At 37.3% G+C, this 260,801-nt stretch overlaps 16 protein-coding genes and 2 long non-coding RNA genes across 26 annotated transcripts; 9 read left to right on the top strand and 9 right to left on the bottom strand.

Moving 5' to 3' along the window:
• Window positions 1-9,497: 9,497 nt before the first annotated feature.
• On the top strand, window positions 9,498-32,860 carry si:ch211-236l14.4 (SITS-binding protein). Of its 2 annotated transcripts, XR_008905589.1 has the most exons (11): window positions 9,498-10,229; window positions 11,689-11,860; window positions 20,660-20,867; window positions 21,983-22,133; window positions 26,095-26,289; window positions 26,371-26,639; window positions 27,645-27,781; window positions 28,691-28,812; window positions 30,690-30,869; window positions 31,084-31,344; window positions 31,491-32,860. XR_008905589.1 is itself a non-coding variant. In XM_056740126.1 (10 exons), the coding sequence occupies exons 1-10, from the start codon at window positions 9,759-9,761 to the stop codon at window positions 31,258-31,260; spliced, it is 2,082 nt and encodes a 693-aa protein (XP_056596104.1). In that variant the 5' UTR covers window positions 9,498-9,758; the 3' UTR covers window positions 31,261-32,860. The 2 variants fall into 2 exon arrangements, 1 of the variants encoding a protein (XP_056596104.1); XM_056740126.1 differs by having other exon boundaries at window positions 31,084-32,860.
• A 3,852-nt stretch (window positions 32,861-36,712) lies between these two features.
• Window positions 36,713-53,754, bottom strand: cpt1ab (carnitine palmitoyltransferase 1Ab (liver)). Of its 2 annotated transcripts, none has more exons than XM_056739454.1 (19): window positions 53,617-53,754; window positions 51,157-51,318; window positions 50,073-50,215; window positions 48,328-48,499; window positions 47,991-48,092; window positions 47,762-47,899; window positions 47,479-47,556; window positions 46,304-46,411; window positions 44,960-45,047; window positions 42,454-42,649; window positions 41,411-41,599; window positions 41,116-41,221; window positions 40,616-40,732; window positions 39,742-39,906; window positions 39,130-39,264; window positions 38,826-38,978; window positions 38,530-38,643; window positions 38,219-38,311; window positions 36,713-37,874 (listed from the first exon to the last, which is right to left on the bottom strand). In XM_056739454.1, the coding sequence occupies exons 2-19, from the start codon at window positions 51,295-51,297 to the stop codon at window positions 37,785-37,787; spliced, it is 2,328 nt and encodes a 775-aa protein (XP_056595432.1). In that variant the 5' UTR covers window positions 51,298-51,318; window positions 53,617-53,754; the 3' UTR covers window positions 36,713-37,784. The 2 variants fall into 2 exon arrangements, with proteins under 2 accessions (XP_056595432.1, XP_056595433.1); XM_056739455.1 differs by lacking the exon at window positions 44,960-45,047 and adding an exon at window positions 43,691-43,775.
• Window positions 53,755-55,728: 1,974 nt separating this feature from the next.
• Window positions 55,729-72,038, top strand: nap1l4a (nucleosome assembly protein 1-like 4a). Of its 2 annotated transcripts, XM_056740115.1 has the most exons (14): window positions 55,730-55,844; window positions 55,968-56,028; window positions 56,333-56,492; window positions 56,818-56,901; window positions 57,035-57,166; window positions 59,239-59,310; window positions 59,410-59,549; window positions 60,492-60,637; window positions 67,641-67,657; window positions 67,907-68,026; window positions 69,703-69,738; window positions 69,843-69,893; window positions 70,438-70,470; window positions 71,059-72,038. In XM_056740115.1, exons 1-13 carry the CDS (start codon window positions 55,811-55,813, stop codon window positions 70,441-70,443), a joined length of 1,059 nt encoding a protein of 352 aa, XP_056596093.1. In that variant the 5' UTR covers window positions 55,730-55,810; the 3' UTR covers window positions 70,444-70,470; window positions 71,059-72,038. The 2 variants fall into 2 exon arrangements, with proteins under 2 accessions (XP_056596092.1, XP_056596093.1); XM_056740114.1 differs by lacking the exon at window positions 70,438-70,470 and having other exon boundaries at window positions 55,729-55,844.
• A 10,650-nt stretch (window positions 72,039-82,688) lies between these two features.
• Window positions 82,689-83,868, top strand: phlda2 (pleckstrin homology-like domain, family A, member 2). Its single transcript, XM_056740236.1, has 2 exons — window positions 82,689-83,244; window positions 83,541-83,868. Exon 1 carries the CDS (start codon window positions 82,718-82,720, stop codon window positions 83,219-83,221), a length of 504 nt encoding a protein of 167 aa, XP_056596214.1. The 5' UTR covers window positions 82,689-82,717; the 3' UTR covers window positions 83,222-83,244; window positions 83,541-83,868.
• Window positions 83,869-100,040: 16,172 nt separating this feature from the next.
• osbpl5 (oxysterol binding protein-like 5) lies at window positions 100,041-142,900 on the bottom strand. Its single transcript, XM_056740136.1, has 22 exons — window positions 142,358-142,900; window positions 119,840-119,996; window positions 117,904-117,977; window positions 115,763-115,843; window positions 115,360-115,461; window positions 115,073-115,276; window positions 114,908-114,992; window positions 114,625-114,787; window positions 109,822-110,026; window positions 109,366-109,550; window positions 109,203-109,284; window positions 108,623-108,721; window positions 106,569-106,665; window positions 106,367-106,465; window positions 106,183-106,280; window positions 106,017-106,106; window positions 105,431-105,567; window positions 104,622-104,801; window positions 104,192-104,321; window positions 103,978-104,092; window positions 103,344-103,446; window positions 100,041-102,201 (listed from the first exon to the last, which is right to left on the bottom strand). Exons 2-22 carry the CDS (start codon window positions 119,973-119,975, stop codon window positions 102,066-102,068), a joined length of 2,601 nt encoding a protein of 866 aa, XP_056596114.1. The 5' UTR covers window positions 119,976-119,996; window positions 142,358-142,900; the 3' UTR covers window positions 100,041-102,065.
• Window positions 142,901-148,813: 5,913 nt separating this feature from the next.
• Window positions 148,814-152,150, top strand: LOC130414690 (uncharacterized). The gene is made up of 3 exons (XM_056740703.1): window positions 148,814-149,126; window positions 149,940-150,251; window positions 151,721-152,150. The coding sequence occupies exons 1-3, from the start codon at window positions 148,820-148,822 to the stop codon at window positions 152,137-152,139; spliced, it is 1,038 nt and encodes a 345-aa protein (XP_056596681.1). The 5' UTR covers window positions 148,814-148,819; the 3' UTR covers window positions 152,140-152,150.
• On the top strand, window positions 149,373-150,569 carry LOC130413938 (histone H2B 1/2). Its single transcript, XM_056739486.1, has one exon. It carries the CDS (start codon window positions 149,945-149,947, stop codon window positions 150,317-150,319), a length of 375 nt encoding a protein of 124 aa, XP_056595464.1. The 5' UTR covers window positions 149,373-149,944; the 3' UTR covers window positions 150,320-150,569.
• Window positions 152,151-153,160: 1,010 nt separating the features above from the next.
• On the top strand, window positions 153,161-154,063 carry LOC130413939 (histone H2B-like). The gene has a single exon (XM_056739487.1). The coding sequence runs from the start codon at window positions 153,161-153,163 to the stop codon at window positions 153,533-153,535; it is 375 nt and encodes a 124-aa protein (XP_056595465.1). The 3' UTR covers window positions 153,536-154,063.
• Window positions 154,064-160,899: 6,836 nt separating this feature from the next.
• Window positions 160,900-164,707, bottom strand: acot19 (acyl-CoA thioesterase 19). Its single transcript, XM_056740702.1, has 10 exons — window positions 164,083-164,707; window positions 163,902-164,001; window positions 163,469-163,659; window positions 163,082-163,251; window positions 162,450-162,569; window positions 162,272-162,354; window positions 162,107-162,200; window positions 161,937-162,017; window positions 161,361-161,500; window positions 160,900-161,026 (listed from the first exon to the last, which is right to left on the bottom strand). The coding sequence occupies exons 1-10, from the start codon at window positions 164,276-164,278 to the stop codon at window positions 160,900-160,902; spliced, it is 1,302 nt and encodes a 433-aa protein (XP_056596680.1). The 5' UTR covers window positions 164,279-164,707.
• Window positions 164,708-166,084: 1,377 nt separating this feature from the next.
• Window positions 166,085-174,390, bottom strand: ubl7a (ubiquitin-like 7a (bone marrow stromal cell-derived)). Its single transcript, XM_056740135.1, has 10 exons — window positions 174,097-174,390; window positions 173,088-173,207; window positions 172,598-172,680; window positions 172,429-172,513; window positions 170,117-170,174; window positions 169,636-169,769; window positions 168,212-168,261; window positions 167,934-168,116; window positions 167,749-167,859; window positions 166,085-166,521 (listed from the first exon to the last, which is right to left on the bottom strand). The coding sequence occupies exons 1-10, from the start codon at window positions 174,278-174,280 to the stop codon at window positions 166,384-166,386; spliced, it is 1,146 nt and encodes a 381-aa protein (XP_056596113.1). The 5' UTR covers window positions 174,281-174,390; the 3' UTR covers window positions 166,085-166,383.
• Window positions 174,391-182,107: 7,717 nt separating this feature from the next.
• LOC130414068 (inhibitory synaptic factor 1) lies at window positions 182,108-197,710 on the bottom strand. Of its 3 annotated transcripts, none has more exons than XM_056739735.1 (3): window positions 197,656-197,710; window positions 192,202-192,543; window positions 182,108-183,088 (listed from the first exon to the last, which is right to left on the bottom strand). In XM_056739735.1, exons 2-3 carry the CDS (start codon window positions 192,334-192,336, stop codon window positions 182,492-182,494), a joined length of 732 nt encoding a protein of 243 aa, XP_056595713.1. In that variant the 5' UTR covers window positions 192,337-192,543; window positions 197,656-197,710; the 3' UTR covers window positions 182,108-182,491. The 3 variants fall into 3 exon arrangements, with proteins under 3 accessions (XP_056595713.1, XP_056595712.1, XP_056595711.1); XM_056739734.1 differs by lacking the exon at window positions 197,656-197,710 and adding an exon at window positions 192,899-193,590; XM_056739733.1 differs by lacking the exon at window positions 197,656-197,710 and having other exon boundaries at window positions 192,202-193,590.
• A 122-nt stretch (window positions 197,711-197,832) lies between these two features.
• Window positions 197,833-208,564, bottom strand: scamp5a (secretory carrier membrane protein 5a). Its single transcript, XM_056739736.1, has 7 exons — window positions 208,343-208,564; window positions 207,423-207,478; window positions 206,770-206,889; window positions 205,592-205,748; window positions 204,284-204,385; window positions 201,009-201,126; window positions 197,833-200,487 (listed from the first exon to the last, which is right to left on the bottom strand). The coding sequence occupies exons 2-7, from the start codon at window positions 207,427-207,429 to the stop codon at window positions 200,302-200,304; spliced, it is 690 nt and encodes a 229-aa protein (XP_056595714.1). The 5' UTR covers window positions 207,430-207,478; window positions 208,343-208,564; the 3' UTR covers window positions 197,833-200,301.
• Window positions 208,565-210,961: 2,397 nt separating this feature from the next.
• parp16 (poly (ADP-ribose) polymerase family, member 16) lies at window positions 210,962-214,761 on the top strand. The gene is made up of 7 exons (XM_056739116.1): window positions 210,962-211,060; window positions 212,064-212,260; window positions 212,342-212,479; window positions 212,640-212,846; window positions 213,207-213,378; window positions 213,528-213,672; window positions 214,010-214,761. The coding sequence occupies exons 2-7, from the start codon at window positions 212,072-212,074 to the stop codon at window positions 214,143-214,145; spliced, it is 987 nt and encodes a 328-aa protein (XP_056595094.1). The 5' UTR covers window positions 210,962-211,060; window positions 212,064-212,071; the 3' UTR covers window positions 214,146-214,761.
• Window positions 214,762-215,899: 1,138 nt separating this feature from the next.
• On the bottom strand, window positions 215,900-217,516 carry si:ch73-330k17.3 (IGFBP domain-containing protein). Its single transcript, XM_056740701.1, has 4 exons — window positions 217,228-217,516; window positions 216,372-216,459; window positions 216,080-216,278; window positions 215,900-215,959 (listed from the first exon to the last, which is right to left on the bottom strand). Exons 1-4 carry the CDS (start codon window positions 217,514-217,516, stop codon window positions 215,900-215,902), a joined length of 636 nt encoding a protein of 211 aa, XP_056596679.1.
• Window positions 217,517-220,336: 2,820 nt separating this feature from the next.
• On the bottom strand, window positions 220,337-224,323 carry LOC130414385 (cation channel sperm-associated protein subunit gamma 1-like). Of its 3 annotated transcripts, none has more exons than XM_056740249.1 (9): window positions 223,541-224,313; window positions 223,189-223,295; window positions 222,974-223,106; window positions 222,813-222,876; window positions 222,355-222,453; window positions 222,124-222,222; window positions 221,952-222,044; window positions 221,112-221,205; window positions 220,337-220,941 (listed from the first exon to the last, which is right to left on the bottom strand). In XM_056740249.1, exons 1-9 carry the CDS (start codon window positions 223,545-223,547, stop codon window positions 220,834-220,836), a joined length of 804 nt encoding a protein of 267 aa, XP_056596227.1. In that variant the 5' UTR covers window positions 223,548-224,313; the 3' UTR covers window positions 220,337-220,833. The 3 variants fall into 3 exon arrangements, with proteins under 3 accessions (XP_056596227.1, XP_056596228.1, XP_056596229.1); XM_056740250.1 differs by lacking the exon at window positions 223,541-224,313 and adding an exon at window positions 223,409-223,497; XM_056740251.1 differs by lacking the exons at window positions 221,952-222,044; window positions 222,124-222,222 and having other exon boundaries at window positions 223,541-224,323.
• A 5,115-nt stretch (window positions 224,324-229,438) lies between these two features.
• LOC130414298 (uncharacterized) lies at window positions 229,439-242,613 on the top strand. Its single transcript, XM_056740137.1, has 17 exons — window positions 229,439-229,649; window positions 229,800-229,865; window positions 230,555-230,671; window positions 230,780-230,847; window positions 231,015-231,186; window positions 231,299-231,466; window positions 231,554-231,621; window positions 231,785-231,994; window positions 232,166-232,249; window positions 232,348-232,413; window positions 232,538-232,631; window positions 234,121-234,179; window positions 234,307-234,369; window positions 234,483-234,844; window positions 234,986-235,036; window positions 235,135-235,243; window positions 235,361-242,613. Exons 2-17 carry the CDS (start codon window positions 229,802-229,804, stop codon window positions 235,439-235,441), a joined length of 1,836 nt encoding a protein of 611 aa, XP_056596115.1. The 5' UTR covers window positions 229,439-229,649; window positions 229,800-229,801; the 3' UTR covers window positions 235,442-242,613.
• A 7,250-nt stretch (window positions 242,614-249,863) lies between these two features.
• On the bottom strand, window positions 249,864-252,837 carry LOC130414438 (uncharacterized). 2 transcript variants are annotated; one of them, XR_008905609.1, is made up of 4 exons: window positions 252,784-252,835; window positions 252,616-252,663; window positions 251,981-252,077; window positions 249,864-251,730 (listed from the first exon to the last, which is right to left on the bottom strand). It is a non-coding gene; the product is annotated as an uncharacterized LOC130414438 (long non-coding RNA). The 2 variants fall into 2 exon arrangements; XR_008905608.1 differs by having other exon boundaries at window positions 249,864-252,286; window positions 252,784-252,837.
• A 4,856-nt stretch (window positions 252,838-257,693) lies between these two features.
• LOC130414562 (uncharacterized) lies at window positions 257,694-260,025 on the top strand. The gene is made up of 3 exons (XR_008905626.1): window positions 257,694-257,929; window positions 258,975-259,095; window positions 259,930-260,025. It is a non-coding gene; the product is annotated as an uncharacterized LOC130414562 (long non-coding RNA).
• The last annotated feature ends 776 nt before the right edge of the window (window positions 260,026-260,801 follow it).

Here is a 260,801-nt window from a genome sequence, read left to right as displayed (position 1 = left end):
CCGGACTCAGACAATATTTTTGCTGTTTAGTAAAACTAAAACTAAAGTTTGTATATAAAATGTACAAATTTTAAAGATTTCAAGAACCCTTTTTGCTACTGTCTGATAACTATACTCATAAGTGTTAATCTAATTTACACAAGCCATCTTTCAATGATTTGATTTTAAATATGAAATGTTAAATCGATACATTTAAAAAATGATCATCCTCCTCTTTTACTAGAAAGGTCTGAGGCCTGGTAATCTTTTCAGCCGATTCAATCTCTATCTAAACTCTGGCAAATCATATTTTGTCCAATTGCTGGTACTATTAATAAAAAAGATACTTCGGAGGAGATCAGAGTCGAGGTGGAAAATATCCTAAGGTCTGGACTGGAACGCATCATATAATACGTTCCCTAATGTAAGATTTTAATAAATACCTTTTTCCATTAATTGTGCCTGTTATCCACGTGAATCCCCTAGATGGCGCCATATGTGTGGTGATATGTAATAAAAGAGAAACACAGAATATATCACATTGGTCAAGAGTTACAGTGTGACTTTCAATTGGAGCACCGCTGTTGATAATCTCATCTTTGAAATCATCTTGATTTCCCCTAAAATAGTGAATATAGGCAGAAGTTGTAGAAGAGATAATTCCTTACTGCCATATTCATTTAAATTTCTCTTCAACGCACTCGCCAGGTGAGCAAGTTTTCATAACTCATATTTTTGTCATGTGTAAAAAAAATCAGTTCAAATATAATAAGATACAGGACAACAAGAATTGTTTTATTTAGAAATATGCATGCTTTAGGTAGGGTATATACACGTGTTTCAGTATTCGGTCATTAACTGGTGACGTAATGAATAACGTGTCCGGGTCTAAGCATCTATTCATTTCAAGCGGGGCTACAGCTTCAGCTGTTTATGAGCACTCACATCGCATATTTAAGAGGAGCATTTACTAACTCACAGTATACACTACAGTGTCCGGACTTACGGAATCTCCGACATCATTTACATTACATTTACATTTAGGCATTTGGCTTTTATCCAAAGCGACTTACCCTATACATTTTACATAGGTATTTGCAATCCACTGTGATCGAACCCACAACCTTGCGTTGTTAACGCAATGCTCTTACCACTGAGCTACAGGAAAGCTATCAATATGTGATGTGTGATGTGTGATTTGACTTATTGTTAGGTATGGTGACCCATACCCGAAATGTGACCTCTGCTTTTAACCAATTCAGTGAGTAGTGAACACAAGCACAGCAAGTGGTGAACCCTTGCTCAGGGGCACCTCAATCATTACCCGCCGGCCCTGAGGATCGAACCGGTAACCTTCTGGTCACCAGTCTGACTCTCTAGCCATTAGACCACGATTGATAATATTTGGATAAATGATGAAAAATGAATCACTGACTCGCCATGTGGGGTTTCGATATGATGATAAAGGTTAGGATCGTGGTTTTCCGGTAGTTTTACACCTCGCCATGAGCGTATATAGCTTTTTGTTGTTGTTTATAGCATCTTTTTGAGCATTTGGACCAAGAAACAGCATGACCTTCCATACATGCTGTAGCGTGATGTCAGACTAAACAAACAAATATTTTGAATACCCGAATTCTAGTGGTCTAATGTGTCATAGCAAAATATTTTTTGTACAGAAATTATGACTTGGTTCAGCATGGTATTAACAAAACAGTCTCATATCTTACTTTAGGTCTTATAAAAATGTAAACTCTTACTATACCTAAATTATTAAACTCAAACTTAAAATTGTTTTTCATTTTTCATAACGGTACAATGAAAATGCAGTATCATTAAATATTGTTTAAATTCTCTGGTTTAAGATGCTTGTTACGTACTAACTTTGCCAAAATCCATGACACGTGTATTTTCCAAGATTTTACTGCACATTACAATGAGGTCTTGCATTGAAAGACATCTCCCAGTGGAGGAGGGAACCCTTTCCCACAGTAGAGACACTTAGAAGGCCGTGATTTGATCTGCATACTTGCCTTCTAAAAGGCACACAAAGTCTTCATTGTTTTCATAACCGGATTGCTTTCACCCCGACCTGTAATTTCCAATAACATTCAAAATGAAATTTTCGTCATATCTCCACTGTCACACCTGAACATAATGATTTGGTAATATTTGTTTTTATTTTCATTTCTGTTGCTACAGGTGTGACTAAATACTTTACTGTACCTTACTAACATTTAAAAAAAAAGACAAAAAATCTATGAATAAAGTAAATACAATTTGCTTTGTCGTAATATAATTATTACCAGTAAGATTGTAAAGAAGTCTGATCTCTGTGCTGGGTGGTTGGCACCGGCTGTAACGGAATCACAGGGCGAGAGCCTCTTGTTAAGGTGCCAATGTTTTGCAAAGGGTGGGCTTGTGTGGGTTAGAGGAGACGCACTCGTGCAACTCGACCCCTCTCAACCTTCATGCAAAGGTCTGTTCACACACTGTTTTCCAATGCTGCCATTTATAGATCCTGCAGTTTGTTTGTGACCAGATCTGATGCCTGTTGTGCAGTGGGGCAAAATGTGAAACAAACAAAGTCTTAATTAGCTTTATTCATTCAAGTATCATTTTACTACAAGCTTAAGATGCCACAGTGCTTATACTGTAACAACTAACTGAGCTCAATGATTTTGTTTACTAAAGATCTTTAACACCGTGTCACGCGACATAAAAAAGACATACAAAATTTCAATTCAGTTTATTTATATAGCGCTTTTCACAGTCTGCATTGTTCCAAAGCAGCTTTACAGGAGCAAATAAGAAAAACAGAAAAACAGAGAGAGGTAAAACATAGCACAGTGCATGGTGTTTATAGACCAAGCAACATCATCCTAATTAATAATATCTAATAAATAAATGAATAAATAAATGCAGCCTCCCAGTGAGCAAGCCAACACTGCCCTGCTGTGGCGAGGAACCCAAACTCCAATGATGAATAAATGGAGGAAAAAAGCTCAGGTTCAGCCGGGAGGGAAAGATCTCCTCTGACGTGTCATAGCAGCTCTCAGTGACCCCGACCAAGGCCACCGAGCAATGTCCACGAAGAACAGTGAGAGCCCTCAAGCCGCGACCCTGGAAGGCCAACCTGCCGAAACCGTGCAGGTCCGACCCGGTCCCATTCCTTGATCGACACAAGACAACAAAGTAACAACCAGGGAAAAAATAGTAATGGCATAATGTTACTTTATTCATCTGTTGTCCGACATCGACCGCAAAACAAGACCAAACCAGACCCACACAGCCCCAACAAATGAAACCCCCCAAACCACAACCAGCAAGCCCCACCCACAAACACCCAGCCAGCAACCTCCAATCAGAGTCACTGAGTGCAGCTATAACTTCAAACTGCTGTCATGTGACGTACGTTTAGCATTAAATACCAAGTATTGTAAATTTTGCATTACTGTGACAAGTAGTCCGTCTTTGCTCTTGGTTGGGGATGGAATTGTCTGAGCTGGGATGGTCAGATGGTCGCTTTACTCTTGGGTGGTGATGGAATTGCCTGAGATGGAGCTGGGATGGTCAGTCAGTCCACAGGCTCTCGCAGGTGGATGGCATGGGATTTTTAGCTGTAGTTGGCGTGATGTCTAGTTTGGGATGGGCATACAGTATGACATTCATCTGGGCCCGGCAGAATTTCTCCCTACCTTGGGATGGGCACCCCGAGGCGGGGGCAGAAAGAGGATAATTAGCATAGCTGCTGTTAATTAAGTATGCATTAGTGAGAACTTGTCTGTAAAGATGTGTCTTTAATTTAGATTTAAATTGGGAGAGTGTGTATGACTCTCGCATAGTATCGGGAAGGCTATTCCAGGGTTTGGTTATGGGTTGTAAATGTGATTGAAGCTCTGTTAAGTATGTAGGGGCTAAACCGTTTAAGGCTTTATAAGTGATTAAAGAACTTTAAAATCAATACGATATCTAATGGGTGCAAGGGGTGATAAATATGGGGTTATGTGATTGTATTTTCTGGACCTGTTTAGAACTCTGGCAGCTGCATTCTGAACTAACTAGTTTGTTTATTGATGATACAGGACGAGCACTAAGTTAAGTATTACACTAGTCAAGTCTTGAGGTCACAAATGCATGAATAAGCTTTTCTGCGTCAACAACACATAAAATATTTTATAATTTGGCAACGTTTCTAAGGTGGAAGAAGGCTGTTTTTGCGACTTTTGTGATTTTTAAATGACAGTTAGCTAATATAACGCCTAGGTATTTTACTGTATTTGTTGGAGTAACCGTGCAGCCTTCAATTTGCAGGTTATTATCCGAGATATTATTTTCATCATTCATTTTAGAACAGAAAAGAAGATATTTTGAAAAATGTTGGTAAAAGGAAACCGTTGGTCCCTATTGACTTACATTGGTTTTGTATCCATTCAATAGAAGTCAATGGGGACCAACGTTTTCCTGTTCATTTCTTTCAGAAGAAAGCAAATCACACATGTTTAAAATGACAACAGGTTGAGTAAATGTTTTTATTTTCAATTTTTTATTTTGAAGGCAGACTATTCATTTAATGTTAAATGTTTTTCAGTCTAACATTTTTCATTGCAGCATCACTGAAACCAAAAAACTCTGAAGACCTCGATTTGACTCATCATGACAATGTCTTAATGTCTGCACTGGAAAAATGGTCAGCAAGATAACGACGGGTACGGAAATGTAATTACTTTGTTTATCAAGGCATAGATGTGAACCAGAATAATAAACACCAAAATATAAAGACATAAAAGATTGGGTTCAGCCATGGCCAAGATGCCAGAAATGCAGCCGCGGGAAAAGCTATGGAAACTTTCCCAGTTAGAGTTATTAAATATCCAAGAGGAAAGTGAAACTGTAAATTGAAGATCCAGACAGGAAGGGAAAAGTGTTTTCGCTTAAAGTGAATACTTTTGCTTTTAAAACTCGGCAGGTTTTTATAACGTTTGTCAAACAGCATTTTATATTTCCTTAAGGGCCAGTCATATTTTCCGTTATTGCATCGGCTGGGATATTGTGTTACGTGAATATACATGAAAAAGATCTGCAACCGTAAAAATCACGGTGGTCCCAAACATTCCACAGTATTTGGTCCATGAGAACAGATGAGATTGCATTTAATTAATTTCAATGACTTTGGTGCTCTAATTTCTTATTTATGAATGCAGCATCCTCTTTTATCCTCTTTTAAAATCAACTTTGTGACTGCGGTTTGTTTTAGATACATTAAGTTAAAAAAAGTATTTCAAGATTTTGTGAAGAAGTAATGTTCACAATTCTGCGCTATTTCTAGGTCAGTAATGAAATAAGGTCATTTGTGACAGATTTCCAGATTGTGGTCACATTGTGGTCAGCTTCTCTTATGCTGTTTGGAAACTTTTCTGGATAACACGGTTCATAAAGTTCTTCATATTCTTGTGGAGTGCATGCCAATCTGAGCACTAAATACAATTAGTCATTAAATACAAAAGTCTATCTCAGAAATGTCATTTTCACCTTTTCAGTCATATTTTATGCTTATATATTATATATATTTTGCAATGTGAAAGGCATTTTGTCTTGCTGTCAGCTTTTCTATATCTCCATTATAGGCCTATTGCACCAACAAGGTCATGGGTTCGATTTCCAAAAAAAAGGATGGGTAAAATGCATATCTTAAATGTTATTTTGGATAAAAGCAAGTGCTAAATATTGCATTAAAATGTATATAGAGTATACAGTATCCGTTTAGTATACAGGTATGGTACATTATGGGCCGGTTTCCCTGACAGGGCTTAAACCTAGTCCTAGACTATAATTTAAAATATATGAGTGCGATTGTTTTGTCTCAAGATGCAGGCCTGTAAAGTTGTTTGTAAAAGAAAATGTTTAATTGATTTAAATATCCTAATTTAACTAAGCCATAGTCCTTATCTAAGAAAATCCTTACAGTATATGTATGTTTTGCTTTACAAAATTCTAATGAATAGATTTGAGTTATTTATGTATGCAGGACATTGTCATTAGACAAATGACTGACTATAGAAGCTGATTCGCATTTGTTATTTTCACTTTCCATGAGCACAGCCTATGGAAAGTAGAGCCAGCCTCCAATCAGTCAAACTGTTATTTATAGCACTTCTCTATGGAGTCGTGTAGTTGATGTGTAAATTGAAACTCTTACTCCGGACATGGCCCCAAAGCATGCTCAAATCTGACCCTGTGCCAAAGCCACTGTAAAGTTGAACTTGACTTGAGAACACACATACGGATGGACCATTAAAGATATAGCCTATCACTCAGAGCCCCTCTTAAGATATTAAATAACCTCACCTTACTTAAATCCTTAGTTTTCAACTTTGGGGATTTTTAAAACATTTGGCATTCCCACATGCACATACCCAAAGCTACCAACCCAGACCAAAAATCTGCACCCAAATCAGGACAAATAATCAAAAGAAAAACTTAGTTTAGCTGATAAACTGAAGTTGACCAGCGGTTATGTGATTACTAGATGCAGATTGAGCGGCCGAGGTGAGGTTCCCACAGCCTTATCCAATGACCACAGCCCTGCCAACAGAATCCAGAGACGCAAAAGGGCTGACTTACAAAATCTGAGCCAGTTGCAACTAATCTTCAAGGCATTCAGGCGACCGGCCGCGCCGACACATCAGCGCTTCCCTCTTTGATGGGCTTTCGTCGTGACTTTTCTGGGAAAGCTGGTTATCCCTTTAGATTAGATTATGTTCAAGTTTATAATCATTGTGTATAATAATTCTGCAGAGCCAATGAAATACAGGTTGCATTTAACCAGAGGTTACAAGACATGGTATAACAATATTCTAACATTTTTGCAAGAAACAAACAAAATATCGAAATCAAAAAACAGAAAGCCTTAAAGCGAATCAATTAAGATGAGATTGTATGTGTCTTTAATGTATTATGTAAACGTTTATATGTGGTTATTCTAGTGTGTGAACTCTGTACAGCCAATGACTTTGGGACCAGCTGGTTAAAAGAATTTCAAAATATGGCACAGAACAGTTCGTTTTCTGAAAAGCACTGACATGTATAGCATTTGCCATTTGGTTTTTAATTAGTGCAATGAAAATGCATACTGTACATTTCTAAGTATATGACAAGTAATATATTTTGGGGGATTCATTTATATATGATAATCAATCCCAGTAGTTTATATTTGAGAAACATGACATTTTGTTCCTCTGTCTCATTTGGTAAAGCATTGTGTTCAATTCTCATGAAACAAACAGAAATGCCTTGAATACATGCACTGTTTAAAAACACAGTAAATCACGCCACATCTGTTCAACATTCAGAAAGCACAATACAATTACCTATATAATTCTGCTTGCATTCCCTTGGGCCCTCTGTTTAAACGTTTTCAAAATAAATTTTACCCTGCATTTTTCTCTTTGCTTCATTTAATGGAGCTTTATTTTATGAGGCTACAATAACAGACTTCTGTGGTCAGACTTCATTCCTTATGAGAGATCTTCTGTCCCATGCTGGAAAGGAGTGCACAATACGACCAAACACAATGGCTGTTGACAGACAAAATTCCATAGGTGCCATCTCCAGTCATCCACGTTCTCATGCCATTAATCTTTGGATTCATGGGGGGTTCCCACTGCTTGTGATTCATATCCCCCTGCTCTTCATAATAACGTCTGCTTCATGCATCTGCCTTGACACATTCTTAAATGTCACAGCCAGTGCACAACCAATCAAATGTTTTGACACACATTGACATTTTGTTTCTCATGATCAGAATCCTTCAGTGTAAATTAATTTTCAATAATTCAATTGTGCTTCATTTCTTTAAAGAACCGCACTTATAATTTCGCTGATGTCCTTCTGAAACCTTGTATCTCCATATTTAATGATTTTTTTGCATAAATCTTTGCTTTTAGTCACCCTTATGTTTCTAAATTGGTTTTTCAAATATCTAATAAAATGTATTAAAATAACTCGTCTACAACGCAGAATGTAATCATGTAAAAATTACAATGTTTTAAAACAGCGAATTTGGACATCCGAGGTTTCTGACAAATGCTCATACTATGGGAACTCCAAGGAAACTGTGTCCCATGAAGTTGGTTGAGAGAATTCTCAAAGTGTATAGAAATATAATATGTTATATGGAAGAATTTGCTTAAATGTAAAAAAAATCTTTAACTATTTAATATATACAAATAATGACTATTACTGATCCTTAAATATGAAACAAATAGGATAATGTTTTCTTTTGCCTGCATGCTGCACAAAAACTTATTTACTGTTTTTATATTTACAATAAAACGTATAATATATAGAAATAGAATATGTTAAATGGAATAATTTGCTAAAATGGAGAAAAAAATCTTTAACTATTTAATATATACATATAATGACTATTACTGATCCTTAAATATGAAACAAATAGGATAATGTTTTCTTTTGCCTGAATGCTGCACAAAAACTAATTTACTGTTTTTATATTTACAATAAAACGTATAATATATATAAATAGAATATGTTAAATGGAATAATTTGCTAAAATGGAAAAAAAAATCTTTAACTATTTAATATATACATATAATGACTATTACTGATCCTTAAATATGAAACAAATAGGATAATGTTTTCTTTTGCCTCCATGCTGCACAAAAACTTCTTTACTGTTTTTATATTTACAATAAAACATATTATATATAGAAATATAATATGTTAAATCGAAGCATTTGCTAAAATGTAAAAAAAATCTTTAACTATTTAATATATACATGTAATGACTATTACCGATCCTTAAATATGAAACAAATAGGATAATGTTTTCTTTTGCCTGCATGCTGCACAAAAACGTCTTTACTGTTTTTATATTTACAATAAAACATTTAGTATGACTAATAGTTAATGTTGACTAAGATATGGTTGTAATTCTGTAAATCAAAATTAGTACTATTTTAGCAAAGGCATATTAGTGTAATATTATGCATTTTGATATTGAACACTGTTAAAATTGTAGCATGACCTGAATATGTTCCAGAAATATGGTGAACATATTGCACATAAATATGTCCAAAGCACATTTACACAGGAAACTTTTTTCTAAACTCTTTCCTGGAGGATTTTTTTAAATGCAAACATTTATTTTGCAAAAACAGTCAAGGCACATTATTATGATTAACATTATTTAAATTACACAATTAAGTAGCGCATAAGCTACCAACACCGTTCCCACCACTCGCGCGCGTCTCCAAATGGCAAACGCGTGCACCCTGTAGCTCGAGAATGGGATACTGTCCGCGCGTCTCGCCCTGCACGACCTCTGACCGGGGGCCCCGGCAGTCGCGAGCTCTCGTTCTGCTAATCACTTTCTCTTCTATCTTTCTGAAGAAGCCGTATGAGGTTACGTCAGAGCAGCGCGCAAAAGTGCAGCCCAAGCAAATAAGCTGAAGAGCTATTTGTAGGCATTGCTGCTGAAGCCGGGTAAGACTGCTCACTCTCCTGCGACCAATGCTTTAAACTTGCTACAACAAGGGACGCGGCATGCATTGCATTACTTTTTTCTTTGGGAATAATTGTGCCTGGACGTGTAATAAATCAATTTAATTCAAAAATATACATTTCTTTTAACAAGTTTCAACAAACGAAGGCGGCAGAACGCGAGCCCGTTGCATGATGACGATCCTGCATATTTCAGCAGGCAGGTTGTTACTTTTATTCACCGCTTTCTTTTAAATCTCTCTTGCTCTGATACCAACATGCCTCACGCGCGCAACAGGAACCCGAGTCCTATCCCAGAGGTGACATGGGACACTGGATTGAAAGAGATGAACGAGACCTGGAAGGGGGCTATCGCTTGCTTGGGGGTCGCTATCTTTTTTGTCATGACAATTGGGATCATTTATTGGCAAGTCGTGGATCAGCCCAACAAGAACTGGATTCTGAAGGGGAGTTTCAGTGGACTTATATGGGAGAGACGGACACAAACTCTGGTCTTTCAGACGCTGACCGAGGATAAAACTTTCGCCGAGATTGACGTGGGGAACGTGGGGAACCCCGACGGCGAGGTTCCTTTCGTCAGGAACTTGTGCTGGCTTAACAAAACCGAGTTCTGCTACACATGGGACTCGGTCGCGGAGGTGAGGATATCTTTGGAAACAGAGGAGGCATCAGAAACTGAATGCTACAGTGTAACCTGGTCTCCAATCCACTGCCATGTGGACCTGAAGGTAAAACTGCTTTTAGAATTATTCTATTAAAACTAAAGTTACCAAATAGATTTAATGTATCTGACACAAGATAACCTCAACTTATCTAGTTTTGTAGAAAAATGAACTGGTGCTTTGGAGAACCCATAAACCAGGTTATCGATCTAACATACAATGAAACATATACTTGTTTAATCTCCAAAGAATCCAAAGAAAGTCAACCCGAGAACCCAAACAGCACAAATGACTTCTTTGGAGGACCAAAGATGCTGCAAAAAAAACTGAAGAACGTTTAATTTGAAAGACTGGAGGGTGTGGGATGAATTTAAATTCTTGTGTATGTGCATGAAACTTTAGTTCAGTTGTATTTATTTATTTTTCATTAGGCTATGAAGCTTGTTTGAAAATTTATATAAGCATTATTGTAATGTTACAAATAAAAACGACATTAGAAAAATATGCATTATTTACTGCCAAAAATATTAAGTCCACTATCCTGTTTGGATCAAAATAAATTTCACAGTTATCCAAAAAGACTGTACATTTCTTTGTTCAGCTAATCTTTCTGCATCTCAGAAGTTTTGGTCATTTAATACTTTATTATCCTACTTTGGTAAATCTCTCGTGCTAATTCAGATTCAAGAACACATTGTTTTGGTCAAATCTTTTGATTTATTTGCATTCTGCACATGTTTTTATGTGTCGTGATGACTCATGAGAGCGAAAAGCTGCTTTGGTGCACATTCGAGGACTGTGCACAGAGATTACGCTCGCTTCTAATGGAAGCTTTTGAAATACACCAAAGCAATGCAGTTCAATTACAGTTTATAGTTACATAAACTGGCCGATTCCATGCGAATGTCAACCTTGTGTATTCTTTTTAAGCATTTTCTTTGTACAGTTATCCATAGTCAAAAAGTGAATCGTCACATCCATAATGGTCCAGTCTCCTCATAAATGGGCACATAAAAATGTAAATAAACTACCGGTTGTATGTTCTATGTATAGCCATCACTTCTCCATTTATTGGGTATATTATTGCTTCTGTTTGGTACATTTTTGGTACACAAAGCATGTCATCTCTCAAAAATGTGGATCCATTTTTCTCACATCCATAAGACATGAAAACTCATGCAAAGACTGATATGTTTTGTTGTCTGGACTGTATCATCAAGGGTTTTTTAAAACAAAATCAGATGATTCAATATATTGTTAAAAAGTACATTCTCTGAGAATGTATATTTCAAGTTCTGACTGAAAATTTCACATCCATAATGCTGGAATTGCCCAACTAACTACACTTTATTGTGTGTCTGGTTATACTCTTAACAATACAGAAACATTTTATACTTATATTTCTTATTAATATTCGAGTCCACTGGGAATCGAACCCATAATCTTTGGACTGCTAATGCTACATAAGCACACCTAAGAAGCATCATTTGTCTATGTTTCACAGCACTTTTTCTCCATCTTTCAGGACTGTTTCTCCATGGTGAACGTTTCATGGTACGGAGGCGCCGGTGTCCACACGCCCAGCTGGCCAATAAATGACGCCAACATTTCCATGCAACCCTTCACAGTCAGTGACCTACAGGACAACCCGTCTGGCTTCGGGTCAGTTTTAGAACGCTACTTCCTGGGATCCTCAGGTAAGCGGAGAGGAGCTCCATCACACTAGCTGTCGCCTCTTTTAGACATATCTGTCCACCTTGTCCTTTCACACTCTGTTGACCAGTCCAAACGTGTATCACTTTTGAGTATGTACACAATGCAAAACTGGCCCTGACTTAATACCACAGGGACCTACTGTACATAGAGAGCGTAACACAATACGGATGCTTAGTTTTGCGTGGTGAATGATTACAATACAATGAACATCAGACTTGTGTCTTCAGCGAAGCAGTTGGCATCTGTCAGCAGATACCTCATGTTTCTATTGAAGGTTAATTACACAAACAGAAGCAGATTTAAATAACCGCTGCGTTTATGTTTGGCTGCTGGTTTGATAAAAGGATGGTGAGGATGTTTGTGAATAGATGCACAGTGTATTCAGACATCACTTAAGCCATTTTTAAACATTAATATGAGTTTCGCAATCGTGACAATTAAAAGGCAGAAAAACAAAATTTAATTGGTCAAAATGGGGGAATCAGATTTATTGCAGTTTTTTGCTAAAAGACCCAAATTAAATGTTTGTGAGAGCATTTTTATATTCTGTGTTGATATATTTCAAGGCGCTTAAATTTTTTATTATTTGTACAAAAAAACATTTAAAAAAAATCAACCTTATAACCATTCATCAAGATACTTTGAATGCTTTTATTTGTTAAAAGACCACATAAAATGGTTGTGAGAGCATTTTTATTATCTGTGTTAATATCTCCAGACACTAATAATAACGATAAGAATAAGAAATCAAACCTTTTTTTAATGGAAAACAACCATTTCGTCTCCTTGGAATGATAAGGATTTGTCTGCATGCTACGAGCTTCAACATTGTTGCATTGCATTTGACTTTGTAGATGAAACCTTTTTGAATTCTAAAAAAGTCCCAAAATGTATACAATATAAAGATCACATAATGCAAATAAGTTTACAGAATAACAGAATAAGAATATGTGAAAAAAAAATGGCAATGTAGTTTATAATAATGTCAAAGCAGTTTATAAAAGACACTTGAAAATGAATTAATTTCAGATATTTCCTTTACAATCAATGAATGACTGGTAAAAAATAAAGTACATGATAAGACCCAATGAAATATTTGTCATGTGCTTATTGTCATTCATTTCATGAATGAGAGGAATTGTAAAAAAATTGTGTTGTGTTGTTTTTATCCGCTCAAAGTAGATTTGTAACTTTTATGATAGTCCCTTAATTGATCACTACTTAGAAAGGAACTAGTGTCACCAGACTCCCACATAAACAGCCGAAATCAAACCAACAACATCAAAAAGGTCTCAAACATGCACACAAGTCCTTCCAGCATAGAATTCTGTCAATGTATTGTGCTGGAAAAGCAAAAAAATAGTTAGCTTCATAGAAGCCCTTTAACCCTCACGTGTCTAGGAAGTTTGACATAATGTTTTCCTATAATTGGACATCTGACTAAATTTGGTATTCCAAGATCTATTGCCCTTGCCCTTCTGATGGACCTCACATTACTTAAGAGAGGACAGAACCAGCCAGTTGGACAATCATCAGACTCCATCGGTCGAGACACTGTGGTAGCCTGTGTTGACAGATGCTACATCAGAGTTAAATATGTCGTGTAAGAAATGTGGACTGGTGGGTAGTGCACATGCTCCAACAATTCAAATGTTAACAAAAATCTATGTTGATTCATGATATTCTCTTCTCCAGAAGCAACAGTGCTTTTGAAAAGAAATGACTAGATTTGAGCTTTTATTGTGTATCTTTTGTAGTCTACAACTGTTAGCGTTGAGGCCAGTTATACTGGTACTCGTAAATGTTCACGAAATAAACTAAAAAGTGAATTTGTTTAATTCCGAGGATCGGAACCTGCAGTGCAAATGAAAATCTCTTTATATAAAATGATTACGAAAATCCACATGCAGTACATCCAGTACTTTGAAACTAATGAGAAAATCCTGTAAATTCTTAACTGCACCCATAAGATTAAATATGAGAAACTGTATACAATTTAAATGAGCAAGTTAAAGGCTAAAACCAAAATGCATTCAAATAAATTGTATTTTAATCATATAAAATAAAAATAAAAATTTCTCCAAAATGTGACTTAGTATCATTTGTCCACCCTCTGCAGAACACAAAATAAATAAAGAAACGTTGGTTACTAAACAACATCGAACCCCATTGACTTCAATTGTATGAACACCAAACCATTGAGAAATTTCTCAAAATATCTTCTTTTGTGTTCCACTGAAGATGAGTCAAATAGGTCTACAGATTTGAATGACATGAGATGATCAAATTAAGAATTTTCTGTCATTTTGGGGTTAACGTATCTATGTGTACATCTACATTTACTCATTTAGCAGACGCTTTCATCCAATGCGACTTACAGAGAGTTCAGGGAGCAATAACGATATGTCATACAGGAGCAATAATACAATAGTTGCTAATACAAACTTAGTTTCAGCAAAAGCTAGACCAATACCTGTTGAGAGGAAGAGAGAGGGCTTTTTTGTTGCTCATTTGTAGGCTCTCTATGTTCAGTAAATAGTTAATATGTTCATCTGAGGGGAGGTGTAATGACCCCATGTTCGGACCCTCTGAGCGTGCCATGAGAGGCTTGTGCGGGTGGGCAGCTGGTCTCTAAACTTGGTTACCGCTCAGACCTCGGACACATCGAGCACACCTCGCCAGCCCCACACAATCCAGCAATTAATAACCACATCTACTCGACACAGTCACGCTTCCTTTTTGAGGTTGCATTGGCCGTGCCTGCATTCATGCGGGCATTCGAATTGTATGAGAGCTGTCAGCAACCGAAATGTGAAAGTGGTAATCTGTGTACCAGACAGCAGAATAGATTTAGATTAAAGCGAAAGGCCACGCCATCGGCTGAGATCCTAATATTCATCATGTGACATAAACAATGGCCTTTTATGATTTCCTTGATCGTTGCTTGGGCGCGTGTGTGTGCTCCCCTCGAGCCTTACGTAACAGCAGTTAAACCGAAGCGATCGCATGCTTTTAATCCCGTTTCCACCTCGCTAGAGGACAGCCTTGATTTGGGGACCTCTAAAACCCCCCTTTAATTGGCTCACTTAAAAGAGGGAAATGTCGAGATTCCTGCCAATGCAGCTGTCTCGCGTTGCCAAGTAACCACAGACATATCGTGGTATATAATGCCCGGTGGCATAACAATGACAGTCATGTTGGCTCAGAATCATAAGGCAACCCGGCAGCTGCTCACGGCCGCAGCTCGGTTTCTATTGGTCGCCGGTGTGTTGATAATAGAGATAATTGTTTTTCATGAGTTGCTGCATTGCAGCCAAATGGCACGGCGTTGTGCAGGCTTGTAAAACGAGCCCCCTGCGACACAGCGCAAACCCTAAGGTAAACTTTTCCGCACTGTATATTTACATTTAGGCCTTGAAATCGGATAGTGAGCTCAAACAGGCCGTTGATGTGGGGCTTTGGTCATGCGATGTCTGTTAAATAGCTTTGTCCACTGTGATGATGAGAGACATTATTGAAGACACATTTTGTCCTTTACTGGGTTGGTTGAAATTCGCGTCTGGCTTTCCTCTTAAAGACAGTGACACTTATCATTTATAGCAGTTGCAAGAAAGTCCAACACATTCTCACCAGAATTCATAACTATTTTACAAGGTAGCTAATTTGCATGAATTCGTATCTATTTGTTCATTTTTACACGATATATAACATGAGGGAGGGATTTTTCTGGAAATGGGGGAATGGCGGCCTGGGAGTGAATTTTCGAGGGGTAAAAAGTACACTGAAAAAAATTACATTTTACTGTTCTTTACAAAAAGTAATTTTACAGGGAAAAATCTTACTTTTTGAAGATATATTTTTTTCAGTTATTATTGAGATACGGTCAAAAACTATACAATTACAGAAAAGACAACAAATTTACAAGAAAAATGGGGGAAAAAAATTATATATATCTTTACATCCTATAATTTTACAGGAAAAAAATTACGGAATATTTCCGTTTATCCAGTTTACTGAAAATTTCATTTTTTTACATATTTTTTGAACAGTGTAGAGATTTACCATCTTTTATCCATGAAATAGCCTCCAAACTCTTTGCACATTTTATATATATTTTTTTGTCATTTTATGCATCTTTCCCTTAAAATATAAATAGGTCCCCAACCGGAGTGCCCTTGGTGAATCTCGGCTATTTCCACCATTGTTCATCATATTCATAAGGTTTTGTACAATTCACATAAATTCAAAGAAAAAAGTTAAGCCTGCAGATTCCTATGAAAGCAGGTGTATTCTTTTTATAAAATGAACAAAACATGAATGCACATTTCTAAGCATGAACATGTAAAAATCGAACAATTCCATAAGTAATATAAGAACTATTTTTAAAAATCATAGTAAGTGAATATTTTTGTAAAATATATTGATTACTGTTTGCTTAATCCTGCAAATAAAGGAATATTTGTAAAGGGATACAAACAAAATACAGTATTTCACAATTAATGTGCTGCTTAAATTATTTTTGCCCTACATTAATTTCTGTCACAAAGAATCCCAAACTTGTATTTTAGGACGTTTTGATGTGTTTATATTTTAGTTTTAGAACGTTTGTCAGCATTTTTCCAGAGCTTACAGTGTCAGCATGATTCTTCAGTGCACCCTTATTTCAAGAAATGAAAGGAAATCATTTTCTTTTGTATTGTAGGATGAACCTAATATCAAGTTCTGCCTTTTGACTGTATACTCTATGTCAACATTTCCCACCTGAAATTCTTTGAATAGTTTGAGAATAAAAACTAAAAACTGATTAATTAAAAATGTTTATTTTCAACTTTAATAACCTTAATTATTAAAAATCTAACCAAATAAAAATACATATTTTATTTTATTTTTTCTCCTGTCCGTGTTCATCTTTTCCCATTTATAAATAAATATGTCATAATTTAGAGATATTTTGTTTTCACATGTAAGAAATTATTCTCTTTGCAGCCCATATTAGGTGAAAAGAATGATATGGGATGCTGTTATTCATCGTCGCTTTAAAGACAGAGTGGAAAATATTTCAGGAAAGCTGGTAGTAGTTACTGTGGGGAATGATACTAAAAATAAGAGCCCCCCCTTTAAACGTCTGTAGAACCCACCTTGCTCATAACTCAAGCCAAAGTCTCTTAAACGTCAGCAAATGACAGTTATTTATTTCCCCTTCTGCAGATTCCTGTATGTTATACACACCTTAACAAAGAGGCCTCTTTGAAAACCTCACTTCTGAAAACCCATTTGGAAAAATCACAGAAGTGTTTGACCCAACATATACTACAAATTATCTTATTGCTCTGTTTTGTTTGTGATTTGTGGTTACTGTACATGGTATTATTTCCTAAATTTGATTAGCTTCTTATTTTGATTCATAATACGTTAGAATTTATATTTGAAACATGACCCAACAGAACCTATCAGTCTAGATTGAATTATTTGCAGTCATTCACTGAAGTATTTTAGTGGTTTGACTGTTGTTTCCGTAATTTGGCCTGTGTTTGAAGGCTTGTAAGGCCTGACACGATTCAGCCAGAAAATCATGTTAGGCAGGACCTGACTTATCAGAATAAAGCCAAAAAAAGTTATCTAAAGGGGCGGGGCTAAAAAGACAACAGGGCTCAGTGACCTCATCTAGCGAGGAAAGTCATTTTAGAGGTTGAAGAAGTTACCATGTCTGATGAAAGACCTTTTTTTTATTTCAAATGTGTTGAATTGAATCTTTTACACCAAGCTCAAAATGTTGTATTTGTAATGGCACACTCTTAAAAAAAGGTGCTTAAAATAGTTATTTACAGCGATGCCATTAAAGAACCTTTTTAACCACAAAGAACTCTTTGTGAAATTGACAGGTTTTTGGATGTTAGAGGTTCTTTGGAACCATTTTGACAAGAAAGGTTTTATTGCATCGTGAAGCACATTTAGTGCAGGTCCAATGTGATGTGAGTTTTTTGGGCGTTTAACAATGGATGTTCATGTTTCTAATAAAAACGCTTAATATTTCACATTGTTCAAAAAAAATTTTATCACTGTCCAGCTTCTAACAAAACGACTGCATTTCTTCTGGTCTTTATATAGTCCCTCCTTCTGAAACGCTCTGATTGGTAAAGATGAGCAGGTATTTCGTGATTGGCCCCCACTTCTCAGGCTGTTGTGATTGGTTGGTGCCCCTCCCAGGTGTATTCGTAAACTTTGGCTTTTAGCAATAAACAGTGACAATTAACTTCACTTCATCAGTTAAAAACATGCGGATCGATGCAAATGTAATGGAGGTCTGCTAGTGCATGTGCAAACGTCAATCTTTGTTAGAGAACGCAATTTCCTACTATGGCGAGAGGAATGACACCGGACTAAATGGCTTCAGACCTAATATATTAATAAACACTAATAACAGATTCGTTAGTTTTGTATTTTTATATTGGACCCGAGTTGGATAATAAAACAAGCAGATTGACCAGGAGACATTTGCAAGCAGGACGTCAATGGACATTTCATAGAAGTGTTTAAGAGGTATGCGCACACATACAATATCAGTGTATTTCACAGAACAGCTTTCACAGCCGATGTTAAAGTCATGGAAGCTGTTATTTGACCGTTGGTTATCTTAGAATGTGTGTAGCTGAATTCTTATTAACGGCTGTAGGAGTGTGATGAAAGTGAAAGTAGTTTAGCGCATAGCTCAGTCAAAGGTTTATGATCTCTGATAACCGAACACTACTCCAGCGGCTCCTCTTCTCTAAGGAAGACCTGGCCCATTTTTTTGCATATTCCTGTTGGCGGAGGTTATTAAAAACACTCGGAATAGTGACATCATGTACCCAGGAAGTAGAAGGCTGAAGTCCGATCCAGCCGTTCTCTGTAGTCCTTGAAATGCAAATTCTGTTCAAGACAATATCTCGCTTGGCACTGTACTTTGAGCTTTATCATTTCGCAGGTATTATTTATGCTCTAACAGCAACATTACACACTTACTAAAGGTTGAAAATTGGGATTGCGGTGAAATACCTTTTGCGGTGAAATACTCTTTAATGCACAGAAGCCGTGGGTTATCCATGGTTATTTGCCAAGTTAAAGCTGTTATTGATGTTTACAGTGTCATTTTTGATCAGACGGGTGAAAATGACTGTAAATTCAAACATTGATCAAACTGATTGGAACTACCTGTGGATGGTTACACAGTTTTAATACACACTTTCCAGCCAATCAGAATCAAGGATTCAAACTATGTTATAAATAAATAAAAAACTTTTAAAATATGCATTTAAGAGTCAAATAATTACAACTTAAATCAAATTAGCTTTGATTCATTTTTTGATTCAGGTTAATGCAAATTAATTTCACTTGACTTGTAAAGCTAATTTGATTAAACGTAAAATGTTAAGGCAGCTTCTGAACTAAAGTTTTACCATTTAAATAAGTGATTATTTTACAGTATATAATGTCAATTATGTGTTACACAGTATGAATGGGGCCATAGAGGTAGATTTAGGGGTTTGACTGTGAGTTATGTGAGAGGGTTTAGTTTAGTGGGAGTTGATGTGTGTGTCTGCACCAGGGTACACTGACACGCTAGTGAAATCCGAGAAGCAGGAAGAATTCCAGGCAGGGAAGCTACATCTGCGGACACAATTATCCAGTTCACATAATCTCAACTTTTCAGGTGCATAAAGACGCTAGACGCAGCAACCGAGTACCACACACTTTTCTTCTCTGACACTTACTGGGAACTTTGTGAAATACAGAGATTCAAATATGACCCTGTGGTTCCTCTTTCAGACGGTGCAGGCTTGGAATTTCCCTGATGCATCAGGCTGTAAAGGCTGGTTTACCGAAGCAGGTCGAAAGATGGTATTTGGTTTCCATCATGCTGTTTCTGCCATTCACACAGTCACTGGTTGAGATAGCATGTGATCTGATGTGTGACTTCTCAGTAGCGGATGAAAAGATTAATATTTTGGCAATATGAAATTTTGCAACTTAAAAAAACACAGAGTCAGACTTGAATTTAATTGGAGATTAAATGGATGATGAAAAGTTTCGGCTGGTGGTTGAAGTGGTTTGGTGATGTCGGCCAAAAATGTTTGGAAGGCGGTGAAAATTATAACATTTTGTAGAAGGATTATGAAGACAAACATTTATTTTGGAATGTGTGCTGATGAATGCAAAGAGATGCAAAGAGATTTATATATATATATATATATATATATATATATATATATGAGGAGATATTCAACTGAGATTTAATTTTGCTAAATGCTTATTAGCTAAAAGAGTTTTGTCAAAATTGTGTGCGTTGTCGTTATTTTAACTGAAACTGGCCCTTCCTCCTTTTAAAATAGCCAATAGGGTTTACCTTACATCAAAGTATAGAATCTTATGAGAATTTGAATGATGTCATAAAAATCGTTTATCTGTATTGGTGGAAGTTAGAGACTGGACGGTTTGAACGACTGAGCGCACATAAATGCTTAAAAAACAAAAACATGTTAGTCTCGCTATTGTGGGTTGGTTGTCTTAACAGTTAAAGTGGTAGGTTTACCAATAAATGTAAAAGTAATATGTAATGTAATCTATGTAATGTAATCTGTAACAATAAAATAGTTACTGTACTCTGATTACGAGTATTTTAAAATATTACGTTTTCTCAATTATAAGCACTCCCGATTACATGTTATCAGTTACTAACCAGCTGTTTAAAACATCCAGCCATGAGTAACCCAGTGGATGTTGTTGTTCTTCTGTTTTTTAAGGTGTGTCAGTTCTGGTGGCTCCTAACGTCCCTCTACACGTAGGCATGGAAAGCAGACAGCAGTTCTGTTTGCAAACGCCGCCCAGCATGGAGCGCATGCCTATGCAGTACACCGTGTGTGTTGGACACAACATTAAAGCCGTCCATCAGGAGTCAATGCAGCAGCTTTCAACAGCCACACGAGAACTGCCAAACATGGATGTCTTACGGTACATGGCAACAACTTTGTCCAAACAATTCCAATTTATAGGAATATATGATTTACTACACTGTCAGCATATTGACCAGGCTTAGTATTTCATCCTTGTTGAGGGATATTACTTTGTTTCACATGAAGCATGTACATATTAATGTTTGTAGTTTGTGAAAATTGTTTATATCATATTATAAATATTCCATATTATAAATATCCATAACATGGATTGTTCAACTTCTGAAAAGTGGTTTGCTGGTCTTAGCTGGTATATGTGATCTTCTGGCCTTACTAGGGGTACGTTTCCCGAACAATGACATAACTCTTTGGTTAACCACCATAGTACGATGCATCATTGGAGGAATTAACAATCTTGTTACGACTGTTTCCCGAAACCGTAGTAGCTCTGTCAGAGATTAATTGTTTGAGACAAGTTGTTTCATCAATTTAGTTAATGACGCCACAAATGTGGTGGAGTAATGATGTCTACTTATAAATAAGTTCAGATCTAATTAATGTCAAATTCTTGCTTTAAATAACATAGATTGCATTTAAGGACTTCTTTTGTTATTCTATTTGTATTATCTGTTGTTTTATTTCACAATATTGAATTCATTTATAAGTGTCCTCTTACGTCATTTCGCACAGGGGTTCCACATGCACATGTGCACTTTTCAAAAAACAGCACTTCTATTTTCTTTTATATATTTAGAATGATGGATATGCACTGCATGTTGCTTGCTTATTTTGATCAAAAGCTTGATTCATGTAAGTCTACACATCATAATAATAAGGTATGACGCTTCCAACCACAGCTCTAGACTTGTAGTTGTAGTTCAACCACGCAACTTTGAGATGCTGCTTGCGAGTGTTTGTTGGTTTTGGGAAAACGTTGAACTATGCAGGAAGGACAGAACTTGCGAGCAAAGATGGTTAACGGTGCTTTTGGGAAACACACTCCAGGTTGGTGGTTTCCCAACTTGTCAAGATGAAAAGTGGCTTTAAAACCATCACTACTGACCTGCATAACCACTCTGGAAGACCACCAAACCACCTTTTTGAATGAATGAATTTTTAGTGTTTGAGTCTATACAAGACCTCTATCCTAAAAACTTCAACACTTTTGTTAAGGCTGCCTTTCTGGAAGCTTTTGGCAAATGTGGACTCTGGGGCCAAGCTGGAGCGAGAGCTGAGAACCTTCTCAAACCGGCTGAAGAGGCATCACTTAGGGGAGGGAGTTATCAGCCTCGATGAACATTCCACAGCTCTCCTCTCCAACATGGTGGGTCACGCCTTCCACCTTCTATCCTCATTGAAAATGATCCCCCATACTAAACTCTGGCTTGAAGCAAGGGCAATTCTAGAGTGAACCTTTCCTATGCTTTCTTACAAGCAAATCAAGCAAAACAATAAACAACGACAAAAAAAGTTTTGCCTTACAACATGTCTACACAAGACATAAATAAAGATGCTTAAAAGGTTCTTCACAGCAATGACATAGAAGAACCATTTTTGGTTCCTCAGAGACCCATTCAGTCAAAGGTTCTTTGTGAAACAGAAAGGTTCCTCAGATTTAAAAGGTTCTTTATGGAACCAAAATGTTCTTCTATGACATCAAAGAACCTTTTGAAGCACATTTCTTTAAGAGTGTAATAGCACCCCAGTGGTACAGAATGTATACACATCTCTATATAAAAATGTATACTAGAACCCTATATCTCCACAAAGAACCTTTTGTTAAACAGAATGGTTCTTCGGATGTTAAAGGTTCTTTATGGAACCATTAGATTAAAAAGTTTTTTAACTCAGTGGCTCTTTCATATGATTGATGTTTGTTCGAGAGACCAAATGTGTCAGACAAGTGTGAGTTGGGGTATGGGACTATTCAAGTTTTTGTATGTACTTATTGTCATCTCTAACACAGGCTGAGAGTGTTTTATAATGTATAATAATAATTATAATAATTATAATTAATAATTATTATAATTTATAATTTTGATAGCGAGATGCACATACCAGACGCAGTTACCGGAGGCCGCAGGAACACTGTGTCCGAGCAGAAGCGTCTCACGTTAAGAGCCACCAGCTGGGCTGTTGAGTTCAGTCTGACAGAACGAAACAGTCGGAGCTGGTGGCAGTGAAGACATGAAAGACTTTTTCTATGCGGATCTGGAGTGACCTCGGAGAGGTCAGGGAAGTGTCAGATCCCATGATAGAAAGACACACTTCTCCGGTTCACTGAAACAGCAGGAAACTGAGTTTTTATTACATGATGCTTTGCTTAGTTTAGGACACTCAGATGGTGCAGCCAGAGTGTTGTGTTAGGTATTAGACAACATATCATCCAACCCATTCATCATACGTATGCGGCTTATACCTTCCTAAAATACGACAAACATGAGCGTTTACTAAACTAGCCGTCATTCTAAAATGTACATTTAGGGGTGTTATTTTGCAATAATAGCATGTGTCAATCTATTAATATGAGGTTCAGCGATCACCATCTGCTGTCTACAGGTTTCTGCTGTGCGCCAAGTTACGTCAGGCTTAATAGTGAAATACAATTTGTCTTTGTCCGTTGGAGTGAGGTGCCCCTAAAATATATTTGAATCCATAAACATTTATTAAACCATTAATTCTTTTAGAAATGCAATTTGCGTCTTTGGGCCCTATTTTAATGATCTAAGCGCATGGTCTAAAGCGCATGGCGCAGGTGCACTCAGGGCGTGTCCGAATCCACTTTTGTTTGTTTAACGATGGGAAAACGTTCGTGACCCGGGCTCATGGTCTAAACGGGTTGTCCTCATTCTCTTAATGAGTAATGGGGGTTTTTTGGGCATAACGTGCAGTAAACCATTCAGAGTCTCATCTCTAATTCCCTTTAAGAAGTAGTTGCGCTTGCGCCATGGTGGATTCTCCATTTACACGGCGGAATTTGCAAGAGCAAAGACTGGACGCTTCTCCATAGAGGAAACACATCTGCTCGTGCATGAGGCTAAATGTCTTTTACATTGTAGTCCATTTTCTTTTATATTTGGCATGTTCGTATGCTGCACTTCCCTCTGTCTAATAGTAATGTTAAAAGCCCACAGGCACATTTTTAATTAAAGTGCTCTTTAAATTACAAAACAAATATTGTGCCGTTGACTTTAGACTTTAGACAAGGTTTGAGTTGGTCCACAGCGCAGTCTATTTTCACTTCCTCAAAATAGCAACGCGCCAAAAATGCACCTGTAAACACCTATTTGTTACCATGTTATCAATGAGCCCAAATGCATTTGCTATTTAAACAACGCAGCGCAGGAAGGAAACATGTGATCTGCGTCAGGCTGAAACTAGCAAAAACACTTGCACTGTGCCTTGCGCCGCATTGTGCCGGGTGTACGATAGGGCCCTTTATCTGACTGCACGAAACGGCCCGGGTCACTTTCATAACAAGCGCTAGAGGGCGCGTAAATTTAAAATGTGCACAAACAACCTTTTGAGTCGTTTTTTACTTGGAGGACAGGCTAGTATTAAACGTTTTTAACAGTGTCATTATGGAAACAGAGACTGGGTATCAAATGAGAAAAATAGAGGGCGTGGCTTGTGTTTTATGCAAACGATTGGACCTAGAAAAGTAGTTGTTTTCTTCTGAAATGCAGCTCGAGGCATTCAACGAACAGCTAAATTCCTCCAGAAAGTAGAGGCAGGTGAAGTTGATGGAAAATATAGTCCTTTCTGCCAGGAAGAGAATGTTCTCTATGTCTTAAGTACTTAAAAGGCTTATCAGAGCATTAATGTCAATGTTGTAATGCTAAGTACAGCTCTCTTGTTCGAATAACTCTGGAGCATTTACATGGCTCGGTTTACATATATACTGTACTTTTCTCTTAGTGTTTTGTCTTATCTGGGTTTAGATATAATGTGGGGTTTAAAAACGCTTAACACCTAATTGTGTCTGGGGCAATTCCTGTGTAACTTTTACTTTTAAAAATGCTTTTGATGTTAAATTCGACAACAAAATTGATGGAAAACAGGGATAGTTAGCTAAAAAATGATAAAAGTCATAATTTGCTCTTCCTTGTGTCATTTCATGTCTGTATGACTTTCTTCACTGCAACACAAAAAAAGACTTTGGGAGAATGTTGGAAAATTAATCTCGTTCATTTTGTGAGCATTCGTCAAAAATTTTGACAGCTTAGAATGATCCGAGACTGAATAAACAGAATTTTTCATTTTTGTGTGAAGCAACGCTGTGAAATAATATGAGAACACCCACTGAGATGTCTAGTGTGCTATCTGATACAGGATCCACACTCTTCCAAGTCCCAACCAGAATAAATGTCCTACCATCCAATTGCAGTGGAAAACCTTCCTGTGTGTGACATTTACACACATATCCAATAGAACAACAATTCTGATGCCTTTTTTGCAAGTTTCCAATTTAACAGTTATAAGCGGAACCAACAGCTTGACCTGGAATGAATTTGGTTATGAACACGCCAGTATTTATTGCACAGATTCCTCATAAGAACAGCCATCGACACACCACGCCAGAGCTAGACCTGTACAGCATGATTGATAGAAATGACATTATTGTTTTATTTTCTAAAACATTGTGGTACTGTTGGCGACTGTCATGGTAAAAACATTAACGGAGCCTGAAGTATTATTTTAATGGATGGTTAAAACAATAATATTTTCTAAACTGTTAAAGTAATCAGCAAAATTTCAATTCTGAGGCGTCAACGCGGACTGCTGCTATCATCCGTAATACCCGACTCACAAAACGTACTAAAATGTTTTTGACCAAAATATAATATTCAGAACAATTTAAATTAACAAAAATACTTTGGCATCATCATTAAGAATTCAGTCTTCATTTTTTTAGAGGGCCAATTTACCACAAAATAAAATTCTGTCATCATTTTCCACTCTCATGTCATTCCAAACCTGTATGATTTAAGATATTTTGATAAATGTCTTAGTAATTTTGTGTGCAAGCAATGAAACTCAATGTTGGGGTTCAATGTTGTATGATTACCAATGTCCTTCAAAATATCTTTTTTTGTGTTATGCAGAAGAAAGAAAGTGATACTGGTTTGAAATGACACAAAGGTGAATAAATGATGAAATCATTTACACGTTTAGATGAACTATCCCTTTGAGAACTGCGAATCAATTAAAATGTGATTGATTTAGAAATAGTGCTGCAAAGTCTTGAAAATTTGTTAATTTAGACGTTAAAATGTCTTTTTTAGGACCATAGCTACCTCAATAGCAAGAGAAGGACGTCTAGGAGACATACCAGGGACATCCCTTTTGTAAAGCTTCTAAACATTTCCATCACCCTCTCCCCGTACCTGAGCATAGGCTCTCAGCAGTTCCAAACCTCCATGCAAGAAGGCATTGAAGACTACTGGCTGAGTCTGCCTTCAGGACCACAGGGTCGACCGGTAAAGCCGTCTTTCCCCGGTCATGTTTAGATATGTCTGTGCATTTTATATGTGCTACATTATTTCATATCCCTTTTTCAGGTGCCTCTGTTGACTCAATGGGAAGGAAAATACAGTGTGAAGCTCAACATCACCAACCCAGAAGCCACTAACTGGTTTCTGGACAAGGTGGATATTTTACGGAGCCATTTGGGTATGGAGTATGTCATCCTGGAAGGTGGCGAGGGAAACCCCTTTGAGGAACAGGCCCTACGCCCACCTCTGGCATTGGTTGGTGATGAGTACATTGGACTCCTTGCTGACCTGGCGGAGAGGATAGAGGGCAATGCCATTGTGACCTCGGGAACAAGGTATTTGATTGAATTCTTTAAGTAATACGTATTGTTTACTGTGGTTTTGCAATCAATGACATGTTCCTGGATCAATGTCCTTGTTGGCCACATTGCACGGTTCTCTCTAACTTTACAAGACTGCACTGTAAAAAACTGTGCATTTACACAGTTTTACTGTCATTTTTTATTTAGATTTTTGAAATACAGTCAAAACTGGAAAACGTAATTTTACTTGAAAATGTTTGTTTTACTGGTTTACTGTTTTTTTCTCCAAAAACAGTAAAAAAATAACACCAAATGTTAAAAACATGTAATTTTATTTGAAAAACTGTTATTTTACTGCATTATACTGGCTTGCCCCCAAGCTTTTTGAAAATTACAGTCTTTTTACAGGATTTTTTTTATATGGTATAAAACCCCAAATTACTCAAAAAGTCTACCAATTAACATGAAAAACGTGAAAAACTTAATTTTATGTAAAAAACTGTTATTTCGTGGTAGATTACTGGAATCTCAGCTGCGGGAAAATTACAGTTTTTTACAACAAAAAAAATGTTTTAATTATACAATTATACATTTGATTTATTGCGACCTATAATTACATTTTAAAGTAAAGTGCCTCTATCAGGTGTAATAAGAAATGACTGTAACTCCTATGCATCATCGTATTTGCAGTTATAAATTATAGTGAACTAAATAGCCCCTGTGAATTAAGTGAGTTTGGCACTTCTGTACCTTGTTGAACAAAAGAAGAATTTCCAGTTTGTCATGCTTTCTTTCCAGACTGTCAGCTACTTAGTCGTAAAAAAATATTGTATCTATATTTTGCTGGAGGCTGTGCCACTACCATAACAACTGACATTGATCAGATGTTGATTTTTGTCTAAACAAACAGATCCCATTTCATGAAATCCGAAAAACAAATTAGAATTGTGTGCAGTGTGAACAAAGCCAAAGTGTCCATTTACAATGATGGGAAGGTGATCTGAACCGTATTTGAACCGCACAATTTCCATCACACAGGTCCAGCCATAAGCCGCTCTTCATCCGTATGAGTGGACTACAGTCCAACTGGAGTTACTCAGGCCTCAAGGGCATCATTCCATCCCTACTGCATCACAGTCTTCTGGGATATAATTTCTTCATTCCTGATGCAGTAGGTAATACCTACCTACACACACTCACTCACTCACTCACTCACTCACTCACTCACACACACACTAGCTAGTACACTACACTTACCTTTTATAAAAACGCATACCATAGGTAATGTGATATAATTTAATCCATCGTCTTCTCAAATCAATAACAAAAACTTTGTTGCATCAAAAATATGATTATATATTTATGAAGAAAATGTTTTTATTACATTTTTTATTACAGCATTATTTTCACTACAAACATAACGTTACTGTAAATGTGAAAATATTTAATAACTGGAATGATATTTTTTTATTTATTTTTATCGTATCTACCTTTTGTTATGCTCTAATGGGTGACCATATGTGCCATTTTACCCATACATGTCTTTCAGGTGCGTCCTCCGGAGGTCGCATTTGTCCAATATGTCATTTAGGTTCTAACATTTCCTTTGAAAAACATTATAAAAATTCACATTATTTATTGTAAGATGTATAATCATTGTAGTTTCAGTTTTACCTTGAAATATAACGATTGCTTTTCCGAAATAAAACCTGAAATAATAAACCTTGATGATGTATGCGGTGGACGAATGTGACCTCCGGAGGACACCCGAAATCCTGGCCAGGACGTGTCCAGGAAAAATGGCATATATGGTCACCCTACTCTAATCTAGTAAAGATAAAATGACATTATATTAAAATAATAATAATAAAATAACCACAGAGAATAATGGCAAATACAACAACAAAAAATGTGGAAACGTCCAATCTCATTGGTAGGGGTAGGTATACTTTGTGTGTCTTTTGAATTGTCACGAAAATTCTCACAAAACAAGTATTTATACAGACTTTAGATTCTTATATAACAATATATCGTTTATAAGTGTAAAATGTGTTAAACAGCAAAAAAACCTGTACCACACACAGGAGGCTCACTCGCTATCGAACCGGTCACAGACGACGAGCTGTTCGTCCGCTGGTTGGGGATTGCTGCCTTCCTTCCTGTCATCAGCTTCCAGACACCTCCATGGGTCTTTGAAAAGGAATGGGTCAGTGCCACAAGAATAAGTACCAATGCGTTATAAGAAATAATTGAAGAGTTTTTAACTCACTTTTTATACATTTTATTATGTCATGTTTTTACTTGTGCATATTGTGCATTACATGTCTCTGCCAGTGCAAACTCGCAGTAACCTTGCGGTTTTTCTACAAAAGCTTTTTTAACAACTCACTTCGTTAAAACACAGTTTCTTTTCACTTATAACATTGGGAATACAATATTATTTCACACCATGGAGCATCAGGGGATTGCCCTCCTCACAATACTAGCTAAATAAACACCTGAGTATCTGTCTGACATATTGAAACGTTTGAGCCCTCAGAGTCTAGGACCGGCACAGAGGATCCTCCAGGTGGCTGTTTTTCTTGCGTTTCTGGGTGTAATCGCTTGGCTTTTCCCAACATCACCTACGGTTAAGGGTCCATCTGGTGTGCATTAGCGTCTCCTTCAAATTTATGACTCTCGATCTCAATAATAATGAGAACCACAGCACCAGGAATGATAATGAATCGCTGGACAAGAGGAAAAGGACATTTCCAGAGACAATTAAAGCTTTCATTTATAATTAGTGGTTCTTGCTTAAACAAACATCACTAAAGTGGTCAAACTTATTATATTTTCCACCCCAAGTTTTGGCACGTAACTCCCACCAGTTTGTGTTCAAACCCCAACCAATCTTGTGGTTAACTGAAGAGAAGCCATGTTGTCTTTGTAAATCCTACCCCAAAGTTAACAAGTCTTTACATTTTATTTTTTTCCAAACAACATGTAGGCATTTGTACAAATGCGATTCGATGTGGCAAAAACTGTATGACTTTTATTGAAACATTTGACCTTATGAGAATGTTCATGGTTTTGATCTTGCCTCATGGATGAGATTACCTGGCCATTCTTAATCCTCTCGAAAGGCTTAGCTTTTATTTTTCCACTCTTGAGTTTTTGGCTTCTGTAACCAGCAGTGTGTCTGCTTATACTTTCATTCGTGCGATTATCCACCACCCGTTAGAGACTGTTAAAACAATGACCATGTTGAGTCTAAATAGCAGAAAAAAATGGGAACTAAAGCCACAATGCTGTTTTTTCCATTTGAAATTACGTTGAACTCGGGCAGTTATTCAATACTCACAAAACGTTTTTTTCTTAATCTGGAAAAAATATTTTTATGAATGTGGTTTTGCTTTGTTTCCGTCACCAAACCCTGGTCAGGATGTCGACTCGAGAATGTGACCTCTCAAGGAATGTTTGATCTAGACGAAAAACAGCGTGGAACTAAGACGAAAAACTTGCATGGCTCTAGCCTCTATTCGTATCGTCCGATATGGGTTTTTTAATGCTGATGCTGAGACCGATATTAAAAAGCATTGTGGACGCGTCAGAGCAGTAACCCAGTGGTTATCGCTCCAGACAAATATACTGTACATGAGCCGTTAGCTCAAGCGGACCTGGGTTCAACTTCTCTTACCCTCATGTTCGTGTCTGCCTCCACTGTCCTATGGATAAACGTAAAAAGCCCCCCCAGCATAAAAAAGCACTGTGGACGATTTGACGATTTAACATAAAGAAAATTGGTAAAACTAAATAAACAGTTATTGTGTATTACGTGATTAACTTGTAGCATTAAGCTACAAGCTAGCCGCTTTCCGGGGTCTGTCCGCAGTCCCCTGTGTCTGTCCGCAGTCGGCCACCTATGCACTTGGCGTGGGCCCTTAATACGTCCTAACCTTCCTCCCCCCATGATGTCCCTGTCGATCGTTACAAAATTCCTAATATTGACCCAACATATCATTCAGTCCTATATATCGAACATTCAGTAATTCACATCCTTCTTTTTTGTGCATTTCTGATTGAGTTTTAATTTTCGTCTAGGTCCTAAACATCACCAGATTCTACATAGCCAAGCACCAAAACTTCGTAGTTCCTCTGATACTAAAATACACTGAGGAATGGCAAAAAAATGGAACCCCCATCTACAGACCACTGTGGTGGCTTAGCCCAGACAACCCAATTACATTCACCATTGACGATGAGTTCCTCATAGGAGATGAGGTAAGCTGCTTCTAGGAAAGCGAAGACATCCCTGTAGATGTTTTGCTCTAGATGTATTTCACAAACCCTAGATACCACCCCAGTTCTTTACTCCAATTTTGACTTGAGATAAATCAATAGGTGACTGACATCAATGCAGTTACAGTATCCATGATACTTTCATCAGTCATTGAATCTTTACCCCAGAGTAATGATAATTGTCTTGCTTTTCCAGGTTCTTGTTGCACCGGTGACTGAAAAGGGGGCTTTACAAAGAGACATTTATCTGCCAGAAAGTGACTTTCAGTGGCAGGACACTAACAATGCTCAAGTGTTTGACGGAGGGACGTTTTTGGAAAGTTACCCAGTTGGCCTCGGGGATGTGGCAGTTTTTATACGGTGGAGATCCTGAGGCTCCAGTACCACAATTATTGTACCACTTTTCGTGCTGTTTTCAAATTGCACTTTCCACAAAGACCATTATCTGTGTCTCGAGGTATCTTGAGATTTGGTAGAGAATAATTTTACATTTGCACTTTAAAAATCAAACTGATTTATATTTTCTCGTGATTTTTAGAGCTTTCTTGTTGTTCTCCGCTATTTGTTTTGATAATCATGATCTTTTTGGGCTTTTTTCTTCAGGACGCAGTGGTTCACACTTGATAATTTGTTCGGCTTACAATACTTTCTCATGACCTGGAGCTGTAAATCGAATATTTTTTTACTTAATAACAATCAACGGAATTTAACAAAGAAGACCAAACAATCTGAAAAATCGCTAATCGTCTCGGCAAAGACTGGAAAACATGCGCTACAGTTGGATGAAGAAAAACGTAAACAATCGCTCATCTTAACTCAGCTGGGTTTTTACTTCAACTTTGTTAAATATTTTGCTATATCTTTGTCAAGTTTTACTGTACCTCAACTTTGGTTGTTTTTTTTTGTGTAAAAAATGAATGAGATTACAAAAAGCACTTACTGATGTAGGTAGGACATTGAAATGAAGGGTGTTTAGAAAGTTTGTCTATAGAAATAACATTGAATATCAATCAAAAGTAGAAGAATATGAGCCACTTGCAAACAAAACGAAGGAGATGACCTCTCCTCATTTTCTGTACAGTCTTAGTTTTAATGCAATACACAACAAATGATTCATTAATATTTTGTAATGATTTTGATAATATGCTGATTTTAATTGTGTATATAGCTTTCTACAGTTGACCAGATGAAACCAGTATTTCTAAATCATAATTCGTAGTGATGGCATGAGGAATTACTAAAAAGTAGAAGTAGAGTTTTCCATCAGTTCAGACTAAACTTGATAACTCAGACAAAATAACATATCGCTTAACCTTAGAACATTATAGTGGCATTTGTTTAGTTTGTGCTCACATAAAAATTCTAGTAAATTCTTGACAACTTTGCAGTCTAGTAATGCCGACTTCTAATGGAGGTGCTGCTACTGTCAAACCTCTTGTGCCTTGACAAGGAACTGGGATCGCCAGTCCTGTGTTAAAACATTAAATCACAAGCAACACCGTATGAATCTACAGTGCAGCGAGAGAAGGAGAACTTGATCAGTATCACCTGATACATGTGCCCTACTGGGAATGTCCTCTTAATCCTCACTGTGAATGTTTACTGTAACTGCAGGTTTCTCAGGTCAAACATATCAAATCCAAAAGTAAAAAATGTCTTACGCCCCAGCATACTGTTAATGTCTTAATCTCTTGGTTCTTGATGTTCTTTTAATTCGAGCGTTTTAAGGAGAAAACTAGCGATAATCTAATTTTATATAGAGTGGTGTTTTGGGGGTCTCATTTTATATTAAAATGCTATGCTATGACAATGATTTGCTGTAATGTGAGCAACCTTGACTTTTTTAGAATGTGTTTTTGCCCTAAGCCAATCAGCAGTAAACATAAATCAATGATTGAGCCATTCAACTTTCTTCTGTATATCTAAAAACTAGAGATGTCAATCTGAAATAAAGTTTACATTTTGTTACTGTATGAGCCTATTGTCTCAGCTCTATGTCTCTTGAAACCTGTTCAAGTCAAATTTAAACCAAAATTTTAATAAAAAGAAATCATTTTCTGAAAAAAAGGCATTGGTAACTAAATAAATAAGATTTTTTTTCATTTAATTGTAAATAATGGATGGATGGAAGAATGGGATCAATTTTAAATGGTTTATAAATGCGCTGGGGTCAGGGATTAATGTACCTAATATCACAAAAAAATATGTTAATTTAAGGAATGAAATAGACTTTTAATTTCTTTATGCGATTTCCTTTTTTTTAGGGTGAAATATGACCTGGACATGATTTCATGACACTAAAACAAATACCATTGTATATTCTTAAAAGGAATTAGATACACCAGAGACACACATATGGTGTTTAAAGAGAGATTCTTTGTAAACAATTTGATAGTGTGTTGGAATTTCCACCTTGTGTCATTATAAAAAGCCATTTGTAGCCGACACCATTTATAGCGTATGCCATGATCACATGACTATAGAGTTAGCCTGCATCTGCGGAAATATTTAAGTACGCGTAAATTCACTCATAATGATTATTTATAGTAGCGGATAGCATGAAAGAGAATCATGTGGGAAACACATTGGTGGCCCAATGCCTACTGGACCTATACCATACTATACACAACCAAAGATTGATATTACACATTTAAAAGTGATTTTATAATATTATTAATCTAGAAAGTTTTTTTTATGTTTAGCTTTATAATAGTCCTTAAAAGAACAGTTAACAGAAATTATAAAATAATTTTATAGATGACGTATTATAGAACTAACAGAAAGAAGTGATCTATACTATACTACTGTATATCAGCGATGGAGTCCAGGTGAGTACATTTTAGGATCATTTTTTCATTTTTTGATAAACCTGTAACTATACATGTATATGACCAATGCACAGAAATCCATTCTGCTTGTGTCTTACCAATGTAAACCCCCCCTTAATGCAATTGTCTCTCCTAGCATGATTTTTGGCCGCATACAAACCACACAAGTTTCTTAGCAGGATGGAATACGTGCATAAAATTATTTATGAAATATGGTAAAGACACATTACAGAGATACAAACAGTGGCACTGTTATCACGTGACCTCTTTGCATGTTTTATGAATGCTTCACTATGTCTTCTGTGTACACACCGTACGAGTAGCCTAAACAAACACTGCAAAAATAGCATGGTAGTCAGCCATTCTAAATGTAGCATCTGCATCTGTTATTTAGTAAAACACGACATCTATTTTTTCCCCATAACATCATTGTAATTTAATGTTTTTAATTTAAGTTAATTTAAGCTCTGATTTATATCAAACTACTTAAAGTATATTACGAATTAAGCCTTTATAAATGTGAATCACCCGTTGTCTTCAAGTTATAAGTGTTGAGGGGGGATCTTGACAGACAAGATAACATGAGCCTACCAGAGGAAATGGGTAAGTGAACTAATGCCATCACTGGGAGCACCATTTGAGAGAAACCTCATGTGTGTGCTTCCTGTTTTGCCCTTCTGAGATATTTGTCACCTCGCAATGGCTTTAGAGGTCTGCCTGATTTATCTGATGACCAACAAAATCTCTCGTGACTCACAGCCGTTGATGGGTTGCCAGTCTCCCCTGATAAAAGCTGCACTCCTTGTAGATCTAAGGTGAGTTATTTATAAGCTTTTTATTTGCCCCCCAAATTTTGGGGGGAAATTTCCATTCATGTATTCTATATCCCACTTTCCCTGTTGGGGTCATAGGGAGTGCTGGAGCCTATCCCAGCTATCTCGAGTGAAGGCAGGGAAACACCCTGGACAGACGGCCAGTCCATCACAGGGCTAAAGCACATTCACTCACACCGTGTCTAAACCAGACGCGAAGGCAATCCCTTAATGGGATTGTCGCGTTGCATCCAGTGTGGACAAAATGTAAAATTACACCAAACGGATCTCAACACCAATTGACGCCCATAGTAGTTTTCCAACAATGAGAGTTTCTCCAAATATTTTTCTCTGTGTTCATCAGGACAAAGTAATGTATTAACATTTGAAACAACTCGAAGGTCATTATATAATGACAGAATTTTCTGGTGGGTGAAGTATCCCCTTAACCAGCCAAAACCAGACTTTTAACATTAGACCCAACCAAGGTTAGGCTGGTTTTAGCAGTAGTAGGCTTACAATGAGGCTTGGAAAAAAAATATTTCTCGGACAGGGATTGGTTTATGGCAGGACTAGGCCTTAGTTTAATTATGAAATCTTAGTAGTTTTAACAAACCTATATCTTAAAATGTTAGATACTTACATGTTACATACTGATGTACTTTGTGATATCTCAGTGAGATATGTCAGTGCAAGTTGTTTTAAGTTTGGTGAGCGCTTACATTTGCTAAATTTAGTCTGGGACTATATCTCTCTTCCAAGGTGCAGACAGCGAAGAACAGGGAACAGAAGACTTTATTACAAAAACACAAATGAAAACAGGACAATCAATACATATAACACATAAACCAAAACTTGGGGACAAAACAAGAGGATGAGGTAAATCAATACAATAATATGAAAACTGAAACTGGAATATTAACTCTGTTCAAACAGGACTGAGCAAGAGCAATATATTTTATGGCCAAGACAAGAGCATGAGACACGGAACACTACAAAACGAACCAGCACAAGACAAGAGGGAGACTCAAAGAGGATAATTAACAGGGATTAAACACAGAGGGAAAGCTAAACGAGATAACAAGAGGGCGGGGCCATAGACCAGACTAGACAGAGCAGAGTGCCATGCCTCTCTCACACTAAACATGAGGTTCTGTCACGATCCCGCCATATAACGAAAACCAGATCATGAGAGGCGGAACCATAACAGTTGGCCTATCATACTAACGTTAGTAGGTTATACAGCCTAAGCATTACACCTGTTACCAAACTAGTGTAATATCACTTACTAACCTTTTGTGTTTAAAGTTTAACCAATTTTTCAACTCCTGTCATGATCATGCATATATTAAAGGAGTCATTCGCCGGTAGTACGTGTTTTTCTTTGTCTTTTGTGTGTTATAAATTGTCCATGCATGTATTAGACACGTGAAATTGCAAAATTTTAAGTGGTGGAACATATTTTGTATTTTATCTAGAAGCGAATGGTCACCTAGACCTGCCTGAGACGCCTCGTGTAACCACGCCCCCACAAATTGACGTCAGCTCGTGGATTGATTTGACTAAAACCGCCCAAATCTACACGCAAGTAAGAGGCGGAGCAAAGAGGAGATACAAACACGCACGGTATGTGGAAAAAACTGCATTTTTAAACCTGAAATCGTGTTTACACATTTTATTATTATTATTTATATAATAATATTCGTTTTAGCCGAATCAAATTACCCCTTTAACTTCGGCGCAAAGATGACATAAAGGGACGTGACGTAGTCAGTCGACCGGTTGGCTGATTTATCCGCATTGAAAAATAGTCCCAAGGCCAAACTCTACTGATATACACAGACCGTTTTAAATAACACACATTTGTGTACGGTAGTAATAATGTTTAAAATAAGAAACCGGGTTTTTCCGTTTCTGCTTTTAATCTAATGTGCATTAAATAAATGCTCGCATGTTCTTAAAAACTGAGGGTCCTAAACCGGGAACTTTGTTTGCATAAATCGACTTCACTGACAGATTGGTTGAGTTTCAGCACAAGAGCAGGTGTATAACTCCATCTACTGGAAGTCCACCGTAATAATAATTGAGTTATTAACACATTTAAATGTCTAAAGAGAGAATATAGGTATGCTAAAAATCCAACATAAATTTCCAATGCCCACTTCAGATAATAAATCAGAAAGCACCCTTTTAAATTCAATTTTATTGTGTTGGAATATTTTTGAATACATTAGCAATGCTGAACAGATCCTATGTCAAACCATTTTCTGCAAACTGTGGAAAATAAAATACAAATAGTAGATAATATGGCAGAACAACTTCTGTTTGTTTGCGTGTTTACATTCTATTTGTCCATAACTTATATTATTACGTTCAATAATAATTATTGTTCGATTAGGCAGTCTCAAAATGTTGTGATGAGAAAACAAACTGATAAATAAATAGCACACATTTTGTCACCGACAAACAACATTTATAGAAATCTACCTCTTCATCTATAATGCCTTGGGTTGTACACAATTTGTTCTAGGCTATAAAACGCAACGGTTATTAAATGTTCAAAATAAGCCATTACCATGTTATTCTCATGTTGGTATTACAAGATCACATCCTACACAAGAAATACATTAAGCGAGTCAACTTCACAGACTAGCTAAATCATTTGGATTCGACTGGTGAGCCCAATGCAAAAAAAGAAAACTGCTTATCTCTGTTGTGGCACTTTGACTATATGCAAATACAAAAGTGAAAGATAAACAAACCTCCGTGTTTAATGTGTGAAATAATGTCCTCCCTTTATAAGCTGACAGCATGTTAGCAGCAATTCAGCCCACATAAAGTTAATAAATTACAATTCTGAGAAAACCTATGAAAAAAATGCAGTTTGAATAGTATATTAGCAGAGCCAAACCAAAGCTGCTTGAACACAGCACAAAAAGGCAACAGTCTTTCCTTGAATTTTTCACGATCTCTTCTAGTCCCCCCAATGTCCCTTCCAAAAATTTAAGGCAATATTTTATCAATACATACCAGCACAAACAGTCAAAAAATCTGTGATATATAGGCTGTCCATTCTTTTACCTCTAAAACAACACAGTATCGTTAAAAAGGCCCTGAATCCACGCTCCACCCTATTTAAATAACCATTCTTTGATTTTAAAAACAATTACTTTTTACATGCCAAAGCAGGACATTCCCGTATGAAGAATATATATAAATGATTTCCCTTTTTAGCACGGAAAGTAAAAGTAGACGGATCATTTGTTGTTAACTTTGTTGTCGAACTGGAACAGATCCAGGATATCAAGCAGTGCCTGTTTGATGTACGATCCAAAACGATGAGAGTCCTTAAAAGAAAAATTGTGTTAATAAATAAATACAAAAATGGTTCATGAATAAATTATTACTATTAATAGTTCATATTATTATTATTGAATTTCAATGATGTAATTATATGTAGCCTACAGATGTATACCACTGATCCAGAAGCACTTCCCAATTTTTTTTTCATCTTACATTTACAATTAAATCCAAAAGATATTCCTTCAAATATTTTGATTTGGTTATATGGTTTGATATGTTGGATTCTGTTCAAACATTTGTGTAGTGATTGAAACAGGAATTTCTTCTGGACCAGCATTGTTTACGTTTTCTGAAGTGGTCTATAATGTGCATAATTGTGTAAACTCACAGTCTCTAGGCTGGAGTGTTTGCTGGATATATGGAAGTTGATAAGGTCCTCTCCAAGAACAATGTATGACACACCATAACCATCATCAGCCACCTGACAATAATAATAGCATAAATCAAGAAATGTGGAATAATCCCTGGAATAAATCTCTTTAAAAACACTGGTCTTTACAATCACAATAATGATACTTCATTCAGTGGGACCACCCAAAAATATTTACCAATCATCTGTAAAATGTCAACCATCACAACAATTAAGACAAATATGGGGTTAGACACCTTTCACTTTTAGAAACAAGCTGTTTAACTTACAGGTCCAAATCCGCCTCCGCTAGTCACGAACTCGGGATGCCTCTTTAAGTCAAACAGCTCCACCTGCTGGAGTGGAGTCTGACTGGTGGACAGTCTCCAGGGTTCGGACAACACCTGAAACCATGAAACATTAAACGCATGCACAATAAACTAGACCAGTATTAAGTATTTTGACATATAAATAATCACATACTTCACTTTAAAGCTGCAATCTGTAATCTAAAAAAATTGTTATGGACTGCAGCTTTAAACTTCATTCCGAAACGTTTCATTTCAGATGGTGTGGGATCTCAGACCTCTTTAAGGAAAGCTGAATCTTCACCCAGGTACTTTGACACCAAGTAGAGGCAAAAAAGATGGCGGTCGATGCCGCTCCCCGTCATAGCCAATCGGTACATATCCTGATGCTTTTCCGCTGCCACTTTAAACAGCTTTAACTTCTCGTCTTTCTAAGCGGTGTGAAAAAAAGAATACATCAATACATCAACACAGAAACTACTGTAACAGTATACAACATGTTTTACAATATATACCGTATTCAATTCCAGAAGCACTCTTTGTACAACAGATTTCAATACTTTGGACTGTTGCAAATCTCACCGTTATATTATCGTTCATCATGGCACGAACAAAATCGCAGGTTTGAATAGTGCAGGAGCGCACGGTCTCAGTGCGGCCCTCTCTGAACAGACGTGTCATTGATGCTTCATATGTCAGACAGAACTTTCCTTTATCCTGCAAGAGAAACACGTATAGCTCATTTGGTAGAGACACAAGTGATGTAAATATAACGTGACAATATGCCTTTTTATTAGCAAATTATGTCACATATCTTAATTTCATGTGTGTTTTGCTTGGCCCTTAGTTCTTGCGATCAAAGTGTTTGTGCGTGTGTGCATATATGTCTAAAAATAAAAGCATCACATCTTAACTTAATAACATGTCAGTTAACAGCAGCACTAGAGTATGTGAATATGTACGCTACCTTAGTTTACTAGATATACTATAGAAAGAAAACAGTGTCTGCAAATCCTGACAAAACTCTCTCATGTCTTTTTTTCAACCCAGGAATATAAAGACAAAAGAAACACTTACAAAAAAAAGCTTTATTGAGAAATAAATAGATATATTTAAGGCATAGGAAATGTAATCAAAAAATTATGTGTGTGCAAATAATTGTTCTGTATCACTGTTTTGCTCTCTCTCTCTTACCCGGAAGTGTGCCAGCTGAAGGGTGATCTGAATAAAAGCATCAGGGCTGGTCTTGCATTTTTTGATCAGGCCTTTGCCGAACTTGTTGAAGGGGAAGATGTGCATGTCGACATCATCCGCCAGAGTTTTGGCTACAGTTAGGGAGTTGTTGATCACCGTCTGACACTAAAAGAAACATGTTATTCTCTTTGTTATATTAATTTAATGTTATACCTTAAAACTTATCGTTGATCATCAAAATTATATAGTTTAATGTTTTTTTCCTGTGAAAATATTTTTTTCATGTCTTTAAATAGCTTGAATGTCACTCCACTGATTATTTGAGCCCAAATGTATGCCCGTTGGCATTTATTTTTTGTTTCTTTAAAGCAAAAACTCACTTAATTTTGACTTTTTTTAACAGGCAAACATAAAAAATGCAAAACAAGTAAAAATCGTAGTGTAGTGTACCACCAATACAACCGATTTCCACAGATTAGGAAGCTATCTTATATTTATCTATTTTGTTTGTTTTGTAAATTTTTTATGTATTTGTATTACAGTATGCTTTCTTATACTTATATAAGTGAAGTAGAATCATTGGTTTGGAAACCAATAAACTGGATCGATCAGAAAGGGTGACTTTCACAAAGGGAAGCCTTTATTCTTGTCAAGGAATATTTTTTCCTATGTGATTGTAGCATGTAATTTAATAACAGCTTTTTAACATTTTGGAGCTAAAAGAAGTGTTGTAGTATCAGCTTTAAATAACACATTTTTGACCCAAAATTTTTTGCCCCAAAATCAGATGTAAAATATCTTTCTGTCTTTCTCCGAGTATGGCAAAAAAAATACAAAATATGGAGTGTCTGAGAGGCAGGGAAATTGTCAGTACCTCCTCTGGGATGTCCCACTGCAATCTTTGAGGTCCTGGCATGTTAGGGTGGAGGCTTCCTTTACAGTGACCGTCCTCAGAATAGCCCAATTGTACTGGATCCGACGACAAGACATGCTACACACACATATTTGTATGATTTTAATAAAGTTGGAATATGACACCATAAAGGTTTAAAAGAAGCAGAAGGTTTAGAGAGTAAAAACTAACAGAACATTCATAATTGAGTAAACTAAACTGATATTTCATATTTTAGTTTCTTAAAGGTAAACGATGTCTACATGTTTACAAGATAAAACATATATAAAACATATATGAAAACAATTCATAAAGTAATATAATGATACTGTATTACAAGGTTATATATCAAATTTCAAATGAACATGACATCTGAAAAATCTTTAACTAACTTGGCTCTTTAAAGAGTTTATAGTTCTAAATGTGACTTCATTTTCTTTTGTTGTTGCAATAAATAAGTATAACACAAATGAGTTTCTCACCTCCCACAGGTGACCAATGACGGGTGCATCAGCCCAGGAGTGTTCTGCATTCAATCCCATAGTGCCATTCTTATACACAATCAGGTTAAAGGACTTATCAAACCATCTAAAGCATAAAAGATCAGCACAACGAGAACAGTTATAAAAAAGTGACTTAAAGGCGAAGCTCTGGTAAGTCAAAGTTGTTGGCCCAGTCAACAATTATTCTTGATACCGCTATATCGCAGATTAAGTTTAAATGGGTCACATTTCATAATCAAAAGTGTTTATTTTAGGCGAATTATAACACTGGCACCTGTCGTAGCATTTTCCATGAAGCAGAGATTTGCCGTAGCTGTCCAGAGACTGAACTGGATTGTCGGCTTCGTAACGCTGTTCTGAATCATCCAGAGTTACAAAGAAAGCAGCTTTTTCCACAGCATCCAGGGACTGCTTATTCTTCCCTTTACTGAAGAACTGTGAGCGGGCTTTGGCCCAAGGCACTCTGGGTAATGGAGAACAAGAAAAGATCAGTTCTTCATATGAATGCTTTTTAATAAGTATAGAATCTTACTATTACTTGGGGTGGAGAACAGTATGCAAACTTTCGAAGATTTCACAGACTAACTGCTATTTTGGTCAAAATGTGAATATATCCCACAATGCAATGCACTGAACATTTCCTGTAAGACATTAAAAAGAGACATTTCTATATTTAATTTGATAATTGGAAACTCAACATGTTCAAACATTTCAGTTATTTGAAATCAAATCAAATATCTGCCTAAACATTATTAGAAAAATGAGCCTAAATATTATTAAAAAGGCAACATTTTTTACTTTGTTTAGTTTAAGATTAGGCATTTAATTATTAACTAACAATAAATAAAAACTAAAACCGAAATAAAATCACATATCAACATGAAAACATAAATAAAAACAATATAAAAATAAATAAATATCAAACTAAAATTTAAAGGAAAATAACAAAATCTAAAAACCTAAAGATAAAAGCTAATCCAAAATATGAATGATATTGAAATTAAAATGGACACCAAATAAATGTATAATAAGATCATGTTACAACAATTTAATATAATACAGTTTTAAATGTTTAGTTTTATATTTTCTGTACCGTCTCCCTGTTTAACACTACATACAAAGCATGTCTATACCTGTTTATCTTTGCCTGTTCAAATGACAAAAATCCAAAACAGACCAAGCTGGTTCTTACATAAACAGAGCTAAATGTTCTCTTTTTAATACCCATTTGGCTTTAGACTGGTTACACCCGTCATGGAAACAACCCAAAAGTATTTCTTTCCCAGTATAGCGAGAACTTGTATCCGGGTGTCTCACCTGTCTCCAGCGGTCAGGGCAGGTAGCAGCTCCTCCCCTGGCTGAGGTTCGGATTTGTCAGCCAGGATCCTTTCCATCTGCTGCTCGATCTCCCGTGGCAACAGCAACCGCCCGTCATAAAACATCCACACCTTGTAAATGCGGCCCTTGTGGTATACAGCGATGTGCTTGCTCTCATTTACATGTTGAAGAATATCTGTTGAGGCAACGTGGACGTGAGGGACCAAAACTCAAGCAATGTTGTACAGTAATTTTCCCCAAATATTATTTGTGCATTTCAAAACGTGCAAAATGTGTCTTAAAAATAGATTGATTGTTTTTTGAGGGTTAAATGATTTATGGTGGTCAGTAAAGAATGAGTGGCACAAGACAAGTGAAAAAGTATGAGAAAGAAAAGATACCAAACGGTTGTTTCTCTGCACTAGATTTACATTATAATACACAATCGGGTGGTCATGAAATTCGTTGCCTATACATTTAATCGGTGCTTTTATTTAAATGTTGTAACGTATAGTTAAATAAATGGTTAGTTATATTGTTCCATTCCATTCCATTTTCTACCGCTTATCCGAACTACCTCGGGTCACGGGGAGCCTGCGCCTATCTCAGGAGTCATCGGGCATCAAGGCAGGATACACCCTGGATGGAGTGCCAACCCATCGCAGGGCACACACACTCACTCAATATTGCTCACTAGTTATATTGTAATATATTATATTTTTATAGAATGTATATTATATTGGAGAGGGACGCATAATAACAACAATATGTCCGTTTTACAACCAGTCTCATTCCAAGAAATATGATAGCATGAGCTTTTAAACAAGCTCTTGGTCATTATTTCAATTTTTATTATTTAATCTTTATAGATTAAGTTGTAAAGAATATCTGAATATCTTGGGTTCACTATACAACAAATCATCGGCAATAAAAAACTGGATTATAGACTCTTTCATTGGAAATCCATATAGGCACATGCGTAAACCCTTATGACATTTCCTGTTCTCCATTCACCTATCAGTTAACAGGTTAATCATTAAATAATACGTTTACGTCCTTCTTCAATTTCAATTTACTACGCATTTCCTCAATAAAAATCAGTGATAGCATGAAGTATTAAAAGCAAACCCGAATCACAAACACAGACCAAACTATGGTTACAAACAGCTATTTCATCTAAAAGCGCATTAGTTGTGAAGTAAGCAGGCGCAAAAAGCAGGCGAGAGGTCTGCTATACCTTCTTCAACACCTGGAACTCGACTGGTGTTGAACATACGTTCGTACTGAGATGAGCACATGGGGATAGTGTTAAGAACCATGAGCTGTGAAGCAGAAGGGAGAGTCAGGTACTGAAAGAAAACAAGGAATGAATCCCAAATACCGGGGAAACCTGTAGAAGAGCACAGAGCAATGGAAAACTAGACAGAGGAGGAAACATAAAGAAGGATGAAGTGGGGAACCGTCAGGAGAGATGAATTCCACGTCGAGACTGGCCTCAGTCTAACAGCACAGTTACATAAGGGTGTACAAGGCTAGAATTCAGGTTGAATTAGTATTCAAATGTAAATCAAACTATTTGCTATGTTCTGTTAGCAGTAAGGTTTGATAAATATAACACAGGTTTTTGAAAGATCTAGAAATCAGGGTGTTTGATATAATACAACAAAATAAACAGTATTCATATAAACTATACATGTTCATTTAATAAAAGTAAAAAGTAAGATAAACGTGAAAATGTGCTTTTGCTCACATTTGCTTAAATTAAAATTTAATTCCACAACTTTTGGGGGTTAAAAAGAGAAATTCATTATGGAGAAAGTACATAATAATCCCATAACAGAAAATAACATTAAAAATATTAAAATTACATAACAACACACTATTATTATTTTTAAATTTACTCGAATAAGGATTTTTTTCTTTCCTTTATGTTTTGTTTAAATAAAAACGTATTTTCTGCTTATGAAGTCTGCCTTTTACCGTTTTTTATATGATCATCTGTAACAACAAATGGGGGCTCATCTTAAACTTCCTCCCTTTTTTTCCATGTAAATTTTACTTAATTCTTTGGATTTGGAACTGCGGTCGCCTTAAACTAATTAATAGCGGTGTTAAAACTTATAACTTTGTATTAGCACCTATTGTATTATTGCACCTGTACGACACACCGCTTATTGCTCCCTGAACTCTCTGTAAGTCGCTTTGGATAAAAGCGTCTGCGAAATGACTACATGTAAATGGATGTATGAATCAAGAATGTTTTTTCATGTTTGGTTGAACTATTCCTTTAGATAACACTACATTAGTCTCATATCTGCTACTGTCCACCCTGCAATCTAGATATTGCAAAACCCATATCCGTCAAATGCTACTATAAATCAATAAGCACAATAGTTTCACTGTCTCCTGTGCTGTCGTCGTGAGGTCGAGTCTTCATGACGCTGCTGGAGTTGATGAAGGAGCGTAGGTAAGGTGCTGGTCGCGGCATACAAGCTCCTCCTCTTACCTGTCTCAAGCCCGGGAATACGTGACGTGTTATACATCCGTTCCCACTGTGCTGAACACAGCGGCACATAATCCTTCAGCAAGAATCTCTGCAAGTGTCATGTGAGAACACATAGCAAACGCAGCAACGCCCGGGTGCAAGGAACAAAACAGAACATTGTTTAGTGGACGGGGGTCTTTCATAAACATGAGGGTTAGAGAAAATTAAAGTGGGGGAGCGAGAGATTACAATATGGTACAAATTACCAACAGCCTTTTTCAACATCCATCTACTGTGTTGAATTGGTTGATTATAAAGTAGGAACTAAAAATGCAGCAAACATGCATTCAACACATTATTTTCCATGACTGGAAAATAACCAATACAGGCCGTATAAAACAGAGAAGTGTTAAAAATGTTAATATAGGCATGTATTTCAAAGCTGCAACAGGTAAGGGAAAAATAATAATTATATGAAAAAAAATGGCTGCATATAAAACGAGAACGTTTTTAAACAATCATCTGACGGTGTGATATTATTTGGAATCACTTCCATTTTGTTTCATCCATTTTATCTCTAAATTAACATGAATTTTAATTCTGCCTCCTGCTACCTTTCAAATTTGAATAGACATATTCATGTTGCATTATAGAATGTGTAAAACCCTGTTTAGTCCATGACTCTTAACCCATTTCTATAGGGTCGCAGAGTCCTCTCGATTATATTAACTTCAGCATTCAGAGGAAGTTAATTTTCAAACTGAAGTTCCAAGTAATCCAATTACTTCACAGTCACTAAACCCTATATAACACCAACCAAACTGACAGAACATGTGTTTAAAGGAATGGAAAATTCTGTGACTCATGTGACTAAAAACCTGAATGACTATCTTTCACCGAACAAAGCAGATATTTCGCATTTCAAAAAAGCACTATTAAAGTGTTCATAAGACTCATGGATGTTTGTTGTCATGATGTCATTGTCATGAGATTTGAGAGCTTTCTCACACACAGCTTTCATATGACTGTAGATGACATGGCATATATTGTATTCCACACAACTTCAGTGTATGATAAAAAAAAGTTTTTGGCTACTTATGTACTTTTGTTTGAATTTCATGATCACGACAGCTCCAACAACCATTCACAGTTTGAACACGGCACCAAATATCTTAATTGGTGTTCCACAAAATCTGGTCATATGCGTTTAGACCCAAGACATGAGCATAAACTGTCCCTTTAAATTTAAGACCTTATCTGTTCAGACACCTGTCTGCAGTGCTAAGACTAGGCCGTTAGTCAGATTGAAAGTATATAATATAAATAATAAATATATAATAAATGTGATCTAGACTCAAGACTTACTGGTTTGATTTGAGCTCTGTCCAGTTTTCTTCTGTATATCATGAGGGAGTGGATGGCATTACCAGCACGAGCGGCCTGAAGATGAGTGGGGAACGCATAGAGAAAATCCTAAAAAGACAGAAAGAAAGAAGAAATAATGATAGTGATGGTAACTTTATGTTACAACCCCCCCCCCCAAAAAAATGAGGTCAAATGTCTTGATAAGGGTCATAATGTAAACATCTCCCAATTTGTGGCGATCGTACCAGCAACCTCACAACCAACACTAGCAAGCCAAACTACCATCACTTCCAAAAAATGGTTCATGAGAGCACACATACATCTGACAGAAATCAATTTGAAGCCTGCATTTACATCTTCAAGACATATTTTTGGATTGTTTGCTCATAAATCTCGAGCGGTCTGCCTTCTGATGTCACATAGACATCTAGACGATGTCTGTAAGATGTTTATGATTTAGAATGTAATTAAAACATCTCTTTCTATGATGTTTATCAGATGTTTTTAAACAGCAGATGTTTACTAGATCTCCAGATCTTTAGCAGATGTCTTATGCGGGGTTCACACCAAACGCGAACAATGGCGTTCCATTAATTTGTTATCCTACACATATTTTCAACCTTCGCAGAAGACGAGACACGTTTACGGCAGATTCGCATTTGTATGTAATTTACTTCATTAGTGTTTGGTGTGAACCCAGTGTAACAGATGTACCTGTGATAAATGGGGGTGCCGTGACCCGCTATACGGTTGTTAAGTGGTGACGTAAGGAATACCATTTCCGGGTCTAAGCATCTATTCGTTTCAAGCGGGGCTACAGCCTAAAGCGCTGTTTTTGAGCAAACATCACATATTTAAGCAGAGAATTTATTAACTCACAGTATACACTACAGTCTCTAGGCTTACAAAACCCCAATATGAATATTTGAATAAATGATGAAAATGAATAACTGACAGAACATGTGGGCTTTCGTTATTAAGATAAGGGTTAGGATCGTGGTTTTCCATTTTTTGTTGTTTGCTTATAGCATCTGCTTGAGCGTTTGGACCCGGAAGCAGTATATGACCTTCCATATATGGTGGTGCGTGACGTCAGACTTAACAACCGAATAGAGGTGTGTGGTTATTCAAATGCTAAACATTCTGGATTATCTTCAGTATTTATATTGCCTCACCATTGCATAGTAATTGCTGTTGACCATGATGGGTGAACGACCTCGGAGGTAAATATACTCTTCCCACCAATCACTGACCTGAAAAGATGACATTAGAACAGAGTTTCAAAACCCACATAAAAACTATAAAAGGAATCTCACACAAAGGAACATTAAGGTTTATGTTTCATATCCTAATTTCAAAGTAAAGAGTTGTTTACAATCAGACTATAAATACGTTATGGCTCTTCAGATTTTCCCACAAGCCTTTCGAAGTTTATGAATATAATATTAGTAAACTTACGTAATTGGAGGCCCACCAGGATTTAAGTTTGAGATACCACTGAAGTCTGGGGCCCAGGTTCTTCTCAAAGTCTTTTGCTAGACCCTCCATACGTTGGAATTGCTCATCTTCCATCAGGGGACGGGCTGAGTCAAGATACTGCAAAAAAGAGAAGACCCGAGAGAGATACAATTTTAATTCTTCTTTTATTGTATTTGCTATTTTTCTAGACCGTCAACTTTTGACTCACTCTCCTGACGGTGTCTTTTATGGGAGGCACAGGTAACCGTGGCAATGAACTCTGGAAGCTGTACAGCATCGGGTTTCGTCCAGAAAGTAACTTCACCAAAACCTAAATGGATAAAAATGAGGTCCAGCATCAACCATCTGATATGAAAACAAATACATTACGTTATAGTAAACAGTTTTATGCATAATTTATAGCCCAGACATCCAAAATAAAGTACAATAACTAAACAGGGTTGAAATAATGCTGTGTGATTAAAACAAATTCATATTTGACTTAGTGACAAAACCTTTGTCTGAGCTGTTAACTGTTATAGGTTCTGATTCAGCGACACACGTACCAACCAAACTTTCGTCTTAAAAGACAAAGACCCATGGCGACCGAACATCCAGCCGTGCCAGGATAGCAGGCACCTTCGGACGTTCCTCATAACAAAAATAACAGCGACCCACAATCCTGTTCCGACCAGAACCCCGCCGGCGATACGTTGCCCTTCTACTGTTATGTACTTACTGCAGGGAAACAAAACTATTAGTTATGATATTTATTGAAAGTACACAAAAAACAACTCATGTTAACACAATTTGAGAAAAAATACTAATGTTTTCTTTCTTGTTGCTAAAATAACTATACATTTCTATCTATAAATTGAGTGGATGGGCTGCATTCAAGGTAAACTAGATGAATACACACACCTGTTACCTCCACCAATAAAAAATCTATAGATGCTCTACAAGCTGTGAACTATTATCTAGTAGAAGAATTGTGCATTCTCTATATATGATTTATAGTTGTTGTCATTTTAATCTCAACATTGTGTGGTGATAAAAAACAACTATGTAAAGTGCATCTTGTTTAGACCATGCACTGTTTACTGAAAGCCATTCAATGATTTATATGTGGTTCATAAATGGGCGTCAGTCTATCTAGGGATATCCAATTCTGCGGAAACAATATGTTTTATGTTTTGTTTGACAAGTCATAAATAAGGCCAAACCTTTATCATTGTGTATGGACTTTGAAATGCTTTGACAACAACAATACTCAGTATTTTTTGTGCCAGCTTCTACCGGCAAGTGGTAACATTCAATTCATCGCTGCACACCACATTGAATTTATATTACTTGTGTTGATTTATACTGTGTGCTCTTCGAACACATATAAAAAGAACCCCCTCTATAATGTCTGCCTTAATAAATTAACAATGGCATTGCTATATACTCTGCAAATGTGACAGTTTTTTAAAACCTTTTTAAAAATCCTTTCACTCAGAGGCCGGCGCTTTGTTTACTGTTCACTGTTCAGACCACTACAGCGAGGTAAAAGCTTTCTGTGAGTAGATGCAAATATATCAGTTACAAATGTGACATCAAACAGAAGATGTAAATGCACTAGAACAGTAGGTGGCTGTATGTTCTCTTGACACAAGCTTGCCTCGATTAATAGATGAGCCTCAAAATCACTGTATTTTATGGTACAAATTTATTTTGGAATATATATATCAAATGTATGTGATTCTTTGTTTTTCTTAAAGAAGTCATATGACACGGCAAAAAAAATAGATCACTTTTTTATGTTATGCAATGTGTATACACGATTTAATGTTCAAAAACGCTTTATTACCACATACCGTGCATGTTTGTATCTCCTCTTTGCCCATCATTTGCATTTTTTGTTCAGACTCTTACATTTTAACACTTAAAAATAAAACACACCAAAGACACAGAAAAACACGTATGACCCCTTCAAACTTCAGTGTATTTGTGTAGGCCTATATATGTACAGACAGTACTATATCACATGCATTTTATAAAGCACCTAACATCTACAAGTTTAGGTGAACTTAATATCGGTTCTGTATTAATATCATATTTCAGTTCAGCTCAAATACGCTGTGCGTATAACTGACTGATGTCATCGAAAAACAATTTGGTGTCCTCCGTAGGTTTAAATTAGTGTTACAGTAAGTAAGAAAAATATTGAATGTGTTGCTAATCACAAACTTTAGTAGTAGAAGGCAATTATAAAATATTAAGGCATGCAAGTCTATAGACAGGGATTCTTTCAGGATCAAACGTGGATTACCTGACTGGTAAGTGTGTTGACAGTTTAGTGAACAGCCCAAGGGAAGGATCTATTTTGGCGTATTTGGTTGCTGATATGTAACCGGTCAAAACAACCAGGAGTCCAGAGGGACTTCCTGGATAGACTCCGGTCATGACACCATTCTGCAAAAACACACATTTTAATACTATAATTATCACACAGATATTACACATGTATTAAAGTCGCAGTGAAATAAAAAATGACAATTCTTATTTTTTCATGAAATATTGCAGTGTTTATGGTAAATAGCTTAGCACTGTGGGCCTTTATCTTTTGGGTCAGTCTGCTGCCAGTTTCTTTGCCAAATCAATGCAACACATTTTTTTACACATCCAATCAATTCGCAGTGAAAAAGCCACACCCACTAATTTTCTCCTTTGAAATTCCTTGTTACTCAGAAATGTGTCAGAATAAGGAAGCAAAAAGAGTTGCAACTTCCTGTTCACGGGGATTTTTAAAAGGGACTGTGAATCAACTAAAGAAATGCATTCAAAATACTACATGCTGAATTTATTCAAATAATTGCACATACAGTATTGTCACGATCCACAAGAGGGCACTCTCCCCATCACCCGGACTGCCATTTCACACTACACCTCCCATAATCCATTGTTGGACTCATGATGTTGATCACTCTCACCTGTGTATAGTTTAGCTTGTTAATTCTGTCTACATAAGCCTGGTTTGTTCTTTCATTCATTGTGATGTCTTGTTTTGTGTTACACTGCATTTCATGAGTTTCCCTGTTGGATTGTTCGTGTTATTTTTGGAATGTCCCTCGTTTTGTGTTTTATCTTTTTTTCTTGTTTGCTGCCTGCCCTGACCCTTGCCTGTACTGTTTTGGATTATTAAAGCTGCGTTTGGATCTTCAACCCTTCGAGTCTCGGAGCAGTTCGTAACAGCAATTATATTAGAACCCGCCCATATACAAATATTTGAAAGACAGTAGTGTGTAACATAAATGAATCGGATTAAATATTAAAATAACTTATAGTAAATAATTGTTAAGTCTGGTTGTGTCCCTCTTTGCTCTGTCTGATATAAAGGTCAAGTGGGCAGTCACCTTGAAGCGGACGAACCTCTTCTTCCAGGAGTGAAGTCCAGACAGGTAGATTTGGCGCAGGGCCTCGTGACACAGCTGTAGGTCAATGCCATCTGGAGTGACAGTGAACTGAAAGGCCACCGCCTGGTGAGCTTCTGCCATTCTGACTGGACCCTCTCACTGCTGTGAGGAAAAGAAAATAAAGTAGGTATACTTATAAATGCAGAGCCAACTTCAGTAACTGATATTCAGTCTTGGACTTTCAGGATACTTTTACAGAAACAAACCTTACAAAAAATACTGTTGCAGTACACTGGTAAAGTGAGGTATCAGATTTATGCAATGTGCTTTTGGACCACACTAAGAAGTATACGTAATGATTACCATAGTACTTGCATGGTTAACCAAGGTATTGAAAAGATGACATTCATTGTATTATTAAGCCAAGGCGTCATGTGGTCAATGTCCAAACAAACATGCCAAAACCATGGTACTTCAATGTAATGCAAAATATAAGTTTCATTATGTGTTGGTGTAATAAAGCAGTTATAGTCTATTCAGATTTGATCTACTGTTCAATGTGACCTCCAGACATAACAGGGAACTGTTGATGAAATGTATTACCTTAATACTGTAACAAGTGTTTATATTGGAAATATCACCATGTGGAAATAAAACCATGCTTGGTAGGACTAGATGATGTGAGCATTCAGAAGTGCATTTGGAAATGAATATAATTGTAAATATGTTCATACATTAAAGCGTTATCCGGAATAAAAATGCACTTAACAATAAGAATGCAGTTACAATTGTCTCTAAATTAAAATGACCATATTATTAACAACCACAAATGTTTATTTGTTTGTGTATGTCAGCCATGGCAGTATGTATTTCCTTGTCTCTGTCTCGTCTGACCTGAAGGACAGACTGTTCTTGTCCCCAAACACGCTAGTCAACTTTTTGTAAGATCTGAACAACGGTTGCGCACATTTTAATTACAACCAACACAAATATTATTGGCCGATTTCCACAGTTTGCATTACTGAGAAACCACAGGCACCCATGTGGTTTTAACTTGAAAACAAATATAAAGCCACTTATCTGTATAGCCAACTAAACAGATTCCTTTATACCACAACCAAAACTACTGCTCTACTGTATATTTCCCTCATCAATGTTATTATTTCAACATTTTTACATTTACGCATTTGGCAGACACATATACATAACATATAAGTAATGTACATCATTGGGCCAATTTGAATCCAGTGATGTACACGTCCAAGGTCACCTAAAGACATTGTTATTTGTATATATATATATATATATATATATATATATATATATATATATTTATAATTTATGAAGTTATATCAGGTTATTAGCACGTTATTACAAAGTATGTCAGCTCTTTAACCGTTCACACTTGTCCAACTTCCCTATTATGAGCACACTTATATTTACAAAAGTGCGTCATTATAAATGTTTATAAAGCTTAATCAGCATAAAACAAGAGTATAATAACATAAACTAGCTTCATATAGAAGGTCATGTTTTGGAAATAAAGCGCTATGTTATGCATTCGCAATTTCGCACTCATGTTTCACCTCCCGCATCAGCGGCGGTCACGTGACGCGCCGGTGCACATGGAAACTAGGGAAAAGGTCACGCGCTCAAGCACGCACCTATAATGATAATAAACAGCGCTGAACGCCATTACACGTCATTTTTTAACATAAGGTAATATTAAATATTATTTTATTACAAGGTTAGTAAAAACGAATAGGATAGAAATAGGAAATATCGAGTGTTACTTTGTTTTTATGCGTTTGCCTAATTAAAAGCGTCGTGTGATGACAGCTTGTTGCACCTGACACAGTATAACTTCAACGAAACAACACATTTCTAGATCAATAAATATTTAAGAAAATGTTTTTATTGAAATCTTAATTTGTAATAACTGAAGTATCATTTGATACGTACTGAGCACGGTTAAACAATATAGTGTTTAAATAAAAAAAACTTTAAATCGTCAGTATCACCTTGAAAAGGCGAGCTATTGTTACAATCAAACAGTACCTGTTTTAAACACAAATATAGTGAATAACAATATCTGATGGCCTTTCTCAATTGACCTCTAATTGGAAAGATGCCCTCGCATACCCGGGTACCTACTGACCCCGTTGTGAAACACACACCAGTTGCTGTTGGATGTCAGCATGTAAACACACATACGATTATGAACGCGACGCCTATTGCACACCATCCATAATGCATTTTTGCGAAGAGAAACCGCACTGCTTTCCTGTGTCATCTTGGTTTTGTACGTATGTCACACCAGAAGAACTATAGTTACAGAGTGGGGGTGCGCCGGTGCACTTTCACCTACTTACCGGTGAACGAGCTCCACCATCCTAAGCTACACATTTGTTATATGTGCACAGCATACAAAGCAACAGATGACTTTATTTATATTCTTACCTCGACGACTCTTCCCGACGGAGTTGGTTAATGTTGCAGGTCCGCCACCGCTTTAAAGATATGAATGAATACCATAAAAACGAATGAGGGTTGGTAGCCCCGCCCATTGATGTGAGGTCACGGCAGACAGACAGACAGCTTTATTCTGCCTGTTCACGAGTTCTGTTTTAGAGAGGAAGTCATGAAAACAAATGAATCTGTCGTGCATATCAATTTTCTACCGTTTCTCCGCTTAAAAAAATATGTTTATCAATTACTATGATTTATTTGAACACAACGTACCCTTTTTTATTCCCAAGGGGAGTTTCAAGTGCAATTGTGTTTCGTGTGCGTTATATATGCAGAGAGGGATGCATTGTACCCTAAAGCAGTTTTACATATAGTGGATGTCATATTCTGAGCTACATATCAAGAAATATTTATAGAGTGCCATATGCGAGAATGACAGCTGAGGTCGCAGGCGTGAACACGTGTTCCGTGCACACGTGTTCCTAGTTCTTGAGTTTGATTTACATGGGCACGCATACACATATTAAATGAATACTCGTTGAATTCACTGTCGCTTTGGGAAAGCAAATGTCAGCCAATGTGTGCACGTAAGACTTTTAAAGTATTAGCTAGCAATGTTAATGAGAAAACATGAATGTCCCTTGTTCCACTCGTGGGTATAAACTGGTCACAAAGGTGTCGAATGCGCAAGTGGGAAGCTAAACAACAATAAAAAACACACGAGTATAAGATTTGTCCAGGTGAGAGCGCTGTAATAACTTTGTAAAGAAGACAACATTCGGTCCATCCCCAAATTAACAAATAGCATTCCTAATATCACTACAATAAACTTTTATTCTGTAATTAGCATCTCAAAGATAAATCTCACTGTAAGTGCTAAAACATGCAACGTGTGTATGAAGTTTAAAATAAAGGAGAATACAGTGAACTTTTTAAGTTTGTAAAAGTTCAAAGAAAATCAGTTTTACTACGGTAATTATATTTTAAACTTTTATTTCTAGTAAATTCATTAAATTTCGTCGTTTTTGCCAAAGAGCAAAACATGCAGTTTTATTATACAAAAACGGCCACACAAGGTACATTAAGTTATCTTAAAAGATGAAAACACGTTGTATCTATTTAAATAAAAAATCACTTTAATGAGTGTCTAGGCGCCAGACTCTTAGTGCTAAAAGACATTTGCTCAGATTTTGCCTTGATTTCCAGTCTGGACTTGTTGCAGACTTAATAATGTCTGCCAGTCATTATTAGATGGTGTATTTCTATATGAAACTTTCAAAAGGTCCGAAAGTGTATTATGTATAGTTATAAACTAGTAAACGTGCAGTGTTTTCCAGCCATTAGTAAACACGAGTACGCCACACAGTGCGCAGTGACACATGCGCTCTTCAATCGCCATGAGACTCGAAACCAATGAGATTTTGCGATACAAACCCTCGTCTTCCATTGGCCCTCCAGCGTGACCTATGACAGTCAGTCGTCCAATGAGAGACGTAGATGTTGGGACACGCCGTAACACTTCTCCGTCTGCTACAAGCGTGAGGACGGTGTGGCTCGTAACGTGGAGGTAAGTGAAAGAAAAGCCTTATTTTCATCGTAAACGAGGCGTTTTTTTAAAATAATGTTTTTAAATGTTTAACGTGATGTTAGTATGCTATAACAACTTTATTAAAATGTTAAGTGCTGCAATAGTCGGGGTGTTGACAGATTGTCCATGTGGATGGGGCATTTAAATGTAACTCATGCATGACAGCACAGTGACAGCAATAAGCGGTGAGACTGATTTCTGAGACTGAGTTTTTCAATAAGTTACACATTTCATCTCACATTGTCGTAATACATATTAAAAAAAATAAAACACGTTAAAAGTTGTCTGTTTCAAAGGTATAAGTCGACATGCTGGTTCATTGAAATGTGATGCATACCATCATGTCAGATATGATTGACAGGTCCAATTATCAGAAATATACTTCCTATGCAAACTACTAATATGTTTTAGGATTTAAACCCACACTGATATTAATTATACGTGCATATTATGACTGTATTATTGCACTTTTAAGTGTGATCACTTAAAGGTCTGGTGGAAGAATAACATTTATTGAAAGGAAAAAGTAAAACATGCCTTTTGAATGTGAGCGTAACATGTGCCCTTTTGTCTTTGCAAAATAGCTGAGGAGAGAAAATGGAAAGAAAAAATGAAAAGAATGAAGCCAAAGGTTTGTTTCTTAGACTGGAATATGATTTACATTATATTCCATTTGCATTTCAATATATATTTAGTTAATTTTTAGGAGATCCTCAAAAGATAATTGCTGTAATTGTTCTCTTTTCATGTAAAGGCAAAGGGGGAAATAAACTTTCACTGCCTGACAAATCAGAGGCTTTCTTACAAGGGGAAAGGTAGGAAGCCGTGTATCAGTTTGCCCGAGTAATATGATAATCTAAATTAAAAATAAATCAAAATAAAGAAGAAAGTGTAAAGAATTTTTGTGCATCCAAGTTTCAGATGTTTATTCTAAACATTATAGTGCTCAATTGTAGCATGGCAGTTTTTGTGCCATTGTTGTGTTTTTTCTAAACATCAGTAAAGTTGTAAACTTTCATTGTCCACACTATAAAACTTTGTAAATATGTGTTTTGTAAGCATAAACTTTGTCCACTGCTGTTTTAACACTTGATGTTGTTCCTTAACTTGGTTTTCCAGTGTACCAAATTTCAGCCTTCTGCCCAAGACTGTGAAGCGAAGAGTTTATGCCCTTAAGAGACTCCAGCTCCAGAGTGCCAACATAGAGGCAAAGTTCTACGAGGAAGTCCATGAGCTGGAGAGAAAGTACGCCACACTCTACAAGCCCATCTTTGACAAGGTATGCAAATTGTTTTGTGTAATAACAAACAGTCTGTTTGAACATGTTTGCCGTATCAGAGTAGCAACGTTTAACCCCTCAAGAACCTGCTATATATTTGACGCTATCTCCAGCACGACTGTTGGCGGTCAAGGTCTGTGTTGGCCTGTACGTCGGTCATCATAGCAGTGCTAAATTCAATCCACCAGAACAAATAACCGGCTGCACTCGCTCAAGTCTGGTTATTTCCATGGTTCGGGACATCCTGTTATCTCCGCTAACCCAAACTTATGTGGTTTACTCCTCAAATGATGTTGTCTTAATGATGTGACGCTTCTCTGTTCAGAGACGAGTGATTGTGAGCGGTGCCGTTGAACCCACAGATGAGGAATGCGAGTGGCAAAGTGACAGAGGGGAAGAGGATCTGGCTGTAAGTGGATGTTAAACACAAATTCAAATATTGAAGTTTTGGAACCCTTTGATGGAGAGTTGATTAGGTTTGCTAAGCATCTCATTGTGAGTGCTGGGATAAGTTTGCAATCAATAAGCCCATTCATCTTCAGGAGGATTTGCAGAAGAAAGCCACTCTGGACGAGAAGCAGGCGTTTTCAGCCGGTGCCGTCGATCCCAAAGGTATCCCAGAATTCTGGTTAACCATCTTTAAACACGTGGATGTACTGAGTGAAATGCTGCAGGTGAGATTGCATATTTAAATGTTCTATATTTTTCCCCTAAACCTGTGCAAATTGTTTTTTTTATAAACTGGTTATGAATGTATTGTTATTATACTGGGGTGTATATACAGTATTTTTGTAAAAGTAAAGCAATCTTGGTGTGTTAGTGTATAGTTCATTTATGCTGGTATAGATGTGCGTTTATCAGCTTTTTTATTTTGTATCTTATATAATCATATTAATGGTGAAATAATGTGTTTTATAACAAAGGATTGATTGTATCTCAGTTCGGTCTGTAATTTATACAAAGTTACAGCTTTGGTCCGGTGCTTTTTTCCCAGAACTGTTTCACTATTGAACTCTGCTCCCCACTGATTCCACTACCCCTCATAACTTTAACTTTAATGCTGCTATTACATGGTTTACATTGCACTACAGGGCTGCCATGCATGACTGAACTGTACACACCAGTACTTCATGTATCTGCTCTACCGGACTGTTTACACACACAGCATCATTTGCACTCTATACTGCTCACTTGCACACCAGGAATATTACTGAATGCTCATTTGCACTAATGGACTACTCTCATAACTGCATTTCCTCATCTACTGCACTGTAACTTCAATAACTGCACCAACTTCTCTACTGCACTGTAACTCATCTATTGCATTACTGCATCTATTGCATAACTAACTGCATCTACTCATCTATTGCACTATAACTTCAATAACTGCATTAACGCATCTACTGCACTGTAACTTCAATAACTGCATTAACTCATCTACTGCACTGTGACCTTAATAACCGCATTAACGCATCTACTGCACTGTAACTTCAATAACTGCATTTCCTCATCTACTGCACTGTTACTTCAATAACTGCACTAACTCATCTACTGCACTGTAACTCATCTATTGCATTACTGCATCTATTGCATAACTAACTGCATCTACTCATCTATTGCACTATAACTTCAATAACTGCATTAACTCATCTACTGCACTGTAACTTCAATAACTGCATTAACTCATCTACTGCACTGTAACTTCAATAACTGCATTAACTCATCTACTGCACTGTAACTTCAATAACTGCATTAACTCATCTACTGCACTGTAACTTCAATAACTGCATTAACTCATCTACTGCACTGTGACCTTAATAACCGCATTAACGCATCTACTGCACTGTAACTTCAATAACTGCACTAACTCATCTACTGCACTGTAACCTTAATAACCGCATTAACGCATCTACTGCACTGTAACTTCAATAACTGCACTAACTCATCTACTGCACTGTGACCTTAATAACCGCATTAACGCATCTACTGCACTGTAACTTCAATAACTGCACTAACTCATCTACTGCACTGTAACCTTAATAACCGCATTAACGCATCTACTGCACTGTAACTTCAATAACTGCACTAACTCATCTACTGCACTGTAACTTCAATAACTGCATTAACGCATCTACTGCACTGTAACTTCAATAACTGCATTAACTCATCTACTGCACTGTAACTTCAATAACTGCACTAACTCATCTACTACACTGTAAATGTATAACTGCATCTACTCATGTATTGCACTATAACTTCAATAACTGCATTAACTCATGTACTGCACCGTACCTTTAATAACCGCATCAACTCATCTACTGCACTGTAACTTTAATAGCTAATGTCTGTAACTAATGCACACTCAAGTCACTTGCACTATTGTATAGTCTATATTGTTATCTGTTCATAACCACCTGTACATTAATGTTCACAGTATATTGCCTTCTGTTTATATTGTTCATAGTACATACCGACTGTCATATTTTCATAGTACATGCCCATTGTATAGTATTTTCCTAATATTGTATTGTGTATTTATTCACACTGTATATCCTGCACTTGCTAATTGCACTTCTGGTTAGACCTAAACTACATTTCGTTACACTGTACTTGTATATGTGTAATGACAATAAAGTTGAATCTAATCTAATCTAATCTTAAGGTTTTTGGGGGTAGCACAGGATGTGGTTTTGTAACAGGAAGCAGTTTAATTATTTCCTCAACCAGACTATTTTATTTCGTTCAGGAGCACGATGAGCCAATCCTGAAACACTTGCAGGACATCACTGTGAAATTCTCTGAACCTGGAAAGCCAATGGTTTGTACTCTAGTCACCATTTACTCGCAGCGTTCTTGAACTAATGTTCTAATAATGAGTCTAATTTCAATGGTTGTTCAATTGTTCATCTGAAAACAGAGTTTCACGTTAGAGTTCCTCTTTGAGCCCAACAGCTACTTCAGTAACACCGTCCTCACTAAAGTCTACAAGATGAAGTCAGAACCAGACGCAGCTGATCCCTTCTCTTTTGAGGGCCCGGAGATAGTGGACTGTGACGGGTGAGAGAGATTTCTATTCATTTGGCAATCACCTAGAACACCATGAATCACCCTGACAACCACCACTTAGTGTATCGCTTCATACAGATCTGGGGCCGGATTCACAAAACATTATTTCTTAACTGCCCGTTTTCTCTTAAATTCTAATTTAAGAAAATAGATAGGAATGTTATTTATTCTCGAAAAAAACTTCTTAAGACCGTTTCTTAAGAATCCAAATTCTCAAAACATAAGCGGTAGTGAATGTCATCTTTAAATGAAGACGGCATCACGGTTGTCTTAAATCTCAAAAGTCAAAATGTTTATTACGTGTATTTGGTTGTTTCACATGTGATGAATACTGTAATGAGCCAGAATCATAATTTTGTCGTTTACTTGCCATTAAGGAATATTTATTTTGATATAGTCTAATAATAAGGTCTAGCTCTCTCACTTTAGCTTTCATTATTATAGTGCTTTTTACATTACTCTGGGACAAAGTGACTCGAAACGGAGGGTCACAAGTCTTATGTCATAGTAACATGCAAAAAATTTTTACTTTTTTTTTTATATTATAATATGTATACTTTTTAAAGCTTGCTTACATATAAGCTAACATGCAATGGTAAATGCCGTTTAACACATCACATGCTAATATATATAGGCTACATAAGAATGTGATGTGCTTGTTACACACATTAGGTTTATTCTATAGATAAACATATACAGTTACCACACGAGCAAGCGAGTTAAATCATATTGTTTTTTTCTTACAACAAAAATTAAGATGTTCTTAAGAAAATATTTGAGAACGTTTTGAGAAATGTTTGAGAATTGCACTTACGAACATTCTTACAATCTTCCTATAATTTATCTTAGGAAAGTTCTTATATTTTGTCTTGAGAACATTTTCGTGAATCCGGCCCATGTGTGTTTCTAAATGCATTTTAATGTTTGTTTCAGTTGTAAAATCGATTGGCATAAAGGTAAAGACGTGACTGTCAAGGTCATCAAAAAGAAACAGAAGCACAAAGGAAGAGGAACCATCCGGACCGTCACCAAAGAGATTTCACAGGACTCTTTCTTCAATTTCTTCAACCCCGTTAAAGGTAAGTTACACTGCACTAGGCGTGGGCGATATGAGCTCAAATTCATATCATTGTATTTTTCACTGTCCAGTCGATATCGATATTACGATATGATACAAATATGGAATCCCATTTTAGTACACCTCAGTTCAATTATAGGCAAAATATGTATTTTAACGTCATATAACAAAAAAGTCAGAGATGGGACATAGACCTTAAAAGACTTTTATTTAAACACAATGAACACATGGGATAAAGAAAATGAAAATATTTTGCTACATGGAAAATAAGGTAACCTTTACCTTACCTTTTAATTGTGCAATTGTTTTTTTTTCCCAAACACTGCAAACTTTCAACATAAGGAAGAAATTAAATTAAATATTTTAATTTAATTTTTATTTTATTTGACTAATTTGAATGGGTGCAAAGTCCTTCACTATGTGATGTGTTGCTGCACTGGTTATGTCTTTACATCTTTTACTCGGCTTGTCATACGGAGTACCGGCAGCGAATGAAGACTTTATTGATTGCTGCATGGGAGGCATATGCTTCCGGATATGCTTCCGATCGGCTTTGTCGGAGGAGAGGGCTTTAAAAATTTAGTTTGTACAGCCCGACTTTACTGTTAGTCTAGAAAAACAATCACTGCCAACTTTTTCATGACAATAGAAATGGAAGCCTTTTGAGCTGTTAATTCATGAAATCTTTCCGGACTGTTAATAAATGCCGTCATTCGGTAAATTTTTTAACGCGTTTTAAGTCTGGTCTAAAATCTTTATGGATTTATTATATCTTCCTTGATCAATCACACTGCTGTTTTTTAGTTGGAATAAACACACATGCTCATATTTTACATGGAAATGTCCAGGCATTATGGGCGGTTGATGCTGATAGACGTACTGTTAATAAGTGCCATCATACGGTTGTTAATATATTAATGTTTCCGCGCATTATCTTAATGTATAGCTTGATGTAAGATTGCCTATTCCATAATAAATAAAGCAGTGTGTCGTCACGGATTTAAAGCGTAAATGGTCCCTCTCTCCGTTTATGTGTGTTTGTAATACTGTAAATTAAATGCGTCCATGTGCGGGAGGAGAACTATTTCGAATAGTTCTCATCGATCTTCAAATATTATTTTTGTTTTAAATGCCCATCCCTAGTTCGTTGGTCAATGTTGGAGATTCTGAACCCAAACTTGTTCCATACGACAGAGGAGCCCCCCCTTTTTTAATTTATTCCTCCTCGTACTGTTCAACAATCTCACTTTCTGTGCATTCGCTCATCTTTTTCACTCAAATCTCACATTCATTCTCATGAATTCGCAAACACAAGCTGCAGTTTCTTGTGCACACTTGATTGTTGCTGTGGCGTGTTTGAGTAATGTTCGGCGGGTTGTGCTACAATTTGGACCATACGCCGCTCTCTGTTTGATTACTAATGCCTGTGTAGTGAGGATTTGGACAGAGGACAAAAAATTAAACGTTCACCCTCGACATATCTTTATTAGCAATGTTAACAGATAACAAATTGAACAAAACGTTATAAATGCGAAATTAGAGTTCATGAATATATAACGGTATGCATGATATAGCAAAATTCATATCACGGTGCAAAATAATACCGGTAGTCACGTACATACCGGTATATCGCCCAGCCCTACACTGGACTAATAAAAACAATGATGAATTTGCAGTTTACAACAGAACATAAAAATCTAGGTTAGCAAAAGAACACAGACAGCTTTTTAATGTTACCATTATAATGCTGTGACACAGACTTTGTCATCATCATTTTTATTTTATTTAATTAGTAGTTTGTAGGACAACAAGATGCTTGTCTTTTAAACTGGTTTAATGTTCTTTTTTACATCATATAAGAGTTAGTTTAGTAACAAAAGAATGACTAATGAAATAATTGAGAATTAAAAATCTGAGATTTTGGAGAACCAATCCCCAGCTAAGCATCTTGTTTGAAAATATCTCACGGTGTCAGTAGAGGGCGTCACAAACTTATTTTTTGTAAAGACACCACTAACATGCCAGCCAATAGCTTTCAAATGAGACGCAATGTGTCATACTGTAGGGGGAGTTTAGGAGCTCAGAAAGCAAACTCCTGCAGTGTTACATTTGCATAAAATGTCTTTTCATATTTATTTGGCTGCATATATTTTTGCACAAAATATAACTAAATCTTTTAATCTCTGATTTTCCAAGTTTATACTTGGTTAACAATCCTAAATTGAGGTTCGATGTGGATTTTAAGTGATGAATAGCTTTTTTCATGGCATGTGTATGATGCTTACTGAAAAACTGTCAAAAAGGCTCATGTGGTAAATGCCTTAACGCATGCGATTTATATTTTTCAGATTAACACATATTTCACGCTATTAAAGCATCACCTGTTTATTCTGTTATCATTGTCTAGCATTACATTATATAATCACGCTCTTATTCATATAAAGGCATTTAAGCTATTTAGATGCGATTTGAAATGGTTGTATTGACACGTCCAGTATAGATTAACAGCTTCTGGCTGTGGAACAGGGCTCAACGCAACAGCGGTACCGTCTGGTGTAAAGGCTGCGTCAGAATCTGTCAGACAGTGCACCAGTATTAACTTCTCTTCTGTGCTTGAATGAACAAAAAATATGCCAGTAAGCACATTTTGGCTTGTAATTTTGCTTAAAAAAAGTCTTAAATGAATGCAGAGAGTAAAATAGGAAGCGTATTAGACCTGCTTAGGGCGGCAGCTCTCAAAGGGAAGGCACTCTTAAACGTACTGCTGTGACTTCTGTCACTAATGTTAATTAAAGAACAAAAGAAAAGAAGAAATCAATGTTATTATGTGAGCTTTAATGAGGATCTTCTATAATTACATCTCCAAAAATTTGAGTATCATGAAAAAGTTCAATATTTTTTGTCAATCATTTCAGAGAGTGAAACCCATACTATATTTTTAGATTCATTACACAAAATGAGAATTTGAAGTCTTAAAGACCTCAAATTCGGTGTCTCAGAAAATTTGAATATTACAGAAGATCAATAAAAATAGGATATTTTAAACAGAAATGTCTGGAAAAAGTATGTTCATCTCTATGCACTCAATATTTGGTTGGGCCTCCTTTTGCATGATTTACTGCATCAATGCGGCGTACAAACCTCTATAGCAAACGGTAAACTCACTGACAGCTAAAAATACTATATTACTGCTGCATCTCGTTGACGTAAGCATTACAGGAAAAATGTCCATTTATTTACCTGCTCTTGGTGTCTTCAGGTCTATATATATGCGATGCGTCTTTGGTAGGAGAAGCAGTGTTTAGGGAGCGGAAAGGGTTAAAATGGAGTGCGTTTGGCCCTATATGAAGATATTGGAAGATATGGTTCAAATATATTCAACATAAATTTCCTTTAGTGCGCGTGATGTGTACAGCTCAGTTATGTAGACGCTCTGGTGATGTGAATGGTTCATTCTGTATCGCGGTGCAGATGGAACGAAGGCAAGCTGGACGAAAATCTGTCATCTGGTTGTGACTGGAACCAGACTTTTAAAAACGCAAATGTTTTTATCGGCTTGCTTTTCAGTTTGTTTGATGCAACATATTTGAACTTGAACTTCAAGGGGGGCGGGGGATGCCGTTGGAGGGGCAGAGCGCCTAACCTAAGGGTATGGTAGGGGGAAACACTGCTGTATAATTTATTTGACAGTAAAGACTATGAAGTGTTTGAGAACTTTATTTATTTTCTGTTTATTTTCTTAGACAGGGCACACTTATTAAAATGGGTTTGATTAGTAGGAAAAATATAATATATTTAATAAAGACATCAGTCGCAAAACTTATAATAACAATATAAGAATGTTGGCTTTCTTTCATAAAATGATGCTGTTAAAGAAATGTATTGTCTCTACATTCAGTTGTAGATAAAATGTGAAATGATTAGAATGTTAAAGAATATTTAAAAACATCAAAGCTGTGTTAGATTAGTTAGTAAAAAAAAAAATCGATTGACAGCACTAAAATAAACATGTTAAACAAATTAGTAGTGTTTCTTTAATTTCACTATACGTGTTCGATTAATCACATGAAGAGGGTGGGATTAATCGTGATCATATTTTTTTAATCTATTGACAGTCCTACTTTAAACGTATACAATTATAGTACAGGTCAAATACAGTTGAACATTATAAAAATTAGGATCCGCATACATAGAGGTTAATGATCTTTGCTGTGATTGGCAGGTATTGTTCAAGGTGTGAGGTTAAAGACAGATCTGCGTCATCAATTCAACCTGTCAAAAGGCATTCACAACTAGTGCGCAAAGGTTCTCATTCATGTCTAGACCATTGGAAAATACATTCACAATAAAGCTTCTTGAAAGACGTCTTGGCACTCTTCTGAATTGCTTCTTCAGTTTTAACTAACCAGACCTTACCCAGACACATTATAGTTTGTCCATTCACAGTTAGAAGTCCCTTTAAGCACAGCTAATAATAAACACTTAGAAATGTCAGTTATTGCGTGGATGACGAAATTCATTTTAGTTTGTCTAACAATACATATAGTCGCAAAACTTGTATTTTGACTTATTTTTAATGTTATTAATACTAAAAAAGGTTAGTGGATCCGTTAGTGTTTTATTATTATTCTGCTGCTTCTTCTTCTGCCATGGAAGTCTTTGGCAGCCCATAGAACCGTAGATGTGAAAGTTGTTAAATTTTGCACACACATAGAGGATAGACTGAACTGTGTTCAAAGTGCATTTCCCTGTTTTTAAACTTGATTTTCAACATTTGCCTTGGCCAATTCCTGGGTTTGACCCGATTATACAGTTCAAAGTAGGGAAGGAAGGATGGAACCGGCGAACATTCAAACAAACTTAAATCAAAATAAACAAACAAAAACACGGAAGTATAAGGCCGGCAGCCACCTCTCGGTCGACTGCCGGCTCCGAGGACATAAACACAAACTTAACACATGTCCGGGCCCAGTCCTCTTTTGTCGTACACTCTGCTGCTCGTCCTTTTATGATTCCGATCACCTCTGTGAGAGATATGGAGCCGTTGCAACTCACAGCTGACACTCATTATCACTCGCATCACAGGCCCCGCGTCATTCCCTCGCGGCTCTCGTCCCGCCTTGCTCGTCACAGACCCTGTAATTGCTGCTTGCAGCTATACTTTTATTTGTCTTGCTTTGTGATGTCAAAAATATCTATATTTTGATAAGTATCGATACTGCAAAATCTGAAACAGTTCCAATGCCCATGTCCCATGTATCCACAGCAAAATATACTTGCAGAAAACTGCCATTCATATCTACTTATAAGTTAAACTTACAAATCAATGCACAAAGTCCCTTGTTTCTAAAACAGGGTTTCTAAGCTACATCATATGTGCCATTGTATGTGTTTTACAAATAGACTACATGTCTAACGAATAAATATGAACATATGCATAGGCGTACAGTCAGAGTATATAGTTTTAATTAAATGAGAAAGTGTTGAATTGAAATGGATGCCGTATTTCTTTCTAGATACAATAATATTAATGTATTGGTGCTGTAACCTTTAAGCAGGTCTTTGCTCTTCGCTTTCTATTACACACACATTTAATGGCGCTCTTCCACGTCTCACTTTTCATGTATTTTTTATGAGCGAGCAGCGCGTCACTGCATCCCTCCACCGGCGGGAGCTTCATTTATTTTAAACGTATGCAATAGTTTTATAGTGGATAAGAGAGTAAGTGCTCGTCATGTGTTTGTTGAATTAGCACCTGCACAACACTCACTTTACATTTCCCATTAAACGAAACATTTAAGTGAATGATACTAGAATGCGCTTGCATGTTTACTGAGCTCACGGATGCAGATAACATGATAACATGCGGATGAAAATAGAATCATGAGGGGCGATCTGTACGGATCACGGATAAACTCCGATCAGATCCTTATACCACTAATAATTGGAACACATTCATTTTTGCGGAATAATTGGCTAATTTCAAAAGTGCTGCAGAATCGATACAGAGGCAAATGTATCCATGCGCGCATCGTCAGGAGCTCACGAAAATGTATCGCCATATCGATATTTTACGTACAGCCCTACTTTAAATTCATTAGTTAATGTATTACTAAATTAGTCAAATTAACTTTAGATTAACAATTAATAAATAATGAAAAAATATACATCATTGTCTAGTCTTGTTTAATTTCACTTTTAATAAATAAATGAAAATGTAGGGCCTTAATGTTATGGTAATTTTTTCCTGTGGTATCGAAAATATTATCGGATCACAATATATTTTTAGAGATCGAATAAAAGTTAGAAATTCCAGTATGGTGACAACACTTCTGTATGTGACGTATAAACTCTTGCGTCGATATATACACGTTGTCATATTGTAGAATGCTTGAAAGTGTGTCAACTATCCAATTATTATCCCCCGTTCCTTTATCTCGGTTTTCTTAAAGATCGGTTTTCTCACCCCTGAAAAGGAATGAAACTAGAAAGTGTCTTCAACCGTCATATCAATGTATTTCCTTCATCGCACTCGACCTTTGCTACGTTGAATGCTTTGCATTTTTTAAACTGCATCGCACCATTTCTTGTTAAATGCTTGATAGACCTAAAGGAATGTCGCACTGCTTGCATGCAGTCTGTGGGAAAGTGGGTCTCTTAGTTTGAAAAGCTGTCTCACCGGATTTGTGTATAACTTATCAGTAATCAAGGGGACTGCAACATTCCTTTTTAAGGTGTGTCACTACGATATTAGTGAGGCAAGCTTCCTTACTTCAAGATCAAGTTCCTTTAAAAAAAATGTGACTAATGTAAAACCACTTTCTTTCTGGATTCATTATAATGATGCTGTTCGAGGTAAAACTAATATTTTAAAAATAAAATGCAAATACAATCCAAGCAATTTGATCGTTCTTTACAGCCCCAAACTGTTACGTACTATTTATGTAAATTATGAAAACTATTTTGCATGCCCACATTCATTTTTTGTCTTTTCTTTTTTCTAGCAACACCTGATGGAGTGGTAAGTGCATTTTTGTGTTTGTAAACATTTGAGTCATCAATACAGCACATCACTCACTGCCTCCCACACAAACACACAGCACATCACTCTCTTCTTAGTTTACATAACACGTCACATACGAGAAACGTACGTAAAGTTCCCACGTCAGTAACTGGAAATGCTTCATTTAATAACATGTCTTACATACTTTTTGCATTGAATAAATCATTGAGTAATTTACTAACATCATCATGTGTATGTTGTGTCCAGGATGAAGATTTGGACTTCACTCTAGCTACAGATTTTGAGACGGGACACTACTTCAGAGAGAGGATCATCCCCAGAGCAGTGCTTTATTTCACAGGAGAAGCCTTGGAGGACGACGAGAGTGTGCGTATATTTTCTAAATTAACAGCAACATTTGACTTTATTTGGCAAACATGAAGAACCATGTTATTCAGGTTGCATTTAAAAAAAGGACACGGACTGTATATTTAGTGTTTTGAACAATTCATAAAAATGATTTGAGAGAATTCCATCGGTTAAATGATTTCAACATCCCAATATTTTGATAATGAAATCAGTGACGCTGTCATATATATTAGAAGTAACTGTAAAACGTTAATATAATATCACTCTAATTTTCATGATGTTGGTTATTTTTAGACTGGCAAAATCATTAGTTCAATAATACAGCTTTTCTAAAACCGTAGAGGCAATGGAGAGGCTCAATGGTTCCCTCGACCGAATGCTTATACATTTTTCCCTAAGACTTTTGGAAGATCGCAAAAAATAAAGTCTGTGATTAACAATGGATTAACAAATCGTTTTGTCTATCAATATAATCTTTTCAAATTATCACAAAATTTGTTACTTTTGTAGCCTAAATACAATTGGCAGAAGAAAAAAAGCTAACACGATACTATAAACAGACTACACTACAATCGCTCGAAATCAACGTCACCACCACCAAGCCTCCGACAACTCTTTCAAACTTTATAAAAAATGTGTTCCCTGGTAAGTAATGACTCTGTGAATGAATCCACATCTACGATTGAAGAGATTTGTGCCATGTTGCATTATTTGTGAGGTTTATATGTGCGATGACATCTTATGTCCACGCCAGAGGAAGTTATCGCTTTCAGCAACTTGTTAGCAACCGTTTTGCTAACATTTTGAAGACACAATAAGGCTTTAAAAAAATCACAAGCGGGTCGTTATTGCCGTTTTATGTCATATAATGAAACGTGAGAATATTTAGAGGTATTGTTGACCACAGACCTTATTTTGGCAGATTTACCGAAAACCCATTCAAAAAATCCATTGACTTTTAAGTCCTTAAATGCACTGAGCCTCTCCCTTACAGAAATTCTAATGGTTTACATTAAAAACCATTAGCACCATTAGCTTTTACGTTAAACTTGAAAAAATATATTTTGAAGTGTGTTTTGGGTGTTATTCCAAAAGGTTTAATCAACAGCCATTACAGCCAATACAATTCCCAAATAACCCTTAAATCCATTACATTTTCTATTGGTTTTTTTCAGCGAGGATACTCTGGGTATTGGTTTTAATGGAATCTGTAATGGTGTCTACTGGTATGTGATAGATTATATTGGTGGGATGTGAAATCCTACTGGAATAATGTCCAAAACACATTACAAAGTGTAATTTTGTTGTGGTATAATGGAAAAAGCTATTGGGTTGTAATGGTATTCTAATGAAAACCAGTAAAATTCCTATTATTACATTACATTTACATTTAGCCGACGCTTTTATCCAAAGCGACTTACATTGCTTTATCCTATACATTTTACATAGGTATTTGCAATCCCCTGGGATCGAACCCACAACCTAGCGTTGTTAACTACAATGCTACAGGAACGCTTCTGGTTATGGTTTTTTTAGGGTTTCTTTGTTTTTTCAGCAGGGATGTATCTTAAATATTCTTCATATCACCAACCCCTATTAAAATCCAGAAACGAACAACAAAAAAGACATGTGAATGCATATGTGATTTACATAATATGTGTTTATTTGTATTGTGACAATGTTGTTTTGTGCAGTTTGAAGAGGAGGATCTTGAAGAGGGGGAGGAGGAGGTGAGAATACAGACAATTTATTATCAACCTATAGCGGAATGTTATAGACGATCAGATAATATAATGTGTACAACAGTTAGAAAAGATACGTATGTCTTGTTCAGGACCTGGATGAGGAAGGTGAAGAAGAGGATGAGGGAGATGACGGCCCCATAGTGAGTTTTGCCATTTAAACCTTCTGTATTAATGACTTGCCCCCAGTTAATCTGAATGATCACTTAGTATAAGATCTTAAAAGGATACTTCACCCCAAAAAAAAAATTGTTTCACCATTTACTCACCTTCGAGTTGTTCCAAATGTGTATAGATGTCTTTGTTCTGATGAACACAGAGAAAGATATTTGGAATATTGCTTATAACCAAACAGATCTCAACTCCCATAGTAGGAAAAAACAATGGTAGTCAAAAGTGCCCCAGAACTGTTTGCTGTCCTACATTCTTCAAAATGTCTTCTTTTGTGTTCAACACAACAACAACAAAGAGATAAAGTATTTTTTCCTACTATGGTACACACACAAGGCAGCATGAACCGTAAATGTCTATTTCCTGATAGTTTCGATTATTGGCTTTTTGTAACAAATCTGGGTTTGATTTTGGATGTCTAGATCAAAATCGTTAACTTGTGTTGTGCTTTGTAATGAGTGGCATGCCCTGATGTGTAAATCTGTGTTGTCCACTTTCCCTTTGTCCCTTTTGCAGGCTTAATTCATTTCTCACTTCATGCATTTGTAGGTAAGACACACTAGAAGGAATGTGGCCCCTTTTCCCCACCTGTCTTTTCTGACATTTATCAATTTTCCATTGATTTTATGCCACTTTCACACAGGAAGTTTATTCAAGGTTTGCTGATTAATATTGTAGTAATAGTGGAACCTCTATTGGTAGCATCTATTTAACACATCAGAGTTCAGAAACAACAGAGGACTATGAAAACAGACTGATAATAAATGAGTAGTCTCGTCTAATTTGGATTTCGAATCCAAAATACATTTCCAGTGTGAAAATGACATTATTGTAGTCTCTCACGGGCATTAAAGACTAACCCTTCCAACTCTCTCTCATTAAATCAGCCATAAAGGTGAAGTGTCACAATACTTGTATTCTAGTTTTACACATTGAAACATTTAAAGGGGTTTGGCCAAACAATGGGAGACCGGTTGCCAGATTTGTCAAATCAGTATCTTTTCACGTAGTTCCTCTAGTGGCTCATAAATGACGCACTTCACCTTTAAACAGCATGTTTTATGAACCAGAACATCACCAAATTTTATCCTAGGACCTGATGATATTCTTCCTCTCCATCTCTTGTTGTTCTAACAGACGGACCCTCCTCCTGCAGAGTGTAAACAGCAGTAAGAATGGTCAACGGGCAGTCACGGCACAACTCGGCTTGCCTGTCAGATGATAGAAGTGACAACAAGGCCTAACCCCCTCATGGACTCTGAACTAATGCAATAGAAACCAAACGCTGTTTAGAAAACGATGCATGTTCTACTGTTTACTTTGACAGAGATGACCTCTGCACTCCAGTTTAGTGTTCTTATTTCTTCATGTGATACATAGCCTCAGTTCTCCACAATATGGGATTAACAGATAAAACAGATTTATTTTGGGCTGAGGCAATGTCTCAAGTCACAATGTTTGCCTGTAGCTGGTGTGTAAATGCAAGCTAGCGAAGATGCCACTTGTTTTGAATTCCTTGTGTCCATCCTCAACCTTTGCCAGTTTTGCAGTGGAGCTGAATCTTGGACACAGCCCAGGTCATGTGAACTCGCAGCCGTTGTCCACTGTAGCGTCACTCAGGGTTTTTATGCCAACAAAATCATGATCATCTAAACCTCTAACATAGATGACTGACACAAGTGATTCTTTTTGGTTTTGCTGTTACGAAATATTTACAAAGGTGTCAGCGTTTTTTTTTGTAAAAGTGGACGTGGTTGGTTCTACTCACTGGTAGCCAAACAATGTGGATGGTGGGAAAGGAGTAGCTATGATTTGTCACCAGGGTTGGGCTTCATCAAATTCCCATTCCTGCGTGTGACGCGTTGCCATGCCGTGAACTCAATATTTTATTTGGACATGTGGTTAAGTGTTAAGTTGCTTGCATTCATGCATAGAATTGATGAAATTACAGTATTGAGAATGTTAACAAGCAGATCCTATAGCCATTGAAGGTTTACTCTCCGTTTTAACTGTGTGCAAGCCATAGCCTTATCTGAAACTTCTTGGTTCGTATTGCAGCATTGTTTCCATTTTGTACAAAATAGACAAAATATTCTATTAAATGTTGTGCGACACGATTCCTCAGACTTTTTCATTACTGTTAGTGTTACACTTGTTTATGAATGATACCTCAGATCATGGGGCCTGTTAAGAATATTTGGGCTCCCATACACTTACATTAGCAGTGGTTCTAAAACATGGGGGGCCCCAAGATGGATCCAGGGGGAGAACCGTTTATATTATTTCTTGAAATATAGAAAATATTATAAAAAATATCAGGAATGGAAAATAATTTTTTAGTTTTTTTAATGAAAATTCGAAGTTCTTGAAAATCTTTCTTTGGGGGGTCACAAAGTGATGCAGCGATGGCAAGGTGGGCCGTAAGAAAATGTTAAAAACAGACATTAAAGAAAGGAGTAAGTTCATATCAGGAGCCTAAGAAAAGTGTTTTGTAGATGTTGGGCTCTATTCACTCTATTCGCAAGTAAACACACATCTAACAACAATCTGGAACATATAAAAGGACAGATAACCCCAAAATGAAAATTATTTGATCTTTTACTCTCCCTCATGTCATTCAAAAGCTGTATGACTTTGAAATGCAGAACACAAAAGAAGATATTTTCAAGAATGTTGTTAAAGAAACTTCCATTGTATAAAACAAAACCACCAAGACATTTATTGAAATATGTTCTTTTGTTCCACCATACAAATATGCATACACCGGTTATAAACAACATGACGGTAAATCAATGATGCCAGTGTGTTTATTTTCGAAAAGGAATTCAATCCTTAATCCTTTAAGGCATTTAATGGCAACACCCCCCTGGTGGCAAGTTTCTGTGGGCAACACCACTTAGGTTTTCTTCAGAATATGAAGTTTTTTCTTATTTCAAATGTTTTCTTTGGCGTTCATGCATTCCACACCTCATTGAGCTCATTTCACATCATAGTTGGTTCCATTTAGAGAAGCACAATGCATGAAATGATTAGTAACCGTGCTATAATTATCCAGTCCCCATAATTAGGTGGAAATTTGAGAGGGAAACTGAACCCCCACCAAACCAGATTGCAGAAACTTTCAGCTATGTGAGGAATCTAAACACTGACGGCTCTGATCGAGCATCCGCGAACGCATTGCTCACAACTACTTCAATATGAACTGAGAAGGCTTTGTGTGAAATGCTTCCCGGCATTCTATCTGTACTTTCTCGAGTGTGTAATCTGCCGGTCGGGATTCCATAAGACGGGATCGGTTCTGTGGGATATCACTCCCACTTTCACACCTCTCCTTCTGGTTTCTGTACGCGGTTCTGAGATGCTGCATTATCACAAAAATCCTGCTGTACTTCCAGTGGTATGAGCACGATTCATCTCCTTGGTGGACTTGCGCTTTTTATCAGCATGGCACGATTGGAATGACATTATTGTCATTCTGGCTCGCTGCAGTTCCAAAAAACTTCTCACGGTACAGAAGCCAACAAGTCACTTAGTATGTACAACAACCAAGACATATGTTTGAAATGAAGTACATTCATGTGAAATTGAGATGTTCATGTTTCTTCCAAAAAGCAGGTATCTTTTATGTTGAAAGCTATTTTGAGATCACGTGATCAGCTACGTTTTATCCACCTTTGCATTCTCTATCATTATTTTAATATTCTTTACCAAACACAAGGTCGAAGATTGAATTCTCAAAGATGACCAATATGACTATGAAAATTTCATTTCTACAATGATGTTGGTAACGGAAAACATTCAGTTAATAGATGTTAGTATAAAGTCAACTGGCCGAAACACCATCTTCATTAAAACAGTGCGAAGGGTGTTAGAGGGACTTGAAGGCCCAACCTTAGGAGTGTACACAAAAACATTTTACACCTTGTATGAGAAGTTGCATTTTTATTTATAATAAATGTTTCATATAAAGATAGAACAATGACTCTGTTATGCATTGTATTGTATGTTAGTGGGGAAAGTTCCTACACCCCCACAGTTTCAAATAGCATGTCCAATGTTCTCTTTTACAGTTTTCATAAACATACTGTAAGAGCTTTGTTTTGTTCTGTTCCCACCCGCTTACTTTTGTTCAATTTGTAATATAAATGTCTCGATTACTGAATGTGCACATGGTTGATACAGCTTTAGAAAGTTTATTTTTATTCCATTCTGTTCTACATTTATTCTATTTTATCAACAATTGTTCAGTAGGTGCTTAACCATCATCAAATGTTGCCTGTAAAACGTAAACTAAATATCAACCACAAATTTTTTGAGGTGGATAATCCATATAAATAATACAAATATGCATGGTTACTAACACAAAAGCAAATCGTGCTAAAATATGTATGAATTAGCCACGTCATAAAATACGTACAAATTCATGTGATATTGCGTTGAATTTTTTTTTTTCATTGCCATGTTGTAGAAGTAATGTAGTTTAAGGTAATTCAGTAACAGGGTTGGTTTTTAACCCTGTAATACTATTTTATTTGTTGGTTACAGTCAAGAGAGTCAATACAACTAAGCTTTTAGCACAGATGGGATTTCTTCAATCAATCAATTTCACTTTATTCTTGGAATTTCTACCAAAATTTGTCTCTCTTCACACAGCGCTTACTGTCTTACAATTATTCATGTCCACACAAAAATACACATTCACATAACAACACAATAACATTTACAATACCCATAGGCCCCCATTCATTTGCCATTCATTTAGAATCCCAAGATCTGCTTTGATCCCCAATTCTGATTTATTAATTATATCGACTGATACACAAAGGATTTACATAGCTTATTTGGCCTATACTAAGTTAGTATTCCTCGTACAGAACAATTTGTATCACCGATTGATAAAACAGGAGAAGAATCTGTTTGCTTGCACCAAAGTATCTTAACCTCCAAAGAAAGTATATACGTTGTTGTACTTTACAGCAAACATAGTCGATATGTACACTCCGTGATTAAACAGCGTCCACACCTAAATACTTATGAAAATAAAGATAACAATCATCTGAAAATGTCAATATAGTGTATATATATGTATATATGTATTTACAGTGTCCTTTTGACAATTATCTGTATACAGAGTAAAAAGAAAGGGCGAACTCACACAGCCCTGGGGAGCTCCCGAGTATGTGACAATAGGATTTGAATACCTCTGATTGGCTATCACAATCTGTAATCTACCTATCAAAAACAAGTGGTACCATTGAATCAAGGAAGATTTCATTTTCATAATTTTTGTCAATATAAGCTCCGGTTGTATCGTAAGAAATGCACAGGTAAAATAATAAATGGCCAGAGCTATGGTTCTAGACTTGTCTAAATGTGTCTGGATCAGATTTAACAATGTCACCACTCCATCTTTAGTACTTCGATTCTCCCTGTACGTGAACTTATATCCAATGTATGTATATATGTGCATGTGCGAGGCTTAGCACCACTTTACAAACAAAACCAAACGATTAAATTCTAAAGTCTTAAACCCTCACACTCGACAGGGACCCTTACACAGCTGGTCCTGTGATCACCGCATGACCACACTTTAGTTGAACCCCAGAAATCTCTGTGAGGTCCTTTAATGTTGCACAGTAGAAACAGCCGTCCCATGAGCTCAACACAGAGGGCTTTCTGTCTCAGATGGGCGGCACTTTCAAAAGAGATGTATTGTAGTATGTAGATGTCTGATAACGCATGGAGGCGTCATCTTTACAACTGGACTTTAACTACCATGCAATGATTATACTGTATACTGGAATGCAGGAAGCAAATGAGTCCTTTTAAAATTTTAGTTAGATAATGTGGGTGGAGATTCATTCAGGGAGTCATTAGTTATGCGGAAACAAGTTTTTAAGTTAGGGATAATGTACAGGCAGCCTGTTGTTCTCACAGAAATAATCCCCGACAATGTGATCAGTCTTGTATCACACTAAAGGGGCTTATTTTGCCCTAACAGCCGGCTGCTTGAATATTATCCCCCTTATTACAGTTACTTGCCACGTGAGAGAGAAAACTGGAACTGAAATGTGAATTTGAAATATTTAATTCGCTTGTTTTTACCGAATGCGAGGAAAAGCCTTTTACTTTTGTTTGTTGCGTGTTAACCGTCACGCGTTCCGTGTACGGGACACCTAAATTTGCGTCAATATTGTGCATGTAATTTCTAATCGAATCATGACAAACTATATATGATTTGAAAGGTCTTAGACTCAAAAATACAGATTTCTTTGGTGATTTTTTAAATAATTTATCTAGGGAGAGTAATTGATTCTTTCTAATAAAGAGTGTGCATATATTTTTTGTTATTCTTTTTCGACCCTTATTTTTTTAATGTATTTTTTAATCGATAAAAAACATAAAAAAAATTATTTATTGGTAACAATAAACCTAAAAACATACATTTAAAATTGTCTTTTGTGTGTGTGTGATTTTTATTTTTAGCAATATTCAGCTACTTTTCTTTTTTCAAACGAGACCAACCGTAGGCCTGTATTCCAAAGAATTCATGAGTTACCGCCATTTTAGTTCCAACATACGTTTTCATGTGTTGGCTCAAAAAGGGCTCCGATTAGTTAAGGTAAGAAATGACATTCAAATGTCACGAACAGGCTATTTGGTTTTATCGTTTGTAAATATAATGTCATATACAGTATTTTATTAAAATACATTTAAATTGTAAAAAAAATGATTTTCTGCATCAGGTTTATCGTGTGTTATTAGTTTTGAAAGGTTGTTATCTGGGAATAATGAACGTTAAAATGTCGCGACTGGCCAATCAGAATCAAGCATTCCAACGAGCCGTGTAATAATAAAGTTTAAAAGAGTTGTTGAAGGCTTGGTGGTGGTGAAGTTGTGCTACCATAGTCTCTTATAGCCTCATGTTAGCTTTTTGCTTCTGGATATTGTTTTTAGGCTTCAAAATTCGTTTAAGTTTTTTGTAAAGATAATCTTGACAAACAAAACGTTTAAGGATCATAAGTCTATAGGAAAAATATAGCCTTTGGTCGAGGGAACCAGTGTGGCGCTAACTTCAAGTTGCCGTACAAAAATACGTTATCTCTGCGGCAATCTGTTCTGACAAATTGATAAACGTCTGAACAGGTAATGTTTTTAAGATGTCAGTCTACTGTTTTATTGCAACTAATCACATGACCTTGACCTCTCTAATGCCATGCCGTGAGATCAGTAGAGCACGTTAGAATTGTGAGATACGATTTCGCAGGATATGTGTGTTTGACGGCATGTAAAGATAAGTAGATATAGTGAGCTTCAGTTTTATGTTTTAAACAGAGATGGCGATATAGAAACAAAAGTTAAGTATTGCCAAGTATAAAATATCAGAATAACTAATGACTAACCTACAGTTATTTGCAAGGAAACAGGAGTCTTTAAGCTGATTTGTGTTGCCTCATTCATGAAAACGTCATTGGCTTATTACAGGAGACTTTGCATTTAAACAATTCCTATACTGAAAGAATGCTGAAGGATAAGTTGCTTGCATGTCAAAGGCTTTGATGCACAAAGTAACACACAATACAGTGATCAGGGCAGTCCTTCTAGATTCTTAACTGGAGATTAAGTGTTTTTGACAAGCTGACAAAGGTGTTGCTGATCTCATCAACTGTCTGGTTTATAAGTCTTTCTTCCCTGGAAAGAAGGCATGAATCTTAGTCGCTTATTCATGTTTGTTGCACTTTTATTCTATCTTCAACATTCAGGGTTGCTCTATGTTGTAAGAGGAATTCAAAGCTTGTGTGGCTCATACAAAAATCATTGATAGACATCACCAGTAATAAAACGTAGGTATATCTGCTATATATTACTTCAACCCATTCCAATGATTAAAGTACTAAAGCTGATTTTAGTTCATTTAAATGTATGGAGGGTTCTGTTTTTTATTTTTGGAAGGAAAACACACCCACGCATTCTTTACGAACGTTACAGCGAGCGTGCATGAAAATATGAATGGGACTTTTTTGTATGGAGGGTGTAGCAGATTTCTTTAACCGGATATGCAAGCCTGAGAAGCGCTTGTTTGCAAACTAAGAATGTCTTTTTTATTCTGCATCCTGAGAAAAGGGTGTTTATATAATACGTCGGTAACTGAAAACGTGTTGTGCTCAGTTGCATGCAAGCTCATGCTGCACAAGCATCTCTAATAGCAGGACAATTCAAATCTAGTTAGAAATTCGATAAAGATGATCAGGACTAGTTAGCATGGATTGAGACTAACTTAACTTTCGTTTTAGACCTTCTTTGACTGGTTAAAAACACACAGGCCCACTGGACCATTTTTGTTGCTGTTTATTCCTAGATTAAAAAGAAAGTGTACACGATTCTTAATAACAAAAATAATAAAACCAAAAATCTTCCAAGTAGTTTATTAGCCTAATTTAGGGATACAAACGACATATTCGTAATTCCAAGAACCCAAAGAATAGACTTGAGTTCTCTTGGAGTCTTACCAGGCAAGCTAGGAAAAATGAACTCGGATGGACGCAGCGCAGTGACTTCTGAGACTTCAAGCGGGTTCGGTACACGCAAGTCTGCATTCGAGGCATCCTTGATGTCAATAACACATCCGGTTACTTTCACGCGCTCTCTGTACTTGTGTTGACTTTGACGGTTGGTGACTACGACGTTAGACCACTATAGAAACAGCCATTTTGCTTTTTGATAATGACTTCAAATCTGTCTTGTCCAATCAGAATCGAAGGCCTGTTTAGACGAAGAATGATAACTGAAAAGAAAAATTGTTCAAAAATTAAGAGAATAGCGGAACTGCAGATGTTTGCAATCAAGGTTTTCACTAAGTTTTTTACTATACAAACGGCACATTTGGTGAGTTAAATACCCTTGTGAGGTATCTCTTAAAGTTTTTGAAGCTTATTTATATTTGCAGGATTATCCATAGTCCGGAAAAATCGTCACATCCATAACGGTCCATATTCCTCATAAAAGGAGACATGAAAGATAAAATAAAGTAACTGTTTTATGTTCTATGAAGAGACATCTCTTCTTCATTTGTCGGGTATTTTTGCTTCTGGTTTACACATTTCGATTTCAAAAGAGATCTTACAAAATATGTTATCTCTGAAAAAAAGTTTTTGTCACGTCCATAACGCAAATTTATTTTCTTTTTTAAAACAGAAAATTTGTGCATAGACTGTTAATACAGTCTTACCATCAGAAAAATATCAATGGTTCAGAAAAAATTTAAACAGATGGTTCAGCATACAATTGTTTATGTCACATAACGCAAAACGTCACATCCATAACACTGGAATTGCCCCAATAATTATAGAGGAACAAAAAATGACAGTCAATCAAAATCTATTAAAGATTTGACCGGTTTGCACAATTACTGTTAAAAGTCAAACAGCATCACAAATCAAGCCTAGAATTAACAATGTGTGACCTAGTTTTTGTTCACAGTTTTGTGTGTGTTTGTGATGCGGCCTTCAGAGTCAGAACTGTTACATCACAATTAAAGAGTTATGAATTATTATTATGACTTAAAACAAGTTACACTTATGAAAAACTTGTCAAACTGGATGTTCGTTGCTGTGCTTAATAAAATGGATGTAATTACTCTAAGACTGTCATCTTTTAATAATGGACAGTTAGCAGTGAACGCATCTTCACTGACAGCTTTGTGAACAGGACTGCCCTCATACTTCACAATTATTATATAAGTTAAGGAATTCTGTGGTCTTACATAAGTTTCTGTGTGTCATTAGGCCTGTCTGAGTGTTAATTGAGTTTCTTGAACTTGTATGGCAGCGTTTGTGGAGTCGTGTTTATATTAAGAGGTCCAGGGCTTTGTTATGGCAGTTATGGCCTCTCTGGACCTGTATGTGTCAGCACTTCACATCCCCTCTGCATTGTTCCTCAATGGTTTCTCGTGCCTCTGTCAAACCTTAACGCCATTTGTTCTTTTTCCCACGATATGGTTGCACTTGCTCTTGGCTTATCTGAACAATGCTTCAAATAACTATGAGGACTCATCACTGAGCATTGTGGTCTAGAGGGCAGCTTGCGTTCATGAGTGCGCGGAAGGGGTTCGTGGGGAGATCAAACCCGGAGATCAAGGTGCCAAAAATAGGTCTCGCCGACAATTGGAGGAGACAGGTCTTCTCTGGGATAGGGCTTTTGACAGGCGTGGATTCCTGCCGGAGAACTGTCAGGTGACAGCTGCTGCGCTGCGCTCAGACTTTTCGTTGTAGCCTTGTGTCTTAGTAAACATTGTTTTCACATGAATGCATCCTACTTACTGTCATATCTGCTTATTGAGTCTGGTGGTGAATTAGGTCAACGGGTTAGTTTTGTGATGATCTGGCAACCCTGACTAAAACATACTGAAATATAGTAATGCAAATAAAATCATTTGGCATATCTGACTAATGATTCTTATGAGATCTCTGTCTGTTACTTATATATATAGTGTAAATTCAAGGTCAAATTTGCCATTGACCTCTTTTTATATACCATACATGCCTCAAATGTTGAGAACTAGGTGACCAAAAGCATTCAATTTTAATGCTAGCTCAATGAAAACCAATACTGGTCAGTTGACCAGTGTCCATTTAATGTTTTTGCTGGTTTTGGCCGTGGGTTAATAACATGATGTTGTTATAAATGTAATAATAAAGCTGCGGTTGTTCTTTTTGCAATATTGTTAACCAGTGTTCATTCTTAAGTTGTTTTAGGACCGGCATGCTTTGAGTTTTGGTATTTGTGCTGAAGTCATTGGGATAGTTTTAGGATTATCTGGCAACCCAGACTAAAACGTAGGTTGATAATGCAAAAAAAACCTTAAAAACAGATATGATGTATTATCAGTTACACATTCTTTGTTAAATCTTTTTTAAGAGAGCAGATTAAGAAGAAATTTGTGAAGTGATCTCACAAGGTGGAGTTGGATTACATTATGAATCATTATATTAATTGTGACAGTTCACACGCTGGACAACACATTCTGCTGTAATGTGGCTGCAAGAAATGTTGGGAAACTGACGTTTGTTTGGAAACTGACTCACTCAACCCAATTTGCTGTAACTTGCTTCTTCAAAACCAGTCTAAACTTCCGTCCTCAGAACCCAACCATCAACCCACTCGTGTACTCATCAGCCCAAGACATACTTTGTTTTGGCTTCCCACAGATAATGGATTCAATGCCAGATCTGCCCACCAACAGATTTTGGAGGACAAAACACTGAAGAACTTTCGATTTGTCAGTAAACCAGGAGAAATGCAGCAACAAGCTTGTCCTCAGGATTAAACATTTCTTCTGATCTAAAATCAGTTTGCCATCCAGGAGGGTATATAATTGACTTCTTGTCTCTTTGTTTGGCATGTCTCCTCCCTCCCTGATCAGTTAAACCTGCTGTGAGTCATATGCCAGACATACCCTTATTTCTTTGCTGCTTTTCCTTGATGACGCTGCATACACACAATGGTACACGCCCATGGTAACTGTAATAAATTCTTGTTTAACCTAACAGAGGAAATGAAAAGCCGGGATGGTTCATAAAATCATCTAATAGCACTTTATGATGCTGTCGGTTATTGGGGATAAAGTCCATTACACCATTTTGCATTCTTAAACGGCTCTTGACAAAAAAAGAGATGTATGAAATTTTTCAACTGTACATGACATTACAGTAAACAGACAGATTTAATGTTTTATGTATATTGCAGTGGGTGTTCTACTGTCCATCTTAGTAGAGGTTCACGCGGGTGAGCTTAAATGTTCACACCCACACAGATAATGTAGGGCAGATGAATCGAATGTATCAGCGAGCAAATCTTTTGACTCACTTTTATCCTCTCCACCATTATAAAAATCAGGTCATTCTGTCACTTATAACACCTCATCTTTAGTCTAGAATGACGATAAATTCTTATTTCTCTGTCTGCGTCTCATATATTAGAACAAAAATATATTTTGTATTTTTACAATTTAGCGAGTACCACTTTTGTTATACATATGTTTTCATACATACGTTGCCAAGTATTCATGACTGTAATTGGGTTGACCATAAGTGTTACATTTAAATTATTTCTAAAAGAAAACCAATATTGGTCAACCAACCAGTGCCCATTTAATGTTAATTATACTATGTTATATTATAGGATAATGATATAATGTTATTAAAAATAACAATAAAGGCGTTATAATACCTTTGGTTATTCAAATGATCAGGAATAAATTAAATATCATAAGAATTTCAATGTTAAGAAAATGGTATTAAGAAAACAAATATATGCTTAATGTTATGGGGGTTTTGTCCTCATAATTCTTTTATATGATATCCATCCATCTATTCTTCACACACAATTGATGCCTGTTGTACAAAAATATTGTGTATTAACTATAGCAGCTATAGGTTTTTGTTATTTGTGGTAAAACCACAGTAACCCTTATAAACTATGCACTAAAAACAGCTAACGTGTGTGAAACGTTGTGTAAACCAGGCTTATGTCTCAAACTTTTTGACATGGCCTTACTAATCCAATATCACGGTTGCTAGACTTTTAATATAAAAAAACGACTCATTTTGCTGAGAGGAGTTCTGGCATGTTAGAGATGTTCAAGTTTCCCTCACGAACATCCGCCCACTCCTCCATAAATCACTCATGCCACACTTTATTTGACATGACGTCATGCGGGGCGTTGCGCGGCGCGCGCAATATAACTCTGCCCTCGCCCAGACGAAAGCTTTAGTTCGGTCTGGATTTTTACGCACGCATGAAGAAGCGCGGTATCACCCGGAGACTCCAAAAGAGATTATACGAAGCCCTCGGACACTCGCATTCTTGTTTTTCCCAACACAAAGCCAACATGACGGGCTCAGATATTTCCCAAATCCTGAAGGAAGGAGAGCTTGAGAAGAGAAGCGACAATCTCCTCCAGTTCTGGAAGAGAAAGACGTGCGTCCTCACCACGGACAGCCTGAACATCTTCGCCGATAACCAGAAGAAAAGCAAGAGCAAAGAGCTCAAGCTTCAAGCCATTAAGAAGGTGGATTGCGTGGAGCGCACTGGAAAGTTCGTGTACTTCACCATCGTGACCACGGACAATAAGGAGATTGACTTCAGGTGCTCTGGAGAGGAGAACTGCTGGAATGCGGTTATTACTATGGCTCTTATTGACTTCCAGAACAGAAAAGCCATTCAGGACTTTAAAACACGACAGGAAATTGAGAACACATCTTTGGGAAAGCTGGACAGATGCAAAGCCAGAGCCCCGTGAGATGTTCCTTCAAGCCATACATGGTAAGAAAACGAAACGTGGTTTAACTATTAACTATAAAAGTTTTTTTTACCACAACATCCATAGTTTTACCACCGTAAAATAATAATATTAGTAATAATAAAAACAATTTACTAAGGTTATTCTGCCAGAAAAAAACGTACTATACTTACACTTGATTTTAATCTTATAGTAAATTTGTAAATTATTCTTTACATATGCTTTTTGACAAATGTTTGTGAAATTATTGTCGATTAATGCCATATACATTTGGTGTATGATCCAAACACTTATTCAGATTCTCTTTTGCTCTGCTCAGATATAAAGCTGACTGAATGTGGAGAAAAGCTTGGACCAAAGCAAGGACAATGTCGGCATGTCTGGAAACGGCCCATGTGCTTGAGGAATGGACAGTCCTATAAATGCTCCCAGAAGCTCTTTGGAAACCTGACATGATTTCAATGAGAAAACCCATGAAAAGGACTGAATTCTTGAACTTTCAAAGCCACCTCCGTACGAGTCGACGAGGCTTTGGATACATACTTGTAAATGTCTCTATTTATTTTTCCAAATGAATGCTGCGAATACCGATGTTGTATTAAGTTATTTCACTATGTATTTATTTAAATAAATTTTCATAAAACTAAGCTTAAGTGGTTGTCTTCATTTTGATATATCCATCAAAATCTATTGGATATCATTTGGTTGTGCTGTTTGAGTTTTTATACACAAATGCTACAGAAGTGACAGAATGTAGCCTGACGTTTTCGGGATGGTTTCAGTAGCATATTTCCGAAACAATTTTCTCGAGGGAGTGGAAATTCCCTTCTTGCCAAAGTGACTTCATTGAAAAATGTGGCGTCATTGTGTCAGGAGATAAAAGCTGAATGGAGCTGTTGTATGCCGTGGTGCTTGTTGCGTTGATGCCACACCCGTCACCTGAAAATGCCTTAAGAAATTTATCATGTAATTTATTATTTTGAAATATGGTGGGAGTGATGCATCGGCGTCTTTTGTTGAACTTTTTACTGAGGTTTTACATTTGCCCCTGTGATCAGGCGTGGGTGTAGAGGAGATTATCCAAAGTGTGATCCACCCCGAGTGCAATAAACACTGCTTACTTATCAACCTGATGATAAGTTATAAGATTAAGTCAATAATCATGTCATTTTGTTCCATCTGCAATAAAAGCAGGTATTTAACACTGAATTAATCGTCAATTGCTGAAATTATATTGTGTTTCATATCAGGAGAATTAAAAAATTAACAGAATTCTTTTTTTTATTCCTTAAAGTACCACCTTTTCCTGTAAAATGACATGTTTTAACCAGTTTTTCTTGTAAATTTGCGGCCTTTGTGACATTTTTTTGACCGTGTTTCAAATATAGTCTGTAAGCAGGGGCGCCAGAAATATACACTAAAAATATGCGTTTTTCCTGGTAAAATAACAGAGTTTTTTATGTTTTTCTAGAGAACGTGCAATCTTTTCCTGTAATTAAATGGCTTTTGACCGTATTTAAAAAATACATAAAAACAGTTTTTTACAAAGTTGAACACGTGTTTAAAAGTTCACAATCTCTGATAGCATGTGATCTTTTGTGAGTGCATCTATCAGTACTCTAAGTAAGAAAAGTGATGTTCTCTCTCCGGTGTCACACAGCTTTACATAATTGAGTGATCAATGCTTTGAAGTCGTATCCGGCTTCAATCGGGATCAAAGGGACACATTGATCTAAGAAGCAGCACTAGACCCTCTTCCAGACGAGAAATATGTCTCACTAATTCACCCCCTCACATATGAGCTTCTGACAGACTTGCTGGCTCGGTTTCAGTTTGTTTCTCTTGTGGGGCCTGAAGATCAGGTCGTATCCGGATATCTGAACATCTCCGTATACGTTTATAACACTGTAGCATAAAGCCAGCACATGTCATAGCTATTTATAGCACCTTATCTCTGATTTACAGTTTATGAGTCATAGTCAAAAGACGGTACTGATGTAACAGGAGATTTTTACTAAAGATATACGTTTTTTATCTTCGCATGAGTTTCTTATAATGTTGATAGAAACATTTTACATGTTGGCATGGTGATGATGTCCATTGTCCATAGACAAAAATCTATATACTGTTCCAACTGTTGTATTCTATTATAATCTATTATTGAACATTATAATAAGCAGTTTTTTATATAAATCTCACATTCTTTTTTATGTTACACTTTATGTTTGCACTTAATATCCCCAATTTTCTATACTTCCAATGTAAAGAACATTCTGTTTTCTCAAATTTACATATTGAAACGTGAAATCAAACTTGCCTGGTTTTCACAGACTAGGCCACTGTATGTATTCAGTGTTACTAAAACTAAACTTACATAAACTATTACACACAATATCCTGATCCTTTCCTTAAACCCAAAACATACCAGAACAACGTGTTTTTACTCAGCACTCACAACTTCTGATAGGACCATCTTTATTAAATTAAAGCAATGAGTCCCAAGAAGCAGAGTGCCTGAAACTCCCTCAGCTGCACTTTTAACCCACTGCTTCCCGGGTAAATTGTATATATAAATTGTATTTATAAAACGATTATTTCACATGCATAGCAAGGTTTAATCAAATAAAGTTATTAAAGTGATATTTAACAAATGTAAAAAAAACAGCATTTATAAATCTGGGTATTTTAGAATGGCTTAGAACTCGGCTCAACCAGTCAGAATCAAGCACCAGATTTTGAAAATGGTTACAAAATGATTTTATAAAGCACATTTTATGTTGCAAAGCAATAAGATTTGAGAAACAATGCCATATTTGAAAGAAAGTCCCATTGTTAGCCACAACACACAACTGGGTAACTATTCACCATAACTTATTATTTAAAGTCTCCGTGAACCGGAAGTTGTGATTTCCGAGTGAAATGGAATTTCGAATAAGAAAAATAGTGTCAAGCCGTCTAACATACATCATTTAAGATGGAGAGTCACTGCAGGACGGAAGTGCATTTTCAGATTTTAATAGAAGATTATGAGGGAACACAAATTTTAAAAAGAGAATGCCCCACATTGATAAACTATTTACAATAAACGCTGCAACATTTCATTAAAAAACAAGCCTTTAAAAAACAATAACTGTGTCTTTAATACAACTACTGTTTACTACTGTATATTGGACACAGATCGTAACTGTATTGCATTACAAATATATCTGTTATATTTGAATGTATTTCATTTATTACATATGACAAATATTAGTTCCGCTTCTACTATCTGGGGCAGTATAAACAAAGACACAATGGTTATGTTTACTTTAAGTGCCTCAGACAAACACATTTGTGGAAGCAGTCCGAGATTTCACATAACTAGGTGGAACCGGAGAGCGTGTATACTTAGGGATCAGAGCGGAAATGTCCCATATCTAAAAGATAAACCGCACCCACCGGGTCACTTGTTTGATCCTTTAAGTCACACATTTACAAGCCCTTATGAATCATTTCTGCATTGCGTTAGATTAAACATTATCGTTTAGTGCTTTATAACAGGACATGACAGGGAATGTATATGAAATTGTAAATCTCATTCATTTATAATGTTTAAACAAAATCATGTGAGACAATATCGCCAAAACTCAAGTACACACATGTCACTTAGTGTGTAGCTCACGCCTCACTCAAAATTGTCAATTCTGCCTCCAATTATTCACCTTCATGTCATTTCAAACCTGTATGACTTTCTTTCTTCAGCAGAACACAAATAAGGATATTTTGAAGAATGTTTGACTTCCATTGTACTGTATAAACACAAAACCACTGAAATATGTCTCATAACTGTGGGATAACCATGATCATTTTCCTGTCGACTGATCTTATGAGCACATACGAGAACTTTCATTATTTGTTATCTGAATAGATTTACGGTAAAGGTGTATGTTTGGAATTTACTCTGACAGTCAGGTGAGACTACACCTGAGTCATACTTTGAATTCTTTACCTGTGACCCAGAGACCGGATGGAAGAATGTGACTCTTAATGTGACATTTATGGGACCACTGAATAAATAAAAGGGTCTCCAGTCATCTGTTGCGTTTGTGTATATTGTATTGTCTGTAATTCTAAAGCCTCCTGGCAGTGTTTTATGGCCGTACTTCGCTTTTAAGGATGTGTGCGTAAAAATTACCAGAAGATTTGTATAAAGGAATTTGAAACATTCGAAGTCATTCTCAGAGTGCCGACTGATAATTCATTTGATTTAACAAACGGTTGACAAGTTCCTTCCTGTAAAGATTTGGCCACACATTGTCTACTAAACATTATTGCAAATGTCACATGTGTTACACAAACCACTTATTACTCTGGTTTGTATCAGGTTTGTAAATACCTTAAATAATTCTATGTCATAAGTCATAGTATTTGAAGTGAAAAAAGGTCACACTTTATTTTAAGGTCTAAATCTCGCTATTATCAAACCATTAACTACGACTTGCCTAAATAAACTCCTAATTTAATGCTTATTAATAGTTAGTATGATATTTGTTAGGTTTAGGTATTGGGTAAGATTATGATGTAGAATTAGTGGTGGGCATAGATTAATTTTTTTGATCTAGATTAATCTAGATTAATTCCAAGATTAATCTAGATTAATCTAGATTAAAATGGCTCATTTGAATTCTGCCGAAGGCATTCAGAATATGTGTGCTACCCAAATAATGACTAAAAGTAAGTCTTTGAGAACGGGTTTCTCAAGCCAGGTGGCGCATTAGACCAGGGGCTCATCTCCTGTTTCCAAAATGCATCACAAACTGCTTGAGAAAGCTGTTCTACTATGATAATTGGTGATCAAAATTAAATTATGTTCAATAAAATGAACGTGTGTTTACTTCCGCATTAGCTAAGGGATGATTTCCGTTTAGGTGGTACTTGAGACTGGAAGAGCTCCTACAGTACATTTGCATTTAGTCATTTAGCAGACGCTTTTATCCAAAGCGACTTACAAAGAGTGAGGGAGCAACAAGCGATATGTCATACAGGAGCCATAATACATTAGATCTCAATACAAAGTTACTGGTTTCAACTAAAGCTAGACCAGTACCTGTTGAGAGAAAGTGTTTTTTTAAACCAATTCCGCATTGCACAAGGTGCAAACAACCTTAGTCTTGTCGATGTTTCTATTGGGAAGGAAGCTTCTTAAAAATTAATATTCCCTGAAGCAAACCCGGCGGCTTCATAGCTGCATCCATGTTAGCACGTCACGTTTGATGCGGTAATTTCACAGTAACGTTATGTTGTGTTCAGACCAAACGCGAATGGCGTGTCAAGCGCGAGTGATTTATGTGTTAATGCAAAGAGCCAATAGACCTACTTGCTGCGCGAATCGCGCGAATGAAGCCCTGGTTATGAGATGATGAGGCGGCGCTAAGGACGCGAATGAAGTCCTGGTTATGAGATGATGAGGCGGCTTCTGCTTCCGCGAATGACGCGAATCACGCGAGTTGAAAAATCTCGTTCTCGCCCCGTACAGTGCAGTTAAGATGGTATACATCCTCGCTAAAATATCAAGGAGAAAATCATCATAGCTTGCGTAGTATAGACCCAGCTCCCAACACAACTTTGAGAATAGATTAACGGCGACATTTTTTTTAACGCGCGATAAGAGTCTCACTGCGTTAACGCCGTTAACGCCGTTAACGGCCCACCACTATGTAGAATATGTGCTTTATAAGGAAAAATAAACAGCTAATATTCTAATAACAAGCTTGCTAATAAGCAACTTGTTAATATAAAGTATTGGTCCCTGTACTAAGGTGTTGCCGAAAAATACCATTTGGACACTCTCTTGTTATTAAATGTACAAGGGGAACAACATATTCATATTTAAAGGGAAAGTTCCCCCCAAAATGGGATTTCTGCCATCATTTGTTCACCCTCATGTCATTCCAAACCTGTATGACTTTCTTTCTTCTGCAGATCACAAAAAAGGTTTTTTTGAAGAATTTTGCTAACCAAATGACTTCCATATCGACACAAAACCACTGAAACGTTTCTCAAAATAAATCAAGGAAGAGTTATATAGAGCTTTTGAACAACATGAGGATGAATTAATGATGACATAATTTAGATTGTGGGATGAATAATTCCTGGAAAATATCCAGTATCAGCCAAGTTTATTTGCAGGTCGTTTCTTTTTTAATCTAGTATATTCAAAGACACATTTTTCGCTGCAAATCTTTTTTTAACCAGAAACGCATTACATATTTTATTTCGCAGCTGTCTAAGCCAAAGAAAAAGTAAAAAAAAACTTGAGGGGCCCGGGGCCCAACTCTCAGTTGTACTTTCACATTCGGGATCAAATTCTCGGAGAAACACTTCATGACTCTAGGTGGAAAGTCCCTGGCACAGGTTTATCTTAATATGTTTAACCTCTTATTACTCATTCCCAGCAGTGTAGTGTCAGAATCCCCGTTCCGTGAGGTTAGAAAACTTTGACTATCTGTGGGTGTTACCGTGGAAAAACCCGGATCAATCGCTGCAAAGCCCAGCCAAATTCATACTGTACAGCCTGCGGTGTAAAGCAATTACACATCACATTATGGTTTGATGATTTAGGATTACAGGTCTGTGCGAAAAATATAATGATATTGCAGTAAATAGGTCAGTTGTGCATACATTTTGGTGATGGATTATATTGTTGGAGGCTGTAATTGTGTATTTCACACGTGAATACACATGTGCACACACCCACATGCATTCAAAAGAAGAGCCAGCGCCTCCTTTCCTTTTCCGACACCCTCATCCTGCTCTTTGGTTGGGAATGTGGTGCACCTGTGCTGAGAGCAGCTGTTCCTTTTCTTATGAATCTGTGATTTATGTTGGCACTGTTTAACTTGGGCTCGGCTGTCCTGTGCTGGTGAAAGCGTAGGAGGTATTTGCTCTTTAGGGGTCCAGCCGCAGAGGATGTGATGCATTGTCTCTTTTATACAATAGCCCGTATATGAATCTCTGCTTTGTTGAAGTGTGAATAGAGGTCTGCACTTGTGTGTCGATCTTTTCACTGGCTGTACATCTACAAAACAGCTCAAGTGAAAGTTTGAGTGAAATTTTCAGATGTCATTTTTCCGCGTGTCTGTGAAACTTCCCAACAGGATGGTAACGGGACACTTGGTGCAGTTCTGTTGTTAAAATAATCATATTATCCAGGCAATGCAATTTCTATTCTGGGATTGGTTGTTTAAGTGCAGACTGTTATTTGATATACAGTGAGTGACAACATGGGAAACAAAAAATGTATTCTTCCCATACCCAATAGTAATAAAGTACGCAAAAACATTTAGTGTTGCTGACAACATTAGAAAAATGTTTTACACTTTTCTTCTAGTTTAAGGACATTGAAAATGATTATTACAAACTATATTAACAGCCAATTTTGGTGCACAACAGATTTAGAACTGTAATGCAATCACACATTTCTGACATTTTTACAAAGAAGTTAACATGTCAATAACAAATTTCTTTATTTGATTAATCACCTATAAAATATATAAATATTTGTTTAAAATACAGGAACTTTTAATGTGGTCTTAGACATTTGAATCCTATTGTATAATAAAAAGAATACAATACATATAAAATAATACATATAACAAACTTCAGAATCTATTGATTTGTGTAAATGGATGTGAATTTTTTTCATTTTGTGTCAGTAAGCATGATTTCTTTCCTTGTCACACAGCATGACTTCAAATATCTATACCATGTGTATATACAGTATATACAAATATATGAAGAGTTCTGTTCAAAATTAGATAACTCCGTTTTTTTATTCTTTCAAAAATCATGTTTCTTTATTGTGCATTCAAATTAATATCAATCAAACTGCAGTTGATTTGTTTGATTTAATAACTTAAACAATACTGCTAACTGCCACAATAAAACATAATAAAAAACATGATTTTTGAAAATGATCTCAAAGTTATCTCATTTTTGGAATCAAACTCATATTTTTTAAGGTGGCTTAATCCACCCTTGCCCCACCCAAACCTTAACATCAGAAGGAGCAGAGGCCAATTTTGCTAAAACGCAGAAATTTTACGGCGAATATTTCTAAAACACACAAATAATACGGTAAATTTAGCTAAAAGGCACAAATTTTACGATGTGCAAATCAATGATAACGCCCCACCCGTAACCGTAATGTCACATGGGCAAAGTCAAATCATAACAAATGAAATTGTACAAATGAGATCGGACAAATTCATGGGAGACCTCATGGGAGTCACCTCGTAAAATATGTACAAATTCTCATTAGATTGCGTTGATACATAGAACGTTTATACATAAGATACTTTTTAAAAAAATGCATTAGAGTGAAAGTCGTGTTGAGTGACATGAAAAATGGGAAATTTGTGTTCATAAACACAAATAAATACATTCAATTCTGTAACAACAACATTGCAAGTCACAAATTCCCATGAGACTGTTTTGAATAACATGAACCCATTTCTTTTTCAAATAATTCTGATTATAGACAAACCTAGACTTCCACCATATTGAAAAAATAACACAAGTAAAAAGTGGAGTTGTGTTTTTTTCTTAATAAACATTTCTATTTATGTCTCTGTAAAACAGTTTTGCTCGTCACAAGATGGCCACTAATGTTGACATACTATTCATCGGTCAACGTGGTGTCTGTCTATGATCTAGAAGGCCTTTACTCTCTTAGGTGTTTGAGTACGGTTGGAGGAGGACAGTGACGCTTCAAAATCTGGATTGGACACCCATGTATTATGGGAGATATCAAACATATTGTCAACCAACAACAATCTTTAATTCATCTGCTCTATTAAGAGCCAGTGCTAGTCATTTCATTGGCATGTATGATTCCTGAGTGTGTATCCACTTGGTGGCACGTAGACTTAAGACGATCAAGTCAAATCCTGAAGCTCTTTCAGTAGATGGTGTTAATGAGACAAGAGAAGCTCAGAGAGGCTCCAGGAGACGGTTGGGGTTTGCAACCTCAATGGGCTGGAAGTGTTCAGGGTCGGTCTATCCTTTCTAATGCTCCTCTGTTGGTGCCGCTCATGTCTCAAGTCTTGGAAAAAGTGTGAGATTATATTACATACACATACATGCTCAGTCAAGTATCCCGACCCTGGCACATAGATCTCTGTATATGCTACACCCCCACAGCTGTACCAAGACGGCAGGGTCTTGTTTATCATGCCCACTTCAGCTGTCCAGAAGGACAACTGCAAGCCGAGGACAAAACAGAAGGGGAGACGTGAACAGGAAGAGGAAATGTGAGCAAAGCAGGATAAATACAGAGAGGTGAAAAGTGGGGGTTGAGTCCCTGAACACTCCAGAATTGATACATATAAATAACACATGATATAGGAAAGATTTGTATTTAACTATCAAACTTTTTTTCTGTATGTACAGATGCGGAAAAATTAAGAGATAAAAAACATTTTCAGTTTTTCTGAATAACTCATTAATATACAGTTTATCATTTATATGTATGTGTTTAGGTAAAATTATCATTTTTGTTTCATTCTGTGAACTACTATCAATATTTCTACCAAATTTCAGACCAAAATATTGTTTCTATGTGCATTTATTTGCAGAAAATGAAAACTGGAGAAACAGGTCAAAATAACAGAAAAGATACTCTGTATTTTGTCAGACCAAGAAAACACGACAGAAATACAACAGTCATATTTGTACGTGTATTTAGGATATTTTTTGTGATTCCATGAGTTTCATGCGTGTTGTCATGCCTTCAGCCTTTCACATTGTTGTTGACTGACTTTGTCCCTTCTGAGGTTTAATTTTGTTATATTCAACAGACACAAAACTGGACTGCCGCAACACATCTAGAAATGCTTATTAAATAAAAATTTGAAGTGATTTCAGATTTTTTTTCGCAGCTGTATATAATGTGTATAACATTTCTTCAGGTAACATCGAACTTCATGTATTAAGGTCATGGAGTTTAGTTAAGGTTACAGTGTTATTTTTCTCTACTGAGTTTGGTTGCATAACCCAATGTCATGTAAGTTTGCTTCGCAGACCTGTCCGGACACGCTACTTTACAATCTTTGAAAACACCCTGGAAATTATCAGTACCTTTATGTAAAAAAGTCCCACATTATTAAACTTCCTGTTGTGGTGCAGTGGGTTCAGATCTGAGATCGTCACAAGTTCCTGAAAGGTGAGATCCATGAGCTATTGAAACTGTGCCATTGAGTTTGACACCCATGTTACTTCCGTTCACTTAAATAATAATTATGCATTTATAAACTTATATTACTATATACATACATTCAGTAGGGTTTTGTAACGTCTGGGTGGTCTATACCAACCCTGATACAGGCAGAAATATAATATAAGTAGTTTACTGCGGTCTCTGTTATAAACACTTGTCTTATCTTAGTTTGTATTTCACTTAGATTCAAGAACGTGAACATGATCAAGTGCAAAGGAGGCCTGCGGATTCTTAGATGTCCCCGTAGGGTTCCTTTACCGGTCACTTCTTTGAAGACTGTGCGGTGTGCCTTTGCACCAATCTTTGCAAAATACCTAAGAGTGTAGCAGCGGTATTAAATTTCCTTCATTTGTAAATCATCCTCACTTTCAACTTACAAACGACCACACGATAAGAAACCCTTTCAAGTTCTCCCCACCTTCCTTTCGATTGCGCCACTTTGCCCTTGAACAGACAACTGTTGTGATTAACAGGTAATTAAGATCGCACCAGTCAAACCTGCACCTGAATAGATCTGAACACCTGACTCATCCCATTTTCAAGTCAAAACCTATGCCGTGTTCCATTTAAAGTCGGATGTGGGATAGTCCTGTTTGATGTCTCCGCCATACAACCTTTGCAGTTGTTTGACTGTCAACAAAGATGTCTCCTAGAAACCAGTTTTCGGAGGATAAACAATGCAATTCCGCCATTTCACAGGTGTATAAATAATAACATTATTGTTATTGTTGTTTATAATAAAAAATATTATTATTATAAGTATGTAATAAATATGTAATACATATTTATAAACTGTGGTTTATAACTGATTTTTTGTCATTTTTATAGCCAAGCTTATTATTATTACTATAATGAATAAAAATGCATATTTACAGTATTAATATAGACTACAAACTACCAAATGAAATAGAATGGTAACACTTTCCTTGAAGCATGTATAATGTATTATAAAAGTAGTTTTAATGCATTGTAATGTCTTATAAATGATTGTTATTACAGTTAATACATTATAACACTTAGCAATTCATTGTTAAACTACACATTTTAAATTGGTTCTAATTCTTTACAACTACATATAATGTGTTACAACACACATTATGAAGAATTATAATGCATTTTACCCTTTAATAATTCTTTATATTGCATTATGCATACATGCTTCAAGGAAAGTGTTACCAAAATAATTTCTTTTATATAATAAATTGGACAATTTATGAGTTCAAACAATGCACGGTTCTTTTGACCTTTATGATTCTGGGTGTGTTGTCATGACTGTGCATCTCATCTCAATGTGAATCTTCCAATGCAAACATTGAAGCAATTGTAGGCGTGTGTTCATCAACAAGATCTGACAGGCTCCGTTCAGTCACGACTCAATATTACCCTCGAGACAGGTCACAGCGCTCTGTCGGAAGCAGACGGGATGAACGTCATGGCCATGAACACAATGTGGCTTTGTTTATCATGACCGCTCTTTCTCATCTTGCTTTAAAATGTGGCCAGCTGACACACTGGATTCCAAGTCTGTGCAAGAAATCTGTTTTTGGTAGAAATAGTTTGCGTTTTAAGAAATGCAAAGTGATGTTTGTAATGCTAACATGCTGGATCCTGAAAACATTTCCACACTGCTTGAACGTGAAAGGCTAAATACAACAATATCACCACACCTGCAGACAGAAGAGTTCAAACTCTCAGCTGCTCATGTATCATTTTCTTTCTGTCACACGGTCCATTTCATATGATTAATACAGCGCTGCTTGATAAAAGCCATTTTCAACCGCAATCTCATTCATCAGAGGTCCTGGAAAATGTGCTAAAAATAAGTTTCAGACCAAAGTTTGACCTTGCAGCTGTGCAATCTGAAAAGTAGATATACAATGTAACAGAAAACAATGATACTGTTACAATGTTTTTCTGTATTCTGTATAAAATACTGTATTTGGGAATTCAGTGAAAATGTCAACTTTACCGTGAAAGAATTAAGTCTTTACCAACGGTTTTAACTATACAGTAAGCACAGCACAGATAGGAGCATTTGGTGGTTTAAATTCCAACATGAGGTCTCTTTTCAAGTTTTTATAGTAAATTCCATTTTCAGGATTATCACATCCATAACACCACATATTCCTCATAAATGGACACATGAAAATGTAAATACATGTTCTATAAAGAGGCTTTCCTCTCCATTCATTGGGTATTATTGGTTCATGTTTGTGCATTTTAGTTCACAGAATTCCTACAAATTTTGCTGCCGCAAAAGCCGTGTCCTTTTTTTTTTGTCCAATCCGTAATGATTGTTCATTAGTCTTTTTTAAAATATGTATATATATTTCCTAGACTGACATTTTTATGATGTTAAGAGTCTATCAACATGGGTTTGGTAAAACAATAGATCCGTAACAAATACATTCTCTGAGCATACAAGTCCCTAACGCAAAATGTCACGTCCACAACTCTGGAACTTCCCAAATGGGAATTATATCGAAAATTTTAATAGTAATAATTTCTTTACTAAACGTTGTGTGGTTGCTGGGCCATTAAAATGATCTCTTGATGGTTCTGAATAGTTTCTAGATTGTCAACATTCAAGTCTATGATAATCTAGACATTCTACAGTAGATATAACTCAGGTGCTGTTTGCATTTGTTAACATATTAAAACATTAATGCGTTATGGTTTCTGTTACACCTAGGAAAAAGGACAACGGTAGTCAAAAGTGCCACAGAACGGTTTGTTTACAAGCATTCTTCCAAATATCTTTCTCTGTGTTCATCAGAACAAAGACATTTATACAGATTTAACAATTTAAGGGTGAGTAAATGATGACATTTTTGGGTGAGCTGTCCCTTTAAGTGCTTCCGTAGAAATGCTGAACGGATAATGAATATGTCTGATATTGTGATTCATAAGATAATGGAGCACATTGATTATGTGTGTGCGCAGTGTTTCTCATCCCTGACCCAGTGAACATGTCGAGGCTTGACTGTGTGACGCCTCCCTGTGCTCTGTAATCCGAGAGGGCTGGAGGGAAGCTCACGTTGGGTAATTACTGGACTAACATCCGCAAGAACAACCCAAACTAGTCTGCGCCTTGTCTACTCGACACACCTAGGTCTGTCATTATAGAGCCCTGATCTCTCTCATCCTTCTTTAGGCTTTCGGAAATGTCAATCCATATGTTTGATGTTTATCTCCAACTATCTTCTGTCTTAAACGTAAACAACAATTCTGGTCAAATTTTTTGAATCTGGAGAATTTATGATTTTTGGTGGGTTTGGCAGTTCAGTTCTTTAGTCAATGCAAAGAACGCATTTTTTTTTATCGTGTGGGTGGGGGAACAGGAAACAACAAAAGGGAATGGAATTTAGAAATCAGATTCAAACCCACATTACCCACATGAGCACCAATGATCAACATGTCGGAGCAGATGTACTAGACTGCATCTCCAATAATGCTGACATTTAATTCCCAAAAAAAACTTTAAGGTTTAGGTTTAGTTCATGTCACAATGGCCGACTAGTCATCTAACAACTGACTATTTGATCGTTGAAGCTGACAAACCAGTTAGCTGTAATAAAATTAATATTCTTACATCATTCACCCATCTTCATGTCATACCAATTCTGTATGACTTTCTCGCATCTCTTTGATAAAAATTGTTAACCAAACAACACTGGTGACTTCCATTGTACAAACACAAAACCACTGGGACATTCCTTAAAATATCTTCTTCCGTCTTCCACAGATGGTTTTGATGACACAAGGAGAATAAATGATAACAGGCTTTTGATTTGACTGCCAGCATATGAAAACCTCTGAGAAGCTGTTAAAAACACACTGGTCCATTATAAAACTCTAACTTTGTACATATTGTTCCAAGGCCCAGTGTAGAAAACTCATGGTCTTTTTGTAGGAGAACCAAAAACCATATCAGCCATGAGCTACAACACCACAGTGTCCCATTATAAGCTTTCAACAAGCGATAGCAACACACCAGATATTCCCTTACTGACTGTCCCGAGAAGATCCACTGAATCATTGAATGAGACACTGTGTATCCGGTGTCTGCATGAATAGCGACATGGAGACAACACAATCACATTCCAGAGAGCAGATATCCAAATGCACAACTACACTGAGAAGATCACAACTGAACAAAAGCTCTTAACAGGCCTTGAGATTGGAGACGTGCCAAGAGCGTCTAGAAACCCCTTATAAATAAAGATGTGACAGCAAGTCTTAAAGGTGCTGTGTGATATTTAGGAGGATCTATTGACAGAAATGCAATATGATATATATAACTATGTGTGTTCAGAGGTGTATAAAGACCTTACATAATGAATCATGTTTTTATTACATTAGAATGAGCTATTTCTATACATACACAGCGGGTCCCTTACAAGGAATTCTCCATGTTGTTTCTACAGTAGCGGACAAACTTCTCTACATAAAGAGTTTCGTAAATACGTATTCTCCTTTGGAAAAGAAGCAAAATGTGACGACATCTTAGTTCTGTGAGAGCCCCCATTGTGTTTCCAAAGGGAGGGGTGGAGTGAGCCATTGGTTGCAATTCACAACCTCACCACTAGATGCTTTCTTAAACACTCACTTTGCAACTTTAACCTAATAGTTTGTCCAAATTAACAAAATCTGCATCACATCTTTATAATAAATCAAAAAAGTCTGTTGTCATCTTCTTAAAAGAGTCAACATTGCGAAGCTCCAAAAAGCACATACATCTACTATTGCAATAAACCACAATAAAACGTTTGTGAAAAAACATGCTTACATTTCGAGCTGTTTTAGAATTCGCAATCTATTCCCAAGAGACTGAAAATAAAGAGATTCAATTTGAACAATGTATTTTTTGATATGAAATGATTTGGGTTAATCTGAAGTTAAACACTAAATAAAATGTAGCTTTAGTGATGTATGTAGTAATATACGAGATTATTTTCATATTTGGGTACATTTTTCTTTTTAGGCCTGTTTAAATCAATAGTAACCACTATAAATATAACTATAAAAATATCTTTATTACACCTAAATGTTGTTTTTTTCAACCCAGCGTTGGTTCAAAAACGAACAAACGAGGTTGTAAATTAATTTATGTTGGGTTGTTGTAACCCCATGTTGGATCCCCCCAAAATCTGGGTTAATTTAACCCAATGGTTGAGTTGTGCAAGGTCTTTAAATTCAGATGGATTCACAAGGCTGGCTATCAAAAATATATTTAATCTGTATCTTTAATATTATAGTTGTCGTGTGGACTCTGCTATTACAATGGTTTTTAAAACAATCTTTACACCTAGAGTCCTTGATGTGAAAGGCCTTTACCATGGAAAGCTCTTATTGTTCGAGTGGCTTAAGAAGCCTACTTATGCTCGGACTTTAGATGGACACATTACACTAAAGGACGCAGTTATTCTCATGTTTACTTGTCCCAAGAAGCCCATTACACATCTGTGGGAGGAAGGAATTCTTTTGTGTGAAGTCCAGCACACATGTGACCTAATTAGACCCTGCGTTTTCCAAGCGCTTCCGTCTGCCCCCGCGCACATCCCAGCACAAAGGTCCAGTATGTGCGCCCACTCTCAGATAATCGGCCTGTAGGCCCGGGGGCGCCGACGGAGCTACCGTCCTCCTTCCTGGACTCGTCCACCACTGTGACGGGTCAAGGCATGGCTCAATGGGCGTTACGCAAACTATGGGATGAATTTATTAGCGCAGGATCGCCATGAAAACAATACACAAACAGTGAGCAAGACACCATCAAACGGATTCAACCCTGGAACAAAGGAACCTCAAATCTTATCACAAAACAAATGAATCACACTTGATATTGATTTAAAATAGAGCTTGTCTCCTAAAGCAGGGGTGTTTAGATCGCTTGAAGTGGATCGCTGAGTCATATACGCCCAATGAAACCACACCCAACCTGGAGGCATTCTGTACATTCATAGTTTCCACGGAAATATTAGCTGGTGGGCCGAAATGGGATGGCTTTCATTTGGGTTTTCTTTAACCAGATCAGTCAGTCGACCGCAAGTGCTTCAATTACAAAGGTCTGAATTTACTCCGCACAGAGGAGGAAGGAAGGGGATTTTCTGTGAGTGCACACTTTTGACCAAGTCCAAGCATGCCCCGGGAAGGTCTGTTGTAACAACTAAAGGAAAAGTCCAGAGAACGTCTTTGAAAGAGAAAAATGAACTTGGCTCCTCTCTTATAGAATGTAACATATAGGGATAGTTCACTCTCTCTCATGTCATTCCAAACCTGTATGACCTGTATATGACTCTTTCGTCTGCAGAACACAGAAGAAGATAGTCTGAAGAACGTTGGTTACCGAACCACTTAACCCCTATTGACTTCCACTGTACGAACACAAAAGAGACATTCCTCAAAATATCTTCTTTTGTGTTTTACAGATGAAAGAGTCATATACAGGTTTTAAAAGAAATGAAAATGAATAAGTAATGACAGATGTTTTCATTTTTGTCTGAACTATCTATTTAAATGCATTTCTTAAGGTGCACATCAGTGTTTCAAAGACGACAACGTGACAAGTGGAAATGTAAAACTTTACTGTGGTGCTGAAGTTTGCAACAATCATTGACACAGTGAACTGTTGACATCTCATTCGTTTCAGTCATTAGACATTTAACTGAGTGGTCTGTAAAAAACGAAAAAGTAAAACGAAATTTATAAAACGGTCAGTTCTGGTCCTTGATTCTGATTGGTTGAGCCGAGTTCTACGCCGTTATAAAATACCACCATTTATAACTGCTGACCGCATTAGCCTAAATATCACTTTATTTACTTTATTTAATGAAACCTTGCGACGCATATGGAAAACCGTTTTTAATAAGCAATAAGCCCTGTGAAGCAGTTTATTACGACGAGTGCATTTTATAACAGCTAAGTGGATTTTAGACACTCTGCTTCACGTCGTCGTGCCACCATGTCCTTAGGCCGTGTTCAGACTTGACTTCTTTTTTGACAAGAAAAAGTTGACAAAGGCGCTTTATTAGTAAAAAAACACCGGCAGCGTTTGGTTACGAATATCAGCCGAACGCCAAGACTTCAGAGTTAGCGTCTGTGCACGAAGGCAGCCCAGAGACACATAGAGGCAGCATAACGGAAGTCTATTTGAATTATAAACAGAGAGCGTCTTTGCAATAACTAATCACATATTTGAAATCAACAATACTAATTTCACACTAGAAATGCATTCAGATATTGTTGAAAGTGAAAATTAAACTATGCATTTATACAAAGCTTTGCCATTTTATGTTTTCGAGCTTGAGCCTTCTCCACCAATCACATTCCACGCATGTAAATTATGTAGTGACAGGTCTGTGATTGGTAAGCTGTAAAAATGGAGCTTGACGTAGGACATTTTTTCAACATTAATAGACGCTCTGAGCTGCAGAAAAAAACGCCAGTGCTGGCGTTTAAAAAAGCGCTCAGGAAGTTTTTTAAAAACCCGGTTTACACCATAGGATTACAATGTAAAACAGACGCTAGCAGTTTAAAAAAAGATGTCAAGTCTGAACACGGCCTTAGCTGATAAAAAATGTGACCCACTGCTTCTTGGAGCTTATTGCTTTAGTCCCAATCTCTTGGTTTCTATTATGACTTAAAAGCGCAAGCATCGTTCAAGCACAAATTTCCTTTATAAATCCTGCATTGGAAGTTTTGTACGCTGAACATACAGTAACTTTAAATACAACACAAAACCAAAGGGAAAGCAATTTGATGCTCGGCTAAACTTGATCCCAGAAAACCTGAAAGAACAAAGTATCTTTTTAAATCAACAGAACTGATCGAATAAATACATTCTCAATTTCATTTAAAATATATACACTTTTGAACTTTGTCCATTCATCCATCAGTGACGTGAAACTTCTCAGAAGGCCGCGAGTGTCAGGATGAAGACTGGCCTTTTGCTATGAACATGAATGTTATCTCTCATTCTATCGTTGCACTACCGACAGCCGACGTTCCATCGATTTCACCTAAATCTACACTACACATTTGGTGTCAGAGTGTTTTTCATTATGTAGTGTACAATTGAGTTTGTAAACATTTACTCTTTCTAGTACTGAACTACGCAGAAACACTGTTTTGGTAAAATAATAACGAGCAAATGTTTTGTGTGGTGAGACGTTTACCCAGAAGCATGAAGTACAGCACTGACGGATGTCAATTTACCTTTTCTTTTTCATTTTTTTGGCATCAATATTAAGGCCCAGTCTCTTAATGGAAGAGGAGGTCCAGAACAAAAAAAGGAACACCCAAAAGATACATCCATTCTTCAACTTCTTCAACCAATATTGCGGAAGGGAAGTGCGCAGGACAGTTAAGGAGAGTGGTGGTGCAGCGTTTAACCACTCTAAAATGATTATCCGTTTTTTTATATTAATAAAAAACAAAACAAAACAAGAGTCTTTTTCTCTCTGATTGAAGTGCTTTAGTGCTTGATGGTGCGGATACGACAGGCAGGAACATCACGGCGGGGCATTCAGGGGCTGTGTGATGGTAATGGTTTGGCTGTTTATTGCTAGGCGATGGTCGCTAGGTGACATCTCAAGTGAAGACGTAGTTGATGAGGAGCTGGAAGAACAACAGCATGCAGAGGATGAGACAGTGGCGACCGCTCAGAGTCTTGCTCTCCTCCGTCGTCTTGTGCTGTGCTATCTGACGACCCAACGCGCTCAGGTTTCTACAGATAAAAACATGAGAAAATGTGTTATTATAATTCATCATTTTTTCCATACAGTTAAGATATTTAAAAAGACAATTTATAACTTTTCCTCAATATTGCTTCATGCTTTAGGATAAAAATACTAAAATACAATTAGGAGATACTTTATTAAACATGTCAGATAAATGAAATCATTTAAAACTCTATTCTATTTGTATAAAGCATAGTTTAGTTTTTTAATTGGCTTTAATTTTCTTATTTTTATGTTAACTTCAGTTAAAGATCGGGCAACATGCTATTTCATGCATTTTGACTTTTTCACACTGTTGAACATGCTGACTTCTCATGCATAACAACGGTGTAGCTTGATGATAGTTACAAATAGTTGGAAACAATTGAGATTTTGTAAGTGCTCAAATGAACAAAATATATAACGCTGCCCTAGCGGTTTTTGGATATTTTGCTGAAAAAAAGTTACAAACTATATATTTTTATGAAGTTATATGCTTTTGCCATATATTACTATTTTTATTTGCTATATAACATTTATTCATTTATATTTTAGTTTCTGTTTATTTAATTTTCCTATTTTTTGTTGCATATAAAACATTACATTTTTATTTTTAAGCATTTTCATAATCATTAATTTTCAGGCAAAATGTAATATTTTTACTAGTTTATGTTTTTCCAATATTTTTTAGGCCAATATTTAATTTGATTTCGATCAGATACGCTTGCAAGATATTTTAAGTAAACGAAAATAACCTTGGTATACAAACACTCTAGTCCATTAAAATGAGTTTCACTGTCGTAAAGGTTGGACAAGACTTAAAATGCGTGTGACGTTTGTTAAAATTTTAAAGAATTGTATTAATCAGGTGATGCTCATTTGTTTTAGCACATAATAACAGGCCGGGATGCCCCTCCAGATTTTCTTGGGCCCCTCCAAACATATCCAGCAAACAAATAAATTCATTTTAATTAAATTAAAAACATATGAATAAATATTTATTTGTATAATCCATTAAATAAAGATCTGTCAATTTAAATCACACAATTTTTTTTAAATGATGCATGCAATGAATATGTGATTCCACAGTCGAGCCAATCTGGTACAGATACTGAAGACAGTGATTCTGTAAAACACAAAGTGTACTCGCCTCTGTATGTCCTGCTGTGTTTTCTGTATAGCTGCCACAGATGCTTCTATGAGGGCGATGTCCTTCACTTCTTTAGTGCATCTCGCACACTGATTCATAAAACCTGATCACAACAAAATCAAATATATAATAAACAATCTTAAATACCTCAATACACTTCAATTGCCATTGCTGTAAAAACAAATTAACTCAAATCTATGACTTTAATGACATATAAATTACATTTAAGAGGAGATATAATGAAGAGCTATAATTGAAGGATTTGGTGTTTGGTGTATGTAGGTTGTTTAATGTGGGAGAACAGTTTTATTTAAAATCACACGCATTGACCTGGTAATACATTTGATCTATTAAGCTGTGAACATTAACATGAATCATACTGTATTCAAACCAGATTAATGTTTGAATAGACATGAATGTGCACATTTCTATACGAGAGCCATTTCCAACTGTCGATCATTTTTAAGCCGTTAATATGGAGTTCATTAAGAAGCTTCCATTATATACCCGGCTCATACATCGGATTGGATTAGCCAAGAATTGCAATGATACCATGCATTTTATTTTTTGCTGTTATATTACATCCGAGTAATATTTGCTCATGGTGTGTGTGTGTGATAAACGGATGTCTTGCCTTCATTGTCAGATGACTCATGGTTGGGTTCTGGTGTGGTGCTGCTGCTCTCTGTGTTCTGACTACAGCTGGAGGGCTGGCTGCTTGATTTCCTGTGCTTTCCATTCACCCGCACCTGACAAACACACATTAGTCAACAAACTAAACATACGCCCTAATAAGACATACTAGAATCTAACATATATAGAAATCGTCTTCTGTAGGTGCGTCACACCTTCTGCTGTCCGGCCCAGTTCTGGCTGTAAGAGAAACTGTTTCGCTGCCTTTGAGACTTCTCTTTTGTCTGGATGATGCCGTCCTTCTCGAACTGAACCAGACAGCGATCCAGATCCCATGGCTTAGTGCTGAGGAAAGAAATAGTGCGAGGAGAATCAGATTCAAATCAAACACATCTTAAACATCTGATCGTTCCTGATGTTTAAAATTGGCAAATTTCCTATGACGTGATACTGTATGCCAAAGTCATTATGCCAAATAAGTAGTATGTCTGAAACCTAGACGCTCTACTATTTCCGCCAAGATGAACACAATGGAAACATGGCGGATGGAGTCCTCTGCAGGACTGCGATCCTACATTTCGGCAAATTCATATTATAATTTACTGTTTAGCAAATTGTGTTTTATTCCTGACAGTGTAAACGTACTCTGCATATCTGTAGTGCCATTCATTGGTGTCAATGTTGAAAGCGAAAAGTCGTGGGTTCCAGGGTCGGTCGCCTCGCTCTCTGGCTTCCTGCCGCTGGGCTTCTTCCAGTACAAATTTCTCCTGGGTGGCTTTGTTCTGGTCTTTTTCGTTTATTGCTTCGGTCACATGATGCCACAGCCTACGGAAATAAAACAACAATGATTTTGACATCAGGGGTTAAAATTCTTATAAAAATCAATTGTTATGTAATCACGTTATGGTTTACATGGCTAGCCGATGTGATACAGCATAAACCACACATTTGAAATCATGTCTGATGATGCATCTCCATACAGTGGTTGATTTCAAATGTGAATATTGGTAAAAATGAACGTATAACTTGTGGTTTGCATGCTTAACAATAGGGTCAAGATGTATATTTTACCTGAACACTTCTTTATATACAATATTGAAGACCTATCTAAAATCATATTATCAAATAATAACAAATACTGAATAGAAAAAATGAAAAAATAAATGTAAATAAAAAAATGTAAATAAAAGCGTACAGTAAGTCCATCTCAACCCCATATAAATTGTAAAGATTTATTTTTTATATATTAAATATATTATATATTAAAATAATATATAGAATAATAACACACACACACGCAAAGACACACTATACTAATACTAACACTAAACTTAGTATACAAATACTAACAAATATTATTCTGTACATTACAAATCTTAAAGGCATTATCCAGAATTTAGCAAAGTAGGATTTTAATGGTTTGCTTTGGTCATTCTGGTTATGAACTGGTGTACCTGGCAGACTCAAACGCCTCCTGCTGGTCCATCTGAACCACCTGTCTCTTCAGTCTGTTTCTCCTCACATCTGGACTGGGGTTCCACAGCACCTCCTGCTGGCCAGTCTTCTTCTCAACGAGATGCACTTTATTATCCTGCAGAGACATTCAGACTTTTACCTTGAAATCATTGGGGTTTTAAGCTGTGTGCCATTGTTTTCCCAAAGTTTCCTGAAGCAGATTAACAAAATTCTACCCCATCGTCATGTATTTTTCATTAGAAAATGGACACCTTTGGTCACCTGGGTGTTTGCTCGATCTATTGCCTTAAATACACAATAGTATAATTTATAATAAATATTATTTCACTATAATAATTATAACGAACGCACCCAAAGCATTTGCCTTATATGTTAAAACACAGTAACTCAGCTTTAAACCATGACTAACAATTGCCACGAATGAGCAATATTCATAATAAAACCTATAATTCTGTTTCTTACTGCTCAAAAGGACACTTGTAAGACTTCCTGTCCACATCTTTCTGTACACTTGAAATGAAGTGTTCTGTAACATAAAGCACAAATCTCAAAAGATATTCTTACCCAGTGCCCATCTACCGTAGCCAGAACATCTTCCCCCATACGGATCTTTCCAGAAATCTGATTGACGTTGCAAGAACTGCCAAGAAATGGCTGCGACGGAGATAGAAAGACAATAGTTTCAATCTTTAAATATAAAACAAATGAGGTACAAAGACTGAAAACATACCTTCAGTTTGAATTCAAGTTCTGTGTAACATTGTGTTTTTTCACACTCAATGGTAATTTTTCCACCGAGCTCCAGCGTCATTGTTCCATACAGGATACCTGTAGAAACATTTCAATTATTAATAACGTTTATGTACAATATTAAGACACAATTTAAAGGGTGACGCTTTTTTGATTTCAGTCACCTTTACAGTGAGCGTACGGCATTGTAATAATATATTCTTCATCTCGGTTCAGAAACAACAGCCTGGCTTTTCCATCCAGAATTGCAGACAGTGAGTTTCCTTTAATAACAGCAAAATGATTATCAGCATCACACATGAGAAGCAAATAGCTGTTATACTGAAAAAAGCTTTGGGATAGTGTTTAAACTGCATTAAAGCTCACCGTAAAATTTGGACTTGGCCATAATGCTTCCGCTGATACAGAATCCATCCTTCTTATTGCTGATGTAGAAAGCTGAAACTGGTGGGTGATGAGAAACCTGAAAGTGAAAAAAAATACTGAGCAGGTTACCCTATTTTTTGTATAAACAGTCAATTTTACTTCAAATATAGACAGAGGATCATGATGGAAGATCCAGAGAAAGGCTTTATGCTGGCCTGTTTTGAACTAAATTTATAAAACGTGTTGGTAATGAATTTCATTGTTTGACATTTACAATGTTTTTATTTTTTTTACAAGAATATGCATTGTATGTGTGTATTAGTGATGGACCGATATTGTTTTTTTTTTTTACCGATACAGATACCGATTATTTGCATGTTTGTGTGCCCGATACCCGATATGCGGAACAGATATTTATTTACTGTTAGACTTCTGTTTTTGACACACTGATTACAATACAACTGAACAAAACTATTTTATTTAGAACAATCACTCCCTCCTTGCATACAAAGCAAAACATTTGCATCTATACACCAATAAATAAAGGTCTCTGAAAAAGTTCAAATAAAGTGCACTGTTACTAAGTGTCTTTGTTCAAAAAGAAATAATTTAAGCAATGTAAAAAAATAAAGAAAACACAAAAGCAAACACTGCACCAAACTCATTGATAGGGAACGAGGACTCGCGCACACACAGAGCTCATTGAGAAAGAACGTTAACTCGCATCAGACAGGTCAGGAAAGAGAGAAGACGAGGAAGCGCTGTTTTTATCATCATCACGGATGGTGAAAAACATTACAAAACGGCGAATAAGTAAATGCATTGTATGGGAAACACTGATGGAATAATACATTGTCATGAAAGTAACAAACAAAACAGAATATAAATCATTGCATATCTCAACTGGTATGTAACATTAATAATATTTTTGTCAGTCTTATTAAATAGCTGCAGACAAATATATATGCGTCATATATGTATATATACAATTACTAACGTTACTTTCAAACTGCGATCGCTTGTGGAGATAATACACAATTAATTCCACAGGGCTCTATTTATTTAAAAGTTATTAGTGAAATAATGGTTATATAGTCGATGAAAGTATAACAAGTTTTAAACAAGATAATCTAAGTTTATTAATAAAGCAAGTGAGTATACATAACCTGTGAATGCTTTCCTTTTTGTCCTGCTGCAGTGACGTCCTGCACGCAATTCTCTAAACGGCCACAAGATGGCGGAGTTTATCGTCGAATCCGATATTAGAAAACAGATACCTGATGCTGGGAAATTGATTAAATATCGGGAAATTATCGGAAAACGATGTATCGGTCGATCTCTAGAGCATATTTATGATTTCTTTTTGGAATAACTGTTACTCAAAGTAAAAGTAATGATACATAATCGTGCGAGTTAATGTAAAAGTGTGTGTTCAGTAATATAGTTCAGTAACCAGCTTTTATTTTGAAATTTGAATGTTTCTGCAAATCTAAAGCTGTGTTCCCAACAAACACAAATCGTGCTCCTCACTCTTTATTACTTGAAGGAAAGTTCATCCTTTCCCGTGAGTAACGCGAGCTGACAAGTATTTTCCACTTGCGCGGAAGATGAATTCTCGTCTTTGCGTTAACTGTGTATGTACTTTATTCGTGCAAATCGTTTTATTTGCATTTGTGTGAACACCCCATAACATTTTTATTCACATATTGATAACTTACCAGCATTGAATCAAATCGAAATTGTAATCAAATCGAAACCATATAAATAAGAATGTAATTGAATCGCCAAATTGGTTGCCCAGCTCTAGTATTTAGGCGTACATATACAGAATGATGAAAACCAGAAACAACCAAAACGTGGCCATGAACTTACTAGAGGTAAATGTCTTTTGGTTAAGTGAAAAAGGGCTAATGATATTGTCATTATAAAAGATGCTTGGTTTTATATTTTGTTATCTTCTTCCCTGATATTAATAGATTTTAATGAGCTTAAATGTTGTTTATTCATTTATGGTCTAAAAGACTAAATATATCCTGGCGGTTCTGGAATCTCACCTGTTCTGCCATGTAAAATGTGCAGCTGTCAGTTTGTGGATGCAGCCAACAACATCGAAACATCTCACCAAGAATAGGGTTGTATGGTTTCTTCAGACCCTGAAAAACAAACCATAAGCATTTATGTTAGTTATGGTAAAACTAAATAAAAGAATGTCATTACATGCTGTATATTAAATAGAAATCCCTAAATGATGTTTAATATAGGATATAATTCTCATGAAAAGTATTGGTTATGATGTGCAGGAACTCAATTTATTCTACCATTTGTAGCAGATCTGTTGTGTCTGAGAAAGAATAAAAAATCCAAACATGAGTACTAAAGACCAGTGGTTCTCAAAATGGGGGCCGTGGCCCCTTAGGGGGACCCAGGATGGATCAAGGGGGGCCACAGATTTTGTAGTCATACATTTTATGCAATCAAACTTCAGAAGAATATAAATTTAACAAGTATAGTTTTTTTGGGGGTTAATTTAATTTAAGATTATACGTTTTTATTTGGGGAGGGCGCAAAGCGATGCACTCTACACAAAGGGGGCCTTGCAACGAAACAGTTGTACCGCTGCTTCAGACAACTTGCCTTTGGTTTCTTATAGAAGCCTGAGAGATACCAGCGTAAGACCTGCTTCATCCTACAGTATGCACTGTCCTCCATCACCGCCCTACAAAAGAGAAAACAATGTCTTTCCACTCCAACCTAACTTAAAAATACAGGCTGCAATGAACACCACTGAGGTTCTTACTGTGATAATATGTCAGCATGGTAATAGTAATCGGACAGTTTATCCAGGAAGGAACGCGGCTCCAAGATAAATGTTGGTAGAACCACTTTGGAAAGATCCATTCCTGGCCTCAACTGCTTCAGTAACATCCAGATCAATCCTTTATTCTCCTCCGACACCGTCTCCACCTGTGACGCCTCACCAGCCTTTTTACACAAGACACGAAAAAACGATTTTCTTAATATGTTTATAACTTACTGCGAATCTGCAATGTGTTATATTTGCGTATCCATCAACATCTCTGAATCATAAAAACTGCCGTTGACTTTTCCTTTATATGGGTCGAAGGACATTACTTGTGAGCCATGTGATTTTTACACAAGTGCATCCTTATTGTTTACAAGAAGTGACAACAATATTCCAAGATAATGATCTTAAGATCTTATAAAGCATGTGATAAAGTGATATCAAGCTCACCTCTCCCATCTCTTCGTGAGGTTCTTCAACAAAAGCCGTCGCCTGAACACACAGGTCATCTGATTGGTCGGCATCGCTCTCCTCTGTCAGTCTGCCTCCGTTCTCATTGGCTGGATTGTCAGAATCCTCGTGCGCCTCCCTCTCTGATTTGTCGGAGTTGGCATCGTTCTCCATGTGGTTGTTGTCCAACATGGAGTCATTCAATCTTGAAAACAAACAAAACATTGATGAGCGAGCACAACAGTCATAGAAGATGAAAACTATGCATGTGCATTTATTTATTATATTTATTAATTATTTTATATTTAAACAAGTAATATGGCTTTAAGATTATGCGCTCACTGAATATTAGAAACACCTGTACACCTATTCATGTCCTTATCTTTTCAGCCAAAACGTCAAAATTTAAAGGGAGAGCCGCCATGTCACTTTAAGCCGCCATGTGAGATTTCACTTCTGGCAGGTACTAAAAGAAATATGAGACTTCCCAGAGGCTTGATTTCTGAGATGAATATGAATTTAGTGCCAAAGAAAACCATGAATCCATTGTCACAAACTGCCTTGTGTCAATAATCAAAGCTAATGGCAATACTGTAACAAAGTGCAGAACATTTTCTTGGCAGACTTTGGACCCATTAATACGAATAAATCATCGCTTGAATGCCACAAACGATTCAAATACGCTTGCTGACCATGTGTACTCCTTCAAAACCGTAGTTTAGCTACAGTATCTGCTTAAGGTGACATCCATTATATTGCCCAATGTGATAAAGCTGAAAAGCAATCTGCTTACATCACCATAGAAAATGAGTTCAATAATCGTCAGTGCGGAAAATCTGCGGCCGACAAATCTCTACAAACTGTGTGATGAAATGACGTCAACACGCACAAAAATCTCAGAGGAATTTTGTGAAAAGAAGAACTGAGGCTGTTTGGAGAGCAAAGGGTGGCTGTACCCACTATCAGTATTACTGAATAGTCATTTTATGTAGTCAAATTATATATTGTATTACTATCCAGACGCTTTCAAAGTGACAACATAAACAAACGTTACTGTGCACGTGCGTGGACTGCCCTTGACTTCCAGTACACATTCACAGACGAGTGCCTGTAGATTATTTCTGATAAATATCAAAAGTAACCGAGAAGAACAGTTACTTGGCTAAACTTGTATTTAAATTTCGACTGCGATACTAAGCTCAACCGCTCGATGTCAATGTACCGTACGGTTTCTTTAAATGCGACCAAACTACAGGACCCATTTAAAACATTGTTCATTTAATATGAACATACAACAAAATTCAACAAACCGTTTATTTAATACAATTATTATACAATTAAATAGTAATACAAATAATTATGAACATAATTAAACATAGTTAAAATATAAATATTATTAGAAACTAGCCAAACAGAGACCGGAAGTTAGCTGCAGTCCAGGCGCACACGTCCGAGGAAACGGTCACTATAAACGCATTTATCGCCCGCACACACCTGGTGCGAAGTTCACCTCTGGTCTGAATTTGGCTGTATTATTACAATTTATTTTATATTTAACTTGAGTACTGTATTACTTTGTGCTTCACATCACAGTTTTTTTTAAGTAGAATTATCTGTTGTGTCCAACAGAATAAAGGAAGTATAAGGGCGAGCAAATAATGAGAGAATTGTCATTTTTGGGTGAACTATAAAATAAAATAAAGTGCTTATTGACTGCACACTTGCCTCTGCTTCTCTTTTCCATTTTTTATTCACATTCGCATTCAAAACACGTCGAGATCAGTTGCCAAAGCAACTGGCCGCATGATTTACTCATCAACTGAGTAATTTGAATGACACCGCCATCACCATGGTCACAACGTGTCTAATAATCGAGCATGAATGCTATTTTCTACATTCCAGCCATATCGCACGGCTATAGGCAACACGTCTCAGAGGACAAACATGAGGCACATGACTTTTTCACAGTGCATGTGACCATTTGCAATGAACGTGAAATAAAACATCCCTGCCCATCATGAACAGCAACAGCAGAATGGACGTTCTCCTCCACAAACTAGAAACAGAGGTATATAACATATGTCCTGTTTTCTGGCTGTCAAAAATAATAACCTAGCCAAAAAAATAGCCTTACCTTGCCAGGAAGTATATTCCTGAAACTCCAGTGATTATAAAGAATCTAATACTGAAACAAGCGGTCTGTTTACACTCTGATCTGTTCTCTGCAGTTCCTGGTTGGGTTTGTATTTGCACAGGACAGATCTTTCTCCCAAAGCTGTTTTTCCTGCTCGGCAACCTTTCAGACACATGCGCGCGCATGCCGGAGGTGGGGTTGGGTTCACATTATCATCTCTTCCTGCTCCTCTGACTGTCACGTCAACCTTTAGGGCCGTGCTGATTGGCCGGGAGCTTCATAGAGGCTGAATTATTAAAGGACATCTGCGGAGGGGGCGTGGTTTGAGAGAGAAATGATGCCATATTTAAGGATGTCACTGGCAAACATCATCTGCTTTCTCTCTTTCTCTCAAACACACATGCCAATGTCATTTTGAAGACTGTCTTGTGACTGTTTTGTGTTTTTTTCATCTTTTACTATGATTTATTATTCATAAGTAACCGTATTATGGTTATAGGACATGTGTTTGTAACAATCTAGATTGATGGCATTGTTTTACTATTTTATATTTCACATATTTCCAATGTCTGTTAAAAAATCTGTAAATCTTAATAAAAGTATCAACAAAATTCTTTGCTTTGGGGAACTATTTTTGCTAATTCATGACCACTAAAATGTGTAAGTGATGGTAGGCAGCAGTCATGGTATTTAAACAAATCCCACGCACAATTTTCTTTCAGCATAAAACAAAATAATGAACAAACATTTCTGGTTAAATCTTGAGACTCGGGGTAAAAAATATACTCTGCTCAAAAAGAGACATTCTACTATACTTGGTTCATGATATTATACAGCAGGGCTTTTCAATTAGTTTGTCATGTCAGCCAGTTCATGAAAAGCATCCCAAATGAGGGGCCGGAGAGATATTGCATATGAGGGATGACACAACAACAATAATAAAAAAAAATTCTTCCCAAATTCAGTTTTTTCTGTTTTAACTTTTCTGTATTCTGTGTTTTCCGTCCTTTGCTATACAAAAGTAATATATTTGGCCAGATGAAAAAATACTTCAGTATACTACGGTATTCACTTATAAAGTGTATTAAAAATCCTGCAGTAGATACGTTAAACCATAGAGGGGAAAATAAAAATAAAAAAATATATATTTTTTTATAATTTTACTAGCACATTTACTTAAGTTTACTAAATGTATACATTTATATAGTCTTAAATGTATCCATATAAAATAAGTGTGTAAAAATGTATAAAAAATGAAAAGTTATAAATGATAAATTTCAACTTTTTCAGATTTACAAATTATAAAATATACAAATCTGAATGTGAATTTAAAAGAACACTACTGGGATCTTAGGAGGATCTATTGACAGAAATGCAATATAATATACAAAACTATTTCTTCAGAGGTGTATAAAGTCCTTACGTAATGAACCGTTATGTTTCTCATACCTTAGAACAAGCTGTTTATATCTACATACAGACGGTCCTACATACCATGCATTGAATTCGCAGCCATGTTTTGTACAGCAGCCCTAAATGGACAAACAACTCTACACCGCAGGTTTCCTCTCTCCAAGTGTTTGGACTGAGCGATTTGTTGCAAATCTATAATACAAAGCTACTGTATATCAAAAACTGCGCCTTTAAAATGAAGTTTTAAAACATAGTATTTTTGTTAATGAAAATACCAATGACTTAATAACGTCTTATAAAATGTTTTAATACAATTTGTATTTTTAGTATATTTGCTCAGGTCACAATTCTCAACCAACAAACAGACGTCTTTAAGGATTTAACAGACGGAAGGATTTCTGAAGTATATATATATATACATTATCATAAAAACTCAATACAAATTTATCCTATATGTCATTACTATACCACTGTATACTACTACTGTAGAGAGATTTGGGATTGATCTTATTTGACCTGGGCCAGAAAGCATCTATCCAGAACCACCTACCGAAGCACTCAGTAAGAACACATGTAACATATACAACACTATCCAGAATGATATACAGATACAGGAGGAGACATGATAAACTGCAAAGCATTTATCTCTTACTGTGGGGGCTGTTGTTTAATGCGTGGAAATTGGATTGAAGTGTCCATTTAAAAGCTTTAAAATGTTGCACTTTTAATAAATCAGTAACATGTTTTTTTGCAGTAAAATACCGTAGGGTCATTCGGTCACGCTGAAGATGGCAGATGTGGGTTTGAGGTATGTTGTGTTGTCAGCTATCAGCTTATAACTGGTTTAAAAGGAAAACTGATGCAAAGTGCAACCTGTTTTACTTGCGATTTTTCAAGGCATTTTCTTCATTTTTCTACTGCTGAAAGAGATTGACAAAGAATGACACTGAACTAGGCTTGGATGATGTTAATCGTATGTATGTTTCTGACCTTTATAATTGATTTTAATACTTTTAGTCCCAAGTATTATTCGTACATTTTCAAATGTTCATGTTATTTATTCACAACATACCTGTTTTGAATGGCTTTGGTCCCACACATTGTTTGCAAACATTTCTTTTATTTAATAATAATGTACTTGATTTGAATACTTTTGGCACCACAGTTGTTTTTTGAAGTTCTCAAAATGTTTCTTTCTTTTTTTTTTGGCAGCAAACCTTGAAACCGAAGCAGTAATAGAGATCATAGACACTTACTGTAACAGGTCGTAGTCTGTGAGAACAGAGGACTGTAGCAGCTGTAGTATATGTGAAGACTCCGAGGAACTACACACATCTCCTTCCTTGCAGCTCTTTGCCGTCATCTTGGACAGAGTAAAGCAGCTGAGGGCCAGTTCCACAGCATCCATCCAACAACGTCCTGGAGATAGACGATCATATGTACTCACTACAAGAAAACACCTAAACTTCGGTGTAACCTATCCAGCCTGAACACTATGAAGAAGATACATCTCCATTATTTGGATAGAAGAATGCTCACCATCAGATTCAGACGCCGCCCTGAAGATCAGGTAACTGCTAGGTAAGGGTTGTGTGATGGAGCCCACCGTTTCCCCTTTGGGACCCTGACAAAACAGTAATTAATCTCTTTATTCAAACTCAGAACTTGTTGACCAGCTGAATATCCCATGTTTCATGTACTAACCTTCATGCCCCAGATGGACTTCTCCAACGGGTGGTAGAGTTTAAAGCAGAAGCCGTCTTTCTTTGAAGGCCTTTCGATGAGTTTGCAGGCGTTTAGTAGGATGGTCCCCACCCAATGCTCTGAACCTGGAGTTTTATATATGAACAGAATGCCGGGCTTCAGGATGCACCACAGTTTGGTCCAGCTCTTTAGCGACCCGCGGATCTGAGACAGATTACCAAACGCCCGTTTGAGAGATGGTTGAGCTATTGATCACGGATTCGTTTTAAACAATCGTGTTCGTTTACCTTTAACCAGTTGGACATGATCACCACACTTGGATCCTTAAGAGCACTGAATATATCTTTGGCAACCCTCTTCTTTTCCTGACGATAATTCATTTTCTGAACCTAGATATTGGATGGAGGTTTTATGGATTATTCACAGGTAGGGGGAGTAAATGAGCACACTTGAGACATAAAATGGAGCAATGTGGAAATAACATTATCTTTGTTAACACTAGGGGGCACTATATACAATTTAAAGGAATACAATACAACCAAACATATTTTAGAGGATTTTCCATGATGACTAAGTGTGTGCACAGAAAGGTTTTCTGCTGTCCATTTGCCGCCTGAGAGGGTCACCCAGAATTAAGCTGTTTTAAGAAACTGGGTCAGGACCTCGCCTCTAGTGGGAAGTAAATCGCACCTTTAGCGATTCTTTTCTTGCCAGCTTCTCTGTGGGCGAGGAAGACTCTTTCTCCAAACCGATAAACATTTTAGAATCCGACTGAAGGGAAAAAAAGAAACAGAATTATTTGACTTGCTTGTATAAAACTCGGGGTGTAATGACACACTTATGTTTTGACACAAAACTCATGCCTGGGATCACGATTACAACACATACTTCAGAAAAAAAAATGTAATTAACAGATTTATTCAAAAATATATGTTTTTGTATATAATTATTCTTATTATAATTATTATTTATCTTTCTTGAAGAATCGATAGCTCTCAAGGTTAAGTGTAAATCAATAAAAAAATGAACCCCACAATTAAATTAAGAAATTAAGGTATTGCGAAGACTAAACTTTAAGAGAGAACCATAAAAGCACCGAAAAGTTAAATTATATTAAGGCATCATAGATGCTGATGCATGTCCCGTGATAGAAGCTCAGCCAATAGGATTAGACAGTTATCTTATTTTAAAAAAAAACTTTTGTAATAGCAGCATGAAACATATACTAAATCTTTCACGCCACAGTATATGACAACACCCCTAATTTACAAAGATATACCCATCTTTATTTTTACACTTGAAAAGAATGAAATCAAAACAGAATTTATTTTCAATATTCATTCCTGGTCTCATCATTACATCCAAAGAAAAACTTGCTTCTCCTTGAAAAGTGTTTCACAACGCCCTTTCGTTTTCAACCCTGACCCTCTGACAACCTGTCATGCGGATAACAGGTTTCAGTATCTGCTCATATCCCGATGGATTAAATCAATTCTCATTTTCATTGAATATCCTGTTTGGAAAATTTGTGACAATATGGAAGTGAAATGTGTCAAGATGATTTTAAATCCAAGCATGATAATCATATTATCCTGCAAATAAAGATAATTTCAGCTACGGCTCTTTCCCACTAACTGTAAAAAGCTTCAGGTTAAATATAGCAGGCCTGTTTGGACAGCTGTGAGTGTCAGATGAAGGTCAGCTCTTCTCTTAGACTTAAATTAGCCTCCAAACCAGAGAAAGCTGAGAGGAAGACTGGAATAACTACTCAGAAATGGCAAATACAGATCTCTATATCAGCCGGTCGGATATACGGGTGACACAAATTAGGTCTTTCTATTTTAAACTTTTATGTATCACAGGTGAGTTGATGGCGTGCTTTTGCCGTTATTTGCTCATTAAAAACACGACACGGACAACTGGGTTTTATATGTGGGGTTCCGACACGTTTTCAATTTCGAAATTCCATAATCTTCCAGCCTCAAACATTCAGAACTGCTCACGTGTATATTAATATAATATTTTACCAAATAATCAGTGGACTGTTATTGCTATACATCACAAAACTGAATTAACACCAAACCAAGAGATGTTCGATGCACAACATTTTATTGGAATTTAATGCAAGGTTACTAATTTGTGAAATTAAATAACTGTAATCCTTCAACCCCCAGCAACAGAAGGATTGTTGAAATATAGTTCATTAATGAACATGAAAAGAGAATTAAAGTCCATTAACTTGGCTTCTCCCAAAATTTGACGACGTTCAATCCAGGCCGTACACAGGATTTTAGATATAGCGGAGTTTGTCCCAATATGGGCAATCGATATTTGATACAAATATTACAGCCAATTTTTTGGCGGTGCTCGAAAAAAGCCCCAAACTTCATAAAAAGACATTTATTATCAGAAATTCTTACATTTATATTTTAGTGGAATAGGGGAATAGTATGGAAACTCATAATTTTCTCCATACTTAATTTTCTTATTTTCATACTAATCTAGACCTGGAAAAAAATTCATAACTTTTCCAAAACGCATAGGAACCCTGTGTATGGAATTGAAACATTAGATATAATTCTAAGTGCATCGCCCCAGGCAGCAAAACAGATGAGAGATCATGTGATTGGCTGAGCATCATTTGCAGGTCATGTGACTTTCTTTGTATTCGCATAGGATCCTTTAAATCTTGGATTGAAAAGCTTTAACAAACCCTAGTGAACCGTAAATAAGGCTAAAATAACCTGTGTCAAGAAAATGTGCTTCGACAGTCATTTACAATATTATGCCATAATATTCCATGCAGGTAGTCAACAAGAAGATCAACGCACCATGCTGCCGGGCGAGCGGGCCGGGCTGACCTCATCCTTCGTTAGGGCCAAACCATTCCTCTCCGTTTCATTACCTGCAGAACACACACAAGAGCAAGCACGCACGCACACACCCGCATCAGCACACAAACAACTAATTAATATCAAGGGAAATAATTTCGGGAAAGCAGTATCAAGGGAAATAACAACATGAACCACCAACGACAAAATCCATAGATTTAATGCCACATTAAAACATTTGCTGATTGGGGAATATATAAACTCAGCTGTGTGTGCAGATATATAAAGGGTCAGTAAAAGACAACATCTTCATGTTTATCTTAGGACTATGCCTTAGTTGAATTTTCATATTTATATATTTATAAAAAAAGAAACATTACTGGTGTGATTCTTAAAACAAAACAATTGCATTGACATATTTTAAGATACGGGCGAGTTATTTTCAGTTAAGACAGCTCAACATTCATTATAGTCTGGGAATAGTATTAAGCCTTGTCTGTAAAACCGGGCATTAGGTCCCTTAAAGCTGCAATGCTATTTCTGGTTAAAAAATCTGTTACTAGGCATAAAATCTCTTTAATTTAAACTAAATTACAAGGTTAAATTGATAATAATTACTTGTAATTTGACTTGTAACCTTGCTAGAAATTTTGTACATAAACTAACCGGCAAGTTTATCTTTCAAATAGGGCTGTCGAATTGATTAACCGCGATTATTTGATTAAAAAACGTGCATATAATTAAGAATATGTGTAACATATTTGTGTTCATAAACAATATAAATTATGTTTAAATATTAGGGCTGTGCGATATTGAGGAAAATGCGATATTCGATAGGATCCTAAATAATGCGATACAATATTTATTTTTCGAAAATCTATTTAAATTGCATTAAAATGTATTTAAAAAATGATATAACCAACATACGTTTCACATTATTTTAGGAAAAAGAAAGCATCTGAAAGATTGCTGAAAAATACTGCCATATCTTTGAGGTGCTTCTTTGCTTTGGCACTAAATCGTCAGCAGCAGCTGCGGATGTCTCGGGATGGCTCATCTTTGCTCTTTTAAAAGCTTTGCCATGCGGATTGTTGATTGATTTGCGTTATGAGTTCATGCACGCTAGCATCCGTTTCCCAGATAGATACTACTATCCCCATCGACCTAAAACTTAACCATACATAACTTTTCGAACCATTGCGATATGCACATTTGCGATATTTTGATATATTGCACAGCCCTATTAAACATACATTTGTATACATTTACTACTTCGTATGACGTAAACTGGCTGGTTTACCGCTGGTCCAGAAGAACTTCTTGTTTCCCTGCACAAATGTTTGATCAATATTAACAAAATAGAACCACGCACACATTTAGAACCAATTAAAATGTTAAACAAATATCTTCAAGATTTAAACACATGTGAAACATAAAAGAAATGAATAAAAACTAAAACTGGAAGTGGACCAGTGGACCAGTGTTTATATTTTGCAAAGTGGTCTATATTTATATATACAGCATAGACTGTACACACATAAATATATGCATCACACACATATAAAACAAAAAATATTTATATTTATATATTTTGGAATCGATAAAACGCAATTTGACAGCCCTAATTTCCAACAAAGATTGTGACAGAGAGGCAAAAGTAACTGACAGTAGCTTTAATGAACAAATAAAGAACAATTAAGCAGCGTATGGAAGTCTAAAGGAGTTTCGTTACATTCTGTTGTTATGGGAGGTTCCCATAGCATTGCTATGTGGTTGCTAAGGTGTTCTGAGATGTTTATACCAGTCTAGCAAGCACCCAGAACACCCTAGCGACTGAATAGCAACACTCTGGCAAACACCCAGAATCAATATGATTTTGATGCGAGTCTGCTTTAAGGATGCAGTGGTTTGGCTGTTCTCAGAATAGAATGGATACCTGGGCTCAGCGGGTACAGCTCATTGTCTCCACCGTAGGACAGATTGCGGCTCAGCGCGCGCGGGTCGATCTTAGGAGGGGACGTGGCTGTGGGACAGAGGGAGAACCGTCTGCGGTACAAGTTCTCCTCCTTCATTGTGCCAGCCAGTCTGTCAACCTGCAAGAAAAAAGAAGAAATATAAATTTGGCTCGCGGCAGCATAATGCACTGAAAGACTGACGCAACATCACACACACCTACATACAGAATAACGTTGACACTGCAGTGTTATGTGCTAACATATAATCGGCATCGGAAAATGTGTGTGTGAGTGAATGTGTCCGTGCCAACTTTGACGAAAACTGTTTCCAGAGTGCTTATGCAACTAAGATTGATGCATGAAGGATGAAATGGGAGCGCAGCATGAGTCAATAAAGCAATGAGGCTTCAAAAATATTTAAAGGTGAAGTACGTAATTTCTGTGTAATTAGCTAATTGTTTTCCTGGACACTCCTCCCGTTTACCATTAGTTGGACAGACACAAAACTAGGCAAATGGTCATCAGTCAATTTTTCTGCATTGGTTGTGATGCTCATACATATTTTGATGACGCCACATAGCGACTATAGACGGTTACATCGGTCGCACGCCGGGCCCGAAGATACCTTTCAGAATTTGTTAATTAATTTTAGATTGAATCTATACTAATATTATTATAATATACTAATATTGTATTGCATTCTAATTGTATTTATCTTTGAGGAGGTCTACCTGAAGTTAAGTCTGGGCAACATAACATTTGTTTATGTAGTTGTTGCTGTCTTTACTCTGGTTTCTATTACAGATTTGTGCAAAACTTCTGTGATATTATCAAAATGTCGATTAAACTATTGCCAAATGACGGTGCTTGTAATAACCAATGTTATGCAACTAAAACATTTTTTTTTCTCGCGTGTTAAGTCATTCTAAAAAATGGCCGACAGATGTTCATATGATTTTTTACGTTTTTTTGTTACCAGTACACTATCCATTATTTGTAATCAACGTGTATGTAGGAGTGTTCTCCAAGAATAACATTTTATTTCGACTTCCCTGAAAACCACCTCAGCAAAAAAAATTTAGCGAAATGTATGTTTTAATTTGTCAATTTGAGCAATTTGAAGAGTAATGGAAAAAAATGACACTCTTCTATGAAAGGCTTACTTACAGCTGACCCTGCATATTAATCTAGAATAGGAGAAAGTATTTTAACATTGAAAATGGACATGCTTCCCCTTTAAGTATTCCCTTTAAGGGACAGTTCATCTAAAAATTAAAATTCTTTCATCATTTACTCACGCTCATGTTATTTCATACCTGAATAAATGACTTTGTTCCGATGAACACAAAGAAAGATATTTGGAAGAATGTTGGTCATTTTCAGATCAGGGACATCATTGACTATTATAGTAGGAAGAATTAAACAGTAGTCAAAGGTGCTCGAGAACTCTTTGTTTTCCTAAATTCTTCAAGATATCTCATTAGGTGTTCAACAAAACAAGAACAAAAAATATTTTTCCTGCTATGGAAGTGGATGATGTCCCAGATCTGAAAATTGCTAACATTCTTCCAAATATCTTTCTCTGTGTTCATTGGAACAAAGAAATTTATAAAGGGTTGAAACAACCTAAGGTGAGTAAATAATGACATATTTTTCATTTTTGGATGAACTATCCCTTAAAAAAATTGTCTAATTTATTAAAAAGAGTTTTTAAGAGTTTACAATTAAAGGTCTGAGGTTGCACACAGTGACCGTAACTCCAATCTAGAAATCTGAGCAACAAGAGGTTTGAGACGGAGAGCATCTGCATCAGATTTCCAGCGTCATTCCTCTCATGAAACTGATCTAAAAATAGTCTTTCTGCTGCAGTGAGGGTCTGATGGGGGTGTGGGAACTGCTGTCTTTAAGGTGCAGTGTAACAAACTCTCTCTCTCACTAGAGCTCTGCAGAAGCCAGTGATCCCACCCTCTTAGTGGCCGGACAGCCAGATGAACCAATCACGACTCAGAGGCACAACTGGAGTAAAGGACAGAATGGATTCGATTGGCTGCTGCACAGTCTGCTCTGTTTATGTTACTACAAACAGCAAAGAGGTGAAAAAACATGCTGCACCGACTAAACAAATATAACACCTGGGATCTAAATGCACAAAAAGTCTCATAGGAAAGAGTATTTACAAACAGGGTTCATTTTAAAGCGATAGACTTGAAATTGTGTTCTCATTTGTTGTTTCCAACATGTATGAACTTCTTTTGTGGAACGAAGATGAAATATTAATATTCTCATCCTTCATTTTTTTGTGAATAATGTGAATTTATAAAGAAAGTGAATATAAAGAATAATAAAATAAAGTAATATTTTTATATTGTCATTGTATGAATCATACAACAACATTTCTGGTGTGCTTTTTGTCAACCTAAGGATTTAAGTAATACAATTTCTTTTATTAAATATATATGATTATTGAATATTTGAAATAAAATTGCACACTGACTAGGGATGTAACAATATTATCGATAGCAAAATGGTCTCAATATTATCCTTGTACCATGACTGTATGAAACCATAGGTCTTCGGGGCCTAACATAGAGAATAAAAAAAAAGGTAATGTTACCTTTGGCATGGTCCATCCGTAACTAGTTTATTTTATAAAATGGGTTTTTTAGGTCATTTGACCCATCTCATACTATAACTCATACCTCTAAGAGACAGTTATGATTAGAGGATAAAGAAATTGTACGTTATCAAGTCATCATTTTTCATTTAAATAACTATTTTTAAGGTACATGGTTCAACAAATTATCTTTGATATGTATTTATTTATTCTTGGGGGGTGAACTACAGTAATTCTTTATTTGACATATTAATAAAGTATTCATTAATCCAGTAGTATTCATCACATTCAGTAATGTTAATCACAAAATGTCTTACGAAGGTCTTTGTGTGTCACGAAGGCCTGGCTGATGAAACGTAAAGCATTTCATGGTTTCAAGAGCTCATTCAATGATATGACAATCTCCACCATAACGGGCACAGCCATATCTAACAAAATGCCAAACTCAATGTTGATATGCACAGCCCATTATTTAAAGTTGCTGTTTGAAAGATCCGGTAGATTTATTACTAATCAAAGTGCCTGTAAACTAGATTTTGGTCTGAACTTTAACAGACAACATAACTTTCTTGGACTCTCCAAGGCATATTTTTAAAAGCCAAACCAACAATGCAAAGGCTTGTTGTATGTTTTCCCGTTTCATCCAAAACAGCATACAACAATTGTTTTCATTCATAACTGGCAGTTATGGTAGAGGGTTTTTGACCCCGCATGCCTGTACTCTGATCCAAACCAGTAATCTTTAAACAGAGTCAAGTAAATGAATGGTAGAAATTCAAATCAACTTGTACAAGGGATGCCAAGCCACAATTGGACGGAGTCTCCCGAGTGTCCTCCCGTGACCCCAGCAACTTTGATTTAAACCCTGTCTCTCCACGGCAGCTTCAAAACACTCCCATAAGAGACTTCACAAGAAAACAACCTTTATCCTGGCAGCTGCCATCTTTAATCGCTCCCTAACAAAGATAGCAAAGAGACCACATCCCGAGAGGCGTAAATGTAGCCAGCGCATCAATGACAGCTGAGTAGACCTCAGTTGAAGAGTACCAGGCTGACTTTCCCAATAATGTACATTTTAGATATGAAGTATATATTTATTGTAACGCTAACTGTGGTAGCTGCACTCTAAAAACTTCAGGTCAAAAGGGACGAATCCATCCATTGGGTTATAAATTAAGCTGTGTTGGGTTGTTTTGAGTAAAAGATGGGTTGTTTTAACCCATTGTTGGGTTATATATAGACATTTTCAGGGTTCATTTAACTCAACGGTTTTTAAATGTTTTAAAAACTCAACATTTCGCCAATATTGGCTGATGCTGAAAATCCAAAAAATTACCATCTATTAGAAGATTTTTCTTGAATAACATTTCTAAACATTGCTTATTCTTCTACCTATAACTTTTTAAACCATTTTTTTTAACCTTGGTCTCACTATGACACTCCAGTTAAACTATCAACTATGCAAAAATTATCATATGCTTTACTGTCAAAGGGCTCAAATAAAGAGTGATTTGAAAGCCTCAGTAGCCCGAACAACAGCATCTTTCATGACACAAAGCTCACCGCTTCAATGTTAGCCTTGAGCAAACCCGTTATACCTCATTCAATATCCATCAGCTTTGTGACATGATCCTGTTTGACATCTCCGAGAATCTCAGTCTCTGGACCAACAGAGCGCACGGTGGCCGGATCGACTTCACGCCTGCTGGGTCCAGCTTATCTCCACTCTCAGTAAGGTTTTAATCCATATCCTAGCACTGGATTTAAGGCCTGGCAAAATGACCCATTTACTAATGTTGAAAACACAGCAGTAGATCAAAATCACGGCCTCTCAAGAGACAAGGTTTCTGACATACATCATGTGGTGACCTCATTTTTATGAATCATACGAGGTTATAGCTGCACGAGGTGCAACCAAAGCTTCCACTCAAGCGGAAAGAACCACACACGACTTTGTAGTTTTGGGTTTAACCGAAATAAAGGTTTAGTAAATGGTAACATTGTGACCAACAGGTTGTCAATGCAACGGCTTCAACAAAGTTAAAAAAAAATTCGAAACAAATGCAATTTCCTACAAACCAGGGGTGTGACAACATCCTGGTATTGCAAATAACCTTGACTTCTTCTACTGTCTGATCTATCAAATTATATTGTATTTTAACACAACTGAATGCTAATTTCACATATTATCTGTTCTGTTGTCAGACCTAAAACAATAGGGGTGGGTTAAAAAATCGATTCATATATGAATTGAGATTCAGTCCTCTAGCAATTCTTATTGATTTACAGATTTCAAAAATCTATATTCTAGTTAATTTAAGTTGATGTTATCGGAAAAAAAGGCAGAATTTCTTTGCTAGAGCGGTCTGGCAGCCGGACAGTCGAGAGACCGCACAGCTTCAGCTCAGCATCATTGATGGCGGGGGTAAAAGAACACCCCGTCCCATTATTAGCGAGGGCAGGTTTTTGGAAATACTTTGGATCTTATCAACTCAAGGGTAAGAAGGAGTACACTAAACGTTAAGACTCGCATCGAACACCATCATTCCAGGAAAATGGAACAAAATCTAAGCATATAACAGATGGAATTTTTGAGGAAGAATTGTCATTAAAAATCGAATAAACGTGAATCGATTTTTTATCGGATCGTGACCCCAATAATCGATATGAATCGAATCGTGAGGTACCAAAAGATACCCACCCCTATAAAACAAGTATAAAATAGTAACTAAACACGACCTGATAACATCTTGTTAACATCTCTCCCACATGACAATGAACAAATTAAAAAGTGGCAGCGTTTTCAATATACGTTGCTCTGTGTACTTGCATTTCCACAATCAAAAAAACAATAACAGTCACAGAGTTACTGACAGAGAAGATGGCTGACCGAGTTTTCAGGACTAAACGGAAGGTTAGCAGTTTTCCCAGCATCATTTATCAATCTAACGTAGAAACGAGTGCAGATCTGTGCGCAGAAATCGTTTTACAACAGGGTTTACGTACGATTCATCAAACATTCGTATGCCCCCAATCTCATCGTATAAATGATTGAACCTTGATACATTTTGTGGCTGAAATCTGTCTTAATTTTCAAATCACGCCCCTATTAATTCAGGGTGTAGATGCCTCGCCCCTAGATATCGCAACATGGAGAAACGTAATCCAGCCAAAAAGTGGAACTTTTCCGATTAAGAAATTAAATTTTAACCTGGAAAAGGTGAATCAAAGGAAGAGATCGCTGCGTTCAACAGCGTCGGTGTAGTGAACTGAACTCTAACTGAGGTTTGATTTTTTTATTGTATATTTAAAATATGAGCGCAAATATTTAATTTTATTATTAGTGCTTGACTATTATTTCATACACTGAAAGTATTATTGTTGCTTTAAATTAGTTTGGTTGTACAATGCTTTTAAATTTGAATAAAATTAATCTTACTTCAGTCTTAAAAAACATGGTTTAAGTTACATTAATGTGTTAATGTAAAAATGAATATAGATTATTCAATTATTCAAGCAATTATAAAATGTTTATTTGTAAAAAAAGAAAACATTTTTAATAATTTAGGTAAAGAAAAAATGGTCTGTGGTGGAGGAGACAGACGTATGTTTCTAAGCAGAATAAAGGTCCAAAATTAGGGATGCACGATCCCTAACTGTTGACACTTTACGCTCTCAACAGTCGCAGTTACGGTTACGTAGCGGAAGGGAGGCGGGGCTATCAGACGATGCTCGAGCAAAACTCTCCAGCGCAGTGATAACGCTTCAATCTGATGATGACTAAAGCAATGCTGGGCAAAACACATGAAAACTACATTAAATGAACAATGCACAAGTATATTTTTATTCATTCGATTGACGTCATTGGTGCTCGTCTGGGAAACTTATATATTTCGGTTAGTATAAAACCATTTTAGTTTATACCATTTGGGACGATACTACTCTTCTGAAATTCATATACTAGATGGTTGACTGCATAGTGCTTATATAGAGTATAGTATGTCATTTGGGACACAGCTCATGACTTCGCTGGTCTGGAAGTTTTTCTCGGTGGCATCGGAGGACAATGCTATTGCTATTTCCTAATCATGTTCTGTAAAGATTGCAAGAGGAGGAAAAAAGGCGTCAAGTTTTAACACAACAAATCTAATATCTCATTTGAAAGGTTGTCATTGTAGTAGGCTGTGTTAAAAAATATCAAGATGCCACAGAAGCATTAGTTGCAGCTAAAGTTCCTAGCAACAAGCCTACAACAAGGGAAAGTACTTCAGAGGAGGGTGAGACATGTTGAGTACTGCAAATGGAAAATCAGTTAAAGATTATTATTGTTTATCATTTTTTATGCTAAGCTATATGATTTCAAAGAAATCTCAATTACGCCTTATGCACTTTTGAGGATGCACTTTATATTTCTTAAGCATGCACTTTATTTTTTTTTAATTTCATTTATGAATTTGAAAGTCGTGACTTAATGTCTATACACTTTCCTAATCCGTATGGTTGAATAGATGCATTTCTTGTGTGTTTTTAACTTTGTTAAATTATATAAAAAAAGAAAATCTCAGCTATGCCTTTTCCACTTTTGAGGAAGCACTTTATTTTTGTAGAGGATGAACTTTTGTTTTTCATATTTTTCATGCTTGATAAATGTCAATTCATTTGAATTATTATGTATTTGGTAAACATATAACTTAAAGTCTATTATTATATTATATACCTTCCTCATCCTCATGTACAAGAGATTATAACATAAATGTATGCATTTCTTGTTTGTTATGCATAATATCCGAATTCTTGTAAGGACTGATGTATGCTGTTATTGTTGAGCTACTATCAGATTTCATCAGTACATCTTAGATTTTCTATTCTCCTGAGTGTACAAACGGCAGATTATATGAAAATATAAAATAAAAATACGAATTTATAGCATATCGGTATCGGGATCGGCTATTGCAAGGACTTAATTATCGGTATCGGTTGAAATATTTCAAACTGCAGTTGGTTTGTTTTGATTAAAGCCATAATAACTAAAAAAAATACAGCTAACTAACACAATAAAACACATTAAAAGGTGATAACAGAATAAAAAACATGAATTTTGGAACCAAACTCTTCATTTATTACTTACTATTGTACAGTAAAAGTCGGAAATACAGTATGCAAAAAAGTAAAAATGAAGAATGTAACGGATTTCACTAGGCCTTACTCAGGGTATGATTCTTACATGCTTATACATGCAACATGATACAATATATCATGACATAATTCGGTCCAGTACATGCTACAATATATTGCAATACATTTTTTTTCACAAATGTGAAAAAATGAGCTGAACATACAACGTTTTGTGTACTACCTGAAGTATTGCGTGTAAATAAGTGTACAAACACTGCTTACAGTACTTCTTGATATAATGCTATTAGGACCTCTAGATAAACTATTGCTCTATAAAAATATTGCATTAGATGTCAATTTTTTCACGGGTTTACACCTTACATGTGTTTTTAATACACTGTTTCACTTGCAATTAAGTAAATTCACTATAATAAAACGTATTGTCAACAATACATGTCGCATTAAGTGTTAACAAACATTACACTACCTTTTTGTTCTGTAAAAACAGGCAGAAACTACTCCACACAGTTGAGACTCCCACGATAAATAACAGAGAAGTACATTGCTAACGTATGATTTTTAAACTGGTTATACTAGCTAGGACACGGGACACTGTTTATTAACAGTCAAGACAAAATAAAGGCCAAGCCTAGCTGACTCCAGGTTCTAAAACCTTTCTACTGGCCTAAATGAAGACCTGAGAGGTATTCTGGGCCTCTCACATATAAGAAAGACTAAAAACACAAGATTCCCACTGTGCAGTCTCTTTAAATAGAATGACATCTTGGCCCGTACCCTCTCAGTTCCACTAATGATGTGTTCTGCCTCATGGACGTTCGTAACCAGTAACAAGGTCGCTCAGGGTTGGGCTGTACCCACACCTAAAGACCGACAGTACTCGCTTCGGCTTTCTTGTCGGGGAAGCAGTAATTACAGTCTCAAGAGGTTTGATTAGGTGCTATTCAGGGACGTAAACACTGAATACCTAGGGACCCTTCAAAAATATCTTCAAGAAGATTGGAAAAAGATGGGGTTGAAAACCGTAAAGATGCCAAATGAAACGAACAGATATCAGTCTGAAATTACCCAAAATATTGTACACGACAGCTCAAAATATAAATCTTTACTTTGGCTCTACCGTTGCGAATCGGTGTAAGGTACTCTGAAGCCTAGATCTGAGAAACTGGGCTGCATATTTGAAGCACAACTGTGGCCATAGGTGACATTTGCCTTTAGCCCAAAAGTTTTATTTATTCATTGGCAAGTGATGCAATAAAAACCAGCTATGGGTGGTGTGTAGCTCACTGCTATTTTGAGCAGGTCACTATGCTCGTGTCTTTAAATCATAACCCTGCATCAGATCACGCACTCCATTTAACACAGACTTTAATGTGTCTTATGTAGGTCACGGCAAACAGCAATTTAAGATCTACCTCCCAACTCACACAGCCTAATTTACTTAAAAGACCTAAAAGTTCCATGTGTTTTTCAGAGATTATAGCAGATTTCAACATCAGCATTAATTGCAATCAAGGCCAGCACTTAATTTCAACAACGTCTGGGAACAAATTTGTGAGTATTAAGGCTGAGCAACCTTTCAAACGTCCAGAATAATCTAGAGTGTTTTGGGTCATTCTGCCAATTCTTTCCTCATTTCCAAGGTCAAACTGACGTTTCCGGACAATGCTATCAGTACATTCCAACTGTAATTGCTGATAACACACAAATAAAATAGCGAAAGAGAATGTTAAAGCGTTAAAATCAAGTTCTCATGACTGTAATGTGTTTAGACTTTACTACTATGATGTATAAATATGTCAATATCAACATCATATCATATGATGTCAAAACGTCATTTTGATGTTTCGTATCAGGACTAGTAATGGAAATGCATAATTTAAAAATAAAAACTGTTCATTTGCAAAAAAGTTGTTATACACATGTGGTTTTTACTTTTTTGCGAAAAAAGCGCATTTGCCGAATAATCTGACGTAGCGGATGTTACACCCACAAGACTTAGCGGCTGTTACCTTTGATGGTGTCTTTCTGGTTTCCAGATATTTTTTATTTACTGTTGGTTACTATGTTGCCATTAAGAGGTCGAACGGGATTCGATTTGCTCCATAACTACGGTGCTCAGTCCCTACAGATAACGATTTTACAAGATCTTTTTATTGATTTATTTCAAATAAAAAAATAACAATTTACATAATAACACTTAATAGCGCTCAGTCCAAACACAACGGTGGCCACCAGAGTACAAAAAGAGGTCATTTTCATGTTGACGCAGGGAAGAGATCATGTGGGCATTAGAAAGATTGTAGAACGAGCGATGTCTTATTATTACATAAAATAAAAGATCTGTGGATATTAAGGATAAAAAGAAGGATAAAAGTCAGGCAGGAGCTAAGACCTGCGTTAATATTATAAAGACTTTCCAGCAGAGACTCGTTAGAACCAGCGTTACTAAGGCTTTTAGCAGAGATACCCACAGATATCTATGGAGATAGTTTCCAGCAGAGAGTCATTGGAGAGTAAGATCGTCTTTAAATCACCCCCGAGGAGGTTGCTTTGATTCGGATCAGTATGTAAGTAACATTGTTTTTCTGTTTGTTCGAACCAAGATACGTTGTTGTTTTTGTTGTAATATTAGCTGTGTGACGGAGCAGTTTTGAGCGTCATTGTTTATCTGGACCACTTTAATTTTGTACTCGTCCAGATACTGGAGAGAGAGCGAGAGCGCATTGGCGCTAAAACTGTACAGAGAGCGTGTTTTAATCTCTTACTCAATGATGAATAAATTTACATTTAATCCACTGGTCACATGCATACAGACGCGTAGAGATCACAGATCATCCGCAATCCATTTCACCACTATACCGCAGGGGAGAGGGAGAGGAGTTGTTTGTCTGTTTAGGGCTGATGTACAAAACATTGCGTGAATTCAATGTATTTAGTCACGCTCATGATGTAGATATAAACAGCTTATTCTAAGGTATTAGAAACATAACGCTTCCTTTTGTAAGGTCTTTTTACACCTCTGAACACATAATTTTGTATATTAAATTGCATTTCTGTCAATAGATCCTCATAAAAACATAGTATTGTTCCAGTATTGTATACTCACACATGCTCACAAACATGCACAAGCACGCTATCAATATACTGACAAATGCCTTTTCAAAGTTACAATAATAAAATGTAAAATTTTTGTGTGTATTTTTGTAACCCTGTTATAACTAGGCTACTTATGTTAATGCACTCACAGCCCTGTCTGCAAAATGACTGCGTTTCTCTATTAATGCAGCATATAGTCAATAAATGAATTACTTTTTAATATCTCATGTTTACTAAAACTGGCTCTACCTTGTCACTGTGAAACTTTTAAACTTTTATTTCGCTCCGTGCAGACTGTGTTCTCACGTCTTCAAACCAAGCAGCCTGTCAGTCACTGATCTATATATATCAGTGCTGTCAGTATAAGTTTTATTTATGCCTCTAGAGATCGCTGCGTTACTCTATACTCTGTACTCTCTACATGTGTATCACAATAGAGCTTTCCTTGCTGGGTCGGGATCAAATACAACCAGTAAAAACAATCGGTGGTGATTACTGTCGATAGTTCAAATGATCGTTATCGGTGCCGATTAATCGGCAAAATCGATTAATCGGTCGACCCCTATTACCAATACCACCGTGACCTGCTCAAAGGACTTGATGGAAACGCATCAATTTCGCATTAGTCTTTACTCCAGTTACTGCAAACTTGGAAAAGATTTGCATCATGTTTGGACGGAAATCCAGCTATTGTCATGAAAATTAAGACACAATGCAAAAGTTCTTAGTGGTTGTAAAAACAGCCTTTTGTTATTTTTGCAATCCACAAATTTAGCTTCCAAATCGCCACCTGTATTTGAAACTTAAACTGCAACTGTGAACAAAATTAATTTGACAGAATTAAATTTACTTCTTTATTTGAACTACTTTACTGCTTTAAATACAGTAAACAATTTTAAATTACAAAAACAGAAGGCAAATTTACAAGCCAGGTGTAAAACAACATGACTCATCGTATATTTTACCGTATTTATGCTGATCCCCCCAGCTGACGGAATCTTTTTTTACAGGGTATCTTATAATTATTTGAATTTTTGTTAAAATTATTATGTTATAATAAAAAAATATAAGTTATTTGTATTTGTGTAATTTACAGGGTAATTGTATACTATCTTTACATGGTTTGACGTACATTTCCTGAAAACTCTATGTGACAGCTCAAATTATACAATTATAATAAGGTTTCTATTGTGAAGCAGAACAAAGGAGCTTTCAGTAAAATATTATTCATATGTTTTTATTTTATATATATGACCTGGACATATTTTTGAAAGAGTTTTTAATATTGATTAATAATTTTCTTTCTAACTTCCTGGCATTATAATATCATGTAATGATACACATTGGTGTATCACATGGGTAAATATATCGGTGACATTATAATGATTATTTCCAAACCATATCCAGGCCAGATTGGAAAACTCCCTCTCTAGCTTTATCGCTCAGAGGCCAACAATCTCTGTTCTTCACATTTTGGTGACACTAATAAGTTTAATAAGGAACATAAAGAGCACAAAACCCAGATAAAGTGTTCTGCTCTTATCATACGGTGAGGGGGAGTACTGACTTCAAAATCCTTGCTGGAGCAATATGTACAATCTTTTGCAGCACTACATTTTTTAAGTTTCTCACACGTGCAAATAACAGCTAGACTGTTATAGCAGAGGAGGATTACCCAAAATGTGATGAATTATAATCTGATTTTAAAAGCTAATGGATGCAAGCTTTGATTGTTATGTTCAATGTGAGGGAAAACCATCATGGTTGTGACCTTTAGTGGCCTTTTCCAGAGCTGCATATGGCTATTTCTGTCTGGATGTCCTCTGAGGTTATTGACTGAATGACGATCAATAGAGACCCGTCAAATATTGCAATTCTGAACACATAAGACTTTGGCTTGGGCCAAGATAAGACAATAAATACAGTGTGGCTAAAACTTCAATCAAAATAAGAGCGGAGACAGAATATTCACTTTGCTAGCTCCGATAATAACCTGTTACAGCCATTGTTCTGGGGTCGGTTCAAATCCGAACCTCCGCTGGGAGTCCATCTGGTGATTGTTTGAAATAACAACTAATGTACTGAGCACACATTTATTGCATTTTCCTGTCCTCTTTTAATACCCCCTTTTCACATGACGTCACGCATATTCCATTCTGCCGTGAAGCAGTGTTCCAGTGTCACTTATGCTAGCACTCCAGTTCATAAGGTGGCAGTAATGCACCTATAAGCTGATTTGCCAACCGACATTAAAACTCAAGAAGAAGAAGTTACTTCAGCTAGCGCCTCAGAATGCAGTTTACCAAGTACCTTGCACATCTGCCACAAATACCACTAGATGATGTAGAACGCATTGCAAACAGATTTTCGCTAACGACAAGATCATAGCTAGAGAAAGGATACAAATTCTTTGTTGAACAGTACTTATTTGTTGATGAAGGTAAGTGTTTTGTTTTCCATTTGTGTCAGCGTAGGTACTAGGATAAGTACTTGAATACATGTTCTGTCAGTCTTTTTCCACTGTTGTTAAATTCCAACTCGGCGGCAAAACGGAAGTTCTTCTTCTTCTTCTTGTTTGTTGCAAGACGGATGTTATGATACACTGCTTTACGAGATGGTGGAAGTTAAGTGACGTCATTGTGAAAGGGCCTATTGATATAGTATAGTATTGATTTAGTATAGTATAGTATATCAGCCTTTTTAAGCTATCGGCAAATAACTGATAATGTGAAAATTGCATTTATCGATCAATACAGATTATTGGCCGATATATCACTGCAACTCTAAATTAAAAGACTTTTAAACTCATTTGAAATTATTTTGACTGTTACTGTGTTGCAGTGGTTCTTTCAAGTACCCCTTGACCAGACGACAACATTTTACCTTAAAATACAGTGAAATGACAGTTATTATATCTAAATGTATTAATTTATTTTTGATGCATCTTTGTGTAGTACTAATTTCATATAAAAATACTATTATCATAATTTATTGATTTTCATTATGTAATCCGAAATGTCAGTTTCTCTCACGTACCCCCTGCACTACCCCAAAGTACCCATGGGGGTACGCGTACCCCCATTTGAGAACCACTGCTGTATTGGGTAGATACAAGCTAAAGATTTGGAACAATATCAGAGTAAATAAATAACAGCTGAATTTTTAACTTGTGCTTTAACCAGAAGGTCAAACAGACTAAGTATAGTGTATATAATAGAGACGATAAATCACTGGACTGGAGTCAAGAGCCAGGAAAGCTTCAGAAGTTGATAATGGCACGGGGGTGTTTTCCCTATTTCCTGTAATAAAAAAGTCACCAGCAATGTCATTAAAGCATCACAAAGTGATAGTTTGCAGAAATTATAGCTTTTAATAGCTCACCAGTATATTATCATTAACTCAGTAAGTCCCCTCCAGAGAGAGAAGACCTGATTCGGTTTCAAGATCAGGGACATTCACATTTCTAGACTAGTTGTGGCCTAATGGTAAGCGAGTCGGACTCGTGACCAGAAGGTTGCCGCTTCGATTCTCAGGGCTGACGGGTATCAACTGAGCTGCCTTTGATCAAGGCATCTTATCCCCACAGTGATAGCTGCCAAGGTGTACATGTGTTCATGACTTGCTGTGGGTGTGTTCACTACACTCTGGATGGGTTAAACTCAGAGGTCACATTTCGGGTACGGGTCACCAAAAATAGGTAACTTTCACTATACTAGTAAACAATATCTTAATGTGTCCTCCTCCTCGCTGGGGCGCAGACAATATCCCCAAATATCGTTCGCTGACAACAACTCCTTACACAGTTGTCCTGGGCCTATGAAGGTCAGATTCACACAACCTTGACCAGTTGCTATAAACATAAAATCACATGTTCCCAGTCAATGATTAAATGCCCCCATTTACACACATCTACCACAAACCAAAACACACGTTCAAGGGCGATAGTAAAACATGGAATGGACTTAGCTTGAAAGGTCTACTAGTTATGCTAGAATTTGATCAAGTATGCAATGCTTTAGAAACGACTCACGAAGCTAATAAGAGAGGTGAAATCCTGGAGCATCCTTTGTAACAGATCATAAAAAACCCTGCACAGGAAGCATTTCTCAAATCGATCCTGACAGTGATGAGCAAAAAAACTGTGTGGAAGCGCAGCTGTGCTCTAATAGGTTGAGTGGAGTCTGGTGATATGTTCTCAAGCAGTGAGCTGAACAGCAGAATTGACCTCATGTCTCCCCTCCACGCCTTACAAAACAGCTCCCCGCTGCACAAATCAAAGCATGCACCATCCTTCATAAGAATAGACTCGAGCCATTTCCTTGGGAGTCGAGCTTTTTTGCTGATTTTGTAGGAGCTTTGTCTTTGTTACTACCGGTGCATTATGTACTGTATGTGGATTACGAATGATTTTACAGCCTGATGTCAAATGGGAACTAGGGAAGTATAAAAAGTACTAATTCTCTTGTTTTCAATTCCCAGCAAGGACCCCATTGGACAGTATTGTTCTTGATTAAAAGATGCTTAATAATGAAACCCACACTGCTGCTATTAAGGAATGCATTTCTAAAAGTGATGAGAGGACCAGACTGCCCATAATAGCAACCAGAGTTCTTTGCCAAAATGAAGGTTTGTGGGAAAGCACAGCTGACCTCTTACCATCATCTCCCTGAGGAAATTATGGAGTTCACACAAACCCACACACTGGGGCAGGCCGCACATAGGTGCGCCCCTTGAGTGTTTGTTTACACCCGGCTGGAGTTGCCAAGGAACATATAAGCAGGGGAAGCTGGTGAGCATAAGGGTGTGTGAAATTACCTCCTCTTAACTTACTGCACGTATTCGTCAAATTCATTCTGTGTATGGAGCAATATTACTTTCACTGAGAAGCCTTTGAGTGCAAAGCTTTTTATAGCTTAAAGGGGACCTGTTACAACAGTGCTGTGGCTTTACCATAGTACATTGACCCTTTTATCCAAAGCGACTTACATTGCATTATACTATGCATTTGTTTCTTAGAATGTGCAATTCCTGGGATCAAACCCATGCTAACGCCATTATCTAACCACTGAGCCACACGGAAGCTTAAAATTGCATTAAAATGCATAAAAAGAAACATGATTAGTTGTGTAAGGGCCATATGGAACTTTTCTTCAATTGCCATAACGCCTTAACCAGTAGCACAGTCATTAACCCATGAACATCATGTTTACATCAACTTTGAGAGTATGAGGGTACAAACCTATATTATTACTGTTCTTGGTGGAGGACTACATTCACAGCTCATAATGGAGAGCTCATAGAATTTGCAAATGTAATTTGTTGGAGATCAATTTTAAAGTGAACATACTGTAAGAGGGCATTTCCACAAGCCTGAAAGTCTGTTTTGTGTGATTGTGTCAGCAGTCAGAACAACATTAGTGTGCTTGGAAGAGACTGTAGTCGATGTCAGACTGAAATTAAAACAAGCAATCTATGTCAACACTGCAATTTCATTAGGGAATAGTCCCATTGTGCCCAATATGTGTGCCAGCAAACAAACCAAATGTGCTTGATTAAACACATCACAATCAAAAAAGGTTTTTAAAGAATTGGTTGAATATGTGCACTAGAAACAATAAGAAGATTGCTGGAATATTTTGAACATCTTCCAAGTTTTGCATAGAATAACCCAATAGTAAAAAAAAGCTGTGCATCAAATGGGTAATATAACACGGCTAAAACGAATATTATCGTATATTTAAGATGTAAAATTTTAGAATTTAAGATTTAAGGTTTAAGCTTGTCACTTTGAAAAGCGCGGTGTGCTATGATTGGCCAGTTATCCAGTACGTAGTGATTGGTCGAATACAGCAAGCGTGTGACGGAAATGTAACGCCTTACCATATTTGGAACATCAGGTTCAAAGTAATTGTGTTGACAGGTACGCCCACCTTTCTCGCGTATACATTTGGACAGTCTTAGTTAAATTATACCACGAACTGACGTAGATTTGTGGGGGTGTGGTTACACGAGGCGTTTCAGGCAGGTCTGGGTGACCATTTGCCTTTAGATAGAATGCATCTTTTGCTCCGACACTTTAATTTTGCAAATTTACGTGTCTAATACATGCATGGGCAACTTATAACACACCAAAGACACAGAAAAACACATATTCATGCTATATGAACCCTTTAAAGGATTTTAATTCTTTAATGCACGGCTAGTCGTGGATTACCCCAAATATACCCTGGTCATTTGGCAAGTTAAAGAAGTTATTGATGTTTATGGCGTGATTTTTGATCAGACAAGTGAAAACGCAAAGTTATTTTCATCAATTATTTTGAAAATGGATCAAACTGACTTGAACAACCTGTGAAATAAACGGTTTTAATGCACACTTTCCGGCCAATCAAAATCGACTATTCAAACAGACCATGATAAAACAATTCTTAAAACACAGCAAAAATATATTTGATTCTACTATAATTAAAGCAATAGTTCGCCCTAAAATAATTATAATACAAATATTTAGTTACTTATTCACCTTCAAAACATGTTTTTGACTCTTTCTTCTGTAAAAACAAAAAAATACATTTTTAGAAATGTTTCTGTGTTTTTTGCTCATATAGTTGTAGTGAACTGAGTCCGATATTGTTTGGTTTCCAACATTCTCCAAAAAATACAGATCGATGCTTATATACTTTGTTCGCAAACAGACTCGTTTCCTTTTTCCAACACACAACCAGGCTATAAGTACAGACTTCATGGGAGTGTTTATGCATCTCTGGATATCTAGTGGGGCCAATTACACTCCAATCTCTGGAAGTGTTTTCCTTCACTGCAGAATGTGCAGATCTCCTTTTCCAGATGGCACAATATAAAGGGAACAGTCTGATCGCTTTGGTTTCTCTGAATCTGTGACTAATTTTAGATCACGTTTGCGCTCAATTTCACCTGCTACAGTAAATTACATTGGAATAAATTTACGACCGCACGAAGAGATGGAATCTAAACAGACCCGTCTAATCTAAAACACACAAAAAGCTTTTAATTCACGCACCATCAACACATGAGTGACTTGGGTGTTCTTGCAGGTAATGTGGGTATAAATTCCTGATGCCGTTTCATCCTTCAGCCAATTTCGTGTCCTCTATTCACTCTGTAAATGTCCTATATCGTTTTTTCCCTTCTCTGTGCTACGCTGTGTCACTCTGTGAGACGAGTCCCTTGTGAGAGTGCGCGAAATAGTACAATCTCTGCTAACATCTCATAGTCATACTGTAGCCTCAGAGGAGGGAAACTAGGGCAGGACGTTTTCTTCAAGAGAACTTCAACACCAGCCTTAAGCAAACGATGGCATATAGACTTAAAAAAGCTCTGCTGATGCAGGATAATACAACATCTTGCATAGTAAATAAATTACAGACTGCAGTAACTACGGCTTTCCACAGCATACGACATGGAAAAAAGAAAAATCAAGTGATTTACAGGCAAACTGAAGTGCCTGCCAGACCATTAAATAACATGGTTACCGGACAACTTTAACTATATTTATTTTCATTTAAGAATACATTGGGCCATGGTACTATAACTGCATAAAATGCCAATCCCATATTTATTAAAAATGCTCCCAAAATGGTCAGGGTTACTGGTTACTGTGGTCCTGGAAGCCTTTGCCAGTAAATATCTGAACCCAGAGCATAATTCTCCATTGATAGTTATTTAAGAGAAGCTGACCATTTTGATTATTTAGTCATTTTGGTGCATTATATTTTATATTATTTACATTATAGCTCTTTTGTCAGTGGCCGTGGTGGTGCTATCTGCACGTTCCTTGATGCTTCAACCAATCAGCAGTCAGCATTGAAATCATGACACTTTTCTTCAGTAAACCATGGTGTGCGGCTGCTATCCAAAATAAGATCATATTTCGTTTGTGTAGCGAATGTATAACCAAAGGAATAAACAGACAAAAAAAAAAAAATTGGATACATGCACACATCACACACAGCATCAGCTACTTTATTAAATGTCATTACAGCAGAATGAACATTGTAAAATAAAACACCCTTCTAAAGGTCAGGGATCTTTTTTCTACGTTGCATTGCTTTTCTGTGCAAACAAATGTATGAAAAGCATATACTTTCATTTGAAATAGCTGCTTGATTTGTACCTCAACATATGCTAGTATTGATATATAGCGAAAGCTGTGCCAACTTATAGTTAAATTTGTTTGCTTTATAGTTATCGAACATTGTATTATAGGAAACAGTATTTGAGACCTGCTATCAAATGGTGGGAGAGAAATCGTGTTCACATCTGCCCACCACTAGCACAGGAGAATGCCAGGCTTCTCATAAACTTCAGTCTAATCTACACACGTGTTCAATATGAATAAGAATTTGAACTGTGGCCATTTCTTTCCATCATCTGGTTCCACAGTGCCTATTTGCAGGGCAATGGAAAGCACCGAGCTATAAATATTGAATCTCTATTAATATTTATTGCATAAACCAAAGGCGACTGTGTATATATAGAAAAACGTTCACAATCCTCCACCCCCATTCATTATAGAGTAAGGTCCACACATATTGAATTAGGTGTAAAGACACCAACAGGGATGCATTTAATGAAAACCGGCTGAATATTTTCTTGGGATCACTTTGGGATCAAATTCAAAGGGCTCATGTATTTAAAATATGAAACTGCACCTTTGCTTAGAATAACCATAACGTTATCTTTTGTTGGTTATACAGTTGTTCAAGTCATCATCCTCGTGTGAACAGGCCTTCAATTAAACAGCAGAGATTTATAAGCAGATTCAACATCATGCCCACTCTCATGTTAATCCACAGCGAGAAACAACCTGGCCATATTTCAAGCCTTCAAGCGTGAGCCAAGCATGAGTAATCATCTGTTCCTATTGGACTGCGGTAGTTGTGAAAGAGAGGCTAAATATGAAGTTTGTCACTTTGGCTGTTGGAATGAACAGAACACAGAGCGCTGCTTAAACCAGAGTCATAATGCTTCCTTTCTAATAATCTCATACCAGGGTTTTTCCTGCATAGAGAAATTGGAGGTGGCCGCTCCCGTCAAATGTCGTGCCGCCTCAGGCTCTCGCCCAAACTATGTGGGTGTCTTCACAAGAAATGCTGCGTGCATTTAACATACTGTCATTTGTAACTGCAGTTGCGGCATTACGCCACACTAGAGGCGCTGTTTCATTATCAGCACACTGAGAAGTTAAAAAGATTTGCAGAACAAGAGCTAGCGGTTGTTTGTTTCGCATCCAAGTACGTTTCATTTCTTGAAATTTCTTAAATTAACATGACGTACATCATCGTCATGTCTTTAGCTGTGCAGTTGGAATGTGGATCAGCGTGTACTGTACGTCAGTATGAACGCACATTGCTTTTAGAAAGACTCGCACATGAATGACTCATTTGAACCGATTCATTTAAACTATTGAACTGTTCAGTCACTAGTGAATTTAAGAGACCATTGATTCATTTAAAGTGAACCACAGAGAATGCAAGACTGGTTAATTCAGTTGGCGATTGTGGGCTGAAACGTACATTTTTTGAAAATGATAAAAGAGCTATTCAGGAGTATTCAGGAAAAACCCTGAATACTAATAATCATAACTTCATTTTGATAGTGCTGGATAGCAGAAAGCCCTGGAAGGGTCTTGGTCGTGTGTACAGGAAGTGTAGACTGACCAGCCTATGACCCCTTTAAAAAAAAGAGTTCAGCTGTCTGGAGTTCTCACAAAGAGCCATCAGCGAGAAAACCGAGTCAGTGTAACGGAGGGTACGAATAAATTAAACAACAAACACTGGACTGTTAGGGCTCATTGCTTGGTTTGCTCTTTACAAAATGTCACCAGATGCTTCTCATAAGTAATCTGGATCTACTGAATGTGATTTTCACTAGTGGCTTTTGTTGATATGGGATTAGTTTCACAATAAAGAATCGTACCGCTATGAGCAAACAGATAAGCTCTGATAGTAGCCAAAGTCGTGGATTATCTGTAATGTGCTAAATTCCTGCATATCTCCCATTATATTACTTTTATCCATGAAAGTGAAACACTTTTCTGCGTTGTTTACTAAAACCTGAAACAGAATGTCTTTGGCAAATTGTCATAATGAAATTTATGTGCGTGTTCCACACATGTGCAACAACATGTTACAAAAAGAGTGGGAATTCGACAATAAATAAAAATGTTATTGATATAATTATAATAATAATGTACCACATATAATGTTTTCTTTGTCATATTATTATAATCTGCTGGTGTATAATTTTCCCATCCTTATGATTATATTAACTTATTTATATTAAATACACTTGTACATTTCTGTAGTTCTATAATATTATTATTATTATTAACATTATTATTTGTTGTCTTCTTGTTTCACAATGCAAACTAAAACCCTTTTCTGCGTTATTTACTGCTGCCTGAAACAGAATGACTTTAGCAATGGTCATAATGAAATTAATATGAGTGTTTACACACACGTGTGTAGCAGCATGTTACAAAAAGAGTGGGAATTCGCAAATAATATAAATGTTATTGATATAATAATAATGTACCACATATTATGCTTTTTTTCATATTATTACTATCTGCTTGTGTATAACTTCCCCATCCTTATGATTGTACTTATATATATTAAATACACTTGTACATTTCTGTAGTTCTATAATATTATTATTATTATTAACATTATTATTTGTTGTCTGCTTGTTTCACAATGCAAACTAAAACCCTTTTCTGCGTTATTTACTGCTGCCTGAAACAGAATGACTTTAGCAATGGTCATAATGAAATTAATATGAGTGTTTACACACATGTATGTAGCAGCATGTTACAAAAAGAGTGGGAATTCGCAAATAATATAAATGTTATTGATATAATAATAATGTACCACATAATATGCTTTCTTTTTCATATTATTACAATCTGCTTATGTATAATTTCCCCATCCTTATGATAACATGATTTAATTGACTTATTTATATTATATACACTTCTGTAGTTCTATATTATTTGTATTATCATTTACATTATTATTTGTAGTCTGCTTGTTTCACAATGCAAAAATGTAATAAAATAAAACGCACATTAAAATTAAAATAAACTATCGTATTGAAATTTACACGAACATGAAAATGACTTTCTTGTATTAATTATTCTAATAACTACACTACAATGAAATCCATATGTTTACGATGGCAGTAACATGTAGACATATAGCATTATTTGAATTACCATACTTTAAATGTCTGACAGCTAAGCTTCTACCAACATGATTCTTTATAATAAGGTATAAATAAGAAAACAGAACGACTATGTGAACAACACGGACTACATATAAATATGTAAATACGTATAACTGATTCACATCAGCTGCCAAACGAAAGTAAAATATGCATCTGTATCGCTCTATAGAGACGAAAGCCGACGATCAAGAAATTCGTGCAGTGTGTGTATGGATTGATGGCTGGCTGGCTGTCTCCCAAAGAGGAAAATGAACATCATACATCCAAATGCAGTGCGACCAGTGATGCTTGTTACGCCCGTTTCTATTGAAAGCGCATCATGCTAATCCGGATCAAACAAAAACGTTGATATATGTAGCAATATCGTAACAATCCCGCTTTGACTCACCTCCGTTGCAGTCGCAACTTCGCCCCTCGAAGACAGAAACGTGGCAGGTTTTCTAGATATATCCCGTCGACTTCATCTCCGATCACGCGGACGCGACGCGAAAATAACAGATCCCTTCGACGGTTTATGATGATCTCCCTGGTAACCGTCAGTCAATAGGAAATATGAACGGGGGGAAGCACGCGTTCGTCCTGAAACAAAGTAACGTTCACTCCGTATGACGTCTGTCGGGTTGATTTTAGTAAAGGGCGCTCGAGACACCGTTTCTAAAGCGCGATAGGGCTGGAAGTTTGAAGTTGATCGTGCACACTTGCATCTTTGAGAACCGGAGGATGATGGGACTGCCGGAAGGATACAACAGCGGTACGAAGCGTGCCATAACCGCTGCCGTACAGCTGTTTATTGTGGGAGTCTGGACGGCAGGAAATGCCTTTGGAGCTGAAGGAGGCGCTTAAGAGCAGAGCGGGATTTAACCCTCGTGCTGCAGTCATGAAAACAAGCAGAACTTTAAGTTTTAAAAGGAAAGCGGGTAACAGGGTGACGTCCAGGACATTTAAAACCTTCCTCCCAGTTTTGCAAGTGTTTTTGAGCATTAAACGGAAAAAAGTTTCACGTCAAAACAACGTTTATCTTTCGTAATAATTTATGTAGCTCAAAAATATTGTATCGTGTTAATTAAATTACGGTTTACGGTGTAACTCTTCGTGTTTGATGTGGATCTTCATTGTGCTCCATCAATTAAAATATAATACAATATTAACGTTATTACAGGCACGTGATCGGAGCGCCCTCTCGTGGAAAGAGGAGGCATTTCATATTTGAATCGTGCCCAAAACCTTATGAAAATACAAATGCGCAGATAAAAAGACCAACTGAAGAGGAACTTGTTTACTGTTTTTTATATTAACATGAAATTTATTTTACTAAAGTGTCTATAAAACCCTGCAGGTGTATATATATGTACTTTACAAATAAACATGTTTACAGCATTGGAGTAAAAGTTTGACATTATAACAATTTTGGAAAAAATCGAACGTTACGAACTTCAAAGAAAACACGACTGAAACATTACTGTCATATTGACAGGGAGAGTGTAATGAACAATAATGGAAAAAAAAAACATTGGTTATATATCGGTACTTTACCTCGGTCTGCACCATGAAAGGACTGTGCATGTGCAATGTTAAAATGAGCAGCACAGCACTGTTAAAAGAGTTTCATCTTGATGCATGAATTCCATTATATAAAAACTCATGCCTCCTGAACTCAATGCACCACATTTGGCAAGGAGTGTGAGTATTGGTCCATTGGTGTATTTGCACAAGGTGCCGAAAGTCAAAGAGAACTTCATTGCTCAGTGTAATGATCCGGCCACGCCATGAAGTAGAATTGCATTACGTTGTGAGTCTCTTTTTACGAAGTAATAGTCACAATATAAACTACAGAAAATTACAGAATTCTTCGGTAAAATTGAAATTGACAACTGTAGTTTTTTTTTAATTAAACATTGAAGTGTATTTCATTGTTTTTTGCAAATGAATGTGCCCTTATAATCTTTAATCAAAAATGTTAACCTTCTTCCTTCCTCTGAATGACCTCTCTTCCTTCCTTCTCTCTTCCGATCCAGACCCCCTCCAAAAAAACCGACAAAAAATAAACAACGATCCAACCAGTACTCGACAGACGAAATCAAGTTCTGCCCTACATTTCTTCTCATTTCAGAGGCCATCTCACTCGGATATTCATTCCAATAAAGAAAAGAAGACAATCGCTGCTTCCGTTTCATGCTGACTTTAATATTATTTCAAACAACATTCAAATACTTTGTTTTATTGTCAACACAAAAAGTGAGCTGGTTAAATGTTTACCACCAGCACATTTCATGTTTTTCAGAATATTTTCTTCTAATATATGAACTAGTATTATAGTACTCAAGACTGGTCTCAAAGCCCTTATTTGGATGGTCTTGTCTCGGTCTCCACTGTCTTTGGTGTCTCGATCTTGTCTTGGTCTCTGTATTAGTAGTCTCAGGGTTTTATTTCAAGACAGGTCAAGACCATAACTGTATGAAGGACACTAAATTGTTGGTGCATTGTTTGGTGTTTACATCATTCATGTGATTGGGTGTAAAACATCTGGCTTTAAAAGCATTCACCGCTTGTTCCTTATTTGATTCTTCTGTTACTTTTGATACTTTTACTGCTGGTAAGAGAAGAATGGGGAATTGTCTTAAAGATTGAAAAAATCTGTCAACAAAATGAATACACACTAAGGTTCACAATGTCCGAGATGTGATTGCAAAAATGGTACTGGTATGAGATCTTCGTTTATACAAACTCATTTTGTATAATTATTCAATAAACCTTTAGTTAATAAGTGACTTAAGTTTTAGACGTAATTAAACATCAGTTCTTGTTGTATTCTGACTTGTCCCAAACAAATCTAGAACAAATCTGAACTTTTGTGCTTTTCTGAGCAACACACAGCTAGTTTGCTATTGATTAGATAAAAAAGCTATGAAACTATCTATTTAAGTCACTGAATGTTTTGTTGAAGGTCACAGACTTAAATTTTTCTGGGGTATTTTTCTTTTTTATGTTTAGTTGTAATGTATGAGTGAGTGTGTGTGTGTGTGTGCCCTGCGATGGGTTGGCACTCCATCCAGGTTGTATCCTGCCTTGATGCCCGATGACTCCTGAGATAGGCACAGGCTCCCCGTGACCCGAGGTAGTTCGGATAAGCGGTAGAAAATGGAATGGAATGTTTAGTTGTTGGAATTTTTACCTGCCCAAAAATGTTAATATGTTACAGGGTAATAAATTATGGAACATAAAACATCCTACACATACATTTCTGCACAATAAGGTACTTATTTTATTTTTTTATTATGACGTTTTAGTGTTTTGAGGATCTTTTGAATGAATTTTGGGAGTGCTGGTCTTGGTCTCGGCCTGGATTGGTCATGGCTTGGTTTCAGCCCTCAAAGTCTTTGTCTTGTCTTCATGTTGACACCCTCTTGTCTCGCTTTTGGTGGTCTCGACTACAACACTTATATTAAAGAAGAGCATAGCCTCTGCTTTAAAAAGTATTCAGTTCTTCAGTTCAGTTCAGTTATTTTAATCACCTTTCGAATGTGGATAGGTTTCTTTAAAAATATAAACTTTCGAAAAAAAGCAATGATATTTTTGGTCAAAGACTTTACAGAGATTAGATTCAGAACAAAGATCTAAACACAGATAGAGTAATTCCTGTTTTTGGGTGATATATCTGCTGTGTAGACTCTTAGAAGATGGGCAACAGCGCCCTCTACTTTATAATGGTGAAAACATGGATTGCTGGCAATTTCAATTGCATAGAAGCGTTATCTTACAAAAAGAACACTGGGTGAGTGCTGAATGGGTCATCAACATGCTTTTGGTCCATGTTCCTGAAATATAGGGTGCTGAGGTCATTTTTTCAGAAAATATGGCATATTTCATATTTGATAAATTCTCAATGGTGGGCAGGCTAGGAATGCTAATGCATAACTACTAAACCTTAGGATACAGATGGGCATTTTTTGCTAGATGTTATTTGCTCTTAAACTGTTAGGTCAGTTAGGTTACTAAATGCGATTAATGTAAGCGTTAAAGTGATAGTTCATCCTCCAAAAAAGAAAATTCTGATATCATTTACCCTCTTTTCATTTCAAACCTGTTTGACTTTTTCCGCACATTTCTGTAATCTTGGTTAATACACAAGTATTCAATGACCCTATCAAAATATCTTCATTTTAAATGCTGTGGAGTATAGGCCACGCTATATAAAAATGTGCTATTCTGTCAAATTTAACTGTTAAATTCATTTTAATAAATTATGACAAAGAATAATACCAAGATGGGCATGTTGAATGTCCCACTGAAGAAATCACATTAGATAAACAAAACTATTTATTCAACATAAAAAAATGACACAAGTATGATCCCAATCTCCGCACCAGTAAATATGATTCAATTGGAACATTTTGCCTTGCAGATTTATATTTTGTTCATTACATTGTTCTTTAATTTTCACCTTGTGTTAGGTAACTACTGAAATTAATATGAGCTCGGGCCTATTGTCATGTCTGTTGAGTATTGCTTCTGAACAATTTCTGAAAAGTCACATGCACACATTTACTGTGCAATGTACATAAGTCCAAGTAACATTTTTATAATTGAAGAATTTGAATAAAAAACGTTAGCACCGTTCATTTCAATATCATTAAAGATTTCATATTTGACAGATTAATTCCGAACATTTATTTTATGGTTTAATAATAAATGCATGGGCGCCGTAAAGGGTGGAAGGTTAGAAAGATTCTAAGGGCCCAGGCTGATTGAGGGCCCAGAAGAGCAGACCCCCTTTTTATTTTTGCTATTTGTAGGGGGCCCAGAAATTTTGGTTTCCATAGGGCCCAGAATTTCTGGCGGCACCCCTGAATAAATGCTGCATTTCTGTTTTCCGTTGTTAGTGTCTGTTGAAGCGTTAAACGTGTCAGAGGCCTCTACATATATAACAACTTGTAATTAATACATTTGCTTTAAATAATTCTGCCCTTCCACTGTTCCCCATTTCCCATGGGTCTTTAAAAGCAGTTAGATTAAAGCAACACGAGAGAACTTATGCTAAGGGTTACCCCATGTGTTTGATAAGAGCAATTGTACAAGGCTTCCCCGTAGGCAACGCAATACACGTGAGTTTGTTAACATCATGTCACTTCATTAACTGTACATGTACTTCATTGCTCTTTTGGGCCCCGTAGGGTAGGCCTACACAACTCTGAGGTAGCAGATTGTTGTTAGGGCAGCACCTAGCGTGCTAACATTGGCTACATTTACAGTCACCGAGAACACAGCGCAGGTACCTGAATGTGTTTAGTAACCAACGAAAATAATACTTTTCTGTTGTTGTATTTTCAGAAACACACTAGGCGTTGTGCTTTGTGTAATTGGTGCAATCACTAACTTACACTCAACTCGCTATGGGAATCGTGCATTATAACATAAGTCTACATGCATGGACAGGGAATCAGCAACATTTGACCATAAAACATGGATCGTGTTTGGTAGTCATCGTTTACAGGCATAACACTAAATTTGTGACAAGGAACGGTAATGCTACATAGACCCGGCAACATAACATTGTCTTTTGTTTACCTTACGGTTATTAATTGTGAACCAGTAACTTAAGTGCGCAAATAAACAACCTGAGCACAGCCTCAGTAGGAAAAAAATTACATCTACGACTTTAAATTCCAATAGCGGTAAGGCCAATATTGATAAGCAGGTCTTTCTATCGCTCATTGGTTGGCGCGTGGGTAGGCTATTTCTTTCGCCTTGCCGTGGTCGCTTTTCCGAGTGAGATGACCAATTAGTTATTAATTAGGTCAATGAAATCTAGCGGCAAGGTTGCGAATTGCAACAAACAGCTCACTCAACCCCTCCTGTGTCGAAACACACCGACAGAACATGGCGATTTGGAGAATCATATGCAAATTGACCGCGGTCAATGTAGACGGTCGGTGTATGTAGACAGAAATAGCTAATTCTAAGGTAATAAACACACAACGCTTCATTTTGTAAGGTATTTATACACCTCTGAAGACAGAGTTATGTTTATTATATTGCATTTCTGTCAATGGAGCCAAAAAAATACACAGTGGTCTTTTAAAGGAAAAGGATTCCTGTTACGAAACAAGACTTTCCTAAACAAGTAGGAGTGCTAGGACAGTTTATCAAGCACAGAAATACTACGTCATACGTAGTATACTCGTTTATTAATAAGTTGACAATATTAAACATGAGACGGCAGCACGTTTAACGGTGTAAAGAAGTCTGAATGCATGAAATAGCATGTTAACCGATCTTTAAAATATTAATCTGAGGTTCATGTCATTCTTCTTATGATATATGCACATTTGTTGCGGCATGGCAAGGAACATTTAAACATTTTAGAATATGAGCTGGATTGATAATCACAAATATTAAAGTAACAGATTTTATAGCCCGTAAGTTTAAAACATTTACGGCGCCATACTACGTCTTGGCTAAACGTTTTAAATTGAAGAGTATGGCACTAGTGGATTGTCGTTACAACATTCAGCTGAATGCAGTTTACGGTCCCTAACTAAGACAAAGAAAACAAGAGTGTTCCCAAACTGAGGTGACTACGATTAAAAAAATGTGTTATTGTGCATTCAAATTAATATCAATCAAACTGTTTTGATTTTAGCCATAATAACTCAAAAAATAACTAACACAATACAACATAACATAACAACATAACAAAAACATGATTTTGGAAAACGTCTGAAAACGGAGTTGTACACGCTGTTAGCTCCGCCTTCATTTTGGGTGTTTCCACTGGGTCTTGTAAGCAGCTATAAAATCCCATTTCTGCACCCTATCTCAAACATTCTGTACTTGTACTGTTCATTTAATCATGTCTGGAAGAGGCAAAGGCGGAAAAGGACTCGGTAAAGGAGGCGCTAAGCGTCATCGCAAAGTTCTGCGTGATAACATCCAGGGTATCACCAAGCCGGCCATCCGTCGTCTCGCTCGTCGCGGCGGCGTCAAGCGTATCTCCGGGTTGATCTACGAGGAAACTCGCGGTGTGTTGAAGGTGTTTCTGGAGAATGTTATTCGTGATGCCGTCACCTACACTGAACATGCCAAGAGAAAAACAGTTACCGCAATGGACGTCGTCTATGCATTGAAAAGACAAGGACGTACTTTGTATGGTTTCGGTGGTTAAACGACTTCAATTCAACACAACACAAACGGCTCTTTTAAGAGCCACCCACATTCTCAAACAAAGAGCTTAACCAGTTTTAGCTTGTGTGCTATATCTCGTCACGTTATAGCTATAATAAAGTGCGTAAAGTGTTTTACTACGACACTATTTACATGTTCGCCATCCTTATGTATGTTTTATACTATTTTATATGATTTATTCTGCTTCTCCATTTATACCATGGTTCTAACACAATTTAACCATTCAAATGTTTTCTAGAGATACTTTCTTATAGTGAGCTTGGTAATGAGTTTTAAATCCTACTTTGAATTGTGTTTTCGAATTACGTCTGGGTAAATTATTATAATATAAAGTACTGTTATATTCTCGCGTATATTTTTTATTAATTTTCCAAAGAAACAGAAAAAACAAGAGCATCCACAATCCATAGTATAGGCGTTGTACAATTAGAAAACAAAAAAAAAGAATTAGATAAAGAAATGTATTTATATAAATAAACATAAATGTAAAGAAAAATCCTCGCATTGCTTGCAGAAATATATCCATTAAATTATAAAATAGGCGGCAAAAGAAAAGAAGACCTGAGTGGGGGAGGACATGTAACGTTTCAAACATGAGGCGATGGGCGAGGCTACCGTTTGCAACATTTTGATTGGCTCTTTTACGTTTCAAGTCTTCCAATGAAATCGATTCATGTTTTTTTGTCCAATGAAGACACACAATCAGTCTGTGAATATTAGCATGGACAGGGAATAAATACTTCTCACAGAGCTGCTTGGGAGGTTATAGCTTCGTGTTTGAATCGAAGAAAACATGCCTGAGCCAGCAAAGTCCGCGCCGAAGAAGGGATCCAAGAAGGCCGTCGCCAAGACGGCTGTAAAGGGAGGCAAGAAGCGTAAGAGGACAAGGAAGGAGAGTTACGCCATCTACGTGTACAAAGTGATGAAACAGGTTCATCCCGACACCGGTATTTCCTCAAAGGCGATGGGCATAATGAACTCTTTCGTCAACGACATCTTTGAGCGCATCGCCGGTGAAGCATCTCGTCTCGCTCACTACAACAAGCGCTCCACCATCACCTCCAGAGAGATCCAGACCGCCGTTCGTCTGTTGTTGCCCGGTGAGCTGGCCAAACACGCCGTGTCTGAGGGAACAAAGGCCGTGACCAAGTACACAAGCTCCAAATAAACTCCCGCTGATATTCTCAAAACCCCAAAGGCTCTTTTAAGAGCCACCCATATTCTCGAATAAAGAGCATCTATCTAACGTTTATTTTCGCCACATTTCTTGAATAATAGTTGTCTATCCTAGTATATTTAAAACAGCCGAGGGAAAATAGACTGTGTGCTTAGAAGGCGCGAGAAAGACGATAAGGAACCGGAACGAGGGTGCATGTTAAATGTGTTTGTGTAAGTTACCGTTATGTATTGATCACCGAGCTGTAATGTATAACCTTCTTTAAAGATTACTTTTTCCCGTTGTCCTTTATTGTTTACATTTTGATTAACATTTATTGACATTTACTTATGTTTTTTTAAAGAACTTAATTTTCTGAAAGAAATTGGTAAATTGGGGGGAAATAGATGCAGATAAATGTCATTAACAAAGGGAGGGGAAGCGCATGGATGGGGCGTGCTTCACTATGTCCACTATAACTATAAATAACACTTTACGAGTACTTCAATGATGTACATTTACTTCAAGTGATTTTAAAAGTATAAGGCGTAGAAGCCAGCGGCCCCTAAGAAAGCAGCTAAAAGTCCCTAGAATACCAAGGCTGCTAAACGACAAGACGACAAAGCCTAAGCAGCTAAGCCAGAAAAGGCCGCCCCGAAGTTAAACTGCTGGTCGGCGTGAACATCGCTCGGGCAGTGTGTTGCCCAACATCCAGGTGGTGTTACCTACCCAAGAAAACCGAGAAGCCCGCCAAGACCAAGTAGACAAGTTTCCCCGAAACTAAAAATGCTCTTTTAAGAGCCAACCACTTGTACATGCAATAAATAAAAGGTTAAATACACCCTTGATATTCCTTGTAGTGTGTAAGAAGTCTACTTTCAATATGATTATAAATGCTAGTCTTGTGACGTTTTTCTTAATTTCTTTTTTAAGGAAATTTACGCACTACAATCACAAACACAATCATTGTGTTCAATAATTTGCCAATGAATAACAACAATAAGGCATCACAGCTGGCTTCACATTTAATTCATAAAACGACAAGAACAAACTACTCGTCATTAAAAGGACAAACGTGTACTTTTTCTATATATTTGTTTTATATTGTGCTTGAGGGAGAGATTATAGTTGTCGGTATGGGGCTATAACACGTAGAAATGTAATTACAGAGCTCGATGCGTTATAAGGACTAATATACAAAAAGGGTTTCAGGCGGGAAACGCTCATGCTCGTTTGAAAATCAGGAAACGAACACCCATTGGTCAGCTGAATACGTAGACGTCTCACATTATCCAATCACATTTCAGTGCATTGTCGCCGCCCTCTGAGGTCATGGTCGACTAGCCTTTAAAAGCAGCCTGCAGCTAAAGTCATATCCTGTATTTAATCTCTTCTGCATCTGACGGTGAACAGTTGTGATCATGGCAAGAACAAAGCAGACGGCTCGTAAGTCAACTGGCGGCAAAGCGCCTAGGAAGCAGCTCGCTACTAAAGCTGCCCGCAAGAGTGCCCCTGCCACCGGCGGCGTTAAGAAGCCTCATCGTTACAGGCCCGGTACTGTGGCGTTGAGAGAAATCCGCCGCTATCAAAAGTCCACCGAACTGCTGATTCGTAAATTGCCTTTCCAGCGTCTGGTGAGAGAAATCGCTCAGGATTTCAAGACCGATCTGCGCTTCCAGAGCTCCGCCGTCATGGCCTTGCAGGAGGCTAGTGAGGCTTATTTGGTCGGCCTTTTTGAGGACACCAATCTGTGTGCCATCCACGCTAAAAGAGTCACCATCATGCCTAAAGACATTCAGCTGGCTCGCCGCATCCGTGGAGAACGCGCTTAAACTACGTCACCCATATCAACACAAAGGCTCTTTTAAGAGCCACCTACATTCCACTGAACGAGATGTTTTCCTTACTAATAATCCTTTCTAAAGTAATGGTGTAAAGTTAAACATGATAGATGAGTGTCTAATGATGAATGGTCGTGTGTTTTAAGCTATGAAAGTGAAGGAACTCGCACAGAGTTGAAAAACCGCAATGGACTTTGTCTATTCGCTGAAACGAAAGCACATGTTCGGTGGTTAAAAGTGTGTAGTTAAAAAAAAACAAACCTACGGCTCTTTTCCAGAAAAAGAGTCTAACTAGAGCCTTTAAGATTCATTATGAAAACAAATATTATTTTATTTACCTTCTCTATAGCCCTAAGTATTGATGAAAACAGTCGATACGGTCACACCGTTGATATTGCATACAACGCATGCTTCCCTAAAATAATTACAGAAATACTCACATCTGTCATTTCACATTCAGCCAAATATGTTTGCATGTTTTCCGAGTCATTTGATAAATAATAAAGCGACAGGACAACAAATCAATGGACTATGTGCGTGCGTGACTTAGTAACCCTGTGCCGTTTCCGGTTGTGGAGACTTAACGCAGAGATGGAAACATTTGAAAATAGTAATTTTTTGCAGATTATTGCGGACTCAAACAACAAAATGGCTAAACTCTCAAAGAATCATTTTGAATAAAACAATTACACGAATGCGCACACTATATACGGAGACATAGATATTCCTTGTGTAGAATATTATAAAAATAAGGAAATATAAGAGCGGGAAGTAAACAAAGGAAACTGGATTGCGTGGGGGAGGGTCACGTTCAAACATGAATCTGTGGGAGGAAACACTTTCATTGGCTCTCTTTCCTCTACGTCACACTATGAACTAGCCAATTGAAACATTTAAAGGGTTTGGCCAACGAAGACACACAATCGGAGTGCAAGTCACGTTTTGCAAAAAATTTGCATAGACTCGTCCATATAAACCCCTGCAGATATTCAGATTGTCCATTTATTCAGCTATGCCTGAGCCAGCGAAGACCGCGCCCAAGAAGGGATCCAAGAAGGCCGTCATCAAGACCGCCGGGAAGGCAGGAAAGAAGCGCAGAAAGTCTAGGAAGGAGAGTTACGCTATCTATGTCTACAAAGTCTTGAAACAGGTTCATCCCGACACCGGTATTTCCTCAAAGGCGATGGGCATCATGAACTCTTTCGTCAACGACATCTTTGAGCGCATCGGCGGTGAGGCATCTCGTCTCGCTCACTACAACAAGCGCTCCACCATCACCTCCAGAGAGATCCAGACCGCCGTCCGTCTGTTGTTGCCCGGTGAGCTGGCCAAACACGCCGTGTCTGAGGGAACAAAGGCCGTGACCAAGTACACAAGCTCCAAATAAACTCTCTTTGAGTTTAATACCACAAAGGCTCTTTTAAGAGCCACCCACACTATCAGATAAAGAGCATCCGAGTTTGTTAGTACACTGGGCGTAATCCGTGTTCGTATTTCAATGTTTTGGTTACAGAGGAACCCTCTGAACAATTATCAGTGTCTGCATGAGTCCACAATATAAGCAAATTAACTAAAGTAAAGATGAACAAGAACAGAAATCAAAAAGTAAAACCATCGTTTGTCTGTAGGGGGCAGTCTAGTTTAACTTGTTCTTTAAAGGCAACAATTTTGTTTGCGTATGCTTTTACGACTGATCTCATTAAGTAGCGTTTATCTTTTAGTTGTCTGTCTTGTAATTAATTTTAAGTGTGGGTTTGGACTGAATGTGGTAGTTGAAACACATACACCTCTACAAGCTACCAAAGTTATATTGTGTTCACCATATTTGGAGCTGAATGTGTATTTAGGCTACAGAGATATGAATATTAACGTCATAATCAGTATCTAAAATATCTAAAGATTCTGTATGTGTTTTATAACTGATCGAATAAGATATTGCTCTGCTGTATCTGTGAACTAACACAAGCTGCGTTTCAAGGCTACGTCCTCTAGAGGTCGCTTGTCGGCCACATACGTCATCGAGGTTGTCTCATTTCAGTTTAAAACATAAAATTAACATTTATTTCTCATAAAACGTAATCTTTGAAGTGTTTTTCCATCAAGTGTGAGAAAATGTACATATAAGTGACACAACTCATTCACAGTTTATAGTTAATAAATGAAAACAAAAAAATACTAATATAAAAATATATTTGAAAAAAATAAACGAGTACTATAGTTAAAATGTGATTTTAGAGATGGACAAAACTCACTGGTTTTCCCTTACACTGTTTATTTTCCATGTCATTTTTTACATATTCTTCTGAGATCCGGAACACTCAGTTTTACTGTGTTATCAGGACATTTATCTTCGGTGTCCACTAAAGAAGCTTTCTATTTAACAGCTACAGTAAGATACAAATAAAACCATACAATGACATCACATATCTTTTAACACGGCTATCCTTTATTCTAAAATCAAGTGTAGGATTCACCTAAATAATGTCTCATAAAATAGGCGTATATTTTAAGAAGGTTTTAATTCTGTTATCCCTTTAAAGCGTTGAACGCGATTGGTTTGGAAATGTCGATGTCACTCGTTCATGTGCACACAAGTGTGAACCAAAACAAATACTGTAACCCTAAGTTTGTTAAACTAGCCATTATTTTGTGTTTTTTTTATGCTTTTATTGTTTTTTGGGGTGTTTGTAAAAAAACTTTTATCTGTCACATATTTCAAGTCTATAGATCAGCGCTGTCGCTACCCGATCCGTCCCGGAAACACGATTTGTTCCGCGCATGCGCGAAAGTGCGTCTACTTCCGGTAATTCCCATTTTCACGACAGTCGACTCGATGCGTTCTAATTGGCGCCACTTCCTGTTATCTTAGATGTTTTACGACAGTCTGTTAGTGGCGATGTTGGAGAGTACAAAAATGGTTGACAGCGCTATGGATTCGTTTGTGTTTTATGAACGACTTCAGAAATTTCTTTAGTCAGTCCTTCAGAGCGTCGTTAGGTTGACTGAGTGTGTGGGGTTTGGGTGGTTGTTTGGAATAACCAAATGTGTAAATAAATGTAATAAATACATAAATAACTTTTTCTGTGTGTTTCTTAAATGCAGACATTTGTTAAAATATTAGAAAAGTAAGGTCAATGCCCTGTTCCTTAATCAGCAATTTAAGTAAATGAATAGATGTTTGATTGTGTGACTGAGAGAGGCTGGATGGGAGGTTGAGATTTAGTGAATGACTAAAGAAAATAAGGAACAAATGTAAAAATAAATTGGATGAATTCTGAAAATCCTGCTTGTCAAGGGCAACCATGTAAGGATTTCAATAATCTAATTAGGTTATCAATTTGTGCCACATATTAACCTTGACATATTTTGCCAAAAAAAAGGTTTTAAGAGAATCACTAATAAACATATTCATTTTAAGTTTTATAGTTTTTCTATAAATAAAGAAGTATTTATATATATAAAAATCAGTTTCTCACTCCTGACATATAATATTTTGTCATATTGTATTTTCTTGGAATCAAAAAATATAATAAAAAGAAACATAAAGATTATTAGAGAAAAACTACTTTTCACTCTTTACAGGATTCCTTGTGTACGTTTCACCAAACCATTATCATTTGTAATATGTTTGATGTCTTTTGATGTTAATTGCTCTTTTTTTATACAGAGTTTATTAAAAAAAAATATTTCCGGTATGGACAAACAACTTTTTTATTAAAACTGCCGTAAATTGTTTCGAACAGAAGTAGACGGAGTTTCACGCATGCGCGGAACAAATCGTGTTTGCCGTAAATTATTTCGGCCGGAAGTAGACGCACTTTCGCGCATGCGCGGAACAAATCGTGTTTCCGGGACGGATCGGGTAGCGACAAGCGCTGTCCGTCTTCTCACAATACGTCGGGATTTCTTCCGGTCTATATAAAGTCCCTCCTTCCGAAATGCTGTGATTGGTTATCACGACCAGGTCTGTCGTAATTGGTTCCCTGCTTAGAGCGTGCGTATGAAGATGTCCCACCTATACTATATCAGAGGGCTTCTCGGGATGTTGTGATTGGTTGGTCCCTCTCTCTGTGCATGTGTATTCATAAACTTTGGCTTTTAGGAATAAATATTAACAACGGAGTCAACTTTACTTCATCATTTATAAACATGAATGAAAATGTAACGGAGGTCTGCTAGTGCATGTGCAAACGTCAATCTTTGTTAGTGATTGTAAAAAATCCCTACTATGGCGAGGGAAATGAGACCTGGTGAATGGCGTCAGAACGGTTATTTAACACTAATAACAGAAGCGTTAGTTTTGCCTTTCTATATTGGACCCGAGATAATAAAACAAGCAGATTGAATAGGAGACATTTGCGAGCAGGACTTCAAAGGACGTTTCATAGTATAGAACACAACTTTTTTGTTAGGACTACACCGCTGGTCTTAAGGAGGCAGGGGTGCCGCCAGAAATTCTGGGCCCTATGGAAACCAACATTTCTGGGCCCCCTACAAATAGGAAAATAAAAAGGGGGTCTGCTCTCCTGGGCCCTTAATCAGCCTGGGCCCTTAGAATCGTCCTAACCTTACACACCTTTACGGCGCCCATGTCAGGAGGTGATCACCAAGTCCCCTCAATGTCCAATGTTATGTGGAAGCAGCGAATATGATCCGGTCCAGGTATGTCACATCGTAATTGTGTTAGCTGGGTATGGTATGCAAGCGAACTTTGTCAGTTCTACAACTAGCAGTTAACTATCGGCTAGAGACTAAACATTAAGGAAACTCTTTGTCATCTCATCTTTAGTTGTCACAAGTGTATTAGTATAAAGGGAGAGGGGACAGTGAGAAGGCTCATGTCATGTGTCAGTATTGTGTTCAAGTAAATGTATTTGCCACATTTGCAACTGGTAGTACACGCCGGCATCTATAACTTTAGATGTATAGGATAGGTTTAGATGTCAGGCCACTTAACTGGAGGTAATCCTTTCAGTTCATCCCTGGATCCATTGAGTGAGTGCGTACAGGTCGGCAAGGTTCCTTCCATTTAAATTAACTTCCATGACTTTAACATTGGCTGTGAAAGCTACTCTGTGTAATACACATATTGTGTATGTGTGTGTGCATACCATAGTATTTCTCTATTAAAATTTGTAAAAAGCACAGCATAACTCAATAACTCAAGTACATCACAATCATATGTTTTATTTATACTGTAGTTCATGACATAAATTATCAAAGACTTCAACACAATATAGAGGATTTAAAGCAGATATTTATTGACAGAGATGAATAAACATAATCTTTAAGCTTCACGTTATATTCTTGTTTTACCACATATGTTTAGCAGGTTGTCTGTTTTTAGAAACAACAATCAAAAGCTTCTTTAGTCACACTCATAAAAAATTTGGGTCTGAACTAGGATAGAGCTCTTTTTAGGCCACTGATATGACTGATTCATGTTTTTACATTGGGATTATGAATCATTGCATCATTATAAAACCTTTGCTTAAGTGAAAGAAAATACTTGTAAACATTTAAGTTTAAGAGAAGCTCTCAAAAATCTGCATTTCTTTGCTCAAAATGTGGTATCATATATCCTAATTGACATGCTGAATAAATTTTGCATATCTGAGTGGCTCTGGAGTTCAGATCAGACTCATAAACATTCAGCAGCTGGGCACAGAAATGCACTCTTCGACTTTTCAAAGAAAGATTTTATGATGTCAGAGTCAACAGCTGTGGTTAACAAACGCATACCAACCAAGCCAACACATCTCAAATCCCCTTGAGGCAGTTTTTGGCATCTGCACACATTTATAGACCAAATGCAAAAGCAGAAATCATAACTTCTCCATCAAGTCTTCATCCTGGAAACTCTGAAAGGTGTTACACAATTTATAACATTCCCTAACAAATACACACTGCTTGTCAGTTTTATCTATCACAACAAACATTGCAATTCAGGGGCAGCTTTACTAAACAGGGCAAAACTTCACTGTCACAAACCGCTAGGTAGGAAAACCCAAAGGCATGCAGCGGGTACAAAACTCAAAACTTTATTTACAAAATAATGACCCACAATATGAGGGTCAGAAAGAGGAGCAGAAAGAGATTTTCAGTCAGCATGAAAAACCTTAAGTCTAAGTTTTTATGCATTTTTTATGTAAATGGATTTAAAGTTACATTAAGATTTTAAATATGTGAACAGGATACCATATGTAACCTCTTTGGGCGTGACCCAATAAAGCCATGGAGACCTGCCAGCCTGGGAATTTAACTTACAACCTTTGTGTTTTAAGTCTGACTCCCTAACCATTAGGCCTAAAGTATTCTTGACCCAAAGCAACAACTTTTGTCTAATAAGTGGACAAGAATAATGATAAGCAGTTGTTCGATAAATTGTTCTGCAGTTAAACTTCTTCATCATTAACATCCTTGGATGCTAACATATTTGGAGATGTTTTAATAAACATAATTCAAAGTATAGGCCTACACAGTGTTCAACATAAATACATGAAGCCTAAATTTGTTTAGTAAGAACAGCTTACATTATTTTAAAGATTTGTCATTTTAAAAGGTTAAATAATAAAGTTAGTAAATACAATTAGCTGTGAATGCTGAATTGCGATGGGTGGGATTGGAAATGTAATTGTAATATTGTAACACTTCAGCCTGTGTTCCCCATGTGTTTTGCCTTGTTCGTTGTTTTCACCTGTCCCTCGTCATTGTTAATTGGTCCTGCACCTGATTCTGTTTTCCCTGAGTGTTTTCCCCGTGTATTTAAGCCCTGTGTGTTCCTTAGTTCTTTGTCGAGTATTGTATTGTATACCTGGTTGTGTCTTCCGTGTTCTCATATTCCTGTGTTTGTTTTATTAAACCCCGTGGATTTTACCTGTCGCGTCTCCGTTTGTTTTCCCGTGTTACAAATATTGCTGTTAAATTATAATCAGTGTTGGGTGTAACTAGTTACTAAGTAATTAGTTACTGTAATCTAATTACTTTCCCCTTGAAAAAGTAAAGTAAGGGATTACTCATATGTTTTCTGTAATTTAATTACAGTTACTTTGACGTGATTTAACTAAATACTTTGTGAAATATATGCGTGTGCAATAGTGTAATTGACATCAAAATTCAAAGTCTTACTTCAAAATCTGTGCTTTAATGTATAATTCTCACATTTGTAATACTTTGGTTAACAATATTATTTATTTGAATGATTTAAATAAGCCGTTTCATGTTTATCCTTGAATCACTTAACTAATCAAGGTTGATGTAGGATATAGAAAGTAATAAGTAATTAAATACTTTTTGGACAGAGTAATTTGGACAGTAATCTAATTACACTATTGAATATGTAATGAGTAACTAGTAATTACTTACTTTTTCAGAGTAACTTACCCAACACTGATTAAAAAACATTACACGTAATCTATGCATTCACGGCCACTTGACGCTTATCAATAGTGCACCCATGCGCTGACAAGCCCTAAAGCTTTGTAACACATCCTTGAAATGAATTTACCCTTGAATATAACCTGGTCCGGAGCAGGAGAGAGCGAGTTTCTATGGTCACTTACATCGCCTGAAAGTTATCTCCGTTTTTGGAACGGAAAGTTGAGGTTATCAACAAACTTACCCGGGTAGGCCTATGTCACATAACCAGCTTTCTGGAATTAGTGGCTTTGCTGATGCTGTGGTTACATGGCTGCGTATTTTCTCTTGTATGAATTCCCGTATTTTGGCAGATCTGTCTCCTGTTGGCAGCAACATCACACGCTTTGATTTTCTTCCTCATCACAGCGGCTGTTTGTGACAGTTTTGGATATCAAAAGAAGTCAACACGGAACTTATCGATTGAAGTCGGACTTAAAATAAATAAATAAAAACCTTTCAATGATTTCCCAGATACATTTTGATCAAGGAGCCTGACAAGAAAGCACAACAAGTCTCCGTTTCAGACTGGTTTAAGTAAAAACCTCTCGCATATTTGCATGACACATATTACATTATATCACATTACCCTTTTCATGAATAAATTTATGGGAGCCTCAATCGGGATTTTTGTGTGTGTGTATTTGTATTGCTCTTTAAAAGCGGGATAACATGCTATGTCATGCATTCTGACTTCTTTTCACTGTCACCGTGTTGGCTTTTCATGCTTATGTTCAACTTGTTAAAAAACGAACTATGACGACTAACGAACTAACGAACCAACTTGTTTCGGTAAGTTTTTACAAGTTTGGAAAACAACTCGAAGGGAATGCGATGATGAATTGTGTGCTCGTTCTGTAGTTCCAACCCCCCTGCCTGCCTCCAGCATCTCGCGTTTTCTGGAAATAATCGTACAGCTGTGTCTCTTGTATAATTTGATCGAACTAAATACTCTTTGAAGATACGATGTATGCAATACCACTGCTTAGGTCCTCAAGATCAATATGAGATTGGCAAAAACTGTGTGTTATAACATCTTTAATGTATACTGAATGTAATACAAATACAGTACCTGTGCATTGCAGTGACATCGATTCATGAAAGTGGTGTATAGTATATACATTCTGTTCAATTGTCAGTTGATATATTAATCATTATAATTGGTTAATATTTTATAAATCAACTGCAAATATGTTTTATCATTTGTATACCATATATTTCTATTATTAATAATAATTTTCTACATTCACTGATTCTAACATAAACATCAAAGCTTGGCGTTGAACCCAAACAACAACTGTTGTCATACTGTATATATAAACAACATGAAGTCTGTTAGCATCTGGTGGTCTCTCTGCTGTTATCATAGAGATGTTCTTCAAGGAAAGCCAGAGTCTTCTGCCAGGAGTTCTCCTGAGCCCGACTGTGAGACACAGTCTCTCCTCCCCACACCACCATCACCACAATACAAATCAATGGCATGTAATATACTAAAAATAAAATACACCTACAGTATTTGTGAGAGTTTAAGGACTATATTTATATCCAGCCTTATAAAAATATTTGAACTTAAAATAGGACTTTATCTGGTAACATAAACATAAAGAGGATTTGTTCAAATTGTAATGGTCTGCAAGAATTGAATTAATCTGACTAAATTAGGTTCTTTAGGCAACATGTGACCATGTTACATCATATTATTGAACAAAAAAATCCGCTATCAGTCATAAAATGATTGTAGTTACATCAAACACAGGAAACAACACTTATGGTGTGTTTGTTTTGGACTTTCACCTTTAATCTTTGCCTCCAGCAACTTGAACTCACTGAATCGTGAATGAGGGCTGTAGGGCGGCTCGATCAAGTGACCCGCTCCAGGATATGAGAGAAGAGTTAGCAGATGACTGTTTCCAGCCTTCTCCATCATCTTCTTTATCTGAGGAAACATTAGCTTATTAACATGACGTTTATCTAAATAAAGGCTAAATGTTGTTCTGTCGGGACCACCATCGTCAATTATTTAACGAATGCATATATTTAGTTTGACGGAATGAAACTGTTCTGGGTAAACTCTCTGCTCGTTCATGCAGCCTTTCATGGAAATTGCTGCAGCAAAGATCCGAAGATACAGGCAGATAAGGAGGAGATGGTGATGGAGGTGGGTTTTAAGTGCAACACGTTTAAGCAGCAGATAAGGAGCAAAGAAATGCAACTTAAATAGGATGCAGTCTAGTGTGTGTTGTATGACTATTGGTTAACGCTGTAAATCTGCACCTGATGTGATCAGCTGATGCAAGCTGAACTCACATGACCTGTCAGAACTCACGCTACGCTTGATTTATTTAAACTTTTGGGCTCAGTATTGGACTCACATCTGTTGCAGATTCTGAAGATGGCCAGTTTTGATCATCCTCACCAACGATTAATAAAACGGGACATTTGATCTTGCCCATCTGGTAAAGACAAACACAGATGCATGAATTCATGAATGAGGACAATAACGCAAACAATATACTCATTGCGTATTTGTCCTTCTCCATACCTCAACTTTTTTGGTAGGGTCATCTGGAATTGGCAGCAACAAATCCCGCCAAATAAATCTCATCTTTTCATCCAATCGGGTTTTGTCAACGTTCCTTAACAGAATGAAATCGTTAAATCAATAACAGAGGCGTCTTAATCAGTATGCTTGCAATGTGTTTCTCACTGTTGGAGGGCGGCATAGACATCTGCCAAAGAGCCATTGAGCGGCATGATGTGAAATCCATTCACACAAACCACACACTTGGGCTGTAATTTTGTCATAAGAGAAAATATAGTGTTAAACACATTGTGACACTGGATCTGGGCTTTTTATTTGGAAATGAGAAATGATGACTGTGTACCTGTATAATCTCGGAGTACGCAGCCATTGCCAGTGTGACAGAGACACCAAATGACATGCCCATCACAGCCACCTTGTCAGGACAAACTTTGGGGTGTTTTTTAAGAAACGTAAAGGCAGTCTGGGGTAAAAAAAATGGTTTAAAGAGACAGTTCCCTGCTCTTTTTTTTTTTTTTAATTTAAAATAATGTTAAGTGCGATGCGATTTACACAGAAAAAAGAAAAAACACGTATTTAGTGAATATTTGGAAGAATAAATAAATAACTTGATATTTTTCCACTATATTAAAATGAATAACAAAGATAAAATAAATAAAGTAGGAATGCATACATTTAAATAAATAGTATTCAAATAATAAATAAAAATCTGTTGCATTAAAATAAAGAAGATCAAATAATCTGTGCACTGCCACAACCTATAAAAATGAAATGTTATGTAAATAGATGTGCTGTGGATTTATAACACAAGAAGAAAACAGACAATTCTTGTGAATCCTTTTACTTTGATAATTCTGAAATTGAAAATTAAATATGATTAAATGCACAGCCATATTGCTCATCCTTCACTTAGATGACATGAAAATAAGCAGAATAGACATTCTGCTACAAATAAATGATGCAGCTGTATAGTACCTCAAAGTAAGTGTTGTCCACATGCTCAAGTTTTCCCGAAGCATTCAGGAACCCGATGTATTCAAGGGCCAGTGAAACATAGCCATGGGATGCCAAGAGAGCTGAATGATGCTCATCCCGGCCGCCCAGTCCTCCACACAAGTCAAGCACAGCTGGAAAAGGTCCAGGACCTACATTAAACAAACCACAAATGTCTACAAAAGAGTCCATTAAGAATATATAAATGTAGATTAAATGTGAAATGATTTATCTTTGTCTAAATGTACAATGTGACTGGTATTATTTCTTTAAAAAAAAACGCCTAATAACAGTCATGGCACTGTGAGTTAAAAATCCTGTTTAGCGGCCATTGAAATAAATCTTGATCTGTCAAGCAGCAATCCACACCTGGAGGAATGAAGAGCGTCCCTTTTATTCCCCCCTCTGTCACTTCAACTCTATGAACTCCAGAGGTCAAAGACGATCGCTCAACAGATGCTGATGTGAGCGGAGTGTGATGCTTAAAGCCATTGGCAAGATGTCCTTCATACACAGAAATTACCACCTTAACTGTTGTTTGGACATTGTTCTTCTGAAATCTATGTGAATCAGAAACAGATAGGAGATTAATGTCCAAAGCATTTTAACTCGGCTGAAATAGCAGACCCTACAGAAATGGACAGTCAGAGACAGAAATGTTAACTTCAGCATTGTTTTTAAAAATGTGGCGCTTTCAGACTAATTCAAAATATGCTGAACTTAAGAAGAAAAATGCTTTGGTGGAAACACAGCTTTAAGGTATCACTATTCCTGACAATCGCGTGACAAGAAAGTTTATTACCTGGGACCTGGTTTAGTTTCAGGAACTGGCCTCATACTCCAAAGAAGACCCATAGATTCAAGTCCCTCAAAAGTCCCACCTTGACTTTCATCTCTGAAAACTATATTGTTTTGGAATTTAAGAAATGCATGATAAGGATATCATTACGATGAGGATGTGTGGTAAAAATTATGTACTGTACCTTTAACGATTCCTGAGGAATCACTGATGTAATGACCAAACGCTTCCCATTCAACCCCGTCATCAGATTGAATCAACGCATGAAGAGTAACTTTACAGTTAGCGGACAAGTGTTTAACTTCCACCTCGATTTGTTCATCAAATAAACAGCTTGAAGGATAAACAGAAAGTAAAGGACTTTGTTTTGATTCTGCCATTATTTTCCTCTAAAGAGCAGTCTTAAGTTGTGTTGTGAAAGTCTCATCGTGTCAAAGGCTTTATAGCATTTCACGTGCCCTTTAGATATCCTAAGAGGTACTGGGTCGGAGTTATAGTTCCTTATTTGGATATGTAGTGTTATAGACAAACAATAAGCCCATAAATACTTGAAAGGATATTGAAACTGGTGATAACTGATGACACACAGTATATGACAAACTACTACTGATATGGGCAGTGTTTCCCGAAGCCTTCTTATGCTACGTCCTTCTTAAGTTAGCTGTTTTTCCCAAAACGTTCTTAGTCAAGTATACCTACTGTAAGTTCTTCGTATATCTTCGTGTATTATTTCGGGCTATACAGGTTGATTATATGTTCTTCGTTCTACACTTTTATTGAGAAAATACAGACACTATAGCAACATATACTATGATAATATAAATTAGGTGCTCCCCCTCACAGCTATAATCAAATGTAGGCTATCTCATCCCACACATTTTAAATAGAAAATATGGAAAAAACATTCCGTCCCTTTGCTTAATTTTTTTCTCATGAATGAATGGGTTTAACTGCAATGTCAAAATACCTTAATGTAGGGTTGCATTATTATGGCATACTTGTTTATCCCCCTTGATTTTAGGAGTATGATTAATAATGTTGATTATATTTTAATGTTTTAATAAACGTGGCCATAAGCTATGCTTCATGCTTTAAATGCGGCGCTTGCACATCCAGTGTCCAAGCACCATCAACGTGTGAATTAAGCAAGTCAAATTGTTAGTTGCTGGAATAAGATTTTTTTCAGTATCGTTTATGTTGGTACCTCTGAGTCCTTATAAATGCAACTTTAACTATTTGCAAATTGCTGATTTTATAAAGAATGCCGCTACGTCACATAACGCAGTAAAGCAGTCCCTGAATGTGTATATAGTTAAAAAAAATAAGAGATATCCATTAATTCATCCACATCACTATGGACAACAAAAGTATACAGCCTGGTATGCAGGTCCTTGGTTTGTAACCTCTCTGCCTTTATTTTTATTTATTGAATACATTTTACCATATGAACTTTCTATGTTATGGAATTCAGGGGGAACGGTATCTGTCATTAACATTCTCCACTGTCAGGATGCATTTCCCCTGCTTATGGGGCAAACTTGAGCATTGAAAGACTCCACATTCGAAACCAGCTAGAACCTAACGCAGTGGTACAGTCGTTGGTGGATTACATCTGCAGGTCACTGGATTGAGACTTTATTTATTTTCTCATTGACCACATGGGAACCTTCTTTACCTTACTTGTCCGGATAAGTTCTCCTGCTACTTAAAACACTGAGAACCCACTTGTTGTAGCGTTACAAATCAGCAGTGTGAATGTGATACAACTATCAACTTTGTATCTAATGGAACACAGGGGGGGCGGTATCTAACACTTACATTCTTACTGTCAGGATATGTGCCCCCTTAAGAAATAGGCTAAACTTCAACATTGAAAGGCTCCTACCAAAGGAAATGCTCAATGGTCAAAGGGTTAGTGCAGTGGGTTTATGTTGTAAATGTCATTGGACTCTGAACTCTTCTTATATTGTTGAAAGTCAGCAGTGAGAATGTGAGAACAAAGGGGGGGACGGTATCTGACAGGAACCTTCTCGCTGTCAGGATATGTTCCCCCTGCTATAACGGGGCAAACTTTAACATCGCAAGGCTCTACATTCAAACTGTGTTCCAAAAACCCAGTGGTGTAGTGCTTAGTGCACATGTTGCTTTTCATCATCTCATCTGCCAAATATAGGACACCAACAATATGACATTTATGTAATAGTTTAATAAATAAACGATTGTCAGGCAAACCTAAGCTTTTAGCTTAAATAAATATCTCCCAAAATAATAACTAAACAAAACAGTGTATCACCACAACAAGACGACACAAATGTGTATTTCTTTAAGACAATCTCTAGACAGCCGATAGTGTCTTGTACCACACACATATTCAATGTACATACTTAAAAGAGACAACTATAAGCTAAAAATGATACTATGGAATAAGAGTTTAAATTACTCATATATTATTTGAGGTGGGGTTGTTTTATTCAAGAGAACTGCCTCATGGTGCTCCTCCAGCGAATATGAGCTCCAGGGCAGCTTGGATGTCTCCACCCGTGGCCTGCAGTGCTCTTAGGATGAGCTCCTCATCACGGATGCCCATGTCCCGCAACTGTTGGAGCTGCGACTGCCACTGGTTCTATAAACAGATGTTTGTATAGTGAACAGAGTAAAGACTGTTCAAATCTTGTTACAAAAGCAAATCATAGCAAAACATGGCAGCAATTTTCAGAAGAAAGCATGTGGAGAAGAAACTGATCTACAGTTCGGTCAATTATGCAACATTTACTATCCTAGTCATTGCCCTTTATGGTAGTGGTTTCCAGCGATAGCTCCATATTTGGAATAGAAGCTCATAGATAAACATTAAGCCCATAAACACATAACCAATTATTGAAACTAATGATAACAAATGACTTATATTGATAGTTCATCCAAACTCAAAGTGGTTCAACTAGTGAAGTTGATTCATTTTAACCACTAGTATATGAATATATATGAACTAGGGATGCAACAGTACAGTTAACCCATGATTCAACACGTACCTTGTTTTTTTTACCCACGGTGCTCGGTTCAATGCTTTTTTATTAGTCATTATTCATTATTCTATGCTTATTTGACGGGAACAGAAGGTAAGAAGAAACAATTATATAAATAATTAAAATAAAAAATGTGTTCCAGTTCTCTTTATTTTACTTGACTTTTACTCTCCAAGCAAAACTCAACTTGTACAATTCCTGGTGTATTGAATAAAATAAAATAAAGATAAACTAAAAATGAACACTGGCAGCTCACAGCAGAATAGTTTCATAGTTTAATCGCCTGTCTCTCGCTATGAGGTTCTTTACATTATTTTGTACATTATGAGGTCATTAGATAGCGTTATAAGCTTTTGTTGTCCTAGAAACATAGTCTGAACTTTGTCGCAACGCTACACAACCCCACATTCTGTCGCCAACAAAAAGAGACCTTGCAAAGTAATTCAGGATTCACAGGTACGTGTTAAAGTAAAACAATCATTTTTGTTTTCTTCTGTGAACTAGCGACCATATTTCACCCAAAATCTAAATCAAAAGATTGTTTTTATGTGCATTTGTTTGTAGAATTTGAAGCAGGACAGACTGGTCCAACATAACAAAAAGCAACGTTTGCAGATCTGTTATACAGAAAACAATTTCATATTCATGTTTGGCTAACGTTTGTATAATATATTTTAGGATCAATCCAAAAATGTATACATCATGGAATAGCCACATTCTTTCACATTGCTGTTTAATGCCGTTTGAGGTTTGTTTTGTTGAAATTCAATAGACTGGACAAAATACACGCTGAAAGGCTGATTACAAAAAGCAAATCCTGTATTCACCTGCAAGCTGGATATGCTGGACACCTGTAGTGCCTGCTGTAGGGCTTGGTTAAACAGATCATTTGTTATGGGGGTCCCTGCAGGGATCGGGGACACACCCGAAGAGGGACCCTAAAAAACATCCATGACATGCTTTGTTACAGTGGCTTCAGTCAATCACATACAGTGTAGAGGTAAACAGATACCTGTAACTGGTTTCCTGTAGTTGGTGTGGCAGCACTGCTCTCGGGGGTGCTGGCGAGGGCCAGAGCTGTGGCCAGCTCACTTTGAGTGATGGGTCTGGGGCCAGCGGCGCCATTATAACCAAGAGAGGCTGGTCTCATGCCTGCTAAACCACTAGCAAGATTGGACGGTCCACCCCGATTTCCCTACAGACGGTTAGGTGGGTTTAAGAAACACGTTTTGCGAATGTGTATTAATGGAAAATGTAAATGAAGTGTAAACTACATATCACATTACTAACCGATTGGAAATCTTCTTCATCATCAGACGTTCCATCGAAGAGAAAACCACCTGTGGAGGTTATTAAAGTTTACAATAAATATAAAAATATTTGTTCATTAAAATAAAAAAACAGCATAAAAGTGTCTTCTTATTATGAGGTTAGGAACCTAAAATGTTGAGTTCAACAATTAAAGGAACAGTTCACCCAAAATGAAATTCTGTCATCATTTAATCACCCTCAAGTTGTTCCAAACCTGTAAACATTGGTTTGTTCTGTTGAACACACAAGAAGATATTTCGAAGAATGTAGGAAAGCAAACGGTTTTGGAGCACTTTTGAACACCATTATTATTTTCCTACGATGGTAGTCAATGGTGGCCAAGAACTGATTGGTCACAGTCATTCTTCCAAATATCTTTCTCTATGTTCGTCAGAACAAATACATTTAAACAGTTATCGAACAACTTGCGTAAATTAAGACATCATTTTATTTTTGGGTGAATGGTCCCTTCAATTTAACTATGGTTTTAATCTCTGACATGACATTTTTTAAAGGTATCAAGGTTATACTTTCACAGATACTTTCACAGATTGTTCATTACAGTAAGTTGGATAATGTAAATGTAAATTACAGGAACTATGGGTTTTCACAGACTGGGTCACAAATGTTATTTGAAAAACTAAAGAGCAATTAGAAATGTTGTGGTAGCCATAAAATGAAGTTTTGATTTAACTCTTTCACTGCCATGATAGTTAAAATCATTTAAAAGCCAAATAATAGTAATTACGCAATCGGTGTTTGTACTGTTGTACACCAGGTGGCGCTGTTACACATCTTTGGAAAGAACGTATATATTTTGTGTTTTTTTCGGGGAAATAATTCATCTGTATTGGGGGTAAATACTTTTTTGTTTTTTTTAATAATACAATTTAATCTAATCTGGGCAGAGTCTTTGACAAAAGAAGATAATTATCTCAGCTGATTATTTAAAAGTATGCCTTTTTTAAGAAACCTTCCCACGTTTAAGAAGTGATAAAAAAGAACAAATGAAGATGGAAGAATACGGATTCTTTTGTTTAAAAGCATTGTTCTTTCATTTGATATTTTATATTTGTCCATATATTCATTACAGAAAATGCACTGTGAGCCATCACATTTAAGTGAAATGTTCAAAATGCTGGCACTGACTGGCCACTTTAAAAAAAGGCTGGAGCGGAATGAGTTAAGGCACTAAGATGACCAAAAATACGAAACACAATTTTTTATAAAATAAGTAAACTGCATTCTTACACAGCAATATAAAAAGATATTAAATAAAATGAACATGAAAACAAAAAATATATTAAAAAAAACTGAATTTAAATGGTAATAACTCAAATGGATAAATCCTGTTGGAGTGGGGACCACCAATGACCTTTAGCTGTGTTTCAGTGGGGACCCACCTGGCATGTCACTATAAGAGCTAGAAGACACATTTCTGGAGGAGTTGGCGCTCTGCTGGGGTGGCACGCTGCCTGCCACTGAGTGTAGCACCAGGATGATGGCATTGACCAGCGCAGGATGAGAACTGACCAACCTGGCGGGACAATTCTTCTCAGTTTATTTTATTTTTCAATTCAACATGCAGAATAAATTTGTCGTATTTAGAGTGGTTAAAAGTGATAGTTCACTGAAAAAAATAAATTTCTTTCATCATTTACTCACCCTCATGTCATTCCAAACCTGTATGAGTTTCTTTCTTCTGCAGAACACAAAATAATATATTTTAAAGAATGATGATAACCAAACAACATTGTCGACATTTCTCAAAATATCTTCTTTTGTGTTTCATTGAAGAAAGAGTCATTGACGGGTTTTAAATGACATGAGGGTGAATAAATGACTACTTTCCTTTTCAATGTGGCATTGACGGGGGTCACTCACGTGTCAAGCATGTTTGGGTCTGTAAATTGTACGAAGAGGTCTTTGTCTTGAAGTACCCCTAAAATTTGGCCAACAAACTAAAGTTAGTCTTCATTACACCACACTTAATAAAATAAGTATGGGTCAAAAACCCCATCAAAATTGATGATATGTCCATAGAAAGCACATTAAATGTAAGTAAAGTTTCTACTTTATGGTTTCAACTAAGTTTTTGGAGAATTAAATGTCAAAATTAGATTGAAATAAGGTTACATTGTCATTCTGTGTAACACAATATTTATCTACAAATTCAAATATAAAATATATAAAAGAATATAGGGAGAATATTACATTTTATTGTGCTTTAAATTAATAAAACAGTCTTATGGACAAATGGGCAAAACCTAGGATAGTGGCAAATACAAATAAAAATACGAGAAGGGTCTGTCTGCAGACCAGATTCACTCTCAGGCCAGATGCAGTCTCGGCCGCGCATGCGCACTCCGACACATGTCATAATATTCCATTTATTTATTTATTTATTCTCATACAATATTAAGTCAAAGTGAAAGTGTTGTTTTAACTATATTCAATTCGAACAAGATTAAGTCGAAGTAAAAGTTTTATTATGAATTATTTGACAAATGTAATCGAAAACGTTCTTTAACATTATCAGACGAATGTTGTAAGTATATTGATTTCATTCATACAGTATTAGATAGATGTAAAAGTATTGTTTTAATATATAACATGTTTTCGAAAACTTACTTAATCCTTATAATCAATGATACCATATATATCGCATCTATGATACTTGGGTAACGATACCTGTTCTTCATACAGTAATTTATTGAAGAACTAACGTTATCTAAATTAATTTTGTAGCGTTGCTTGAAAACTCACAGGAAAGTTGTAGGTGACCTGCACTATATGGTTATTTTTTAGACAATGTGTTACTCAACATTATTTAATATGACGTTGAAATCTATCAAATATAGGGATGTAACGATTCACTCAGCTCACGATGCGATTTATTTAAGATTTATTTCTACAAAATGAACAACTTCCCTTGTATTATTTCTTAAATGCTTCACGTTTCTTTGTATAATAAATTATGGTTTATTTCAAACAACAAAACTAAACTGCAATTTTAAAACAAATTAATATTAATACAATTATTTTTTTATATAATCAAACTAATACTGTCTGGGCCTTTCTTGGATTTTTAGGCATTTTTACGAAATATAAGTAAGTCCACGTTTAGGTTTGCAGTGAACATGGTGACCCCTGCTGTTTAAAAATGTATTTCCATTCGGTTCACACCTCAATCGATTTTCAATCGGCTTACAGTTGGATCCCAATAAAATAACATAACAAAAATAAAAGAATATTATACACATCAGAATGATATTCATTTCTGTCTCAATTTTTGCTTACAGATGCATCAGTCAATAGTCCTAGCAGGTGTAAAGCACCAGATACCAAAGTGCACCTCTTGTTGCACATTGTTTCATTGGACATGGATATGGAAGCCTCAATTTCGCAAAAACAGATGTGACCCGTCCTGCTCTATATATATATATATATATATATATATATATATATAGTATGTCTACATAATAAAACTTTATAATTAAACCATTGATTAACAAGCATCTGTTTATTGTACAATGAGACATTTATGTATATATGTGTGCTTGTTTATAATTTTAGGCCGGAAGAATACGTGGACAAGATGTTTTTCATTATTAGTGTAGATGTTCAGTAATGTATTTCAGCTATAATTATATTAAATACCTGGCCTTGACCCGAACCACCAGTATTCACGGTACCCTTAAAAAGCAGTAACCTTTACATATTATTAATAGAATCTTACAGTTCACCTCGTGAAATACTTTAGAGCGTGCATGTGACAAGTGCGCATGCGTGGCTGAGCGTGCATATGACGAGAGCGCATGCGCGGCTGAGAGTGCATGTGTCTGACAGTGCATCTCGTCTGGAGACAGATGCTATTGAAAAATACAACTAATTAGCATTTGGAGTGAAAGTAATTAGTCTTTTAATATGTCATAAATTGATTTTTGTTGTGAATATGCCTGACAAGATCGATGCACTGAATGACATTTAAGTGGGCGTCTTCTGTAAATCAGGGGAATGGTATGATCAGATGTGATATTTGTTTTATGTCAGAAAAAACAGGACAAAAACTGCAATGAATTAAATAAAACAGTCAAACAGAAAACGCGTTCTTTGTTTTGAACAAAAAAATTTAAGCAATATTACACTTATTGTTTTTAGGCTTAAAACCTTTTTGCCCGTATACATTTACTGACCTAGAGCCACTGGATCTCTACTCAGGCCAGGTGTTGCAACTATGATTTGATCCAGAGATTCCTTGTTGTTCAGCATCTTGAACACCTGGAATCGATAAAAAAAGCTTCTCAAGTCTAGTGTTGAATGTGCCAGCTTCTCATTGGCTGGTCCAGTTGCTAGTCAACCTACCGAGTCTCTGTATGCAGTGCTGGAGTGAAGGGCTGCCTGTAAAACACGAAATTCCCTGGCGGCAGCAACCTTGTCCACTGGCTCTAGAACATGGTGCAACACAGATATAAGTGTTTCTGTTGCCAGGAAGATTGATTTAAAGGAACAGCTCACTCTAAAATAATGATTTTGTCATCGTTTACTCATTTTATGTGATTTTCTTTCTTCTGTGCAATACAAAAGGAGATTTTCCAATTGAATGTTTGTATACTGTTAAAGTGAATAGTGACTGGGGCTGTAAGACAAATTGACATACCATAATGTACTCTTTACAACTCCAGCATACTTCCCTGTTTAGTTCAGCCTAAGATCTTCATTGGTGTTCCACAGAAGAAAAGTCATGAGAAATGACATGAGGATGAGTAAATGACAGCAGAATATACACTCTTGCGTGAATTCCTATTGTTTAGAAATGTCCATGACCATGAAACTAGGAATGCATTACACTCACCAGGTTGGATCTCCGGCTCTGGCCATGACTTTCGCAGGATGTGCACAGTAGATCCAGACTGAATCCCATACGACTCTAAAGTTGAGTCATCTTTCAACTTTCTTCCACAATACACCAATTCTGTGATACATAACAAACGGTTTTAAACCTTTAGATGGACAGAACTTCAAAGAAATGAAAGCAAAATGTCAATGTTTACCCCTAAGAAAATGAACCATGATTTGATCCATATTTGTGGCATTTGTATAAACCATCATTTTATTCGAAATAAGGTGCCCCAGAATGGATTGTTTTCCTAAATTCTTCAAAATATCGTATTTTATCTTTAACAGGGCAAAGAAAAATACACAATATTTGTTTTCTACTATGGTAGTCAGTTGTGCCACGGAAATCTCAGTTGCAAATATTTTTCCAAACATCTTTGTCTTCAACCATACAAAAAATAAAGATGTTTTGAACAACTTGGGGGTGAGTTATTCATAACAAACTTTTCATTATGGGGGGCTCTCCCTTTAAATTATAGTTATTGTGGGCCTTTATTCAATTTGGGGTAAGTACACTTGAGCATAATACAAATAAAACCAACAAATGATGGTTAAACCATATTTCATTTACGTAATGTATAGACTCCCGAGACTTGATCCAAGTTTTGTATAATGTTTGCAATAAGCAAGAGAAAATGTGTGCCTTAATCTATACTAAATATTATCATAGTGATAACTTAATTTAAATGTGCTATATGTACATTAATAAAACCATTACATTTTATTAAACAAATTAAATTGTGTTTAATTTGATGACACAAACGATACTAGACCTATACGTCACCCGAATACATCAAAGATGTTATAATTAAATGCTTAGGTCCAAACGCTGTATGTTACACCTAAAAACACTTTTGAACCAATCGTGTTCAACCGAACGTCACACAGACTGATAGGACTCGATCATTTATTTGACCTCCATGTAAATGTAACATGCAACGCATTGAATGAATAAAGTATGCTACCTATGAGGTCAGGATCTGGTATATCATCGGGAGTTAGTGCGGAAACGAGCTGTTTGAGAGTAGAGACCCGATACTCTCCGGGAGGAACATCACCAGGTTCGGTCTCTGGAAACCGCAGTACAGACTTTGGCACTGAAGGTTGATCCAGAAGCTTAAGCGACAGACGCCACTCACATCCCGCCATTGATCTACTGCACGAGAGACACTGTCACGCAAGACATGCACAGGCAAATTGAATATATCTGTCCAATTTGTAAGCGCGATGAAATTACTGACGAGCGGCTGTTTTTATCCGTGCGCGATGAAGTCATGCCGAAGGTGCTTGTGGGAAGCGTAGTTTTGTATTAACTTGATGTAGTACCTTCTTTTGAACATAGAGGGCAGTGTTGTTATGAAACAAAGCTATCAAGCAAGGTTTGAAATCAATGTTTTCAGCAATTCTTTGTCATTTTAAATAAAAATATGTCAAATACTTTTTAAAGTTTTGTTTCACTATACCACAGGTTACACTGACATAAGGTGAAATTGATATCAAAATGGACTTAATTTACTTTTTAGAATATACTCTTTCATTTTTTATGCTTTACTGCAGCTCAGAGGTTAAAACATGGCGCCAGCAACACCAAGATCATGAGTTCGATCCCATGGATAGCACATACTCGAATACAAATGTATAATATAATGCAATGTTAGGATGTTAGTAAAATGCATGATGTATTTAGAAATGTGCGTATATTCAAGTCATTAAACTCACTAGTTTACATTTTTACATTGCTTAACTTATAACTTATCAACTTAGGCTATATTTGAAGAGTTTGGTTCCAAAATGAGGTAACTCCATTTTTCAAATGTCTTAAGAGATCATGTTTTTTACTGTGCATTCCAGTTAATATCAATCAAACTGCAGTTGGTTTGTTTTTATTTAAGCCATAATAAATAAGAAAATAAAACATAACAAACACGTGATTTATGGGTTTTTTTAAATACAGAGTTATCTCATTTTGGGACCAAACTCTTAATTTATACGTGACCCCAATTTACAAGTGGCCAACTAGTAAGAAAGTGAAATGAAATGTAATACCTAAAAATGTTAAGCAGCAAAGTATTTTTTATAATATAAACTGTACTGTTTTATTTTAGAATTAGAAATCAAAATTTCCAAAATAAAGCAAAAATATAAATGAACATGAAATAACATGATAATAAAAAATAACAATACAATTAAAATATTTTTTCTGCCAGAATATTACTTCTTTTGTAATTTTTTCTCGTGCGTGAAGTGTGTTTTTACAATCTCCATACAGAAATGCTTTATTATTGCAACACACAATGCTTGAGATGGATTTTGGCTCTAAACTGATCATTACATAAATTTCCTTTCAGCTCAACCCAGCTTGACCAAGTCAACAGCTGGTAGTAGAGTGAACCAATCAACCAATTAGCTTTGACCTTTAATGAGCGTCATGAACCAGCTAGACACCACATACCATCACCTGCCAATAGGCTGCCACTGTAACCTGGTTTCAGATAAATATTTCATTAGGACATTTACATCATAATGCTTACATGATACGTTGTAATAAGCTAGCTAATCTTAAACATATCTTTGCAATATTTAGCTCTCTTATTCCTGTCCCACTATAACAGCTTACTACTGTATAACATTTCCAAGTCCATACCTCTCAGTTCTCATTAAAGGTTTGGATTTTGGTGAGGTAGAACTATATTTGTGCTGTCACGCAGTTATGCGCTGTGACAGATGGTCTCTTGGCTGGATACGCCTCTCAGAGAGCGCCAGTCTCCGCTGAGCTCTTCCACTCCGTATAACATGGCTGACGGTGCCTGAGGGAACCAGGGCACACCAGTTATGACAGGGATGGACGAAGAGTCCAGGCATTTCACACACTGCAAAAAGACATCCTGTTCAGCCAGACCGGGTGGAACATGACTCGTGTACAAAAGGACATGAATTTGGACTTGTTTGGACATCAAGATTGAAAATCTGTCTTGTGGAGAAAAGCAGACTATTTCCTCACTACACAACTCAACAGAGGCACATTAGTGCTGAAAAAAAAATCGGAAAATTATGTGTGACCACTGAGATTTGGGGATGCGGAGGTGTTTAATAAATATTCTTATTGTGGGGGGAACCGGGGACCATTTTTTTCTTTTTCCAAGTTTTTCTTATAACTCAATAAATTATACAAATCTATATATTTTTTGGAAATACAGCAAATGAGCTATGAAATGAACGGTCACACTTTAGTATGGGGGCAATTCTCGCTATTAACAAACCATTAACTACCTGTAAATCGCTGAATGACTAAATGTAAATGTAACTATGACTCTTTCCCCAATTAACTCTTAATTTGTGACTTATTAATAGTTAGTAAGGTAGTTATTAGGTTAAGGTATTGGGTAGGATTAGGGATGTAGAGTATATATGTACTAAAAAACAGACAACATGCCAATAATAGGCATCTAATAAGTAACTAGTTAATAGTGAGACTGGCCCCCTATACTGAAGTGTTACCAAAAGAACTTTTAAAGCATGGCTCAGATGATTTACCTTCTATGTTTCAGTTCATATTGAATCCTCTGACTCTTGTTGGAAGATCTGACCACATATTGTGAGACTATTTTGTGATCACTGAAACTTCAGAGAAGATGTGAGATTACATAAAAGTATAGTTCACCCAAAAAGGAAATGCTTTCCTCATTTATTCACCCTCATGTCATTCCAAAGCTGTCTGACTTTCTGTCTTCTGCAGGACATACAAGATACTTTGAGGAATGTTGATAAACAAGCAACTCTGAACCCCATTGACTTCCATCGGATGGACTCAAAACCATTGAGACATTTATCAAAATATCCTCTTTTGTGTTCTGTGGTCATATAAAGGTTTTGAACAATGTAAGGGTAATTCAATGATGACTTAGGGCTTTAATTTGAGGTGAGTGAGTTAAGTTCTCTTTAAATACATATTTGGTAATGCAGGAGACTTGGGAAAACATCTAAATGTGCTCTCTGTGCAATTTCATGGGGGGAATGTATTTGTGTCTCCTAAAGGCATCATACATTAATGCGCTTTAGATTTGTAACTGCAGGCTTACAGCAGTTTGGTATATATTTACTGCATCAATTAATGTTTTACTTCCGGTAAAAATTTATGTGTAAAATCTCAGTTACAATAATTTGAGTGTGTGGGTGGGTGTGTGTGTGTACATTAACGGGCGATGCATCATCTTCCAGTAAGGTCACTTTATATTCAGATCACACAGAGTCTTGATTAATGGAGAGGTTGAGGAATGGATTCTTTAATTAGATTAATTAGGCTTAAGACCTTGTCTTGAGAGGTCTGATGAGAACTGGCACTCTAAAGGGGCTAGAAACTGCCATTAGGGAATCATATTAAATGGAATAAATGAACATCATGTGTCAATCAGGAAACTCATTGAATGAAGAAGAGGCTAATGGGTTTGATTACACGTTATCCCATTAAATCTTTCTCCAGTATTTTAAGTAGCGGTAGAGTTCTGTGGCATACCACCATTATTTTCATAAACACATGTATAGAAATGTGGAGGTAAAGTTTATAGTCAAGTACCTCTTGCTAGCAGAATAATCGCAGAGTGCCAAAGATAAGTACACTATTCAACCCTTTCACAGTACATGTTGAATGTATATACTATATGTGTGACCCTAGATCACAAAGCCAGTCTTAAGGACAAAAATACGTAGTGTGGGTCAAAATTATCGATATTTCTTTTATGCCAAAATTCTTATTAAGTAAATATTGTGTTCCATGAAGATATCATGTAAATTTCCTACCATAGATATATTACAACTTTATTTTTGTGAGTGGATGGCTTGCCACAGTGCCCAATTTTCTCAATATTTAGATTCTTTTGCCCTCTCAGATTCCAGAGTTTTAAACGTTTTCATCTCAGCCAGATATTGTCCTATTCTAACAACTCATACATCAATAGAAAGCTTATTTATTTAGCTTTCAGATTAGGTCAAAATCTCAATTTTCGAAAAACTGACCCATAAGACCATTTTTTCTCCAGGGTCACAATGTAAGTTTAACAAATATAAGGTTATATTTGTTAAGATTAGAAAATGCATTAGCTAACATGAACTAACAATGCGCAATATAGTTTTTCAGCACTTTTTCATTTTTGCTAATGTTCAATGTCAATACAATAGTTCATGTTAGTTAATTGTGTAATTAAAGGTGCAGTGTGTAATGTTTGGAAGATCTATTGACATAAATGCAATATAATATACATAACTATGTCTCAGAGGTGTTTGAAGATCGTACCTAATGAAGCGTTATGTTTTTATTACCTTATAATGACCTATTTCTATCTACATACACCTTGAGTCCCTTTGCCTGCTTTCGCCCGGTTGTTTCTACAGTAGCCCAGTGGACAAACTGCTCTAAAGAGAGCGTTTCACAGAAAACATCTTCTACAGCAAAGAAGCGAAAACTTGACATGTTTGTCCTGTGTCAGCCACCGTAGTGCTTCGCAAGGGAGGGGTGGAGTGAACCGCTGGTTGCGATTCGCAAGATTCCACTCAATTTCATACACTGGACCTTTAACTAATGTTAATGCTACTGACCTTAAAAATGTTTTAGTAAATGCACAAATGAACATGAACTAAAAACACAGATGTATTATTAATTTTTATATACAGCATTAACTAATGTTAAGAAACAAAACCTAATTGTAAGGTGTACATTTCAATAGATGTAATAAACTATAATATAAAATAGTAGAGGACTTTTAGTGTTAAGTAAAAACATTAAAAAAAAACGTAATAAAGAATGTACATTGGTACTTCAGAACACGTGCTGTGTCACCCTGTTATTTCAAAATGTTTCCGAGTTGAAGGTTTACGGGAGTTAATAACTATGTTATAATAGCTCAAATGGTACTGTATAATAGCACATTATATCTCTCTTGTGTGTTTTTTGGCAAGATAAATATATTGTCGCTGTTGTTTTCTCATAACAGAGCTGAACTACTAAGCCTAATGAAGTTTAGAGACAATGCAGTCAGAAATAACAGTATGCAGATCAACAGGAATGACTCTCGCTGGGTAATTCTCACCAACACACACAAGCACGTACAGTATACACCACACTTTCAGGCAAAGAGCCACAATGCAGGCAGGTTGTTGTTGAAAGTCCTTGACATGAAACCAACGTCCTCAATGTACTGCCTTTTTAATAGCAACTGCAATGTTCCTGTATCAATTGGAAGGTTCCCTTGATAAAACTGCTGTAGAAACAAAGATCTTGTGTTAAAAGGAATACACTGTACTGTACAATTATAGTATGAAATAAGTTAGTTATGGGGCAGTTGTTCTTATCACTATTGGGTTGTAAGAATTCCATTCCATTTTCTACCGCTTATCCGAACTACCTCGGGTCACGGGGAGCCTGCGCCTATCTCAGGAGTCATCGGGCATCAAGGCAGGATACACCCTGGATGGAGTGCCAACCCATCGCAGGGCACACACACTCACTCATTCACTCACGCACTCACACCCTACGGACAATTTTTTCCAGAGATGCCAATCAACCTACCATGCATGTCTTTGGACCAGGGGAGGAAACCGGAGTACCCGGAGGAAACCCCCGAGGCACGGGGAGAACATGCAAACTCCACACAAACTCCACACACACACACAAGTCGGAAGCGGGAATCAAACCCCCAACCCTGGAGGTGTGAGGCGAACGTGCTAACCACTAAGCCACCGTGCCCCCCTCGGTTGTAAGAATTAATATTTTTAATTGTAATTTATGCAATTTGCCTTTCTAGCGTATGTTTTATAAGGGATTATTGTTACCAATTACAACTGGCTTTAATTATAAAAAAGGGCATTAAAGCCTCAACACCTTTATTTTTTTTGTTTAAAAGTATATGCATTAAAAAAATTGTCTTCAACCTTGTCTTCAACCTTCAACCTTGTATAAAAAATGAAAAGGTATTCCAACACAAGAGACAGAGCAGCACCCCTGAAGGCATTTTCATTGATAAGCTTTTTATAAGATAATTACATAACAGCTGTCTTCAATTGAAATAGGCCTGAGGTAACGCTGGATGATTGAGACTCTAATTCAATTTCCTCATGCACACTGACAGCATTAAACATCATGGCCTTGTGAGGTCTCTTGAAAGAATGAACTCACCACGTCACAGTTCAGACCCAAGTTCGTCAATGTGTTTGACACTACTGGCAGTAAGTCTTTAGTCTTGGTTCTTAAATAATATTCTCTACTTAACTGACTACCGTCTAGAGCTATCATTGCAGACACTGCAAAGCATTGTGTCCTTATGAAACAAGACCCCTGCTTATGTAACCAACACTGCATTTTCAATTTTAACACTTTTTCACACCAAAAGTAAAAACAAGATCAAGTTCAATTATTTTTCATTTAAAGAGGCGTCCACACCACAACTTTAATGATAACAATGTAGAGGAGGGATATGTTCCAATAACGTTTTTGATGAAAATAAAATATTACCGGCCAATCAAAACCCGTTTGAATTTATAAAAAACTTGCGCACTTAATATGTAAAAATCGAGGAGCAAAAAAACTTTATTGCTAGTGTGGTCTAATTATTGTTTACATTTAATTGTATTCATTTAGAGGATGCTTTTATCCAAAGAGACCCACAATTGAGAAAAAAATGTAACAAAATGTTGTTATAGTTATCGTTCTAAGTGTGAAGCAGCCTCAAAGAAACAGTTCACACAAAAGTAAAAGAAAATTCTCTCATTATTTGCTCAACCTCAAGTTGTTACAAATCTGTATAAATGTAAAAATGTATTGTTTCTGATGGACACAAAGGAACATATTTGGAAGAATGTCAGTAAACAAACTGTTCTGGGCCACCATTGACTACCATAGTAGGAAAAATGTCTCTAAAAATGTATCTTCTGTTGAACACAAATGAAGATATTTTGAAGAATGTAGAAAAGCATACAGTTCTGGGGCACTTTTGAAAACCATTCAAATTTTTCCTACTATGTTAGTCAATGGTTGCAAAGAACTGGTTACACGCATTCTTCCAAATATCTTTCTCTGTGTTCATCAGAACGAATAAATTGATACAAGTTTAAAACAACTCGAGGTTGAGTGATTGAAGACAAAATTTACTTTTGAGGTGTACTGTCCCTTTAAGGTTTTGCCCGTTTTATCACCTTTTTATCATTAATAATTGTAAGGAGTGTTATTTATTCATATCACAAGTAAAACTTTGACCATCTCACAAAGTACATACAATCTCACGGGACCTCCAAGATAAAAAATTTTATAATTCTAAAAAAATGAATTGTATCTGGGATTTTGTCATGGAGTTAAAGGTGAGGAGGTTTTTATGTAGTTTTACAGCACACGGTGAGTGTCCATAACCATACCTAACAAGTGGATTGCTTTTTCTACAAATCGTGAGTTTTTTGTGATTCACTTGGTAAGAATTAACACAAATAAGTAATTATAAAATAAGTATTGTAATATAATAAAAAAATTTGGTGAGATCAGGCAGGTTTCTATTTTACGTAGCATATGACTTTATAGTTGCAAAGATGGCTTAACTGGTTCCTTATTGACCCAAGTCTTACTGACCTATGTCCATCTTGGAGTCTTTGGACCTTTTCAATGCAAGTCTACTTGAAGTTTTCATCTCTGGATTCTGTCTGATTCGTGTCCATGAAACAGATGGTAATGGATGAAAACTTTCGAGTAAAAAAACTTGGAAATTTGTTCCAACCCGTAACCCCAAGTAGAAAAAATATAAATCATCACATTTCTGTCGCTTTGTTGAATTTCCTTTTTAATTATAGTTGTATTGCCGTAACCATGGTTACCCTGCAAAGAGGGGTACTTTTGTTAATGTTATGTACTGTTAAAAGCACGCATCCACCACACAGGAACAGATTTTTCAAATTAATGTCCTGATGAGAAGAAAATGATTCGGAAAAAAGCGGCTGGCAGAAGTTTTATCCATCATTTTATTAATAATGTCACAGCTTAATATAAACCCTATTATTTGTATTCTAGTAACTCTTTGTGTCAGCATACCACCCGCTCGATTTAACCGTATCTATTTACTGCGCAGTGTGGGTGTGACCGAAACCAATTCTCACTCTTTAGGGGGCTTTGGAATAGTGTTAATGTTCTGTGGAGATGCATGATTATTTAGTCATTGGCGTAACGCCTTATAATGAATCAAAACACGCTTTAAATCATTCTTGGCAAACCCCATGAGAAAAAAAGAAAATGATAAATCCATTTCATTAATAGCCAGGAATGAATTATATTGAGCATTCGATTCGAATACATATGCACAAAATCATGTTTAACAAATGACAGAAGATTTAGTTCATGTATCCACTTGACGGTTTTTGTTTGGCTGGAATGTATGGAAACTGAGTTTGTGTGCTTTTATCGGAAACCGTTTGCGTACTGCAACTGCGCTGAGCTCCTCTGGCCAAGTCCAGTCTGGAATATGTTTTACGAACGGATGTGGGAGTCAGAAACCTCGGTGAAGGTGAAAACACTGAATCGGTGGACGAGAGTCTAGATGACCTCAATCCACCTCCATTTTCATCATCATCGTCATCACAGCACAGAGCATGGTAGAGCATTTTGTCGTAGTAGTTGATCCGACCTCCAGAACCGTAAAGCCAGCAGGCTTTTGGGCTGTCTGGAAACTTTAATGGTCCATTCAGAGCAGGTAAATCTCCACAGCTCCTGCGACACGGGTCTAAATCTTGTGTCCTAGCTGTGGTTGGCTTACGGACTGCATCTAGCAGAGAGTTGTGCAGTAAGAGTTCAAGGTTGTCCGATAACATCTCAGTGTGAAAGAGGTCATCCGGTGTTGTCCCGTGATCCTTGCTGCAGCACGTCGACGTCAGGTCATCCTCAGGGTTAAGGGTAATGTCTGATGTTAATGTGTCAATCTGTGCCACAACCTAATAAGAAACAGAGAACATTGTATCACATTGCGTCACATTAATCATTTTACCACGATTGCCATAATTGAAATTGAAAATAAATGACAATTTAAGGTCCAATGTGTAATTTTATGGAGGATCTATTGAAAAAATGACGACAGTGGTTCTCAACTGTTTTTGTTGTAAGGCCCCCTTTGTTTAGAATGAGTTGCTTTGCGGACCCCCAAATAAAGACTTATAATCTTAAACTTAGAATTTAAATTAAACCAAAAAATATTCAACAGGAACATCATGTTGGAACATCAATTCTTCTGGTTGGTGGTCTTACTTTTTTATGTTTGATTGCATACAATTTTCATAAAATGCCACAAAATCTGTGGCCCCCCAGATACGGGCACCCAGTTTGAGAACCACTGCTGTACGTCACTACTGTATGTCTTCAGAGGTGCATAAAGACTTTATTAAGCGTTATGTTTTTATTCCTTTAGAATGAGCTATTTCTATCTACATACACCGTGGGTCCCCTACATGGAATTCACCATGTTGTTTCAACAGTAGCCCTAAACGGACAAAATGCTCTACAGAGCGCGTTTCGTAAATACGTTATCTCCTTCAGCAAAGAAGGGAAAACGTGACGACATCTTAGTCCTGTGAGAGCCACCATAGACCTTTGAAAGAAAGGATTGGAGTGAGCCATTGGTTGCAATTCCCAACCTCACCACTAGATGCTTCGAAATTTTGTACGACGGACCTTTAAATGCACAGCCTCCTAGCAACCACCCAGAACACCCTAGCAACCAACCAAAACACCCTAGAAACCACCCAGAAAAAACTAAAACATTAAAGTTTGTAGTTCTACAATTATAGTTAAAAAGAACCACACATTCCTCAGCAGTATTTGCACAGGAATGTCTGCATTTTGATGTATCTTGCAGTGCAAAAGCCATAAATGAATAATAAGCATATATCTCTCCTTTCCATCTTTCTTTCCCTCCATCCCTCTCCATCCGGCATCGAATATTTAATATCTGTTTGTGCTGAAGGGAATTTGTCCTCCCGCTGTGCCAGTAACTGTATCTTACATAAGAACCCAACCATTCGCCTATCAATATTCCTTCCCTCGCTTTAACAGGCTCCTTTGCCGCACAGGGTCTCAAGGCCGATCCACAATAGACTCGAAACAAAGCGCAGAAGTGGCGTTCGCTCAGGCCTCCTCTTTGATCAAAAAATCTGTCTGTAAATTTTGATCACAGCTTAATGTGATGCGTGCACAACGCAAATAAATGATTATAGCAACACGCGGCCTTCCACTGCAAACTCATTACATGCCTCATGTCAGTATTAAGCAGCTGAATTTCTTATTTATGAGTGCATTTATGTTTGATTCCTGTGGTCTTTGAAGATAAAAGTAATGACTTTGAGTTAAAATATCACAAGTTATTAATGACGGATCGCTCCAAAAAGCATGGAATCCGCTGGATTCCATGCTTTGTTGGTGCCAAACGCAAGTTTTTGTGGAGTGGTGTTTATAACATGGTGTAATGTTAGTGAATGTGTTTGATATAGCAGATAGGCTATTCAGCGAGGTCTGTTGCCGGTCGAGATTCGGTAACGAGCAGTCGAATGTAAACAGGAAGAGCCCAAATGATATGCATTCAACAACCCGATCCATTCAAACAGCACCTGCTGCTCGAAAACACACACACATAATATTCAAACAATGGCAATCTTTTTGCAATGCAGACGAGCAAGATGGGCAAACATAATGTACTGTATTTGCAAATACATATCAAACCCTGTCGGGAATTATAAGCGCTGTGCTGGGATTAAGTTATCAGAGAGATGCAGTTCTAGGACTGAAAGTGTCCTGTCTGGAGGAGGTATTAGATCATCTCTCTTGGGACCATGCCCTGTTCAGCGCTGACAGACAGTTCATGTTTAATGCATTGCTGCCAACCACATACTTGCTGATCGGAGATCAAAGTGATGCTTGACAAGAGTGAGGAAACTGTCATGGATGATAGAAGAGGGGCTAACACACTGACAAATAGAAAGTACAGTAGTGATCATCGCAGGTCTGGTTATTCTGACGTGACGTCTCAGGGGAAACATGTTGCTCATTTACTGTTTAGGATACATAATGACATTTGAAGTTAATATGTTGAAGTACCAACTTTGTCTCCGATGTCTTCCTGGGATCCCATAGGAGCTCGAAAGAGACAGCTGTTGACAGTAAAACTGTAGACTTATCAAGTTAGTGTGCACAGGATAGCTCAGATAACTTAAAAAAAACCTTATGGAAAGAAAACCCTTATGGAAAGAAAATATACAGTATGTCATTACATATTAACAAAAGAGCTTGAGAGAATATTATAGCGCTCCAAACAGGAAAAAATTAAGTCTTTACACTGCAGGTGCTTAGAGCCAGTAACATAATTGAAAATTAACACTGATCCAATCTAGACTGAGAAAGTCTACAAAAACATATTTTTTATTTTATAAATTGCATCGTGCAAAAAGTGCAAAGTGCATGTGAATAAAAACAGACACGAGCAGGCTGTTGGTCTGTTTTTATTCACATGCACTTTGCCCTTTTTGCATGATGCAATTTATCAAAAAAAATGTATTTGTAAACTTTCTCAGTCTCGAGTGGATCAGTGTGTGGGTAGCCATTCTCTTGTTCATTATATATTAACAATAAATTAAATTAATTAAATTATTGAATATTGATTAATATATGTTTGGGGAAACATGTTGAAAATATATATTTTCAAACATACATTTTTAAAGGGAAAGTTCACCCATAAAATACCCGTCTCTCCTCATTTATTCAACCTCAATTTGTTCTAAACCTGTATATGTATATATACATATAATATATTTCAGGCATGAAACTCTAAACTAATTTCTAATTGGCTCATTCAAATGCATCCCGAGCAATCAAAAATACTTCCCTATTCACTTAACCATGTAAATTTGTAGAATGCTATATATATATATATATATATATATACATACATATGCTCAGCATGCTGCACGTTTATGAAAACCTATTTTATCCCTCCTCCTCCCCAGCTCCACCTGTATAGATCTGCTACTGGGCTTCTACAATCTTGCATCAGCCTTCCTTTGTTATTTTTGACAAGCTATTTTTGTATTATCGCAGCAGCAGCGTAGCAGTTCTCGTCCGCCAAAATCAAGCTTATGTACACTAAATGTCTATGCTAATAAATGCTGATTGAAATAATCACTCCCAGAGTTGTCATGACTGACTGACTTTATTCGGCTGAACACCACAGAATATATTTTGAAGAATGTGGGAAATTAAACAGTTCAGGGTCACCATTAACTACTTTTTTTCCTACTGTAGTAGTCAATATTGCCCCATAACTGCAGAATTGCATATGGAAATTCCAGTTATGTTAATTGGAAAATATAAGCACTTGGCTTTTAATATATGGAAATGTTAACAAATAAAAACATAGAACACAACACGTGTTTTGTGCTGATTATAGAGAGTAATTCAAAAAACCTAAGTTTCAGTAAGTATAGTTTGAGACCTTCTTTCATATATATTTTTTCTCCATTTTTTCATCCACATGATTATAAACTACCAGAAAAACTGTTTGGTAAAGTAACAGTTAACTACTAAATTTACAATACCAATCAATCATTCTTCAAGCAATAGTGACACTAATGCTTTTCCTAGAAAGCAAACAATTCCCCCTGCAAGTAATATAGTTCATTAGTTAAACTATAGGTTACTTGATTATGATCTTTCTTGGTAAATATATTTGGAATACAGAATTCAATTTACGTATAGACACGGTTATGAGATTCCTCTGTTTAAAATTTTACATGGGCTTCAAACATGACTCATACCATCAGATAATAAACAGTAACTGTCTGTTTAACAGAGCAGAGAGAACTTTAAAACTTTATTAAAGAAGTTCAGTAACTTCTAAAGTACCAAATGTGGTATGGTAACACAAAAACGAGAGACAGAAAGTCAATTTAAGTCCACCATCTAAATCTAATTTATGTAGGCGGAGCAGTAAGTCCCACACCATTCGAAAATTTCGACAAGCATCTTTGTCTTATCATCCAGTTTGTCTGAGAAGTCATCATACCTGCAGAAGCCAGGGTCCTAAAGTCAGATAATTGTCAAAGCCTCTGAGGCTTTTATACAGAGAACATTTTGGAACAAGCTGGAACTATCTGGCCAATGTAAGCTCTTTGTGTGAGAAAGCTTGATTTAAAATGCAGTAGATAGAGACATCTCTTCACTTCTTTGGTTCTTGAATTTTAACATGCAGTTCGGTTGGAGACCCCATCATATTAATATTCTACTTAAATTTTACATTGCTTTGCTGACGTCCTCATTTATTTGCATTGTAAAATAATGATTTCAGGTTAAAGCATACAATTCTGTATAATAATTTAAAACATTACCAAGGTTAAAGATTAACCATAAAGTTGTTAGTCAGGAATTCAAATATTATTTATAAAATGCTTTTGACTCGTGTTAAATAAGTTTTGCTCATGTCTCAAATAATATATTTAACCTTAATAATAATTTTAACATTTTGAAGAAACCTTATTTCTATTTTTCATGATTTGTTTTCACAAATCTCTATCGTTCACTCACGCACATGTTTGTCTGTGGGTGTTGCAAAGTAAACCAATTAAAAGTATTTAAAATGTATTTAAAAAACTTGTCGTCTGCCAAGTCGCAATGCTCAAAGTTCACAGAAAAGGACTTACAACAAACTTTTTCCTAGGATAGTGACATCAGGAACCCCAAAAGGTTAATAGTCGGGACATCTCAACACACACACTGCGTCCCATGCATACTATCCATCCTCAATAGTATTCGAAAGTATACAAGTAAACATTACAAAATAATGAATTAATTTAATGCCTTAATGTAAAGAAGAGCTGTATTTTGATGTGTGTGAGAGTTAATGGCCACGTGTTGTTTAGGCACCAACATCAACTTCCGTTTCCTGTAATATGTCCCAGTAAAAACACATACATAATATGCACAATAGACAGATATTATTGACATATATTATGTAAACACAAACTTTTATACTTGATGCGATTAATCGTTTGACAACCCTAAAAGTATATAAATGTCCTGCTGTCGGCGCCAGTGGTCCAGTGGACTGTGTGCCGACCTGAGTTCAAATCCTAGCTTTTGGTGTCATCGTTTCGTGTCTATCTACACTGTACTGTCTAGCAAAAAACTAAGTTCTGCTTGCTCCTTTCAACAGAAAAGAAAATCATTGAAATAGTTGGAACATACTGTTCCTTTAATTCATCAGTTTCCTATGTTGCTAAGCAACCAAAGTAGCTTCCCAAACAATGATCTTTGTACCACCACACTGTACTTGACAAATAAATAATTTGACTAAATCAAATATAATTACTGTCTATATCGCTTTGAGCTAAACCAGGCAATGAATGATCGGTGTACATGTTTCACATGGCAGGAAACAGAAAATGGTGAAACAGAAAAATAGAAAGCTGAAGGACAGATGGTCGTGTGGCAAACCTAATAACCGTAACAAGATGTCAGTATTAACAATAAGGCCCTGCCATGAGGCGGGAGTGACAGATGGAGGTGTTAACTCGACAACAGCGGAGCCACCGGTCATGCCTGAACTTGGCCAAGGAGACAAATGAGACAAATCCAGAGGAGCTGTGACTGAGATGAAGAGACAAATGCCAGTCTGGGATGCTCATAAACTGGGTGACAGTAATGAGGCGGATAGATATCCACCCGAGGAGAGAGATTAATTAAGGAGATGTCCTCTCATGTAACTGTGAGGTGCTCGCCCGGCACAAAGAGAGATAACTGTAAAATGGATGAGAAGTTGTCAGGTGGGAAGACGGGGAAATGGGATTCGTAACGCTAGTTGCACACGTTGTCTGATGCGCCGGGTGATAATTAGGCATCACAGATCACGTCTTGCTTGTTTGGGATGTCACGGCGAGCATGGGCGGGTGTTGACAAGCGAATCTTTCACTTGTTAATGTATCTGTTGGTTACAGTTTGGGTGATAAGCTGTCACATCAACAGCTACTACTGTGTTTGTGACCTTGTGTCTAGGGATGCACCGAAACGAAAAAATTTGGCCGAAGATAAACACGATGTGAAACACTTTGCGGAAGGCCGAATATAATCGAACATGTTTTTTTGCATTTCTTCTATTAACTGAATAGTCAAAAGGTGCTCTTTATAAGTTGTCTTGCTTATCAATAAAATACAACACAACTTAATATAAAAACAAACAAACCAAAGTAAATATATTTTTTTCTCTTTATGAATAGCCTATATTAGTAAGGCCTATAACTGACAGCTGAAATAATGTAAATTACTCTGTACCCCTACGACATAAAAGTTCATTTAAAAAGTGTCATTAGGCCTATAAACTAAAAATATGAATAAACGAAAACTGTTGTTTATTATTTTAATAAAAGGCTACATTGCAAAATCATTTTAAGAAAAAAAAACATCCAATGCAAGCAATTCTGACTGATGCCTGACTGTCAACCATATCAGTTCACTTCTTTACTCTAAATTCCGCCCACAAAAGTTGACTCAGAAGGTGCACTCGTGGACGGGATGCAAAGAACAAGTTGTTTAGTACAGGGAGCTGTGTGCACATTTTCATTCGGAAATTTATATCCGTGCGGCAAGTCCCGTGCTGTGTGTTTCTCTGACACTTTAAAATGCTCCAAACACACAAACACACAGCCAAAATGTTTAGCACGCGTCTCTCTCTCTCTCTCTCTCTCTGCGCTGGTTGTTGCTTGATCGTATCACGAGTCATGTTCGGTAAAATGTATTTGGTCATTTCACATATGCGGTGGCCGAACATTCGGTGCATACGTGACAGAAACGTTCACAGCAGCCAATAAGAAAGAAAAATCGCAGATGGAATCTCAAATATCTTAGTTATTTTTCCCAGACATAAATGAGATTGAACAGACACAAAGTAGAGATGCACCGATATCAGTGAATAATCTGTGTCGGTCGATTAAAGCAAATTTTCACACTATCGGATAACTATTTACTACAATCAGGTAACTACAATTATCAGGGCCGATATATCCTGTCAATCAAAAGAAGACAGGAAAATGCAATTCATTTGTGCTCTGTATATAGAACATTTTAAGAAACATTACAAGTTTGAAGTTCAATATTAATAGTCATTATTTAGATGTATGCATTTTGGAAGACTTTCATTATACTACACATTTGTTTCTAAGTATGTATGTATGAATTAATCCAGAAAGTTAAGAAATAAAAATGTCATCTCCAGAATCGGTATCGGCTGATATTGCACTGAATAATCGGTAGAGAAATTTAGTATCCGTGCATCTCTTAGAAAAATAAAACTTTTGCTCAATCCTGCTTTTCACATTTTTATTGTTAAACCTTTTTTTACTTGTAGAATTTGAAATATTTTGTACCCAAATCCAAATTAACTTAACTGCACGAGCGACATTTATTTTAACCCTCAATGGTCTAAATGTATTTTAAAGTGGCAGTGCAACAGTGTTTCATGCATTCTTACATCATTACAATGATAGAGTGCTGTCTTCTGGTGCTAAACTTGTCAAAAAACGAATTGGGCGTATTACGTAGTATTTCTGTGTTTGATAAGATCCCCCAGCGATCGTACAGGTTTCTGAAAGTTTTTTCGAACATATATTACTGTTTCGTAACAATTTTTCTTAGTCCCTTTTTGGACATTTCTTCCAGAAAAGCACAGGGCCACCCACGCGGCAGCAAGGAGAGCAGGAGAAGGAGCATGCGCAGACGTCACTTTCACTTGTGTGCAGGAGAGAGAGAGAGCACACGTTCGCGATGTTCAGGTGTTTTTTTTTATTCCATTCGGGTGATGAATGTTATATGAACTGCTGGATTTGGAGATCGTTTGAAACTGATATATGGAGCCGTCCCAGCGCTAAAAGATGCCGGACATGAACCGCATGCAGTGAGTGAAACTGATGTCTGTGATTTGTTGGCAATGGGTGTGCACATGCTTTAGTTCAGCCTCCCCCTCCCCCCGCACGCCCCGTATGTTTTCGGAAATAATCATAGAGTGGTGTCTATCTTTTATAAATATGATTAAATTAAATACTCTTCGAAGCTACGAAGTATGCAATACTACTCTATAGGTACTCAACATTAATATGAGATTGGCAGAAATCGGTGTGTTACGGACGCTTTAACAATTGTCTCAATGATTTATATTTTTGTTTCTTCTAAGCAATTTTAAGACAAAAATTCCTCTGGGGCAAACTCAAACACTGAAGCAAAAATTTGTTACAAGTTGTTACAAGTTAAAAATTTGTTACAGTTACCATTAAAACTGCAAGCCGTAACCTTTTTGTTTGAAATTGAACAAAAATCAGTTAAGCATGCACTTAAATTTAACATTGTGAATGAAAATTGGATTTTATTACAATAAATTATATCTTAAGATGTCATGACAGATTTCTAAGACAATCTCAGTCTGACGTCATTTAAATTTCAGCATAAAATTAAGTATGTTAAGTCTCCCACCATTTCATGTTTCAAACAGAGATGGCGATAGAGAACCAAAAGTTACGTCATGTTTGTCCCAATATAGAGGGTAAGCATTGTCGTCACTTTCCCACTTGAACATGTCGGCACACGCACCGGGTCACACTCCCCTGTGTGGAAAACCCCCCCCGCAAAATGACTGAGGAGAATAGGAGAATCAAAGAAACCGGGACTAAGACTTAATCATCTGCTGAAATTACAAGCAGCTGGACTAGACAGGGATCTTACGACTTCCCTACGACATACAAAGGAGTCGGGTGTTCCTGGACACTGAAATGTTGTCCGGGAATGCATTTCCCAATACTGTAAGCGGTAATTTTTGCCACCCACACGTGGGGGTTTCCGGCGGGCTCATGTGGTGTTCACGTGGTAAGGTGACGACACATCCATTCCCTGTTATACAAGCCATTCCCAAACTTTTTTATACGAGGACCCACCTAGATAGGTATAATCCATCTTGAGACCCACGAAAATATTTTCAAATGGAAATTTACTTAACAACCTAACCAGCCAGTGGCGTTTCCTTTACCTCTCGAAGCTCTTTGGCCACGTCCTTGAGCTCTGAGAGAACTTCCTCCAGCTGTTCCATCACCATCTTAATGTGCCTCCGGATCTCTGCTCTGCGGACAGGGCGCTCGGGTCCCGTCACTGCGCAGTGAAACATCCTTCACGAGGGGACGACAGCAGCCGTGACGAGGGGAGAGGACTCTGGGCGTCATGTCTGAAGACCCCTACAGCGAGGTTTGATCCTATATGAATGAAAAACCCGTTTTCGGGTCTAAACGCGGTAAACATGGCTGTTTGTGGAAACTTCGTTGAGTTGACATCACACCTCCAGGTACTTTGATCTCAGTCCAAGAACGCTGAGCTCCTCAAAAATCAAAGCAAAAGCTTTAAATAAAACAAGAAAGTGAAAAAACGGATGATGTACCCAAAGAGACCGTTCTCAAGTCAAGCTTTGATCTTGTCTGTGCATTGAAAATAAATCATATGGTAAAAATTTGAACATCACGAAGGCAGACAGAAAATAAGCCATTTGTATTTTATCTAGAAAGTTGTTTGCATTTACAGTCATTCCAAGATGCTACTGTATCCAAGACATCTGTCAAGTATCTCACTGCCGAATGCTGAATCACTCCATGTCAGAAATATCATTCTCTTCCATCAAAAAAAGCCTTTCAACCCAAGAGCACTTGTGGAAAAATGAATAATCCACTGACACTAACCAGCACATTGGCAATTCAGGAGAGAACTGGCAGGAAAAAATCCATCTTGTGTGACACCTGGGGAGGATGGCAAAAATAAATCTCTCAAATGTCAAGGATCCTGCTAGAGAGACAGACTTGTGGAAGTCCAGTTCAGCTAACCCGTCACCGAAATCACCAGCTTTGCTCTCGGCTTCCATGGCTTGGGTCCAGACATGATAGCTGTTCGGGTTTAATGCTGCTCCATATGTCTATAAAAAGCTTCTGCGGAGTTGCCAGGCTTTGTTGTGCTCCAACTGTTGTGTTCCTGCACCACGTAACGTTTCTGTTACCCCATCAGAGAACGCTCAGATAACACTGAGACGATGCACGCTCTACACCTCTGTTTCAATCATGTTCTCTCTCTCTCTCTCTCTCTCTCTCTCTCTCTCTCTCTCTCTCTCTCTAAGCATCATCAAGCATCAAACACACATACTTATTTCTTTAGTTGCTCTATGCATGGGACTCCACACAACCACACATTCACGCTCACTTCCGAGCTCGAGCCTTTTCAACCTGAGTCGAGCAAGTAAATTAATTCAATTCAGTGTTGCAGTGCAGTCTCGTGCATCTCGAATGCGCCCGCTCTGCAGCAGTAGTCGCGCGGCAGATTATTCCATTAAGAAAAGTAATGAATAGCAAGAAAGACGCGAGTACATCAGAAAACCGCTCTTCATATACCATAAGTATGCGGGGGAGATGCTCGCTCGCGACTGCCTGTATTCATTCTGTTGTTCCAGATCACAAATCGACCAGTGAACTGCGTCAGCAAGTTTGAATTTCCAATTTACCTGTTTAATAATGACTCGTTCAAAACACCGCGCGAGGCATGTCCCGAACAATGCTCATTATTTCCGGGGAGCCTCCGGTGAAAACTAACACGTTCAAGTTCAGATTCAACCACCGATTTCTTTTCATGTTTGTTTACCTGTACCTACCACGTCAACATTATGGGTCATGTTTGTGTGACCGTCTACATCTCGCACAAAAGTTCGCGAGTCTTTTATAGCGTAAAGTTACATGCTTGCACAAATGTTTATGAGTTTTAATGACTAGGTTCCCGCCCTGGTGACAACATTTTTTTAATTAAATGCATCAAATGCACAGACAAAATAGGCAGTTATCTTAATTAAAAATATGATCACAGTCTTTGGTTGAGGATTCCAGTAATGCACAAACACAAACTATGAAAACAAAAACATAAATAAATCATAAGGAAAGCCCGATTGACAACATCATGAGTGACGCAATACATAGTTAGCTCATCTGCAATACGTCTCGGAGACGTCTGAACGTCTGTAATGCGTCTGCTAAAGATCTGGAGATCTGCTGCGTAAATACATCTGCTAAACATCTTAGAAAGAGCAGCTTTACATCCATTCTAAATCATAAACATCTTAAAGACATCTTCTAGAGGTCTATATGACGTCTGACAGCAGACATCTCCCAGACGTATTGCAGATGAGCAAACTATGTATTGTAGATGTCTTGCAGATGTAAATGCAGACGTTAAATAGACGTAAGCCAGATGTATTTGTGCTATCAGGGCTGTTAGCACACATACATCTGACTTACGTCTATTTAACGTCAGCATAGCATTTGCAAGACATTTGCGATACATAGTTTGCTCATCTGCAATGCGTGTCAGAGATGTCTTTAAGATGTCTATGATTTAGAATGGATGTAAAGCTGCTCTTTCTAAGATGTTTAGCAGATGTTTTAAGGCAGCAGATCTTAAACAAACATATTACAGACGTCTCCGAGACGTATTGCAGATGAGCAAACTATGTATTGCAGATGAAAATGCAGACGTCGAATAGACATAAACCAGATGGATTGTGCTAACTGGGCAGCATGAAAGTACAGATTAACTTTGAGTGTTGCCACCTAGTGGACAAGCACGTTTATTAAGGGGTCATGTGGCGTGAATACTTGTTTCCCTGTATCTTTGGTGTGTTATAAGTCACCCATGCATGTTTTAGACACATAAAATCGCGAGTATTAAAGTGTCAGAAAAAAAGATGCATTCTATCTAAAAGCAAACGCTCACCCGGACCTGCCTGAAACGCCTCGTGTAACCACACCCTCACAAATCTACGTCAATTCGTGGGATTATTTAACTAAAACCGCCAACATGTATAAGTAAGGTGGGCGTACCTGTCAGAACAATTGCCTTGGAACCTTTGGAAAAAGGAGATACAAACATGCACGGTATGTGGAAAATACAGCGCTTTTGAATCTTAAAGGTGCAGTTTGTAACAATTTTGCAGTTAAATATCACAAAACCTCAAGCCTAGTGTTATATATTTGTTCAGCTGAGTACTTACAATACTTCAAATGTTTCCAACTACTTGTAAATCGTGAGAAAATCGCCATTCTAAACAGTCACACGGGGCTGTGCAGCTGCTTGTCAATAATATCCGCGTTACCCTATGTTACCGCCTTTACTGACATTGAAACCACATGACAACAGTGTCTTGGACAAATGCGGAAGTAGTGTATAGCGTCTAGCAAGCCACTAGCTTTTTTCGAGCAATCACTCATTTATGCACCACAATTATTCGCAACATTTATAAAACTTCACCACAGAATCTGCTGACCTTGTAGCAGCGGGCAGATTCCATCAATGTGGTACAGATTCAGGGAAGGAATTTTCCCTTTTCGGGATGGCACTACAAGACGTTGTTCGTTTTGCGGGTACATAAGTCTGTATTAGCGAGAGAAGATATGGGGGTGCTGAACCAGTGATGGTCTTGTAGGCAGAGCTTTGAATTTGATGCGAGTGACTATATGGAGCCAATGTAACTTAATGAGGAGAGGAGTGACTTGTGCTCTCTTCGCTTCATTGAAGACCACTCTTGTCGCAGCATTCTGGATATCTGTAGATGTTTGGTTGTGCAAGTTGGAAATCCAGCCCATAGTGCATTGCAATAGTCCAGTCTGGACAGGACAAGAGCCTGGACTAGGACTTGCGTAATATGTGGGACAGGTAAGGTCTCCCTAGTGTTTTAGAGGATGGATCAAGTTGATGATGTGGGTCAGAGCAGGAAGAACAGTTGGAAACGGTTGGGATCCCCGATGGGATCTAGCGGGCACATAGTCAGGTGGTTAAAAGAAACTACCTTGGAGATGTCAGCTTCAAATAGAAGAGAGAAAGAGGGGAGCAAACATGTGTCGGGGGTTTAGGCGTGTTCAAGAGCCGGCGGCGCAGAACTGACTGCTGATGGTGCATGTTTTCTTTATGAAGAAAGATTCAAAATCATCACCTGTTAAGTCCAATGGAGTTGGGCAGGCGGGCAAAGAAGAACATAGAAGGTTTCTAAGAGAGTATGGGAGTCAGACGAGTTGTTGATTTAAGCGAGGTAGTACTGAGATGTTTCAGAAGAGACATGAGCAGAGAAAGAAGAGAGTAGAGATAGAGACAGAGGTCAGTAGGGTCTTCAGATGTGCACAGCTTTCTCTCAGCAGCCCTGAGCGTGGCGTGATGCTCACCGAAAACATCAGATAACCAGGGGACAGAAGGGGATGCATGGGCTGGCCTATGTAAGAGGGCATAAGCTGTCTAAGCAGGGAGTAAGTGTGGAGCAAAGAGTGTCAGTTTGTGTGTTAGTATTCAACAGACAGAGCTGTTCAGAAGGAGGGAGGGTAAGCAGGAGTTTGTGCCGGAATGTGACCAGTGGGGAAGCGTGTGTTGTCTCTGGAGAAGTTAGGTAGAGATCAAGAGTGATGAGAAGATGATTAGACATGTGCAGCGGGGTGACCTGAGAGAGATGTAGGGAATATGCAGAATAAGAAATATACAAATCAAAATTTGGAGATGGGTGTTGACTCTTTGAAGCTCCAAAAAGTGCATCCATCTATCAAATAACTGCTTGACACGACTCTGTGTTCTTAATAAAGGTCTTCTGAAGTGTATCGATGCGTTTTTCTTTAAGAGAAATATCCATGATGACAACGTTATTAACAATAAAGTCTAATGTCCGTCATCCCTCAGATCCAGGCCAACGTGAGGCTTGTTTTTCCGGCAAATTACGGTGACAAAAGCTTCCACCTAGAGGAGTCTGTGTTTTGTTCTATTGAACACACTCGCAATAATGTTAAGAAGAATTTAGGAAAACAAACAGTTCTGGGGCAGTTTTGACCACCATTTTGATGCAATGGTGCCCCAGAAATGTCAGCTGCTAGCAATCTTCCAAATGTCCTTTTTTGTGTTCAACAGAACAAAGAACTTTATGCGGGTTTGGAACAACTTGAGTTTGACTAATTCATGACAGAATATATTAAATTTTGGGTGAACTATGGCTGAGTCAAAATAACCCAACATTGGTCTTTACACTTGACCACTTCATGATGTTTTCCGGTTTTTGGTCGTGAAGATCCTAAATTAGCATGTAGTAGCCTATTTCTTACATGATGTGACACACTTAGCAAGTGCAAATATGTCATTCATGGTGTTTCTAACATATTTGTTAAAAAGAAGTAAAAAAAATACACAACGTATCTCTGGAGTTTTATCACCAATAAAATGTGCACATTTTACGTTTTCCTAAGAAATTATATGTAATATCTAATCACAAGTCAAGTCTGATCTATTTTTATTGCACATTTTTTGATAACCGAACAACACCTCCATTGACTTCAATTGTATGAACATTTCTCAAAATATCTTAAATTGTGTTTCAAAGAACAAACTATAATAGAGGTTTTGAACAACATGAAAGTTGTACTTTTTTACTTACTTTGTGCAGTATTTACACACTACTCTATTTGCTGCAGAATTATCAAGAGGAGTTAGGAAGTATGCTATACCAAACACGGAAGCAGATGGATACAGTCCACTTGCTTTTGGTGCCATCTACTGGTGAGTATTACATATGTAGGAAATTCAAATTGAAGTAAAATAATACACCAGGACACTCAATGCAACATTTTATCTATTTACCATTCATCAGGGAGAGACATAAAGAATATAAAAAGTAACAAAAATGAAACAAAACAAGTCATCTTGGAAAAACAACACCTTCAGAAATCACTATTAAATAACTCTATATTTGCATGATTGATTGATTTGTGGGTTAAGTTTTAATCAGGAAACTTAAAATATATTTTACTACAGTAAACATAGTAGCTGAGGGAAAATATGGCTAGATTGGGATACACATGAAAAGTCAATAAAATAACACAATAAAAATAACAAAACCATTCAAATGGATACCGGTAAAGTAGTGTAATTCTTGTCGACAATACATTCCAGTTTAGACTTGACAAATGATTAAACATCAACACACACACACACACACACAGAGAGTGCCTTCGTACACATAGTACAAGGTTTGGTTCAATTCACAAATGCACCGATCACCACACACAACTCACTTTACAAAGACAACTATCTGCTTTTGTTGTTATTCTACTGGCATCTTCCACTCACAAAACTTTACAGTATTAACAAGGCTACTTTAAACTGTCAGGATATATACGCATTAATATCAGGGCACAAAATATGTTGGAACTTGGCAAAGGACAGTGACTTTAGCTTTTGCTGGTGTGGCTGAACTGTAACATTCACACTTGTTGTCGTCTATTTTCTCATTGAATCTTATAGAATAGATACCAATATTTGCGTCTGTGAATGTTTGCTGTCAGAGGTAAATGTTTCATTCATCAATTCCAACAGAGGGCACTCTGAGAATTATAAACCCACGGATGTCACTTAGGTACCGAATCTCAGCCAAAGCTTTAAACTACATGTCCTGTCTCACCAAGCCCACTATTGGGTGTACTATGCATCACACTGCGCAAGTTATGATCAAAACACTCAAATACATACACATGATAGAAAATATAACATAAACAAGTCTTTACAAACAGAAAGATACATAGAAAACTCCCCAAACGTACGTGAATAATATCGCACATTGGCTTATTGAACGTTTCACAGTTCTTGAAATGATTGAAGGTATTTTTTACAAGCCTTGATTAAAACATTTAGATAAACATTACATATACTGTACACTTCATTATTTTTCATTTTGCTAATCATTTAGCAAAGTCAACCATCTATTTACTACCAACCAGAGATAGACCACACATTTAGCTTTAAATCTAAATAAATATTATGTTACATTTGGTCAAATTAAAAACTCTGCATTTTTTACAGTCCGAACTAGTTTGAATCTAAAAATGTTGGAAGTTTGTGAATTTCAAACAATGATAACTTGTCAATGCATAACAGAGCAAATGTAAAGATCAAATTGACTTTGGGGAGAAACAAACTACTTTGTAAAGTAAATAATTATTAATATGATTCCATATACGGTATATTGTTCTTGTGACAGTATAACTTGTGTGCTTTACTTGCTTAGTGAAGACTAAACCATCCAGACACATTTTGATATTTACAAAAATGACTGAAATTCAGTAATGAGTCTCGAGTTATTCGCAAACCATTATGATTTCAGCTATTTAACAAATCAAACAGGCCCTTAGTACAATATCAGGACTGAAATAAAACTAAATATTGAATAATTTGGTGGCTAATTGGTAGGTTTAATATTTAAGCCACGTTCAAGAGTGTCTAAACTGAACTACAGATGTACAAATATTTCTCGTGCAATCAATTCTGTAGCCGAACCTTGCCCTAAGCCCAAAAATGAGATCCTGAGGTAACAAAAACAAAGTTCACATGAATGCACATTCGAAAATACCAACAAACAACACAATTAAAACCGTAAACTGAACAAAAAAATAATGTAAACATTTGGCTGTCCCTGTATACCTTTACAACGAATATAAAACAGCCTGGAAAAAAGTATGTAGCGAAAAAAATGTGCGTAGAACTGAAAAATACGACTTTTATTAGCTTTTTACTTTTCAATGGCGAAAACAAGTAATAACCAATCAATTTATTTTTCAAATGCTGATCTGTTCTCCCCTTTTGATGCATAAAACTTAAGCAAATATGTGTTCGCTAAAATGTTGTTGAATACTAATAGCCAACCAAAACGTTTAACTGGCTATCAAATACCACAGGCAAATCTCAAATGAACTGAGAATCTAGTTACTATAGAAACAAAATGAGGAAGACAGATCTGGAATGTCTCCTTATTGGTGTTATAGTGAAGAAACAATACACAATCGTTAAAATCTGCCGTAACACCACATGGCAAATGGATATTTCCCTATGGATGGGGTTTAAGGTCTGAAAGCAACTCTTTAAGCTAGCTCACTAGCTGTTAAAACCATTAAGCAAGATAGTATGCATTGTAGTAACCTGTTTATAATTCAACTCTGTTTGCCCAATTGTTTCTTTGTAACACTATGACTCTCTTCCTCTCCCCGAATACCCTGTGACTGTCCCTCCCCCCGTTGTGACTAAATAGAAACTACATTGGATCGTCATAGTTATAGGTTGGGGCAGCTGTGTACTGTTGTTGCATTGCCCCCTGGGTGGCACCCATCGCCGCCTGCTGTGCTGCCTGTTGGACTTGAGGGTTCTTCCAAGCACCAGTGGTCCATTCATCCTGGGCTTTACTCATGCTTCCACCACTACCACGGTATAAGTTGTGAACCTGAGCGAGAGAAAGTGGTTTTACTTAACGTTGGAGCTAATTGACATGTTTCTAGCACAAATGAAATTCTGCAACAGCAAAATCGATCAGTTCGATAGTTCCCCCAAAACTGAAAATTCTGTCATCATTTACTCTCCGATTGTTCCAAACCTGTATAAATGTCTTGGTTCTGCTGAACACAAAGGAAGATATTTGTAAGAATGTCAGTAACCAAACAGATCTCATCCCCCATTTATTGCCATAGTAGGGGATATAAATACTATGGGAGTCAATGGGGGATTTGATCTGTTTGGTTACTGACATTCATACAAATATCTTCCTTCTTGTTTAGCAGAACCAAGAAATGCGTAAAGATTTGAAACAACCTGATGGTGAGTAAATGATGACAGACTTTATTTTTTGGGAGAAGTATCTGTTTAATGATATTTATATGGCGAGCCACACTGGAGTCATGTTTTCGTTCTGTGAGTGTGATCTGTGTATATACATAATAATAGTGATGAAGAAACTATAACAGTTACCTTGGTGAGAGCGATGAAAGAGAGCACAGCCACGGCAGTGAACATTATGGTTGGGATCAGCATAACAACAGCAGAGCCGATATTAGTGCTGAAGAAAGTGATGGTGGCCAGCCAGCCGCTGTAATAAAAAACATAAAAAAACATTATTTTCATTAGCAAAATTCAGAGAATATTACAGAGCTTTATAGTCTAAACTTAACCATATTATGAAAAAATAATCAGTGACGACATGACTAGGCTAATGTAACTCGACCATTATACAGAAGTGGTGGTTCTAGTAGCGTGGTCACACTGGACGTTTGGTCGCACTAGTAGACAGGTGCTGGCCAAACTGTGGGCTGTAGCTGTATGGCAGGGGGGTGGGAATATTCATAATAGTAGAATCAATTCTCTGATTCCAATTGATTCGGGAATGCCCAAATCAATTCTCAATGTGCCTGCTTCGAAGGATTTAAATATTCTCATCCTGAAGATGTCGCTATATATTTTTGCTTTAATTAAAACAAAGATAGAGGATACAGTAGAAAGTCTATATCAGTATTTCTCAACTGGGCGGAGACAAAGGAACATTATCAACAATAAAAAAGTAATTCTAAATGTTTTTCTGATGTGAGAATTTATTTTGAAAGACGTTTGTAAAGCTATTGACAGATGCAGTTTAGGTAGAGTGCATGAAAAAACGCAATGTCTCATATAAATATATGCAGTCAAGTGAGATGGTGTCAGGCTTGATGTCAGTGTCATTATTCTTTTGTTATTTACATAACTTCGCACAATCTCTCACCTCAGACGTCGTAATGCTATACTCATGCAAATGCTGTGGCGCATGCTGTATATCACTTCACTAAAGTGCAATAGAAACCACAAGCACTCACTATGTTTAAATAACTGTGGTGGCTCATACCAACATAAAAAAAACTAGTTTTGGACTGGTATTTAATAGCCTTTCTTACAGGCTGTTCAGTCATTTTAGTTGCTATATTTTTTTTAAACCAATTCTATATGTATGTATGTATAAAATACAAAATAGTGGGTATAATTGATGAGCAAATGTGGGTCCCATAGCCAAACTGGTTGAGAACCACTGGTCTAGACCAGGGGTTCCCAAAGTAGGGGTCGGGGCTCCCTGGGGGGATCGCAAGTCCGCGAGAGTGGGGTAGCAGATGATTTTCAGAATTTTTTGTTTATATGAGGAATAGCGTATTTAATCAATAAGTGTAAAAAAATGACAAATATTGGTTGAGTTAGAAATAAAACCACGCAATTAAAAAACCATCAGCCTTTGGAATATCCTCCCCCTCGATTGTGAACCCTGAGGGGATTACGTCACATTAGCAACCGCATTAGGCATGTCCATTTACAGCCCCACGTTAAACATTCCCATATGTGCACGCAGATTACATTTCAGGCTTTAAGTTTAGGATATTTTTATTTGTTGAAGTTAAACTTTGATTAATATTGACCAAAGACAACGCAGGGTGGCCAGCGGCGGAGGGCGGAGAAGCACCGCAGTCAGAGAGGCCATCGTTCTCTGGTACAAAAAGAGGCCAGCGTTTGCATAAAGAGCACATCCATCAGCACTCGAATCAGTTTGATGAAGTTTGACCATCTGTAGTAATAGTTAATGTATTACAACAAGTAAAGTAATAAGTAAATAACTCTAAAATGGTATTATCTTAGAGTGTGTTCTTTTGTGTTGTCACTATACGCGTGTTTGGATAGACCTCATAAGTGCATTAGCACACAATGTAAGTATACTTTACCCAACTCCGAGGATAGTGGGGGTCTCGAGTCCCTGGCACTGTTTTTTTAAGGGCCGCGGGCTGAACAGTTTATCTAGACCCTGGTCTAGATAAATGCGTAATGTGGATTTCATTTCCTAAATATCTTTTTATTTTTAACAGTAATGTGAATATTATTTTTAAGCATAAAGTAATTAAACATATTTTTATGAGCCTATTTTTTATGTAAATGTGTGTTTCACTCCAATGTTGCTTTGAGAAGTTGGAGAATTTCAGTAACCAGCATTTATTTTAAAATAATAATTCTGTTTCTGTAAATTTAACAATTAAAATTAAATGTTGATAACTAATCATTATTAAAACGAATCAAGTTTAAACCATATAAATGAGAATCTAATCGGCAAATTGGTCACAATAACCTTAAAAAATAGTTCTGAGTTTTACTGAAAAAAGATTTGTGAACTGCCTATTCAGCATCTTTTAAATCTTGACAATTGTAAATGCAGTGTTATTGAACACAAATACAATATATTTATTATCAATTTACTTTCATGTAAAATATGATGAGGAAATTTTGTGTACGCCCATATAAAAAATACTGTAAGATTTACTGCAGTATACTGTGAATTCTGAAGTACAGCATAATATTTTTTAGTATTAACTATAAAATAATAATGATAATGATGTTCAAAAACAGTTGTGAGAATCTGGATTTCGTCCTGTCCTCCACAAATACTGCATCTGTGTTTATTCCAATATTCATCATATCTATTCTTATTATTCACTTCTATTCGTAATATTTGCTCCTTACTTTCTTGTTGTTTAACCTCGTTGAAAGTTGTATCGGATCTTATGCTGTCTTATGTTGATATAAGTATCTGTTGTTCTCCATATCAAGGTTCCTAATGATGCCTATGGACGATTGTTTTGTTATTGTAATATTGAATATGTAATCATATCTGATTGTTCAGGAGGAAAGACTAAACAGAAAGTCTGGTGATTTTCCACTGTTTTGGTGGTTTTATATGACGCCTCCTGATGCAAACTTATAAGTATTAGTCCTAAAATAATAAACTTTGGACTCTGATTGAACAAGCACTTGTGTCTGTGTCAAACTTTATCTCCTGGATCCAGAAACTCTGTGTGTTCCGTCGACTAGACTCTTCAACCGTATAATATTGTTTAGACAAGGGGACATAAGAAGTTTACATTCTTTCAACAGTATACACTAATAAAAAATGGTGGGTTATTTTTAAACCTTAGTTGACTCGAAAAGGAGACAAACCTAACAGCTGTGTTACAAATTAACCTATGCTGGGTTGTATCAACCCATGGTTATGTATATAATGTGGACATTTTGGGGGTTTATTTAACCCAATTGGTTAGGTTTGTGCCAGTTAAAAATAATCTCAGAATGTTTAAGAGTGTAGTATCCACAAACTCTGCGTGCGTATAAATAGAAGGAAATGGAAAGGAAGTCTAGTGCAAAAAATAAATGTCATTAGACATTTTAATAAAATGAACAGATCTCACCAAACCCCCCATCCTGGAATTCCAACAGTCTGAATGATACTTATCACCACCTGTGCCATGAATACGAAAAAAAATGCCATAAAGTTGAACGAGCTGTCTGTCCTGCAAGAAAAAGAGCACACCGCGTTAGCATAGCATATGATCACATGATTAAAATTGACAGACAGTTAGAAATCATATTGGAAACCGTATTTATATAAAAATTAGTGGTGGGCCGTTAACGGCGTTAACGGCGTTAACGCAGTGAGACTCGCTGCCTTTATCGCGCGATAAAAAAAATGTTGCCGTTAATCTATTCTCAAAGTTGGGTTGGGAGCTGGGTCTATACTACGCAAGCTATGATGACTTTCACCTTGATATTTTAGCGCGGATGTATACCAGCTTAACTGCACTGTACGGGGCGAGAACGAGATTTTTCAACTCGCGTGATTCGCGTCATTCGCGGAAGCAGAAGCCGCCTCATCATCTCATAACCAGGGCTTCATTCGCGCGATTCGCGCAGCAAGTAGGTCTATTGGCTCTTTGCATTAACATATAAATCACTCGCGCTTGACACGCCATTCGCGTTTGGTCTGAACACAACATAACGTTACTGTGAAATTACCGCATCAAACGTGACGTGCTAACATGGATGCAGCTATGAAGCCGCCGGGTTTGCTTCAGGGAATATTAATTTTTAAGAAGCTTCCCAATAGAAACATCGACAAGACTAAGGTTGTTTGCACCTTGTGCAATGCGGAATTGGTTTAAAAAAGAACACTTTCTCTCAACAGGTAGTGGTCTAGCTTTAGTTGAAACCAGTAACTTTGTATTGAGATCTAATGTATTATGGCTCCTGTATGACATATCGCTTGTTGCTCCCTCACTCTTTGTAAGTCGCTTTGGATAAAAGCGTCTGCTAAATGACTAAATGTAAATGTACTGTAGGAGCTCTTCCAGTCTCAAGTACCACCTAAACGCAAATCATCCCTTAGCTAATGCGGAAGTAAACACAAGTTCATCTTATTGAACATAATTTAATTTTCATCACCAATTATCATAGTAGAACAGCTTTCTCAAGCAGTTTGTGATGCATTTTGGAAACAGGAGATGAGCCCTGGTCTAATGCGCCACCTGGCTTGAGAAACCCGTTCTCAAAGACTTACTTTTAGTCATTATTTGGGTAGCACACATATTCTGAATGCCTTCGGCAGAATTCAAATGAGCCATTTTAATCTAGATTAATCTAGATTAATCTTGGAATTAATCTAGATTAATCTAGATTAAAAAAATTAATCTATGCCCACCACTAATAAAAACTTATCTTACTTGAAGGCCTTATAGATGGGCCTAAACCAGCACACATATGAGCATGGGGTGAACAGTATCAGCCAAAGTATGGCCATCCCAAAATTGGTTGCTCCGCCCCCACCGCACATCCAAGCCAGACAACCAATCAGGTTCAACGCTAGGGTGGCACTGTGTACTAGGAGGGAAAAACAGATTTTTCAATAACAGATCAAATAAAAAATTTCTGTAAATTTTATAATATTATTAAAAACAGCACACAAAGCTTTTTCGAGACAAAATGGTTGCATCCGAAATCGCCTACTTCCATACTATATAGTAGGCAAGTCATGAATAGTATGTCCGAATCCTCAGAATGCACAAAACAGTAGGCGAGGAATACCTGGATGGTCTACTACTTCGAGATTCGTAAGGCTGGATCGGATGGACACTTTTCTATCCCATGATGCTACAGGAGCTGAGGAACGGTCAATACGGTGCCAATGACAATTCTTGTGACTAAATTATGTTTTTATCAACGCTCACATGTAGGTTGTTATTAATACATCTAGGGTCAAAGAGCATCCTGGTCACATGACCATAAAACATGGTGGAAGCAGTATGTCCAAAATGTATTCATACCTCTCCCACTCATATTGTATAGAACGTACTGTTTAAACGGCTGATAGGCTTATTCAAATTCAGCAGGTACTGTCACAGTATGCGATTTCGGATGCAGCCAATTACTAAAATCTATTAGCTAATGATAATCTGACTACAGGTTAAAACTAAGCAAACAAACACTTTAATCCTATGTTGCAGCTGTCACTAGCATTGTAACAAAGTGTTAACAAACACTAACATTTACAACTCCCAGACCTGTTTGAAATAATTCCCAAAATGTCTGCTAATAAAAAACAACATTTGTAAATATGCTACATTGCCAAAGCTAATGTAATGCTTGTGGTACACAACGAAAACAATATGTACACTAACATTAGAGTCATATGACAACCCCCCATGTTTTATTCATAGACTCTCAGATCAGAATCAAAAACCTGTTTCTGTGTGTCTGTCAGTGTTTACACTAAACAAAGGCAAATAATGCAACATGACCGTAATCTACTCCACAGCACACACACTATAGAAAAGCTGTTTAGTGTGGTGAAAAATGTATAAAATAATGGTAAAATCATGTGTTGGCATATTTATCAACATACGTATCCATAAGTAATAGAGCCGTTTGCACATAGTCCTGTGTTGGTCCGGAATCTCGTTGAAGTCCTGGTAAAAACATGGCTTCAGTGGAATGAACCGTGGAAGAGGAGGAAAATTGTTTTCTGTAAACCAACCAAATGCCAAAGTTAAGTTCACACTTTAAGCCACGATTGACTAACAAAACATTTTTGTAAAACAAACTATATAACAAAATAAATGTTTTTGGACATTGTATATATTCATGAGCCATATGGCCAGACTGTAATAATATTCTAAGAGTTTCAGTTCTGCGTACACCTAAAGTGATCGTTCACCCAAAAATGAACATTCCGTCATTATTTACTCACCATTTCGTCATTTCAAACCTGTATTACTTTCTTTCTTCAGCAGAACACAAAAGAAAGTATTTTGAAGAATGTTCCTAACCGGCACTCTTCGCCTGCATTGGTTTTGTGTCCGTATAATAGAACTTAATGGGTGCCAAATATCTTCTTTTGTGTTCGCCGGGAGTCATAGAGGTTTGAAATAAAAAGAGCGTCAGTAAACGATGACAGAATGGTAATTTATGGGAGAACTGTCCCTTTAAACAGCACAAGTTAAATCATAACACTATACATCTAAAATGGTTCAAGAAAATCTAATGTAAAGCTCTTACCTGCCATGGAGTCTCTTTAGTTGTTTCACTTTATTCAGACTATAATATTCAAAAACCTGTTTGACAAAACACATTACACACAAACACTTCTGTTGTTATATTATATTGTAAAAATAAGCTTGTCCTGTAACATTAATTTAAATTAAAATGATTACAATTAAAAAACAGGTTGGTAAAGGAAGAAGGGCTTTTACTTTGTAAACAACTCAACACACAAGAAGGTATTTTTATTTATAATATATTTGTCCCTCTAATAATGCAAATTATGCATTTTCTCACTCAGGACTAAAAACATTAGATCTGTAAACAAACACTGCACAACCTTGAAACTAAGCCTGTTTATTATTATTAAATCATTGACTTGCATTTTAAAGCAAAGGGAAACTAGGTGAGGCCTGGTTACTGAATCATCACTGATCTGACCAGCTATCAAGAGGACGACACTTAATATAAAACAAACAAAAAACGGCCAAACCAACCGGAAAACCGAGCTATCATTGTCAGAAATTAAGATTAAACGATTAACGTTATTAATAATATGTTTAATCGCTTCTATGTAGTAACCACGTAACGTTAACGTTAGGGACGTGAAGGGCATAGGCTACGGTGTTATACAAATATAAAACATTAGCTTGCATTCATCCATGCTGACAGATTTAAGATAAACCCTAAAACGAAGATTTAATGGAGAACATTAAACATTTTTCGTTAACATTTTAGCATCCTTTCAGTAGTTTCCGAACGGTAGCGGGGTCGAGCAGCGCGCCCTTCAACGATGGAGCTAAACCCGGAGATGTTTTATTTGTAAGTGCTCAATGGGGTCGAATGCTTCTGTGTCTTCTTCATGCACTGCATCACAAATATGTTCAGAGGTGTGAATAATACCGATCCGAGAGTGAAAAGGTTAAACATTCCCTTACCGTCCGTCTCGTGCGTTCACCCGCGATTATGTCCGCTCGTGCTAGCGCCCACTCTCATCTATTAAACCAGTGTCCATTCAATGATCGATGCGCTCGCAAAGAGTGATGTTTCAATTCCGTAATATTATGAGATGTGATTTGGGATATGGGAGTAAAAACAATCACGTCACGGTCTTCCTACACACGCACGTAAGCACGTATGAGTTGGGCGAGGGATGAATGTGTGTAGTGATGCTGAATAATAGCGGTTCGTGGAACTCTCGCGATACTTCATTTCTCCACAGTGCGGCTGCTCTCCACGGTACTGAAGCTCGTACATTAACAACAATGTTTAAAAAGCCTAGGGTCATTTATTCATTTATAGATAAAACACAGTTTAGGATGTTAGCTGAATTGTTCACATATAATTGATTTCTGAGACTTGTGGCAAAAAAATGCTTTTTTATTCATCTTAAGACATTTCTTTGTCCCAGTGGTTAATTAAAGCTAGCTTCGTGTAAAACCAGTGTAATATGGGTTTTAACAAATAGCTAGAATTTAAAAAAAATAGTCCAAAAAGTATAAATAATTTCATCCATCGGACTTCACAGCTAGATATTCAGACAGACATATGGCGCTAGTGATGGCGAAGTCTTTCAACAGTATTGGGCCTTTTCCAAACCGCATTTATGCGTTTATCCCCTTGAAGGGACCTCTAAGAAGTCTGTTTGCAAAGGGCACATGACATGGTCACTTCGAGAAAGTGACGCATTTTGTAGCAAATATGGTGTGGGATTTTGTACGTTATCTAAAATGGTGGCAAAAATTAAGTTTGAATTTGTTTTACACTATTTTTGTCAGTGATACTTATGGTTTAAGATGGTTAAAGTATAGTATAAAGATAATTTAGTTTATAGGAAAGTATGTTTAATATGTTTAAAAATAGGTTCTTGTTTATTATAATAATAATTATAATAATTCATTGCATTTATAGCACTTTTCTGGACACTCAAAGCGTTTTACGTGTAAGGGAGGATCTCAACCACCGCCAATGTGCAGCATCCACCTGGATGATAGATGGCAGCCATATTGCGCCAGAACGCCCACCACACACCAGCTTATTGGTGGAGAGGAGACAGAATTACGAAGCCAATTAGTACATATGGGGATGATTAGGAGGCTATGATGTACTAAGAGGCGAATGGACAAATTTGTCCAGGACGCCGGGGTTACACCTACTCTTATTCGAAGGACACCATAGGATGTTTAATGACTACAGAGTTTAACGTCTCATCCGAAGGACGGGTTATAGGTTTCCTCTTTCACATATTCCCTTAATTACCAAGTGGAGTGAAAAAACAAGGTGAAATTAGACATAATTACACAATATTTAACAAGAAGTATTAAAAATGTTTATTTTCAACAAACGAGTGATGGACTGAGAGTGCACGTGCGACAATGTCAAGGTAACACTTGGCCAGTCCATTCCCTTTATGAAGGCAGTTCCAACCCCATACGAGAGACAAAAGTCATCTGGCCCACACGCCTCGTAAGTTCTGGGCACGGATCCGTTTTCCCCATCTGGACCAGCACTGGGCCAGCTCCGAACCAGTTCCAGACAGTTGCAGGTTCTGTTATGTTGATTTGTCCCAAGTGTGGGCCAGATCTGGTTCACCTCTGTTCCAGATCGGGTTTGGCTCTGTTCCAGATCTGGTTCGCCGCTGTTCCAGATCTGGTTCACCACTGTTCCAGATCAGTTAGCATACTCTGCTAACAAGTTGCAAATGAAGAGTTTGGTTCCAAAATGAGATTTTGTTTTTTTTATTGTGCATTTCAATTAATATCTATCAAATGCTGTTGGTTTGTTTTTATTTAAGCCATAATAAATAAATAAATAAATAAATACAGATAAATAACTTTTTGGAATCAAACTCTTCAAATATAGCGAAGAAGCCACTATTGCTTATATATGTCGATAAAAAATAGTAATTTACCTAAAATAGGGCCTCTACCCTTCAAAGAGATCACTTCAAGGGCTAAGCCCTTCGAAGGGAGTAGGGCATAGGGGTGCTCACTTCGTGCTCACCACTGCAGTTGAAAGCGCTGTGTCGCAAAATGTTTCGCACAATAGCATCAATAATGAATCAATAGATGGATGGATGAATGAATGAATGCATGGGTTGATTAATAAATTAATAAATCAGTATATACAGGACAGCAAGCTGTTTTGCACGCGATCCAACTCTATTGTGGCTGTGGACATTTTCGAGTCAATTGACAAGTCAAACTCATAAGCAGGGTAAGAAAAATAATCCATTTCCATGCACAAACAAATACACAAGCACGTTCATACCATTATAGTGAGTAGCTAGCTCAACCTATTAGGTTGTGACCTATGTCACGAATCAAATCAAGCAGTCACGTTGGTGTGTGTGAAACGAAGTTCCGGATGTCATTTTTTTTCCTTTTCAAGTATTACACTTATAATGATTCACAAATTACAAAATTAAATAATAACAAAAGAATAAAAAAATAATTTGGTCACTTGATTTTAAATGAACGAATCAAGCATCAAGATTCATTCTTTTGGACACAAGCGTCGGAGCTTTGGTGTCCCAGCTCATATCACTAGATGGCGCCCTCTGCTGGTAGGGTTCAGTCAGGTGAGCATAGAGCAGCAGTTGTTGGCCACGTATAGCTTCCGGTGGCGTTCAGATGCCTGAACTTCAGGCAAATAAGGTAAGTGAAATACTTGAGCTATTTTTTGCTATTTTTGTCGTTGTAAATTATAGGTAACGTACAAATATAAGTTTGCTGACTGTTGTAGCGATCGATGAACTGTTTCGTGGGACTCGCGAGAGTTTCTGTAATCTTGAGGTCAGCTAATAGGCTAAACAGGAAAACAAATACAGCACAAATACAGAATAAACCGACTAACGTTACTGACTGAGCAAATAACTAACTCATAACACGCATTTTCAGCGTTAATCGTTCATCTTTTAGGGAAAGTGTTTAGATAAGTTTAGCAAGTTGTGTTGATTAGTTTAGCAAGCTGTTGATTTAGCAGCTAATCTTTGACTAGCCTAAGTTAACATGCAAGTAAATAATGGAAGATTTTTACATTAAGTATGACGTTAAAGTTATGTCGAACGTTTCAGACCCAAATTTACCCCAAATAACGTAGAAGATTATTTATAGAAGCATGGACCTATTATATCGTTATTCATCTGGGACAAGTTTGGTTCTGACCTCCGTAAGGGTATAATTTAACCAGACAAGAATAATAATGATGATGATAATAATGTTATTATAAATTATTCAACATGTAATCAATGTTGAAAAATTATATTCTAATGTAATTCTTAATATTATGAGGATGTTGTTTTCGGTTTTGGATGTAAATACAGTTGAGCTCAAAAGTGAACATCTCCCTAGCAGAATCTAAAAATTGAGGAAAAATGAGAGTAAAATATATGAATATTTGTAAATTATACATTTTTATATGAAATGTATTGTCGAACTATTTGTGTTTGCTATGGTTTTACTACAAATAACACCCCTAAACTATAATAACTATAGTAAAAACCTTTATAGATTTACAAGGGAAAGTTTTGTATTATAGTAACAACTATCTTCGTAAACAAATAGATAAAAGATTTGTACAGATAACTGAACACGCTGAACCTCATGTTGTACCAAGGGATTTCTGTATTGATTTGCATTAAATTGAAATGTTTTTCAGTGCTGGGAATGCAGCCGCCTCTCCCAACAGCCGCAGTCAGAGAGCTGGTGTGCTCCTGTCTGCACAGAGATCCCGTAGCGGCTGACCTGCGCTGTAGCCTTTTCGTGGCGGCCATACAGAGCTACAAACGGGATTCGGTGCTCAGACCCTTTCCTCCTCGATACCTGAGAGGAGAGATCAAGGACTTTGAGGAGCTGGTAAGACATCTTCCAATAGGCCAACGCATAAGTATGCACTGACGGCTGTTGTTTAGTTTACAAGTTTAATTTTCCTAACAGCAAAAAGATGTCGACACTTTACCAAACGTGAGGGATTTGGTACGTCTGGGACATGGAGATGGAGACCATCATCTGGCTCTTGTACACTGGGTTCTTTCCTCCAAGAGTTTCGCTGTGAAGACCCTCCAGAAAGAGGAAGTACTGTTAAAAGTCCAGTTTCTAATATCAAGCTGCTACTATAGCAATAACTGCTCATATTTATGGACAAGGGTTATTACCTAAAACCCTTAAAAAATGTATTTAAGTACTGTAATTATTATCTTATTCCAATGCATAATCACTTTATCCTCTCCATTAGTTTCCCACACTGTGTCATCTGACCCGGACCGAGGGGCTATCTGCTCCGGCCCCCGATTACATTTTTGAACTTGAGTACTGTGACCTGCTCAACTCCAAGTTCGAGAGGACGCGGGCGGGACGGGATCTCATCTATGCATTCCACGGCAGCAGACTGGAAAACTTTCACTCCATCATACACAATGGATTACACTGCCATCTGAATAAGGTCAAGTGATAGTCTTATTTGCCAAAAGAAGCCTTTGATCATAAGAAAGGTCTAGAAGGGTAGTGTCTGGGAGATCTGTTTTAGTGTCTGTTATCAGTGGATGTTTAGATAATATGTGTAAAGACGGTGATTACAACCCTCAGTGTTATCTAACTGTTGGCTTTGAAACAAAGCACATATGAGCACCCTAGACTCGATTTCAGTGTTTGGGGCTTAATGCGTTCATTGATAGCCTTACCTTTACATCAGACAGAGTTGCAGAACATTCGAGTAATACGTTTTTTTTTTGTATGTGCAGGGAATGTCTGGGATTTTGAACCCATGACTTTGCTATTCATTTGGATCAATTTTATATTTCAGACATCAATGTTTGGGGAAGGCACATACCTGACCAGTGACCTCAGCATGGCCATTCTTTATAGTCCCCATGGTGACGGATGGAAGGAAAGCATCCTCGGCCCGCTGCTCAGCTGCATCGCCTTATGTGAAATGATCGACCATCCCGATGTCAAGTGTCAGGTGAAAAAGAAAGGTACTGTGTTTTAAACGTTTGATTTCATGTATACAGATGGCCTTTGGAAATCATAAATTTGTTTCCCAACCGATCACGTTTTGCATTTAGTGAGTAGTCATTATTTCAGGATACGTTAAAATAAACTGTCACTGTCATTTTTTTTTCAGATTCTGAGACCCTTGATCGCCAGCGTCTAAGAGCCAGGAACAGCGAATTGGGCGAGGTGCCCGAGAAGTACTTTGTGGTGACCAACAATGAGCTTGTAAGAGTGAAATATCTGCTGGTGTACTCTCAGCGACGCTATAGATCACGGTAAGGCTTGTATTATGGTGTTTTTGCAACGTTGCCGAAGGAAATAATGTATTTTCGAAACTCACCCTCTAGAGTAGTTTGTCCGATTAGGGCTACTGTAAAAACAACATGGTGAATTGTGTTAGGGGGAACACAGTGTATGTAGATAGAAATAGCTCATTCTAATGTAATAAAAACATAACGCTTCATAATGTAAGCTCTTTATACACCTCTGAAGACGTAGTTCTGTAAATTATATTTTATTTATGTCAATGGATCCTCCAAACAATTTATAATAATTTTGCAAAATCATCAAGGTAAATCAGATTATTAATGATGTGCTCTGATATGATTTTAGACGTGCTCAAGGGACATCATGGCTGGTCAGACATCATTTTGCTATAATGATGGGTCTGTATCTTCTTCTCCTCATATGCATCGGTGCCTTCAACTCATCTACATTCCAGTCCTTCTGGCACAGAACTTTCCGATGACACAGCCCATTACTTCACATAAACGCTCTTGTCCAAAGTGCCTTGTACACACCAAGACTACTATGAAAGAGAATTGTTGAAGGAAAAAAAGACTCAGGAACTGATTTCTGTTGCTCAATTCAACATTCCTACCCGTATCACTTCGTTTCTTCTCAGCTTAACTATCACCACACAGCTTTATTTTATGTAGACACTGTGCATCTTATAGAATTTAAAATGCACTATTGGTAGCTTCCTGTCTATGTGGAGATGTAACCGAGCACCTAAGATGTTATATAATAGCATGAGGCTTGTTAAAAAATAACAGTAATCATTACATTTGTCGCAATGACTGATTGGTTTAAGGATTTTTTTGGCTACACATTGGAAATATTGCTGCTTATATTAATTCATTTCAGAAACATATGGACTTCAAAGGTGGTCTGTAAAGTGGTTTTTATTCATTTGAGTGTAGAAGGAAACAAAGGAATTATAAAGTCAACTATGCAGAAGCGCCATACCATTGTGATTTGTAATTATTAACACAAAGAAAAAAATTGAAATGTCTCATTTATCAACTGAATAATCTTGATGATCTAAATAGTGAATTTATTCAAATAAATAAATACAAAATTCATTGAGACACTACTGAGTGTTTGTTAAGAAGGGAAAGATAGTAGTGAACTGTTCTGTTTATGGCTCCTTGCACGCTCAAGGTTTTGTCTGACAATTGTTTTTATCAACGACAACAGCAGTGATATATAACTGATAACAGAAGCGGCATGTTTTCATCTTAAGAAATAAAGTCTAATTTGTGTGATAGTCGATTACTATAGGTGTATAAGAAACAGGGGCAACACTTGTTTTTTATGCTATCTAATAGTTAACATGAACTAGCAATACTACAGCATTTATTGCACATGTTATGTAGAGGAATGAACAATGAACAATTGTATTTCTTTTAACACGTTGCTTATTGTTAGTTCATGTTGTAGAATGAATTACTGAATAAATTTGTTCCTTTTGTAAAGTGTAACTGAAAAATGTATGTAAAATTCTTTCAGCTTTCTCATTTTTATGCCTTGTTAGTAATGGTGGTGGTTTTATCAAGTGTGTTTTATTATAAGAACATGATACCTATACCTGTCTAATATATATATTTTTAATATAGTTGAGAAGGTCTTGTATGCAGCAATATTATTAAACACATCATTATCGCAGCGTCTGATTCCAGCATTTATCAGATATACACCATTTCCTTGACGTAGTTGAAACATCGAAAGACCTGAATAGGATGTGGTCTTTGTGTTGGCTCAAGAAGAAATGGTCTGATTACAGGCTCATAAACGCATTGTTATCTAGTAACAAGGGAGAAAATAGTCCATGGTCGGCACTTTTCCCAAAGGGGTCAGTCTGTGTTTTATTGCATTTTTACATTGTTATTCTCTTGAGTAGTGAAACAAGAGAACAGAGATCTCATAAAAGAATGTTTTATTCTGTTTGCCAGATTTTGTTGTTAAATGTTTGAATGTCATCTTTATAATTTAAAAATGGATAATTACAGCAAATATAACGAGATAGCCAATGTGAAGAACTTTAATATCACGAAATACAACAAAGATTAAAATAACTTGTGTATAATTTCACATTAAAAATTTAATTTGACCACAGAAGTTTCACTTATTTTTAGTATTTATTGTAAAAAAACAAAAATAGCTGCCTTTAATGCTACATCTTATGAGTGAATCACAATTTTTGGGGCTTCCAGTCCAGGATCAGTTTGCTGTAGTTGGACAGGCAGGCGCCAAACACACAAAGAATCCCTCAGATTTACTCTGCTGATATAAAGTACATTCAGTGTTAAAATATGAATGAAGAAGTAATAATTAATAATAATATACATTTTCGTAACGGTTAAAAACAACCGTAGAATTTATCTTGCAAAGAAAACTTACCTGTAGGTTCTGGTGACAGATGGGAGGGTGTTTTTCCTCAGCTAGGTGACCACGTACACATCTGCCAAAGCGATGGAGACAAACGTGATCTGTTGGGGAACAGGACTGAGGACATGATGGTGGTATGAGAAGCAGACAGCTGGAGCAGGTGGTGTGCTGGCAGTGACCTCCACACTCACGCTTTTCCATTGATACAGATCTGCAAAAATATCACAGATTAAATGCAAGCGACAGTGGAACAGAAATGAGATTGAAATGTAGACTTCAACAGAATTTTAATCTTTGGCTTCACCTTGCTGAGCAAATCTCATTGGGTTTTGACTGGCAGTACTCCAACGTGCAGTCGGGCCGACAAGTGTTGGTTTTGAGAACCTCAAGCACTGTTTGGACACATAGCATGTACATTCTTAATAAGAAATCCAAACATGTTATAATATAATATCTTAATATATAATAATACAATAATTCAAACTATGTTATATAATAACCCTTTTCTGGCTTCTAATATGTATATAGTTTTTGTTTCACATTTCTGTTTAATATGTCCTTCACGCTGAAGATTTATTGATGTCTTGACTGGTTACATTTAATAATAAATAAATAAACACACTTTGCCAAGAGTGTTTTTTAAATTTACTGATTTTATAATTTGGTTTCTTACGGTCTCACCCTGAGATGCTTTTTTAAACAATATTAGTTAATGCTATTATAATAAGTCATTCATTTCTATAAGACAATTTATTTTAGCTTTCAACTGAATAAAAATAAATTGTATTAACAGTTATATTTTTGTCCATATAAATATCTTTAAACATTTAATCACAGATACTCTGATTTTTTGTAAATGTTTTCCCTAAACATACTAAACGTTTTAGCAGAAGTATATATTATAGAAATACGGTCAAAAACAAAACAAGTCAATGGAAAGCCATAAAATATGGATGTAGTTTCTATAGGAAAGGTTGTGGATTTCATCACCTTGTAGAGATAAGAACACTCAAAGCTTTGGTTTAATGGGAAAGATCAAAGGAATCTTGGACAGCCGTATCTCTTTTCACAGTTCATAAATAACATTGTTGCCAAAGATTTCTGCAATAAATCTCCACTTCATTTATACCACGTAATGATGTTTTCTGCTTCTGTTGTACCTGGTTTGCAAGCTCCCTTGCGTTCCTCTGCTTTGCCATCTGCACCTTCTTGGTAAATGCACAACAGACCTTCATCACACTTCCCCAGGTAGTCCCACGTCCCTCCGCAGCTTTCTCCATCAAGTTTGGCACAAGCTGGACAACAGTCACAAATCCCAGTGGTGATGCCACCTCGACACCGAAGCTTCAGGGCTCGACGTGGGGAGCAATGAATGCGTTCACAAGCTGGACAGTGCAAGGCCTGGAGCACCTGCGGCTCAGGTGGAGTGATCTCTAAGCTGCCTATCATCACGGCCAATAATGACCACAATATGTATCTTATCAAGAACACACGTGGATTCATTTCTGAACGTTTCTGGGACGGACTGCTCTGAAGCTTACACACCTTTTATATAACGGTCTTCAAATCTAAGACCACACACATATCTCCTCCCTTCTTGACAACCAATGAATGATGAGATATAAAAATATGTATGTGGAGTCTGAATTAGCTGTTAATTATCCCCCAAGTCTTATCTTTACAATCTCTGTTTTCTTTTTGTCTCGAAACCGATTCTTTCTTTTGAATAATTTTAGATAAGACGGACAGAGGGGGAATGACAGAACCCTTTGTGAATGGGTCACACAACCAATAGCAGAGGGGTAATTCAGACTGTGATCAAGATAATATCACACAACCAACCAGGACAAGATTAGGACATTGGCAGGTTATCTGACAAGTTAGTTTTTTCATAAAGTTGGACATTAAAATAAAACATTTCAATTCAGCGATAAATGTTCTGTTGGTTGTGTTTTGTGCTAACATTTGTGTATTGTTAAAAAACCTCATACAGAAATCCAGAAGCATTTCCTGTTTACTTACAATTGCAATTGATCAGTTGTTTTGATGTTTGTGATGATCCATTAAAACAGCCTCTGAGCTCCTTTTTGAAACTGCAATGTTATCCTTTCTTTTTTACTAAAGGTTGCATGCTTCTCATCTATGTTGGCTTTGGATAAACTACATGGTGTGTAACTTGGGCGCTGGAACTGTAGACCACGGACACAGTATGTTCACAGTGAGTTTAAACAGATTCATCTTGTTGACACTCAATTATAAGGCTGTGTGCCCATTTCATAAGAAACAGCTTAACGTTACCTTACTCTTTTATTAGAAAATATGCAAGTTTTCAATTTTAAAGACAAAGAAATACACACAAACACATGTTACTTTTGGGTTCCTCGCCGCAGGAGGGCAGTGTTGGCTAAATCACCGGGAGACTGCATTTATTTATTAATTAGATATTATTTATTAGAACGATCTTGCTTGTTCTATAACCACCTTGCACTGTGCTGTGTTTTACCTTTGTGTTTTTCTGTTTTTCCTGTTTGCTCCTGTCAAGCTGCTTTGGAACAATGCACATTGTGAAAAGCGCTATATAAATAAACTTGAATTGAATTGAATGCTACTGTGGTGTTAATGTTTATCTTATAAGGATTACATGTCACCCCAGGTAGTAAACCAAAGTTGCCAACCCTGCATTATTGTGATTGCTGTAGAAATGCGGCCACTCTGTCCAGGAGATGGCGCCGTTTCGCCATGTTTTCACATGTAAGTTGAGTTACTTAGAATATTGCCAAAACATTAAACATGAAACAAATCAAATCAAACAAATAAAACAAAAACAATTTTCTTTGTTGCAAAGTAGATGTATGAAAACATATTAACTATAAGCGATATATTAAATATCCTACACGCACTGACACACACACACTAACGCACACCAAACACACAACACACACAGACAGATAGAGGGACAGAAGATAAAATAAGAGAAACACAGGTAATATTTTATGCAGACTTTGAATTCCTGTATGGGGTAGTAATAATAATTCATATAATAATATTTTTACATTTAAGAATATTTTTTATAAGTACAAAACTCTAAAGCTGGTGTCAACAGCCCTCAGTGAGAAAAAGGAGTGCAGCCAGTGTGCAAACAGTGGCGAGGAACTTAAAACTCCAGTGGAGAAAAAAACCCTGGAGAGAACTCAGGCCCAGCCGGGGGAACCAGTTCTCATATGGCACTACTGCTACATCTCTACAAGCTCGACAGTGCTTGTACAAGTAGACTGAATAAAAATAAATAAAAATAGGTAGATGATAGATTTAATATTATCTTAATATTCTAATAGCTAATTGCAGTTGCAACTTTGTGATGTTGTGAGGACATTTCAGGTTGTCGCCACCCTCTTTCAGCTCCACCATCTATACTGATTACAGACCTCGGAACAATGAGAAAAGACAACTGAGTGCATCAGTTGTTATAGGAAGTGTTCCTGGTTTCGGTTGATCAAAATAATGTAGTCTAATGATCCCTTACAGGATTTGTATTATCGAAGTATTGCGTATCCAAGGTTCAAGAGATTTTTTTTTTTATAAATCTACCGGGCAACCGCATAAAAGTGCATTACAACAATCTAGTCTTGACGTCATAAATGTGTGATTTAAATTTTCTGCACTTGATAGTGTCAGGGAATAACGTAATATAGATATTCTTAAAACAAAAACACGCTGTTTTGCAGTTGTTGGAATCATGGTTTTCAAGTGACAGATTATTATCAAATTTACATCACAGATTCCTAGCCTATAGGAAATGTAGAGTTGAGTTTGATAACTCAGCATGGCAATTAAAACATACTCCATGTCTCTTCAGTATACCTTCTAGAGGTAGAATGTACAGTGCAAAGAGAGGAGGCCCTAAGAACGAGCCTTGTTGCACGACGTAGTGGACAAGTGATAAGCCAATTTATATGCTTCAGGGCATAGGCGGTGATAATTTTTTTTGCCAATGGGTGCTTGTCTGAGTTGGCACTTCCCAAACCCTACCCACACAGGCCCCAACCACCGAAATGCACTTACTTGTCACCAAAAAGATTTTTTTCATAATCAAATTATAATTGATAATATTGTTCAAATTCACAATGAACAATTCATCATGTCTATGACTTTATTACAGCTTACCACATACACAAGAAAGTATAAAACATTTTAACAGCTTCTGTAATATATATTTCCCTTTCTGAAACTAATTTTTTTCATTTTTGGGTGTTACTTTGTCAATGGATTCTTGTCCTTTTTTTCTTCCTAAATTGTGACTCAACAAATGATTATGAATTAAACTTACCTAAACTAATTGATTTTCATCTTCTTCTTTTTCTTTTTTTTCTTTTTATCAAAAAGCTGAATTAGGAATGACCAAATGACCACTGCATTTACATGAAATATTCCCGCATGGGCTTCTACGTTGTGAAAACAACATTAAGAATATCTGTGTAACATTTGAGTAATCCAGGCAGGAAGCAACTCCACATGCAGCAATACATTATTAGACAAGACTAAGTAATTTAATACAAGAATAAAGAAACAAGGAACAAATATAATCCATGGAACATCTAATCACAAGGAAACTGAAAGACAAATGACACACTAGGGATACATATACACATGGGATAACAAGCGGGCAAACAAGGAACAACGGCCAATAATCAGCACTGAACCAATAATCAAAGAAACTGCAAAGAACTACAAAATGACATGGGGAAACAGGAACTCAGGAAAACGAACTAAACGTTAAAAAGACAGGGAAACACAGACTGAATCGTGACAATTTGTTTCAGGCCTTGCACCATACAAAACAGCACCAACACACTAAAGAAGGAGGTTATGGTCATCTGAAATAAAATACATTCATTAATGATGAATACTCGGGAACTGTAAATTGCAGTACAAGAAAAACGGACAAAAATATGCTTTGCATAAAGATGATTCCTGTGCAGTTTGTGTCTCCTCCTCAAGATTTTGTGTAAGATTCATATAATGAGGTGTGTGTCAGAGATCTCACCGTCTGAATGATGACCTTTCTCCTCACACTCAAGGGGATTGTATGTACAATAATCTCAAACTGAGAAGAGTAATGGCAGTTCGTCTTCATATTCCTGCAAACACAAAAACGCTGTTCATTTTCTAATGAAGAAATTGTTCCTTTGATTTCATTGGGTAACCACACATACCCCCTTTCCACCAGAAAGCACCGGATGCTGGTTCGAAGCTAGTGCAATTGCTGGTTCAGAGCTGGTTCCACTGGTGAACCTGCTAAGAACCGGTTTGCTTTTCCACGGGTTATGGAGCCGCAAGCTTGAAGCGAGGTCATACTTCACTGACTATGTCTCATCTTTACCAGCAACGTAAGCGCGGTAGCGCCAAACCTAAAACACCACCAACAGTGGCGGACGTTGCGTTGCTTGTATAGTTCATGGCTTTGCGAGCGTACATCTGCATCCAAACAAGCGAATCACGGCGAAACCAGTGTTTTTTTTTTGTTTCGCATCCATCGTGAATTGAATTTTAAAAAATGGTGGTCAGTGTTTGTCAGTGGTCATTGTAACCGAGCCCCCAAGCATGACACAAGCAGTTATTACTTCTACATTTCGGTGCAAGATAAGAACCACTTTTTCTGGTTCGGAGCTGGTCCTTTGGATGTGGAAAGAAAAATAACCGATTTGGAACTAGGCTCTGGCTCAGAACCAGCACTGAAACTGCCATGGTGGGAAAGGGGTGACATTGTTTTTCTATGGCATTGCTGTGAAGAACCTCTTGTAGCACCTTCTTGTATCAGAACGAGCATTTTTAAAAGGCCTTTGTGTTCAAAATAAAAAAACACGAGCGTAAATACATATTTCACCTGCTTGAGACCTTGATGACGAAATAGAAACGTGGAGAACTTTGACCGTGGAATGTGACATCACTACAAGGAGACTTGTTCTTGCAAACCCACCTAAACAGTTTCAACATGAAATTCTACATTTAGCTGCAGACTCCTGAACTCAACATATCACCAAGAATACAGACGTCACCTGATTCCAGCGTTTTTGTTTCCATGCATAATAATTAAGCCTTCCTTGTTGATTTTAAAAGATTGATGTTTGACAGCCCACACCAGGTCTCTCTGTGAACTGACACGTGCACACACACTAAATATATGACAAACTACATGAATAATGACCCCTACCTACACATCACATCATGGCATTTGTGATGTCACGTATTAATATGTTTATATTAAAGTGAAGTTAAAGTAAATTTACCTGTATTTCCAGCTGTTATACCTCAATATTTCCTCAGGGCTGTACAGATGTATATTATCCCTGGAGTAAGGACCACCACCTACTACCTTTAGTATGTAGCTGTACAATACAGAACAACACAATACATACACTGTTACACTTTATGACTTTTGGGGATCCAATATTCATTGCTATTGACTCAACAATATGATTGTGTTGTATATTCCACATGCATGTGAAGCTTTCCTGTATCTCAGTGGTAAGAGGATGGAATTAACAACCACTTGGAAACAATTGTATAGGAAAATGCAATGAAAGTCGCTTTGGTTAAACGCGGCTGCCAAATGTAAATGTGATGTAATGTAATTAAAAGTGCCTGCATGTAACACATAAGCATTAAAGGCACAATTTAAAGTTGGACTAAATTATATAGTATTCTGCACTTGAGACTGTTACATTAACAATGAGAGGTCCTCTACCTGTCCAAAAACCTGTAAGTCTCTCCAGAGACCAGATCCTGAACTAGAAAGGATGGATAGAATGCTATAGAGATAGAGAGCAAAGTCGAAAACAATTGAACGAAATAATTAAACTGGTTAAAAAATTGTTTCTATCATTCAAATAGCGGACATGTTCGTACTGTTTTTATAGTAAAAACATGGTATAACTGGATCAGGATTCACGCAGCTGAAGTTTCTTTGGTTTAGCTTTGCAGACTGCTCCAGAGTGGTTTTGACGTCAAACACAAGATGTTTACCAGGATTACAACCAATCTGAGGACCCAAATATAAACACACACGTGTCAGATCAGCATTTATTGCAGTAGTTGTGACCTGAAAGAAGGTCATAACTCACATGTACGGTGTTGGAGACTGGAGGAGATATGAGAGCGCTCGCTCCTGTCAAAATATTTTCGGTTCGAATGAATCCGGACAGAAAAAGGACCTCGAGAATCTGCATTACTGAGCAACAAGTTTCATGTTTTAATTGTTTTAATTACAAGCAGTTTTAGTGTTAAGAAATCATTGTACATTATCTAACGTTATATGTTAAAGGATTTATGTAGACTACACACTGGACAAATAACTGGACAGCCTGCGCCTGCATTTGTCTAATTCAATAACACATAAAGGGCAAATATTAACCTTTTTTTTTATAAATATAAGAAATAATCATAGGCTAGAATGAAATGTATTTCTAACGTTACCAGTCATTTTAGAAACTGTATTTTTCAAGCGCAGTGAAAGATTGAATGCGTCTGAGCTTTTCGCCTCCTTGATCGGTTTCTATGGCAACACTTACGGCGTACATCACGTTTACGTCATGGCGCTAGCTGGAGGCAAAACAAAGGGAGAGGCGGCCAATACAAACCAGCTGAGATACATAAGGAGTTTAAAATATCATCTTGTTGTGTTGTTTAGTGACAAAATCGACAGAACAAAGTCTCCAATTTGATATTTTAACACTGCCATTGCCAAACAAAAACACTGTGACGACAGCTGTAGTTGAAGCGGCCCTGCAACAATGTGTCACGCATTCTGACTTATTTACATTGTAAAACGTGCTGCCTTCTCGTGCTTAATATGGTCCACTTGTCAAAAAACGTGTTAGGCGTATTACGTAGTATTTCTGTGAGAGAGAGAGAGCACACGTTCGCGAAGTACTGGTGTTTCTCTGTTCACTACATTTGGGTGATGAATGTTATATAAACGGTGGATATAACGCTGGATTTGGAGATCGTTTGAAACTGATATATGGAGCCGTTCCAGCGCTAAAAGATGGCGGACACGAAACGCATGCACGTGCTTTAGTTCAGCCTACCCCTCCCTGTCGCACGCGCAGTATATTTTCGGAAACAGTCGTAAAGCTGTATCTATATTTTATAAATGCGATCAAACTAAATACTCTTTGGAGAATTTTTTTTGGCATGGATTATGGTTTGGGTATGTTTCTAAAAACGTATCATGCTTGCACACCTAATCACAAAAACGGGGGATTATTAATTATTGTCACCCAATGTGCATGTGGTAGGTGAATATTGTTTGATGTTGTTTAACATGTTTTTTTGCAACCTGCAATACTTTTTCTATGTGTAGCTAGGACTTATTTACTATAATTGTGCAATGTATTTTGCACGTTCTAGGGAAAATCTCAAAACGTAACCACATTTTATTACACTTTTGGGTGATGCGGAGGTTGCAATTTTAATTTTTTTTATTAATTTATTAATTTGTATTAGGGCCTATTTATTATCTAGCTTACACATTTATAGATCCAAACAAAATGCTATGTGTACACATACATTAGCACTTTATTAATTAGGGACGAAATTGGAGATTAAATGCATGACTGATTTGAAAATGTTGAAAATGTTTGAAAACAAAAAAACAGATATAGCATGCAGGAAAATGTGCAACGTATGCAGACAATGAGTCTTGTGAGACGCTTTATAAATAAGGTTTTAAATGTTATTGTTAGAGCTCCCAAGATAGATGTGCTCTGGTTTCAGCTCTTAGAGAGTTCTTCATTTAAAAGATTGGTCATTATCTCTAGTTTTAGCCTATATAGCTTTATCTGATTCAGGCAAATGTTTTTAGTCTTTTTATCTTTGTTTCTTATATTAGGCCAACACTTACTGGAATTTCTCACATTATTAAGACTTATAAGGCAATTAAGGCAATTAAGGTTAAAAAAATGCTGTATTTTCCACATATCGTGCATGTTTGTATCTCCTCTTTGCTCCGCCTCTCTGAAATGCGATGATATTTTACAAAGCTTGTTGCTCTGAAAAGTGAGGTGTGCTATGATTGGCCAGGTCACTAGTCGTTGTGATTGGTAGAATGCTGCTATGAAATGTAACGCCTTCTCAAATATTCGGAACATCAGGCTGTGCCGGCGACGGTACATGAGATTTACAAAACCGTGTGTAAATTACTTGAGTAGATTTGGGCGGTTTTAGTCAAATCACTCCACGAGCTGACGTCAGGTTGTGGGGGTGTGGTTACACGAGGCGTTTCAGGCAGGTCTGGGTGAGCCTTCCCCTCCAAATAAAATACATATTTTGTTTCGACACTTAATTTTTTGCAATTTCACGTGTCTAATACATGCATTGGCAACTTACACATAAAAGACAAAGAAAAACACTTTTCTCCGTCAAATGACTCCTTTAATGGAAGTGATATTTCATTATTTGACAAATTGTCACAGTTAACAGTTACAGCCTACACATTTCAGTCGTATTTGATTTTGACTTTACAGCTGTAACTTTATTTTGTGTGTTTTTGTGGAAATATGTGGAACATTTGTCCCGTTTGTAACAAAATCACTCATCTACGCCAATCGTTTCATAATGAAATCTTTTTAATGTAAAATAACACTAAATAATGCCTTTAATACATTATGTGTTGTTTAGGGGCAGAATGTTGAATTTTAGTCGGTTAAAGAACAACCTGTAGAAGAGGTTATACGATATAAATGTGTAATGACATGTAATGAGGCCCGTTGAGATGTTGCTCCTATCACAACTTTTGTTATATTTTGTGAATATGTTTAATCTTAAGAAAATACAGTAAATGAGTATTTTGTGTGCTGTTATTGGGGTTTTTTCAACAGTCTGTGCCACATAAACGGATAACACTCAAACACGGCAGAACATTGACTACAAATGGACCAAACTGGGAAAAACTTGACATAAACTCGAACTAAACACTGCTTGACAATTTACGAGCTGGGATGATGAGCAAACAAAGGCACATGGCAAATCAATAACGAGACGAAAGCGCGGAACAGAGATGGGACCGGAGATAGAGGACATGGAAAACCGGAGGGGTCAAAATCTCTCTCTCACATAAAACATAAGACTTTGTCATGAATCTGCCCCAAGACCAAAAATAGACATGACACGAAGAGGCAGACTCATGACAAAAGTGTGTGTGCATGCTAGGATTCACCCTTTCATATCTGTGTTCTGCTTTTAAAGGTTTATTTTATTTGCCAAATCCTATAGAAATGCTGAAAATGAAATCATTGTATTTGCAGGTGAAGGTGAACTGGTCCCGCACCCACCACCCAACGTGACCTCTAGTATGGAGCCTATTGACAGTGATCATCTTCCCGCCATCTTAAATGAGGTGGAGTGTGAGGTGATCCTTAGCGGTGAGCTTGTAAAACCAAACTCAGAATCAAAACAAATATCTCAATATAAAAAAAAAGACTTGAGTGTGAAGTAAAATACATGAGGTGGAATAAATGCGATGTTCTGCAGGTGTCCCTGTCCCAAAGAAACAGAAATAAACTAAGTATAAAATTACATTCTGTCCTTCTTTGTCACTTCTGACATCTGTCATCAATACCTGCGTTCGTGAGATATTACTTGTATATATATATTTTAATACCCTTGAACGCTATTGCGTTTGTTGTACTTGAGGATAAAGTTACCGATTTGATCTCGTTCTCACGCTATTGTATGCTGTTCCGTGCTGCACCGGCTCTGTGCTTCTACAGGTGCCGACAGCAACTGAGTGTGCGGCTTCATGTCTTCGTTCTTGCCTGTTCTTCCAGAACTGGACGTTTTTCACATGCATTCCGTTTATACCATTTTTTGCTCTCTTTGCTCTCACTACGCTGGTGTTGCGCCTTCAGAGGCTTGGCCCCGCTGGTGCTGCTTGCAGCTCTTGTTATCCTTTTGTTTCAGTGTTAATGAGCAAGTGGCTTTATTTCAGTTGTTGTTCTATAAAATGACCACTAGATGGTAGCATAGGCTTATGTTTATCTTCTCTTTAGTCACATGTTTAAAGTAGCCAAACTGTAATTGGATAACTTAATTTTTATGTACAAGTTTCTCAAGTAAAATGGCTAGCATATTTTAGCAGTAAAAAACGTCTAGTGTTTTTATTAAAGTACAACATCCGGCAGGAGTTTATTTTGCAGAAATTTTGTTGAAGAGCAGAAGGTGAGCACATCATATGAGTGTTATCATATGAGAGGGGAGTTTGGTTATTTGGCCACAAGGATTACATTCAAGTATCTAACTTAGTTTTAGACATGTTCGGTATAAAAGGAGGAGCTTTTGTGGCACCGGGATACATTTTCCAGAAGGTGCAAAAGAAAGTTGCAACTTTTGGTCTTTTACTTCATATGGAATGCATCATGAGCAACAAACATTAAAGCGGCATTTTCTGCATAAGACTGCTACAATATAGATTTACAGATCTAAATTAATGAACCTATAGTTTTTGTCCTTCACGCTGAAAAAATATTACTGACTGGTAACTTTGTCAGAATAGCACAATATATAAATAAAAATAATTAAATAGTATAAATAGACAATAATGATAATGATTGTTGTTGTTGTTATTATTATTATTATTAATAGTAGTCGCAGTAGTAATAAACACAATTGGTCCAGAATTTAAAAAAATGTACAGTATGTGATTTTATCAGTTTCACCCTGAGATTTTATCAATATTAAAGTTCACATCTCTCTATATTCAGTCATTCTTAAAAAAATATAGAATCATTTCAATAACGATATTAATTTTGTCATTAAACTTTTTGCCTTCTAATGAGGAAAAAAATATTCTTATAGCTTTATGCCCATATCTTAAGATTCAAATATTTTCCCTAAACAAATGTGAAACTTTTGACCAAAAGTATATATTATAGAAATAAGGTAACAAATGTCAACCAATAAAATATGTATGTAGTTTCTATAGGAAAGGTTGTGGATTTCATCACCTTGTAGAGATAAGAACAATCAAAGCTTTGGTTTAATGGGAAAGATCTAAGGAATCTTGGACAGCCGTATCTCTTTTCACAGTTTATAAATAACATTGTTGCCAAAGATTTCTGCACTAAATCTCCACTTCATTTATACCACGTAATGATTGTTTTCTGCTTTTGTTGTACCTGGTTTGCAAGTTCCCTTGCGTTCCTCTGCTTTGCCATCTGGACCTTCTTGGTAAACGCACACCAGACCTTTATCACCCTTCCCAGGCAGTCCCACGTCCCTCCGCAGCTTTCTCCATCAAGTTTGGCACAAGCTGGACAACAGTGACAAATGCAAAGTGCAAGGCCTGGAGCACCTGCTGCTCAGGTGGAGTGATCTCTAAGCTGCCTATCATCAGGACCAATAAATACCACAATATGTATCTGATCAAGAACACACATGGATTCATTTCTGAACGTTTCTGGGACGGACTGCTCTGAAGCTTACACACCTTTTATATAACGGTCTTCAAATCTAAGACCACACACATATCTCCTCTGTTCTTGACAACCAATGAATGATGGGATCACACGACCAATAGCAGAAGGGTAATTCAGGGTCTTATCAAGATAATATCTTACAACCAACCAGGACAAGATTACGAAAAAACTTCTCAGATCACATGCCAATGTCCTAAAGTTGAAAGGTTGGAATAAAATAAAACTTTCTGTATGAATAAAAAGTACATAGACGTAACATTTAAATTCAGCTATAAATGTTCTGTTGGATATTAAAAAAACCTGATACAGTAATCCAGAACCAAGCTATCTATGTTGGCTTTGGATAAACTACATGATGTGTAACTTGGGCGCTGGAACTGTAGACCATGGACACAGTATGTTCACAGTGAGTTTAAACAGATTCATCTTGTTGACACTCAATTATAAGGCTGTGTGTCCTCTTCATAAGAAACAACTTAATCTTACTTTCCGGCCTTACCTTACTCTTTTATTAGAAAATATGCAAGTTTTCCATTTTAAAGACAAATAAAAACCCTTTAATGACTTTAATGAATTTATTTTAATAGAAATGGAATGGATATAGATATCAATTGGTATATTATAACCAAACACATACTAAAGTCTATAAACACATTTAAAGCCAAAGCATGCGAAGGGAATAAAAGGTAAACACGGGATGTTTATATATAACAGATTAAAGCAGTAGTTTGTTTGTGAGTGTGTAGCTAATAGATGAATTTATCAGCATCTGATGTGTGTCTGTTTTCCTCCGGTAACATCTGCATTGCTCTTTCTGAAGCGCGCTCTAGTCTGCACCCGCCCCGCGCACGAACTCTGTCACCATAGTAACGGGCTCATAAGAGGCGTCAGTTGTATGCAAATTATGTTGCGTCATAGAGCTTTCAACGTTTTGTTATGTTTTCAGAAACCTTATCAGCAGCGTCGACGAGTGAATTCAGTTTAGTTTATCTTCCGTAACAGCAACAGCAAATTAACTTGGTTCAGTGCGATTTAACGACGGTTGTTTAGTGTTGATATAGCAAATAACAGATTTTCAAAGCATTAGTGAGTGAGTAAAGCATTAGTCGGTGAGTAAAGAAACTTCATTTTCGTATTTACTTGAATAATTCACATATGAATCTTCTGACATATATTTCTGTAATCTGTAACCGTGGAAAAGTTAAAATCAAGTGAAATCATTTCGAATCTGTCAATAAATGTTTATTTTCATTTTGCAGAAATGATCAATAAGGGATTTAGGCGTTTCAAACGGACCACTGCCACGGCAGATCAAGTTTATTCAGGTACATTTGTCATTATTTTAGTCTTTTTAATCAAATTTCTGTCATATTTGATATTGAATTTACAGCTTAAAGTGTATGCTGTGTTTTTGTGGAAATATGTGGTGCCAATCGGTTACTGTTGAAATATTTTTAATGTAAATGTATCTATTTAATGTACAAAACACTTTAATGAAGCCCTTAATCCATTATGTGTTGTTTAGGGGCAGAATGTTACATTTTGTTGGTTAAAGAAAAACCTGTAGACGCGTTTATACGATATAAATGTAGATGTATATAAAATATATACGTAATGAGGCCCTTTGAGATGTTGCTCCTGTCACAACTGTTGTTATATTTTGTGAATATGTTTAATTGTTAGAAAATACAGTAAATGAGCATTTTGTGTGCTGTTTTGGAGGTGTTTTCAACAGTCTGTGCCACATAAATTGCCCCCCAAAAATTGATTTTAATCCTGTTTATTTAAATAAGAACAAGGAACTATAAAGTAAATAAAGTAAACACCAAATATGAGCAGATTTGAACAAATGTGAAGAGTAAACAGGACAATAACCATTCTGATCATTTAGGAAACATTAAAGTATTTGTGCATGCTAGGATTCACCCTTTCATATCTGTGTTCTGCTTTTAAAGGTTTCTTTTATTTGCCAAATCCTATAGAAATGCTGAAAATGAAATCATTATATTTGCAGGTGAAGGTGAACTGGTCCCGCACCCACCACCCAACGTGACCTCTAGTAATGAAATTCTTGAGAGTGATCGTCGTCCCCCCATCTTAAATGAGTCGGAGTGTGGGGAGATCCTTAGCGGTGAGCCTATAAAACCAAAACTCAGAATAAAAACAATTATCTAAATATTAAAAAACACTTTGGTGTGAAGTCCAATACATTAAGTGTAATAACTCTAATGATACGCAGGTGTCGCTGTCCCACACCCACCACGCGGCAGAAGAGATTTCTGCAAAAAATTTCTCGAAGAGCATAAGGTGAGTACATCATTATCATATCCGAATGTCATTTGTTTATTTGGCTAGAAGTTTGTTTGTTTGTATAGAAGTAGGAGGCTTTTGTGAATTTGTAGTGAGAAACTTATCTCTTATACAGAACGTTAAACAGCTGCCTTGTGTTCCATATTTGTTTTTTTATGTCACAGGATAACCATTCTCCGTACCGCGATACAATTAATACCTGGTCTAGAAAGTTGCCACATCACCTTAGCTTGTGTGATGGGGTCCAGCAACAAGAATCGATCAAGTTGAAGCCTGCGGGCCATAAAATTCTTCCCCCCATCTCGAAGAAGATTGACCCGAGGAAGATAATTAACGGTGAGCTTGTAAAATCGATATTAAAGTCTGAATCAAAACTATGGTTTTAAAATAAAGAAAAACATGATTGTAAGTAAAACACATGAGGTGTAATAATTCTGATGTTTTGCAGGTGTTAGGCAACCGAGGCTAAAGGACTGTGTCCCGCAGCCACCACCTAGTGGGACCTCCAAGATAATTCCTGCGCCCCAAAAATTCCTACCCCCTATCTCAAATGGGAAGGGTGCTGTTAACATAGTCTCCCATCAATCCACTGCCCTCCCTATTAAAAAACAAAACGGTGAGCTTTTAAACCCAATGTTCAATTCAGAAAATACTTGAGTGTGAAGTAAAATACATGAGGTGGAATAAATCGGATGTTCTGCAGGTGTCCCTGTCCCACACCCTCCATCCGAGAGGAGTTTACTTTGCCGGAATCTAATCAAAGAGCAGAAGGTGAGTACATCACATGAGTGTTATAAGTTGTGTTTGGTTATTTGGCAACAAGGATTACATACAAGTATCTAAATGTTCTGTAAATGGGGGATGCTTTTGTAATATCGCCTCTTATACAGCACCAGCGTTCTGTTATGGTCTAATGTGTTTTTTTATGTTCCAGGACAACGTTTCGCCACAACGTGATACGTTTTCCACCTGGTATAGGAGACCGGTGCAATTGCCGGATTTATTGGACGTAGACGTCTGTGATCCAGAGCTGCACCCAACTCACGAGACCTCTGAGGTCGCAGATGTTGAAGTCCTTCAAGCCCCACAGCGATCTTCTGAGTGGTTTGCATTTTGCAAAAATTTTAAAGAAGAAGAACAGAAGGTGAGTACACCACATGAGGGTTCAAAGTGGAGTTTGTTATATGTGGAAATATCTGAATTGGTTTTTTATATGTTCTGGGATGCTTTTGTGAAACTTGCCTCTTATACGTCACATTAAATGTGTGCGGTGTTCTGTTATGTATTAATGTTTGTGTGTTTTTTTATGTACCAGGACAGGCCTTCTGCGCGTCAGGATACCTTCTCCTCCTGGTGTAGGCAACTCCCGAAAGTGAGGAGAAAGGACGGCGTCACAGATGTAGGAATATGTTCTTCATTGCATATATAGTTTTCATACATTTATATTCCAGACAATATAAACAAATTGTAAACATTATGTTCTATCGTCTAAACCAGCCCAGTGACTTCAGATTTTCAAGGCTCTCTCAACTGCCAGAACATGAGAAGGAAAAGGATCATGAGGTAAGAATATTTATTTCATTCATGATAGTTTTTAAAAGCAATAAATAATGAACATTTGTAATATGCTTTTGATGAGTGACAGATGTCAGAGCTCTTCTTAGAATCTCTATTTCTTTCTTTTCAGGAGGAAATTGGTAAACTAAAGAGCGTTTTAATGGAAGAGGTAAGAAGGGAGCAGGAAAGAAGGAAGAAGAGCCCTAAATCTCAGCACTGCAAAGGTGAGTGAAATGACCCCGTGTGTTTTCTTCTCAATCAAGAATGTAGCATTTGAATGAAATATAAAAACATTACATGTATGTGGAGTAATACACTAGGGATGGGCATTTAAAGCGAAAATAATGTTTGAAGATCGATGAGAACTATTCGAAAATTATTCGAAATTCACACCCCTCCCCCACATGGACGCATTTACAGTATTACACGCACATAAACGGAGAGAGGGACCATTTACGCTTTAAATCCGTGACGACACACTGCTTTATTTATTATGGAATAGGCAATCTTACATCAACCCATACATTAATATAATATGCTGAAACATTATTATATTAACAACCGTATGACGGCACCTATTAACAGTACGTCGTTCAGCATCAACCGCTCATAATTCTAGGACATTTCCATGTAAAATATGAGCATGCACATTTATACCAACTAAAAAACAGTGTGACTGATCAAGGAAGATATAATAAAGCCATAAAGATTTTAGACCAGACTTAAAACACGTTAAAACATATTAACCAAATGATGGCATTTATTAACTCATTCGCCGCCAGCCTCTTTAAAAAAAGTTGCCAGCCTACGGCAGCGTTTTTTAACATTTTCACCCAACTTTAATGGCTCACAGTAAATTTTCTGTAAAGAATATATGGACAAACAATATGTCAAATGAAAGTACAGAGTCTCAGCTCTTAAACAAAAGAAACCGTATTCTTCTATCTTCATTTATTTGTTTTATCACTCGTATATGAGGGTCGGTTTCTTAAAAAATTCATTATTTTGATTAAACAGAGAATTAAAGTTTTTTGTGAAAGAATCTGCCCAGATTACACTCAGAACAATCATTAAAAACCGACAAAACATATACTTTCTAGGTTCTGGGATTCTGTACTTTTTCCCAGTGGTGTGTAATAGCGCCACCTCCTGTACAACAGAACAAACACTGATTGCCGTAATAACTCGTCTTTGGTTGGGAATCGTTTTTTAAATGACGAGATAACTCCTCAATGGCGGTGAAAGAGATAACAGTCCGGAACGATTTCATGAATTAATAGCTCAAGAGGCTTCCATTTCTATTGTCATAAAAAAGTTTCTCCAGTCTGGCAGTAATCGTTTTTTCTAGACGAACAGTAAACACGGGCTAAGATTACAGTAAACGCCATAAGATTAAAGGACCCTGACACAGAACTAATTTTTGACATCGTCTCAATTCTACAGAATGTGTAACTTCGTTAACAATTGTTGTGAGAAAATGTTTTCCTCTACTGTCTTTTGACTGACAGCCTTTAGGTTTTAGCTGCGTCGATATTGGCAGCGCAACCCTTTGGTTACATGAACACGTTACAAGAGAAAACACAGCAAATTTTTCAAGATCCTCCGCACTATTCAAAATTCTATAATTATAAAATCTAATTGAATATTCAAAATTCGTGACTCATCCATATAATACACAAGGGTCCTGAAATATTTTAATATGTTGTTTTGCAGACGCTGACTCCCCGCCAGAACAGGAAGAATCAGAAACGTTTTCCAGACGTCTGGCAAAGGTATGAACATGTACAGTACAGTTCTATATTACATGTATATTTTTTCAATTTGTTTTTTATTCTTACAAATCACTCCTCTTATAAAACGTATTCAACCTTTTCTGTTGTTCCTACTTTTTTTGTACAGGGATGTTGGGATCATCGGTGCTTACAGAGGCTGATTTCAGACGTTGAAGCTATTCAGAGAGAAGTAAGAGAACACTGTATTGTGATAAGCTCAAATGAATATTAACATTTGTATTAAGCTTGTTTAGTGACATGAAGTGTCAGAGCTCTTCTATCTCTTTCTTTCATTGTCAACAGGAATCGAGAGGTTTACCTGTGAGCTCTTGGAAACCGAGGGATCTTCTTGCGAGATCTCGGAAACTGAGAGGTTTATCTGTGAGCTCTCGGAAACCAAGTGCTTTACTTGTGAGCGCTCAGAAAGAGAGGGATTTACTTGTGAGCTCTCGTAAACCGAGGGAATTGCTTGAGATCTCTCGGATATACAGGGATGTACCTGAGAGCTCTCGGAAATCGAGCAAGTCATCTCATAGGTCGGAACGATCAGCAGCCTCTACAGTTTCCTTGAACACCACAGATAACAACAAGTTGCTAAGGAAACTTCATCAACTGCAGACGCATTTGCACTTCACATTGAAATCTTTCATTGATGAGAGTCAAAAGTAAGACATTTTTCATTGTTGTACATTAATAAAGGCTTAAATTTGTAGATATTATTGGACCACTGTATCTATACATGCATGCATTTGTTTGATGCCGATATTTCCAAAGACATGACTCTGAACATTATGTTTTCTAAACAGGGTTCAGGAGATAGACAGACTCAATGTTCATGTGGATCTAACGCCTGAACTGTATGTAGACAAACACATTTCAATCCTTTGAAAACAGATGCAGACAAAGCTTGTTTTACCATTATTAATACCATTCCTGTTATACAACCTGATTACAGAGAATACGTGAGGATCGAGAAGTCTTTAGAATTCTACGGAAAGTACAAAGAGCTTTGCCTTAACCTCAAGCTTCCTGAGTGGCAAGAAAAGTTCCATTTGGACCCAAAGGTATGTTTACTCTTTTCTTTTTCACATACGTGTATCAATGTGTTTGTGCATGATTTTATCTAGTTACCTTCTTAGGAAAGATTTGAGGTTGTTTTCACATGTGTGTGTGTGTAACAGGACCCGTTTCACTTCGAGAACCCTCAGGACTTGATAGACTGGATTAAGTGCATAGGATTGTCCGATCTTGTGGACGACTAAGATCTTCAAATCAGGCTGCAATTGAAAAAAGACAGGTCAGGTGTACCCGACAGGTACCCGACAAGTATTCCGATTTATTTTACATTTCAAACGGCTCACAATTCTAGAAATGCCACTGGCTGGCGGATCGTTCACACCACGCCTCGTCTTACCGTTCCCTAAGAGACGGTCCCACCGTCTTGTTCCTACACCACGCGCCGGAAACGGTGCGTGGTGATGATGAGATACTGCAAGCTCTGTTCTTGGGTATGACAGACCCATGTTGGAGTCTGACGGGGTCAGTTCCCTGTGCGTGACCACCGACTCGGAGAGGTTGAACGCTTCAGCGAACGTCGGGGGTGAATGGGGGTTCCCATGTTTGTTACTCCGCCAGCTTCGGCTCGCGGGTCATCCATGCCCCGACACGCTCACCTGGCTCGTCCCCGATGGGCGGTGGTGTACCGTCCCATATCGGGCAAGACTCGACAACGTGCTCTGTCATAACATCTGATAGCTACCTCCGGTCATCAGATGCGAAGCCCCTTGGAGCTCCCGCCTCCGGGCGGTCGAGCCCAAGAGCAGGCAACGCAGAGATGACGGCCGTGCTTCCCCGGGCCGGAGATGCACGTTGAGCTCACTAGACGTGGAGTATGCCGATCGTGGCATGCTCCTGTCTGATGCAAAGCCCCTTAGAGCTCCCACCTCTGGGTGGTCGAGCTCAAGAGGCAACGCAAAAGTGATGGCCGTGCTTCGTCGGACTTCCCCGGAGATCCACGTGGAGCTCATTAGACGTGGAGTATGCCGTCCGCGAGTGCTCCTGTCTGAAGGGCTCAGGTAGCTGTTACTTTCCTGGACAGTGAAGGTAGCTAAGGGCTATATTGACCACCCAGGTGGACTAGCAGCCGTGGTGCACCACGGATGCTGCCACTTGGAGTCGACCAAGTCTCCCTTCCAGGGCATGTAGCTCTTCGACACTTGTGTTGAGGAGTTATAATGCTGTGGGTTAAGCTGCTTTAACCATCCACGCTATGGCGGTCAATAGGGTCCAAAACTTTATGGCGACCCATCGGGTCATATGCCAGAGCGTTTGGATCTGGTTGATGGGAAGGTCGACCTGGCTGCGCACCGCCACAGGCCTCGCGCCTCGAGCGACGAAGGTCAGGACGTGTGCTCTGGGTCGGACGATGTCCACGATAGTGGTCCAAGGATCTGTAGCTCAACATTGTGCGATGAAGCTCGGAAGGTCCGCCTTCTAGGGCACCGCGCAAACAGGGCTGTATGGTGACACTGTGGAGATATTCTATGGTGAAGAAGCAGACTGTTCCGTGACCCGACCATCTATGGATTATTGAGGTCCTGAGCACAGCCTGCCCTCCGTCATGCCCCGCCTCCCCGCGGTGGCCCCTCTGATACTGGGCCCTCCAAGGATGGCGAGACTCGACAACGTGCTCTGTCATAACATCTGATAGCTACCTCTGGTCATCAGATGCGAAGCCCCTTGGAGCTCCCGCCTACGGGCGGTCGAGCCCAAGAGCAGGCAAGGAAGAGATGACGGCCGTGCTTCCCCGGGCCGGAGATGCACTTTGAGCTCACTAGACGTGGAGTATGTCGTTCGCGCCATGCTCCTGTCTGATGCGAAGCCCCTTAGAGCTCCCACCTCTGGGTGGTCGAGCTCAAGAGGCAACGCAAAAGTGATGGCCGTGCTTCTTCGGACTTCCCCGGAGATCCTCGTGGAGCTCATTAGACGTGGAGTATGCCGTCCGTGGCGTGCTCCTGTCTGAAGGGCTCAGGGAGCTGTTACTTTCCTGGACAGTGAAGGGCTATGTTGACCACCCAGGTGGACTAGCAGCCGTGGTGCACCACGGATGCTGCCACTTGGAGTCGACCAAGTCTCCCTTCAAGGGCATGTAGCTCTTTGACACTCGTGTCAAGGAGTTATAATGTTGTGGGTTAAGCTGCTTTCACCCTCCACGCTATGGTGGTCAATAGGGTCCAAAACTTTATGGCGACCCATCGGGTCATATGCCAGAGCGTTTGGATCTGGTTGATGGGAAGGTCGACCTGGCTGCACACCGCCACAGGCCTCACCCCTCAAGCGACGAAGGTCAGGACGTGTGCCCTTTGGTCGGACGATGTCCACGATAGTGGTCCAAGGATCTGTAGCTCAACGTTGCGTGATGAAGCTCGGAAGGTCCGCCTTATAGGTCACCGCGCAAACAGGGCTGTATGGTGACACTGTGGAGATATTCTATGGTGAAGAAGCAGACTGTTCCGTGACCCGACCATCTATGGATTATTGAGGTCCTGAGCACAGCCTGCCCTCCATCAGCCCCGCCTCCCCGCGGTGGCCCCTCTGGTACTGGGCCCTCTAAGGATGGCAAGACTCGACAACGTGCTCTGTCATAACATCTGAAAGTTACCTCCGGTCATCAGATGCGAAGCCCCTTGGAGCTTTCGCCTCCAGGCGGTCGAGCCCAAGAGCAGGCAACGCAGAGATGACGGCCGTGCTTCCCCGGGCCGGAGATGCACGTTGAGCTCACTAGACGTGGAGTATGCCGTTCGCGCCATGCTCCTGTCCGATGCGAAGCCACTAAGACCTCCCACCTCTGGGTGGTCGAGCTCAAGAGGCAACGCAAAAGTGATGGCCGTGCTTCTTCGGACTTCCCCGAAGATCCTTGTGGAGCTCATTAGACGTGGAGTATGCTGTCCGCGGCTGTTACCTTCCTGGACAGTGAAGGTAGCTAAGAGCTATGTTGACCACCCAGGTGGACTAGCAGCCGTGGTGCACCACGGATGCTGCCACTTGGAGTCGACCAAGTCTTCCTTCCAGGGCATGTAGCTCTTCAACACTTGTTTAGAGGAGTTATAATGTTGTGGGTTAAGCTGCTTTCACCCTCCACGCTATGGTGGTCAATAGGGTCCAAAGCGTTATGGCGACCCATCGGGTCATATGCCAGAGCGTTTGGACCTCGTTGATGGGAAGGTCGACCTGGCTGCGCACCGCCACAGGCCTCGCGTCTCGAGCGACGAAGGTTAGGACGTCGGACGATGTCCACGATAGTGGTCCAAGGATCTGTAGCTCAACCATGCGCAATGAAGCTCGGAAGGTCCGCCTTATAGGTCACCGCGCAAACAGGGCTGTATGGTGACACTGTGGAGATATTCTATGGTGAAGAAGCAGACTGTTCCGTGACCCGACCATCTATGGATTATTGAGGTCCTGAGCACAGCCTGCCCTCCATCAGCCCCGCCTCCCCGCGGTGGCCCCTTTGATACTGGGCCCTCCAAGGATGGCGCGTCAGAGATGCGGAGCCCCGCAGGAGGAGGCCTCTACCCTGTTGGGTAACCGCCTCAGAGCGGCCCTGACAGGAGAGCCGTGGGATGGTGAGTGCACTCTCTCTCCGGGCTTCTCCCCAGTGATATCGCTGCCTTCCACAATCTCCATGTGACTTTGCGTCGGCCGGCGGTAACACTAAGCAGGTAAGTAGGCAGAGCAGTCAACCTCTCCGGGGTCCCACCCTGTGTAAGGTTACCCCTCTCTCGGCCACTAACCAGCCTCCCTGGCACGGTGAAGCAGATCATCCTCCGGTTTCGCTACCACGGCACCAGCCCGTTATGCAAGCTAGAGGACGATCCATCTAGGTTATGTGATCCATTTTCATCAGGCACCCGCCAAGTTCGGGGCATTCTACTAAGGGGGAAGCTCCCGTGCTCAAGCCGAGGTTGCTGCTTCTGGCGGGAAGTGCGGTTGAACCTGTCCCTCTAACCGAAACGTCTTCCGAGCCGGACTTCATAGTGCCTTTAAGGGGGGGGAGGCTGCTCCCCTCTCTGTATCGAGCTGATACAGAAGCGCATCTTGGCGACAAGATTGTCTGTCGCAATCGACCCGTAGGTCCCTTACTCTTTAGTCTCATTCCTTCCGCGACAATTCATGTTGAAGGAATAACGTATCAGTACTAGGTCGGTCCCTGTCTCCACTCACGGTCACGGGGACCTTGTGCTTCGGCACCTAGACCTTCTGGCCTATGGATTAACTGGGAAAGAGCAAGCTTTTCCATAAGAGCGGGAGCTCCTCTTATCTCTGTGTGGAACTAGACTCTGCCCTTATACAGCATGCTCACCCACGAGTTTTCTGCAGTCGGTGTTGAACTGGATGAATCTGGTCAGCCGGACTCCGGGTCCCGCTGATCACTTCAGAGGCTCCTGGGCACGTGGCATCCTCGATGGGTAGCCCGCTTGAGTTGATGCACGTACAGCCACTTCAGCACTGGCCTCAGAGTCAGGTTCCTGGGATGGCGGCACACCGGCACCAGGCGGATTGGGGCTACGCCTCAGTGTCTACGCACCCCAGACCCTGGTCAGATCTGACCCTTCTCCGAGCTAGGCATTCTCGGGAGGTCCGAGGTGCGTCAAGCGCCTCCCTGCGGGGTGGGGTGTAGTGTGCAACGGGCAGGCAGTGACAGGTTCCCTACTGCCTAGATTTTTTTGGCAGTGCCCTTGGCACTAGACCTCTAGTACAGGACAAAGCGTGCTAGTCCGGTCGTGTGCAAAGTCGGAGAAGAGTGGCGTCACGTACTGTTGTTGCGCCTTACTGGTCCAACCAGACTTGACTCTCAGACGTCTCAGTTCTGATGACAGCCCCCTCTGGCCGATTCCCCTGACCAAGCCTTCTCGCAGGGGAAGGGCATGGTTGGCACCCCAGGCCAGGCCTCTGGTACAAATTGCTTTAAAGCCCAATAGGCAGTATAACTCGCGGAGGGTCCGTGACATGAACGCCGTGCCTTGATCCGTGAGATCCTCCTTCGGGATTCCCAAGCGGGAGACGATTCGAAAGAGGGCGTCCACAACACTCTTAGCCGAAATGCTGCGGAGAGCTACTGCTTCGGGGTATCGTGTCGCATAGTCTACTACATCCAGTGCGAAAACGTCTCATGCAGTTATCATAGGCTATTGAAATCATTTAAATGTGCATTTATTTATTAAGAGATCACTAGTGTAATATATTGTAACAAGGTTCGTTGTGAAGGAAGAAAGGAGGCGGGTCGGTTTGGCTGGGAATCACGTAAGTTTAATTCCATACACACACAAAAGAATAACACTTCCGGGTTCAATGACCCGTTTTCTCGGTCCGTTCTACATCTCTTCTGTTGATGAATTTTTCTGCTCGGGTATATCCTGGACGCACCGTCTCTGTACCTCCCGAGTATCGTGGCTTCCCAGCGTGCTTCTCTCTCCCCGTCTGCTTCCTCTTTCGAGCCTTAAATGCGTCTCCTCGCCAATTACTAGAACGAGAAGCAGGTGTTTTCAATATAGCGTTGATCTGCTTACTCACCGTCGTTCTCCCGACACGCCCCCCTGCCGCAGAACGTGCTAAACCACGCCTTTAGGAATAGATTCGTGCAACTCATAAGGATACTTCATCCTAAAAAATACAATTTCTTTTTTTTTATTTCGCTCCCAGACCATCTGAGATGTAGGTGAGTAGTGAGTTTCTTGAGAAGAAAATCTTCTTTTGAGTAAATCCTCAGCCCCTGTGATTCATATAATGGATGTGAATGGCTGCCATCAAGAGTTGTAAAAGCACATATATCCAACATAAGAGCGATCCCTGTGACTCCTGTATCGAAAGCCAGCAGGATCACAATTCCCATGCTTTGGATCGCCATATTAATATTAAAACGCTGATTTCTTAACGACGCCTGGTATTAAATTAACGTCATACGCTGCCACGCGTTTAAGTAACGCCGTGTGCCGATCGACGTTAAGTTAACATCACACATCACTCAAAATGCTAATTTATTAGCTAATATACATAGCCCCCCTCTTCTGGGTTTGCGCGCTCTACGGCAAGTCGGAGGCCCATGTCATCTCAAATCCATATCCCGCTTAATTTGTGGAGAAACAAAAAAAGGAAAGAAATTAAAGAAAAACCCTCTGAAAATAAAATCATATCACAAAAAATAGACAAGACAAGATGGCGGAACCATGACAGGGAGCTCTGTCATCTCACGAAAACATTGTATAATGTATAATGGCATGCCATAGTTACACGGGACTGGCGGGAAATGTGCATTGATACTCCTTCATTCTTCATGTTATGTGGTTTACTTTGATAGGTGAACTGTCTTTCCCGCGTCATAGCGCGACATCCGACGGGTTTTCCCAGATCGCATCACATGTCTAGTCGGTAACAATGACAGCCGAAAACACGCAGGTCGCTTAGCGAGCATATCACCCTGAAGGGAATCGGGGATTTACAAATTGCCCTCATTGTAATCCTCAAAAATGCTGAATGCCTGCAGATTTTTCTGTCACTTGGAAAAAAATCCGTCAATGTCAGAGAATCTTCGGTTAACGCAACCTCTGTTACACACACGTACAGGAATATCTGAACCACGGCAATTCAGAGGGGGATCCGCCCTTCACTATCTCTGATTGGTTTAGACCACGATATGGGCCTAATGTGTCTGTTGTTGAATTACAGGGAGACTTTCAGAGTTGCGGAGACTTTTTGTTCCCTCGAACGGCTTGTCGCTCCGGTGCGACATCTGATTACTTTTAGTCCAACCATTGAAAAATAAGGTCGCATTTACGACCCAATAGGTCGCACTCTAGAGCCCTGCATAGCAGTTTTTAAGCATCGTTCTGGTTTTTGTTGTCAAAATGTCAGAATACACTGTCATATCGTCCAGCTTTGTTACCCGGGTTGGGCGATATGACCAAAAATGTATTTCACAGAAAATGTTATTTTATGGTGATGATGTATTTCACTGCAACAATATCCCACATTTTGTATATATATAGATATATATATCTATATATATATATATATATATATTTATGTGTGTGTGCTATATGTTTCTCAGATTTATTAATTTATAACACATAAATTAAATGATCACCATAGTAAAAGTGAATGAAAGGAATAAAAATTGTAAAAACGCACTGAATATGTCAACTGATTTAGTCCTGATATACCCAACCCTGTTTCTAGAATCAGTTATATAATCAGATACTCTTTATTTACATTTATCTTATTATATAGTAAACAGAGATGTACTAAAACACATAACAAATAAGTATGACGTCTGTTTAAACATACAGTCTGAGTTAATATTTGTATATGCCAGACAGATCTCTAGAGATGGAGATTATAAATGTAAAAGGTGCTATTAACTGGTGATCATAGAGTCTGTCTGTAGCTCTCCAATAAACAATAAACTTGATCATTACGTTGTCTCCTGCCTGTTGTTTTTCTTGTTCATCTCTGTATCTGCCTCATGCTTAACTTGAAATGTTAATTGAAGTAAATCAACTGCATAACTGCCACATAAGGCAATGAAGAGACCAAAAACAATCTCCTAGTTTTTTCAAAAACCAAATGTAAGGCCTCGTTTCCACTGAGCTGTACGGTTGGCTATAGTACTGTATGGTACGCTTCATTTACGGGTACCCATTATCAGGCTTGCGTTTCCACTGACAACAGGTAGGCTTGGTGTTCACCGGAAAGGAGCGATCAACGTCATTCCCACGCAACAAACAATCTGTAAATGACAATGGCGCTATATGTAATGTTCAGATTGTACATCTTGTTGTATATTATTTTAAGTGAATGAATTTCCTATTATTAAGTAAAAGACAGTGTGTTGTCATCCCCCAAAGAGTATAGATACAAAGAGGCACAACTCGGATGCTTTTTTGAGAGAAAACAGCACGGCTGCCATTTTGGGGTGAAAATGCTTGATATCTGACAAGGTTCACAGCGAGCCAAGGCTTTTGTCGTCATGTATTATCATTAAGGTTGAATTTCAGCCTTAATGTTTTACTTTTTAAACAAAAATATTGATATTACCATCGCCAAAGCAGAGTCGCTTTCACCCCAAAATGGTTGCAATGGAACGGTCTATTGACTTTCGCCTTGGTATCAATAGTCTTTGGTTCCCCATGTAGTACAAGGGACGATTCTGTGTAAACCAATCAGCGTTCTGCAGTGAGACTAGCTCCACCCATTAGGTTCCGTTTCTATTGGTACTACTGTGATAGGTACCGTTGCGAAAATGTCCCAAAAAAGTGGTACGGTACGGTTCTCTATTTTGGTACCATTCACAATGGAAACGTACAGTGGTACGGTTCACTTGCCTACCGTAGTGAACCGTACCACACCAGGCATAAGTATCCTCTGCCTGTTGACTTTTCCCAGATCATGTGGCAGATTAGTTTTGTTATTTATTTTGTATGGCTTTTGGTGAGTTAGGTGAGTGGACCGTGGCAAATAGTGAATTAACACAAAAAGAGTGTTTGGATAGATAAATAAATAAATAAATGTGTTGTCAGGAAATAATGTTTTATCTGGACTTGTGTCCTGGCATAACATTATCATCTAACCCAATGTACTGTATGAGTTGACTGAGGTCAATTTACTAAATATTCAATATATATAATAAGTAGAGGTGCTCCGATTGATCGATCATATTGACCGATTGATCGATCATAATCGGCCGATAATCACTTTGGGAAGTATGATCGGCGGTCTCTAAAAAGGCCGATCCAGAAAAGCCGATCACATGACGCAAAATTGACGAGACATTTATTTTACGCGATATGAAAATGGCTTCACAGGTCTGGCAATTCTCGAGCGCCACTCGGCTGCAGAGATCGCGTCAACCGAAGATTCATTTGTTCTACCAGTGATAGAAATATCTGAAGGCAATCTGTCATTTTGACGCACTACTATAAAGGCGATTTGTAATTCCCCTATTTATCATTTCGTGTCATTAGAACGTGATCGTGAATGAACGTGATTGTGAGCGGAAGGAGGTAGACTATCGCGAAGGGACGTGTGTTTCTATTCATGATCTTACTCTCAAATGTCTGCTCAGTTTTGCTAAACGCGCATGTGGTCAAAAGAGACTCGAGATGCATCCATCACTCCCCGCATACACACAGGCGCGCTGTGGTGCCGTCTTTACAGAGTTTTTACTTCATAAAATAGCTTCTTTTTGTATTAATAATAGCTTTCAGGGAGTGGAAAAATATCTCTAACTGCGTTTTCTCTGTTCAGTGAAGCAGCACATATATGTGAAACCGGACAACAAAAGAAGTCTTATTGGTACATTTTTGGAAAATAAGATTTTTACATAATATATACATAAAGCTGAATAATTAAGCTTTCTATTGATGTATAAGTTGTCATGATATGATCATATCTGGCGGAGATATACCCGTTTACAACTCTGGAATCTGAGGGTGCAAAATATTAAAAATATTGAGAAAATTGCCTTTGAAGTTGTTAATAAAAGGCCCTGTTAATGGCCATCCACTCACAAAAAGTAAAGTTTTGATATATTTAGTATATTGAATTTACAAAATATCTTCATGGAACATGAGAAAATTCGATCATTTTGACCCATACAATGTATTTTTGACTATAACTAAAAATATTCCCGTGCTCCTTAGACTGGTTTCGTGATCCAGGGTCACATATGACCAAACCACAGCTTTCTTGTGAGTACAAAACACCTTTTACAGGCACCTGTCATTGTTATTGTATGGACATAAGAACAAAAACATTTGCTTGTAATTAGATTATTATTTTATGTCCGACAACAGAAACATTGAAAATAAATGAAAAGTCTAAGTCTAGCGCAACCTCTCCTCAGCTGTCAGTAACAGAGACATTTTTTAAAGCATCAACCCTACTGCAAGGACAGTAAGAAGCATAAAGAAATATCAGATTATCAGATAAAATAATGTAATAAATTTGCTTTGATCATGGCCACTTTATACTGTGGAAGACAAAGGGTTTCTGGGACTCATGTCGCATGCTGCTATGTTTTATGAAAATATGTGGTAACACTTTCCTTGAAGCATGTATGTTTAATTTATTGTAAAAGTAGTTTTCAAGCAGTGTAATGCACATTTTAATGCATTGTAATATCTAATAGATAGTTGTTATTACAGTTAATACATTACAACGCTAAGCAATTCATTGTAACACGACACATTTTAAATTGGTTATAATTATTTACAACTACATATAATGCATTACAACACACATTATGAATATTAATAATGCATTTTACCCTTTAATAATTCTTTATAATGCATTATACATAAATGCTTCAACGAAAGTGTTACCAAATATGTTACCTATACTAATATTCATTAGTTCATTCATGACACTTTCTCTTCTGGTACTGAGAAAGCTTCAAATAGCTCCTATAATCGGTGATCGGTATCGGCCGATACAGCTTTCAGTGATCGAGGATCGGTGATCGGCTCAAAAAACCCTGATCGGAGCACCCCGAAATAAGTATATTTGTGTGGTGCAAGGTTTATGAAATCCACAAATAAAGACTACAGCCTTTTTGACATCCTCTCATAGCTGGAAATCATGTTTTTGTTATATGGAGGATGTAGATCTGCACGCCTGATAGTTCATGTTTACAAAATCGTGTTTATGCCCGCTCTTAACTTAAATGCTATGGAGAACATGGATGTTTAGTTTAGTTACACATCATTTGGAAATAACTATTTCTAATCTACAAATTGTAACAAACTTGTAATTAATACTTTAAAATAGTTATTGAGTTATTCTTAGACGTGTCAACTGGGTCAACTGAAATTGAGATTTAAATGTTAACATTGTTCTCTTGGCCTGCAGGCAATTCCTGATGACAGTGAGGAGGGCCCTAGTCAGTCAGGTGAGGATCTGCCGGAGGGCAGCCACAGTAGAAAAAGACAGCATGAGGAAGGAGCGAAAGTAAGATTACAGACATAAGTGGGGACAGGAGACAACACAGAGGTAGAGAAGGTTGACATGATAATGGCATATACAAAGCCAAATCAACCGGACCCTAAAGTTGAGCAAAACAAGTGATGAAGTGATGAATAAAAAAATCATGGGATGAGAAGTATCCCTGGCTACATGTTAGTATGTGTACTGATGCTGTTCTGTGCTTTCACAGCTCTAAACATTTAAGACAGTGAAACCAGCACAAGCCAAGAGATTAGACCCATCTTTTGTCAGTACTGGATATAAAAAATGGAAAAATGTTCCATGCTTGAGAAATTACAGGGTCACAAAGTTGCTGTTACAACTGCTGCCTTTGAAAACAGGCCTGTTACTACACAGTTGAGCAGAGCAGTCAGGACACAGCAGGCAGAAAACACAGCTAAGCTGTACACAATAATAGGGGGTGAGATGTTTCTGGGGAGGCAGGGATTGTCTTTTAGGGGCCATGAACGTCCTCAAGGTAACCTTGACCAGCTTTCAAAACACAAAGCTGAAGATGATCCATCATTCACTAGGTGGTTATCTGCACATATCTTGGGATTGTCAAAACGAGCGTGTAAATCTGATGAGTTCATCAACTATCAGGACAATTGCAGATGAGATCTGGTCCCTACCAGTGTTGCAGTATGCAATTATTATGGATGGATGGGACAAGGGATATATCTGGTGTTGAGCAGGAGGCGCTGTGCCTACGTTATGTTGACTCTGATTTGCTGGTGCATGAAGTCTTCATAATGTTGTATGAAACAATTTCTACAACAGGTGAAAACCTTGCCAGAATCATTTTGGACGTTCTGTTGTGACTGAATTTGCCAATATCTGGTCTCTATTATTATATATGTCCCACTTGGTGGACTGTACGCTCACGTGCTATCCGTGCTGTTCTCAGCCAATATGGGATGGTTGTAAATGCACTAGATGAGATGGCTGCAAGTAATTCCCAATCTGCGAAAGGGTAATGTTGTACTGGGATGCACCGGCGGCGCCAGGGGGGGTCTTGGGGGGTCTCAAGACCCGCCCAAAAAACGCCTTGACCCCCCATTTGACCCCCCTGCCCCCTTCCTGATTAAAAAATATTTAATATATATTAAAATATATATATCCGGGATAAAGATTTAACAATGGTCCTCTTCAAACTACGCAGAATAATAATAATTCATAATTTATTCGACATATAAAAAAATATAAACATAAGAATCACAGCGACGCCCCATGAATGTTCCTGCCGCTGCGCCTTGCATCATTGCGTTCAAGGCGCTGCCGCGAGCCCGCAAGTGCTGCAATGCACTTTATATCTTGAAGCTTTAAATGGATCGCTTCTTCATACCTAAAAACAAAATGACAGCAGACGGAAATAGGACTGAAAATATACCCGTTGCAGTGGAGGGCGAGCCCTGCTTGATCCTAGAATTAGAAATAGAGGACACCGAGGAATTGGAGGATGAGGAGGTGGGACCGGAGCAACTCGCATATGGAAGCATATGTGTTACAAAATTCAATTTGCAATGTAATATCCAAAATGGCAATGCAGTATGTAAATTGACAATGCAATTGTGTATCTAATTATACATTTCAAATAACATGTGCAACATTAAGTGAAAATAAAAATTAAATTATATCAATTACATTTGGGAGTTCCTACACGGGTTTTATGATGACAAATGTAATTGATATATTTGAATTTTTATTTTCATTTTGCACTTAATTTTGCACATACGTTATTTGAAATGGAATGGATTTAACGGCGGATTTAAGCCATGACCCAGCCGAGAAACCAAGACAGCCTAAATTAAAATCATAACCATGTCGTTCTTTTGGATCGCAGGGCAGCTAACATCCAGGGGTTTTAGTTACTCGTGGTTCAAACAGTACCAGTGGCTTGAATATTCTGTCAAAAGATGCAGCTTTTTGTTTTGCCTGTCTTCATTTTTTTGAAGTGTGCATGGATCTCGTTTTATTTGTTTAGTAGCAGTAATATGCAGTTATTAGCCGTGTCCACTGTATTTTTTTTGGTTTTCATGAGACCCCCCCTTGAAATGACCAGGACCCCCCATTGCCCCCCCAATCAAAATTGTCTGGAGCCGCCACTGCTGGGACGTCTGCTTGCTTTAGATGTGATCAGTGAACTAGAGGTTCTAAAGGCATCTCTCCAGAAAACACATTTAGACAGTGGAGGGCATGCTCTCTGCAGTCTCTCTTGTCCAAGACAGCTTGAAATTCAAAAGAAACACTGAACACTTTGAGGGAATCTTTAAGGAGGCAGGAGACAGGTGTGACAATCTGTCTGTAGAGCCCATTGTTCCACCACACACACACACACACACACACTAAGAGATATTCAGGGCAGGCTCCTGCATACACACCGGGATCAGCTGTGGATTTTTACAGACTAGAGATCTTGTGTCCTTGACACAGTAGATGCACAAATAACTGAGAGGTTTATGCAGTCAGGCATTCAGACTAACTGGAAAACTCACTCCTGACTCCCTTTACAAATTATGCAGCAGTTCGAACGCATTCTGAAGTGAATGAGGAAGACTTAAAAGTCCAATAAGCCATGTTTAAAAACAAGTACAAGATCATTACAACTGCTCTGAAAGAAATGCCTCTGCAGTCTGTGGCCTATTTGATCAGGTAGAGACATTAGTACGATTGTTAATGTTGGTGCCCATATCATCTGCTTTAGTGGGATACGCAGATCGAAAACATGGTTGCGATCAACAATGACACAATAAAAGACTCAGTGGCATTGTTGTGTAACTGCTGTCTATGTGAATATATTGTTAAAGTTGTTGTTTAATTTAATTTTATTATATATTTATTTTGCTTTTTTGTTCATAATGATAGAATGTGTATGCTGAGTTAAGCAAATGTTTAAATAAAACATTTTGCAGGAGGCATGAAGTTTTGGTGGGTGATTGACATACTAGAAAAAGAACAGTTTGATCATGCATTGCTAGTGTTGATCAAGAAGATCTTTGTTCATTGTTGTTTATCCATGATTTCAAATAAAAATCCTCCAATGGCTTTTAGTCCAAACCAAATGACACAAAGTAACTACTTGAGGACTAGTAGTTCAGGATTAACATTGCAGCTGGTATTCGTTACCAACATCCTGAAGAGGAGGGTGCCGAACTGAGGAGACCAATCCTTCATAGAGGAGCCAGGATGCCGAGTTGAGACGTGCCTTATTAGCATCTCTCTAGCTCTGCACTTTTGATTCATTATTATATGTGGATTAGACTTTTTATTTAGATAATTGAAGTAAAATGTGACAATTGTACGTATAATAATAGTCATAGGCTGCAACTAGTCATGAGCAATGGCCGGAGGCATAAATACGGCCAAGACAAAGTAATTCCACTTTTAAGGTGCGTTTAATCCAGACAAAAAATTCCCAGTAAAAAGGCGTAAAATCAAAATATAAAATAAAAAACATATTTACAAATCCATACTTTGAGTAAGCTTTAAGCATGGAGGCATTCACTCATGCAATGCAGTCAAACAATTCAATTCAAGTTTATTTATATAGCGCTTTTCACAATGTGCTTTGTTCCAAAGCAGCTTTACAGTGGTAAACAGGAAAAACAGAAAAGTTAAAACACAGCACAGTGCATGGTGTTTATAGAACAAGCAAGATCATTCTAATAAATAATATCTAATCAATAAATAAATAAATGCATAATATCATCATTTTAAACACACAACAAAACACAAAAACCTGAAACAAACAATCAAGGCCAACAAATACACAACTCTATTGCTCCAACCCCCAGTTTCTATAGGAATAATCCTTTCAACGTCATAACCAGAATGTCTGACCCTGTTCGGATGACGTGACAGAGGAATCTACGTTTACCCGGCGTGGTTACAGTTTCACAAAGGTAAGTTGTATCGTTGTTAAATGTAATGTGTTTATTCAGAGTATTTTATTGTGGATTGCATAAGTGTATTGTGGTTATTGAACGTTACATGTTACCCCAATGAATGAATAAATAAATGATAGCTGATAACACTATAATGGTTAGAGACTCGGACTTGTAAACCAAACATTGTCAGTTGGAGCCTCAGTACTTGCTGGCCATGAGGCATTCGGCTGTGCTTCTGGTCCCTTCAACAGGTGCCACATTAGGATTCTTCCTCCTGCAGAGACACATTTTTTATTTAAACAAAGCTTTTTCCTTCCATCACAAGGGTGCATTTATAGACGTGTACATTTGCAATCCAGGATCTGTACATCATGCCCTTGTCCTGCGCAGATCACCGATGTACCTGCAGACTCTGTTTCCACCAGCTGGAGACTTTCTCTTAGGAGATGGTGGAGACCCATGCCTACAGCATCCCATTGCAATCTTGACCCCATACCGAAGAACACATTTTTGTCAGACACACACACACACACACACTTGCATATGTGGTTTACATCTCCATTGTCATAATGATTTCTGTACTGTAGTTATTTAGAATAATATTCTATTTGTTAAACTAAATCTGGAAAATATTTATCATCAGTAGAATCAGTTTGATCCTGAGATCAAGATGAAAAAACTGCCCATGTGGTAAACTGAATGCAGAAAGAAAACAAAGAGGAGAAGTGGGCTAACAAATGGAACTTTAGGATGTCTATAGAGAAAACAAAAATATTGTGTTTTTCAAAGAAAAACAAATGACCAAGTATTGAACTCAAACTTTATGACAAGGTATTAGAGAAAATTCCATGACAATATGACAATATGAGACTGTCCTGTCAGCCACTGGCAAAACTTGCTCTTAGGTGAGAGCAGGAACGTAGATTGACCGGTAAATCGTTTAAATTTAAATTTACAAAAAAAAAGAAACCATTTATTTAAAATGTTTCTTGATTCAGTTCATGTTATCTAGTCTTTTTCGCTTGCCTTGCGAAATGATCCTGGAACAAACAGCTGTCTGCAAATGTCAGTATCTTGTTGGACTGAGCTGAGAAGCCCATACAGTTTAATTCCAGAGCAGATTTGTTGCAGCATGGGAAGTAACCTCACAGTAGCGTGTAGAACTACAGAGCTGTAGCACAAAGTAAAATACTGAATTAAAAAATCAGGTCCACTACAATTGCCTAAAACAAAAGAAATGTCCTACTGCACAAAGTCCCTGTGTATCCAAATGACAAAATTCTGTCTGCGCACTCTATCAGGGTTGTTTCGTCAGCTGCCTGACTCTATGAAACACAAAAAACCCAAGCAAGCTCAAATGTGTACTGTAAGACCTACTCAGAGTTGACAAGTTTTACGTATTGTTTCAAAAGGATGTCATTTTCACTACCTAAACATAAAATATTGAAGCAAAATTCAATGCAAATTTTCCAAGCTGAAATGAAACACTTCTTTAATGAGCTCAATCAGTTCAGGGTCTGTAACATCTCTTTCAGTTATTGCTTCCTGATCCATTTCTCCAGTGGATATGTACTTGTAACACCACTACAAAAAAAAGTTTGGCGGTGGTCTGTGCGATGCTAACGGCAAATATCTCTCCAATAGTCCTGTGATTGAAAAAGTAAATATATTACTGCAAAATGGGTAACTGTATAAAATTAAAATGAGAATGAGAGTTGCTTGGGAGAGAAAAGTCATTTGAAAGATGGTTTACAATAGGTGTCAAAATATAGCTCAACTAATGTTAATCTTTATTTAGATCTGTGTCCATGTCAACAGCCATTGGAAAGCTTTGCTAACATGTTCTTCACATATAAAATTGTGTTAGTCCATAATTTCCATTTTGTAATAACCTACTTGAAGTTATGTTTGTCCAAGTCTGTCATTGAATACTTGAGATTTTTGCCATCCTCACCTCCCTCAAAGAACCGCTTCTCTATTCCTGACATCATTTCTTTTCATAAAAGGGAAAAAGAATACATGAAATACATATTTAAAAACTAATATATATATATATACGGACCGGTTAAAAATTCTGTTCGCAGGGCCCATGGTCAATGCCAGCCTCTCCAATAAAAGAAACTCTGAGGGCATTTACAGGGGAAGACTTTTCTGGGGCTGCCATTGTTTGTATCCGTTAGGTTTTTGATGACATCAGCAATGCTTATTAGGAATGGAGAAAAAAGGTTAGAATTGCCAACTGTTTTGAGACCCGTAGCAGGAATCAAATTTGAAATGAGCTCATTTTGTGCATAAAATTGTAACATTTCACGCTTTAAACATTTGCTATGTTTTCTCTGTTCTATTGTGAATAAAATATTGGCTCATGTGATTTGAAAGTCTGTTAGTTTTCATTTTATTCAAATTTTCTGGCATTGAGCTTGTAGTGGTAACCACATAAAAAGCCAATAATAAGATGGTGCCTTTGTTAGTCTGTCAAATTGGTCAAAAGTTCATGTGAAAGGAGATTTGAATGAATGTTATATTCTTACTTTGTCAGAACCCTTGAAACATGAAGGAAGATCTAAATTGCTGGAGTCCTTAAAGTGTAAAATAAATCAATAAAACATTTAGAGTTTAACCTTTATAAATAGGAGTGAACATGATATAATTAAGAACATGTCTGACTTCATATTTGCTGTTTTAACGGACACACTTACTGTCACAGATGTGTCAATAGAAGGACTGTTATCTGGGGAAGACAAACAAGAAGTCTGCAAGAATATGAACAATATAAATCTATTATCCAAATGTCAACTGAAGTGATATCAATGTATTCATTTAGAATCAAGAGTTAAATATTTCTTGCCTGTTCATCAGAGTCAGAGGAGAGTTCTACTGTCTTGCAAGATGGTGGTCTAGTGGGTTAAACCACTGAACTGGTAAATCAAAGGTTGCTGGTTCGATCCCAGCAGCCACCACCAGTGTGTCCTTGAGCAAGACACTTTACTCCATGTTGGTCCAGGGGGATTGTCCCTGTAATAAGTGCACTGTAAGTCGCTTTGGATAAAAGCGTCTGCCAAATGACTAAATTATAAAATTATAATTATAAGTTATTATAAATTATAGATTGTTTTAAGAATTACATTACAAATGTAAAAAAGTGTTTTGTAACTCAGCATACCAAGATTACCTTAGTATGCTTACCACTCACATGATTACCATACCACACTTGAATGGTGTTAATAATTAAACTAACACCGAAATAGTATGAAACAGTACAATCGCAATTATTAACGTCATGTAAGCTTACGCAAGATGTTTTTGAATCAGGGTGTTTGAGAAGTTAAATTTGTGTACATTATGGGGGTCTGACAAAATGTAAACTCATAGAATTTGAAAAGGTCAACAATAAGAACACATACAAGGTTTACTGGCATCATCAAATTATTAAACAAGGTTAAAATTATTCTAATGTGAACACCTTAAGGCAAGCATGGTTTTCTGTTGCAACTTACCAATGAATTGTCATCTGTGATACTGATGGTTCTTCGACCCATCCCTGCCTGTAGAAGAGTTAATTCATCTGCAGCTTTTGGTGTCTTCTCCATATATTTGTTGACAAGGTAAAACTGTTCTGGAAAACACTTGACAGTCATGAGTCTTCTGCTCATGTCAGTAACAGTAGAATGTGATCCCCTCTTCCTAGTCACCTTTTTCCCCAGATCTTTCCCAAACAGTCCTGGGAAGGATCTGCAAAAATGTGAAGTAAGAAACAGCATAAGAAAAATAATTTAAACAAGGTCAACCACTACAAAATATACTTAATACTAAAACTATACTAAATATGAATACAGCCATCAGAATGACAAACCTTGCCATGTTTTGCTCCACAGTGTTTTTCTGCTGTGGAACTTCTTGGCTAGTGTGCGGCTGGTTTGCTCCTTTCAAACACACAAAAACAACAGATTTGCAACCCTCACAAGGACTAATATTTGAATAATCAAGTAAATAAAAGCTTCATACACCATCATCATTTTCAATGTTTATATTGCATTTTGGCAACATTGTTGCTTAAATTCAACTTCATGAAATGCATTATAATGACAAGCATATAAACAAGATGTATGTGGCAAGGGGGGCGTGGTTTGGTGCGGTCTGCGGCGAGAGGGCGTGTCGTGAGAATGACGTTAAGTAAGCAGATCAACGGCTTAGTGAAAACACCTGCTTATCTGCCTGCATATCTGTGTGAACATGACATGAGACTAGACAATAAACCTTTCCAGATGTTGCCAATGTTCTCAAAATAACACATTTACACATGAGATCCATATAAAGAGTGTTTAAAAAAGATGGATATAAATAGTAAGACAAGTACAGTACGGACAAACAGACATTTTTTCAGAATTTACTCACAAGTTCTTCGATGAGAGACGAGTATCTCTCTGGTCTGACTGGTACTGCCCTCTCTCTCTCTCTCTCTAACTCTCTCTAAACTCTTCTTTCGCCACTGCCTGTCTTTCCCTCTCTGCCTGTTATTTCAGAAAAAGGTTAAAAATATTCTTAAAGTATCTTACTTTGTGTTAAGTAAAACAAATAATTGTATACAGGTGTGTGGAACAACTTGTGGGCGAATAAATAATGACAGATTTTCCTTCTTTTTAAAGTCTCAGATTAAATTAAATGTTAATTTTACACAAATCTTGTATAGGCTCTTTAAGTAACAGAAAGCAGAGGGAAGAGCAGATTACCTTGTATTTATCTGTTTTAAGCATATTTGGCCGTTCTGGCCAAACCAGAAGAGGAAACGAAGTGCCTAGACAAGACAAAACAAAACCATAAAGATTGACATGACATGACAAACCTTCAGATATACAGGGAATGATACAAGCACTCAATATCAATACTCACTCCCATCCACTTTTACAGGAGTTGTGCCTCCCAGTTATACAAATAATCCTCAATATAAGTTTTAATGTACAATGAAAGAATTCTTAATGAATTTGCTAAGAAAAAGACAAGCAAACAATTCGGCCAAAGCTACAACTCGGCACCCTAAAAGTAAAGTTTACGTTGAATAAAACGAGTTAGGAAACTTTCCCTCAGCCAAAATGATTCTTTCAAGAACAAATAAAGTTCACGAGACCAAAGATTGGATGTAAAGTTACTCAAAGCCCAGTGGACATACACCAAATGTGAATTTTATTTTATGTTAATCCACTACTGCAGCTCTATTGCCAGCAGTATATTTCAGGAGCACTTGGCGCGGCAGGACTGTCTTTAGTAGGAACACAAGCGCTGACAACCCGGGATCTCCCTCCTCCGAAATTATCAAAGGAAATGTTCAAATAGTGGCTAACCTTATAATTCGACTGAAGATTTGAATTTTAAACAACTATACTCTCATTTCGAAAACTCACTGTGACATTATAACAATAGTATTTGAAATGTATTACTTACAGTTGTGCGTTCTCTTTTCCACCTATTACAGAACGTCAGCTGGAGCGAACTGAATTCTGGGTTATGGCCCGTATCAAGTTCGCACAAGTCAGCTCCCTATGCATCCTCAATAAAAGGGGCGGAGCAAGAACACATGCGGGATTGAAACTGTTCTTGGCCAAATGTGAACTTTGAATTGGAACAGTACTTGGGCCGCCTCTGATGATGTTTCACAAGTCAACAAGTGTTTCTCCAAATATGATGGTCTGTTGAAGTCCTCTAGCTGCAGAATTCCTCCAGTTGTACTCATGTAGACACCTTAATAATGCTCCTCATTCCTCTGCTGTGCACTTCTTCAAGCTGCTTGCTGGAACTCAATGTTTTCAAATCTGGCAGCACTTGTTCTTCTAACACACATGAAGTAGATCCTTATGTATCGGTTCAGTGACTCCTCTGACACATCACAATAACTGTCATCATATCATGGGCTTATAAAACATAGAAATAATTCATGTTCAATGAATAATCACTTCTCTCTTTTTGATGTGGGGTTTGTCCATACTTTTCAAAGGTTAAAAATAAAGCAAAAGAAAATGGGCGCCCTGCACAATACATGCATTCATTTTCATGGCTTCATACACATGTTCATTTCATCATTTTTTTAAGGCACTTTAATCATAAGGTCATCAGAACCTTGTCATAAATCCAGGGCTTCATGAACTGATATCTGCTTACTGTGTCTTAAACTATTATAGATGCAAGGCATGCTGGGAACTCTGCACAGATTTAACAATTCTATGTTGACACTACAGAAATAATTCATGTATTCACCCTCTCTCAGTGCACACACACATGCACCAAGTGAATACGCAGCGTAACTGTGATATTATCAACAATAGTGATTGTAGTTCAGTGAATTGAAATGACTTTTAAGGGGTTATATGCCAAAATAACAAACAAAATATGAAAGAAAAAAAAGAAAATCTTCAATCATACACTGTATGTACACAATCCCTAACTATACAAAATAAGGAAATAGAAAAATAAAATATTTCAAAAGAAAGTGGAACTCATTTTGTTTCCATATTTAGTGTTAAATGTCATTAAGTTACATGACTGAACATGAAAACATTTCAAATGTGTTGAATTAACATATATAGATAAGATACGATTTGAAAAGTGTATCAGTAATCTCCAAGCATTACACAGACACTTCTGCAAACAACCAGTTTTTTCAGATATTCCAGGTTATTTTACTAGTAGTGCATCCTTAAGTAAAATAAAAAATATCTGATGATTGTCATACAGGTAATTCATTTGCATTCTCTTTTGAGATATATTCGCACAAGTGGAAGACCAAAACTTTACAACATTTATCTGGTCAAAGATCTCTCGGTCTTGATGCAAAACTGTCACAAAGTTACACTGTTAAATGCCCACATTACTCCTACTTCTCTAACTTGTCCCATTAAAACATTCATAATTCAGTGTATAGTCAGCATCATAAAGGCTAGATACTTCAACCATGTATGGGGACAGGTGTATAGCTATAGACCTCCATTGTTCACCCCACTGTGGACTCTGATACTGACGTTTCATGTCAGGGCATCCTGTAAAGGCCAAACACTCTGCAGGGCAAAATGGAAAAGTCTTTCTTTTCTTAGAGCAATGTCCAGTGTAGTATTTGGCACATTGTCTATAGTCATTGGGGTTAGGAACAACGATGACTTTTCTCAGTGGTGTTGGTGTACAAAACACACAGTTATCCAGTTGTGATTGACTGACTGTGAAACGGGTCCACTCATACCATTCGTTGTGAATTGCAATGTCCAAGTGTCTTTCATACCTGGGCAGTTAATCATAACACGTGCCTGTCTGGTGGTGTCACTCCACAAGTTGTGAAGTTGAATGTTGTTCAATCTGTTGCCAGGGGGTGTATGCTGAATATCCTTGGGTTTGTCACAGATTCTGCAGTGGGTTCAGCATGTTCAATCTTGCAACTAGGTCTGGGATGATATATCGTGTCATTTTTATACTCAGTTTCTCAACAAATTACAGTTAAATGCCGCCACATCGGAAAGCCAGAGGGCGCTCTCGCGGAAACTCTGGACATGGGAAACGGAAGAAGAGCGATTTACACACGTAGGTCGAAATAGCCCCCTATGCCCTAATTATAGTGCACTATCTGAGGTGACATCCATTTTTAGTGGTGTCCGAATTCAAAGTGGACATATTTATAATGATGATGTTTGTCGAGTGCACATTATAAACGTTATAAACGATTCTCGTAGTGATTTTAGATCGAGCAGTACTTCCTACTCATCAAAGAGCCGTAGTTCACGGAAGAGCTGTGAATAAAACACATAATCGAAGCTTAAAGGATATTTGCAGTATTTGTGCTCAAATCCAAACCATTTCATATTTCAGGTACTCATTAAGTAACGTTTACGATACAACACACAAGTTTGCCCTCTTGGCCCAGATACGCAACCTATGCGCTATTTTCTTATATACACGTATACTGTACATTAGTTGTGTGTGTAGTATGTTTCAGTTTGATTCGATATGATCGATGTGCACAGCCAAGAGCTCATCATAGAATCTTTTAAGGGCAAGAAAGTAAAGTTTAATTTTTCCAAACATATTTCTTTGAACATATAGATCAGTGTTCACTGAATAAAACATGTCAGATGAACATAAGAGTTTTGTTAAAGCTGTATTGTATCAAATTATTATAAAAACATCTTGATTTAATAGCATAAGTGTATAGATTTTAACAAATACACACCTAGTCTCTGCAGGTCACCATGGAAGTTGTGGATTTACATTTTATTCTTTAAATCAAAATACTAAATCAATATAATATATGTGTGGGTAGTTGACAAATATACCGTAAACATGTTTTTATGGTGTGACATCACAAACATTTAGAAAACTGTTTCACCAAAAGGCCAAAAATGCACTAAAGGCACAAGAAAGATCAGGCTTGTACAGGTCCTTGTCATTTCTAGGTTGGACTCTTTCTACACGCGACAGTCATTTTGATCTGAGCCATTCACATATTTTAGGTTTTAGTTTTGCTAAGAATATACCATGTTTACCTTGATTCTGCAGTTTAAAGTCAAATGTGTTTCAAGGTAAGAATGATTGAGTTTCTGCTCTTAGACGCCTTCATTTGTATTGTTTTGCTTCAGTCATTATAAGTTATTAGACATGTTCTGATCAGACCAAATGTTCATGCTTCAAGTTTTAGTTTTGCTATTTCTAAAGGTGTGTTGAATAACCGTAAAAGAATACCTTATTTAGACTGTTTACTCTATTGCTTTTAGCCATTATAGCGTTTTTTGCCACACGTTAACAAGTTTATGCTGCAATAGTTAAATCAGAACCGGGCACACACATCCATCTCACTGTTTAACTTTAACATTGTATGTGAATGGTCACTACACTAATATCACCTTGTTTTGTTTAGAAGTCTCATCCCGAGGTCACCTGAGACCAAGAGATGTTTGTTCTAGCTCCAGTTCACCCTGATGCTCTTCTTTTTAATATTTAGAGGTCCAAGCATGAAGTGCAGCAATACTGTTGTATCGGTAAGATTTTCCTATTATTATTCTGTGTCTGCCCTAAAACTGTCCGGGCGTCAAAAAGCTTAAGCCGTAGAAATACCAAACTTGGTGGGATTGCCAGAGATGTGATCCACTACTCAGACGCGTATGCACACTTCTGTCGGACACTAGCGATGCTAATTTACATTTTAGTCAATATCTCATCAACTGTGTGGGTTAGATTTGGCAACCAACAGAGCTTGAAAGCATCTGTGAGTGAGTAATGAAACGTGCATTTTCGTTCACAAATATTTACGTTTTTCCTTGATAAATTATATACATAAATCTTTTGACATGTATTTCTGTAATCTGTAACCGTTGGAAAAGTTAAGATCATGTGAAATCATTTCGATTCTGTCAGTTAATGTTTTTCATTTCATTTCGCTGAGATGATCAAGAAGGGATTTAGACGTTTCAATCGCGTCACTGCCACTGAACAAGTTCATTCTGGTAAATTGTCTCATTATTTTAGTCTTTTAATCTAATTTCTTTCACATTTGAGATCGACTTTAACAGCTGTAAATGTATGCTGTGTGTTTGTGGAAATATGTGGTACATTTGTCCTGTTTGTTCCAAAATCACTCAACTATGCCAATAGTGTTCTAATAAAATGTGATATTTTGAATGTAAAAAACCCACATCCCACACCCACCACCTTACGGGACCTCCAGTACGGAGCCTTCGGACCGTGATGATCTCCAATCGCGTTGAGCTTGTAAAACCGATATTAAAGTCGGAATCCAAACTATGGTTTAAAAAAAAAGAAAAACATGAGTGTGAGTTAAACACTTGAGGTGTAATAATTCTGATGTTATGCAGGTGTTATGCAACCGAGATCAAAGAACTGTGATACAGTCCTTGTCCCGCAGCCACCACCTAGTGGGACCTCCGAGATAATTTCCTGCACCCAAAAAAGTTCTACCCCCTATCTCAAATCGGAAGGGTGCTGTTAACATAGTCTCCCATCAATCCACTGCCCTCCTTATAAAAAAACAAAACGGTGAGCTTTTAAACCCAATGTTCAATTCAGAATCAAAATAATATCTTAATATAGAAAACGCTTGAGTGTGAAGTAAAATACATGAGGTGGAATAAATCGGATGTTCTGCAGGTGTCCCTGTCCCACACCCTCCATCCGAGAGGAGTTTACTTTGCCGGAATCTAATCAAAGAGCAGAAGGTGAGTACATCACATGAGTGTTATAAGGTGTGTTTGGTTATTTGGCAACAAGGATTACATACAAGTATCTAAATGTTCTGTAAATGTAGGATGCTTTTGTAATATCGCCTCTTATACACCAGCGTTGTGTTCTGTTACGATCTAATGTGTTTTTAATGTCCCAGGACAACATTTCACCACAACGCGATACGTTTTCCGCCTGGCAAAGGAGACCGTTGCAACTGCTGGATTTATGGGGCACACACGTCTGTGAGATTGCAGATGTTGAAGTGCTTCAAGCCCCACAGCGATCTTCTAAATGGTTTGCATTTTGCAAAAATTTCAAAGAAGAACAGAAGGTGAGTACACCTAGGGCTGGGCGGTATTCCGAGTTAGAGGGATGTATCGATATGTTTACCAACGCGAAGCATTATTAGCCTATATCGTTCGTATCGATTGGGTTTGATGCCGTGCACGCGCTCGCTCTACGCGAACCAGATCGCGCCCTCTTGCCTGTATGGCTATGGCGCTCG

This window comes from Triplophysa dalaica, chromosome 24 (assembly GCF_015846415.1).
Source record: "Triplophysa dalaica isolate WHDGS20190420 chromosome 24, ASM1584641v1, whole genome shotgun sequence".
In the NCBI taxonomy this organism is placed as follows: Eukaryota; Metazoa; Chordata; class Actinopteri; order Cypriniformes; family Nemacheilidae; genus Triplophysa; species Triplophysa dalaica.
Note: the sequence above shows the minus strand (reverse complement) of the source record. Positions and strands in the feature narration are given on the sequence as shown.

Coding starts and splice junctions, on each gene's coding strand:
- acot19 (XM_056740702.1), bottom strand. CDS start 164,278: ATGGCAGAATCAAAACAAAGTCCTTTACTTTCTGTTTATCCTTCAAGC. Junction 163,252..163,468: donor GACGCTCTTCATTCCTCCAG/GTGTGGATTGCT, acceptor TGTTTAATGTAG/GTCCTGGACCTTTTCCAGCT. Junction 161,501..161,936: donor CTTCAGAATCTGCAACAGAT/GTGAGTCCAATA, acceptor ATGTTTCCTCAG/ATAAAGAAGATGATGGAGAA.
- LOC130413938 (XM_056739486.1), top strand. CDS start 149,945: ATGCCTGAGCCAGCAAAGTCCGCGCCGAAGAAGGGATCCAAGAAGGCC.
- nap1l4a (XM_056740114.1), top strand. CDS start 55,811: ATGGAAAGAAAAAATGAAAAGAATGAAGCCAAAG. Junction 55,845..55,967: donor TGAAAAGAATGAAGCCAAAG/GTTTGTTTCTTA, acceptor TTTCATGTAAAG/GCAAAGGGGGAAATAAACTT. Junction 69,739..69,842: donor TTGAAGAGGGGGAGGAGGAG/GTGAGAATACAG, acceptor TGTCTTGTTCAG/GACCTGGATGAGGAAGGTGA.
- osbpl5 (XM_056740136.1), bottom strand. CDS start 119,975: ATGAAGGAGGAGAACTTGTACCGCAGACGGTTCTCCCTCTGTCCCACA. Junction 115,277..115,359: donor TCATGTCCAACTGGTTAAAG/GTAAACGAACAC, acceptor AATCTGTCTCAG/ATCCGCGGGTCGCTAAAGAG. Junction 106,466..106,568: donor GGCCAAGTCCAAATTTTACG/GTGAGCTTTAAT, acceptor CTGTTATTAAAG/GAAACTCACTGTCTGCAATT.
- LOC130414068 (XM_056739735.1), bottom strand. CDS start 192,336: ATGTTTCACTGCGCAGTGACGGGACCCGAGCGCCCTGTCCGCAGAGCA. Junction 183,089..192,201: donor TGGCCAAAGAGCTTCGAGAG/GTAAAGGAAACG, acceptor GTTTCTTATTAG/GTTGTGGCACAGATTGACAC.
- si:ch211-236l14.4 (XM_056740126.1), top strand. CDS start 9,759: ATGCCTCACGCGCGCAACAGGAACCCGAGTCCTATCCCAGAGGTGACA. Junction 27,782..28,690: donor CTTCATTCCTGATGCAGTAG/GTAATACCTACC, acceptor TACCACACACAG/GAGGCTCACTCGCTATCGAA. Junction 30,870..31,083: donor AGTTCCTCATAGGAGATGAG/GTAAGCTGCTTC, acceptor TTGCTTTTCCAG/GTTCTTGTTGCACCGGTGAC.
- phlda2 (XM_056740236.1), top strand. CDS start 82,718: ATGAAGAAGCGCGGTATCACCCGGAGACTCCAAAAGAGATTATACGAA.
- parp16 (XM_056739116.1), top strand. CDS start 212,072: ATGCAGCCGCCTCTCCCAACAGCCGCAGTCAGAGAGCTGGTGTGCTCC. Junction 212,480..212,639: donor AGACCCTCCAGAAAGAGGAA/GTACTGTTAAAA, acceptor CCTCTCCATTAG/TTTCCCACACTGTGTCATCT. Junction 213,673..214,009: donor CAGCGACGCTATAGATCACG/GTAAGGCTTGTA, acceptor ATATGATTTTAG/ACGTGCTCAAGGGACATCAT.
- LOC130414385 (XM_056740249.1), bottom strand. Junction 223,107..223,188: donor CAGTCTCCAACACCGTACAT/GTGAGTTATGAC, acceptor TTGGGTCCTCAG/ATTGGTTGTAATCCTGGTAA. Junction 222,223..222,354: donor TATAACAGCTGGAAATACAG/GTAAATTTACTT, acceptor TGCACGTGTCAG/TTCACAGAGAGACCTGGTGT.
- LOC130414690 (XM_056740703.1), top strand. CDS start 148,820: ATGTCTGGAAGAGGCAAAGGCGGAAAAGGACTCGGTAAAGGAGGCGCT. Junction 149,127..149,939: donor TACTTTGTATGGTTTCGGTG/GTTAAACGACTT, acceptor TTTGAATCGAAG/AAAACATGCCTGAGCCAGCA. Junction 150,252..151,720: donor CGTTCGTCTGTTGTTGCCCG/GTGAGCTGGCCA, acceptor GACGGTGAACAG/TTGTGATCATGGCAAGAACA.
- ubl7a (XM_056740135.1), bottom strand. CDS start 174,280: ATGGCGGGATGTGAGTGGCGTCTGTCGCTTAAGCTTCTGGATCAACCT. Junction 173,208..174,096: donor ACCAGATCCTGACCTCATAG/GTAGCATACTTT, acceptor TATGTATCACAG/AATTGGTGTATTGTGGAAGA. Junction 167,860..167,933: donor CTACAGGAAACCAGTTACAG/GTATCTGTTTAC, acceptor GATGTTTTTTAG/GGTCCCTCTTCGGGTGTGTC.
- si:ch73-330k17.3 (XM_056740701.1), bottom strand. CDS start 217,516: ATGATAGGCAGCTTAGAGATCACTCCACCTGAGCCGCAGGTGCTCCAG. Junction 216,460..217,227: donor CAAGGGAGCTTGCAAACCAG/GTACAACAGAAG, acceptor GTGTCCAAACAG/TGCTTGAGGTTCTCAAAACC. Junction 216,279..216,371: donor AATGAGATTTGCTCAGCAAG/GTGAAGCCAAAG, acceptor ATATTTTTGCAG/ATCTGTATCAATGGAAAAGC.
- LOC130414298 (XM_056740137.1), top strand. CDS start 229,802: ATGATCAATAAGGGATTTAGGCGTTTCAAACGGACCACTGCCACGGCA. Junction 232,632..234,120: donor TAAATCTCAGCACTGCAAAG/GTGAGTGAAATG, acceptor GTTGTTTTGCAG/ACGCTGACTCCCCGCCAGAA. Junction 234,180..234,306: donor TTTCCAGACGTCTGGCAAAG/GTATGAACATGT, acceptor TTTTTTGTACAG/GGATGTTGGGATCATCGGTG.
- cpt1ab (XM_056739454.1), bottom strand. CDS start 51,297: ATGGCAGAAGCTCACCAGGCGGTGGCCTTTCAGTTCACTGTCACTCCA. Junction 47,557..47,761: donor CCTGGTGGGCCTCCAATTAC/GTAAGTTTACTA, acceptor TCATCTTTTCAG/GTCAGTGATTGGTGGGAAGA. Junction 37,875..38,218: donor AACACTCCAGCCTAGAGACT/GTGAGTTTACAC, acceptor TTTTCTTTTAAG/GACTCTCATCGTTTTGGATC.
- scamp5a (XM_056739736.1), bottom strand. Junction 204,386..205,591: donor CCCATCTATAAGGCCTTCAA/GTAAGATAAGTT, acceptor TTTTTCTTGCAG/GACAGACAGCTCGTTCAACT. Junction 200,488..201,008: donor CTTTCATCGCTCTCACCAAG/GTAACTGTTATA, acceptor TCTCTCGCTCAG/GTTCACAACTTATACCGTGG.
- LOC130413939 (XM_056739487.1), top strand. CDS start 153,161: ATGCCTGAGCCAGCGAAGACCGCGCCCAAGAAGGGATCCAAGAAGGCC.